Genomic DNA, 288,358 nt, shown 5'->3' with positions numbered 1-288,358 from the left:
CGGCCTTCACAGCTCTGCAAACCTCAAGTGCCCCTAACTCACCTCTCTCAAGGGTATAGACTGTGAAATAACTGACTTAGATGCTTCAAACTCAAAGGGAATTCAGTAAGACCGGAACAACAATTTTTAAATGTGTTTTTCCACACCGCTCCTGTCCAGTTCTTTGTGGCAGTATAGCGTGGTACAAGGTTCTCTTGGTTTATGTTCTAGTAAACAGACCCTGAGACAAGAATCTTAGTGTAAGAACTTTTCTTGGGAGATGATCCCAGGAAGCAAAGATAGAGGAGAGAGGAAGTGAGACCAGAAAGGGAAAAAACAGCCTCAGACTATCCCAGCCAAGAGGTGTGGGAGCTGGGGTATGTATCCTCCAACTCTGATCTGTCATTATATGAGAGCTGCTTCCAGGGGCATTAACTCCCCATACTTCTGGAATTTCTGGTCTGCCCCACGGGGCAGGAGAAAGCCCTCAAGTGGAGAGTGACTGAGTCTCGCAGGAGAATGCACTGGGACAATGAGTGCTGTGGGGGATATGGGCAGAGCAGAGCAGCATTTGCTATGGTCAGATTTGGGTTCAAATTTGTATCCATTGGCTAGCTGGATGAGCTCAGACAAGTTACTCTCCTTCTCTAATCCTTGGGTCCTTCAACTGTAAAATGGAGAACAATAGCATCATGAGATATTGTGAATAGTAAATGAGATACTAATACATGTAAAGTGCTTAGCACATGCTTAGTACACAGGAGGCCCTTGATATGCGATATTGCTACCATTATTGTTATTTTCCTCTCCTGTGTCAAGTACCTGGGGAAAAGATGGAATTTAGAATCACAGTGTGTTATAACAGATAGGGGCCTTAGCCAGCACTTAGGTCAATCTCCCGATTTCACACAAGAGGAAACTTGAGCATGAGGAAAATGGCTCTTCCAAGGAAAAAAATCCTCTGTTAGAGGGAGCCAGAGTCAGACATACGCACTGCAGCATGTGGCTCCATGTACAGTGCTCTTTCCACCACTCTGGACTGTCTCCTTCAGGATTCTTCACAGAATGTAGATCTAGAAGGAAGAGTAAATCATCAGCACATCCTGGAACAGCAAACAGGTCTTCTCTCACAACTTTGATAAATTAGCAGTGGCTGCCTGTGGGGCCGTGTTGAGAAGGATTCTGATGACGAGGTATATCACGCAAATGTGTGCAATTGATTATTAATGTCTGCCATTGGCCTTGGAAAGCATGCTGGCCATGAGGATGCTGATGCTGTGGGCACTGAGGTAACTGAGAAAGCTGACTGCTGGATTGGGAGTTGGCACCAAGGGAACATGGCAGCCATTTTGTTTGTTTGTTTTATTGCAAGAATAATGCATATTCATTGTAGAAAAATTCTAAAGATATAAACGAGAAAATAAAAACTACCTCTCAGGTACAGTGAAGAAGAGGACTGATCTCTGGAACTGAGTCTCCAAGCTGACATTCACATGACCTGGGAGTGAGAAAGGAGGCTAGGAACGGAAATTAATTGAGGTCTGTGTTTGATTCCCCCACCTCTGGATGCAAAACAGCAGACAGCCAGGCATTTAACCCCAGGACCCTCCCTGCTTCCCCCCAAAAAGAGAAAAGAGCAGAAAAGAAAAAGTCAGATCTTCCCAGGTTGATCTGTGGATTCAATGCAATTCCAAGCTAAACCTCAGTGGAGTTTTCCATGGCATTAGCAGGTAAATTCTAAAATTTATCTGGAAGAGTAAGGGGCCAAAGATAGTCAACGCATTTCTGAAGAAGGAGAACAAGAAGGGGAGACTTCCTTACAGATAACCAGTCTTATGAAGCTGTTGTAATTGAGACAATGTGGGACTGGCTCTGCAGTAAACTGACCAGTAGACTATGATAGAGAGCTCCGAAGCTGATCCATGTGTGTATGGAACTTTGACACATGACAGGAGCAGCTGGGCAGTGGGGAAAGGAGGGACTCTGTAATAAGTGGGGCTAAAAATACACTTAACCATATGGATAAAAAGGAAACTGGAACCTCTACCTCACACCGTATCTCAAAATACCTCCAGATGAATTAAAGTCTTTAGTTATAAAAAGCACATCTTTAAAGTTATTAGTAAGAAATATAGGTTAATATTTTTCTGACCTTCAGGGAAAGAAAGGATTTCTTAAATAAGACATGAAAAGTGCAGGTCTGAGAAAACCTCAGCCAGGCGGGTGGGAAACCCAGGAACAGAACTGTCCTGGCTCTGGCACTCCCACCATGCCACCACGCTCAGTCATTGCCTGGAGGCAGCCCGCGGGGAGGGCAGCCTCAGCAGGAACACTGTGGTGAATCTCACGTGCGCGTGGTAGGTTCATTCCAATAGACTCTCTCTGTGGGGAGATCTGAGTGACATGTTCCCAGGGCTGCCACATCCCGGGACCGAGATAACCTGTTTTCCTCCTCTGAACTCTGATAAAGTCTGGTAAACAGTCCAGTACACCACTCTACTGACCAAACTACCCAGTTATGCAAAAGTACTGGGGAGAGTTTTCATCGTAAACTACAGAGCCCTCTTTACCTAGTTAAGAAGAATGGAATTTATTCAAGGAGATTTAGATAGCTCACAGAATCTCTAGGAGCAGTAGAGTCTAACGCAGGGGGCATGCAGCCTGAACAATCCCCAAATGACCCCTCAGCATTGCTCCAGTAGAAATGACTGTGGGCACAGATACCACAGACCATACCACTGATTTCTAGAATTTCCACCCAGGCAGGTTCTGGCAGCTGGACATCTCTGTCTCCACCAAAAAGTCTTCTGTGTGATTCTGCCTCCCTCGAGTCACTAGCTTACAACTTGAAGTCTCGGATGGGAGAGCCTCTAACTGGGGAAGCCTGGGCCACCTGCCTGGGCCTAGCGCAAAGGGAGGCTGGGAAGGCAATTTCTGCCTTATTTGTCACCACTTCATCACTCCTTTTTTGTTTCTAAAGATTTTATTTCATGCCAGATTAAATCTCGAAATTTGTGGAATATTTTTTAATAATTACGTTTTATGCTGGCTACTTTTCATACCAATAAGACTGTATAACTCCATAAGTAAAACAACTCCAAAGTCCTAAGTTTGAATTATTTCAGGGAAAATAGATGGGACCAATCATGGCAGATGGGTTCTTACTAGCTTCTTTCTTGGAAAGTGGCTCTTTCTGAGTTTGTCCCTAGATTTGAGTGTCTACCTTACTTTGGGGCACAACTCTTTGCTCACTGACCTACAGCATGATTCTCCAGCAGTCACTGGCTATGTGACAAAGTTATTTTTACTTCATGCAATGGCTGGAAGATGTGTGAAGTAGAAGTGGAAGGCTGAGAAATTATAGTCCAAGAAGAGGTGCAAGGAGAAGGCAAGTTGAAGGGATATTGTGGTAGATTGTGTTATAAGCACAAAGTGATTCCATCCCAGTGTGTATGGCCCTTTGCAATGTGACATGCTGCTCCTTCAACCAAAGGTGGAATCTACACCTTCTTAAAACTGGGCTGACCCTGTGACTTGCTTTGACCAATGGAATGTAGTGGAAGTGATGCTGTACAAACTCCAGAGCCTAGACCTCAGGGAGCGTTGCAGCTTCTGCCTTTGTGCATTTGGAGCCCTGCCCTGTGTCCGCTATGTCATGAAGAATCCCAGAAGAAAGACCATGTGGAGAGGCAGGCCAGCAGCCTAGCTGTTCCCAGTGGGTCTAGTCCCCAGCTGACCTTCTATGAGTGAGCCCAGGTAAGACCGACAGAAGAACCACCCAGTCAACTCCAAGAATCATTTAAAAAAAAATGAAATTCTTATTGTTTTGAGCTCTTAAGTTTTGGGGTAGTTTTTTAAGCTGCAATAGACAACTGGAGTAGGTATAGTCAAGGTCTTGAATGCACCCTGATGGTAGAAAAACACTGTAATTACAAGTAGATAGCCAGTTTATTTTTCTAACATTTAGCTGGCACCTAGTATATGCCGGGCACTATGAGTAGAATTCATTTAATCTCCTAACTGCCTTATGAGATAGGTACTGCTATATAGATGGGGAAACCGAGGCACACAGTGGTGAAACAACTTGCCCAAGGTCACAGGGCTGGTAAGTGGCAGATGTGAGACTTGACATTGTGTCTTCTTGATTCCAAAGTCATTGCTCATGACCACAGTGCTCCACTGCCGCTGGCACTTCCAATGAGCCAATCCAAAATAATAAAGGATAAATGCAGTCAGGGAAATAACACTCCAGCGTCACCACTCTTGCTTTCTATGTTGATTTCCTAACTACAGATGACTTTCTGCCAGAAGAGAAGAAGGATTTTTGAAATGATGACCTATATTCCTATTCAGGCTTCTGTTTCAATCATTCCTTGCTTGAATTATTATTGTAAAAAAGATGGATGTTCTGAGACTGGCTTGGGTTATAAGACATAAAAGGATGCAAAAATTCAAACATACGTGTGAAAAATAAACAGACTTGCACTTACTGATAATTCCTATCAAGGCAGAATGGCTTCTGAAGCAATCAGCAACCTTCATTCGTTCAACACAAATATGCTGAGTAATTACTAAGTGCCAAGTATTGTGCTAAGTGCCAGGAAGACAAATGTGATCTGTTTCTAACATCCAAGTGCTGTGTAATTTAGTTACAATGGAAAATTAAACAAAACCCCAACACATGAATTTTCTAGTCATGTTTCCAAATTAAGGAAAAAAATATTAATGATCTAGAAAAAAACTTCCTTTGAGTTGATTTTCTAGTTAAAGTAATAGAGCTGCAAAAATTAAGTTGTTCTCTCCATTCTCCTGTATGACCAAAGGCTAGATGGTTACACACCATGTGTTTATTTCTTTCCCAGTAAGTGCTAACTACTCTCCTAAATTTATAATTCAGAACTTTGTAGGAATTTATTTCTTCGTGGAACCATAAAGATTCAAATTATACATGACTCTAGAAGAAAAAATTCAGAAGTTCCTGTAAGGCAAGAAATGTCCCTCCATGTCTTCTTTTTTGGCCTCTTGGATTACACACAAACACTCTAGCTTAGAACTATATCCATTTTTGATGCCTGTCATCTTTTAAAATGAGAACCATATTAGACAATTGGTGTCAAGGAGTGTGCTACGATAATGGGCAGGGGATGTTCTCACTCCTGCTGAGCAGCCTTACACATGTTTCTTTGTTCCTTGCCTTCTCTGTGCCTCAGTTTCCTTATCTGTAAAGTAAGGTCATTGGATGAGATGATATCTGGAATCTTCCCCAGAGGTAAAATTATGTGGTTCTTTAAAGAGCTCCTATTCGTTATTGGTTGTTTTATCCAGCTACCTATGGCATCTTAAAGAAATCGCAGACAAAATTGCTCAGTCTTCTTAGCATAAGCTTGATTTCACTTTTCTCTCTTGATCTTCATCTGGAATTTTAAAAGTTCTTTTAAAGCTGAATTTCCTACATTGTCTTCCAGGATAAGGAATATAGGCTCTGTGTATGTGTGTGTGTGTGTGTGTGTGTGTGTGTGTGTGTATTGTGTTGTGGTTATCCTTTGGAAGGTACAAGAGAAGATGGGCACAGTTCATCATAATGAAAGTGATGCTTATTAGGATTTGGAAATTTTGAGAAACTGCTGGCTTCAGTGTTAGCCATCTGCTGGGCTTATATAATCCACCCAACGATAAAACCCTGGGGTCTCCCATATGTTCCTCTCCACCCCTGGGTGAAGGAGTGATGGGTTGGGAGTTCATCTCTGTGTTCCAGTCCTGATTCAGCACCCAGCTGGTTGTGTGTTGGAAAATGGCTTCCTCGATCCAAGCCTCAGTTTCTTCATCTGTAAAATGAGCTGCACTAGAAGACTATATTCACCTAGAATGTCTGGGACCTATTTAGGTAAATTTAATGCTACTCTAGTAGTTTATATATATTTACTTCAAAAATAGCACGATTAACCCAGAAGGATTTTAGCATGTAATATGCATATGTTCAATTGCACTGCAGTGATTAAAGAGAGGTTGTCTGCCCAAACATGTGAATGACAAAGAATCATCCCAGTTAGTGCCTTGCCTGTAGGACCTCAGTGTGTCACTGAAGTTACCAGTCACAGTCCATGCTGCCCTAACTGACCGCCAGCCTCGATCCCTTTCACGTGTGCAGGTGCAGGATCCACACCATCACTACACCCCAGAAATCACTCTTCTATCATGACAAGCAGAGGAGGAGCTGAATGGCCCAGATGGTTCCTCTCTGTGAGCTCATCCTGCAAGAATGGACCTTTATACAATTTTTAAGGTAGTGAGTTGAGCTGATGAAACATGTGGAACAGGTCTTCTGAGGCAGGGTCTCCCATCCTACCGACACTTTGGGCTGGATCATTCTTTGTTGCGGGAGACTTTCCTATGTGTTGTAGGATATTTAGCACCATCCCTGGCCTCTACCCGTTACCCATTGTCAAGAGCAGCCTCTCCCCTAATTGTGACAACCAAAAATGTCTCCAGATTTTGCCAAATGTCCTCTGGGGGACAAAATCAGCCCCAGTCAAGAACTCTCCTCTAAGGGGAGTGCCTTCCACATTGTTCACAGCAGTCCTTGAGACAAAGAATTGGGTGCAAGTAGTTTCTTTGGGAGATGATCTGGGGAAGCTTTGTGAGGTGGTGGGAAATGAGTCAGGGAAAGGGGCAACTCGAATAAAGGGCTGCTAATGAGCAGGTGACAGCGGAGGGTGGCAAGAGGCCAGCGTCACTGGAGGCCTCTGGAACTATGCCAAATACACCTAAAAATTGTCCCAGCTGAAAGTCCTTACCCTCCATCAAACCATGGGGAAGTATGTCAACCTCCTATCTTGACTATCCCATCCTCAGACTTTTTTCTTTGATTCAGAGCCTTTTTAGGCTTATGATAGCATTGCAAGCCTGTTTTTTTTCTGTAAATACCTGGTTGAGAAAAATATTTGTTTTGAATAGTTCTATCTTTTGAATGTTCAGATTCTGTACTGTAGCTAGGCTAGAAGATGTCTGAAGTCCTCCCCACACCAACATCCAAACACTCCACCTGGTGATCTGAGGCCAATGCTGGGGAGGCTGATGAATAAATAGAAGGAGCACAGCCTGATCTAGAGGCGTGGGGTGGGTGGAGAGGCACTCATCCTTTATCTTGCAAATTGAATACGGAAATAATTGCAAGAGAACAGGTGAGGCTTCCCACATTGTCAATTTTCACTAAAGGCACTTTTGTAACCATGACTTCACTTCTGAACTGACATTGCCTGGGCTTCTCTGACAGCCTTAAAGAGATACCATCAAGACTCTGTCACATAAATTGAACAATTTAGACAGAGCTTAGGCGACAATAGAATGAACTTCAACTGGAACGTAGTGGGGGCAGAGGGATAAATCCTCAGAAAATTAAATTTGCGCCAATTCAACCTTCCTGCATCTCCTTCTCTCATAACCCACCTTAAACCTGTTATTGAACCGTTTATCAGTTTGGAGCATAGGGAAGACATTGGGAAAATCAAATTGTAGCTTAAAAGAGAAATAGCTGCCAATCATCTCAGCAAATGACAGACTGGTGAGTCTCTCTCTCTCTTTTTTTAATGGCACTTGTTTTCTTAACATTAAAACTGTTGAAGATAATCCCTTGTGAATCATAAGGTTGTATTGCTTTCTGACAATGAAAGCTTCGATAGATAACCACTGACTTGGCCATAGCTCTTGGTTTTCCTCCGTGGAGTTCAAAGCACTTTCACTTATGCAGTATCGTCTTGTTTAGCTTTGTAAAACTGAGGCAAAAGAAGAGAGGGAGGATGGACACATATGAGTCTGTATTTGACAGACAGAGATATTAAAGGGCAGAAGATAAGTGGCTTGGTCAAAGGAACCCGGAGAGTTCTGAGCACTATGAGAAAAGTCTCCCAAATTAGGGCTGTATACATGCCATGGATTTGGATCATGACCCCGGAGAGATTTCCTCTGTAGGAAACCTGCGTGGAGGAAAATATGACCAGGATTCTGAACAGAAAGCTCTGCCCAAAGTTTGGAAAATGCACCCCTTGGCCAGATCTGAGGTCTATAGCGTGATTCAGATCCTGACCAGAACAAAGAGCAAATTTTAACACCAGCTGAGGCTTTTTAAATTTTAATATTAAGAAACAGAAAATAATCATCCCCTTTCCTGCCAAGCACGGCAGTGCGAAGACCAGCCAAGTCCACCTTTCTTGAAAACCCATGATCTGCTTTTCAACGGGGAGATGAAAGCGCCAGGAATAGACAATGGTTTTGAAACACTGGCTGACTTTTGAATATTCATGACTATTCTGATGCAAATGAATATTTCAAATTGAGCTGTTTTTGTAGAGGTGCTGTTGGAAATATACATGCTTATGAAATTGCTTTGCTAGTTCTACAGATCCCCAAGAATGACTTCTTTTGCTTATTTATAGCTCTCCTAGAAGGTTTCCCAGGTGTCAGCCTTGGGCTGGAGTTTCAGCTGGCTTCTTTTCACCAAAAACCTGCTTTAGCCTAACCCACCACGAAAGCCTGGCTTTGTTTGATTGGAGCTGAGCCGGGTCTGATAGGCCCTCCTTGTTCTGCCAGCGGCCAGAGAGGCTTATCACACATCAGATTGTGTTTCCTTTGAGGTAACCTCAAACCAAAGCTCGCTGTTCCCCGAAGAACAAAGAGAGAGTGAGAACGTTGTGCGGGTGCTTGGGAGCGCTCAGATGGTCACAAGTCAGGAGGCCTGCTTGGATTTTGCTGACTTTGCACCAGAAGGGTCTCACCATGACCGGCATTGAGGGTGGCGAGTGGCTTTGCCAAGTCAAAGGACTTTGAAGAAGTCACATAGACCCCGTGGGCTGATGGAGACTTAGAGACCTCTAGAGCGCAGTGAGTGTTTAGCTCCCTCTGGGGCAGCCCCGGGACCTCCTTCCCTCTTCAGGCTGGATGCAGGAACAGTGACTGCTCCTCAGACCCAGGAGGAAGATGGGGAGCATGAGGGAGGTGGTTACTGCTGGAGGGAAGAAATGGGTCATTGTGAAGCCAAGGTCACCCTTTGCAGAGAGAGGCAGTCACTGAGCTCTGTCGGAGGCCAAGGAAGCTGCCATAGAGCTTCCTATGTCTTTCAGTGGGTGGAGTGAGCCTCTGTGTTTCAAATACCTGCTGGGACAGGGTAGGGAAGCCCTTGTCCTGGGCCAGTAGGGTCCCACTGGAGGAGAGGATGCTCTCTCCTAGGCCTTTAATCTGCCTAGGCTCCTTGCACTGCCCCCAGCACCACTCCTGAAAGGTCATGGGCGTGGCCTCTGACCTTGTTCCTCCATAGTCCTTGGAAGTATACCTTCTTCCCTGCCAGCCCTCCCCTCTCAAATCCAGGCCTCCACCCGCAGACAATCCATGGGTTGCTCTTTCCCTGTACCCGTGGAGAGGACCCTGACTCATGTTTATTCAATGAGGACTGTACTTACTAGGTGCCAGGCCCTGTGCTAGGCTGGGCACACAAGGTGAATTCAACACGGTCTCAGTGCTTCTGGTCCATGGATCCAAACTTATTTCCTACCCCCAAACTGGCCCTCTGTCCCATGATTATTCTCACCACCATATCTCTTCCTAGGGTGTTTTCTTTCCTTAGAGTGCCCTCTCTTCTCAGCTCCAATTTTGCCAAACCTTTGTTTACTTCCAAGGCATGCACGAGTTGCCTTTTCCATTCAGCCTCCCCTGGTTTTCTCTTTTCCTCCAAATTTCTGTAACACATCTGTTCTATATAATTTAGCTTTTAATTTTAAATGGCCCTACTTTGTCTAGTGACTATTTTGGGTGTGTGAACTTGTCTTCTTTGAGGGTTGGAGTCATATTTTACCCTTGTCCTGAATCTCTTCTTTACCTTCCATTCCCACCCCAGCACTCAGCACAAAACGGAGCACATATTAAATGTCTAATAAATGCTGTTGGTTATTAAAGTCAAAATGGCTCTGATGAGGTCAATGGACTGGTCCTGACACCCCCAGGAGGAGTGGAGATGGGTGGGTGGTGGGAGGGTGAGGAGCCTGTCTGTAGCCCAGGCTTCTGGTCAGTAGAGCAGCTGGATCCCTGAAGCAGACCCGGAATACAATACAAGCGAAGATATCAGCAATTCATAACTTAAAGGTAGAAAATATATTTATATAAACAGGAGATCCCATTCATTTGCTTCTAGGTCAAGGAAAGTTTCTATTCCATAAAAACGTCTTAAGAATCATCAAAGGTAACCCTCAGGTGAGCTTTAGCAAATTACTTAACATTTCTGAGCTCAATTTCCTCATCTATAAAGTGGGAATAATAACACCTACCTAATAGGGCTGTTGGGAGGATTAAATTAGATGCATATAGACCATTTAGCCCAGAATCTAGAAAAGAGTAGATATTCAATTAATGATTGCTGTTATACTTAATATCATTGTTATTGTCCCATTAAACCAGTATTTCTCAAAGTCTGAGAAGTGGATTATTTAGTGTTACATAAGATAATTTTAGGTGGTACATTGATTGACTTTTAAAAAATTTTAATGTGTGCTAGGAAAAATACTATTTTACCACATTTATGATTTCATGGATATTATTTCTATTTAATTATTTATTGCTGCATAACATACCATCCCTAAACTTAGTGGCTTTAAACAACAATGATTTATTACTTCTTGTGCTTTGTGGTCTGGGCTAGGCTCAGTAGGTCACTTCTGCTTTTCTTCACTCACATGTCTGGCACCTGAACTGAGATGGCTGGGACCAGTTGGGGCTAGCTGGGACTCTCTCTCCTTCTACATGATCTCTCCAGCCAGGTAGCTGGAGTTCTTTACCCGGTAGGATAGGGCTCCAAGAGCAAGTGTTCCGAAAGGACAAATCCCATTGTACAAGTGCTTATCAAGTCTCTGCTTGTATCATACTTGCTAATGTCCCATTGGCCAAAGTAAGTCACATGGCCAAGTCCAGAGTCAGTGTGGGAGGGATGGCACAAGGGTGTGAATACTGTGAATACCGAAAGATACGGTCCATTGGGGACCACCAATGTAGCAATCTTCCACAGTCATAGTTACCCAAGGCCTCACAGCTAGTAAGTAACTAAGCTGGAATCCGGAGCAGTCGGGCTCCAGAATCTGTGGTCTTATCCACCAGACAGATCTCCTCAAGCAGAGCGTTTCCATTATCTATCTCCGACCTTAGTGACTTAAAGCAACAAGCGTCTTATGTTCATTAATTTTGTAGGCCATAACTTCAGATAGGTCACAGCAAAGAGGTGCTCATCTGTACTTCACCATGTCTGAGGCCTTGCTGGGATGACTCAAATTGCTGAGAGCTGGCTGAGATGGTTCAACTGGATGCAAATGTCTGGGGTCATGGTTCTAACTGTCCGCTAGGTCCCTCAGTTCTCCCCCTGATGGCCTCCCCATGGGACTAACTTCTAGGCTTCTTCATAGCATGGTGGTCTCAGGGCAGTCAGATTTCTTACGTAGTTGCTGGCTTCTCTTCAGAGAGTAAGGTAGAAGCTGCCAGGCCTCTGAGAGGCTAGGCGCAGAACCGAAACTGCTTCAACTCTGCCACGTTGTATTGATCAAAGGAAGTCACAAGACGAGTCCAGATTCAAGGCAAGGAGAAATGGATTCTACCTCTTGACGAGGTAAGCACCATGAATGTGCAGTGAGAGAAGGAACTGCTGGAGGCCATATTTGGAGACTTTCTACCACAGTATATTTAAAGTCTAAAATACTCAGCACTAATTTAAGGTTTTGTTTTTAAGTAGACTATTTTTTTAGAGAAGTTTTAGGTTCACGGAAAAATTGAGAGGAACATACAGAGATTTTCCATATATTTCCTGCCCCCAATAATTCACAGCCTCCCCCATTATCAACATCCCCCACCAGAGTGGTACATTTGTTACAATTGATGAACCCACACTGACACATCACAATCACCCAAAGACCATAGTTTACCTTAGTGTTCACTTTTGGTGTACATTCTATGGGTTTGGACAAATGAGTAATGACACATATCCACCATTATAGGTACCATACAGAATATTTTCACTGCCCTATAAATCCTCATGCACTGCCTATTCATTCCGCCCTGCCCCAACCCTTCACAACCACTAATCACTTTAATGTCTTCAGAGTTTGTCCCTTTCCACAGTGTCATATAGTTGGAATCACACAGTATGTAGCCTTTTCAGACTGGCTTCTTTTACTTAATAATATGCATTTAAGTTTCCTCCACCTCTTCTCATGGCTTGGTAGCTCATTTCTTGTTAGCAGTGAATAGTATTCCATTGTCTGGATGTACCACAGTTTATCCATTCACCTACTGAAGGACGTCTTGGTTGCTTCCAAGTTTTGGCAATTGTGAAGAAAGCTGCTGTAAACATCTGTGTGTAGGTTTTTGGGTGGACAGAAGTTTTAGCTCCTTTGGGTAAATATCAAGGAGTACAATTGCTGAATGGAATTTATGGTTTTAAAGTTAGTCGATCTGAAGAGAAATGTTAAGTAAATAATATTAGATGGAACCATATGAAATTTCTGATTTTGTAGATCACATCCAAATATCGGTAATTATATATGGTTCAACCTAATAGCACAGTAGTCCTAGAATATGGCGAAGGTTTCCATAGTGATATGCAAATAACTGAAGTTTTGGAAATAGCTTTTAATTAAAGTATTTATCTTCTGGTGATTTTCATTTCGTCACATCTTTGTTTGACCCAAACGTGGAAGATTCTCATTTGGATAGTTTGTTTTGTTGGTGGTGGTGGTAGTGGTTTGGAAAATTGTTGATGTGGGCTACTGTGTGTCAGGTGCCTATTGAACATACTCATTCATCAAAATGTCCTTGGCCCAAGGGACCACAAACTTCCCAAGTTTGCTGCAAATCAGACACCTGAGACAGCTGGCAGGCGCTTTGATCTTCCCGGGGAGAACGTCTTTGATTATTTTTGATTCCCAATCAAAATATTTTCCATGTTATCAGATATAGCAACAGAAGCCCCATTAGCTTGGTGGGATGTCAAGACCGTTTTCTGGCAGGAGTTGGTGCAAGAAATTGGAAAATGAATCATTGGAATGCTTGGCTATACAGAGTGTACATCTGAGGAGATGGTTTTCCAAAACAGACTGCCCAACGATTAGAGAGACTTTGTCTTAGGCTAGCTTCGGACGATGAATCAGAACTTCAGAGATGCAGGTCTAATTTAGACACTTTACAGAATTTTATTTTGTATTTAGTCTCCGCTAGATTAAAAAAAAAAAAATTCCCATCACCACTCTGGTTGTTTTTCAGCCTGGCAGTCCACTCTTGTGGAAAGATTGTAACCAAATTGGGTAATGTTGCCCTGTGGATCTCCAATTAAAATATTCCAATGTTGTTTGAAGGTTTGGAATTGGTAAAATAATTTTAGGACTCCTTTCTTTCATCTCAACTCGTTCTGAGGGAAATTTGTAGGAGAAAATTTTTGTTCAAAAATAGTATCCAAAAGATTGAAATGTTCCAAATGGAGTCAGCAGCAAGTCCAAAGAACAAAATAAAACAAAAAACCTCAAACCATTTTCCAAGAGGACTTCCTGAAGGAGCGTTTCAAAAGCTCTCGATGTATCCAAGATGGCTTAAGTCGGACGCTGCTCTTAAGCTTGGATTAATGTACTTCCCTCCCAATCTCAGCAGCTTCTCGAGCTATTTTAGCTGCTCAGCCCTGACAGTTATAGCAAAACTTGACGATAGAAGAGGTTTCATTATGTATGTGTGAAGTATTTTCTTCAGCTACTCAGTGAAGGGCAGACTAGAAGGTGTTCAGAGGCCCAGAACAATAACGCTCAATCGATCCCTCACAGGTCAAGGCTTGTGACCACGACTCTAGCCTTTGTCAGACAAACAGACGCACAGTGCTTCTGTGAACATCTTTTCTGCAGGTAAAAATCACACCTTCAAATAAGTGGGCATTGATTTCTCTTGCTCCCATCTGCATTTATCTTGGGTTCTTTCTCTGGCGATCATGCAGAACCAGTGCTGCCCTTGCCTGGCCTGCAACCCTAGCAGACTTCTCTCTCATAACATTTCAATAGCCCATGCCAGGATCACACTTTATTACATGCTTATTACTCGGTAGTGATAAGTTGAATTCTAATATCACATTATTTTTCTCTTACTTGAACACCTCCAAATATCAGTGTGTTCACTTAAGGATTGTCTTTCAGGAACATAAACTTATACTTAAATTTTGGATCCAGCTATTCTTAATTTTTCTCATTCTTGATCAAGTTAAATAGAGTTGCCAGATTTGATTCCTTTGGACCATCAAAATGGTCTTAGTTTAACAACCTCTTCATCCAGAAGGATGTCTACACCTATATTTATTTGATATAACCAAAGCAAGAGTATGCAGAATAATAATAACAATAATGCTTCCTCAGAAATTGCGTGACTATTTTCCAATTAATGGCAAGTAGAACTAAAATTGCCTAGTGAACAATGGTTTTTCTCCGTCATAGTCTTAATTGCCAAATCTTAAAAACCTAGCAAAGAAAAATAGCTGTAATTTCTTATTATAAACATATAAGGTGGAGTGACCTTGCATGCTAAATTTCCAATTAAGAGATGCAAATAAATAGTCACATCATGTTTCACAATACCAGCCATCTGTTCCCAATGCCTGCAGGTCATCCTTTACTGAAAGAAACAATTAAGTGAAAGAGAGAGTCTAAAGCAAATTTTGGGTTTTATAGCCAGTGTTGGATTAAAAACCATACTGTATAATTTTAATGGATGTAATTTTATTATTTTAAAATTATTTTATTGCTTTTAGAAAATGATTGCAAAAAGTTCCTTGTTTAATATTCTGAAATCATAAAGTAAAGAGTGAGAGTACTCTATAATTTCTCCAGTCCCCTACCCCCTCAGAGATAGCCACTTTAGACTCCTTGGCATATATGCATATGCATATTTATTATCCATTTGTGTTTCTTATGGGAATTTATTCATCTCCTTTGCTCATTTGAAAAAGTAAATGGTACTTTTTTCTTGTTGATTTCTAAGAGCTCTTTATGTATAATTCTTAACCACGTTAGATTTGTACGTGAGAGTGAGACTGAATGTTGTACACAGTAAACAAGTTTTGTGTGAATAGAGATAGGAATAAACTCTCAGCTAAGCAGTATCTTTTGTGTAAGTTGCTTTATGTCTGCTACTTTCACAGGGCAGTTTGCCCTTATTGTCAGGGAACGCCCCTTTCAAAGACTAGGATACAGTGATTACACTTCACCAACATCTTGGCTCAGTTGTTTTGGGGCAATAAGGTTCAGAGTTGGACTCTGTTCCCCAGCAGAAATTGCCTACATGATTGTACTTTACAAAAATTCCTGCTGGAGGTGGAACGTGACTCCCCATCTCTTACATGTGGGCTGCACATAGCAATTTCCTTCCAAAGAGTACAGTATGGAAAAGGGGGAAATGAACTCTCTCTGGAGAAAGGGAATCACTACCTCAGCCATGCGATTAAGGCTTATATCAGTAGTGGTAAGTCATGTGGATAGTATGCACCCTTGATATGATGTGATGGGAATGGCACTTTATTTCTGTGGTCTCCCTCCCCAAACTGATAACCACAGTCTAACCATGACAGCAGACAAACTCCAGTTGAGGGGCAGCCTACAAAATATCTGATCAGTACTCCTCAAAGCTATCAAGAGCATCAAAAACAAGAAAATCTAATGGAATACCACTCAGCCAGAAAAAAGAAAAATTCATCCCATTTGCAACAACATGGAAAGACCTGAAAGGGAATTATGCTAAGAGAAATAAGCTGGACTGAGAAAGACAAACACCAGATGATTTCACTCATATGTGGAATATAAATTAGCACATGGACAAAGAAAACAGGTCAGTGGTTACCAGGGGAAGCGGGGTGAGGGGTGGGCACAGCGGGTGGAGGGGAACACCTATGTGGTGACAGACGAGAAATAACGTATAACTGAAATTTCACAATGATGTAAACTATTATGATCTCAAATAAAAAAAATCATATAAGTAAATAAATAAAATGTAACATTTAACTCTGAAAAAAAAAACAAGAAAATCTGAGAAACTCTCACAGTCTAGAGGAGCTTAAGGAAACACGATTGCTGAATGTAATGTGTATTCTGGATGGGACCCTGGGACAGGAAAAGGGCATAGGTAAACATGAAGGAAATAAAAATAAAGTATGGGATTTAGTTAATAATAATGAATCATTATTGGCTCGTTAGTTGTGACAAATGTACCAGAGTAATATAAGATGCTAATGATAGAGGGAACTGGGTCTGGGCAATATGGGAACTCTGTATTATCCTTGCAAATTTTCTTTAAATCTAAAACTATTCTAAAATAAGTCCGTTAAGAAAAAATTAATGGCAAATATTTGAATTGGACCGTTTCCCCAATGAAGCCATAAAATTCTCACCTGACTTAGACTGGTTGTGACTATACCACCCCGGACAACGACCCTAAACCTTATTAGTCTAAGAGCAGCTACAACAAAACAAAATCTGCCTTGGGGTGATTTTCCAGTGAGGTTGAGGTTAGCAGTCTTTAGGGCTGTATGGCCAGACCAGTAAAGACACTGAGCTGGTGGAGACCATAGAGATGACTCCATTGAATGATTTCATTTTACAGATGAAGAAACTGAGGCCCAGAGAGAACAAGGCATTCACCACAGGTCCTGCCAATACTGAACTGGAACTGTATCTGTTTCCTGACTCCGTGCTCCTTCTCATCCCTCATGCTTCTTCCTAAACCTTTCTGATTCACACAGAAGCCCCTCTGCTTGCTGACATTGTTCTGTTTTCCCCCATTTTGTCCAAAGAGCTATGGAGTGCCACATGTCCTAAACATTGTATCAAAGACAGCAGGAGAACACATGAAATCTGGGATCAAGTTGGGTCTGAATCCCAACTTCTTTGTTGTCTTTGGGCCTCCTTTTTGCTTAGCTACAAAATGGCTCCAATAATCCTTGTCTCTCAGGATTAAGTGAGATCCTATGTATAAACCTAGTAGAGTCTGGCTATGGTGGGCTCTTAATAACTGAGTTTCCTTGCATAAGAATATGTGTTTGTCTCAGGGCCCGGCCTGGTGGCGCAGTGGTTAAGTTCACACATTCCACTTCAGCGGCCTGGGGTTCCCCGGTTCGGATCCCGGGTGCAGACATATGTGGCGCTTGTCAAGCCATGCTGTGGCAGGTGTCCCACATATAAAGTAGAGGAAGATGGGCACGGATGTTAACTCAGGGCCAGTCTTCCTCAGCAAAAAGAGGAGGATTGGTGGCAGATGTTAGCTCAGGGCTAATCTTCTAAAAAAAAAAAGAAAAGAATATGTGTTTGTCTCTACCCAATGGCAGCAGCCAGGACGCCATGGGCCCTTAAATAGCACATATGAATGGGATAATAATTCTATTCATGGAAGCGTTTCCTGACCAGGGTTCTTCCATAGAGCCAGTCACTTCTGCAGGCCTTCCTCCTCACCACAAGTTGCTCTCCGTTAGAGTCAAGGCTAGCGAGGAGGGAGAGACTGTACTTTTACATGGCAAATTAGTTCATGGGTTCAAGAGACAGCCACCTCCTGCGGGGGCCTGGGAGACAGCAGGCTGAGTGAATACATCATCATTAGGATACATTTTTTAAATTGCAGCCTGGGAGGAATGCAGTTTGGAGCTTTGAAATGTTTAGCTTGGTCTCTAAATGTTACATTGGGATTGAACTGTCTCTTTTCCCCAAAGCTGATAAAAACTGAGATCCGTGTTTCAGATGGCATTTAATAAGGATACTCTGTCTTCTGTTTACATTTTAAAGCCAAAAGCAGGTGGTGCCGTCTGTGAGTGTCCTTGTGGCCTGCCTTTGACAGCCAGCCCCTATCACCCTCCCCAGTCACAGAGGCAGGCTAACAAAGGGAAAGACAAACCATTATTGCATAGTTAGTCAAAGTCCAGAAGATTTTTTAAAACTAATGAATTAGCAGCTCTCATTGTGGGGTTCTTAGGAAGTTAGGACCCCTTCATCCTAGTTTGGATTCCTTCTAAAGCATTCTGCCACCAGGAGTAGGATGCAGGTGGCTTATTTGGGAGGCGATCCCAGGAAGCAGGACTCAGGGAGCAGGGAAAGTGAGGAAGGCCAATAAAAGATGTGTGAATGAGTGAGTCAGCTTCTGTACACCTTTCTCTGGGAACTCTCTAGGAAACCGTATCAAACGTACCTTACAATTTTCCCACCAGGAAACAGAGAGGCTGGAGCGTTTCTCCACTGAGTCCTGTCCTCCACTGTTGAAGACTGCCTCTGATGCTATCAACTCTCCATCACGTGCAGGTACTTTGTGTGTGGCAGCACGGACTTCATGACCTCAAAGTAGGCAGACCAGAGAGACGCTGTAAAGTGCGCTTGATGTGGGATTGTGGGCATGGAACTGTCCCCCACAGCTGCACTGAAGTCAGATGGAATGAGGGCCTTGGACATGCTGCATTACAGCGTCGGCTAGTATGGTACGTTCGAGAACAATGCTATCCAATACAGTAACCACTAGTCACATTTAAATTAATTAAAATTAAAAATTCAGAGTCACAATGACACTAGCTACATTCCAAGTGCTTAACAACCACATGTGGCTCGTGTCTGTTGTATTGAGTAGATATAGAACATTTCTGTCTTTGCAGAAAGTGTTACTGAGCTATTCTAGAGGATAGCTTCCTGTGACTTTTTAGGTCCTCTTTAGGCCCCTGACAAACTTGTATGAAGAGACCATCCAGATTGCTTTGCTGCAATAACAAATAACCCCCGATCCTTGATGGCTTTGAACAACAAGGGTTTATTTCTTACTCATACTATGTGTCTGACACAGGGTCCAGGTTGAGAAAAAACCCACCAACTGGAAAATTGTCAATTGCCATGGCAGAAGAAAAGAGAGCTCTGTGGGTCTTGTGCCAACAGTTAATGCCCCAGACCAGAAATGACATGCCATTTCCATTCATAACTCACTGGCCAGAACAAGTCACGTAATCCCACCTAACCACTATGGAACTCAAGTTTCAGAGAGAAAAACTGGCTACGAGGAAGCAAGTCTGTTGACTAGTTCTATTGACATGATCGCATATTCGTTACCTACTCATGCATTTATTTAACAGATATTTGAATATCTGCTGGATTGGTAGTGAACCTCGGGTTATAGAGATGAACAAGCAGGCATGATTCTTGCCCTTATGGAGCTTACTTACATTTGTTGGTAAATTACCATTAAAAGAGCAATTACAGTGAAGGGGGATAAGTATTCTGATAAGGAAAGAACAAGATGCTTCAGTATCAGCAAAGCAAGCAGTTTTCATGCATATGGATAAGATAACTAGAGCTGTGAGCATTTGACTGGGTCAAGGAGTCCAGAGCAAGTGCTAGGAAAGGAAAGCCAGGGCCTGTCTGTTCCTTGCTTCCCCTCCATTTGCACCTTTGCTCATTCCTGAAGGAAGCCCAAGAGAGGTGTTTAGCTAGCCCTGTCCAGTGGTGACCTTGACTCCACATCTCTCGGGCAGGTGGCTGGAGGTTGCGTGGGAGTTTGCATATGTGGGCACACTGGCACGTGCACACAGGATTCACGAAGGCATTCAGTGCTGGCATTCCCGGCACAGAGCCTGAGCTGGGTAGCAGGCCTGGGAACCAGCAGGCCCATCTTGATTTCTCCCTGAGGCGGTAAAACCGGACCAGTCAAGAGCCCAGGGCCACCCGAGTGAGTTTCCATGGCTGCGAAGGTGGAAGAAGCAGGGAACTGTGGCTGGAAGGCACCACTTGATGCTTCTTGCTCTCTTCCAGGTTCTCTGTGGGTGTTGGCACCATGCCCTCATCTGCTGACCTGCCCATCCTCAGAATAAGATGTGTGGCTAAATGTTACAGTTCAGTTCCTCTCATCTGGTTTAGGAGATGTCTATAAAATGCAGGTTTATTAAGTCTTATATTTTCATGATATAGCTTTTTCTTTATTTTTTCCTCATTTAAATCCATTCATTCAAAATAAACACACTAGGAGGCGGCATGTGGGTTAAATGCATGGACTCTGGGGCCAGACGTTCTGGGTTTGCATTCCAGGTCTGCCACTGGAGAAGTTATTTAACCCTCTGTGCCTCAGTTTCCTCATCTATAAAATGGGGATAAAAATTGTACCTACTTCAAATGGTCCTTGTGAAGCTTGCGTTGGTTGATAGACATAAAGTGCTTAGAGAGGTGCCAGGCACAGAGTCAGCACTCAAACGAGCTGTCGTGTTACGATTATCCAGTTGCTGTTATAACTGAGCACCTGCTGAAGTGTGGAGCAGCACGCTTCTTTGGCGTGAGGGCTGAGGGAGATACAAAGTCAGTCAAGCAGCTGCAGAACATGATAATCAGCGGCCTGGCTTGGAGTCTGGGCTCTGCCGCTTACTGGCTGTGTGACTTTGGGTAAGTTACGAAGCTCTCCAGGCCTCCTCTGTAAACGAGGATGCTGTCTCCCACCGTTTTCTGAGGGCTCGGCTAAGACAATGTGCGTACATCAGCATTTAGCACCTGGTGACCACTCCGTGTGACCTGGCTATAGAAGTAATTATAGGGAGAAAAGAAGAAACTCCGCGGATGCTAGACGAGAGAAGACACGCGTGTAGTAGACAGTCGTGCTTGAGAAGTGCTGGAGCGTGGTAGACACCCAGCGGCCCCAAAAGGAAGCAAGGTCTTCTGAGGGGGCGATCTCACAAGATTTCTTGTTGGAGGCATCATGGAACCTGCGCCTTGAAGGATGAGTAGGGATTGGCAGGCAGGGAAGGTGGGAGGAAGCATTCCAGGTGGAGGAAGGGATGGGACTTGAGCACCAACCTATCTCATCTCATTGGGTAGACAATGGGGAGCCATTGAAGGATTTTGAGTTGGAGAGCGACCTGGTCACTGAGATCAAAGAAGGAAGTGGGAAGGTAACTGCACAGAGCAAAGGGGCCAAAAAGGTATATCCAATTAGGAGATAAAAATAATATAGGGACATTTAGAGCACTTACTATGTGCCTGGCACTGTCCTAAGCACTTGTTTGGATTAATTCATTTTAATCTCCCTAGCAATCCCATTGGATGGGTATTCCTGTTATCCTCAAGTTACAGATGGCACAGAGAGGTTAAGTCACTTGCCCAAAATCACACAGAAAGAAAGTCCAGGTCCAAGATTCAAACCCATATAACCTGGCTCTGAGCCCGTACTGTGCACCTGCACTTTTTCAGATGGTTACATTTTGTAGGCATTAGGGAAGGAGAGGGAGAAACAATATACAGAACTTGAGAAATGTTGCTGTTCCAAAAAGAAATGACAAAGCTATAGTAATCAAACAGCATGGCACTGGCACAAGCACAGACACACAGATGAATGGGACAGAATCAAGAGCCCAGAAATAAACGCACACATCTCCAACAGCTAATTTTTGACAAGGGAGCCAAGAACATACAATGGAGAAAGGAAAATCTCTTCAATAAATCGTGTTGGGAAAACTGGATAGCCATGTACAAAAGAATGAAAGTAGAACATTATCCTCCACCATACACAAAAATCAACTCAAAATGGTTAAATACTTGACAGTAATACTTGAAACCGTAAAACACCTAGAAGAAAACATAGGCAGTACTCTCTTCGACATTGGTCTTAGTATCTTTTTGAACATGTCTCCTCAGACAAGGGAAACAAAAGAAAAAATAAACAAATGGGACTACATCAAACTAAAAAGCTTCTGTACAGCAAAGGAAACCATCAACAAAATGAAAAGACAACCTAACAAATGGGTGAAGATATTTGCAAACCATTTATCTACTAAGGGATTAATATCCAAAATATATGAAGAACTTAACAACCAAAAACAAACAACCCAATCAAGAAATGGGCAAAGGATCTAAACAGACATTTTTTCCAAAGAAGATATATGGATGGCCAACAGGCACATAAGAGGACATTCAACATGATTGATTATTAGGGAAGCGCAAATCAAAACTACAACGAGATATCACCTCACGCCTGTCAGAGTGGCTATAATTAACAAAACAAGAAATAAGTATTGGAGAGGATGTAGAGAGAAGGGAATGCTCATAGACTGCTGGTGGGAATGTAAACTGGTACAGACACTATGGAAAACAGTATGGAGATTCCTCAAAAAATTAAGAATAGGACTACTATATGATCCAGTTCTTCCACTTCTGGGTATTTATTAATACATGAAAACACTAATCCAAAAAGATGTTTGCACCCCTATGTTCATTGCAGCATTAGTCATAATAGCCAAGACTTGGAAGCAACCTAGGTGCCCATCAAGGGACAAATGGATAAAGAAGATGTAGTATATATACACAATGGAATACTACTCAGCCATAAAAAAGATGAAATCTTGTCATCTGCAACAACATGGATGGACCTTGAGGGTATTACGCTAAGAGAAATAAGACAGACAAAGAAAGCCAAATACCATATGATTCTACTCATAAGTGGAAGATAGCAACAACAACAGCAACAGACAAACACATAGATATCGAGATTAGATTGGTGGTTACTAGAGAGGGAGGAGAGAGGGGGAGGGCAAAAGGAGTAAGAGGGCACATGTGTACAGTGATGGATGGTAATCAGTCTTAGGGTAGTGGACAATGTGTAGTCTACACAGAAATCAGAATATAAAAAAATAAAATAAAAAAGAAACGATGGAAGCAGAGATTTAAAGCACAGCAGGAGTGTTTGCCTTGAAATGGGGAAACCCTTGTTCTCTGAAACTCGAGAGAAAGAGGAACTGTGAGTAGAAGGGGGCAATGTGAGATGAGGGCGGTTGAGGAATCTCCTGGGAAACAGCTTAAATGTTCTCCCTCGAGGAAGAGCTGAGAGGGACGCGGCAGAAGGGTGGGACTTATTAGGAGCTTAGACAGGGGAAGTGGGCTTTAGAAACAGTGTCCCTAACCGTACAATCTAACAAAAGTTTTTTATGCCAGGCTAGGCACTCTCTGGGAGGGCAGTGTAGCTGGAACTGGACGGGCTGAATTTTAGTCCAAGCTCTGCTGATCCTAGCTGTGTGACTTTCCTTATGTCAGTAACCTCTCTGTGTCTGCTTCCTCATTTGAAAAATAGGGTTACCTACTTCATAGGATTGTTGTAAGGATTAGACCTGTTAGTTTATGGAGGGGCTTAGGGCTTAGGATAGTCAGCAAAATGCAAATATTAGTTATTGTAATTTTTGTTGTTATTTTTCCTGCATTTCCAGAAATCTTGACAGCTCAGGACAGAGAAAGGGAATGGTAGTGACCGGTGGTCTAGGCCTGTCAGAACAAGCCCCACAGCTCAGTGGCTGGAGTACAGGGACCTTTATGATGCTTCCAGTTGGAGATGTGTAAAGAATGAATCTACCTTCGATCAACTAACTTCCTCATTTTTCTAGTGGCAAATTCCAGAATCACCACAGAAGCCTTTGGATTCAAATTCGTATCGTGAGAACAAATGTGTTGGGTAGATTGCTTACTAATATGATCCGAAGCCCCCGGGAAACGTGGAGGCTTATAAAAAATACCAGACGCACTCACAGAGGAACTTGGTTAATCTGTGCTTCAAACCACAGATGCTGCCACCCCCTCATCAAGGTTTCAGTTGGTTTAAAAGCCTTCCTCCTAAATTTCCCCTTTCAGGGCAGACATTCTGTCACACAGAAGTCTTAGCCCTCCCTGTCTCCCTCCATCCCCCAACCCAGGGGCATTAGAGTTTCTGATCATCAACAAAACTGAAGATGTTGGGAAAGATAACTTACCAACAAGCCTCCTGTGATAGACTGAAGTGAAAATGATCCCAGTTTTATTTGAGAGCATATTGTTTTGCATCTTTAGGATGCAACACACTCAATTGATAATAATTCACCATATCCGTAGTATTTATTACTCAGTCTGTCAGCATCTCAGATGAGATGAATTTCAGAGGCACCATCTTTGGATGCTGGCGAGCCACGGTAGAAGCCCCTATTCTCCTGTTGGCTTGGGGAATTGGTGTTAGTAAGGTTCTCAAGGAGATGGAGAAGACGTGCCCCTCAACTCTCCGGTATTCATCCCAACACCCCACACCTCTCCAGGTTTATTCCACCATGAAAGATTATCTGGACTTGACAATCCCTGTCTTAAACATGCATGCCTATTCGCCTTATGAGAATTCTCGCCGGTGCATCTTTCACCAGCCAGATGAATCAGAACCTCCAGGGGCCGCCTGAGCATCCTGAAGCCAGGGGCAGAGGTGTGGAAGGAGCGCAGCAGAGGTGGGGAGAGGCTCACAGGAGCATTTCACCTTCTTTCAAATTTGCCCGGGAGCTTGTGGCCTTCCATGCTGAATACTCTTGAAAAATGCCCACTAGAGGAACGTCATAAAGAGGCTGCAAAATACGTGCTTAAATGAAGAAGAGAGGATCTTAACTTCTTTAGCAATCAGTTATTCAGAGATGCAGCTGCGAACCAAGGAACTGTAAGGATCGAAGCCACCACTGTAAGCTAGGATTAAGCAGAAAAGGGCTCTTCCTGACAGATTTTGGAGGGAGCGCGATTCTGCTGACACTTGATTTTGGACTTCTAGACTCTAGAACTGTGAGACAATAAATGTCTATTGTTTTAAGACAAAAAAAAAAATCAGTCACTCAGAGGACCATCATTTCTTTAATAAGCACTCCTGTCAGAGGTTCTCAATCTTGGCTGCCCATTGGAATCACCTGGGGAGACTTAAAAACTCTGATGCCAAGGCCTCACTTCCGACCAGTTCAACCAGAATCCCTGGGGGTTGGACTCAAGCATCAGTATTTTTTGAAAGCTCCCCGGTGCCTCCACGGTTCAGCTGACATACGCTGTGCTTGCCATGTGCTTTATGCATATCAATACATTCAGTCCTTGCAACTCTCTGATAAGAAAGTGCAGACATTGTTGCCATTTTACAGATGAGTGGATAGAGGCACAGAGAAGTCCCATGCTTTGTCCAAGATCATACGGCTGGTCATTTCCAGGATGTGGATTTGAACCCAGGCCATCTGGCTCCAGAGTCCATGCTCTTAGCCAACAGATTCATTTCCTCTCATGCCATGGGAAACACAAGTTCTTGGCAAAGAACTATAAAGTCACCATGGAGCAGGAGATAGAGACCTTGTATCTGCTTTCTGGGAAGCCGAGTAAAAGGGCTTCCCAAGCAATGCACATTTGTAACTAGCGATTTTAAAAAATTTCTACCAGAAAGTGCAGACTTTCCCATTCCTCCCACAGACTGTCTGGGGGTAAAATCGTCAACCTTGCCTTTTCTTCCCCATATCTACCCAAAAAGGTTGAGAGCTAGACTATAGCCGGAATTAAGTAGAGAGTGGGCATGGTTTGTCAGCTGGGTCTTCTCCCTGTGGTTAAGGTCCAGCCCATCAGGTTGAAGGCTTGCTGACACGTGTGTTGGGGTGGAAGACTTGTCATATGCTTGTCTAAAATTAGTCTGCTGCCTGATTAGACAGACTGAAATGCTGAGGAAAGAGGATGGGATTGGAAGACACTGTACCTCGTCGCAGTTTCTTCCCCAAACCAGCCCTGGAACTCTAGGCCAGTGACTTTACTTCCCCTGGGCCTCTCCCAGAAAATGAGAGAGTTGGATTCCATTTGAGGTCCCCTCTCAGTTCAGCCAAGAGACATGTTTTGTTTGGCCCTCACAGTGCTTTCAAATTTTTTAAATTAATTGCCAACATTTAAAAAATTGGAACCATTTACATGCAAGTCTAGATTTCCAGCTTCTCTTGAAAAATCAGAAGAGATGTTGCGATACTGGGTCTTATAAGGTACTTGTGGGCTGGAGTTGAGAGACAGGGCTCTCTTTGGATGGGACACACTCTCCCCAGGATTCCCCATCCCCTACCCAGCCAGTGTCACTCTTACTTGTCTGGCCCCTGTGGGGACCGGAAACCAGGAGACCTTCAGAGTCTCTTCCAGAAATTGAGATTTCTTTACTCCTGGGATCTTAAAACCTGTGAGGTAGGGATGGAGTCTTAGAGACTCAGGCTCAGTCAATATTTTCATGTAAAGATAGGGACGACCAAAGTAAAACTAAGTGGTACTGTTTTCTGTTAGATACTTGCCTAAATTTTATCTTTAACCTCGACACATATAATTTACAATGTTCGGCATACTCCCTGTGCATTTTTACATGCTGGCTCACTTTTTGAAGGCGTAAGCAGAGACAAAACAAAAGCCATAAAAGGTTATGAAGAAATTGCATGGTCAAGAAGAGAGAGGACACCAGGATAATGTGTTCTCAGAAGGGCAGTCTGAAATTACAGAGGAACTACCTGTTCTTAAAAACAAGATAATCTGAAACAAATTGCAGGAAAACATGTCAGGTGGGTGCTGAGCCCGATGTTGTTTTCACACAGACCACATTCAATAAAACTCTCTTTGGTGGGATGTGACATTTCCAGGGAGCTGGGCAATTTATTTAGGAACTTTCAGATGACCACATGGTCCCTTCAAGTTGCACATAAATTGAAGTATTATTGACTCTTCGAGCTCCTCGTGTGGGACCCTAATACAAATATAGCTGGCTGCAGATGATAAGCGACCTTAAGTCCCTCTGACCACTCGTAACTTTTTTTTTATGCATTTCCTTTTATTTACTGGACTATTTGTGGAAATAAAAGTAATATGTATAGAGATCAAATAGAGTAGAAAGATCTGAGATGAGAAGTAAATGTCTATTCTTCTTTTATTTTATTTTTTATTGTGGTAAAATACACAAAACATAAAATTTACCATAAGCACTTTTAAGTGTACAGTTCAATAGCATTAAGTATATTCACATTGTTTTATTTTCTCCCTTATCATAATCCCAATATTCACCGCAGTTATTTTCTTCTATGTCCTTTCATAAAATTATATGCACATTCTTTATTATTTATACAAATGCATTTTTCCACATCTTCCAAAGTGTCTACATCACCGTAGACCAGTCTTTCTTGTTCTTATTCATGGCTGTAGAATATTCTATCTTTACTTAGCCAATTCTATATTAATGGATACTTAGATTCTCCTGAGATTTTGGCTATTACCAAAAAGAAAAAAAATCCTATAATGAACATATTTGTTACGTATATCTTGGTCTTTGGCCTACATACAAGTATACCTTGTGGGCAAATTCTCAGCAGCCCATGAGCTGAGACATTTGTTTGGTTGAGACTTCTCCCTCTGAAAATGGATATAGTCTGCATACTAAGAGATTTTAGATTGGGCACAATACTTATCATAAACTATAATGGCATAGGAAATAAATTGCAGCAATAGCCCAGATTTTAGAATTAGATGACCTAAGTCCAAATTTAGGCCCTGCCAGACTGACTGTGAGGACTTGGGCAACTTGCTCAACCATCGCTTGCCTCGACTTCCTCATCTGGAAAAGGGGATTGACAAATAGCACCTGCCTCTGAGGGTTACTGGGAGGACTAATTTGAACAACAGTACCTGGCACATATTAAGCGCCATGTGCATTAGTTATTACTTTAGATCTCTTCTCTTAATCATAAAATTTGAGCCTGACATTTTAAATTTTATTTTTTTATTATTTTGAGGAAGATCAGCCCTGAGCTAACATCTGCCACCAATCCTCCTCTTTTTTCTGAGGAAGACTGGCCCTGAGCTAACATCCTTGCCCATCTTTCTCTATTTTATATGCGGGATGCTGCCACAGCATGGCTTGCCATGCTGTGTGTAGGTCCGCACTGGGGATCCGAACTGGCAAATCCCAGGCCGCTGAAGTGAAATGTGTGAACTTAACTGCTGTGCCACCAGGCTGGCCCCGAGCCTGACATTTTAAGCATAATAGCTTACATAATATGTTCAATTTTAAGATTTTAAGACCCCAATATTTTTTCTATAATTCAATTGCAAGCTATTGGTAAAATAGACAAAACCCGTCAACATACAAAAACCACCCCATGAAAGGCCTTCTCACATGTATTCTGTCAATTCTTGTCTTCCTCCATTTCCTTAGGAATACTCTGATTTCCCTTTCTTTTTTCTCATATTTGGCATGGAAATTGCACTTACTTTTCCTGAACTTACTCTGAGTCAAGTGAAGCCAGAGCCCAGGGACAACCTTTTGAGAGAACAATTATTTACATACCCTAAATATCTGCAAATCTCTCCAAAACTTTGTCTAATAATCTTGACTTTGCTTTGTCAGATTACCTGAAATGAGTCATCTTCTTTTCATCAGTGAAGCAGAGGCAGAAGAATCCCTGTAGCTGCCCTCTCCCCCAGTTGCCTGGATTTGGGTGGCTGGGAGAGGAGGGACGCGGTCTCACCAATGGCCCATCTCCCTGGGTGGCCGCTGGCTGCCAGCCTTGATTCCAAATATCTTACTTTGTGTCACGGAGCCCAAGCCACTCATTCTTTGTTCCCGGCTAGCTGTTCCTCTTTCTGGCCTTACAGAAGCCTCCTCCTGTCACTATTCATTGCTCTACCTAATGACTTTTTAAAATACTGATAAAAGATTGTTCAGGTTAAATAATATAAACACTGGACAAGGAGAGTTTGAGGGCAGGAGAGATGATGGGGAGGCATGTGGACAGGTCTTTGTGCAGGTGGGATCTGTCCAATACAGCAGCTGTAGCAACTCTTAAATGAGTCCTCATCCTGGAGACTCTTACTATGTGTGATATTCAAAAGGCTCCTTAGCTCCTGCCACTGCTTTGTGGCCACAAGAGTTCCCTCTGCCTTAGGTTGTCATGTGGTTGGAAAAGACACAGCCACCATGGTCAGGGAAGCAGTAAAGGATCTGGGTGACCCCATCTTGGAGCCTGAGATGCAGCTCATTTGCTGTGAGTAATTAAAGATGGAAAGGGATTTTGTTGTTGGTATTTGTTGCTTGGTTTTTGCAATGTCTTGTACTGATTCCTGAAAAGGTGTGCATCCTGGTACAGTGGCCCTGGATGCCCTGAACTGCTCCCACTTACCTGTGGCCTCATCTCCAGACAGTGCTGGGTCATGAGTGTTGAGAGCATGCTGAAATAAGGAGGATGTCCCTTTGGAGGATTCACTCTACAAGCTCACAGAGAATGTAGGTATTTATTGAGCATCTACTATGTGTCATGCTCTGTTCCAGAAATCCTGGGAAGTCAGTGAATAGAATAGAGAAAGGGTCTGCCTTCTAGGAGCCTACATACTAGTGAGGGCAGTTATAAACAGATAAGCATCCAATATGATTGGTAATGGTAAGTTCTACTGAGAAGAAATAAAGTGAAGTAAGAAAGATCGACACTAACAGGAGCAAGAAAATGAAATAAAAGGCATCATATTGGAAAGAAAGAAAGAAAACTATCACTATTTGCAAATGATATGATCTTGTATATAGAAAATCCTAAAGAATACACTAAAACTTGATACAAACTAATAAAGGAGTTTAGCAAGGTTGCAGGATACAAGACATACAAAAATCAATTGTATTTCTGTACACTTGCAATGAACAACCTGAAAAATTAAGAAAACCGTTTCATTTACAATAGCATCAAACAGAATAAAACACTTATGAATAAACTTAACAAAACAATTACAAAACATAAACTCTGGAAACTGCAAAACATTGTTGAAAGAAATTAGAGAAAATCTGAATAAATGGAAAGACATCTCATGTCCATGGATTGGGAGACTTAATATTATGAAGATGGCAATAGTCCCCAAATTAATCCACAGACTCAGTGCACTCCCTATCAGAATTCCAACTGACTTCTTTGGAGAAATTTGCAAGCTGATCCTAAAATTCATATGGAAATGCAAGGGCCCTGAGTAGTCAAAATAATCTAGAAAAAGAAGCACAAAGTTGGAAGACTCACTTCCCAATTTCAAAACTTTCTATAAAGCAACCGTAATCAGACAGTGTGGTACTGGCATAGGATAAACTTACAGGTCAACTGAATAGCCGTATGCAAGAGACTGAATCTGAATCTTTTTTAAAGACTGGCACCTGAACTAACGACTCTTGCCAATCTCTTTTTTTTCTTCTTCTTCTCCCCAAACCACCCCCAGTACATAGTTGTATATTCTAGTTGTGAGCACCTCTGGCTGTGCTATGTGGGACACCACCTCAGCATAGCCTGATGAGTGGTACCATGTCTGCGCCCAGGATCCAGACCAGCAAAACCCTGGGCTGCCAAAGCGGGGTGCATGACCTTAACCATTCAGCCATGGGGCTGGCCCGTGAATCTGAATCTTTAACTCCCCTTGTATACAAAAATTTACTCAAAATAGATCAAAGACTGAAATGTAAAGTCAAAACTATAAAACTATTAGAAGAAAACATAAGGGTAAATCTTCTTGAAGATTTAAAGGAAAGCTTTCGAGATTTTTTTAAAGAATAAAGTGCCAAAGCAGGACCGCACTCGAACATCAAGAAGACAAAAATCATGACTGCAGAAGAACCGCACAGCTTTAATGTAGATAATGAAAACACTGAAATTGTCAAAGATTTTGTTTACCTTGGTTCAGCCATCAATTTAAATGGAGACTGCAGCCAAGAAATCAAGAGAAGACTGAGACTTGGAAGGGCAGCAATGAAAGAATTAGGAAAGATGGTCAAGTGTAAGAAAGTGTCATTAGCGTCTAAGGCCGGGATTATCCACACCCTTGTATTCCCAACTACTATGTTTGGGTGCAAAGGCTGGACAGTGAAGAAGGCTGACAGGAAAAAAATTTATTCATTTAAAATATGGTGTTGGAGGAGAGCTCCATGAATAGTCTGGACTGTCAGAGAGATGAACCAGTGGGTCCTAGAGCAAATTAAGCCTGAGCTATCGCTGGAGGCAAAATGATAAAACTGAGGCTGTCCGAATTTGTGCACATCATAAGAAGGTAGGATTCTTTGGAAAAGACAATAATACTGGGAAAAGTAGAAGGTGGTAGAAAAATTGGAAGACCAAATATGAGATTGATTGATTCTATAAAGGGAGCCATAGACATGGGTTTACAGGAGCTGAGTAGGGTTGTTGAGGCTAGGATATTGTGGACATCACTCATTCATCAAGTCACTAGGAGTTGGAGTTGACTTGATGGCACATAACAACATAATCTTCTTGACCTTGGTTTTGCCTATGGAAATAGATTCTTAGATGTCACACCAAAAGCACAAGGAACAAAAGAAAAAATACATAAATTGTACTTTGTTAAAATTTAAGAGTTTTGGGCTTCAAAGGACACCATCAAGAAAGTGAAAAGACACCCACAGAATGAGAGAAAATATTTGCAAATCATATACCTGATAAGTGACTTACTTCTGGAATATATAAAGAACTCTCATGAGTGAATAATAAGACAAATAACCCAATTAAAAATGGATAAAGGATATGAATAGGCATTTCTAAAAAAAAATCTACAAATGGACAATAAGTACATGAAAAGAAGCTCAATATCATTAGCCATCAGGAAAATGCAAATTAAAACCACATAGACAGGCCACTTCACACGCATCAGGATAGCTATAATCAAAAGTCAGACAATGACATGTATCAGAGGTTGTGGAAAAATCAGAAGCTTTGTACATTGCTCGTGGGAATGTAAAATGGTGTAGGCACTTTGGAAAAGAGTCTAGTGGTTCTCCAAATGATTAAACATAGAGTTACCTTTTGACCCAGCAATTCTACTCCTAGATATCCATATCCAAGAGAAATGAAAACATGTCCACACAAAAACTTATATATGAATATTCATAAGAGTATTATTCTTAAGAGCCAAATGATGGAAACACCCAAATGTCCATCAACTGATGAATGGATAAACAAAATGTAGTATATCCATACAATAGAATATTTATTCAGGTATAAAAAGGAATAAAGTACTGATACATGTGGCAACGGGGAGGAACCTTGAAAACGTTATGCTAAGTGAAAGAAGCCAGAAACCAAAGACCACACATAATATGATTTCATTTATATGCAATGTCCAGAATCAGCAAATGGAGAGAGACATAAAGTAGATTAGTAGTTGCTTAGGACTGAGCTTAGGGCTGGAGGGGGTTGGGAGGATTTGAGAGTATTAACTAAAGGGGACAGGGTTTCTATTTGAGGTGATGAAAATGTTCTATAATTGATTGTGGCGACAGTTGCACAGCTCTGAATATACTTAAACACCATTGAATTGTGCACTTCAAATGGCTGAATTGTATGGTATATGAATTATATATCAACAGAGCTGTCACAGAGAAAGAGAGCAAAAAGAAATAAAGGAAGGAAGAAAGGCAGGGGAGAGGGAGGGAAGGAAGGAAGGAAGGAGGGAAGGAAGGAAGGAATGAAGGAAGGAAAGAGCAAGCCACCATCAAAATTCGCAGAAAATTTGAGTAGCTTGGAAGGAAAAAAAAGAGTCCAAGCGGGAGAAGAGGGGGCTATTTAATAAGGTGTGTGGGGGGCGGGGGGTGGGGGGGAACGTCCTGAAGGCCTGTCTAATAGAGTGACGTTTACCTCCGCTGAGACCTTCAGGAAGAGAAGGACTGAACCATATGGGTGGCTGCAGAAAGAGAGTCCAGGCAGAGGAAATAGGAGTAGTAGAAAGTCCCCAGGTAAGCGTGTGCCTGGTGCATTTGAAGAGCAGCGGGGAGCTCCAAGTGGCGGAAGCAGAGTGAGTGAGCTGGCGGTGGAGGCAAGGAGAAGAGGTCTAAGGAGCAGACAGGGGCCAGAGCATGCAGGGCCCTGTAGACCACCACGGTGAGGAGTTTGCAGTTTTACTGAGTGAAATAGAGTCATTGCAGGGTTTTGAGCAGACAGCGTGCTCTGACTTCCATTTTACAAAGATCATCTGGCTGCTGTGTGATGAATAGGCTGTGAGAGGTAGAGTGTGAGGAAAGCGGCAAGGTCAGGGAGGATGCCGTTGATGCAGCCCAGGCGAGGTGCCTTTGCATCTATATGTTGTGCTTTAGTTTCTCTCTTGTACTTAAGGGGACAGGACCTATGGTGGGAACAGACCATTTAAAAGCAGAATTTCCTGGAAAAAGTGTGGACAAATGACCCCACGCTCTTGAAGACCACCGGTTCCAGATGGCAGAGCTACGAGTTGGAATGGGACCATCTGACCTACGTAAGACTTCAGAGAAAGAAACAGACCTTTGTTGAGTTAAGCTAATGAGATTTATCTTTTGCGACAGCAAGTATTATTACTTTAACCCATTACGGTTTTTTCCATTTCCCACAAGTACAGAGCTTCACAATACACACCACAGTGTTAGACCATTTTGGATTATGATAGTTGGAAATTGACCATTGCCCCTTAACTTTTAATTTTCCTTGCTGTTGTCTCCCACAGACTGAGACAGTTTATGCTTTTTCAAACGTTCCCATAGCACTTGGAATCATAATAGTGGAAGAGTGGCATGTTTCATAATTTCTGGAAGGCGTTCAGTGTAGTTGGACCAATAGGCCTTGCTGACAATAATGGGGGCAGTCTAGTCAAGTTCTGATAAATGGGGCTAGACCTTCTCCCATAATTTTTCCAGTAATTGGAGGCAAAAATCTGAAATCTTCATTCAGCTGGGAAAAAGGGTTGGCAGCTAGCTGTTGGAAGAGATGAGCATTGACTGAGCTTCGTCTTAAATGCTCCTGGCTTGATTTGTTCACTTCGCCTATTTATCCTGCCCGCTCAACTCCACTCTCACTTTCTTGCTGTCCACAAACTAGTCTGTGAGATCTAGAAATAAAATGGGGAGAAAGATGGCTAGGATAATCAAGATCACGTTTTATTTTTAACACTAAGCCAACAAACTCATTATGTTTACCCCTTATATCCTGATTAAAAGAATACACTTTGAAGATCAATAAAAATAGCTCATTTTAATAGGAAAATGAATACCCAGGCAGCACAGAATTCAGCTCCTGAGAGCATCTACAGAGCCTGACGTCAATCTTAGCATCTACTATTTACCCTGGACTGACTCAAATAATGTGTAAAGCTTCTTAACAATAGTAGGAGTTAACATTTTTGAAAACTGTGTGCCTGCCCTCCCCACAAAGTAACTCACTCAATTAGTTCTCAAGGGGCACGTGGTTGCTGCGGTCAGTTGGCCGTGGAGGTGGTGCTGGTAGCCCCAGGTCTATCACCAGGGCACAGAGGGTAACTCCAAGCCTCGGTGGCTCCTCACACTCCTGCACCCTGCTGGGCTGCTCTTTCCTCTCACATCCCTGGGGGATGCACTGAGCCTTGGAGGGGCCCGCGTGCACGTGAGGAGCCCTGAAGCTTAATCTTCATTAGCTTCACGGTAAATCCACCAGTGCTCTCAACATATACTATAATCCTTCCATGGTCCAGAGAATTAGACATTATTAAGACCATTGACCATTTTACAGGCGAGGAAACTAAGGATCATGGAAGAAAGTACCGTTCCCCAAATCCTACAGATAGCCAGTGGGTGGGAGAGCTGAGATTCCTCCCAGCCCGTAGGGTTCACAGCCTCGAGTTCCATTGCTTTGGGCTTTCTGGCCGGGAGAGGACATGGGACAGCAGGGGAAAAGCTTGGGTAGAGGAGGTGATGAAGAACCTTGGCAGTTCCTCCTCACAGCTGCCCTCCTGCCCTGACTTCCCATCGACTGAAGAGCGTCTACCCTTCTCCACAGGCGTATTTGTTTGTCTTTTATGAATTTTTCCCTTTTGATGAGGTCCTTGGTGCAAAGTTTACTTCCTTTGCGCATATAAAATTGTTGGAGGTGACGTGCTCCAACCTCAAACTTGATAATTACCCACACTCCTGGGGCTCTGCCTGAGTCCTGGGGCCAGTGTGATTTGGCCTATTGCCCTCCTCCCTCTCCACTCCCCAGAATATGCTTGGGTCCTGTACCTCATAACCCTACATCATGCTCTCATTCACCCCTTCATTCATTCATTCAATAAATACTTATTTGTTGCTAACTTTGTGCCTGACACAGTGGTAAGAACAGCTGGGGACACTGTGAGTCTCCTTCAATATGGGAATATTCCATAGGGAAGACAGAACAGTGGCCCTCTCTGAGGTCAGTGTTATATCAGCTTAACTAGGCCATAATCCCCCGTTGTTCAATCACACTAGTCTAGATATTGCTATGAAGGTATTTTGTAGATGTGATTAAAAACGATAATCAGTTGACCTTAAGTAAGAAGAATATCCTCAATAATCTGGGTGGGCTTGAATCGATAAAAAAGCCTTAAAAGCAGCACTGAGGTTTCCCTCAAGAAGAAATGTCACCTGTGAACTGCAGCTCCAGCCCGCGCCAGCCCCTCCTGACAGCCCACCCTGTGGCTTTCATACTTGCCCAGCCAGCTCTCACAACGACATGAGCCAATTCCTTGCAATAAATCTCTTAATATCTATCTCTTACTAGTTCTGACTTTCTGATTAACCTGACTGATACACACTCCTTAATACCCATGAAGTAATCTGTTTCAGTCACACTCAGTTTTGTCAGCCTTCAGTTTGCAGAGCAAGACAAGAGGAATGTCAAGATCAGCAAAGCGACTTGGTTGGCCTCATTGGTGATCCCACCCACAGTGAAATCTGAGCCAAGGGTCTCCATTTTAGATGACTTCAAAGTTTTTGAGAATGGGTAGAAAATGGGGATAGAACTTAGAATGGAAAAATCAGATGCCATTCCACTGCTGGTCCTGGTTTGATAAGCCACCAAGAGGCCCTGGGGACTTGAATAGCAGTTCTGGCAAAGTCATCACTCCTCATCGACAACACAAAGTGTGTGGCACAAAGTGTGGATTATACCAAAGAAGGCCCATCTTAGTGGCTTTTAGGTAACAAGGGTTTCTCCATTTTAGACATTAAAGGTGGAACCTGGCTCATATACCATTAAGGCCTTCATGGAAAACAGCTGAGAAATGGTATGATCAGTATCTGTTCTGGGCTCTGAAAACTCAGGTTTCCGTTCCCTGGTGTATAAAATATGAGGTGCAGGGGCCAGCCCCATGGCTAAGTGGTTACGTTTGTGTGCTCCGCTTTGTCTGCCCAGGGCTTCACCAGTTTGGACCCTGAGCACGGACCTAGTACCTCTCATCAAGCTGTGCTGAGGTGGCGTCCCACATAGCAGAGCCAGAAGGACCTACAACTAGAATATACAGCTGTGTACTAGGGGGCTTTAGAGAGAAGAAGAGAAAAAAGAAAAAAAGAAGATTGGCAACAGATGTTAGCTCAGGGCTAATCTTTAAAAATAAATAAAGAAATAAAATAAAATATGAGGCGTGGACTTCCCCAAGGTTCTTTCCAACGCCAGCATTCTATGATTCTCTTTGATAGCCTAGCAGCTTGCACTGTGAATTAGAATGGTCTTCAAAGTAAAAAATGTTTGGTCATAGATTTGAGTGGGTTCTCCTCAGAGAATCTGAATTGTGGAAAACCAGCCTTAACAGGAGGCCTACCCCAGTGTGTGGGGGCTGCAGCCCCCCAACACTTCACAAGTCTACCTTCTGAGAGACGTTTGCACAATTATGGGAATTTTTCCGAAACCGAAAACTCTGCCAATGACTGTTTATCACAGTTTCTCGATTTGCTTTTCGAGCACCAGATTGTGAGAGAAATACCTTCATTGCTGAGATAACATTGGTTTTCTCACATTCTCAGTGAGTAAACAGTGACCTGAGACCTGGGGTCAATATGTACAGAACCTTCTAGAAAAGAAAGATCTGTGTGAGAGAAAGGAAAAAGGAATCTTCCAAATTTGGACTGAGATTAGTTTGATTGAGTAATGAAAAGCAATCAATAAAACTGATAAACTGGGGCTGGCCCAGTGGCATAGCGGCTAAGTTTTTCTGCTTCGCTTCAGTGGCCTGGGGTTTGCTGATTTATATCCTGGGCATGAACCTATGCACCGTTTATCTAGCCATGCTGTGACTGGTGTCCCACATGTAAAGTAGAGGAAGATAGGCACGGATGTTAGCTTGGGGCCAATCTTCCTCAGCAAAAACAGGAAGATCAGCGGTGGATGTTAGCTCAGGGCTAATCTTCCTCAGAAAAAAAAAAGAAAACTGATAAACTAGTTTTTTCCAAATCTCACCATGGAAGCACATATAGAAAAAGAAGATCAGTGCACTTAAAATCACAGAACTGGCCACCGTAGAACGTGGTTTCAAACCTCCAATGCCACAGAAGTCCCAGAGAAACATAAATAATACAATTTCTAATCAAGTGGTCAGCCCTGGAGTCATATTACATGATCAAATGTTCTCTGTCTGTGCTTCAGCGTGGCCAGGGGACCTCCAGTCCATCTGTAGACTGAAAAAATAACTTGTTTCACAGATTGTTTTATGACTTGTTCCCAAATCTATATAGATGGAGTGGTGAGAACCAAATACAAACTATTTTTAAAAGCTTTGTGAACCCCTAGTGGCTTTCAGTCTTTTGACCACTCAGACCACTCAAAGAATGACTACTCGCATATGGGAGTCCTCAGCAGTGATTTTGACTTTGAAAGAGGGTCCTCTGAGCTCAGTGGCTGGAACCACTGCTCTGGTTCCCACAGGCCTCTGCTCAGGTGGCACTCTCTTGGCAGATGGAGAAGAGGCTCAGCAATGCTAGGCCCTGCCCAGCCGGCCGCCCTCGGCTTTGTGGACTCCCGCCAAGCCCACAGTTGCTGGTTCTTTCCACACGCTCTCCCGCCCCAGTTGTCACCAGTGAAAGACATACCCAGCTGTCCTGCATGAGAGCGGATGCAGAAGAGGCGCCTGGGCCTGCCAGTGTGTGCGCCTTAACCTTTAAAGCGAAGCCCTGTGTAACAGCATGGTGGTTTAATGAAAATCTCTCTGGAGGTTAGACTCAGCTATTTTCTTTTGCCTTGTTTTTTATCCCACCTTTTGCTCTTTCCTTTCTTGCTGGGCTATGTTTGCATTTCCTTCAGAATCTCTGGTTCCCATCTCATCCAGCAGATCTAAGGTAATCTCAATTTTGTTTCTAAAAGCATCATTATCTGCTTTTTTCCCCACCCCCTGTCTTTTGTCTTTGAAAAATATGGATATTGAGGCATGTAACATGGAGAGTCTCTTCCCAATGCTTTTTTTTAGAAATGCCCAGTCTACATCTGAGTCAACAAAATGATCTTCTCTCAGTCTTTAGCTCTATTACGAAATTTGACAAATGGGTTCAGATGCATTATGTGAAGCAGAATGGTGAGCCATTGCAATTTTCACGTCTGCAAATCTTTTGGTATGGGAAGAGCACGGCACTGAATTTTGGATATGCTCTCCTATTTCTTAAGCAAACCCTAACAGTTGATATCTGTCAAACCCAGGGGACTTCAAACACTGATACATCATGTTTTCAATATGACTACATATGTATCTGGAAATACCCTAGCCTTCATTTCATAAAAGCACCCATCATTTCTTGCTGCAGGGACCTCAATATTGGAACGATCAATTATTAGACTCTATGTTCTCCCATTCTCAAGGATTCCTGAAACTACCTCAATATATTAAGCAGGTTATGTTGCTGTCAGATGGATTTCCTAAATTGCTGGTATCAAGTCCTTTGCTCTCTTTTCTTGACACCCAGCATCTATTTATAACCAACAGATGATCAGAAGGCAGGGTCAAGGGCATTTGGTGTTTGATCAAGCTCAGCTGTTGAATGCTGATTGGTAACTGGCAAGGTGTGGTGACTGCCATCTGGCCATGCCAGGTCCTGATAGCACTGCCAGCGTTTATTTAATTCAAGCAAAAGCAGTTAACTTCAGCTTGCTTTGCAGAAGCAAACCTGGCTAACTGCTTTAGACACCCCAGGTAGTCAAATTGGTTCCCAAGTTTAGACGCAAGTTGAAAATTAAAAACAGCACTGTCTGAAGTCGTGGGGTCCACCATGACACAGTTTGCCTTTCTCTCCTGTTTAGGATTCAGAGACAGACTCATGTGTATATCTCAACCGCTTCTGACAAATAGCATTGAGTTCTTTTACAGAACATATTGAGAAAACATTTCTGTAGCTCAGAGGTATGATTATTTTCATAGTTCTCCAAGTACTAGAGGAGAGAGATATATTGCATCAATCATATGAATTAACATGGCATCATGGATTGGTACCTTCCAGAAATTAGGTCAGCCTTAAAAGAAATCAGGCTATGAATAAGTTAAATATGCCTTTCATGGGAGCAGTAGAGCACAAGTCTTTGTTTGTAACTGGTGGCTTATAGGTAATGCTATTGTATGCCCCTGTACTGCACACGGATTGAAGGGCTGGTGGGAAAAAGGCCTACTCTGGTGGTTATAACTTTGCTGGAATTGATATGCAGAACTTTTGGCAAGACTTGTGCAGATCCTGTTTTGTACTTGCAAATGACTTTCACAATAATTTCAGTCATCATTAATCAGCAGGCATTGTGTGAATGACAGATGCTATACCATATCTAGGAACCAGTTCTTGGGATCTGATATTCCATAGCTATTTTCCCTACCCAAGGAATAACAACTCTCAGCAGCTTCACAATCTCCCTGAGGGAGGTTGGAGTGGTTCCCTTTTTCAGAAGAGGAAACTGAGTCACAGTGAGACTAAGTCCCTCCCTGGGAGCCAGGAGGACCCTTGACCTCAGTTTCTCTCTTGGAAATAACGGACCCAGGCAGGTGATGCTCCAGGGATCCTTCCATCCTTCCTTGGGGAGTTCACAGGGAAATTGGGCTCCTTTCCTGGAGATGGTTATTTTCCTCTGAGGATAAAAATTAGTAAGTTGCTTTGCTCATAAAAGTTTATTTAAGATTATGAACTTTTGACATTCTCATGTTTGAAGACCCTGTTTTTCAGGGAAGCTTTGTGGTTTGGTGGCTGACAGCATCCACGTTGGGGTCCTCTAGGCCCACGCTTGAATCCTTGCTCTGCCACTTACTCTGTGACCTTCAGCAACTTACTTAACCTCTTCAAGGCCTGAATTCCTCATCTGTAAAATGGAGATGGTGAGAGATGGGGGTGTGAAGTGGCAGCCTCTGCCCATACCGCATGCTCCATCATCTCCCACTCTTGTGGATGAGCCAAATCACAGGATGCCAGCTGGGGGAGCTGCATGTGTTACCGCTGTGTTCTGAGTGTCTCTGCCTGGCATGGGCCCAGATGCTCACTTGGGGCTGAGCACAGATAAGAAGGGCTGCCAGATGCATCCAGCTGCCTAGGCTCCGGCTATTGCCCACCCCTTTCTTGCCCACTGATTAATCCTGGACAGAATCTGTGTTAAAGACCACTGTATGGGTATGTGTAGTGGGCCTTTGCCAAATATTTATTGGTTGTGTGTTTAAATTTAAATATATCTCTAATAAAATCCCAAATGGTCGCACTGCTAGCCTTTCCAGTTATGTATAGAAAGTGATTGTGTTTCTGATGAGTTTTGGTATGAGAAACAGCTCACACACAAAGAACACCCAAACCATTAGAGTATTTGATTGATAAAACATGTTTTACTGTAAGGATTTTGAAGAGATAGTTCATAGAAGAGGCAATACAAGTGGTTAATGAATATGAAAACATATTTCGATTTCATGGTAATTTTTAAAAATGCAAAGTGAAAGAATAACAAAATCTACTTTTCACCTACCAAATTGGCAGATTTAAAAACAAGAAAATTCACTGCTAGTGAGGATGTAGAAAGACAGGTAATCCCACTCATGGCTGGTGGGAAATTTAGTACAATCACTGGGAAGTCATTTGCCAATATATAGTAAAAAGCTTTTTTACTATATATTAAAATGTTCTTTTTTACTTTACTTTTTTTTTTACTATATATTAAAATGTTCATATCCTCCAATGTAGGCATCCATTTTAAAGAAATAAGATTTTTAAAAATGAGCAAGAAGTTATATTCAAAAATGTCTGCTGTAGCGCTGCCATTTTAAATGGGAGGAATTAGAAATAAGCTCAGGACGATAAAAGAATGGTTATATACGCTACTTAGAATGAAATATTATACCGGCATTAAAATGAGATTTTAGTAATAATCTATGGCCATACCTTCCATTTACACAGAGTTTACTATATGCTGGGCCCCCCTCCAAGCACTTTGCATATATATTATCTCATTTAAACCTTATTATAACAGATTAGTAAACTTCTAACTTCCAATAATTTCTCATCTCATTTAAACCTGTTGACAAAGTAGAAAATCGAAAAAAATGTTAACATAGGAGAACACTCTTGGTATTCTTTTAAGCAAAATAATAATAATTTGCATATAGTTTTAGCTCAACTATATAAATACAACAAACCCACCCGTAGTGTTATGACTAACAACCAAAATTCTAAACTGCATAAAATGTATGTTTATATTGTTACAAAGTTTCTGAAGTAGAATTGGGGGCTGGAAGGTGGATGACAGCTAATCCCTAGTCATCATCCATCTAAACTGACATTAATTATTCCAGGGCTGTGGATGCTTACTGAGAAATTTACCAAATATTAAGAATGATTCTCCCTGTATTGTGGCATTATGGGTAATTTATGCTTCTCTTTATTTTCCAAATTTTCTACAATGAGCATGTAAAAGTATCACATAAAAATTAAAGTGCTTCTTAAAGTTTAAAAAGTGAAAAAGCAATGTGTTTTACTAAGTTTTTTTAATAAGTAGGCGATTTCTTCTTTCCTATGCTCCCTTTAGTTCCGAGCGCTCAGTAATTTAAGCAGGAAAAGGAAAAGGCAGAGCCCAGTGGTCAGAGGAAAACGAAAGGCGTGTCTCCCTCCCAGCTAGGGGGAGGGAGGCACGTGATGCTTGTGGCAGCATCTGTGGTCGCATATGTTACAAGTACAAAAAATATCACAATGAGGTTGGCAAAGCCTTGGGCATTACCCAACCTCATGCAGCTACTGAAAATGCTTTAAAAAAGCAAAACAAAACAAAACAAACTACTTACAAAAGAAAGACAGTATTAAGGGGTAAAGCCCCTTTTCCAAGTTCCCTGGGAATAAAGACACTTCCCCAAGTCAGCACACAACGCTAATTAGGGGGCAGTCGGTCTCTGAGAAAAACAAGAAGCAAACTCAGAGCCCCCTTCTGCTGTTTGCAGGATCTCTGAAGACTAAAATGGAGTTAACTTTGAGGCGGCCCAACATCTGTTGACTCTCAGGTTCTGAACTGCCCTGGGAGCAGGGCGTGCCCTCAGCGCCTGCAGAAACCCAAGCAATGGGGGGGAAAGGCCTTAGCGTCCTACGCCCCAGGGAACCCACTGTGGGGCGGGATGCCAGACTGGGTTGGGTCCCACAGGAAGTGCCCCGCTTTTGTTGAGGTGACTGCGCTCAGCAGCAGAGGGCCCGCCCTTGTTTGCCGGGGCTTTCCTGCTGGGTCCTGTGACTAGGTGGCTGAAAGCAGAAGGCTCAGAGAACCCCCAGCTGTGGCTCAGGCCTGAAGGCTAAGTTAGGTGCCCCCAGAGAAGTCGTTCTCCCATCCAGGGGGCAACCAAGCAGCTGGGAGGGAGAAATGCCAAGTATGTGGTTCCAGATAGGCTCCTGGCAACATGAGGCTAACTTTTCAGAGTTCCTTCACATTTCTTCAGAGCCACTCATTCATTTGTTCAACTGACCTTTACTCGACATTGTTATATGCACTGGAGACACCAAGGGAAAATAAGACACCATAGCTGCCCTCTGGGAATCCAGGGAGGAGGCAGAGGGTCAACAAGCGGTGGACTGAAGACCAGGGCATCGTGGGCACTCCCTGGAGAAGACTCTCATTGAAGCCAGGGGTTCAAGGAAGTGCCAGTGCCAGTGCCAGTGCCGAGCTGTGTCTTACCTTGCTGCTCTCAGACTGCAAATGGGCATAAGAATCACCTGAAGATCTTGCTAAACTGCGGGTCCTGATTCAGCGGGTCTGGGCGGGGCCTGAGAGTCTGCATCTCCAACAAGCTCCCAGGTGATGCTGCTGCTGCTACGCTTTGAGTAGCAAAATTATGAGTGATGGCTAAGAAGGAGCTAGCAAGGTAGAGAAGTGGGGGAGGATATTCCTAAGAGAGAGAACACCCCAGGTGGGTTACTCCAGGGGTGGGGAGGGTTGTCTCTTGAGAGAAGTTGTGGTTTTGTTGGATAGCCTTGAAAAGGCTCTGGGCTTGCCTTTTAATTATATTAGGGGTTTAATTCTTTCTTTAAGACTCAGCTCTAAGTCTGATATCGTGAGAAATAGATTTCTAACTCTCACCCGACATGTGTCCTTCTGTTGAATGGTCTTGTTCCTTGGTAATCTTTCCCTGTCAGGTAGGTGATGATGTCCTCGGAGCAAACCAGGTGGTGGATGACCAAGCACTAGGACTGAGTTCTTGAGTTGTAGACTATAGCTCCGTGAGGGAGGTCACGGCTTTTCTGCTCTGCAGCTAGCACAGTGCCCGACACACATAAGCAGTCAGTGGTCATTATATATTGAGTTTGAATGAATGAATACGAATACCTCACTCTGGGCTCAGCAGGAGAAGAGCAGAGTGGTTAAGAGCATAGGCATTGGAGTTAGAATACCTGGGTGCAGATCCTGGCTCTGCTAAGTGCTAGCTGCATTAATGTGGGCATACCCTGTGGGCTTTCTGTGCCTCAATTTCCACCTCTGTAAAATGGGGATGATAATATCACCTGCCTCAAAGAGGTGTGTCACCTAATGTAATACATATAAATTGCTTCCAGGGATTGTCAACATTCAATAAATGTTACCTGTTGTTTTTGTTAAGGGCTGAGGTTGACATTAGCCAACTTGACCACATATTGACTGGTATAGTTTGATGAGGATGAGCGTATTCATCTAAGATAGGGCTGACGTGTGAACTTCATTTATTTTTGCCATGTCTGCCCTCCATTAACATACATAATGATAGGTAATTGTGTTATTTTTTCATAAAATATTTCCTTAAAACTAAAATAGGAAAACACACAATGACAGAGATAGGGGCGTTGGCAGAATACTTCAAGGGGGACCCTTAGGTTTGAGCTGGTTTCCTGAGACCACCTCTGCTTATTAGGGGATGTCTTGTGGGAGACTTTTATTCTATCTCTCTGTGAGATCACCTGAGCTGTGCTTCTGGAATTCCAGATGGACCATAAAAATAGGAATGTTTGGTCAACAGACAGCCAGTAGGTATAGACTTAACTGAAACTGTGATGTGGGTAAGAAGCGCCGGAAACCTTGTGACATCACCACTCAATACTCCTATGGATTATTTACAGTTTAGAGTGGTTGTTGAAAAGCTCTGGGGCCAATACCGTCTATCTTCTTTTCTCTGGGAATACTTAGACCCATACTGTTTAATTCGGTTTACGCCAGCCCCATGTAGCTATTTATATTCATGAAAATGAAATAAAATTAAAAATTCAATTGTATTAGACACATTCCAAGTGCTCAGTAGCCACATGTGGCTAGGGGTTAACCAAGTGGACAGCACAGATACAGATATAGATACAGAACATTCCACTGGACAGCACTGGCTTAGAGTGTAAGTTTTTTACTTTAAGAGTTGCAGACTATAATTGAGATACCTAGAGATGGCAAAATCCAGAACTCATGCAATAAGGATGTTGCAGAATTGAATACAAAAATTAGGAAATGTAAAGGGTAAGTTTACTTTTAGACAATAAAGTTTGACTACTTTTTTTTGTCGAACAGCTGTTAAATAACTAGGCACTTACTTGATGTGCAGTGCTAAACTGGGGGTTCCGGGGGGGAGCAAAGTCTGGCAGATGCAGTCACTGATCCAAAATTGCTTGCCATGGAGTTGGATAGATACTAAGTACATAGAAGATCACTAAATAGCAGTCCATGGAGGTATGTGAGAAAAACCCAGTGATATTCTGTGAGACCAGAGTGGGCTTGATAAAGGATGTGATGCTTGACCTTGACATGACAGGAGACACAAGAAGAACTGAGTCAAGGAGACAAAAATGGGTACAGTGTGCCGGGAGAACAGGGAGCAGGTACTCTAGATGAACTAAAAATATTAGTGGGCAGATAGATTGGAAATGGGGCTGGGGTCAGATTTTTGGAAGGACTTGAATGCCAATCCAGGATGATTAGACCTTATCCTGCAGACAATGGAAGCAAAGAAGGATTATGAGCCGAGAAACGCAATCATGCAAGTAGTGTTTCACCAAGGTGAGTCCGGCAGGGGTTAGAAAGCTGGACTGGAAGAACCAGCCATCTTTACTGGGATACCAGCCCAGAGGTTGTGGGAAAAATCCATGCACGAGATGAGAAGGACCTGAAATAGGTCAATGAAAGGGGAAATAGAAAGAGAGGCAATAAAAAGGAAAACGTAATAGGTTTTGACTCACCAGGTAAGAGAAAAGGCAGAAATGTAGACAAAGATGGCTTACCTGCTTTAGATGTTTGGGGTTTAGGAAATACTTGTTAATTTGGAATTTTGGATGTAGCTTCATTGGTTTCTATCACACACCTGCTTGAACTGCTATTTAATGTTCTTCCGTGCACTGCGTATTTGTCTAACTCCAGAGCAAGCAATTTGGGGTCACCGATTGCATCCGCCAGGCTTTGCTTTTTTCCCCAGAGTCCCTGGTTTAGTACCGTTCATGGAGAAAGTGCCCAGTTATTGAACAGCTGTTCTACAATTAAGCGTAAAGTCAAGCCCTCTTGTCTAAACCTACTGTTAACATTTACTGAGGTAAAGAAAAGAAGAAATTACTTGTTGGTTTTAAAATAAAAATCCTAAGAAATATTCCATTATTTTGTTGAATAAAACCTACAAAATGCCAGTTGTCTGCAAAATGGGCGTGCAAATGCCCACCTCACAGGATTAAATGAGATCCATGCAAACAACCTAGCATGTGGTAAGTCATCAGTATATGTCATTCAATTCTAATCTAAAGAACTGAACAAGCATATGCGGGATTGAAAAACTCCACACATAGTTTTATGGCACCCACATCTCTCCATGTACTCATTTGTTGGATTCCATAAAATGAGGGGAGTTCTAGGGTTATTCCAGATCACTTGGGCAGAATCATTAAAGGTCTTTTTTGCTCACTGAGGCAGAAGCCAGGGAGGGCCCAGCCCCAGAGATAACCATATACGCAGGTTTCTAGTTCACCTCTCACTTGTTCCTGCCTCTTTAACTCTGTAGGAATGAGACCTGTGTCAGTGGAGCATTGGAGAGTAAGAAACATAACAATATTAAAGAAAAAATTCCAGGAAGGAATGACATAGCCCTTTGTATGTGATCTGACTGATTTTCACAAGCACGAGAAAATGTCATTGCACTCAAATTCAGCATGTCAGCTACTGCCAGACCCCCATCAGGCTGGGCCATGGTGCCCAAAGGTGAAGGCGAGACCCTCTTGCCCGGGTGCCTTCCACCTAGTTCTCCCTTCTGTGCTTCACCCTGGGTGTGGCAGTCAGACAAAAGAGACCTCCTTCAGCTTGACAAGAATGCTCAGGGAACCCCCTTTCACCGGAACAAGAAGTCCAAACTCCACTTCTTTGTGTCCCTCCACAAACCTCATCCACCATACTGTTTCAACCTTATTTTCTCATTTTCCAAGTGCATCCTTAGCTCCTAAAGGAAGAAATGCACTAATTACTGGACTAAAAGAGCCAATACTCATTTCTCTTCTGAGCTTTGGCCACTGCTGTTATCCAGGATGACCTCACTGTTGCCCTCTGCTTTGCTAAATTTTACTCATTTTTCAAGATACAGCCAAGATCTGCTTCCTCCTTGAAGCCCTTTCTGATTATTCCAGCCTGTAGGCATGTTACCTTTTTCTGGATTCCTACTGCATTTATTTACAGTGACAAAAAATTTACCCGTCTCTAATTGTCTCTTGTTTCTTACTTGTTTCCAGCCAGATTAAAGTCAGGGTTTACCTCTCACCCTTCAAATCACATCATCAAGACTGAAGGTAAAGGCTGTGTGACATTTAAAAATCTTAACTCTGGTTCAGGTTTTTCAAAGAGACGTCTTAGAGACTTGACCAAGAGGCAGAAGCTTCCAACTTTCCCCTCCTTTCCCCACCTATTCCCAGTTTCTGCTCCTAAAATCAGAGAAGTCCTGATTTTGGATACTTTATACGTCAAGTATCTGAGTAAACTTGTGTTTGGAGAAAAGATTTCTTAGTTAAAGCTTGAGGATTATAGATCCCAGCCATTGGAGACATGGGAAGGAGCTGACTAGTTATGGTGGTGAGGAGTGTTCTAGATTGACCCAGTCTCATTCATGACTCTCTGAAAGCTGAGATACTTGGAGGAAGTAAAGTAGAGGATGGGACTCAGCCCTTGGGAAGCTAGGAAAATAACTTCTTCATTCCCAGAGGGGGATCTGGCAGCATATCACAGCCTCCACTACACTCATAATACCATACTACATGGCCAGTAATAACAATGGCTGAAATTGAGTACTTAACATATGACAGCATCTCGCCTAGCTCACAGCTGCCCAATGAGATCATTATTAATGGTGTCCCATTGACCAATGAAGAAATAAGACCAGACACTAATTGGGTCCCACAACTGATAAGTAAGAGAGCCAAAACTTGAACCTTAAGTTCTTCCTTTGTTTGTTTTGCTAAGTACTTAAAAGAGTGTTTTCAGGTAAGAATTTAAGTTTCCAAGCAACAATCTTACTACATATCGAAGTGATAAGAGGCCTGCTGCACTTTCATCTTCAGGATGAGCAAAAAGGTTGATTTTCAGAAACGGTAAAAATGATCATCGGTAGCCCGAAAATTAGGAACACTTAAATAGCTACATGAAGGCACATTTTTAAAAGTTGTGAACAAAGGACAATAGAGACTGTGAGGAGTTACTTATAACAAGTTTGATTCAAACTCTTTTATTCAAAACACAAAGCAGCAACTACGTGTTGATGTGAAACCTCCCACTCAAACCTGCCCCCCTTTCCTGCTATGCGTGTAAATTATTATTTCCACTATGTGTGAAAAGGGAGGGCTATGCTACGGTTGTGTGTGGCCATCCCAGATCCTTTGATGCATACCACATTTAGTATTTTTTCTTATTTTTGAAACTCTATTCCAATTAAGGGACAATAAAAATTAACGTGTTATTCTTTATATTACTATAGATGTTAGGATTTTTTCTGGCTAAGTTCATCTTCCGTTCTTACCTCCCTACAACCGTTTTTACTAATTTTTTTCCCACTAGCCTACCCAGATTTTTCGTATTTTTTAAACAAAATCTTCCTAAAAAGAGAAAGGCTTTATTAATTTTTTGTTTTGCTCTTCTTGCCATCCTATAATCGTCTACGCATGCTGCCCGTCAGTAAAAATGAATACTGTTTCAGGGAGATCGCAATTATTTATTTATTTACCCCACTTAAGCGTCAGCACAAAAATTAAAATGCAGGGTCAGTTATTGCTGGGGAGTGTTCTCAGCAATGTAATTTGGTTGCCAGGCAACCCGTGGGCGGGCGTTAGAGAGAGGAAGAGAAAGCTCCATCAGCCAGCACTTCAATAGCGGTATTGGCTTTCATTTCAAACGTGCTAAATAATAGGACCATGCAATTTGCCTCCTTTAGCCCAAGTTGCTTACTTTTCTTCCTGAATGGAAAATTAATCTGGTTTAGTGCGGGTAACATTTGCAACCATACTTCCTCTGCCAGGCATTTAAAATTAAAAAAGGTGTTTTCCACTCTGGGAAATAAGGAAGTTCTGTTTCTGTCTTCATGTTTTACAATCTTCCTTTTCTTTCTTTCTTTCTTTCTTCCTTTCCTTTCTTTTTGTTGTTAAGAAAACACATTATTTACAGCGTGTTAACCCAAGATCAAGGCAAGTGATCAAAGAGCTCAGGAAAAAGAGAGAGTCCAGGAGAGCACTTTATGAACCATAAACACCCTCACACATCTTCTAGATGTGTTTAAAAGTCTTTATTTGTTACCTGCTGTTCTTAAGCTCCTGAAATACATACACACACACATTGATGAGTCAGCACTCCTGCCGATATCAAATGCCTAAAGTGAAAGAGTGAGGTTTTAGGGTGTAGCATAGGGTTGAGGGCAGAAGGAGTCCTCCCAGGGCCTGAGGAGGAGAGCGAGAACTGATCTAGGCAATAACAATGCTCAGGGAATTTGGCAAGAGGTCAGAGGGGACTACATTTGTATGGCAGCCCAGAGGCAACCTGTCCTCTGCTTGCCACCTGCTCACACGTAAGACTGAACGCAGACCTAACAATGCTCCTTGTGCCGAGTAGGTGCTCAACAAACGTGTTGGCGATGCACAGATCTTCATGCACAGAGCCTGGACACAGGAAATTCTGTCAGAACAGCTGCGCTCAGTCATAGAGTTGTAGGGAAGCGTATTTTGGGCCTCATGTAATTTCCTGTCTTAGGGATGAAGAAAATGGATTAGCAGCCAAGGCTGGCAAGCTGTTCCTGGCTGAATGTGAACCAGGCTTCAGCTCTGCATCATCAAAAACTCTCCTATGCCTTTTTCTCCTTTTGAGTAATTTAATTTTCATCTGCCTACTCTGAGTTTGCAAGAGCTATTGAGAGTGGGTTCAGGGACACCTTCAGAAAAGCTTTAAGAGGATTCTCACGCCTTTGCAGATCTGTAAAATCTGGCCCAGGCTCAGGATGCCAAAACACTAACTTGAGGTGGTTCCTTGGAAACTCTTCTCTCCTTTCTTCCTTTCTGTTGCTATAGGTAATTTAGATCCTTCCTATTCTGGGACTGAGCACCAGTCCAGCCTCCTAACTGCTGGCAGACTCCCACTCACCCAGTCTACCCGCTGTGTCGTCACATCCTTCTTTCCATAAGCTGTCGTTTGCCGGATCTTCTCCTGTTTGTCCTTTCTCTTGAATACCACATTCGTCCGCTATTGCTTCATAGGATCATGTCAGCTCTTTTCATAATCATAGACAACAGAACTCCCAGGTTAGTATGTCTTAAAATGGGAGCCAAGCCACCGTGGTGGTCTTCAGAGGTTTTTCCAGGGTCTGGGAGCCCTCACAGTTTGAGAAACTGTGGTAGTTTTCATTTGAACAGTTGACCTTCCATAGTACTTGTGCAGTTGAGTTTTTAAACTCATAGTGTTTTATGCTGATCTTGTATTGGGCAGTTACAGGGGAGAGGCACAACCAGGAGAGAGGGAGAAGAAGAAATCAGGGAAAAGAGAGGGTTAGACGCCCAAGGGAAGGGGAAAAAATAGAGAAAGAGCCATCAGTAGAAGGATGGAGAAAGAGGATCAGAAATGGAGGAAGCCAGTCAGGACCCCCATGAGAGGACTTTGGGATCTTAGAGCAAAAAACATGCTTTCAGATGATTAAAAGGTAATAGGCAGCAGAATAAGGGAATGGGGGATGCTGGGAAGAGATAACGGCCCTGAGTAGGGGGATTTGGGTAAGCCTTTGGGGTGAGAGAGGTGCACATTAGAATCTGCAGGTGTTGACCAGGACAGGACAGATTGTAGGAAGTGGGATCCCTTTTCCTCTCACTCTCCAGCTTCTGCTGTTTTCCATCATTTCCCCCTATCTCTTGGATATCTTATGTTTCTTTTTCTCTTTCTTGAATCAATCAATCAGTCTCCCTCAATCAGACACTCTCCCTCCCTTCGCCCCTTTTCCTCTCCTACCTTAAAAGTATTTTTCAAGCTGTAGGTCTTGATCTATTAATATGTTGTGAAGTCAGTATTGTGAGTTATAACAAACAATTTCAAAATATTGAAATAGAATAGAATATATAAAATAATATACAATAAAATAGAGAACATCAGAGTGCATCTTAGGGTAGGAGTGAACTTTCGTTTCTGTTATGTGTGTCGGTATGAATGTCTGCATAAAATTGTTTTCATACTGTGGGTTATGGTCAAGAAAAGTTTGAAGGCCATTGGGATATAATTTACAACTGAAGAAATCTCTTTATTATTTGATATAACTAATATGTTTTTCTGATGAGGATTTTTAAAAGGATCATATTGATAAATTTTTAATATTTTTCTCTCAACTTCTACCCCAAACAAAAATAATCCTGGATTTTAAAATAAGTTTTTCCTGGAATATTTTCTCCTAATGGATTTACATACATGGAAAGGAAATATGTTCTCTAGCTGAAAAACTTTGTAAACTCCTAGTTTACATAAATACTGACTTCTGTTAAATCTGTAGGCAATATCCATTTGCTGGGTACAAACCAATTCTGGTGGTTAGCTTGTTGGCTCAGAGAAAGAGAATTTCATTAACCACTCTTGGATGCTTTTATGGCAGGCAATGGGATGTTGAGACATGTAATTAGTTAATTTTTTATAAAATGTGGCAGACTTTGCCTGGGACTAGGAGAGGTGAGTGGAAAGGACCCAAGCCTTACCTTCAAGAAATTTTCCTTCTTGACCACAAGTCTGTTCTGCCCGTCAGGAGAAGGCATTCAATTTACTTAATATGCACTATTTCACTAAACAGTGGAATTAACGAATATACAGCCTGTATGACAGTTCCACCATCCTTTTTATCTTTATTGTTTTATAAATTTCAAAAGCAGTACATGTTTGTTGGCTGAAAGTCAAACAGTACAGATGTATAGAGGACAAACTCCAAGTCTTCTTGCCCTAGAACACCCTCCACAGCCCCCAGTCTCATGCCTCACTGCAGAAGATAACATTAGTAGCTTTTTGGCCTGTATCCGTTACTCAAACTTTAATGTGCACAGGAGTCCCCTGGGATCTTGTTAAATGCAGCTTCTCATTCAGTAGGTCTGAGGTGGGGCCGGAGGCTGCACATTTCTAACAGGCTGCCAGGTGGTGCTGATGCTGCTGGTCCGGGGACCACACTGTAAGTAACAAGGGCTATACTGCTTCCTTGTCCAGTACAATAGCCACTCACCACATACGGATATTTAAATTCAAGTTTCTTAAAGTTAAATGGAATGGAAAATTTGATTCCTCCCTCACACTAGCCACATTTCGAATACTCACTAGCTGTATATGGCTGTTGGCTACTGGATTGAACAGCACAGGTAAAGAACACTTCCATTACCACAGAAAATTCTGTTGGACAGAATGGGGCTAGAGCTTTCCATAGCCAATGCTAATACATATGTACCTCTTGCTGTGGAGTTAAAAAGGGATGACAAAATCCAATGAGAACCCATTCTCCTCCACACGGACATAAAATGAGTTTTGAACAGAGAAAGCTGATGATGACAGAAGTGCAGCAAGTGCCTCTCTGTGGTTAGCAGGGCAGATTCATTCCTGGGAAGGAAGGGGTGGGGTGTGTGAGACCTGAGTGGAGAGCCACCATGTTTCTCTGGGGGCCTCAGGCAGACACCAGACCAATGGCTCTTTCAAGTTGCCACCGGTCTCTGACCAATGTAATCAGTCGATTCATTAGACCTGTGATTCAGGAAAAAGGAGATACTCCTTCTTGGACTAACCACCTCACACTCGACATCCTATAGAAATAATAATCTCTTAGGACAAACTAAAGTACAACATGTTATAGTGGTGTAATTACAATAGTGAAGAAGTTGAAACAACTAAATGTGCAATAATAAGTAGTCGGTAAAACAGACCATGGCACTATGCAACTGTTGAGAATCATGAATATTTAATGATGTAGGAACATACTTAAATGAAAAATGAAAACATGTATATCTCCAAGATCCTGTCTTTTTTCTGGGTATTGGGATTGTGGGTGACTTTTATATTCTTTATATTTTCCTGTATTTTATACATTGTTTACAATGAGCATGTTAGATTTTTTTCTCTTTATCCTTAAGTATTTCAGCATTTATTTTCTAAGACCAAGGACATCCTCTTACATAACTACAGTAAAATTATTGAAATCAAGAAGTTTAACATTGATACAAAACTGTTATCTAATCCATGGTCCATATTCAAATTTTTATAGCTATCATGCCCCCCTGCCCATCCGAGAGCAAAGCCAGAATTACATGTACTACTATATTACTTTTTAATTAGAAAAAATAATTAAACCTTTTTTTCTTTTTAAACGAGAGGCATTTGAGAGTAAACAACTGTTAGGGCCAAGGAGAGAGAATATGCTCTTATAGGCTGCCTCTGATTTTTCCTGCTCAAATCATATACATTACCTTTTGATCACCCTCAGTTTTTTTTTTTTGTTTGTTTTCTGTTTATCATATGGTTCCATATAGTATGTGGCAAGGGATATTAAGGCCAGGTATAAAATTTTGGACCACATCTGATAAAATGTTTATTTTATAGTAAGTGAAGGAGGAGAATTCACTCATTCATTTATTTAATTACTCATTCATTCAACAATAGTTGTGGAGTACCTATTATGATCCAGACAAAACACAGGCCTCAAAATCAAATTATTTTAAAACTGTAAATTGAAAGTTCAAAACTTGCAGTCTATCTCCATGTCGGTAGAACTGTCCATAAACCATCTTTGACTCTTTGTTGCTTAAGGAAACTTATGGGGAGACAGAGAGAGAGACAGAGAGAGAGAGAATAGGTTCCCACAGTCTTCAGAGGGTGGGTTTGATATAAACCCATGCAGTCTTGACTAGGTGAAATCCTACATCCCCATATGTGCCTCGACAGAAAGACTCACAGACTGTAGTCAGTTTCTTCAACAAAAGGAATATTCTTATTTTTGAGTGATGGAGTGATACAGGTTTTATTTTTAGAAAGCACCTAAGTATTTTAAAAATTTGTTATTACTCAACTTATTGAGGCATAATTAACTTACATTGAAATGCACAGATTTAAAGTATGTTGTTTGAGGGGTTTTGACAAATGTATACATGTGTGTATCACCTCACAGCACAACCGTGATTTGAATGTTTCCATACTCAGTGTAGTTCCATCCTGCCTCTTTGCAGTCACGCACACCGTCCCCTTCTCCCCCATCTCTGCCCTTGGCAACCACTGTTCTATCACCATAGATAAGTTTTGAAGGTTTAGAAGTTTATATGAATAGATTATACAGTGTACAGTCTCTTGTGTTGTTCGCATAATAGTTTTGAGAGTCATCCATGTTGTTGTGGTGTATTTTGTTTCTTTTAATTACTGAATATTATTCCATTGTATGAAGATACCACAATTTGTTTACCTTCTCATTTATGATGAACATTTGGGTTGCTTCCAGTTTGGCCTATTATGAGTAAAGCTGCCATACACATTCACATACATTTCTTTTTGTGGATATATGTTTTCATTGCTCTCAGACAAATGCCTAGAAATGCAATTGCTGAGTTATAGGGTAGGTAAACATTTAACTTTATAGGAAACTACTGAATTACTTTCCAAGGTGGTTGTACCATTTTACATACCCACTGACAAAGTATGAGGGTTCCAGTTTCTCTATATCCTCACGAACATTTGGTATTGTCAGTCTTTTTACTGTCACTAATTCTAGTGAAGGTGTAGTGGTATCTCATTGTGATTTCAATTTGCATTTCCTTGGTGACCAATGATATTGAGTATCTTTTATTTCTGAGCTCTTTGGCCATTTGTGTTACTTCTTTTTGAAATGGCTATTCTAGTCTTTTGCCTTCTTTACTCCCACTGGGTTGCTTATTATTGAGTTGTAAGAGTTCTTTACATATTTTGGATACAAGATATTTGTTAGATATATGTAATGCCAATGTTATCTCTCAGTCTGCATCTTATCTTTGCATTTCCTTAATGGTGTCTTTTGAGGAGCAGAAGTTCTTAATTTTAATGGACTATGGTTTCTCACTTTTTTCTTTTATGGTTAAAATCTATTTCTTAAAAAATCTTTCCCCACCCCAATTCCTGGAATCCTTCTTCTAAACATTTTATGGTTTTAGCTTTTACATTTAGGTCTATAATCCATTTTGAGTTAATTTTTGTCTATGGTGTGAGATAATGGTTGAAATTCAGCTTCTTCCATATGGATGACCAGTTGTTCCAACATCACTTGTTTAAAGAACTATTCTTTCTCCATTGAATTATTGTGGCACCTTTGTCAAAAATAAATTGATTGTTTATGTCAGTTGTATACATATAGGTATAGTTAAGCACTGATATGTTTTTGTATTTTTTAACCTAAATTTATAGCAACATCAAAACACTAAATCATGATCTGTTATTTTACTAGGCAAAGGAATTGAGATGAAGACTTTGGAAGTGACTCATCTCTAATTTAGCAGGCTGATCATGAATATTTGTGAGATCTGTTGCTCTGTTAGAAGGACAATAGATATAGCCCACAACATTTGTATTGTTTCATTGAATTGTTTTATATGATTAATTTATATGCTTACATATGAATTTTATGGATTTTTATTAAATAATATATCTTTTTAAACCCAAAACAGAGTATGTAATTTTTAATTTAAGCTATTTTTTCCTTAAAATATAAATTTAGCCAAGCCATCAGTAAAAATGTAAATTGGGATTCTTTGTGTTTTGGCTTATGTCCTGAGCATATTCAGGCTTGGGTTGGTGAAAGGAACTGACCTAGAAGATAATAGTCAAGTAGTGTGCGTTGCAGCACATTCCTTACTAAGTTCCTTCCTCCATCTGCGATGCTTTTCAATGCTTCCATGTGGAGATTCCACAAGCGGCATATACACCCAGAACACAGTCTGAGAGTAGCCTCTTGAAACCCTGTGGTCTCATCCACTTGCCCCTCACTCCATTCTGCCCTGCCCCCAAATCCTGAAAGTACTGTTGGAGAGGACCCATAATGGTTTGAGGCAAACTCACCACACTGGTGATAGTATTCTGGATGAACCTTTCCTGAGAGAACTGCAAACCTCCCCCTGTGCCACCAGTGGCCCTTTCTGTGCGGCCAAAGGGGACCACAAGAGCAGAGGAGAGAGTGGGGTACATTTGAACTCTGAGCAAGCCGTGGTCGGTAAAGTTGTAAGTCATGGTTAATTTCTTCACTTACTTTATTCATGCTTAAAATACTCACCGATGTCATTCAGCAAGAAAGAACGGTCCAAAGAAGCAAAGAAGCTTGGAGTCAAAGACTTGGGTTGGAGTACCAGTTCTTTCGCCTGCCTCATGTGTACCCATGAAGACTAGGAATGATATCAAGTGACACACAGATGATGTTTTGAACATCAAATAAGAGCACTCTGCAAACTGTTTTTCCAAATGATATTCAAAGTATCTTTCCTTCAGTAGCCCCCAAACTTGCTGATATTCAAATGTGAGTCATTACTTAAATAGCCTGTGTTGAAATCAAGTGCATAACGACTTTTAGTTGTTTGCTGGATTCACTCTCTTTAAAAAGCTCATCAGCAAACATTTGATTGCTGAATGATTCCCCTGTAACCTTGCAATACATTAGAGTTGGTTCTACAGAAGGACAGTTGCTAGGAGTCTAGACCCTTGTCAACATGTCTTTTGTTAAGGATTAATGCTTTCATTGAGAATGCTTTGAAAATGCTAGCAAGACCAGGAGCTGGAAATAGTGTACCTCTGTCTATGGCATGTAAACAAAAACAAAAACAAAACTTTTCCTGCCAAAAAGCTACATAAATACCTTACTTCAAGTATTATAAAATAGACCTTCTTACATCTTTTCCCCAATTTATTTATTTTCCCCAATTTATTTATTTATTTATTTTCAGTAAATATTTTGTTGTTAACCACTTTTCCCCCCAACTATAATAGTAATGCGATCTCTAATAGAAAACTTGGAAACTTTGGGTATATATAAAGTTGAAACTAAAAGTCAACTGCAATCTATGCGCCCAGAGACATATTTTCCAGTCATTTGTACTCACATATGTATGCGTTTTAGAAAACTTATAAAGTATTCTCAATATAGTCCTGCATGCTGCTTTTTTCCCCACTCAATAGCATAAGTAGATTCCAATGTCAATGGATAGTCTCAGAAAAAATAATTTTGAAGGCTGCCTAATATTTTATCTGAACTTAGCATATCCAAAAATAATTTACATGTGTTTTTTTCCAAATTATTCTTATTCAGTTGAATTTATAAAAATAACATTTTATCTATTTAAATTTGTACATGTTAAATTTGAGTTGCCGAAAGAATTCTAAATTCTGTTTAGAGTAAGGAAAATAAAATATGTACACTCAAGTACACACATGAATTTTAAAGGTCAACTACACATTTTCAACAGGGGTGATATTGTTCCAAAGGGAGTGAAAATTGGTTTGGAAGTTATATAGTATATCTGTAGGATTAAAATTTCATGAGGGAGACTGGCAATTAGGGAAAAGAAAGTCTAAAAAAGTTTCTTAGAGGATGATAATGAAAAATAGGCTGAGTTATCTGGTAGAGAATTGAAACCCTTCAGGACATTTCAATCGCTTTAAACCTAAGTTCACATCAAAGAAATGTTTCCTCTCCAACGTATGCAATCTTCTGATGTAACACTTTAAGTTATACCTGATATTAGGCTCTCATTTTTTTGAGTCCAAGAGGCAGAGGAAAGAAAATATGCAAGTTAAATGAAGTTGTAAATTCTAAATGTTGCAATTATGCTAAGTAGTATCACCATATTATAAAACTGTTCATTGTCAAGGGGAAAACTCATTTCTTCTACCTTAAAAACCTGGAATTAATCATTTACCTCTTAAAAGAAAATATCAGTTATTTTCTTTGTATTTTAATTTGGCAAACTTCAGTGGTTTTCCAGAGAGTGAATTCTCATTTCATACACAAGTCTAATAATTGAAAAGACACCACAAGAACAAAAATGTTAGCAAGACTCATTGACCTAGATTAAAAAAAAAAAACAGCTTTATTGAGACAGAATTCACTTACCATAAAATTCATGCTTTTAGAATATACACCCTTCTAGAACATACAGTGGTTTTCAGTACATTTTCAGTTATACAGTCATTGCCACCATCTAATTTCAGAACCTTTTCATTGCCCCAGGAAGAAACTCCATACCCAGTAGCTGTCACTCCCCACTCCTCTTTCCCCACAGCCCCAGCAACCACTAATCTACTTCCTATCTCTACAGACTTTCCTGTTCTGGACATTTTATATAAATGGAATCATACAAGATGTTGCCCTTTGTGACTGGCTTCTTTCACTTAGCGTAATGTTTTCAAGGTTCTTCCACAGTGGGGCATGTATCAGTGCTTCATTCTTCTTTATGGCTGAATAACATTCCATTGCATGGACATACCATATTTTGTTTATCCATCCATCAGTGGGGTATTTGGATTGTTTCCACCTTTTGGCTATTATGAATACTGCTGCCATGAACATTTGTCTATAAATTTTCATGTAGACATATGTCTTCAGTCTTCTTGGGTACATGCATAGGAGTGGAATTGCTGGGTCATATGGTAACTCTATGATTAACATTTCAGGAAACTATCAAACTATTTCCCAAATCAATTGCACCACTTTACAATCCCACTAGCAGCGTGTGAGGGTTCCAATTTTTCCACATCCTTGCCAACACTTGTTATTTTCTATCTTTTTTATTTTAGTCATCCTCGTGGGGGTAAAGTAGTATCTCAGTAAGGTTTGATTTTCCTTTCCCCAATGAATAATAATTTCGAGCATCTTTTCATGTGCTGATTGGCCTTTCACAGGAGAAATGCATATTCAAATCCTTTTCCCTTTTTTAAATTGGGTTATTTGTCTTTTTGTGTTGAGTTGTGAGAGTACTTTCTATACTCTGGATGCAAGTCCCTTATCAGACATACAGTTTGCAAATATTGTCTCCCATTCCCTGGGTTGTCTTTTCACTTTCTTGATAGTGTCCTTTGAAGAACAACAGTTTTAAATTTTGATGAAGTCCCATTTATGTATTTTTTTCTTTTGTCATTTGTGCTTTTAGTGTCATATCTAAGAAAACATTACCAAATTCAAAGTCACAAATATTTACTCAATTTTATCTTAATACTTTTATAGTTTTGCTCGTACATTTAGATCTTTAATCCATTTTGAGTGAATTTTGTACTTGGTGTAAGGTAAGGGTTCTGCTTCATTGTTTTACATATGGATATGTAGTTATCACAGCATCATTTGCCGAATGATTTGGGTTTTGAATCAAGGTGCAATGATGGTTGATCAACAGATTAAGATTCTTTCTTTTTTTAATTCTATCACCCTTTTTCCTTGCTTTCTCTATTTGTGATACCATTTATCATAATGATAATGTTTGGGAGTCATATCTTTTACTGAAGACAATTTACTGTGCTCAATGATAGGGGAATGGAGTGTTCTGGCTGTTATTTCTCCATCTATGAAATGTAACATTTGGACTTAGATTTCCTGATGTTCCTGGGGCTCTGGTTAATACAGATTTAGCAAACATCTCATCTACATATTGTCATTCTTGAAATAATTAGCATGTCATAAAATCCCCATAGGGTTAAAATTGCTCTCAAGAAACATGGTGTTTCTTTAAAAGGGACTAGATTGGAAATGGAGAGGAACATTTAACTAGGAATAGGGTGGTCTGTGTTCGGTGAGGGGGCCGTTTTAAAAGCGGGGGTAGTGAACCCTGTCAAGTGCAACAGAGAATGAGCTCCAGCAAAGGGGCTCTGGATTTAGCAGCCAGGGCATCATTGCTGACCTTTGAGGGAAATCTCAACAACTGGTGGGTGTAATGGTTAGTTTTATGTGTCAGCTTGGCTAGGCTATAGTACCGAGCTATTCAATTAAACAGTAACCTAGGTGTTGATCTAAAGGTATTTTGTATATGTACGATCAATGGACTGTAAGTAAAAGAGAATATCTTTGATAATCTGGATGGTCTTCATCCAGTCAAGACTTTAAGAACAAAACTGAGGTTTCCCTAAAGAAGAAATCCAGCCAGCCAGGTTGCCCTACAGATTTTGGATTTGCCAGTCCCCATAATTGCATAAGCCAATTCCTTGAAATCTCTCTCTCTTACATATCTATGAGATTATATATGTATATATATATATAATCTCTCTCTTTATATATGTTATATTATATACTATATTATGTATATTATTGTATAGTAGGATATATATAAACATGGGATATATCATACTATATAATATATCATAATATATACCTCCTTGTATATATCATATTATATATAATATATACATTCATTATATATGTGTGCATATGTATTTTATCTATCTCTCTATCTATCGATATCCTACTGGGTCTGTTCCTCTGCTAGAGCCCTGACTGATACAGTGGGGGAGCCAAATGGGGAACTGAGTGAGGGAAATGAGGCTCTTCCCTTGAGAAGGTTGCAAAGAAAATAGAGGGAAGACCAGAGGGCAGCAAATAAAGTGTTTTTCTGAGAGAGATGAGACTTGTGAGTATTTGAGAGAGAGAAGAGTTCTCAACCAGTTGAATCTAACAACAAAGCGCTGTATTTAGACACTCCATAATGTACCCTTTGTCTATATTTAATAAGGGTTTTCTTTTTCAACCATAAATGGATCTAAGATTTTTATTTCTTTCCCTTCTTATTGTAATATATGCATCCTAGTAGTTCAACTATAAGATCTGATGGTATAAATTTAGGGTCTGGACTCCCATTTAAATGCTATTTCTTTCATTGTGTGCCAGCCACTGGGATTGCAGGCTTAGTAACAAGAAATGATCAATGAGCTTCCATAACATTTTCCTTATAAATTCCCCCTTTTTGCATGTTGGCAGACATCATAGAGGAAAGTCACTAAAGAGTCATCATAGGAGGAAAGTCATTAACAAAACACTAAAAATTGTAACTTGATGACTGTGAAATCATGGCTATCATGGAAGAACATAATTATGAAGTTTACTGGAAAAAACTGAAGAAAATATATTCTTTATAAAATGTAAAGAAAAAAGGATTGGTCTTAATCAACAATACCAGAGAGGCAGAGAGTTTAATTTATCTAAGTTGACAAAATGAGATAGTCTTTTAACTATACGTTATAAGTGTAAGTTCGTATTCTAAAATGCATGCTTTAAAGAAAAAAATAAAGGACTTGGTTTACTTTGGTGCAGACCTGGACATACTATTCTGCAAACAAGCTGGCATATGTTGACACCATTTGATTAAATACCTTCTAGCTCCTATTACTTATACTCCTACTGACTGCATCCTAGGGCCATGTTGGCTTTGAAAGAAATTCAGCTTTGTTGGTGAGTGTCAGGTTTACTGGGCTGCTAAAAACATGTAGTTAATAAACCAGTGAAACTGCTTTCTGAGTATTGTCATGTAGTTTTGTTCCAGAAGAACTCCACGAAGATAATATACAAGCATCCATTCTGTGCTTCTGCGAGCCCAGAGACTTCCAACTTTTTTGATGTCTTAGCTATTGTGTCATGCTTAGTTGTCAGCATAAGAACATTTGTCAGGGAAGACTACTGTAACTGATTACTTAGGTTATATCCTAAGTGCATTCTTTGTAATGATTTTCAGGACTTATCTCTTGGGGGGATGGGAAAACAGGAACTACATATGGAAGAAGCCCTTTAGAAGAGCTGACTTCCATTGGTACGGTTAGATTAAATGGATTTTAACAGACTTAAATCTGTTACTGCTTGATATCTTTTAATTGTGATCATTACTATGGAAATACATAATATGAGCTAAGTCACAAAATTAGATTGAAATGTAATTTTTTAAATTTCTCAAGAGAAGAAGTAGAGATTATGAAATTCTTTTTCTTTTTTCTTTCTTTCTTTCTTTTTTTTTTGGTGGGGAAGATTGGCCCTGAGCAAACATGTGTGACAATGTTCCTCTGTTTTGTATGTGGGATGCTGCCACAGCATATCTTGATGACCAGCATGTAGGTCCACACCCAGGATCTGAACCTGTGAACCCCAGGCTACCAAAGTGGAGCATGCAAACTTAACCACTACACCACAGGGCTGGCCCCTGAAATTCTTGATAGCAAGGACTCTGGCCTGCTTAAATTTTTATTGCCATCCCTAGCATAGGAACTGGTACATAGAAGGCATTTGAAAATGTTTGATGAATAAAACAACCAATCAATTAATTAATTGAAATAATTGGCTGAGGAATATTCTCATCGTCTGGCATTGGCCCTATGAGTGGTTTTTAATAAGGTGATGAATTGATATGAACTCTGACTTTCAAGCATATAATTGAATGCATTCTTGATTCAGAGACCAGATTAAAATGAAATCTGATGGAAAATTAGAGACCTGTAAGAGAAGAAGCCATTTGTGGAGGTGTTTGGGAGCTGAGTGATTATAGGAAAGCAAGTTCAATGGCTCCAATCCAGTCATCCTCCTTATAGCGAAATACAGGGAGATTCAATAACTGCAGTTTTCTCTTGAGGAAGATCATATCTCTGTCATTTGACACACTGAATATTATGCTCATGTGGTCAACTCACTCTTTTTCTAAATTTGCCAGGAGAAGACATTGTTATGGGTGCATTCTGGCCTACTGTAAAGATGTCCTACTTTCATCAATCATTCTTTCTGCCAATATTAACTCACTCCTCAATTTCAGCCCCAGAAATGGGTATTTCATAGTAGGTTTTATTGGATTTTACAAATGACATTAAAGACCTGGAGAGCAAGTCTTGTTAGCTTTCAATTGCCAAATTTATTTAGACAAATTATTGCTTGCATTTGCCTAATTGTTAGTCACAGCAGTCCTAAAATTACAAGACCTGCTTGACGTATGTTTGTCTGGAAGTTGTTCAATTTCAGTTGTCAGCCTCCAACAATAATGTTCGCAGAATAATCATGATACGTTCCTAGTACATCAGAGCTAATCTGTGGTAAAACTGACTCCACTTCTAGAAAAAGGTATTTTTTATTCAGTCCTTTCACCCAACAAGAGGGAACAGCAAACATGCATGGATACGTCTAAAAGGAAATACAGAGAGTAAGAAATAGTTCTTGCCTTTAAGGAATTAAGAATCTAATTGGTTGATTTCTCTTACCTGTAGATAAGTTAGGCTAGGCCCATTAACAAGAGTTTATTTTGGGAAAGACTATCAAAAGAAATATAATTTAAATCTGAGAATTTGAGTGTAAAAGGGGAGAATCAGGAATAATTTAAGGATATTTGATATCATTGCTAATTTATGTTGTTCTAGAGGTTCAAGCCAATGTAATAAGACATGAAAAAATAGATAATATAATACAATTTAAAAAATTAACAAAAATAGAAATTGTACCTATATCTTTGAATGTGAGAGGATATATGCTAAACTATTAAAAATGGTTGTTTTGAAAGGTAGGACCATGAAGTGGAGAAGAAGTTGACTTTTACTTGTTTTCCTCTCTACATTTCAGTGTAACTTGAATCTTATATTTTACCACAAATATGCATTTATTTGTTGCATAAAATTTTTTTCTTAAAGTATAAAAACATACAACATTATATTAGTTTCAGGTATACAACATAATGATTTGATATTTGTATATGTTGTGAAATAATCACCACAGTAAGTCTAGTTAACATCCATCACCATATATAGTAACAATTTTTTTTCTTGTGATGAGAACTTTTAAGATCTACTCTCTTAGCAACTTTCAATATACAATACATATTATTAACTATAGTCGTCATGCTGTACATTACATCCTTATGACTTATTTATTTTATAACTGGAAGTTTGTACCATTTGACCCCCTTCACCCATTTTGCCCACCCACTTACCTCTGACAACCACCAGTCTGTTCTCTATCTATGAGCTTTTTCTAAAATTCCACATATAAGTGAGATCATACAGTATTTGTCTTTCTCTGACTTATTTCACTTAGCATATTGCCCTCAAGTTCCATCCATGTTGTTTGCATATGGCAAGATTTCATTCTTTTTATGGCTGAATAATATTCCATTGTATATATATATATATATATATATATATATATATATATATATACACCACATTTTCTTCATGCATTTGTCCATTGATGGACATTTAGGTTGTTGCCATATCTTGACTATTGTAAATAATGCTGCAATTAACATGCAGTTGCATATATCTTTTCAAATTTATACTTTCATTTTCTTCAGATAAATACCAGAAGTGGAATTGCTGGATCATATGGTAGTTCTATTTTTAATTTTTTGAGGAACCTTCATACTGTTTTCCATAGTGCCTGCACTAGTTTACATTCCCACCATCAGCACAAAAGGGTTCCCTTTTCTCCACATCATAGTTAGCATTTGTTATTGCTTGTCTTTTTTTTTTTTTTTTTTTGAGTAGTATCAGCCCTGAGCTAACATCTGCTGCCAATCCTCCTCTTTTTGCTAAAGAAGACTGGCCCTGAGCTAACATCTGTGCCCATCTTCCTCCACTTTATACATGGGACGCCTACCACAGCATGGTGTGCCAAGCGGTGCCATGTCCACACCCGGGATCCAAACCAGCAAACCCCGGGCTGCTGAAGCAGAACGTGCAAGCTTAACCGCTGCGCCACCGGGCCGGCCCCTCTTGTCTTTTTGATAATAGCCATTCTAACAGGTGTAAGGTGATATCTCATTGTAGTTTTGATTCGCATTTCCCTGAGGATTAGTGATACTGCACATCTTCTCATGTATCTGTTGGCCATCTGTATATTTTTCTTTGGAAATATGTCTATTCAGTTCCTCTGTCCACTTTTAAATCAAATTGTTTGCTTTTTTGATATTGAGTTGTATGAGTTCTTTATATGTTTTTGATATTAACCCCTTATCAGATATATGATTTGAAAATATTTTCCCTCATTCAATACCTTTCCTTTTAATTTTGTTGATAGTATCCTTTGTTGTCCTTTGATTTAGTCCCACTTGTTTATTTTTGCTTTTGTGGCCTTTGCTTTTGGTGTAAGATCCAAAAAATTATCACCATGACTGATATCAAGGAGCTTGCCACCTATGTTTTCTTCTGGGAGTTTTATGGTTTCAGGCGTTACATTCAAGTCTTTAATCTATTTTGCTTTAATTTTTGTGTATGGTGTAAGGCAGTAGTCCAGTTTCATCCTTTTGCATGTGGCTGTCCAGTTTTCCAAGCACCATTTATTGAAGAGACTATCCATTCCCCATTGTATATTCTTGGCTTCTTTGTCACAAATTAATTGACCATGTATGTATGGGTTTATTTCTGGGCTTTCTATTCTTTTCCATTCATCTATGTGTCTGTTTTTATGCTGGTACTGTACTGTTTTGATTACTATAGCTTTGTAACATATTTGAAATCAGGAAGTGTGTTGCCTCCAGCTTTGCTCTTCTTTCTCAAGATTGCTTTGGTTATTCAGGTTCTTTTGTGGTTCCATACAAATTTTAGAGTTTTTTAAATTTGTGTAACAAATGCCATTGGACTTTTGATAGGGATTGCATTTAGTCTGGAGACTGCTTTGGGTAGTATGGACATTTTTAACAGTATTAATTCTTCCAATCCATGAGCACGGGTTTATTTGTGTCTTCTTCAATATTTTTCAACAATGTCTTTTAGTTTTCAAGATATAAGTTTTTCACCTCTTTGGTTAAATTTATTTTATTCTTTCTGGTGCAATTGTAAACGGGATAGCTTTCTTAATTTCTCTTTCTGATAGTTCATTACTAGTGTATAGAAATGCACTAAATTTCTGCAAATTGATTTTGAATCCTGATGCTTTACTGAATTCATTCACTAGTTTTAACAGTTTTTTCTTGGAGTCTTTAGGTGCATTTTAAGTTAAGAATAATAAAAGACTCAACAAAATCATGAAATAGGATCTCAACAAGCCAGAAAGAGAAACTAAATGGGTTATCAAAACAGGAGTCATGTCAGAAGCAAATGTTTAAGAGCTGGAGGATGGATAAGATTGGAGAGCTGATGAGGTGAGAGCATGAAATGATGAATAAAACAGACAAATGGAAAGATTGACTGGGGACCCATCTGTGACAATGAGCTTTTATGTGCACCATGAAGTGTGGTGTGTCCACGGGATTAAACGGTCATTGCAAGACTGAAAACATGAATGTGCACAAGTAACTTCTTTTCAGCATTTAAGCAAGGATAGGATACAAACTAATTTACATTTTCCTCTCTTGTTTTTTCTTTTAAAAAATTCAAATCTAAGGAAAATTTGGAAAAAAATAGTACAATGAACATCTGTATACTCTTCAATATCACTAGTTGTTAAGATTTTGTTCTCTCTCTCTATGTATATCTTTTTCTTTCCTTGAACCATTTGTAAGTAAGTTGCGAGTATCATTATGCTTCATCTCTATATAGTTCAGCAGGTATATAACACATATAACTTTCAAATCGTAATAGTAGCTGTTGGTTTTATATCTCTTATATGTGCCTGGCCCTGCATTAAATGCTTTGCATGCATATTAATCCTCACAACAACCCTTGGTGGAAAGTATGATTGCTCCATTTTATTGATGAAGACCAAGATGGGACTCAAGCCCATCTCTGACTGACTGTAAAGTCCATATTTAAAAATACAAGACAGGATATAGTTAAGGGCCAAGATGAGTGAAACAACAGTAAGTTTCCATTGAACTTCAGAGGAGGGAACAATTGTGGCAGACCGAAATGGTTTGGAAACATTTCCCAGAAATGAATACCCTTGAGCTAGACTGACAGAAACAGTCTTCTCTCTTTTACTATTGTTGGGAAGATATGTCCTAAAAGTACTAACATTTATAAATCCATTTCTCTTTTTATTTACAAAAGTAAAATTAACTATATGAAAACGTTTGCTTCTTATCAACTTTTCCTTATGCATAACTGCAATGTCATACTCTCACATAAACGATATTACTATGTATATTATACGAAATTTATTTTACTTTGATAACATTAAGTATTTTCACGGTGGAAAGTAATACATTACTATAAAAGAAATTCCTGTGAGTAGCTGTGTAAAGAATTTTTAAGTCATAGGAGCTGTCACAGCAGGTCTATTTCTAATGTATATAGAGATGTTATGTGTGCAAATATATCATCCAGAATGTACAAGATCAAAAGCGTGAAACTAAACAGTCCATAACTCAACAAAACAAGAGTGAAATTGTGCCAAAACAACTTTGCTCTTCATATTTCCCATTGCAGCAACATTTAAAGAAGGATTATTTCTGAAAACGTGCATGAGTCAGAAGTGGGGAATGAGTAATACTTGCTTTGGACTTTATGAATGTCTCACTGCTGAAGGGCCATCATCTAGTTTTTTCAGTAAGGCGGTGAGTTGCTGCCTCATCCTCAGGTTCTTAACCAGCTTATTTGGAAAAACTTGAATATAATTTGAACAACCAGGTTACTGACATCTTCTGAATTTAGCACTAAGCTTTCTTAAAGCGTTCTAATTCAGTGAGCAGTACTTTAATCTCACTTTTTACCTGAGTGGAAATGACTACTGGGGGCTGAGGGTTACAATAACCTTAGACTAGGTCAACAAGATTCTTTAGCAAGTAGAAAACAAGGTTAAATTGACTCATTCAAAGTCAGAATATGCATGAAGATATACTAGACGGTATGTTGACCTTTCAACTTTCTTTGGGGATTTTAAAAGTCTATCATGATGAAAAGGTCAATGAAAAATATTCGTGAGGCCCATGATGGGGATGAATTTTATGTCTTTTAATCTGTACATTCCAATTGGATTTGGAAGTTTTAAAATTTCATTCCTCTGTGTATCCTCATTCCCAGATTTTTCCCATTGAGTATAACATTTTTGGTTCTCATTATGAACGGGTCAAGGAATTTTTGGGAAGATGCAGGATTGGGTTGCGGCTCCATGTTTTAAGCCAGCAGGGCCAGGCTGCTTGAATTCCTCAGGTGGCCACTTCTTTTTGAACATCAACTGTGGTTTCAGCACTGGAATTGGAAAAGTGAGGAGAAATCATCTATTTTTTTCCCCTTTGAAGATCCTCTTAGATCTTACAAATGAGCCTCATTTTCCCATTTCACATACCCAGACTTTAGTATAGTGATCCTGGCATACACTTAGCAATGGAAAGAATGATCAGAATCTTTTCAGAGGGACCTCACTTTTAAGCTGCTAAAAGAGAATAAGGTTTTCCATGTTAAACTAAGAGATATAACCTAAACTGCATAAGGGGGAAAGATTTAATCTATAACTTAACGCTATCATTTTTTCATAGGGAGGGACTAAATAGCACAGACCTATCTTTTTTTTTTTTTTTCTTCCTGAGGAAGATTCACCCTAAGCTAACATCTGTGCCAATCTTCCTCTATTTTTTAGTATGCGGGCCACCAGCACAACATGGCTGCTAACAGAGTGGTATAGATCTGCACCAAGAAACCAAACCTAGGCTGCTGGAATGGAGCGTGCTGAACTGAACCACTAGGCCACGGGGGCTTGCCCAAGACCTATCTTTTTAGAGTAATGTTAAGAGCAAAACGTTTTCTCTCCGAATACATAGCTTGTAAAACTAAAGTGGGACAGCAACTGCATTATGGTTTTAGGGAAGAATACAATACTTATTAAGAATTCAGTAATACAATAATGAGCTATATTTTTCTCTTTCCTTCATTAGTTCAAGATATGACTCATGTCACCAGTGTGTATGTCACCCACTTTTTTGAGCGTGGGCTCAAGAATAAAGATAAGATTTTGAAGTCTGTGTTTTGAAAATCAAGCAAGTTGTCACTAATTTACATCCCTAGTCACGTTAGAACTTCTTCTTTAAAACAAATACAGACCTTTAGTGATAGACCCACTGTCCTATCATGAAGAAAGGATGCGTGGATTTCCTAGTCTTCATTGATGCCAAGACGAGATGACTGGACTTTCTCTAGCAGCACCATGGGGATATAACTCATTGTGTTGGCATCTGGAAAGAGGCTGGTAGAGGAAAGACATTTGAAGACATAAAATTACTCCTTCTCTGGTATAAAAGTGGTACAAATGGTACAAAACTGAGACAGGACTAGCTAACATAACAAGTAACAGAATTAAAATTGGGCTTTATTGTGACAGGTGAAATCTACCAATAGAACTTTACAGGGAAAAATACAAATTTTTGTTCTCAGTTTCAAAAACTTAATGGCATAGTCAAAGGGTGAAGACATCCTGGGGTGGTTAAGAGAAATATTAACAACTCAGAGGGAGATTATTATGCTGATGAAAGTTTTGAAAAGTATTTTATATCCATTTTCTTATTCATTCATTCATTCACTCATGTACTCAATTGTAGTATGCCAAGAATAGACTAGAATTTCTTGCTCTCAAAGGCTTACATTCTAATTGGGAAGGTAGACTCATACCTGATAATTACTGAGCAATGTGACAAATGGTAAAAGAGAGGGTTGAACAGTTCTGTAGAAGCACAGAGAAGGGAACTGCTTTAGGATAACCTGACTTTGAACTGGGTTTTGTGGATCAATTAAGAGTTCACTAGAAAGACAAAAGAGAACAGGCACAGCAGGAAGGGAGAAGAACATGCACAAAGAAAAGAGGGTGTTTTGATCATAGGGGGCACACTGGATGTGGTGGGAATTGAGGCCCAACCCATAGGTAAGAGCCCATCTTGAAGGGCCTTCGTGCCATGTTAGAGGTGGAGATCTTGGATTCAGACAGACTGTAGTGTGTGTGGAGGGGGAGTGGCTAGCAGATCTGTATTTTAAAAAGACGATTCTGGCCTATAATATAATAGATTCTGGGAGGGCAGTTTAGAGCAAGTTGGGAACAACAGTGTGAGGCTAAGAGCTGAACTAAGTCAAGCAGTGATAGGGAGATGGACATGGGGGAAAGACTAGGAAGATACCGAAAAGATAGAACCCTATGAGATACGGTCAGAGGAAATGGGCGTATTTAACCTGGAGTAGAGAAGACTAGGATGAGTGGGTGTCTTCTGATACCTAAAGGACTACTGATATTTGGTATTTCTCAAGATAGCAGAACTAGGATTAATGGATGGAGGTCATTAGTAACGACTGAAGTTATCCAACAACGGAATGGGCTTCCTCTCTGGATGGTGAGTTCTCTATCCTTGGTGGTATGCAAGTGAAGCTGAATCACCATGTGTCTGAGATGCCATAGAAAAGGATGTCTCCAACTTTGGGAGATGGGTTACACCAGATGATCTCTAATGTGTCTTCTAGGTCTAAAATTCCATGATTCTTTGATCCCAATAAAAAGTCAAGCCATCCAAATGAGCTTCAAAAGACACAGACTAGTATCCTTTTTAAAAGAACTCTCAAGGCTCCACTCCAAAATGGAGAAAAGGGAAACAAATTGGTTTTGATGTCAAACAAGAGCAGACTGGCTCTTAGTTCTTTTTAAGTCAAAAGTTTTCAATGTGCCCTCATGACGGAATGAAGCTTTCTTATTTTGTACACTGGAAAATCCTCAAGGAAAAGAATCATATATTTCTTGTTCATCGTCATGTCCCCCCAAACCCAAGCCTAGCGCCTGGCACATAGCTGATGCTCACCAAGTACCTGTTAAACAAAGGTGGTGGATGCTGCCATACATCACCCAGATCTGCCTTTGGGACTGAGGGACCTATTTCCCTGATGTTGGAGTGCTGTTAGCAGATGGCCCTCAACCCTCTTCAGAATTGCCCATGGGTGCAAAGAGCTGCTTCACCGAAGGTCATACCATCTTTCCAGGGTAGCCGACATCTAAGAACTGATCAGTGGGAGAGTCCAAATCTTGACCTCCTTGCTTGCCCCAACCTGGGAGAACTCTGAAGGGCCGCCCCAGATCCAGAACTCCCCATGGGGCTGGCTGAGGCCTCTAATTGTGACTACAGCACAACCCAACATCTCCCTCTGCCCAACCCTGCTTCTTTCCCTTCCTTTGTGCACGTACCGATCCTGACAATATTCCTAACAAAACTTCTACACGTTTGTCTCCATCTTAGAGTCAGTTTCCCGGGGAATAAACGCTAGGGAATGACCATATGAATGAGAAGCCATTCAATTTTTGACAGAATTTTGTAGAACACAGGATGAGGGGTCCTTGGCTGTCAACAGTTTTGATAAATACTTCTGCACTCAACTTCTTCACAGGGGGCCTTTTATTTGTATTTGAGTTGATGTGAATGAAATCCTTTTCATGAAGTCATGCTATCAACCCCCTCCCCCACTCCACCCACCTCCAGTTTTCTCCTGTTTTTCAAAACACTGACTATCGTTTGATGTAGGATCCAAGGCTGAACTTTCGGAGTGTGTGTTCATCTGGGGCTTGATTTACTGTTCTTTGGCCTTGGTTTGTTTCCGTTTGATTCCGGGTGATCATTAATCTCCTTGGGAAAGGCTCCAGGGTCTGATGATGCCCTGGCCTGTTCACTGATATAAGCAAAATTATTCAGAAGTTCATGTATCATCTCCTCTCTGGCAACCTTTATCCTGTTCAAGTCCCCAAATGTGCGATATTTAGACAGAGAAAAAGAATTTTAGAGGGCAAAGGCATAATTGTTTGAGTTTTACCAAAGGGGTGTAACTGGGGCTACAGCTGGTTTGTGGGTGAGATGGCAGAGGGTGCTGAGCTCAGGTTTATTGGCAGCTCCTGACCCAGGCTGGAGAAAGATGCTTCACAGAGGGCATTGGAATTGCTCTACGTCCAGCAAGTCCCTCACAACCTGTAGGCCCACCAGTCTGTCGGTATGTGGACACTAGAACCTTATAGGTGCCTCTGCCATCTCCAGGCTTCTCCCCTGTGGACTCTTACATCTCGTCAGACCTAGAGTCACACTGGGAATCTGGAACTGATTAGTGGGATCCCTGTACACTGAGTGGTAGGGAATAGCATAGCACAATGGTTAAGTGGACATACTCTGGAGGCAGGTTCAAATCCCGGCTCTGCCACTTGCTAGCTGTGTGATCTTGGACAAGTCACTTAACCTCTCTGTGCCTTAATTTCCACATCTGTAAAATGAGAATGATAATAATAGTGTTTAATTCACAAGGTTGTTGTGGGGAATTATATGAATTAATACATGTCTAGGACATATTAAACCCTGTATGTGCTTTGAAAAGTTAATAAAAATCTGTAGGAGTGACAAAATAATGCATCAAGGGGAACATTTGACATGGAGATGGAGCCATAGGACTGGCTCCATCAACCACAAGTCCAGAAGCCTCCACTGACAATTCTGACAATAGCCACAAAGCCGAATATGTACCTAAATACTCAGAAGCTCCTCTACTAGTTTTTTTGTAACAAAATATGAATCGAATAAATAATTCCAGTGGAATGTTAGATGCATGGAGCCTACTAATGTCGGAAAAATGGCCAGATTTAGGTAGTATTAAAGATAGACTTTAAAAGGTAAGAAATATAATGACATCCAAAGGAAATATGACATTTTATAGCTACCAGAATGACAAATATACAATGATTAATTTTAGTGTGTCACAAATTTGCTTAAATCAACATACCTTCTATGTGTGTTAATGGTGGGATTAAGAGTCATGGCACAAACTGCTGACCCAGGCAGTAAATGAATCCCAGCCGGTAAACGTGACCTGGACAGTCATAAGAATCTATCTGATATGTGTACACCCATTATGTTTTCAGACAAAGGGGAGAAAATGAATCGCAGTTTCCCCCTTATCAAGGCAGAATTTAAGCATAAACCCAGAGTACTCAGAATGTTTGGGCTTACAAGACATAAATATGGTAAGAAGTGTCAGAAAATACACATCTCCAAAAATTAGACCCAAGAAGGATGGACTTTTGTGTAATCCTTCCTTGCTTAGCGAGAGATCTACAGTTTAAATGGTAAAAAAAAAAATAGTAGGTATGATGCATACTGCTACTAACTGCGTTAATCTTTGAAGAGTCGCAGGTAGAATTAAAAATATGCTCAGGATTTTTTTTTTTTTATTAATGTTATGATAGATTACAACCTTGTGAGATTTCAGTTGTACATTTTTGTTAGTCATGTTGTGGGTACACCACTTCCCCCTCCGTACCCTCCCCCCAGCCCCCCTTTTCCCTGGTAACCACCGATCAGATCTCCTTCTCAATATACTAATTTCCACCTATGAGTGGAGTCATATAGAGTTCGTCTTTCTCTGACTGACTTATTTCGCTTAACATAATGCCCTCGAGGTCCATCCACGTTGTTGTGAATGGGCCAATTTCGTCTTTTTTTTTGGCTGAGTAGTATTCCATTGTGTATATATACCACATCTTCTTTATCCAATCATCAGTTTCTGGGCATGTAGGCTGGTTCCACGTCTTGGCTATTGTAAATAATGCTGCGATGAACATAGGGGTGCAACGGACTCTTGAGATATCTGATATCAGGTTCTTAGGATAGATACCCAGTAATGGGATGGCTGGGTCATAGGGTATTTCTATTTTTAACTTTTTGAGAAATCTCCATACTGTTTTCCATAGTGGCTGTACCAGTTTGCATTCCCACCAACAGTGTATGAGGGTTCCTCTTTCTCCACAACCTCTCCAACATTTGTCGTTCTTGGTTTTGGATGTTTTTGCCAATCTAACGGGGGTAAGGTGATATCTTAGTGTAGTTTTGATTTGCATTTCCCTGATGATTAGCGATGATGAACATCTTTTCATGTGTCTATTGGCCATATTCATATCTTCTTTTGAGAAATGTCTGTTCATGTCCTCTGCCCATTTTTTGATCGGGTTGTTTGTTTTTTTGTTGTTAAGCAGTGTGAGTTCTTTGTATGTTATGGAGATTAACCCTTTGTCGGATAAGTGGCTTGTAAATATTTTTTCCCAATTAGTGAGCTGTTTTTTTGTTTCAATTCTGTTTTCCCTTGCCTTGAAGAAGCTCTTTAGTCTGATGAAGTCCCATTTGTTTATTCTTTCTATTGTTTCCCTCAACTGAGGAGTTACAGTGTCTGAAAAGATTCTTTTGAAACTGATGTCAAAGAGTGTACTGCCTATATTCTCTTCCAAAAGACTTATTGTCTCAGGCCTAATCTTTAGGTCTTTGATCCATTTTGAGTTTATTTTGGTGTGTGGTGAAAAAGAATGGTCAATTTTCAATCTTTTGCATGTGGCTGTCCAGCTTTCCCAGCACCATTTGTTGAAGAGACTTTCTTTTCTCCATTGTAGGCCCTCTGCTCCTTTGTCGAAGATTAGCTGTCCATAGATGTGTGGTTTTATCTCTGGGCTTTCAATTCTGTTCCATTGATCTGTGGACCTGTTTTTGTACCAGTACCATGCTGTTTTGATCACTGTAGCTTTGTAGTATGTTTTGAAATCGGGGATTGTGATTCCGCCGGCTTTGTTTTTCTTGCTCAGGATTGCTTTAGCAATTCGCGGTCTTTTGTTCCCCCATATGAATTTTAGGATTGTTTGTTCAATTTCTGTGAAGAATGTTCTTGGGATTCTGATTGGGATAGCATTGAATCTGTATATTGCTTTAGGTAGTATGGACATTTTAACTATGTTTATTCTTCCAATCCATGTGCAAGGAATGTTTTTCCATCTCTTTATGTCATCGCCTATTTCTTTCAAGAAAGTCTTGTAGTTCTCATTGTATAGATCCTTCACTTCCTTGGTTAAGTTTATCCCAAGGTATTTTATTCTATTCGTTGCGATTGTGAATGGGATAGAGTTCTTGAGTTCTTTTTCTGTTAGTTTATTGTTAGTGTATAGAAATGCTACTGATTTATGCACGTTAATTTTATACCCTGCTACTTTGCTGTAGTTGTTGATTATTTCTAATAGTTTTTCTGTGGATTCTTTGGGGTTTTCTATGTATAGGATCATGTCGTCTGCAAACAACGAGAGTTTTACTTCTTCGTTACCTATTTGGATTCCTTTTATTTCTTTTTCCTGCCGAATTGCTCTGGCCAGCACCTCCAGTACTATGTTGAATAGGAGTGGTGAAAGTGGGCACCCTTGTCTTGTTCCTGTCCTCAGAGGGATGGCTTTCAGCTTTTGTCCATTGAGTATGATGTTGGCTGTGGGTCTATCATATATGGCCTTTATTATGTTGAGGTACTTTCCTTCTATACCCATTTTACTGAGGGTTTTTATCATAAATGGGTGTTGGATCTTGTCGAATGCTTTCTCTGCATCTATTGAGATGATCATGTGGTTTTTGTTTTTCATTTTGTTGATGTAGTGTATCACGTTGATTGACTTGCGGATGTTGAACCATCCCTGTGTCCCTGGTATAAATCCCACTTGATCATGGTGTATAATGTTTTTGATGTATTGCTGTAATCGGTTTGCCAAAATTTTGTTGAGGATTTTTGCATCTATGTTCATCAGTGATATCGGCCTGTAGTTCTCCTTCTTTGTGTTGTCCTTGTCAGGTTTGGGGATCAGAGTGATGTTGGCTTCATAGAATGTGTTAGGGAGTTCTCCATCTTTCTCAATTTTCTGGAACAGTTTGAGGAGAATAGGTATTAAGTCTTCTTTGAATGTTTGGTAGAATTCTCCAGAGAAGCCGTCTGGTCCTGGACTCTTGTTTTTGGGGAGGTTTTTGATTACCGTTTCTATTTCCTTACTTGTGATTGGTCTATTCAGATTCTCCATTTCTTCCTGATTCAGTTTGGGGAGATTGTAGGAGTCTAGGAATTTGTCCATTTCTTCCAGGTTGTTCAATTTGTTGGCATATAGTTTTTCATAGTATTCTCTTATGATCTCTTGTATTTCATTGGTATCTGTTGTGATTTCTCCTCTGTCATTCCTGATTTTATTAATTTGCGATTTCTCTCTTCTTTTCTTGGTGAGTCTGGCTAGGGGTTTGTCAATTTTGTTAATTCTTTCGAAGAACCAACTCTTTGTTTCATTGATCCTTTCTATTGTCTTTTTTGTTTCAATATCGTTTATTTCTGCTCTTATTTTTATTATTTCCCTCCTTCTACTGACTCTGGGCTTTGTTTGTTCTTCTTTTTCTAGTTCTGTTAGGTGTCGTTTGAGGTTGCTTACGTGAGCTTTTTCTTGTTTAGTGAGGTGAGCCTGTATTGCAATGAATTTCCCTCTTAGGACTGCTTTTGCTGCATCCCAAATGATTTGGTATGTCGTGTTCTCATTTTCATTTGTCTCCAGATAATATTTGATTTCTTCTTTAATTTCTTCAATGATCCATTGTTTGTTGAGAAGCGTGTTGTTTAGTCTCCACATTTTTGCACCTTTCTCTGCTTTTTTCTTGTAGTTGATTTCTAGTTTAATAGTGTTATGATCAGAAAAGATGCTTGATATTATTTCAACTCTCTTGTATTTATTGATGTTTGCTTTGGTTCCCAAAATATGGTCAATCCTTGAGAATGTTCCATGTGGCTCAGGATTGTTTTGATATCTGTATTTATAAAACAAAAGGTGGAGGGGAGCTGGATTTCTGTTAAAAGCAGCTTTTATGTGTTATATATTCCAGACGTGTTAAATATTTGTGCACAGTCTTTGTTCACTGTGCATTCAAGTTTAAGTAAAACCAACACAAAGAAATGGTGAATGGATATATAACTTTGAGATTAAAATTAGTAATAAAATGTAAGTAAAATGTGGAAAGTGTCCTAAAAAGAATAAGAAGCAGCTGAGAGGCCTCTTATGTTGTCATTTGAGACCTCCAATGGATGACCATTTTTCTGTTGAAATTTAAGAGGATTTCAACAATTTTGCTGTGAACATTACCTTTGTGTTTGTTTTTCTCTTTTCATATTTTTGAGCCACTAATTCACTTAATTTGAATCTGAGCCATTTTCTGTAGCCTTTGAAAGGCCCATAGAGTTTGGGCATTGAGCCTCTGGAGTCTAAGAAATGAAACAGCCCAGTTGTGAAGGTTTTTCGATCTTAATTTCTCATCTATGAAGGAAGTGTTTTCCAAACTGAAATATAAAGCAGTTTTGTTGGGATTTAAATTCTCTATCAAGGGCTCTTGGTGAGGGGTGGGTGGAGGTAGGAATGAGTTGAGTTGGAATTATGTCTTCTGAGGAAGGGTCAGGGGTACAGAATTTGCCTTTGGTGAAAACGACTCTAGGACTCTGCTATAGTCAATGTTTTCCTGAAAACATTCCCAGAGGTCAGCTCTTTTCTTGGTGAGCCTAGTTTAGGTGTAGTCCTTACATTAACTGTGTCCCCACTGTCCAATATGGTAGCCCCTAGCCACAGGTGGCTATTTAAATTTGTTAACTAAAATTAAATAAAATTAAAAATACAGCTCCTCCATCAAACTAGGCAAATTTCAAGTGGTGAATAGCTACACATGGCCAATGGCTACTGTATTGGACAGTGCAGACATAGAACATTTCCATCACTGCAGAAAGTTCTATAAGATAATGCTGTTCCGTGGTCTAGATGTCTGGTTTTCTTTCAAAGGAAATCACTTGCTCTTTCAATAGCCTAATGATTTTGTTTTAAAAACAACTTTATTGAAGTATAATTTACACACTCTATAATTCACCCATTTTAAGTGTACAATCAGTGATTTTTGGTAAATTTACCAGGATTCCTTTTCTGAAGCACAGACATAAAAATGATTGGAGTGACTATTTTCTCAGTTCTCCCGAGGATGCTACATAACTAATAATTCCAGATGGAAGCAAATCCATTACTACTGTGAATGAATGTCTTAGGACATTGGGGCTTAGTTCTCTCCTGGAAGCCCAGGACAGCATTTAACATGACATCAAAGAGAGATGTAAGTAAGTATATCTGAATGTCCCCAAGTCAAACATGTGGTACAATTGCACTATATAACCAAAATTTGGCAACTACTGTGGTCATGTTGCAATATAGCGTAGAATTTCCTTTCCTTCCTTCATAAACAGAAGTATCTTTATAAGAAAAGAGACCTTACATCCGTTGAAATATGATTAATGCAAAACCGCTTTGAACATGGTCACACATTATACTATTATGACAATATTAATATTGCCTTCCTGACAATTCAGGTATTTTCTTTATTGTTGCACAAAAATGCTTTTTAACATAGTTGTAAAGAACATTACATATTGTTTTGTTTGGCCTCTGTTCACTTTATGCAATTTTACAGTTTCACTTTTTTGTGCATTGATGGTATCTATAGACTTGTTACAGAACATTTTATTTTATTGATTTCACACCATCTTCTTAGCCTGGTCCCTGCTTAGTGCTAATTGGATGCTTCCAATGTACTGATATGAAAGTAGTGCTACCATGATAATACTTGTTGCTTAGGTCTGAAAGTTTTGTTTCCCCACCAAATTCACAGGTGGGAATCGTGACACCCGATGTGATAGTGTTAGTAGGCAGGCCCTTTGGGCGATGCTTAAATCATGAGGGTGGAGCCCTCATGAACAGGATTAGTGCTCTTATAAAAGAGGTCCCACAGAGCTCCCTCGACCCTTCCACCACGTGAGGACACAGCGAGAAAGCACTGCTGGGAATCAGGAAGAGGGTTCTCATCAGAAGGTGACCTTGCTGGCACCTTGATCTTGAACTTCCCTGCCTCCAGAACTGTGAGAAACAAATTTCCGTTATATATAAGCAACCCAATCTGTGGCATTTTGTAATAGCAGCCTGAAAGAACTAAGAAACGTGTATTCATCTTTTTTCTTTTTTTTAATTAATTTTTTTATTGCAGTAACATTGGTTTATAACATTATATAAATCATTTTTGTCTTTAGAGTCATTTATATGTATACATAAAAATATATGTATATATATATATAATTTGTCAAACATTATCGTTATCTATGTTGTCTTGTTCAATCCAGTAGCCAGTGGCCACATGAAATGTGGAAGGTCCGAATTGCTATGTGCCGTAGGTGTAAAATACACACGGGATCTCGCAGATTAATATGAACATAAGAATGTAATATATATCATTAATAATTTTTATGTTGATTACATGTTGAAATGATATTTTTGATATATTGGATTAAATAAAACATTATTAAAATTAATTTCATCTGTCTCTGTACTTTAAAAATGTGGCTATTAGGAAATTTTAAATTACGTATATGGCTCACATTCTATTTCTTTTGGACGGCACTGATTTAACGCCTTGAATTTATTTCTGGATTTTCAATTAGATTGATTAATTTTTCCTAATTGTTTATACCTAATTCCTGTGTTTTTTATAATTATTTTAATAATTTAAAATATACTGGAAATTTAACATTAGTGCAATCATACCTTTAAAATAGTATTTGGTATACTGATTTTTTGTGTATCAGATGGTGTGCACCATCCGTTTAGAGAGCTCTGCATATTATATTACGGGAACTTTGACTTTGTAGAGCATTAGATCTTTTTATTAACTTAAAAATATTGTCATCTTTTCTAATTTTATGCTTCCTGAATACCTGATTTCTGCTTTATTTATTATATATTCCTTTACTTTTTCCATCTGCGTTTCACAATTTTTTTTAACCAATTTTTTCTGAGTTGACATCGTTAACCTTTTCTCACTGTTTTAATGAGCATTCTTTTTGTATTTTCTACTCATGTGACATCAGTATAAAGGAATGCCATTGAATTTTGTGACTTTCTTCTCAATTCCTCTGATCTTCTCTTATCTTTTATATGCTTAAGCGTTGTTCATTTCTACTTTTTAGATATAGCTTAATTTGCAAAAACAGAAATTTAAATGTCATTCCTCTCTGTATTTATAAACCTTTTTTTTTCTTGTTCAACACTGCGCTAGCATTTGTATTTGGCTTTTACTATTAAAGTATCTATGCTTTATTACAGTCAGGCAGTAATCCACTGTGCTTATTTTTTAAGGATTAATTTTGTTAAATATTTTGCTATAATATACCAACTTTACAATTCTTGGAATAAATCCTGCTTTTTTCATATTGGATAATTTTTTAATCTATTATATTTTGCTTGCTAAGATTTTGCTTAAGGTTATCTTTACATCTTTGTTTCATTAATGAGATTACCTAGCCCTGACAAAGGTCAACAAATTTACTTAGGAAATATTGTTCCCAAAGGAAACATATCATCCTATAAAAAAAATATATATTGCAGTAATTTAAGTAGTATAAGGGATTATTTATTCTTTAAAAGGTTAGAAAATTCTCCAGTTAAGGCATCAGGGTCATAACGACTAACTTTTCCCATTTATATATCATGAATTAATAATGTTTTGCTATTTCTTATTGCATATATATATATATTTTTTTTTTTTTTTTTGAGGAAGATTAGCCCTGAGCTAACATCTGTGGCTAATCCTCCTCTTTTTTCTGAGGAAGACTGGCCCTGAGCTAACATCCCTGCCCATCTTCCTCTACTTTTTTTATATATGAGCTACCTACCACAACATGGTGCCATGTCCACACCCGGGATACGAACTGGCAAACCCTGGGCCACCAAAGCGGAAGGTGCGAACTTAACCGCTATGCCACCGGGTGGGCACCTGCATATATTTTTTATTAGATGTTTGTGAGAAATATTTGAGCATGATTATTAAAGCAATTAGCTGTACATGTATAGTTAAGAACAATGCTCTTTAACATTTAATAAAATCTATGCTATTTTGTCTATTACCTGATTGTATTAATTTGTAATGTCTCCTTTTCATTGGGCCAATGGTTTATCAGTTTTGTCTGTTTTAACAAAATGCAAACCACTGTTGTGTTGGTTTATTTCTATTATCCCTCGTTTATTTTTAAAATTTCTTTTATGCTTTTGTTTTCCTACTTTGTTTTGGTTCATTACATTATTCCATTTTAAAGTTCTTTAGGCACAGAATTAATTTATGATGTTTCTATTCTCATTTCATTATTAGCATACATTTAGAAAGATATGTTTTTTTCTTAGTACACTTCTGCCAGCATCTCATTAATTATGATGTGTTGTACTTATATGCTTGCTACTTAAAAAAATATTTTTATTACTTTAGCTTTCCTCTGTTTAAGTTAATATGGTATTTTGAACTTTAATTTCCATATGATTTGTTTCTGTAGAATTCTATTTTCCCTACTTAATTATAACTGTATTGTTATGTTGGGTGTGAGAATATGGTTTCATAGATTTCATGCTATTATTTTTTGCGTTAACTAAGTGGACTTTTCTGTCCCAAAATATGATTAATTTGTATAGCTAGGAAGAATCTTTACAATCCTTTGCCCAATGATTCAATATTTTCCGTATGTCTTTTAGCTCTGCTTTAATCCTTACATTTTTCAGCTATACAAGTTCTCTTCTATTTGTCCACAGATCCTGCCATATTCCTTTAGTCCTGAGATCCACATTTATATTTCTATGAGTTTCTTCTTGCACGTGGCCAGCTTCTCCTATATATGCTTTCATCAGGGACTGGCTTCAAGGATATTTCAACCCAGGCGGTAGCACAGTGTCCTGCTCTCAGAGGGGCCCTGTACTTGGTTTCATGCTCTGTGGTCACTGTCTTAAAAATTCTTAATGATTTCTGAACAAATGTCCTACATTTTCATTTTGCAGTGGGCTGCCACAAATTATGTAGTGGGTCCTGCTTGTTCCTTATATTCTGTGACTTTGCTGAACTCACTTTTTTTTTTTTATCACAAGCTGACTGGAAATGATTTGTGGGACTTTCTAGAAAAGCCATTCCATCATCTAAATGAGCCAGGCAGCTTTGGGGAAGTCCTCTGATTAGCTCTTCCCCACCCCCAGGGTGAAATCACTGCTCAAAGTTCTCTTCTCACATCTACTTCACTTAATGTCAAGTGTTCTTTTATTACTTCCAGTGGAGCTTGTGGTCAGGTGTCCAACAGATGGGACTCAGCTCAGGCCCCACCAGGACTTTTGCCTGGAGCAGCAGCAGGAGCAAAAGTAAGCGCTGCCCCTACCATCCCTCCCTCCCACACAACCCCCAAATCCTAATCTTCCCCAACCTCTTAACACACAAAGGACAGGGCTCGCTCCCACACATCTGGGATTTTAGGTTTCTGATTCTTTCTGCCATACTCTCTCTGTCTTAGCCAGGCACTCTTTATCCTGGAGATGCAAAACTCAGTTACCTTCAAAAACAGCCCTTCTCTTGAGGAGTGAAGGAGGTAGTTTAACCCTCTGAATAAATCCTGGGACATAGAGCTGTCACAGGGCAGGACAGGGTTAAAATCCACGGGAGCATCCTGAAGATTTGACCTTGAGATTGCCTTGTCTCTTACCTCTGGTTTGACCTTAGGCAAGTGGCTTCACCTTTCTGAGCCTTCTTGGTTCTCTCAGCCGTAGAGTGGAGAAAACAACAGTAGCTATTTATCAGAGTTTCTGTGGGGGCTAAGTGAAGTGAGGCATGAGAAGCCCTTGAAATAGTGCCTGGTGCATAATTAGTGCTCACTGATTCACCAGTGAGCTGCACGGTCAACCCTCAAGGCTACACCAAGATGGCAGGGCTGGTTGAACACTGCGAAGTGTTCTCTGTCTCTTTGTACAGTGAACTCGGAAGGGGATGCTTGGGGAACTCTCCAGGTCTATGTGACCTTGGCAAAGGAATAGCCAACCGGGACGACTGAATTGGGTCTCAATCTGCTAAAAATAATACAGAAATATAGATGTGTCCCCATGGCTACCCATTCCTCTTGGGGTGGACTTTCAAGGAGGGCATCCTGGCTTTTTCCCCCCTCAGAATTGCATAGTGGTTAATTAATGGACTTTGGAGCCATACTTGGTCCTGGGCAAGTTACCTAACTTTGGATGTGCCTCTAGCCTCATCTGTAGAGTGGGAATGAATATGTCCAACCTGCCCCTCTTCCTGGTCTCACCATGGCCCTCCTCCTTCCCTCTCACCCATTGAGGGAAGCTGTTGGCTCAGAAGGAGATAGGCAGGCTCTGTGCATCTTGCTTCTCTTTGCCTCATTCCTCTCATTCCTCAAATTGACCTCATTTGTTTTTTAGTGTAGCTGCTGCCGCAGGCTGAAACTACACCCACAGAAATCCTACCTCCAGATCCTGGAGATGAGTCTTGATGAAATAAATCCACGAAGCTTGAATCTCAAAGTAGGCCCACCCCAGAGCCCCTGTTTACTTGCCCCTGAAGGGCCTGTGTTCAAGTCTGGACAGGGATGTGGGGCCACTTCTTGGATGTGCTGTTTATCCCAAGATGCCCTCATGCCCCACTCTGAGGCCTGAAATGATATGGACTTGCCCAGGGAAATGAACTGATAAGTATTTGGTTCCTGCCCTCAACCCACTCATGCCAGAAACAAGTAGGACTCAGCCAGCCACACGAGGAACACCCTAATTTTCCTACTGCTTTCTTTCATTTTGATACATGGGAATAATCCTATTCCAAACCTATGAGTCCCATTACTCGTCTACCTTTCTGGATTGATGGATGGTTTTCCATTACAGTCTCTGACTGCTGGGCTAGCTTCTCTCTTTTTTCTTTTTCTTTTCTTTTCTTTTTTTTTTTGTGAGGAAGATGGTCCCTGAGCTAACATCCATGCCTATCTTCCTCTACTTTGTATATGGGACGCTGCCACAGCATGGCTTAATGAGCCATGTGTAAGTCTGTGCCTGGGATCTGAACCCACAAACACTGGGCAGCCAAAGTGGAGCATGTGAACTTAACCACTACGCCACTGGGCTGGCCCCCTCTCTTTTTTCTTGATGAGATCACAATTTAGAAGGACACAATTTCTGTCCCCTCGTTGTTTTATATTTCTTTCTCTTCAGAATTATTAGTTAGTGAGACGCACTAGAGAAACTGAAACGTTATTACAGCATGCTGTGTGCTGATGGCTGAATTAGCGGGCAGTCACACAGTCCCTGAGTCAACATACTGTACAGGAATCAGTTGTCAATAACACTACAATGGGAATGTAGTCTGTATGTCCCAACAAATATCCACATTTTGTGATTGTGCAGGCATTTCACTATATTCAAAATGAAAATAAAGGAGCCACTGATGGAGGCTTTGGAATTTGGGGGTGTGGAAATTTTTACTGTGAAATATTTATTGCACCCCAAACTCACCTTTATGGGGACCAGTGAGAAGGAAAGTACATTAAATGTAGATGAGGCTGAGACTTCCTGTGTGTACCAGAGAAATCTTGTGGGTCTAATTGACCTTTTGGGGAAATTATTTGTGAGCTCAAATTGCTGCCTTTTCAATCAGCATTCATACCATTCTTTAACGCTTGCAAATGCTGGTCTGCATCCACCCCGGGAGGCAGGTCCCGAGGTAGGTCAGTGTTTTTATCCCTGTGTGACCAAGGAGGAAAATGAAATCCCCAAGGTTTAAAGGATTTGTCTTATTTCAAGCAGAGACCAAATGGCAACGGTTCTGATCAGAGCGTCCAGCCACAGCATGTCGGGGCTGGGGGCTGGGTCACACGGCCGGGCTGCTCCCTAACATCCCAGATTAGACAGAAGGTTTGAATCTCCCTACCAGTAAGAGTGAGAACAGTAGACTGTTGGAATGAAGTGTTTACACACCACTGCAGAGAAAAGGGCTTATGAAAGACTTAAAATTTAAGCTGTGTGTTTAAAAAGAAAAGAGAGGCAGAGCAGAGATGGTTGGGATCATTTTTATGGCTGAAAAGTCAGTGTAGACTAATACAGCCTTCGTAGGGAGACAGATGGATTAAAGAACATAGAGATGGTTCAATGTGAAAAGTGTTTATGGAAGCAATAAGGCTGTTTTGACACCGGAGAACATGGTGATAAAAAAATTTTATTTTGGACACAACATAGAGTTAAAAACCAAGGGACCCATTATCGGAAGTGGAGATTGAGGGTGATTTAAAATTACTCCACATACTCTAATGGCATTAACATTGCACTCCATTAGGCACTTTAATTGCCCCGTTACAAACACAGCAAGTCCTCTGCATCAAAGAAGTTACTATGTTAGGAAAAGGGCCATTTTGTAATTCACCAAGTAGAGACTCTACCCAGAGGAGAGATTGTCCTGGGATCTTTGGCTCAGTGATAAAGAGAAACCAGGAAACCGAATTTAGAAGGTAGGAAAAATGGATCGATTATGTTAAACACTTGAACTCAGACTACGGGAATATGTGATTACAAAGGTATTCAAATTCAAGACAGCAAATGATAGAGGAATGGACACTCCAGTGAGAGATACATGTGGTTGGAAGAGGACTGAAACATTTCATGACATCACACCAAATAGTGATTCCACTGAAACAAGACTACCGAGAACTGGAAAAAAACACCAACAAAAAGCAAAAACCAACCAACCAACCAAAGAAAAATCACAACATCTAATTTGACTTTAAAGAAAGTTAAAAAAAATATGTGATTAAATACCCAGAATCAGCAGGTCAAAAGAATCATTCATCCTGACCTTTTGCCTTCAGGCTGGAGGGGCCCATACCATCCTGGTGGATAATTGCCTACCCTGCTCTCAACGGTTCTTGTGAAAAGGAAATTCCAAGGCTCCATTGCTAATGCAAACCAGTGCCTGATGGCAGCCCAAGGAAGATTTCCTCTCCGTGGGACCTCTAATTCTTGTGGCTGCAGCTTATCCACTTCCTCTTGTTCTTGTGCTAGTCCCAGTTGAGCTCAAGATCCTCTGCATGATCACACGATTTTAAAAGATCATTTAAGGCTCCCTCCACAATGTGTCTTAACTAAGGTTTGATAATGCCAGAAGTGTTTGCAAAGGGACTGGTGATGAGGAGAGGAACTTGAATGTGTCTTAGTTTGTGCTTTCTGGCTTCCCCCAGAATGACCTTCCGACCCCTGTTCAGCAAGCCAGCTACATCATTGCCTTCAAGGGCTAGGTTCACTCAAGTGTTACTCCCGTCCCAACCCCTCTCTTAGGTGCTACTCTGTACCCAGGCAGCCACCAAGCCAGATTATAAAACCACAACACGTGGCTCCCAGTCTGTCTTCACTTGCCATAAGCCCCCTCTGTCTGTTTTGCTTATTTGTTGGGTTGTGTTTTTTTTTTTTGTAGTGGTTAGGGCCGGGGGTGAAGGTGGGGGCTTGGGGAGGGGGCGGCTAGTGTCCTGAGCCTTGTCCTCCATCTTCTGGGTACAAGATTAACCTGTTTTTTCTGTCTTATGTGGCCTCCATATGCCTCTGCCAAAAAGGACAAGGTGACATTTGGCTAATTTTTTGCTAATGTGCATAAGCGGGAGCTGTCTAGGGAAGCTTCCTCTTGCCAGGTAATTTGTACGGTTTAGCAGGAGCCGTCTGGAGATTTTTGTCCTCTCTTGTGTTGTGCACTGCTAATGGTGGGAATCTCTAACTAATTAAGAAAGGAGTTGTGTGGCGAGCCAAGGTGAAAGGGTAATGTTTCTGGTCTGGTCAGGTTTTGCTACATCCTACCTCTCAGAGCTGGGTCACAACTTTTCCCGACCCACGGCAGGGCTGGGACTATTCCTTTCATTTATTATTTTTAACTACTTTTAAAATTGGAACTGTAATGTACACACAATGGAAAATAAATCTTGCTCCTATCCCAAACTCCCAGTCATCTTCCCCCATAGCATCAAATACAGTCCTTTACACAAAGTAGATACGTACTTAACAGAGGCTAGCTACATGAATGAATTTATTTGTATCCGATAATAAGGAAAAATAGGAAGAAAAGTTGGAAGGCATAGAATAAAACATACTCAGCATATCCAGAGAAAGAAGCCTTATGAAATAACAAAGGATTTTGTAAGCATACGAGGGACAAAGATGAATTTTTGAAAAAGGCTACTAAAAGCAACAAATTTTTTGAGGATCTATTATATGTCAGGTCCTGGGCTGGTGTAGGGAGTTTGAAGGTGAATCCTAAGTATTGTCAATCTCCAATGAGCTCAGTTAGTATGGAGAAAAGACTTGTAAGTTGTACTCTGTTGAACTCAAACTCATAAGGGGAAAAGATTCATAAATAATTATAATATAGTAAAATGCAGGCTGGAGTAGAGGTATGTACTAAGTGCTTTAAGAGCCTAGAGGATCAACTCAGTATGTCTTCTGGAGTCAGGAACATCTTATCAAAGGAAGAAACATTTGTGTTTTCTTGAAGGATGCCTTTAAGTTCTTCCAATGGAGAGAGAGAAAGAGGAACTCTAAACCTAGCAAACACCATGAGCAAACACACAGAGGGGGAGAATGCACAGCCTTTCAGGGAAGTTGGTCAGTGTGACTAGCACATAGGGAATGTATCTGGGTAGGAGACGGTGTTAGAAGGGAAGCTGGGGACCAGGTTATGCTCAGCTGTGTGTATCTGCTAAGGAGAATGAAGTCTGTCTCTTTTTTTTTTTTCTTTTGAGGAAGATTAGCCCTGAGCTAACATCTGCTGCCAATCCTCCTCTTTTTGCTGAGGAAGACTGGCCCCTGAGCTAACATCCATGCCTATCTTCCTCTACTTTATATGTGGGATGCCTCCCACAGCATGGCTTGCCAAGCGGTGCCCTGTCCGTACCCGGGATCCGAACCGGCAAACCCCAAGCCTCCAAAGTGGAACGTGTGAGCTTGACTGCTGTGCCACCGGGCCGGCCCCTGAAGTCTGTCTTGAAGTGGAACTGTTGGAGACTCTTAGATTGAGAAATGATCCCCAGGATAATTCTGACGGTGGTTTGAGAAATAGATTAAAGCTGGGAGGGACTGGAGTCAGGCAGGGTTAGGAGGCCACTGCCAAAGTCCAAGCCAAGTATGACAAGACAGTAAACCAGGCCACTCTGGAGGGAGTGGCTTTGAGAGACATTTCTAGGTTGATTTACGTGGTTAACGATGCCTTAATAGAAAAGGGAGTGCAGGGAGTTGAGGCTGATGTTGAGTGCTTCGGTAAGGCTACTGTGTGGGTAGAGTACCACAAAAAGAAATATGGAGTCTAGGAGAATAGATGTACAGAGTACAGATTCAGCGAATCAAACCTAAGGCGTGTTGAGTTCGAGATTCCTGTGGCACAATCAGGCCAAGAAGCTCAGCAGGGGAAGAATGAGTTCCAATGATATAAGGAGAGGTAGCAATATCAAATGTTCCACAAAGGTCAAGAAAGACAGAGATTAAAAAGTAGCCATAGGGTTTGTTAATTAGGATGTCAGCCATGACATTTGGGAGGGCAGTCTCAGTAGAAGAGGAAGGAAGCCAGTTACAATAGGCTGGTAACTGAAAAATTGTTAGGAAGGCGTGTCCAGAATGTATCTGTATGTGAAAGGAAAGCAGCTAATGGAGAGAGAAAAGGATAAAGAGATGTGAGTAAGCAAGGGGGAGAGGCAGAAGAACAGCCCAGTTCTGCCAGATTTGCAAAGGAGAGAGAAGCTCTCGGTGGCACCACCTGTCTCTTCACCTAAAGGATTTACTTTTCTTCCTGGAAGCTCACTAATGGCTGCTGCAGTCATCACACTGGCTTTGGTGGTGGGGAAAGGGGGTCTCTTTCTTTCACAGACCATCCATCCCTTTATCCACAATGGTACAGCTGGGAGGAGCTCTAATACCTAACGCCTCTTTACTAACAGCTTGGGAGAGTCACGCTACAAGAAGCAACTGTAAATTGGCAACACAATATCCCTCCCTTCAGAACCTACAGGCCCAGCCTTATGGGGTTTCTGAGAAAGACAGCTCCTTCCGCTCCTGGCTCTTGTTGGCCTTATTCTCCTCCTCACTGCCCTGGAGCAAGCACGAAGACCTTAGACGCCAGGCCCAAGAGAAGGTGGCCCGGAAGGAGGAAAGCATTTCCTCCCTCTTTGGTCTAGGCTGCCTTCCAAATCACAGATTCTTTTCTTTGTATGATTGACATTGAGATTGGCCGCTCCTTCAGAGAACACCCCACTCCACCTTCTAACCAAAGGAGGTCCCCCCAAAAGAACAATCACATCGGAACGGAAGAGTCCAATAATCATGGAAGACATTCACAGATGGTTTCTGATTTGGGGTTGGCCTAAGATGCAGGAGTGGTGGGCAAGGTAAGGATAAATGGGATTGAGGAAGAGTTAAAGCCACTTATTTCCTGACGTATTTTATTGTCTGTGTGAAGTAGAATTGTGGGACTACTGCTGAGATGGAAGGGAAGTGGGTCACTTCGGATTTAGAGAGGAATAGTTTTGAGAATGGAAATTAGAGACAATTAGCAAATGATAAAATATTGCCTAAGAGCACCCAAGTCCCCACTGAACACAGAAATCATGTATTTGTCTGATCAGCATGGCTATATGAATTTTTTTTCTCCAGCAGAGTGGCAGCCTGGGGGCACGTATGGAGAAAGTCATGGTTGGATTTACGCAAAGCAGTAGATTGGCAAGGTGGGAACAACTGAAGGAGAATGATGTGAAAGGTCTAGGGTGCTGGTGAGAATGTGGTTGAAAGTCTTGGTCATGACTGGTTGGGTAAGGAAAAAATGTATAGCCGGGAGAGCTGATGGACAGAGAGTGTGGAATGGGGCGGGGGAAGTACCGGCCTTGCTAAGGCTGGCAGGTGGGTTTGGAGGAAGTAAGGGAATGGGACTGATGAAAGGGCAGAGTTTTTGCTTAGACAATGGGTTTTTGAGTTTCAGATTTCAGAGATGAAATAGTTCTGGGGTTGGGATGTGGGAGGGGTAGATAAGGGAAGTAGGTCTGGAGCCATACATCACACGTTGGGATGGTAAATGATATGATCACCAGACTTCTTCAACTCATTAAAATAAATCTGTCCTTGAAAATAAGATTGATGAGCCCAAATAAATGTAAAATTTGGAAGGCATTTGCTGTGCTTTCCTTATCATGCACTCAGGAGGTAGGATAGGAAGAAATAGGCCTGTAGACCTGGTAAAGAACACTATGTGGAGACCTCACTTCATGGGTGTCCTTCTCTTAAGAGAGTGAACTAGAACAACAGCAACTTTTATAGTCCAGAGTTTTGGCTTCTCTGGAAGAAGAGGATGATCCAGGCAGCATTGGGCCAGGATTCCCTCAGGGCTGCAGTAAGAGTCCTCACCAGCTTATCTGAGTCCCTACCACCCCATATTGCTGCCCCCCACTTGGCTAAGTGTCAATTGCTATTTATCACTATGTTCACACTATCTTTCTTAGAGTTAAGAGGAAAGTGAAATATTTCTTATATCTAAGGCTCTTTCAAAATTGGAAGACCAAAGATGAATTAGAAAGAGTATTCCTCTGCATTTGATATGCAAGTATATCACTGTTGAAAAACTATAAATTATGATACTATTATAAAACAAATCCTTCCAGCTTTACTCATTACATTACCTACCTGGCTTCTAGAGGCATTTGAGTATGCAAGGACTCTTGTAATAAAATAATAGTAGAAATACAATCAAACACATGAGAGTTTGCAGAAGTAGTGTGATAACTAATTTTTAGAGCGAATCATATTGTTGTCTTTGCTGATAGAATAGTCTTATTGAATCCCTGGTAATTAATAGGTTCCCTTAAAGTGCTACCTAACTCAATAGTCACTGAGAACAATTTAACGAATCCATGCAGTGGTTCCTCAGTGGCTGGAAGGCGTCAATGTAATTCCCTGAGTGCCTAACTTCTTGGCAGCCATATACACTTGTAGAAGATGGTTCTAAGGAAAATGGGCGAAGCATCTTTAGTGTCAGAGGAGAGGAAGAATATGAAAATGAAAGCTTTTGGCAGGTCTAACTTGCCTCATTGATGCCCAGGAAGAAAGGCAATCACTACATATTTCCTGTTGAGTATCATGATAAAATAAACAGAATCCAAGCCTTAGGAGCATTATAGATTAAAATCAACATGTTGGATTAACCCAGGAAGCAAATGGTTTGCCAGTGTGGACCAGTACCTTGATATAATCTGTATTTCCTTAACGCGTTTTTGTCTGCTTTCTGCTCTAGTTAGCTCTCACATTAAGGATATGGGGAGCAGTCGAATATGAAGGCTCAGAGGTTGAACTGCATCTTTAGAGAAATACAGGAAATAAAATGAGATTGAGATTTGGGAAACGAAAATTGTCATAATACATTGAGGGAAAAAATAATCTGCAGGCCAAGTGCGCAGTGAGTCAGAAAAATTTAGAGAATTGTAATGTTAGAGCCTGCAAACTGGAAACTAGATATGAATTCATAATCTACAAGGGTATAAATGACGGCAAGAAGTCAGTAAACAGTGTCTGTCAGTGTTATTTTGGGAGGCCGAAGGAAGGTTATTATGGACCAGGGAGCCAGCATAGTTCATGTTCTAGGTATTGAATTAAAGATACAAACAAATAAAGACTTTGGTGAAGGGTGACAACAAGGATTAGAAACTGAGACGGATTGAAATATGAAGAAAACTTAAAAGAGATAAAGCTATGCATTGCTCGCATGACAAGATGATGAGATTTTAAAGGTATCTACTGACTTTAAACATTATGAACAAATTATTCATCGGCATCTAACCGTTATTATATAGATATAATAAATTGGCATAAGCACCGTGGAGTTATCCACAATGAGCATTTTATTAATGTTGTGTCTATCTCTATTGCTCTGCTCTGAAAATGAGTCTGAAGGAACCACTAGACAGTATTTGCTGAGGAATGACTATGAGATTTTGGCTCTTTTTCTGACTCTAACTTCTATGAATTTTACAATGCCATGAAAACACTTCAGCAAGAATTTTGGCAAAATATTTACAATTTCTTCAATAACGTTGCTCACAGAAAAGGAGAAATGGAAAGCAATCACTTAGTAACTGCAGAGAAACAAGCAGGAAGGAGGAGAAACAATTGCTTACTATGCTGTCTGTGATGGAAAAAATCTGAGTTTAGCTATTACAAAGCCTTTGGGAGCTGAGAATTGCACATGTCAGAGGAACATGCTGCTTCCCATCACCAGATAGGAGAAATGGTACCTTCAGTCTGGCTGTTTGTGTGATGCAGAAGTACAGCTATATCATCAGCAGGCGTGTGACCAGCGGCTTGTGGGAGACAAGCACTTAGGGGGATAAAAAGGAACGTGGCACAGGCCTTGGGCTTCTGGCATCATTAGTTACAGGTCTGCCAAGATGCTCTGGGAAACGTTTTAATTTAAATGCCAAGTCTGTTTCAACGAAGTCTCCCTGGTTTGACCTGTTGGGAGTCCAGAGTGAGATGGATAGGTGCTCATTTTGGAGAGCATTAGGCGAATTGGATGGTGGTTTTATGAAAAGCATCCTGGAGATTTAAATCTCTATATATCGCCACTCACCCCGGAAAACTCATGGTACGAGTTGCAGGATAAATGAGTCTCACAGCATTTTACCAGTGATTGGTAAATGTGGGAAAGGGCAGAAATACCTCCAGGCGTTTATTCAAAATATTAAAATTAGAGAACTTTAAGAATAAAGGCCCAGAATTCTTCCTTTTCTCCTCCACAGCATATCCACAGGCTACTATGACTACAAATTCCATCAGGCCGGTTAAGAACCTGATTTGAATTATTTGAATATATTTTTCTGCAAAACTATCACGAGACAGAAAAAATTTTTGAACCAAGAAAGAAAGAATAGGGATGGGAGTGAATAAAATATTAAAACATTGTTGTCCATCCGATGTGAAAATATTTCTGTTAGCATGTAGGCCCAGGTTGGCAAGAGATGGATAAAAGCTTATCTAATGGGTTACAAAAACAAGAATCCAGTAGATCAGAAGAATTAAAACGCCCCCAAGAATAACATGAAGGTATTTGAAGTTGCTTCAGAGGCAAGAGCGGGTATGTATATGCGTGTAAAGGCCCTATTCTCAGAGGCTACTGGGCAGTTTGCTCCAACATCATGCTAATGAAAGCAAGGTCTTTAAATTCACCCCCAGCGGACTATCAGTTTCTTCTTAGCACCCTGCGGGAAGAGCATTCCTGGAAAAGGAAACATTAGTTGGAGAAGAGCTGGGGTGCTAGAGAAGGGCAGCAGGCTGGAGCCAGGAAACCCAGGATGGAGAGGTGGGTGGGGCCAGGCTGGGTGGGGCCTCGGGTACCAGGCTGCGGAGTTTGGGCCCTCTCTGGCTCGACGGATGGAGACCACGCGAAGTATTTGCGCCGGGGAGCGCCATGATCAGGGTTGATTTTTAGGTCGGTCCTTCTACTTGAAGCAGTGGGTGGAGGGGGAGGACCAGAGAGGGGAGGGACCAGCTGCAGTGATCCAAGTAGTATCCTGCACCCAAAGATGAGTGTGACCTAGGGCGGGGCCCACAGAAGGCTGGACCAGCCGGCATCCCTGGCGACGGGATCGGGAAGGACAGCAGGAGGGAGGGACGACAGTGATAAATCCCTGGAGGACGACTCAGAGGGCACAAAATAGGCTCTGCCGAGGTCCTCTGCTCCTCACCCCCCCACCCTGTCCCAGCATCCTTGCTACCAGTTGAATCAGTTCACACAGTTCCGGAGCCCAAGGGAACGGAATTGGTTTCTGTACGTGACATGGGTCTGGCCCCCTGGGGAAGCCCAGAGGGGAACGTCCGAATGGCCTTTCCCCGAGCTGTGTGGGAGGGGAGCGAGTCCCGCGAACCAGGCGGGGGTTCGGAGGCAGGCGCAGCGGCCGAGCCCCGGGACCGTCACTCCGGGCCCCACGGCCTGCTTGGTCGTTGCCCCTCGGGGCGCCGGGCGGGTGATTAGCAGTTGCCGCAGCTCTGGAGGGTGGCGGGTATCCAGGACCGGCGGCCGCCGCCCGTCGCCGTCCGCTCCGCAGCGAGGTTCCGCGGCCCGATGACCCGGCCTTGGCGAGAGCAGCCGCGACGGCGGCGACCTGGAGCGGACGCCCGGGCGGCTCGCGGTGGGTCTGGGGGCGGCCGGGGAGGGTCCCCGCGGCCTGTAGGGGGCACCGCCGAGCCCGGGAGGAGGCAGCCGCGGGCGAGGGTGGTGAGTCTGGGCTGCCCCCTTCAGGAGCTGCCCCGGGCCGCACGGCGGCTGTCACGGCCCGGCCGCCCCTGCCCGCCGTGCGCTTCCTCCCGGCGCCGCAGGCCTCAGCCGGGACCCTGCGAGGACGTGGCGGGGCCCGGCACGCGACGACCTCTGGGGAGTTGGGGCTGGGGAGACCCCGGCGTCGCCTCCCGTCCGCCCGGGACCGCGAGACCCTCGGGAGGCGCCTCCGCGAGGCCAGAGAGCGTCGGGGCGCCGGCCGCTCGCCCTCGCCCTGAGCCCGAGGTGGGCAGCGGCCCCGGGGCTGGGCGCCTGGTTCGCGCGTGCTGGGTGCTCCAATCTCCGGGGTGGGCGCCCCGAGCCACCGGGGTGGGCGCCCCGAGTCTCTGAGGGGGCGCCCCGTTACCTCGGGGTGGGTGCCTGCAGCCCCGGAGGTGGCGCCCGTGGCCCCGGTGGGCGCCGGGCCGCGCGGTTATTTTTGGCGCCCGCAGCGGCGCGTGTGTCTGGGCGTGTTTTCCTTCCCCAGGTGCCGGGAGCCCGGCTCCGCTGCCGCCCGAGTGACTCGTGCCTCTCTCTTGTCTCCCCTGCAGGAATCTGCCGATAATTCTGCCGCCACGACTTCAACCGTGCGCGAGGCGAGCTCGAAACAAACATCACATCTAAATTAAAAAAAAAAAAAAAAAAAAAAGCGGAAGAAGCGGCCGAGGCGGCGGCGGCGGGAGGAGGAGAGGAGGAGGGGCCGCGCGGCGGCCCGAGGCGGCGGCGGGGACGCGGGGACGCGGGGACGCGGCTTTGTGCAGGCGGGTCGCGGGGCGCCCATGGCGGAGTGTGACCGGGGGGGCGCCGCCGGCGGGGCCCTGCCCACCTCCCCCGGCCCGGCCGTTGGCGCCAAGAGCGCCCTGAAAGCCGGAGCCGGGGAAGGCGGCGGCGGCGGCGGCGGCGGGGGAGGTCGCCTCGGCCACGGGCGGGCGCGCTATGACAGCGGCGGGGTTTCCAACGGAGACTGCAGCCTCGGCGTGTCCGGGGACGAAGCCCGGGCCAGCCCAGCCAGGGGACCTCACGGCGCTGCGCTCGCCCCGACCCCCAGCCCGGCCGCCTGCCCCCTCCCCCGGGAGAGCAAACCGGGCGGCCTGCCCCGCCGGAGCAGCATCATCAAGGTAGGTGGGAGAAGGGCGCTCATCACCCACCCCCAGCCGTCCTTGGGGTCTCTTTCCCCAAGAGGGGAGTGGTGGTGGAAGGAGGGGGTTGCAAGAGGAGCCCAAGGCTAACGGGAACCACTGGTGCACGGGTGCTTGGGGTGGTTGAGCAGGGACTGGATGCAAATGGCATTTGGAAAGAATGGAGAGGTGCTCTTCAATGTGCAGGGGGAGCTGTGCTCAGACATCCCCAGTTGAACTTGGGCTGTCACATCTCCCAGGATTGTCCTGGAATTATGGCCTGTACCTGCCTGGGCATGGCAAGCTCTTCTGTGGTAGCCTAGGCTGGTGACAGACTCCCTGTAAGGTTTCTATTGTATGTTAAAGACAGTTAGTGATTATGTGAAAATCCCCGGTGGTGAACAGAGATTATTTAATAGGTTTCTTCTGATGTGTATATACTTGCCTCTTGCAAACGGTTATACTTCCAGGGTGCAAAGTCTCTGGTCACTCAAGTCACACGGAGAAATGGAGTAGGTTTCTGACCGTAAATGCAGATTTCCGCTTTCTTAGACGTAAAAGCGCTGAGAGATTACAGTTCTGCACGATTTAATCTTTTGCTTGCTGCAGTAGGCAGGCCTCCAGTTCTGTGGAAGTTCTTTTGGGCAGTTTGCTTGATTTTGGTATCTTTTGCATGGTGTTATTTAGCAGAAGAAAGTCAGCCATGGTTTTGTGCATTATAAACTCAAGAAGTAATATTAGGAACTCCTGAGTTTGTGGTGATTTCATTCTAATATTACGTTTTGGTCTGCAGTGTAAAAATATTTCGCGTGACATGAAGTGAAAAAAATAGTTGATGAGCTAAGAAGAGTAGAGCCTTAGGCAAGACTAGCTCATTCTGCTCAAGTTTGGAGCAAATATGAAAAGGTTGTGTTCTGAAAATCAAGGAGTTACCGGGACAGTGAGCAGCAAAGCACATTGACGGGGCTGCACCCACCCTTCCTGTGGCTGATAACTGGTGGGAGAGAGGGCAGAATGGGCCACAGTGAAGAGAGCTGGCACTGGTGGTATTTGAAATTTGATTAGACCTAGAGAAATCTTCCAAGTACTGTGTAAGTGTCTCATGGTGTTACCAACTTCTGCAGTAATCTCACGAAATATACCACCTTGTTACTCTGTGTAACAGGCAGTTGTGAAACTGCTTTTCGCTTTGTCATCTGTTTGCACAGTTTATGTCTGGGCAAGGGGACAATTGAAGATCTTAGAGATCAAGTACGTTAACTACCTGCACCAGCGTTTAGAGTCTGTCTAAGGAAAGTAGTCTATTTTTGCTGCATACCTAACTCTTAGTGATTTATATTTTCTTTTACTCTGTAGCTTATGTTTCCATGGAAGTTGCTTTCAACTGTGCATGGTATTCAGTCCTTTTGACAGAATTATGTGTCATATCGTTTTCATTGGTTACTAGATATTTGTGGTGATTTTGCATTGTGGTGTTAATGAAATTTGATGTAAAAGTTCCAAAGAAGATACCAACCTACCTAATTTTAACTCCTTTCCCCCAATTTTTTGGAGGGCCTGTTTTGCACCATTTAAAAAACAATTCAAACTTTTTCGTGTCCATAGTGGAATTCACAGTGTAACTTTACTTAATTACAACAGCATCTGTTTTAATTTTACATTCATGGAAGATTAGGAAGAAGGGTGATTTGCCAATATTTCTGACATGTGGAATTGAGAACTTGCTGGTAGATATCATTTCTTCATTGAAGATTCTGGAAGCACATAGGGAAATGATTGATTACTCAGATATTGCTGATTTTTGAATTTTGAAACTTTCAAAGGTATCTGTCACTTTTCTTTCTTTCTTTCTTTCTTTTTGCTGAGGAAGATTCGCCCTGAGCTAACATCTGTTGCCAATCTTCCTCTATTTTCATGGCCACTGGCAAGTGGTGTAGGTTTGTGCCTGGGAACCAAACCCGGGTCGCTGAAGGGGAGCGCACTGAACATAACCACTAGGCCGCCAGGGCTGGCTCCTCCTGTCTAATGAGGGCAGTTGGCTTCTTGTTCACAATTGTATCCCTTCGTGCACATTGCCAGGAACGTAGTCGGGGCTCAATAGATTACTTCCTGAATGAATGAAGAAATGATAAGAAAGTACATGTTTTCTCATTACTGTTCTGTTAATTTCTAAAACGGGTGGTTTTGGATTTACCAGTCTAATATCTTGTTCATTGTTTTGTACCTCCTCAGATGACTTGACAGACTTCATTTTCTAGTCTCTATGTTCAATTTGCCTTTTCTTAAACACCCTTTAAAACTAGGGAAATAGTGTTGAAATTGATCAAGCCTGGATTATAGGAAGTGGGTATGCGGTATTGAAATAGCTAACTACTTGGTATGTTTCCCCTTGAATTCGTGCCTTGAAGGATCAAGATTTTAGAAATTTAGCGTGGTATTTCCCAAAGACATAACAGCATCAAGACAATATCCTAATAGAAGAAAGAGATCTTTTACTTGAACATCAAATTTTGTAAAGCAGTGAATAGCGCACAGACATTTTTATCACATGAATGGCAGAAATTAAATTTCACTTTTGTTAAAAAATAATAAACAGCTTAGCAGAAGCCCATGTGAAAAAGCCATCCTGATGTCGTTCTTTGATTTCTTCATGTTCTCTTTGAATATCAGGGATGAAGGCAGCAGATGATCTCAGGTAGAGGCAGGAATAGATCAGTAAGCAAGGTGATCATTGTGGACTTGAGGGGTTGGTAGGGAGTAAAGGCTGGCTAAGGAACTGGGGCCAGTATTCATGGGGTGCATTTGTTGAAAATGTTGGGCTCCTGAGCTATGCCTGTTTCTTAGCTTCCATCTTTGTTATAGTCTTGACATCCCTCTTAGGTGGGGATCCCCAAATCAGAGGGAGAAATAGCAGCCTCCCTGTGATACACGGTGGGCAAAGAAAGAGGACCATTGCTGAGGTCCAGGACATATACAGAAATGCGCTGTAGGCTGACCAGAATTATGATTCTCATCTAAAATCATTTCTTGGGAACTCCATCTGTTTTGTAAATATGGTGTTGACTAAGAAATTGTTGTAAAACTACATTTTCTGCCAGAATAGATGCACAGATCTGTATTAAAAGAGCTCCTTGGTTAGGGTAACAGTGTTGGTGAAAATTCAGAGTGAGCAGCCTTGTAGAATCTTTTACAGATACATTGAGAAGATAAATAAACCAGGGAACTCATCACCAGACTTTTCTCCCTTTCCTTAACCAATTGAAAATATGTTATACTTTTTAGATTATTTATAAAGGCCTATTACTAGATTTTTGGGGAAGGAACCGTTATGCTTGTCATCTTAAGTAATCTAGTAAACGAAAACATCACTTTCATTTTCTCTTTCCATATTTCATTTCATCACACCGTTCAATACAATCCATACTTTATTTTGAAGCAGTTTGGTTAATTGTTCACATGGCATCCATTTTTTACAGATAGCTCGATCCTTTAATTCAAGAGCTGAGTCTAAAAGGATGAAGTACTATTTTAGGCCTCAGATTTTGTTTTAATTTTAGAAATAAATGAAGTTAAAATGTCTATTAGTTGGGATGGTTTATTTTAATCAAAACTAATTGAGTATTGTGGTTGGTACTTTTAAAAATGTGGTATAATTTGCATAAGTTAACATTCTCTCTTGCTGGTGTCCAGTTCTGTGACATTTGACAAAGACACTCAGTCATGTCACCATCACCGCCATCGAGATATAGGTCAGTTGCATCACCTCAAAAAATTCCCCTAGTCCCTTTGTAGTCTCTCCTCCCCCATCGCCAGACCATGGCAACCATTGATCTTGGATACTTTTTTAATAAGTAGGAAATATAGCCATTGTATTATTTTGGTATTTAAAAGTAATTACAGCAGCCACCATTTATTAATCATTTGCTATGTGTAAAACACATGAAAAGTGCTTAACATAATTCTCTGACTTGGTCGTGTCCCAACCAAGGAGGCTGAAGAAAACCAGAGTTCAGAGAGGTTAACTACTTGCCCAGGGTGCTGGGGTTGGTTGTTGTATCCCACGTGGGTATGGCTGCGCTCCACTGCCCCCCGAATTACACTGGCAGGTTAAAATTTTCTATACAGTTAAGGCAGCCTTAGTGGTTTGGAACACTGGATTTGATTTTCCCCTTTAAATGTAGGGGATATCGGAGGGGGAAAGAATCTCTATTTCTGCTGGCAGAAGAAGTTGACAGAGAATTCTGCCAGGCAGCTGTCTAGTCACCTGTTGTGGCCGCTTGACCAGAGCCTCTAGCTTCACTGGGACCAGTGGTTGGACCTTACCCAAGGTGGCAGCCCTTATTTTTCTTTCTTTTTTTTTTTTTTTTGAGGAAGTTTAGCCCTGAGCTAACTATTGCCAGTCCTCCTCTTTTTGCTGAGGAAGACTGGCCCTGAGCTAACATCTATGCCCATCTTCCTCTACTTTATATGTGGGACGCCTACCACAGCATGGCGTGCCAAGCAGTGCCGTGTCCGCACCCGGGATCCGAACTGGCGAATCCCCGGCCACCAAGAAGCAGAATGTGCGAACTTAACTGCTGCGCCACCAGGCTGGCCCCCCTTATTTTTCTTAATATCATTATTGTCATTATCACAGTATCATGGTGTGTAAGAGAAACACTTTTACTATCTTTACACCAACATATATCCCTATGTCTTGATGCTGACCACCCCAAGGTGGGAGCAAGCAGGCCTTTCACATCTATTGTACGTATTTAAACAAAATAATAAAAACATAAGTATGGATATTGACCTGTGGTTTAAATAAACTAGACTCCTTGCAGGCAAGCGCTGGCTGTGCTTGGCAGTTCTGCACAGATAACTAGCTCTGAATAACCATTTTTTGAATTGGATCTTAAAAATAATATCTGCATTTGACTCTAGACTATTTTTTTTGAATGGGGGAGGAAGACAACTGCATGCCAGCAAACTTGTGGGCATAGCATAAATATTAAACAAACAGCAGCTGGATCACAGAGTGAATTTGTCTGGGTAGATAGGCAGCCTAGATCATTTAGGTCAGGAAAATCTAATGGCCAATCCGTGACTCTCCGCTTCACTTTGTGCTAATGCATTTTAGGCCACATGGGGTAACTGTTGAAAGGCTGGGGCACGGTGACTTGTCTCAGCCACTCAAAGAGCTTTTGTCACAATTCAGAGTTCACTTTTCAAAAGTGATCAGAGGGTATTAATGTTCAAACCCTAAAAATTACTTGCCCCCTCTTGCTTTTTCCCTTCCCTGTCTTCCAACCTCTCCTCCTTATGTTTGATTTGAGTTGTTTTTTTTGCCAAATCCAAATAGACAACTGACAGGAAATTGTTTATTTTTTTAATTGCTGATTTTGGCCACTTGAGTTATTTTCTTAGAATACTCTCTCCCAGAATCTGTTCAGTTCCTTTTATGGTTCCGTGTGCTCTGCGAGGGGTCTAAACTAGACTGTTCTCTTTTTCTTTTAATGCTTAAGTTCCCCGTGCCTCAGTATGCAACAAAATAGGGCAATGTTATTTACAGCCTAAAAGCGGATATAAATGTGGTGCGAACATTCCTATTTTCTCTTAAGCCTTTATTCTATACATATACGTCCGAGAATAGTTGCTCTACTCTTGATTAATACTAAGTTTTGGCTTTCGTTACCTACTCGTCTACCAGACCTCTGGATTAATTTACTATCTTTTTATTTTATATTAATGGGATTCTGTAGTGCAGGGAATATTCAAATATTTTTACCAGTGGGCCATAAGATCTGAAACTGTGTGTTTGCAAGCTGCCCAACCAGTTTTTTTCTACTGATCATAATGGTGACTCGAGACGGTTGTGCTTGGCATAAGAGTGTTAGCAGTGATTCAAACAAGTCAGAACCACCAGGGAGGTTTCAGTAGTACCTATTTTTCTGTGTTAGAGTAATTCCATAGCTTTAGGGTGCTCACAGTATGTAATTAATTACATTGAGCTTTAGCGACTGTTATGCAAATGGTCCAGCCTACTGGCAGGACACTTGGCACCTGCCTATTTCCAAGTGGCAGAGGAGGGCAGGTGACTAGGCCCTGCTGGCCACTAGTGCTTGGTCACATAGCAGGGGTAATTACGTAGAGTGTGTTCTAGCTAATAATCTCAGCTGGGCTGTACCCTGGGGTCTCAGGCTGCACTCAGGCCACATGTTGCATGTCTGGATTATTCAGCAGGCAGAACACTAGTGGGAAAAATTGAGGGCATGGAGTTAGGTGCTTGCATCAGATTCTGGCTCCCTCTCTTCCTTTCTGTGGGCCTTGGGCAAGATATTTAAGTGTGTGTGTCTAGTTACCCCATCTCTGAAATGGAAAGAATAAAATCACCCCTCACAGTGTTGTTGTGAAGATTAAATGAGCTGATTTGTGTGGAATATTCAGAGCAGTGTGTGGCATATAATAAGCACTCAGTAAGTGGTACCTAGTATGTTTGGTTTTCTGCTTTTTAGTTTCTCTTATTTAGACTTTATCCTAAGATGAGCAAAGTCATTTAGCTCCATTTGAGTTGGAGATCACTAACACTGCCATGCCCATTTGGGTAGTTTTTTCTTTTGAAATATGCAGAATGAACCCAGAGACATTTTTCAGATGTAGTCTAAAGATGCTTTCAAGAATGATTTGTTTTGGTGCCCTTCTAAATCTGATGCCTCGGTACGACTGGGCACGTATCTAAATAGCCCCAGCTAACTGATCAGAGCGTATTGAGCATCAGTTTCATTGAGCCAAGCACCCATGTCTTGATTTGCCCAGGACAGTCCAGATTTATACCTTTTGACCTGACAAAATTATTAATAGTGCCTCTTTTCACTCTCAAAGGCATCCTGGTTTGGATGATAAATAATATGGTCACCTTCCTTACCTGCTTTTCACAGCGTCTTTGTTACGACCCATGCTGGAGCCCATGGGACTGCTGTCTATGGCTGAACTTAGGCTTTACGTGTACATCTCTCTCTTCTCAGCTTGGAATGCCTCCCTCCTCTCAGCCATCTCCAGGGTCTGCCTCAGTTCATCACCTCTCAGTCTGAATTGCTTCTTTCTCTGCCTTCCAGCCCCTGGTCTGCCTCTTATCTCTATACAGCCTCGTTTCTTCTGCCTCATAGGCAGCTTCGTCTTATTCACCTTGAATTTATGAAAACACGTGGTTCAATGTCTTGTGGAAAGCACGTATTTAAGTATGTATTTGTTGAATAAATATGTGAATGGATGAATAAGTGGACATGAGTGATGTGACATCTTAGGTTTTGGTTGAAATATAAAACTCAATGGGTTGTGTACTTCAAAGAAGAAATTTATTTCATGTACATAATTTTGGAAACAATCAAACGGAAGAAAAAGCCTTCATTTAAAGTTGGATCGAAGAATTTGGTTGGTTCTAGAATTGTTCTGCAGGATGCTGATATAAATGATCTGTCCCCTTTTTGCCTCCGAAATAAGAATAGACCTTTGAAAATTTCTTTTGATTTGTGTTCTGCTATCAAAATTTGAAAAGCATGGCAAGAGAGCTTCACTGTTTATTAAAGCATTTAATCTCTTTTCTGGTATTCCGTTTCTTTAAGTGATATCTATAGTTTTTGCTTAATTTTTCTTTATTTTTAAGGAACTAAGTTACTTAAACTTTTATCATCATCAATATTGGATTGTCAAAAGCTGTTCATTGGGAGGGCTGTAGGATTAATAAAAAAGAAAATATGTAAGGACTATAGAGTACTAATAGGCAGAGTTGTCGAAGTAGGTTCTTTAATCCCTCAGCATATTTTGTCCTGTGATGTTAGAAATTCTACCTTTCGTTACAACTCAAGAACTGAGTGTAGAAGAGGTACTCAGAATGCTTTGTATGCATGATCTCACTTGTTTCCCCACGGCCTATAAGGAGACATTATCATTCCTGTGTTATAGATAGGGAAACCCATTCCTCAAGGTTCAGGCATTTCCGACAAGGACACGGAGTTCGTAAGAGGCAAAGCCAGCATTCAGACCAGGCTGGAGTGAGTTGGAAGCCCACGCTTTGAACTGCTCCGTCACCCTCTTTCCACTTCACCTTCTGAAATGAGTCTTTGACTGTTTCCTTTTTTTTCCTACTTGCCCAACCCATTCTGGCTCCTTGGTCTTAGCCGTTTCTACCAGTCCTAAAATAGACGACTGATTTTTAATTAGGAAAGTTTGGTCTTTTGTGGCTGAATGTTGGGATGAAGCCAACATATACCTAAGCAACAGAAAGCCATGGGCGAAGTCCTGTTCACCGTCTGTGCCTTTGGTTTCTGTCTGATCCACAAACTAGAATTTTGTCCTTTTCCTCTCCGCTATCCTTTAATGGATTTCAAAACTCCCTAGGAAGGGGGTCATTTTCCACTTTTGTTTCTTTTTTAATAAAAAGCTGATTTATAGTTACATAATTTTTAGGGTCCTGGAAGGTAAAGCAGGTAACAGTTTGTTTTCAGGTGAGCTTCTTCTGATAGTATCTATCTCTGTTATTGTTTTGGAATTATCAAATAATTATAAAATTTCAGAATATGTTAATACTTAGAATACATTACTCTGAAATCAGTATTTAGGTATCTTCTTGGAGTATGCTAAAATATACTGATTTGAAAGTAGCAGATATTAACATCCCAGAAACCGAACAGCTAAATTTAAAAGTGATTAATAATGTAGATTCGTGGGACTTTTAGAATAGAAAGAGATCATGTAAAATTCTTTTGTAGTTAGAGATATACAAAGCCATACTGATTAGTACATTTAGCTCCCAGCTATGGTTGAGTTCATTTATTTGCATATTAACATAACAGAATTGGAAAAAAATTGTTATGTAATACTGCAGTAAGTGAGTATTAATAGAACAAGATGTGGTCTTCCAAACAGCTATTTTTGAGAATTTGTTTTTTGCTATAGATAGCTGCATGTGTACGCATGCTATACATGTGCATGCGTATACTCTGAAGACTGTTTATAAATAGTAAAGATGAAGAGGAAATCAAATAGTATAGTGGTGGGTTGACACGATTCCTGTCTCATGAGAGACAGGCTGATGGACAGCAGGTGTCCGCTTTCTAAATTGAAAACGCCCGGGAAGGGCTTGGCTGTTTTTTATGAGCTTTGCTGATGAAGCCTCTGTTGCTCTTGACCAATTAGTATGGCCACAGAGGGATAAGTAACCTCGTTTGCAGCTACCGTTAGACTCGTAAGCCGTTTGACTCTTTCCATATGGTTGCCCGCTACCTTTTATTTTTCATCTTCCCTCTGAGCTCTGATATCCTGTGGGCATAGTAGATGTAATTTTTCAAATAGTTAATATGGTTTAATGTTTATTCTTGAAGGAAATGCAGCCAGTGGCTTAGATTTTTATTTCTGTCAATCCATGCTAATAGATTATATTAAATACCAATAGAATTATTCAGATGTTTTCATGTTGGAACTAACAGAATTCCTGATGTAATACCGGTTTTAAGGATGTGTTTATCTTTGGAGTGTTTGACGGTTTGTTGAAAGAGATGTCTCCTCTTTCAAGGCTTCCTCTGGTTTATGTATATTCTTGTAAATGTTTTTCTATACGTTAAAAATAATGATAGAAGTAGAATTGCTATGACGGAGGATATGTATATCTTCAGCTTTGGTAGATGTTATCATGTGGTTTTTCTAACTGGTTAAACCAATTTACACACCCACCATGTTCTAGTTCCTGGAAATGCTTTCTATCACTTGGTATTGTCAGTGTTTTTTTGTTTTTTAATTGTAGCCCTTGGTGATGGTTATGTAATGATACCTTGGTGGGGCTTTTAGGTTGCATTTCTCTGGCAACTGATGTTCGGCACCTTTTCATATGTTTTCTTGGCCATTTGGATATTCTTTGTAAAATGCCTGTTCAAGTCTTTTGCCCATTTTAAAAAATTGGGTTTTTATTTTTTAAAAATTTATTTGTAGGACTTCTTTACATTTTCTGGATATGTCTTTTGTGTGATATCTATATTGAAAATGTCTTCTAGTATGTGACTTGTCTTTTCACTGTTTTAATTTTTGTGTCCTGTTTAAGAAGTCTTTACTTAGCTTAAGACCATGAAGATATGTATTTATTTAACTTCTACAACCTTTATTTTTTCACATTTAGAGCTACAGTCTACCTGGAATTTATTTTTTGTGTATGGTGTGAGGTAGGGGTCATAATTTTCTTTCCATATAAATATCGAATTAATTAATTCAGCACCATTTATTTGAAAATACCGTTTGTCCCCACTACACTGCCTTGGCCCTTTGTCGTAAATCAAGTGACAGTATTGTGTGGGTCTGTTTCTGGGGTCTCTTGTTACATCTGTCTATTTGCTTGTCCTTGTGTTGATACCACACTGTCTTTCTTACTAGCTATATACTCAACAGATATTAGTACCTTTGCGTATCAAAAGGTACATACGAGAATGTTCGTAGTAGCATTAACTATAACAGTTCCAAACTGGAAACACTGCAAACGCCTGTCTTATGAAATAGCATATCGTATAATGGAATGCCATGAAGAAAAAAGACAGACAGACAGACGAAGAAAAAGAGCGCATGACTGCTGCATGCACCACTCCAATCTCTGGAGCATAATGTTGAGGGAAGGAAACCAGACACAAAAGAAAACATGTTATATGATTCCATTCATATAAAGTTCAGAAACAGGCAAACTAAGTTGTGGTGAAAGAAGTCAGGATAGTGGACATCTGAGGCTAAGGACTGGAAGGTGGAACCATGGGGCCTGCTGGGTGCCAGTAATTTTTGGTTGCTGGATCTGGGGTGGTTCTAAGAGTGGGAACTTTGTAAAAATCCAGTGAGCTGTCTATACTCATGATCTTTCTGGAGGTATGTCATATTTTCATAAATAAGTTGATTTAAACAATTAAATTGTGAAAATCAATCAAATGCAGATAGCAATTGGCTACTTCACCCTGCACCATTTAGGACAGTGCCTTTCACAGTTTGCTGCTGTAGGTCCATCAACCTGTGAAATGACTTTCTGCTGCCGTGGCGTGCCTGTGCCGTGATGAGACCCGATAGAGTCATCAGCTGAGCGACTGTGTGGAGTGTGGGTGGAGAGAGGGGCCACTGGCTGGAGTAGCATGAAGACTACCTTTCCTGGACTTGATTGAGAACACGTGAGGGGCTGGGTCCGGGTGGGAAGTTGACACAGGAGTGAAGGGTGTGTTGGTCACTGGAGTCGTCTTACACCGTTGTTGTGATTGTTGGGAGTTTTTATGCTTTGTTTAGTGTAGTTTTGAGCATTTTAATTCCTTCGAGCATGCTCAAAAGGTTTAATCTTCGAAAGTGTGCTGCTCATACAACACTTTGAGAACCACTCATTTGTGGAGCACCTGTTCTCTGCATGACAGTTTTCTAGATAGCGCCTTTTGGTCTCAGAAGTAGTTAACGAACAGAAACCAGTTATCCAGGTCTGTAGACAAAAGTGAGAGTCATTTGATTACTGCTGGGTAGCAGTATACCTAGGGTCCCAGGTGGTCAGCACAGAGGTTTATCTCTACTGAGCACTTATCTTGTCCCATTGAAATATTCCTTCGGGTGGGAAAACACCGGATCTTCAGATGAGTCTTTGTAGGACACACTGGAACTCTAAACCGTACTAATGTGCAGATCCACTCCAGTCCAATTAAATCAGAATTTCTGGGGATTTCCTAAAGCGCCTTGGGAAATTTTAAGGTGTAGCTGGGGTTAAGAACATCTGTGAAACATTTCTTGTATATCGGGTCTTTGCCCAGATAGTTCTGTTAGATAGGAGAGAACGAGCAGCTCCAGAATCCTGAAAGTGACCGTTGGTGATCCTCTGGCCGGTGGGGTGCAGGGGATAGGGTTAAACTTTCAGCTACCTCAGTGGAGCTTTCCTTCCTGCCCTTTTTCTGAAAGGATAAAAAATACTGATGAAGGAGAACAATTCCTTAGTCAAAGTTGGAGAAACAGGTTTATATGTGAAAATGACGGTCTGCCCTGTGTACTAATGTTGCACCATAAGGATGTATTTTTGACCCAAGTAAAAGAATATGTTGTGTCAGTTATCAGAAAGGCTCTGGGTTCGTTACTGGAGCTTTCTTCTACCTGGATTAATCATCACTGTGCAGCCACTGTTTCTGGCTCCATCTCAGCTGTTTTCCATCCCTCACAAGAGAAAAGACATCTGTGTACACATGACACTCTGTATCATGGAGGAAGAACCGCCCCAGGAAGAATATTTTTTAGAAAGAACTAATTTGAGGCATGAGCACTGTTTCTAGAGAGAGGTTTTGTACATTGTACAAACTTTTATACTTTTCGTTGTCCATTTCAAACTTTGCTGAAATGTGTCCTCACGTTTCCTTTAACCACCTCATCTTGTGCTCAGGTGGCAGCGTGTAGTAAAAATGCTGTTTACTCCTAGAAGATTGTAAATTGACACTTGCCAGACAGGTATCTGTTTGTACAGGTAATTTATGTGGGGAGGGAGAGACCCATCCTAGTGATGCTTCAGTGCACCTCATTATGGTGGGCTGACACTCTGGGTTGGTATGTCATGACCTTTGGGTGAACATCTACTTTCTGAACGCTATAGTATTTTCCTCCCACCACACAGACCCTTGTGGTCAGGAGGAATGACCATTGAACTCCCAAAGCATCTATAAAGTATATTTTATTGTCTGCAAAGCAGTAACACGAAAATACCAGTGTTGCATATTCATAGTCTTAGTTACTTGGTGTGTTCTCTTTTCCCCCTCAATGTGGTTGCTCTCTTACCAGATCATCACTATTTGTGTTTATTCTTTTAGGTCAGTTTTTTTCTCTTCCAAATTAAGATGAGTGGATCTTCCAGCAGAGAAGCTCGTGGGCACCCAGGAAAAGACGTGCTCTGGTCGGGAGGCCGAGGCTTTGGAAACTCCGGTCTCTAGAGGCTGGAGGAGTACCCACAGTTTGGCAGGAGAAAAGTGTTCCCTAGTTTTCCTGATAGTGATTGGGACCACTTATTAATACATATATCTTTAATAGGTAGTTTAATCTACTTATTTGTGAGTGGGAGGCATAGTAGAAATGAAGTTTAGCATTCTTTGGGGGAGAAAGTCTCCAATCTTTTTGTGAAAATTCAGTGCTCTGTAATATTTACCAAGTGAAGAATCAGAGAGGTTCCCTTTCCTGCAGTGTAAGTAGCCGGATCTGCTCACCCATCTTCCTTGTTAGAGGAGGAAATATTGTTGAAGAATATTTTTAAATAGTTAAACAGCACTTTTGTCCCAAAGAATAGCTGCCATTGATGAATCTGCCCTGAGGGGCCTGGAAGCAAGAAAGTGAAACAAAGTGCGAGAAACAGGGCAAATCGGCCTTTGCTGGGCGCCGGGCTTCACAGGCCAGGAGAAGTGTCCTCTCCCTGGCCGCGCCCTGACCTCAGTGCATCTTTCCATTACTGGTTGCCAGACAGCAAGGTAAAACAAGGAGGAAGGTGGCTTAGAAGATGTCACCGGAATAACAGGGCGTGATGAAGCTCCTGTCCCCAGGTAGGATTTGGCAACTCTCCAGCCCACCATCCATTCCTAGGAACACTCTAGGAGCCATTAGATCCATAAATTATGCTCCAAAAGAGTGCTTTCAACCTTTTCCACACCCAGCTCCAGATAGAAAATGATGCAGTTGTACAGCTAAGTTTGAAGAAATTGCTTGTGGCTAGAGGTCCTGCCCCGCTCCCGCCAGGGTAGGGATGGAACGTAGGGGGTTACAGAGATCAATATCTTGGCAGGCCTGTAATCCACTGGGGGCACACTGTAGTGTGCCAGGGACACTGGGGCACATTTATCAGGCTTTAAAGGTGGTGGAGAGGAGAACAGAGGTATAAGGAAAGGTGTAGTGAGCCGTGGAGTGCTCTGCATCCGTCACTTTCGAAGGATGCCCTCCATAACACAGCTCCAGGGGCTAATTCACGTCAGTCGTGGATTGGAGCTTGGCCCCAGACATGCTGTGGAGCTGTGGCCACTCTACAAACAATAGCAGCAGCAGACAGGTTAGCCTGGCTTATGGATGTGAGAACGGAACTGGATGCGACATCTCAAGAGTGAAGAGAAGCAGTCAATCATCTGCATTCACGGGAGGACCAATTTCATATGTAGAGAGGACTGTTGATTTAGCCTTAGGCTTTTCTGCTGTATCTGAACAGAACAGACCATTGGGGTCATGTTTAAAACCAACAACAAAAGAGCCTCAATCAGGCAGGGACCCTGAGTTCCCTGGGTCCTCTGCAGAGTTCAAACCCGAGACCTGGACTCCAGAGCCAGCGGTCCGGGAGCTGACCCGTGGAGACCAGGAGCTGCAGGTTGAGACTTACGGGCTCTGATTTAGGGTTTGTGCCTCTGCTTGGTTGAAATGTTAAGTGTATCGGGAGGACTCTGCTTCCTCCTCTTTTTGCTTTAAGAGGTGCATGAATTCTTGTCTGCCAGACTTCGTATATGTCTTTTGGGCTCCTGGGTAAGTACTATTTGCGTGACTGATGTGGTAAGGAAAACCTTGGGAGCATCAATTTGTCTGAGTGATTCAGTTTCTGCTATTTTACTGTGGATTCGATCCTTTACATGGGTCACTTCTGTGCTGTTCCTGAAAGCTTGCTAATAAATCTCTTAAACTCCCTCTTTTTCTCCCCCAAAAACCCTGACAAACAACTCTATCCTATCTTAAAGGTCACATTTAATCTTTTCCCCCTCTCTTATCGTCCATACTTTAAAATGTTGTTTTCAGTACTCCCTGCTCCACCTTATTTGAATATCATGTTTTGGTTTCATATTTTTAATTTGGTTCACTCTGCCTTTGGTTTACTTACCGTTTCAAACTGAAACAACCTCAGCCCTGTGCCTTCTCCCTCAGTTCATCATTTTTATTATTTTTCAGCACCGTGAACTGGTGGTTTGGATGATTGTTTTAGTCACTACCAGAACCGAGCCAGTGAGGTCTTAATCTCAGAGTCTTGAAAGGTGCTGTTATGAGGTAGCAATGAATCTGATACTAAAGAAAACAACCTTCATTTTTTTCTGGACAAAGGTAAAAATTCAGAGAAGAATTCAGGAATTATTAAAGCAATAATAATAATAATTTAAATACAGTTCTTTTTGTATTTTTAATATTTTTCGGTGGAGTTGAAAAGATGATAAAATTTTTAATTAATGAAATTATGAATTACACTTTTTTTTCTCTTTAAGAGTGTCCAATTGAAGACAGAATATCTGAACTTTATATCTAGTTTGTATATTCACTTTTAGGAAAATCAGTTAAACTCTAAATCTCACTGTATTCTCTATAAATTGAAATAAACCTATAGGTTGATCTGCTTATTTTATTAGGCTGATTATCCTAATGATTTGAAAGAGGTTTAAAACTCTTAAAACAAGATGTTATGAAAACATAAAATGATGGTGGTAATAATGCTTCGTAACTCCAGAAAATCTGGGAAAGTTCATTCGTAAGCCAATAACACTTCATATTTGCGTAGTTCTTTAATCTCTACAAAGCACTTTTAACAATATCAACTCAGTTTACCCTCACAACTATCTTGTGCCGTAGACATCATCGGTAGCCCCCATTTATAGGCAGAAAAGTTGAGGCCCATGCATGCAAAATTACACCTGGTCGCACAAAAGGTTAGCAAGATTGAGCTTTGGGCCCACGTCTCCTGCCCTGTCGTCCAGTCCGCCTTTCACTCTGCATGCTACTCAGGTACCTTCACACATTTTATACGTGTAAATTGGGAAAGTGGCACTTCATTCCTCGCCCACTTAATTAACAAGACACAAAAATAGGAATCCAGTATCATCAAAATGTAATCTCAGGGCAGCTCGCGTTTGAGGTGGTGCACTGTGTGGCTGGTTGAGAAACCAAAGAGTTGTTTTGCTGCTGTGAAAGGAACTGAAGTTTTAACGCCTTGATTGTGTGTCTCTGGGCCACTATTATGTAGGAAAATTAACTGCTGCACTGCTTGTTCTGGTAAGGCAGAGCATCTGTACGTCCTTGAAGATAAAAAAACCCTACTATGCTTATGCACTAAATTTATTTAGCAAATCAGACCTATTTGTCATTCCAAGAAAGCAACAGCATCGTGCCTGGTCATTCTGGAGGCCACCTGTTGCTTTCAAGAGCTACGTGGAAGGTGCTGCTCCTGGGGGACTGAAGACCTTCAGAATGTGGAGGCTGTGTCATGCCAGCTGTGCTGGGGCCGTCCTTTTCCCATGGTCATGTGACCCAGGGTGGAGCTGGTGCTGATGAGGACAGGGTCACAGGCTGTCCTCTGGGCCAGGGACCTTCGCAGAGGGAAAGCGTCCCTTCCACGGTCCAAGCCTGCATCCCTGACTCGGGGCAGTGCCCACACGGATGGGTGACTGTTGGCAAGGAAATAAGTGGATGTCCATCCTGTCATCTCCTCCCTACCATCCTTAGCACATGATCTTATCTGCTGTTTCTTAGGGAAACTTCTCAGCCTTTGCCTTGAGACTTGTGCACTGGTCCTCCTTCTGTTACCATAGGGGGCTGTCTCTCTTTCCCATTGTTCCTGTGCTCCGGATCCCATCCTCTCTTTCCTGTATCTTTAACTTCTGTGCTTATGTCTCCCCCATCAGCATGTAAATATGCTCAGGTTCTTAGAAAACAGGAAAGATAGCACGAGCCTTCCCTCCTCCCTCTTCGTTTCTCTCTTTGGCGCTATCTTTAAAGTGTGTCTGTGATCTCTGGCTCCATTTCCTTCTCTTCCATTACTCCTCCTCCCTCTCTCACTAGCGAGGGTCTTTGGGACTCACTATACCACGCTTATTCCAGGCGTCATCCTGGACAGCTTTTCTACAGCCATAGTTGCAATCAACTAGGTATTCACTGATGGCTCTCAAATAGATGTCTCTAGCTCAGATTTGCTCTCTGATGTCCACTCAGCATCCCTCTAGCATGTCACCCAGACGTCTCACTGCAGCATGTTCAGAGCCAACCTTCCCTTTCTTATCCTCCTCCCAGCCTCCTATCTGGTCCTTTTCTGGAGCTATTTAGTTTGGCAAATGGCACCACCATCCATTCTCCTTTCTTTATGGTCTAAGATCAGTCTGGATGAAAAACAGAATATTTATTTATTTTTTAATGGAGTTGGAAAACTTAAGAAATTATAGCAAGCTCTTTCATAAGAAAAATGCTTGCATTTATCTTTTTTTTTAAAAAAAAGTAATGATCAGTTCAGATATATGTTGCTATTAAAATTAAGTAAGTACATAGTTTCCATCGCAAGAACATGGGCTGAATTGAATTAAAAATGATTCAACTCTTAAGTGTAACTTTCTCTCTAATTTTCATTCTGAAGTGGTCTGGAGGGAATCATACAAGTATCTAGGTATTCATCTGCCTCTACCCTCAGCCTCCATTAATCTTTGAGAGTCTCTTAGCATTCTTTGCCATGCCTCGGTTCACTTAATATGGCAAAGCAAAATTTAATTGGTATCTAGCTCAGAAACATTCGTTTCTTAGAGGAAAGGTGTTATAAATTAGGAATGGGCATATTCGTGAGCCAAAAGGGGACAATTTTTAAGCATTTTGAAAAGGAGTATCCATGTGAAGAATTCATTTTCTTTTAAGGTTTCAGTTTGGAGTCTAATCATCTTTAAACAAAGGCAGTAGTTCTTATTCTGAGATCCAGGATTTACCAGTTTTTCCCCATTTCTATCCTGTTACTTTAAAGTTTGTTTCTCTGAAAAGATAGTTTTTGTTGTGTTGACGGTATTACTTAGGCGTTTGCTACAGGTGAGTGTGTGGTGGGCTGGAATGATACTCTGCGTGGTCTGGAAGTCACCATTGGAGTGACCTTCGTGTAATGGAACTTGTGTAGTCCCCCTTTGATGGCACTAAAGCAGGCCTGTCCTGCCACGTGATCGTGGACATCTGTCTCTTCTTATACTGGACAATGCTAAACAGCACAGTACGTTGGAGCTTCAACCCTTTAATTTTACTTTCATCCCCGAATATGGTGAGACACGAAACCCCTCTGCTGGTTGTCCAGCAAGGGCCTTGCCAATGCAAGTGTAGAATGGGTGGGAGTTCTGGCTCGCCCGGCCGTGGCGCTCACGTGCGCGAGGATGGAGCCGGGGAAGCTCAGCAGCTTGTGTGTCGTGTGGCCGGTGGGAGAAGCCACACCTGGCGGGAGAGGCCTGGGGAAGCTTTATTTCTGGGAAGCGCTCAGGTTGGTTTGTGGCTGAGTCTAGAAGAAAGGAATTGAAACAGTTTCTTTAACGTGGCCCCACACACTCAAGGTTGCTGACATTTCTTCTAATATTTGAAAGCAGATTTTGGCAGGAAAGGTCTCTTCAGCCTGCACTTGGATGAGCCCGTGGGCATTCTTCATTACAACCAGCTGATGGTTTTCATCTGTTATGTGTGTGTGGCATTTCAAAGAATTTGTCTTTAGTGATCTGTTTTTGGAAAGTGCCGTGGCCACAGATGTCTTTGAATTGTAGAACTGTGATGGTAAGAACACCTTGATGCCGTGAAAGAGGGAGCATCTGGATGTGCGGCAGCTAGTCTGGCTTTGCTGCTTTGGTGATAAAAGGCCCACGTGTCGTGAGACTTGTAGCTTTCTGTGTCCCCGCTCAGTTTTGTCAAACCTTCCGGCCAGTAATTCTGAAGAACATTTGACACACTGACTGCCTGTGAAGTTGTCAGGTTGGCCAGAGCCAGGGCTGTGACTGTGACTCCTTGACCTTTTTCAGAGATCTTGACAGAAAAATGGGAGCAGACTGTGGAATTCATTTGGTTAACACCAAGGACAAATGTGAGCAAAGTGTGTGTGTGGGCTCACACATGTGCATTTTAACGAAGGGAGAACCCTGTTTTCAAGGGGAGGAGTTTACTGATGGGTTGGCTTATTTGGTGGCTGTCTGGCCCCTTGAGTGATTCCGTCTTTCAGTTCGAGGCTTTGCCATCCCCATGATGGATGCTGCTGAAAAACCAGGAGCACTTTTGCCCAGTTGCCGTCCTGGAAGAGGATAACCAAGTACATCTGCTGGCCAGAGTCAGTGACACAGCTGTGGCAGTCTCCTGCAGGCGGAAGCCCATAGACTCTAGGAAAAACGACAGAATGCTTTTGAAGGTTATTTTCGTCCTGACAGCCTTACATTGAAATGGGCTGAATGCTTTCCTTCAGGACACACACAGCATCGGTGGTGCTCTCCTTGCCACAGAAGGCCCCAGGGTGTGTGGGCACAGGGAGTGATCTGAAGTGAATGGAACTGGAAGAGGTTTGGGGGATTTTCACACTCCTTCGCACATGCCTGTCCTTGCTTGCTGGCAAAGTGGGCTGTGATTTCACTTGGCACTCTAGGCCTTTTATCATTAAAACAAAAGCCAGAAGTCGAAGCTGGCTGACTGTCCAAGACCAGGACCCAATTTCAACTTCTGTATCAAACCAAAGTTGCTGCCTTCTAACTGACATTTTCTCTTGGTGTGTAGTGTACTTTCTGTTTTATCTACACTGTTCAGGTTTATTTTAAAAATTTTCGGAAGCAGCCAGTTAATTTTTGCATTTAAAATGAGAGAGGAGTATTATTTACAAAATTTTAAAATCTCCTATGTGAAGGAAGTGAATTTCCAGTGATGAAATTCATAGTATGCAAAATTTTGTGGGTTGTGCATATGTTTCTGAGACGGTCTCGTCAGATTTCCAGAGGCATCTAAAATAAAAAAATCAACTGAACAGTTGATTCAGAGCAATCCTGTGCTGTTGCAGCAGCTCCAGCTTACTCTTAAAGGCTCCTTAGAATGTTGGGAACATGCAGGGGGCCTGTTAGTTCTGTGCCCCTGTCTCAAGGGGAGACTGCAGGGAGGAAGGCGGGCCGGGAGGGAGCCTCTGCAGATGGAGTAGTTTCTGACAGGTGCCCATCACTCCGAGGGCCCAGCCAAGGCTCCACTAACCATCTTCTGCTTTGAGAAGCAGGATCCGCATCTCCCGAGAGGCCTCTGGGACAGGAAGCACTGAGATGCCTCAGGGCTGCGTATTGACTTCCATGAACCTGGGCCTTTTTCTCTTTATAGGCCCCTTCCTCTATTTAAAAAAACCAAGAAATTGTATTTTACAACTGTATTGGTATAAAGACAAGTCTGTTAATATTACATATAAAACATTTTATTCAACCTAAAAGTTCTTTTATTTTTTTCTGATTTTACAAGAAATTAAAACATTTTTGTTTGCCTTTAAAAATACGGTGGGCCTTAAGCATTGTGCCTGCTGTCCAGTGGATAGGTTGGCCCTGAGGTGTGCAGACCATCCCCTGATTTTCTTTCTAAAATGTATGAGAAAGAAGTGGAATCTACAAAGAAATATGTTCTTTTTCTTCCAATCTATTATTCTCCAGTAAAGTTAAGAGAAGTCATTGAGCATATTGTGAATTTAAATTTTGGACAGAATTCTGCCTTAGTTAATATGTAATTTGTGTCTTCAATTTAGATTTATTGTATTGTTAATTTTTGCAAAGAAGTTCATTTTCAAAATTTTAATAAAATTTATTTTTAAAATTAGCAATATACTGTAGTAACATCAGTAATTAACATTCTATAGAGTTTGAGAAGATTTACTATTTTGAGTATATGCAATGGAAAATATTTAAGCATTCTTTCTAGTTTATTTTATGAATACATCATACTTTTAACGTAAATTATTTTCTAAAATAAATTAGCTTTATATAGGAACTTGTATGTCTCCTCCTGATTCTGAGAAGTTTTCTATGAATTCTTTGAGTAACAATCTACTTTAAAAGATAACAGGCAATAATTTGTGACTTGGAAATTTCAGAGTGGCCAGGAAAAGCAAGTAAAAATAGAAACTGTGTTTATTTACTCCCTGCTCCACCCAGTCTAAAACACAGCCATGTGGTTGCAGGCTTGGAGAAAGCTGCGGGTGTTTTTTTCTTTCTTACTTCTGTTGCAGACTTGAAGGAAGAGACCATCCTTTTAACTTCTGGATCCTGTTTCCTTTCTTTGGCAACTCACATGAATTATTTTCACATGCTGTTATCTGAAAATGAGTTTGACCACGCAAGTTTAGTTTTTGGTTCCTTATCCTCCTTGCTATTTCTGTATTTAATCTAAGCTCTTGTCCCTTGAAAGGAAATTTTGAAATTGTGGGTTTTACTAATGATTATACTTTAAAAGCTTGTCAGTTTATAATTTAAAATTTTTCTGTGGTTTTCATGATAGTCTGAAAAGATGGCTACTTGTTTGATGATTATGTTAAAAAGGGCCTAGATGATGAGTTTAGTTCTTGGGTAGGCTTGTCACCTAGGAAAGACACAGCCTCGCAGGACTGACTGTTAACCAGACAAGCCTGTCATGTGTGTTGTGGGTCATGAGAACCCCGGAGAAGAAGTGCACAGCTTACCGCAAAGCTGTGACTACCAGAAAGGCAGCCCAGAGATGCCAGTGGTGCATCATCCATATATTTTTTTCGGCTGGTGCTTGAAGCGTCTACCACTATTGGGACTTTTTGCCGACGTGTTGTTGCTTAGTTAACTCTACAGCAAGGCCTTAGGGCGTTGATGGTGCTGGTTCCCCAGAGCTGCTTGGGAACGAGGAGCTTATTGCTTAGGCTTTGGGGTCAGCTGGCTTGGGTGTGAATCCAGGCTGGGATCATCTACTAGCCATAGTTTCCTCATCTCTAAAATAGGTGTAATAACGGGATCGACGTCACTGGATTTTTGTGAGAATTGATCGAGGTCATACATGTAAAGCACAGCGTTGAGGAAGGATTAGTGACAGCTTTTGTACTGACTTACAGAATATCAGAAGTCTAAACTTAGCATTTCAGGAGTCGTGCCCTTCAGATGGAATTGGCTGTTTTCTTTACCTACCTTCGTAGTGACTACATGAAAGAAATGAGTATGAATTCCCTTCAGTGTATTTCAGTTCAGTTTATTTCATGACACATTTAGTGAATCTTCACTACACTTTTAATCTAATGATATCTATTAATTCCAATATTTTATTCCAAATAATGTTTAAGCAAAATATAGGTGAAAACTTAGTTTTGTGGGCTGATTTGGCACTATCAGGTTGACATTCCTATTGTATATTTAACTCCCCGTCTCCTTTTCGTGGGTTCTCTCTATTTTCTATGGGAAGTAGACACAAATAGAGAGAATGGTATAGTGAACGCTCATATACTCATCATCCAGCTTCAGCAGTTACCAGCTCATGGCCAGTCTTGTTTCCTCTGTACTCCTACCCACTTATCCCCATCCTGTATTATTTTAAAGCAAGTCTGAGATACCATATTATCCATAAATATATTCATACAAACCACAATATCTTTATTATACCTAAAAATTAACAATAATTCTGTAATATCAAATATCCAATCAGTGTTCAGTTATGCAATTGCCTTTGAAACTCATAGCTCTCAAGAAATATGGCTTGTTTGATTTAGGGTCCAGATCAGGTCCCACATATTGCAATTGGTTGATGTGTCTCTTAAGTCTCTTGTAATCTTCCCCATGTCAGTTAGTCGTTGCCTGTGGGCAGGGGGACATAACATCCCAGGGTTAGCTGAGAGATGTTAGCAACCAACACTCAGAGCGGTTGGGAATTTGGCCAGGACCCCAGTGGTATCTACTGCTTGGTGGAGAACTTCCAGGGAACCTGGAACCGCATGACCAAAGACCCGTGAATGGCACAGCACAGCATGTCTGGTGGCGTGATGAACGTCGGCTGTCTCGGAAGTGGGCAGCCTCAGGGAGGAGGTATTGGGGACTGAGGCTGCGTCCTAGGTTGTGGTCCATTAGGCATGTTTGATATTGGGCTTAAAAATCACTTGTTTTTTCAGATGAAAATGAAATTAATAAAAATGTGATGGTAGCAGAGACTATGGGAAATATATAGTATATCAACTTAGTGTTTGTTTTCTGATTATACCTAAATTAGAAAATTATGGTGATGTGTGATAAGCATTGTCACATCTAAGTCAACTAGGTCTTTGGAACAAAGTATGCTTCAGCCTTCTCTGCAGCTTTCCTTTTATTGTAAAAGTAACATTAGTATATGATGACATCCCAGTGGGCAGACCATGTTTATCACCGAGTCCCAGGAGCAATCTAGAAAGGCTTGTGTTATCTACTTGCTTGGGTAAAACTTGGGTAAAAGAACTTGGGTAAAAGTCGAAGTATTTTGCCAGCTGAAGAGATCATTATTTTTATGTTTTTGTCTAATACATTTAAACAGTTGTTACCCATGTTGATGTTCTTGGGCTGAGTTCTTGATGTGACAACTTAAAATGTATACTATCAAGATATAGGTTTTTGCTGTTTCTTGATAGCAAGGACCTGGGTTTGAATTCTAACTCTGCCACTTACTGTTGGGCGAGTAACATAACCGCTCTATGTGTAGCTTTCTCATCTGTGAAAGGGATGATAATAGTTGTGCTTCCTTCAGAGGGCTGCTGTCCTAATTTAATGAGAATGAGTGCATTACAGCGTTTAGCACAGAGTTTGGTTTTATATATCATTATTGTTATCTTACTGCTACTATTTTCTTATTAAATATCTTTTGGGATCGTTGAATTAAGGTGCACTAGGCAGAAAATGACTATGAGGAAGATTAGGAAGAAGGATATTAACTTTTATGTGTCCTGGGGTTGAAATTTGCACACTACAACTCAGATGTGCTTCTTTCATGTTCTGTAACTTCCTTTATATTCTCTATCTGATTTAATATGGCTCTGGAGTTCCCATTCCTGTTCAGCAAAAAGCAGGAATATGTCAAAAATAACTCTCCTTTTTCTGGTTTAAAACAGCCTATCTTGGGTTAAATGCCGTCTCTTTGAGATGATTAGGAAATTTAGAGTTCAGGGTGCTTTCTTCCCTCTTTGACGGGTCTTCCCCCCCATCCCTAGGAAACAGTAGGATTGGTCTGACTGATTAGCATTATTGTTGTTTGGTCACGGCCCACTGTGGTATCTACCCATTTATCAGCCTTGTGCCCACATACTCTGCTTTCCATAGTGTAACCAAGATGAATTAGCCCGGGTCCTACTCAGAGCCTGTCTCTTCGTTGAGGCGGAAGATCTCAACCCGTCTTTCCTACTCAGTTCATTCATACAGCAGTTCTTCTCCCATCCTATAGAGTCAGTTTCACTATCTGCCAGATCGTTCCCATCAGCGTCAAATGTTCTGATATTTCTTCTGTGTTCTCTTTATGAGAACTTCGCTGCCGGCTACCGGCCAATTTCTTTCCCTCCTTTTGCAGCAAAACATCTTGAAGAATTGTCTATGTTCACTGTTTCCAATTCCTTGCTCCCATTTTTTCTTAAACCCACACCATTCAGGTTCTTTCCATCACTGTTCACCAGAGCTGCCTCTTGTCAAGGTCACCGGGTTCTTAAATCCCTCAGTCAGTTCTCAGTCCTTGCTTGACTTTACCATCAGTAGCATTTGACGTGGTTGATCATTCCTCATCTTGATACACTTACTTCACTTGGTTTCCGGGGCTCCCTACTCTCCTGGTTTAGCTACCTCAATAATCAATCTTTTCCCTTTTCCCTTCCCAAAGTCCCCTTTGCTGATTCTTTCTCTTCTCTTTGACCTCAAAATGTGATCTCAGCCTTTTGCTATCTGTTCTTTTTGGTCTGTTCACACTCCTTTGATGATCTCATCCTATCTCATGGCTTTAAGTGCCATCTATATGTCAACCACTCCCAAATATATACCCAACCCAGTATCTCTTCTGTATATCCAGCCTCCAATATCCAACTGTCTGCTAGATCTCTCTACTCATCATGTCTCAAACACAACTCTCCTTTTTCCTTTCCATCTGTGGCCTTCCCTGTCTCAGTTTGAGGACAGCCTTCTTGCTGTTCAGGCCTTGGAGTCTCTGACTCTTCTCTTTCTCTCATACACCACATTCAATCTAGCAACAAATCCTTTTGGCTCTATCTTCAAAATATATAGAGAATCCGAGAGGGTGATGGAGGTATTATCCCCATTATTAGTTAGAATAGGCACAACTCTGATTTGAACACAGATCTGTCAGGCTCCAAAGTCTTCACTATTATTTTGCATTAATACATTTTTATTTTATATTCGCATAATTTTTAAAAATGTCAGCTTAATGGGAGAGTAGGGAGACCATTCAGAACTACGGAGCAGAAAAAGAATATTCCAGAATATCTTCAGAATTCACTTAATTTGTTCCCTAGTTCTGGGAAATTTAACTCTAACTCATATATTAGACTATGTTTTCTTCTGAACAAACCCTGGTCTTCAAGAACCACAAGTTGAGAACCTCCTTCCCCAAGTAGCTAATGACCTGTAAACTTCGCTTCTGTTATTTGTCGGTGCTGGACTCTCAGAGTTTGTGGGATCGCGACTTGGGTGGACAAGAGGAAACCTGAACTGTCTCCATGACTGTTAGGTATTCCTTCTGATCAATTTTCATGCAAAATGACCTCATAGACAACCTGCCCACTGGTTTAATGTGACTATTGAATTATTTTTGTTTTAAATATTTGGTTTGGATTTGAATTTATGGAGATATTTTGCTTGTCGATTTTTTTAAATAGCCATATAGTGTTTCAACATCGTATCACAATTGTAACTGATCTTCAACCTTAGAAGCTAAAAACAGATACAGGAGGATGATCGCAAGTAGGTAAAGTGGTGAATTTGGTATTGATGTGTTTGGACATTGGCACCCTCATCAAAACAATAAATGCCTCCAGTCTGGTAAAATTGAAGGTCCCCTTGGTGTCATTTAGAAAATATTACTTGTTAGTAGTTAACATTTGTACGATAGTTTTACTCTGAACGCTTTATTTCACAGACTGAGTTTGTCTCCCCCCGCCCAGAACACTCCGTGAGTTGTATAGTTTGCTCGACCCTTTTTCTTTGAAGGGAACCGAGACCTATTTGGTTGTATGAGGTGATGAGCCACGTTGCTCAAAAAGCCAAAAATAGCTTTGTGGGCTCCTGCCTGTGAGACCAGGTGCTCTCCTCTGAGTTATTCTGCTTTCTTAGTTATTCAGCTTTCTTTGAGTTATTCTGCTTTCTTTGCTTTAAAAAATATTAACACATAATGCTAAATAACTAATGCTGTGGGATGAATCTTAGAGCTATAAAAATGTGCTTCCTAACCAAACCAAATCAACTGTCCAAGCAAACAAACCCTTTTTGAGGCATTGGTGTTGGATGATGGCCTCCTCCTACCACCTGACCATGTTCTCCTCGTCCCCCACATCTGTCCCAGCGTTTCTGATGCTGGTACCAGGCTCTTGTCTCCATGTCCTTAGATCGTTACAAGACTTAACCTCCTTTCCTCCTTGTTCCTCTCCTTTTTCTCCAAATCCTTTTCCACATAGTTTCCAGATTAATACTCCTTTAACACTACTTTGTAAAATTCTTTGCTCAACAGTTCTGTGATGCCCTTTGCTTTTAGGCAGGAGCCCTGACCTTCATCTTGGTTTCCAGGACACTCCCCATCTGTCCTTGGTGTTTCTCCAGGATCCTTTCCTGCTTCTCACCAGCCCCGTGTTCTAGCCAAACTGGGCTTCGTGGACTGCGGTCACTTTACCATCCCTTTAGTTTTGTATTCTGTGCTCTGTTCCAGAAGTCCCCTCCGCTTCCTTTTAATTAGAAAGCCCAGCCCTTCTCTCCCTACTGAGGCACTTCTTACTCATTAGGTGAAATTTTGGTAGTAGGGTGTGTAAATCCCTTAGCCTCTGAGACTCTTCTTGGGGGCTTACTAATGTCTACCACTTAGAGGGTAGGATCACTGCCTAGTATGGGATGTGGTGTAAAACTTTTCTTAATTATGTTGTCAGATTATTGCTGGGATTCTGTTATGACTGGTAAAAAAAATAAATTAATATTTTAACGGTTTACTGCTTTCTAATACATTTACTTGAAGTAATATCATTTTAAATTTGGCTGTAAGGAAAACAAATGTTTAAATTTAGTCAGAGATTTTGTGAAATGTGAAGTGACATTGTTTTGAGAAAAGGAAATTAAATCCAATTACCTAATAGAGTTTGAATATATAAATATATTTATATATAAAACTTAGCTTTCATGAAGTCATGTTTATGACAGCATGTTGCTAAAGAAACAAACAAAACTCAGAATCATTTTGAATAGGATGCTCGAGGTGCTAGATTTAGAGATTCATGATTTTGTGAAAGTAGAAAACATCTGGTTGTAAATTTTGTTCCTGTTGTAAAAAAAGTAAAAGAAGACTCTTGTCTCAGATTATTCAAATACAGAGAGTAAAGTGTTAACCTAACCCCTCCATAGTGTTTTTCTTCTTAAAATATTTTCTTCGATACTGTATGATGTATGACTTACCAGATTCCTTTGATACTAGGAATCTTTAGCAACCATGGTATATATTGTTATAATCTTTTAAGTTTGGCAACTACAAAATGCAATTCAACTGTATTTCATCGATGTTCATCTTTTTCTTTCTTCTTGTTTAATGTGTAGCTTTTGGTATATGCCATTCCTTATAAGAAATTGTTTTAGTTTTGAGGTGGGGAGGAAGTCGTTGGAGAGAAAATTAAGGTAACTTTATAACACAGATCTTAATATAGTCTATCAAGTTTTCATGAGGATAATAAAGTGCATTGTACGTGGAGAAATATATATAACAGTGAGAGGAGGAGTTAGGGAGAAGCATACTAATTCAATTTAATTTTCTTAAACACTAATATCTAGGAGAAAGATGAGTTTTCAAGAACTATATTCCTTGAGTTGCCCCATCATTAAAATTAATATGTTGAATTTAATTATGAGCTTATTAATTAAAATATTAGTGTACTTCCACAATAAATTAAATTAGAATTTTCAAATATTTTTCCCTCGGTGGTCCAATTTTACTGGATTAAAATATGTATCTTTATTTTTTTGAATAGAGTTTCATAACTCTTACTTTTCATGAAATTACACTAAAGTAGAAATGAATGATTAAAAATTCTTAAGGAGTTTGTTAGAGTCTTCCTGTTACAGGATTTAGAGGATACGTGAGGTTTAAAGATGTAAAGATAAATTAATAAAATATCACTTAAAATTGTAGAACAGGGGGCCGGCCCCGTGACCGAGTGGTTAAGTTCGCACGCTCCGCTGCAGGCGGCCCAGTATTTCATTGGTTCGAATCCTGTGCGCGGACATGGCACTGCTCGTCAAACCACGCTGAGGCAGCGTCCCACATGCCACAACTAGAAGGACCCACAACGAAGAATATGCAACTATGTACTGGGGGGCTTTGGGGAGAAAAAGGAAAAAAATAAAATCTTTAAAAAAAAATTGTAGAACAGTACTTTCAATTTAGGGGAACAAAAGTTTTTATCTGCTTATAAAGCTGCATTAGAGAATCTTAGAATAAATCAACAAAAACACATCTTTTACATTGTGGTGAAGGAAATTAACATAAAGCAAACAATGCATAACGTTAGTGAGCATTCTTCCCTCGCAGAGGTTAGTGCTTTTGATTCTAGGCCTAGAGGTTTGCGTAAGACTTCATTGAAATCTTCACGTTTATTCTCACGTTGTTTTTCTTATTTTTAAAGTGAGCGTTCGGAGTAATAATGTCCACACATTAGCCTTATGCTAATATATAGCCAAAACCTGACATAGAGAAAGTCAGCCTGTATCTCTGAATTTTTTAGTACATATTTCCTTCCTTAGAATTATCCATGCTCCACAATTCATGGGTTTTTATGGCGCTGGAAGGTTACTTCCCTGCGGTTTAGATTTATTCTCTGGTTGTATAGGCAGATTTCTTTGCTTCACTGACTAATATTTTTCCTTTAATTTTATGATTTTCCTCTTTTTATTCAGATAGTGTTTCATCTCTGTCATTAGGAAATTACTTCTCATTTATTTAGTCTGTTTATGCAGTGTTTCCTTTTAAATTCATCATTTGAATTATGGAAAACGGATTATTTCTGAAAAGGTTATTTTGACATTATTTGGTCAAGCCAGGTTTCACTCAGGGGAAAGAGTGATGCTTGTCCTGTGCCCACCCATCTACCACTCACAGCTTTGCGAAAGGGAGAGAGGAGAGGTAAGAGGAAAAGAGAGAGAAAAAGAGGGACACCCCATTCCGTTTCCATTTAGAAGCATGGGATGGAGTAAATATCGTGAAGAAAATCCAGCCCCCACTGGCTTATACCTCAGGAAGTGATTCATGAGTGTCTAAAATGCTCTGCTCAAGTTTCCGTTATTTTTAATTAATTAAATCAAAGCATGCTTCATAAGGGCCTAATCTTGAAAAGCATTCCATGTTTTGATCTGACTGAAAGTTTTGGCTCGTTTGTTTTTTGACTGTAGCCCACTTTAATATTATAGCACCACAATTAACAGAGGTTCAATTGACCCAGCAAACCTGCCATCCTAGGGAAAAGACAAATTTGAGGAAGGATGAGGAATATAGAATAAAAGATTACTCAGCTTTTAAAAACAATGAATAACCAAATGTTTTGCTTTTAAGCTAGTTGCTTCTCACTTGTTTTGATCAAGAAAATGTACTATCCCTTGTTGGGTTCTCGGTTTTGCTGCAGCTGATGGGTTTCCGTAGTGAGTAATTCGTGCATCTACTGAAAGTGTCTTTCCTGAAGCATTGACATAAGAAAATGGTCCATAGGGTGGAGCAATGGTCAAGAGGGAAGTAGTCTCTCCAGGAACTATTTCTGATGGAAAACTATATTCTGCAGCTTGGCATTCGAATTTGTTCCTGCCAAAACTCCAGGAATAACTTACTGCCAAGAGCATCCAGTACGTTAAAGAGAACAGTCTAAAAGAAGAAAGTTAATACCATCCGTATAGAGAGTCAGTGGTATTGTGGCATCAAATGAATGTGCTCAGATAACTCTAATCTTTTTATTTAGAGGAAAAATCCAAATAGTTGACGATGAAGGTTTGGAATTATTTTGACACAAATTACTTAAAGAGACTTAAAATATAAATATGTTATCAACAAAATTTTGAAGAATAAAAGCAAATACTTGATTTTTCCTCTTTAGTGTTGTAGTCTATATGGTAAATTAGATTTAGGCTCTCTTCTCTCTTTTGTGGTCGTGGACTAGCCGTGTGTCATCCTGTACCTCAAAGGGTGAAGTAACAACTTGTGTGTTCTTTCTCTCTCCCCTCCCCTTGCCTGTGTTCTTTGTCTTATGAGCCCCTTGGAGACTCATAGTTTCCTTAGTAGGTTGCCTGGCAGTGACTGGAGAATGAGATAGATATGCTATAAAAGGCTTTTCCTTCCCTGGCCTGCCTTTTCCTGGTACTTAGCCCTTTTCTGTCCTTCACAATCCGGATGTGCACAGGCTCAGTCCCATTTTGTTAAGGACATACATCCTCTGTGTGCCAGTGGATTGATCTTCCTTTCAGCAGTGTCAGGTCTCAAGGGTCTTTTTAGCCTTCTGGTCTATCTGACTACCTAGCTAATAAATTAAGAATTGGTCCTATAACAAGGCTCAGCATTAATGTAGCATTTTTAGGTTTTTTTTTCTTTTTTTGTAGCCAAAACATGCCCTTCTGGTTATCTATGACTTTATAACAAACTTACACTTAGCAGCATGGAACAATAAGCATTTTATTATGATCATGGATTCTTTGGGTTAGTAGTTTGGACTGGACACATCAGAGGTTGGCTAGCCTTTGCTCCCCATGTCCATGGCCTCACCTGGGAAGACTCGAATGACTGGGCGACTCAAACAACTGGGGCTGAGGCTGGACAGTCGACTTCCTGTATGGCTTCCTCGCTCCCATGTTGAGCACCTCTGTGGGGATAATGGGAAGGTTGGGCTCAGCTGAGTGCCTACATGTGGCCATTCCAACATGATGGTCTCAGGTAGTTGAATGTCCCCCAGAGCAAGCCTCTCAAAAGAACCGGGTGGAAGCTGCATGGCCTCTTCCAACCTAGCCTCAGACGTCACACTGAGTCACTTCTGCTGCTTTCTTGTGTTACGCTCGAATCATAGGCCAGCCCAAGTTCAAGGAGAGGGGAGTGAGACTCCACTTCTTGGTGGGAGAGTGGCAGGGTCACACTGAAGAAGAGAATGTATTGTGAGGGACACTGTAGTAGTCATCTTGGGAATTTATGCACAAGAGGAAATTGCATCTTGATAATTTGATTCTATAATGCCAAATTTCTATTGTCTTATGTGAATCATTCCAGTATCTCATAATTTGAACATTGACTATTATGTAGAAAAAAATGTGGATGCTTACCTGAATAGTCTTTTTGCCTGTATGTGTTGCTGTCTGACATATATCTTTTGAATAGCTGCGGAATCTCAGGAGGACTGTTCTGCAAGTCTTTGTTTGTACTCCTAATCTGAGAAACTAAAATAGGGCCATGAGACTGCGCTAGGTTATTATAAGGAAGAGCACATTGTCACCATGAACTTCACAGTCAACAAGGAATTTAAACGAGGAAGATGAAAGGAGAGAAATGTTAAAACAATAGAATATTTTTGTTCAGAAAATAGTCTTTTTAGATAATGCATGAAAACTCCCCTTAACACTAATAGCTATACAGATTCTAAACAGTATTCCACAGAGAAATGCACATTGGGCTTTTAGCAATAGCTTTGTATTATCCTTATGGTGAAGGAATGGGGCGGAATTATGTTCCACAGAGTACAGAATTATCACAACTTTCTGTGCTGGAGCAAAAAGACTAAGCTAAGCTAACAACCTGGGCAAGTTACTTCCCCTCGTTGGGTCTCAGTTTTCTCATCTGTAAACTGAGGGGTTGAACTCTTGTCTAGCTATGCAATGCTTTGACTTTATTGTTCTTGTACTTATGCAGTACTGGAAGAAGGCAGTTATATGGCAGCTCAAAGTTAATATTAAATATAGAAGTACAAGGGTCATTCAGTTAAGTTTCAGAAAGTTATTAAATCCTAATCACTTCCCACTTGGCAACATATGTAAACTTGTATTAACTAATCCCCAAAGTTAAACAGCAATACTATTGGAAAACTCTGGATTAAGGAAATCATTTTAAAAGATACGGACATCATTCTTAAATTTAGAGCACTTACAAATCATGATACTTAGATATGAAATAGTTAAAATTTTTAGTCTTACTCCTTTGAACAAAAAACCTGAATTCACTCATTTGGAGCCAGGTTTAAGTTACTAAATAACAATGTAATAGGAAATAGTGCAGTCGAGGTTCTGTGGCGTGTTTTCTTCTGTTTTGTTTTCCTGAGCTTTCACAGTGCCTTTATATACTAAGTTTGGAGTGCAGGCACTGCATTATTTTTACACTGTTTGGTTGTAAGTTTTAGGACTTTGTCTACTTTGCCTAAGTTTTCAAATTTATTGACATAATGTGCATCATATCCTCTCGGCTTTTTACCATCCACTGCATGTGTAGTTGTGTCCTTTTTCTCACTAGTATTGCTTGTTTGTTCTTTCTTTTTTCTTGATCGGGCTTGCCAGTGGTTTATCAGTTTCGGATCTTTCTTAAAAAACCAACTTGTGGTTTTGTTGATCTTCTCTATTGCTCTGTTGTGTCCCTTTTCTGTTTCATTAATTTCTACTTTTATCTTTATTATTTCCTGTATCCTTGTAATTCTTTCTTTGCGTTTCTTTTGCTATTTTTCTGACTTTTTGAGTTAGATGCTTAGCTCTTAATATTTAGCCTTCCTTTAGGGTACTGGTTCTGTGGTTTGTGTAGTTGGCTTGCAGAAAATACGTACTTCTTATGACTGCCCTTTTTTGGAGTCTGTTTGAGGGGGCACCTCTTTTCCTGAAAGTGCTTCCATCAGAGTGAGGAAGGGTCACCTCAGGTGGCAGCCCATGAATAAGTGCCCTTTCCTGAGGATCCTCATCGCAAAGATGCTACGAACATGACGAACATGGACTTCGAACTAGTGTTTCTGGAAGCTGTGGCATAAGAATGAGCAATGCAATTGAAAATTCATTCAGGCAAATTATAAAATAGCTCGTACCCTGCTATGTACCACATATATAGCATCTATGTAAAACTTAATCACCAGTGGATGCTCTTGTCAACCCAGCTTTTTTCCTCAATGCCTCTGAGGGTGAAAAATCAAGGAGACACAGAGCCTATGTGTTTTTCAACAGATTGAAATTTGTCCATACTGTTCTGTTGTTGGTACTCTTTGTAGTTTAGTTACTTGATTATCAGTAAAAAATCTTCCATATTGTAGCACGTAAATGTGACAACAGATATTTGAGCCACTTGCTTATGGAGTCCAGATTGCAGAAAGGCTTATTGTTTAGAAGGCTAGTGAGGAGGTTACTGCCTGGCTTTATAAGAGCATTTAACTTTTTAAAACTGCATTTATTAGATAAAGAGTTAATCCTTGTATGCTTTTCTTTTTTTTATAGAGTATGTGAAACTAGCGTTGTTTTAATTCCTAGGATAGTTCACATAAATATAAGTTAATTTTATTATTTCATATGATTGTATGATAAACTTCTAATTTTTGAGAATCTGAACAACTCAAAAGATTACCAAAAAATTAAAAAGCCCATATGTAAATTAGAGAGAGAGAAAGGAAGAAAGCAAGCTCTGAGCCCTTTAGGTGGCTCTGGCATGCTGGCCTGGCCATTGGTGGGGGTAGAGAGGGCCAGCCTTCCAGGGAGCACATGCTCACAGAATGCAGGACTGGAAGTGCCTGTGTGGTGTTTTTATTTACTTCTCATTTGGAGGTCACCCAGTTCCTCAAATATTATGAATAAGTAGAGGTTTACTGTATTGATAACCACTGTGTTATAACCGCTACTAAATGAGAATACAATAAAACATTTTAAATAGTAATTCCTCAGCCCAAATCATAATCTATAAACATGTTTTGGTTATTCCACATTTATAGTTTTTATAGTTCTTCCATTTGGAAGAAATTTAGTATGGTAACTGCCATTAAAATTATATCTCACCTTCAATTAAACTTTGAATTAAGAATTTCATACAGAAGTACAGAATAGATCAAAGCCATAAAAAAAAGGTCCCTAACCTTTTGACTTAGAAGCGTCTTTAAGCATTGCATGTTTTATCCTATTTGTGGATCTGGCCCGTATGGTTAAGTTTTTCCAAGGTCAGAGGACCAGAAGCTCGGCTTCTTCTAAGTGTGTGTGTCTATAGCAACAGGTAACTGCTCCCTGGTAGGTAGAGAGATGCTACTCAGCTATTTTCATCATGTCTTTTAAAATGGACTATTCCAGAATAAAGTTGCCTTTGTAGAGAGTCTCTCTTTTAAATAATTAGTGCTAAGTAGATTGTCTTAGTTTTAATTTAATCATCTGTCTTTATCATATAAGAAAGCTTTACATATAGTGACCACAAGGGACTTATATATTGGCAGTGTGATTTGCGTGCTTGATGGAGAAGTGCGAATTGGTGACTCTCACACCCATCCTTGGCAAGCTGATGAGATATCTAGTGAGTGGTAAGATCATCGAACGCGTGAGCTGAGAACAATCTTTTGAGGAAAACGGCATCTGGATTTCCCTAAGAGGAGATCCAATTTCACCAGCCTTTCAGGATTCTTCAAAGGCTGGGTGAGGATGTGGATGAGAAAAACAGGAGATGTGTTGCAGGCTGTGTTTTAGAAAAATGTGCAATAAAAATATGGCAGACTTTGAGAGAACAAGGTTCTGAATTCCCAGAACATCACTATTCATTTTAATATGCAAGTGCAAAAATGTTTTCTAAAGACAGGCGCAAATCATTTTAGCATGATCTTTACCACTGCCCCTTTCTATGAATTAGGAATTCATCAAGAAAGAATTTGATTAAGAAGGATCCAAGTAGAAGCATTGTTTTTTTTAGTGAGGACACAGGAAATATTAAGGTCGCTGTGTGGAAGAACCTCATCTGAGAAGCTGTTTGGTAGCTATGGGAAAAAGAAAGTTGAAGATGCTTTTGATTTTAGTGGGTTGGTTGAATTATATGTATTTTTAGCAGGACAAAAAAAGAGAGGGAGAGTTGCTTGCAATTATTTAAAAAGAATGTGATACAACAACAACTATTTTTAATCTGTGGTGGGGTGGAGGAAAATTTATGCTTTTTAATAGTTATGAACTTTTAAAATTAATTCCTGCAAAGGAGAACTTTACTGCTAGAAGAATTTGGCTCTGCAGTTTTTGTTATATTAAAACTTAGTCAGGCAGAATTTTAGTATTCAGAATTCAGCACTGCGATTTAGAGTTTGTAATAGAAATGCTAAGTCAAACCTATTTTAAGCATATAACCCCCTTCAAAACTTTAAAATAATTCTGAAATTTTATGAAGGTCTAAAAATGGTAACGTCAAAGATTTGAAATTTCTTCGTGTTTTTCTACCTGGTTGGAACTTTCTTTGATAATGCATTGTCTTTTAACTCTCATAAAATACTACTTCCTAAGATCTTATAATTCCACCAAATATAGCTATGAAGGAGCCCAAATTTGAGAAATTAATCTTCCTATGCACGTATTTGTTAACAGTCTATTATGTTTAACAGAGGGTTTAGAAACTATGCTATTAGGTGCTATTGAAATATATCCTGCAGGTATATTTCTGTCAATAGAAAAATCATAATTGGCAACAGGCAAATGAAACATTCCATCTGTGAACGGACACAGAATCCTTTCTTAGCTCACAATAATTAAAATGAAAATATTAGATTTTAGAAAAAAAATCTTTTAGAGACAGCTAAATGTGCTGCCTCAAAAGGGAGTATCAAAGTTATGGGGTTTAATTAAAGACACCCTCTCCCTCATCCCCCCTCCGTCAAGGCATCCATTAATACTGTCAACAAACAGAGCTTCTGGAGGCAAAATTTTGCAAAATGGAACCCTAATTTCCCTATTGATACCTGTTGGACAAAGTGAAAAAGGATTCGTTGAAGAAAACAGTAACCTGTCTATAATAAATATTTAAAATATAGCAACCTCTAAGAATGAATTTCAAAGATCACTAAGTATAATAAAATATTGTAAGTGCTCAAAATAAGCTCAGCTCCCATCCCCTTCCTCCAGCAAGTGATTGAAAGGTGATTTGTGTTGGACTCTCTGACCATCAGGGCAGTCAGACTCCCTGCACATCTCGGGTGGGCCTCTCAGCCCCTTGCTCCTTGTTGGGGGGATAAGGCAGACCTCGGTCCATCACAGTGGCTGCTCACCACCTGGTGATTTGGAGTTGGGGGTAGAGGCAGGCAGCTGGTCTGCAGGAGAGGGTGTCACATCTGGTGATCTGGCAGCGAGGAGTGGGGAAAACCAGGGAGTTAGCACCTCATAGCTGTGAAAGGAACAGGAGCGCCGCAAGAGAGAAGTCTAAAGGCTGGTGAGGGTACCCATAGCTGCCTGGATGGAGGCCTGGGTTTGTGTCTCCTGCGTCCTCTTATTTCTTAAGCCTATAGTGCTGTTAGAGCCCGCCACAGTTCACAGGGAATTCTGTTCTGTTCAACTGTCTCTCTTCCTGTGTCAGAAGCACCCAGTGGCATGGGGTTAAATTTAGTTGCCTCACTCAACCACTTCTGTTAGTTTTGCCCTTAAGTAAATGTCAGTTCTTATTTATCATCAAATTTGGGGGAGTTTTCAGCCATTATTTCATCAAATATTCTTTCTTCTCCTTCCTCTCTTTCCTCTTGTTCTGGGATTCCCATTATGCATATGCTGGTATGATTGATGGTGACCCAGAGGTCTCTGAGACCTTCAATTTTTTTCATTCTTTTTTCCTTTCTGCTCCTCAGACTAGATAATATCCATTGACCTATCTTCAAGTTTGCTGATTCTTTCTTCTGCCTGCTCAAATCTGCCATTGAGCGTCTCTGGTGAAAATTTCATTTCGGTTATCGTAGCTCTGAAATCCAGAATTTCTATTTGGCTCCTTTTTAAAAAAGAAATCATTTCTATGCATTTATTGATAATCTCTACTTGATGAGACATCACTCTCATGACTTCCTTTAGTTCTGTGTACCTGCTTCCCTTTAGCTCTTTGAGCGTATTTAAAATAGTTGTTTTAAAGTTTTTGTCTAGTAAGTCCAGTGGGACGGCTTCCTCAGAGACGGTTTCTATTAATTGCTTTTTTTTCATGTATATGGGCCATACTTTCTTGTTTCTTTACATGCTGTGTAATTTTTTTGTTGAAAACTGGACATTTTTGATATTATAATGTGGCAACTCTGGAAATCAGGTTCTTTCCACTCCCCAGGGTTTGCTGCTGCTTGTTTTAGTAGTTGTTGTTTGTTTAGTGACTTTTCTGTACCAATTTTGTCAAGTCTGTATTCTTGTTATGTGTGGCCACTGATGTCTCTACTCTGTTAGTTTAGTGATCAACTAGTGATTGGACAGAAATTTACAACTCTGCCTTAGCCTTCACTTCCTGCTTGCTCAGAATCTGAAGGTCAGCCAGAAGTGAGAGTGTGGGGCTCTCTCAGGGCCTTCCTGACCATGTACTTAGCCCCATGCATGCATGTGATTTTCTAGATCCCCAGGAATATATCTGCTCTTTTCAAAGTCCTTATTTGCCAAAGCATCTCATTCCCCAGCCTTTCTTCCCAAGCCTTTTGGTTAGTTTATTATTTACCTCAACTGTTATCCATTGCCCCAGGCAGCAGCAACTAACTTATTTGCTTTTAAGTGTTTTTAACAAAAGCCCCCTGGCTAGCCACCTCAATGCAGGTAAAGTTCCAAGTTAGGAGAGATTAAGCTAAGCCCTTTGAGCTGAGCTGCTAGACAGATCAAAACAAACAACCTCATTTCTTTCAGAATAAGCTGTGTTCTGGCTCCCTCTGGTAATGGGATCTGTATTGATATCTGGGAATGTGGGCTGTTGTCTTCAAGGCCCCCCACTGAGCTGGGGAGTGGGGGATGGGATCAGGGTGAGTTATAATACCGTGAAGTTGGCTGTTTGTACTGAGATTCAGCTGTTTTTTATTGATTATGTGTTCCCTGGTTGCTGCAACCTTTTGGTTATTTCCATAATTCTAAAAAAGTTGATTTTGGCAATTTTGTCAGTTTATCCAATGCTTTTGTGGAAGAATGTACTTTTGGAGTTCTCTACTCTGCCATTTTCACTAATGTCACTTAACCAGCTGACTTTGGCTTTATAGGCTGCCATTAATGTCAAACTGTAACTGGTTAATTTAACATCTAACTCTCAACCTTTCTTTTTCTTTAATTAATTAATTAATTAATTAATTAATTAATTTTTGGGTGAGGAAGATTGGCCCTGAGCTAACATCCATTGCCAATCTTGCTCTTTTTGCTTGAGGAAGATTAGCCCTGAGCTGATATCTGTGTCAGTCTTCCTCTATTTTGTATGTGGGACACCACCACAGCATGGCTTGATGAGCAGTGTGTAGGTCCACACCTGGGATCCAAACCTGCGAACCTTGGGCCGCCAAAAGGAGTGTGCGAACTTTAACCACTATGCCACTGGGTCAGCCCCTCTCAGCCTTTCTTGATGAAGTTTTTTTACTGAAATATATAAACGGATAAATTCTTTATTGCTTATGCATTTGATATTTCAATGTTTTCTTTTTTTTGCAAGGAAAGATTCCCCCTGAGCTAACATCTATTGGCAATCTTCCTCTCTCTCTCTCTCTCTTTCTTTTTTTTCCTCCCCAAAGCCCCAGTACATAGTTGTATATTCTAGTTGTAGGTCCTTCTAGTTCTTCTATGTGAGCCACTGCCACAGCTTGGCCACTGACAGATGCGTGATGTGGTTCCATGCCTGGGAACTGGACCTGGGCCGCCAAAGAGGAGTGTGCCAAACTTTAACTACTAGGCCATCAGGGCTGGCTCCAATGTTTGCTTTTCTTAATACTATACTTTCTTAATACTATACTAGAACCTTCTAGAATCTGTAGACATATCTAGAGCAATTTTATTGATTTTCCCAAGTTAATGTAATAAAACTTTAAAATCTAATATCTTATTTTAATAAAATAAGAATCCCTTGCCTGATAATAAATAAGATAAAGTTTGGAGAATCCTAACAGTTGCTACAAAATTCAACTTTCCCAGAATTCATCTAACTTTTAAATAAATAGTAATCGTTACACACATTTATATGTGTTATCCTTTGCTTGATGATTGTGTTGCCCACTGGTCTGAGAACTTTCTGATGCAGGGAAAATCTCTGTTTTTATTGACTACCCCTAGCACCAGGTGCTCAAGAAACATGTGTAGAATGAATGAATAAACACAGGGGCTTTTAGAAGAAGACTATGGAGTGAAGAAGTATATGACTTGAATTATCTAGACCTTTAAATTGAGTTAAGTAAAATAATGGAGTTACAGGAAAGCTTTCTGGGTTTTATCCTTAGTTATTTTGGCTTACTTCACAAGTACTAAAAACCGTATCCTTTAGGACCCTCTTTCAGTGGCTTCCAGTTGGACCTGTCAGAACAAATTTTTTCCCTAGTATTTAAATGAATACAGAATGCTCTTAGGTCATATACAGTCACATGCCACATAACAATGTTTCTGTCAGTCACAGACTGCATATATGATGGTGGTCCGATAAGATTAGTACCATATAGCCTAGGCGTGTAGTAGGCTATACCATCTAGGTTTGTGTAAGTGCACTCTATGATGTTCACACAGCCATGAAATTGCCTAGCAACGCATTTCTCAGAACGTGTGCCCGTCATTAAGTGGCACATGGCTATAATATCTTTAACACAAACAGTAGGATCTAAATTAGAAGTCTAGGATTTTCGCATTCTAGGCATTGGAACTGTCAGCTGTGTCAGCAAACTCACTTTTCCACAGCCTACAGTCAACCTCTTATTGTGCCAGTTCAGACGCATTGGCCCAGAAAATGGAGGACGATAGATTTCCTCCTCACCTGTTCAAGGGCCACTGTTTCCGGCAGTCGGGTGGAGTGTAGTTTGTCAGCGTTTTTCAGTGTAAGTCAGTGCTTGGGAGTAACCATGATACTAGGTGTTAGAAGATACTTCCAGGTCAGAATTTCAGATTTTATTTAGCTTTACTTCAGGTATATATGGAATTTAAATTTACAGAACACAGGTTTTTTTTTTTAATGTGAGTCACCTAAGTCATTATGACTAATCAGCATGTCTACTTAAAGTTCCGGAATCTATGGGCACACGTATTTATCTTAGCCAATTCAAGTTATAAACATGAACTTTATTGTTCATTTTTTTATTGCAGTTGTCCAATGTGCTTTTTTTATTGAGATGTAATTCACATACCATAAAATTCACCCTTTTAAAGTGTACATATATATTAGTGTATATATAAATGAGTATGTTCACAGTTGTCCAACCATCACCACTATCTAATTCCACAACATTTTAATCTCCCCAGAAAGAGACAGCATGCCCATTAGCAGTCACTCCCAGCCCCTGGTCACCACTAATTTGCTTTCTCTCTCTTTGAATTGCCCATTCTGAACAGTTCATATAAATGAAATCATGCAGTATGTGTTCTTTTGCAATTGGCTGTATTTTACGCAGCAGGATGTTTTCAAGCTTCCTCTATGTTATAATATGTAGTATCAGTACTTCATTCTTTTTTACGGCTGAATAATATTCCGTTGTATAGATCTCCCACATTTTGTGTGTCCACTCATCAGCTGGTGGACATGTGGGTTTTTCACCTTTTGGCTATTATGAATAATACTGCTTTGAACATTTGTGTACAAGTTTTTGTGTGGGCATGTTTTCATTTCTCTTTGGCGGTATACTTAGATGGGGATTGATAAGTCATATGGTAACTATGTTTAATTTTTTGAGGAACCACCAGATGTTATCTAAAGCAGCCCAGTCTGCTTCCTGGGGGACTGTTCACAGAACAAAGGAGTGGGCCACATTGACTCACACTTCTATAAACTAAATGTCTCAAATGCTAACGATTTGCAGGGAGAGTGTCTGCATGAAAACAATGAAAGTTATTTTCTTTAGATTACCCTCCCGAGGACTTCTCCATGTGAGGGGCGTGCTCATCAGAATTAAGTCTTTTGCTAATTCTTCCTGATAGCTGGCGTTTCGGTTTAAGTAGCTTTAAATTGCTCACAAACAAAAAACGGCCCATTATTCATAATATCAGATACTCTAGAATCACCCAAATGTGAGGGCCTTCTCTGCTACTAGGTTTCTAGCGGTGGCACTTTGGGAATAATTCCCTTTCTTGGACTCCAGTTTCCTCCTCTGTAAAATGGGATTAATAGTAGTATCTACTTCTAGGTATTCCTCTAAGTGTTCGAATGAGATCATGTATGAAAAACACTTGCCTGGCACTTCCCAAGTGCTCAGCAAATGTTAGCTGTTGGTAACTTTATTATTACTGTGATATCATTACTTAACTGCAAAGATTTTCTTTGGAAGAACAAATTAAAGAATGTTTTAAAAAAATGGTCTCTGAAACTGCTTAGAGATGAAACTATTTTTACTATAGTGATCAGATTTTCGTACTAGCAAATAAAATAATTTATAATCAAAAACTTTTTAAGGTGAGGGAAGAATGGGGAGCACAGCTGAAGAAAATCAATTTGCAATTCCTCTTCGGTAGTTATTGTACATTTCTTGAGGTATGTAAAATTAAAGCAATTCATTTTTCTTTTCCTTCTTTTCTGAAACAAATGAAATTTGGACACAATTTTTTTTTTTTTTTAGCTAAAATGAAATGTTAAAGTCATTATCCCTTTTAGCACTTTAAAGTTATTCTTTAAGAAAGAATGGCGTAAACCCTTCACAGAATGTTTGCAAGACATTTGATTATGCAATAAGGTGTCAGCTATCACATTTCCCTTTAATTTTGCTTTATTTGTTTAGTAGTAATCAAACAAAGTGAATTTTTTCCAGTTATTGCCCCATAATGTAATATGACAAATATAATACAAATGAAATATTGATAAAATGAAAAAATTAAAAATAAACTTAGAAAATAAACAATTGAAGACAAAATGAAAACGGCCAAGAGTGGTTAGTGAACATTCTGGTCAAACCCTCTTTGGAAGTTAAAAGGAATACATCTTTTCTCAGTCTCTGTTCTCACTGGGATATCCCATTATCTACATCTGGAGCATCTTGATAAGTTTTTGTGGCTTGCTAGCATCAGCAGTTTTGGAGCTGGAAGGGACCTTGATAATAAAGATCAGTCTAGTTCAGAGTTTCTCATCTTGGCCACATTTGGGGCATATTGACATTTTGGGATGATAATTCTTTGTTGTGGGGGCTGTCTTGTACATTGCAGGATGTTGAACAGCATTCCTGATCTCTACACATTGGATGTCAATAGCACCTCCTCCCCTTCCTTCTGCCCCTTTGTAACAACTAAAAATGTCTCCAGATTTTGCCATATATCCTTTGGCAGCAAAATTGCCCCCCATTGAAGCTGGCCTCGTGGGTGAGTGGTTAAGTTTGCACTCTTTGCTTCAGCCACCTAGGGTTCACCAGTTCAGATTCTGGGCGTGGACCTACACACTGCTCATCAAGCCATGCTATGGTGGCATCTCACATACAAGAGCTAGAATGACCTACAACTAGGATATACAACTATATACTGGGGCTTTGGGGAGGAAAAAAAAAGAGATGTTAGCAACAGATGTTAGCTCAGGGCCAATCTTCCTAAAAGCAAAGAAAAAATTGTCCCCCATTGAGAGTCACTGGCTACTGTTCACCAAAGCATGCACCCCATGGAGCACCATTCACTCTGGAGGGTCTGAGATACTCCAGGAGAGAAGATTCTGTGGTCAAATAAGTTTGGGAGATCCTTATTTAAACAACAATAAAAGATTGTGAGAGCTTTTAATATGCTATCTAATGTGAATTGCCAAGAGGAGAACATGCAGTGTGTCTCCACTTATTTGACTGCAGACCTTTTGTCGAAGGGCAGCTTGCGGGATGTAACACACCTCCCTTCCTCTGATCCAACTCCGTCATTTTCCAGGTGAGGAAACTGAGGTCTAGGGAGGTCACCTGACCAGCCAAACACAGCCAAACACTCTACATTAATTAATTTCATAGTTCCTGAATGAGCACGTACAACATCTTAGCCCCCGTGTTAGGCACTGGGGAGACAAGGACAATACACAGGATAGGTAGACAGAGACCCCGTGACTACAACACAGGGTGGTTAGTGCAAGGAGAGAGGCTGTATGGGATGCTGAGAGAGCAATAGGAAGTGCGTTTAACTCAAATATGGTAAAGGAGCTGAAGTCCTGCTGGACACGTTGAAACCTGAGGCATCTGTGGAGGTGACAATGGACCAGTTGGAGTGACCAGTCCGTAGATTGGCTGGAGAGACAGATTTTGATTCCTGTGCATAATAACTGAGGCCGGGAACTGGATGAGAGCACCTCAGGGATAGGAGCCAAGGAAAGAACCCTGGGGACATCAGTGTTTCAGGGTATATAGACAAAGAGCAACTCCAAAATGGAGACCGAGAAGGAGGTAGGAGAGAGCATGGAGCTAGGCGAATGGCTGCAGTCCGATGCTGCAGAGAGGAAGTAGCAAGCTGTAGTGGCTGAGGGCCTGGACTCTGGAGCTAAGCTTGTCTGGTTGGAGTCCTAACTGCCTTGCTCTCAGCTTGTGTGACATTGGGTTCATGTTGCTTTACTTCTCAAAGGTGCAATTTATAAAAGGAGTACAATTGTCAAACCTACTACATCAACTTGTAGTGAAGACTAGATAAAGTACGACAGGAGGGAGTATCATACCGGGCATATAAGAAGTGTTCAGTAAACAGTGGGTGACATCGTCATTACTATCACCAAATAAGGTGAAGACCCAGAAACAAGCATCGCATTTAGTATCTTGGAGGTTGTGGGTGATCTGGGCAAAAATCCGTTTCAGTGGAGTAACAGTTTGAGGAGTGAGCAGAAGGTGAAAACGTAGAGGCTGGAGTTTAGAAGTTGCCTCAAGGTTAGCTGTGAATGGTTTGGGGGGATTGTTGCTGGAGACAGTTGGATTTTGAGCACAGGTTTAAAATGAAAAGATGGGAGAGGTTTGAGCACTAAATGCCGAGGGTAAGGAGCCAGGAGAGGTGGAGATGGTGCTGCTAAGCAAGGGTGTGGGGGGGACACCTAGGAAAGCAAGGAGCTTAGGAAGACAGAGGGGATGGGACCACGGGAGCAGGAGAGAAACTGCCTTCACCAAGACTTGCCTTGAGGCATCTAGATACTGCTGGAATTGAGATTTGTAGGTTCTCGCAAATCAAGGTTTAGTGTACTGTTGTGGCGTTATCTCCCTAAAGATACCATGTTTTCAAATCCTGAAAAGGCTCCTGAGAAGACAGGCAAGAATCGGAGCATCCTGGGAAAGTCATCAGACACCCTGGTAGTCACGTTGGGATGCAGACTCCTTTGTAGTCAGTCTCAACTTTTGAAAAAGGCCTCTCAAATCTCACCCTATTGACCTGCAGCCTTGGCTCTTGTGCTTCTGATTTCTCTGTGCTCAGACACATCTGCCAGCATTTTCTCCTTCTCTGGGGGCCACTGATGTGTTGTTTTTCTGACCAAAGATAGCAAACCCTTCCTCCCCCCCAGTCTCCTGTACTAGGCAGGAGGAAGTCCCCAAGTCTTGGAGGACTGGGGAAGCCTAGTTCTCCCCAAACTGAAAGAGGAGAATGCTGGCTACTTGCTGACATAGGAACTACTGGAGTGTAGGGTGAGTCCACCACGCTGGAATCCAAAAGGAGCAAGCGGACCGTGCCTGCACATGTCGGCTGCTGTGTGATGCTTAACAAGCAACCCGACGTCCTGGGCTTTGATTCCAGGCTTTTCCCTAGACTCCCTGAGTAAGGCCTGCACGGCACCTCACACAGACTCTCAGCGACTCCCAGGAAGGCGGAGGCCCTCTCTACAGATGGAGAAATATGGTGGGAGGTGACTTGCTCAAGGATGCAGAAGAGTCACGTGGCTCTTAGTTTAGAGTCTTCTTCCAGCTGGAATGTGCCTGGTGTCCCTTCACTCTCAGAACCCAGAACAGTGCTCTTCTGTGATAAAGGCGCCTAGTTTCTTCCCTTTTCTTTTAGTCTAAAAAATGTGTAATGTGGGTTAGAGTATGCTTTTGATTATTTCTCCATTTAACTTGAGGAAGTAACCTCATGGGTTCCTATTTTTGTTTCTCTCATTCTGAAGACGGGCAAGATTTCAAGAGTAGATGGAACAACACCCAGATTTGAGGGAGCGCTCCAAGTGCATGAATACTTGTGGCTGAGAGAAGACAATAGCCCGTCCTCCACTCGTGCAGAGCCAGTGTTGGGAACAGCTGTGTTTGAAAGTCCCCTAATTGTTATTTATTCTATCTGTGGATCTATAGTCCAACAAACATATGAATAGGACCTTTGCTCATCATCTCTCTTTGTTTTGATCAGAGCTGCTATAAATAAAAGAGCTATAGTGTAGTGTTTTCTTAAACTCCTAGAACCTTTACCACAATTCAGTGTTTTTTTTCCTTTGGACACAGCCTTCTTCAGCTTCTGGACATTTCTAAGAAATTGAGCCTAGAGTAGTAAGCAAGTGATACTTGCATAAACTCCCTGAGGGGCCGCTTCTCAGGTCTCTGAACCCCATTCTTTCTCCTAAACCTGAGTCCCTTGCTTTCTTATGCCTCATGGAACTGTCTTATAGCACCTGAAGTCCACCGTGTCCCAAATTTATTCATGATTTTATCCCTAAGTCTGCTTCTTCCCTAATAGCTCCTATGTCATTAATGGCAGTGTTTTTATGACCTGACCATGAAAGCTTGGAGTCATCTTTATCCCCTTTTTGCCCACCTCCATTGAACATTTGATTACCCCATTTTCTGAGATGTATATTCTAGTCAAGTCAGTCTGTACTTTTTCCTCTATAAATGCAGGAGGTAGGGTAGGGCCCATATCTTGACATTAATGCTCGAGCTTCAAATTCTCTCCGTCCTGCCAGTTCTCATTCCTCCACAGGATGTCACAACCTCAGCAGAGCGCTTGCTCCCCAAGCCCTCTTCCCAGGAGGATGCATTCCCATCTTCCTCTGTATTGCCATTCTTTTTTTTACTCTAATACTCATGAAATTATTTGGTAATTTTTACGTGCAGGTCTGGGTCTTCTACTAGATTATGAAATTTTTGAGGATAGGGACCTACTTTGTACTTAGATCCATGCCTGGCTATGTCATCGCAAAAACTAGTGGCTAAATTTAATTGACTTGACTTTAGAAAAAGATATATGAAATAGAAGAAGAACCATTAAATGATACTTATTATTTCTTACTTGAGCTCTTTTTAGTTTTTCTTTCTCTTACCTCCTCATTTGCTTCTCTCCCTTAGAAAAAAGCACGTAAAAGTCTGTTCCGATAAAAACAATTTAAATACAGGCTTTCTGTATCAGCAAATAAAATAACCTGATTGCATTATCAGTGTTCTGTCAAAATGCGGTTTAATTAGCATCTGTTGACATTCAGGAATAGAAAAGAAAACCTCACAAATGGTATTTAGACAGGAAAGGCATTGGTCTCAGAGTCTGAGAGTCCAGCTTCCAGGCCTGTTGCTGCCACTGATTACCTGAGTGACCCCAGGCAAGTCTCTGGTGTTAAAGTTCAGTTTCTCCCTTTGCAAAATGAGAATAATGGTAATACCTACCTGACAAAGCTATTTTAAGGATTCGATGAGATATTGGACATGAAAGAGCTTTGTAAGGTGCAAGACATAGAGTGAGTTCTGAAATAGAATAAGCTCTCACTTAATTTTTAGTTGAATCTGGATTTTTATATATATTTTTGTCAGGCCTAGATTTGATAATCCTTCTCCTCGATGGTTTGTGTAGTATCAGCTGTGAGTGTGTGTGATATCTCAAGGACTAAGTCTTCAAACTCTAGCTTTCTGTCAGGTTAGTAGCATCCTTTTTTTGGTAATAACAACTTATGAATATTATTTTAGTTAATGGTTTCATAAGACAACTGGACTGAACTTTTTCTTCTCATTTAAAAATTTTTGGAATATTCGTTATTTCTCTCCCATATTTTGGATGATGTTGAATTAATGGTGTCTTTTTAAAAAACTTGGTAATTACATTTAGCAGCTTTGTTTTGGAGGTACTTATTTTCATATTGGTATGAAGACAGGAAGTAAGATGTCTAGTGGTTATCATTACTTTGTTTGGAATTTCTACTGAATTTTCTCTCCATTGCAATTCTCCTTTGGGAAAGGGCCTTCTCTGCATAACCATATGCTGGGTCATGTGAGGAGAGCATGATTCCTGGTCGGCACTAGGAAATAGAGGAGCTCTAGAACATATTACTCCCTTGCACATATCTTTAAGATGTAGGAAAAACAAATGAAAGGCATGAGGTACAACTTTTTAGCTGTAGACAGAGTTTGTAAGCCAGTACTCATCCAGAGGAAGTCAGCCCACTCAGTTCATACTGCCACGTGGGCCGTGCCCAGTCGGAGGGAAAGGAAAAACCCACTGGAGTGAAGTGTTTCCTCTCTTTTTTTTTCCTTTTCTTTAGTCTATCCATTTATCTTTTCTTTAGTCTTTCATTTTTTATAGTAGTATGGCCCACAAAAGCAGAATTTGTAGTTAATGCTGTTTGGCTGTACAAATTCCTAGTTTTGCTTTTCCTTTAAGGCTCATTTCAGCACCGCTTGCTGGGAAGAAAGCATCCTCGTTTCACACTGCCTCCGAGAAAATGGTGGTTGAAAGTATCTAATCTAAGTATTGTTAGAGAGCTGGCGCATTTTGCAGTGGCTGCTGCTGAGGACGTTCTAGGGTGAAGGACTGAGGAAGAGGAGCGGAGCAGACGGAAGAGAGAAGGCAGCAGCCCTCCCCAAGACAGACCTTAAATGGCCTGGCAAGGACGGCGGTGCTACTCCTGCCACTTGGCAGCCTTGTTCAAGAGCACTGGAAATCGTAAGGTTTTCCTGAGGGAAAAGGGAGCTATTAAAATTAGCTTTGTGCATCTCATATGCAGAATTTCATCAAACATACTACTTAGTTACATAAAAATCCGAAGTTAAGCTGTCATTGAAATATGTCATATACTTACAAAGCTGAATGGTAAAAGATTATCCAGGGAAAACTCCTTCTCTCCACCCTGGCTCTGACCACTCAGTTTCCCTCCCTTAAGTGTCTTCTCGCAGAGACGCGTGGTGCATGAGCCAGCACACAGATGCATGTGCCCGCTTCTGTTAGACACACAGCATTATCGTAGTGTTCATCACTTTGCTTCTTTTCACTTTACACTATTTCCTGACCTTTTCCAAGTCGGTATATAAAGACTTTCTCGTTCTTACGGCCACACAGTACTCCATTGTATTGATGTATAATTTATTTAATCAGTTTCCTCATAAGGGATGTTTAGGTTGCTTTTCATCTATTGATTATTACCCATGAAAGGTGCTAGAATGAAGGAACGATTTTTTAAATTCTCTTCTCAGTGTGTGAGAGCTGTCTTCTTATAATGTGTTCTGTTGATATGATTAATAATTTGTCCTAGAAAAAAGAATAGAAGGAACTAAGTAGGATCTCTATTTCCAAAACAACAACAACAAAAACCCCATTTGATAAGGCTTGAAGAGAAACAATGAAGACCCAAGAACCACAAAAATTGTCTATAAAATGTGCAGCTTCGGTGCATCTGCCCAGTGTCTTGTGCTCCCAGGCAACTGCCCCCAGGTGTTTGTATCATGGAGTAGCTGAGCGTGTGTGAAAGAAGTGTTGGTGTTGTGGACCTCGAAGGACCTGGTGTGTGAATAAGGGAGGGAGCTGTTGGATGTGCACAGAATTTGGGGCCTCTGAAAAGGCGGAGCAGTGACAAAGGTGGCTTGAGATGCCTGCTAACGGGTGACCCACTGTTAACCCCATCACTCCAGTAGAGTGCTGTGGTGCTGTGACTGCTGAGGCAGGGCGTGCTCAGGAGCTCCCTCTCAGTCCGAGGGAGAGAGGCGGGAAGAGGCGGGAGAGCTTTCCTGGAGGAAGCGGCTGCTCATCTGAGCCCTGAAGAATGTTTTGTTTGTGCTGTCTGCCTTTATTTTAGTGTTGAGAAAGTCCTTCAACCCTGGGTTATATAAATATTGGGATTTGTATAAATATTCACACTTATTTTCTACCTTAAATGTTTAATTAATCAGGATTTTTCTGGTGTAAGGTGTGTTGTAGAAATCTACCTTTTTGGTTCCCACTAATTAAAGAAAATTTTTTTTCTGAAACCAAAAATCGGGACACCTCGTCTAACAAAGAATGTTCATGCAATTTGTGTGGGGAGGCAGTCTCAGAGGTTAGATGTAGAAATATTGAGATTTCTGAGCCCTTTGATGTTATACATGGTCAAAAGAATAGAATGTTTGAAATTGGGAGTGTTTGAGAAAGTTCAAGTCATGAAAATATTGCCCATGGTTTACATGGTTGCAACCTGCGTTTCACTTAAAGCTCAAAGTTATCCTTCCTCTTTGAAATGCTAGTTAACATCAGAATGACTTTTCAGGTGGATGGTGGCTCTAATTTTTGCGTGTTCTTAGGTTCCTTTATATGCAGAACGTTCAAGACAACCCATTTTCTTGACTGTGGTGGAGGAAAATCAGAGCAAGATGAAAGATTGTAGAGTCTTGACCCACACACAGCACTAAAGTAATGACTCAAGGAATCTTAGGAAATGAAATGCCACAGTCCCTGACATTTATCGTTTTGGCAGCAAGATAAACATTTCCTCAACTTTTAGAAATAATTTGGGTTCTTAATGGAAGTATAAATTTTTTTAATTTACATTCTGGAGCTTGATTGATTTCTCCTGAGAAAGCGCTGCCCTGTTCTGCATGTTTAGGAGAAATGTAGAGTCGAGTCTGGCGACGGGACTGCTTGTGTGTGCTTGGCTCCCAGGGGCTGTATTGTCCACTTCAGCCTGTACCATTGGCTCTCCAGTGACGCCTGGCTTCCCAGTAAATGCTGTTTGCGTTACTTAGGTGGGGTTCAGTGGCTTTCAGGCCACCCAGAGTTCCATGTGTATCTGTTTGATAAACTCTGTGGTTTGTCTGTTCTCTGTGTTTTTGCCAACTTGTTTAAACAAAAAAGAAAGAAAGAAAAGTGAGCAGGCAAGCATATGTTGTGTCTATCATTTTACATGAATTTATGAAAAATATAAGTGTAATTGCATTTCTGAAAGAACAGAAAGTTGATCCCTGGGGAGTTATTTTTGAGGTGATTGGGTCTTTCTTTTTAAAAGCTATGAATATTAATTATGTTGAGTATATGACTTTGTAAATGCATTTTTATCAGCAGACTAAGCAATGTTTTTTCAAAAAGCAAGGCTTTAATTGACTACTCTTTGCATATCAGAGATCAGGAAAAGAATGAGCATTGGAAAACATACTGTTTTTTATTATGGCACAGATTTTCTGGTGTTGTCCAGGTGTCGGTATTAACCCTTAAATCTTATCTTTATAGTTCAGGGTTTCCAGCCTCAGCACTACTGACATTTTGGGCTGGATCATTCTTTGTTGTGAGGGGCTGGCCTTTGTATTGTAGGATGTTCAGCAACATCCCTGGTCTCTAATGACTAGATGACAGTTGTACCCCTCCCCCAGTCCCCTCAAGTCATGACAATTAAAAAATGTCCTCTCAGACGCTGCAAAGTGTCCCCTCGGGAGCATATATATAGTCGCTGGTTGAGAACCACTGGTGTCATCAATGCAGACAAGGTAAGATTGGTCAGATCAGGATTTATGTGTGACTTTTCTATAGTCTACTTTCAGCTCAGATAGTTGTCTTCAGGGCAGTAATAGGCTACTGGAAGGAACCCTTTACGTAAATTTCAGTGGAAATACAATTTCATAAATTTCACAGCACTGAAAGTCACTAACTAGATTGGTTATATTGAAAACGTAATCAGTGAACTGAGACCTGAGGATAGGCTTGAGGATCTGGGAGGGTGTTTCTGAACTGCTGTGGCTCTCCATTGGTTCCCGGCGAATGGCAGGAATCATATAGTACTTCTATGGCGAAGCAGTAACGGTTGTTAAATTTAGTTATTTGCAGTGCTAATGGCGTAAATCAAAGAACAGGATGTTTCTTTCCTAAAATCTCCACCTGCCCCTCTAGGCTGGCCTGGCTATGCAAGATTTGCAGGTTGTGGCCTTCAGTGGACAGTTGACCTGTTCACAGGAAACACCCCCCTGCTGTGGAAAATCGACAAAGCCTGTTGCAAAACCCTTACTTGACTACGTGTTTTAATGACTACAGGTTACACACTCGGCTAGAAATTAGTGGCATGTGTTTTCCTCCCGTGTGGTTCAGTTTCCCTCTCACATTGCTGATTTTTAAAGTTACTTCCTTTTTTATTAACACTGACAGTACAGATCAAGCAAAAGACCACAGAGCCATGTCACAGACTCAGGCTGGAGCAGAGAATGTTGTACTTGCATTAACTTTGGGTAACAGGTTTCAGTTTTATATCGGATTTTTTTTATAATGCGATAGAAATTACTTTGTGAAAAATTGGCCTGAAAGGTGGCAATTGATGTGTACTTTGATGTTCCATATTAAAATTTACTTGTCTTACATCATTTTTAGTACTGCTTTCAAGCATAACTGCCTATATAATGTAGTTGTGTTAATTCACTGTTAAATAAATTTTTATTAATTACTTGACTGGAGCGAATTATAAATCTCCTGCCAAAAACATTGTTTTGCTTATCCTGGGCAAGCAATTAATCATGTTTGGATCTGTTTTTTAAAAAAGGTTTGATGATTTTATAAAGCTTTGGTTAATTAGACTTAGATGAACTGTTTCTGCACTATATAAAATACCCTTTAATGCATTTTTAAAGGACTATAAAATAGTAATTAGACCTTAGAATTGGAGTCAACATTCAGTGATCATTTAAATGATCATTGCTAATAGAGGGAAGAAGAGGTATTCTAGAAAACAAAAAAAGCTTTTGGAAAGAAATGCAAGAAGCCTAGCCACCCTCAGACTCTGTCCAGCTAATGTTTCATCTGCAGGCGGAGTTGACTGACCGGTAGAAGAAGGGGGAGCCGCAGCCTCAGAGAAAGCTGTCCACTTGCGGAAGAGCCCGTAACGGTCTTTATCCTCACCGGTTTTGATTGGCCCTTGTCTGAGCACATTTCTATGTGAAACCAGGAAATAGTAACCCATTTTTTGTTGCATGTGTGATGCAAAGGTAGCATTTAGAAGCATTTTAACAAGACTGATGCCAGGAACGGTAGTAGCTGGATGCCTCCTTGGAAACGCCTGAAACAAAAGATGTCTTCATGGCCTCTTCTCCCCGTACCTCTTCTCCTTTTGTTAATGCCCCACCCCGGCATGAGTTCTTTAGGTCAAGGAATTACGTGCAGTTTACTGCTTCCATATTTGTGCCTGAAACAAAGAGAGGCAGCCCACTGTCGCTCTAAAAATTAGAGCAAAAGAATTCAGAAATGTGAGGAAAATTTATTCAAGTGTTTGAGGGAGGATATCAGTCCCGTGTCTAACTTTTATCCAATTAAAAAGCTTCTAACAGCTAGCTGTATAGTTTGAATCATCTAACCGTGTCTCTGTCTAAATATAGACATTTCTAGGAATACTGTGAATCCAAGCTTTATGTTTTGGCTTCCTGAAAATCAGCCAAGGCCCACACGTGCTTGTGCAAATGTTGAAAATAAAGTTTTCGCGGAAGATAGCACCCAGAGAGAGTGGTCCACGTGCTCTTTCTTGTCGCGCTTTCTTGTAGAGCAACAGTCTAATAGCTCTTGGAATTTGGATAGATCCAAACTACTAGTGTTTAGTCTTCCAGAGTTTCTAGGTCTGTTGATTTAGAAACAAACACAAGTCTTTAGACTGGATTTTTTTTTAAATGCTTATTTTAGAAAAGTCTGTTGGTTGAGTTTATTGGGACATGGAACTAATGAGGCTAAATCATGGGTTTGAGATCTGTTTCTAGCACTTAGCTTTGCCAGAGTCCACGATTATGTTGTCCTGCCTCTAAAGAGGTGATCTTCAGAGACTAGGTCCAACGAGAGCATCCTTTCATTCCACAGATGTTTGTGGGTGTCTGTTATGCTAGACACACATCAGTAAACAAGGCAGACCACAAAAATGAGAAAAGGGGCTGGCCCTGTGGCTAAGTGGTTAAGTTTGCGTGCTCTGCTTCGGCGGCCTGGGGTTTGCCAGTTCAGATCTTGGGTGTGGACCTATGCACCGCTTATCAAGCCATGCTGTGGTGGCATCCCACATAGAGGAAGTAGAAGGACATACAACTAGGATATACAACTGTATACTGGGGCTTCGGGGAGAAAAGACAAAAGAGGAAGATGGGCAACCCATGTTAGCTCAGGGCCATTCTTCCTCACCAAAAAAACGCATACCTTAAAAAAAAAAAAGAAGTAAAAAAATAAATAAAAATAAATGAGAAAATTACCAGATAAGTGCATGCAGATTATTAAAACTGGGTGAAATCATCAAAACCTAGTTATTTCTAGAATAAAACAGATAAAGATGGATTAGACCTCGGTGGGACAAAAATGGTGATAGAATTGTAGAGTTTCTGAATATGAAAGTCCAGGGTCTTGTTCTGTTTATATTATACAGAATATTGGGGGCAGCTTTGGTTGGGGTGATACTTTTGTTATTTTCACCCCATCTGTTTCCCTGCAAATAGCATATTTTAGAAAACCTCAGAAAAATGTTTGCTTCCAGACACTATAGAAGGAGAAGAAACTGAGAGGTGGTTCCCATTCTGCAGGACAGTCGGGGAGCAGAGGGGGGGAATACCCAAGCATGTGGGTGGTGGGTGGTACCTGAGGCCTTCAGGTCTAAAGAAAGAGATTCATACTATAAAAACAAAATATTCCATAATTGAGAGTGGCATTCAAAACCCAAAATGAGGGGCCAGCCCAGTGGTGAGGTGATTAAGTTCATGGGCTATGCTTTGGTGGCCCAGGGTTCACAGGTTTGGATCCCGGGTGTGGACCTACACACTGCTCATCAAGCCATGTTGTGGCAGCGTCCCACATAAAATAGAGGAAGATTGACACATATGTTAGCTCAGTGGTAATCTTCCTCAAGCAAAAAGAGGAGGATTGGCAACAGATGTCAGTTGAGGGCCAATCTTCCTCACCAAAAAAACCCTCAAAAACAAAAAAACCCCACCCAAATGAGTGCGCTTGAGGGAAACTGTAGTGGATAAGGGAAGGACTCATTAAATGACAGGAAGACAGGGAACTTCTGGATTACTTTCATATGCAAAGCACCTCAGCTGAACCCTCCTTCCCTGCCCTCCCTCCAGCCTCAGGGTTGAGATGTCCCTCCAGTGGGCCAGCACCTCCTGTCCCACTGTCCCTCTGGTCCCTTGCCTCATCTTCAAATGCTTTCTCTTAAGTAGCTTTTCTTGCAGCTTCTGAACATGGTCGCCTCTCTCACATCCTAAACTATCCAGTCCTCTTTTAGGGACCACATGCTCGGTTTAGTGTCTCTCCTTGTCAATTTTATTGCAAGAGGAGCCAGCTGTCTCTTCTTACTCTGTCTGTCCCTGTGTTCCCAGAACAATGTAATCTTGTGTTTACCTTTGCAAAGGCCACAGCTAAGTTCTATATTGTAAAGTTTAGTCCTTTTACAATAGGCTTTGGCATGAGGTGGGTGGGGATTTGAATCTTGGCTCTGCTACAAACTAATCGAGTGACATCAGACAAGTTACTTAACCCCTCTGAGTCTTACGTTATAAAATGGGATGATAATAGCTTCTTTTATTACAAAGATCAAGGGGCCGGCCCCGTGGCATAGTGGTCAAGTTTGCTCACTCCACTTCAGCAGCCCAGGGTTCACCGGTTCGGATCCTGGGTGCAGACATGGCACCACTTGTTAAACCATGCTGTGGCAGGCGTCCCACTTATAAAGTAGAGGAAGATGGGCACAGATGTTAGCTCAGACCCAATTTTCCTCAATAAAAAAAAAAGAGGAGGATTGGTGGCAGATGTTAGCTCAGGGCTAATCTTCCTCAAAAAAAAAAGTCAAATGTGATAAAGAATATAATGTATATAATAAAGTCTGCAACGCACCGTACCAGCCCACGGGCAACGCTTGGTGAGAGATAGCTGCTGCAACAGAGCTGGTGCAAATACTGCGGCTGCCTTTGCTTTTGTGGGCCCACAGTCCTCTTCACACTCCTGTCCCTTGGCTCCCGTGTGGGTGCCCTGTAGGTTTGCTTCTGACCTTCCTGCAGCTTTGAGTCTCCTTTGTGGCCTCCCCGGCCTTTTCCCAGGGCTGAGAGGAGGGGGCTGCCCAGGGTTTTGCACCCGACCTCCTGCTCCTCTCTCCACTGTGCTGGCCACACTCATAGTCGTAGCTCCTTGCAGCCTGCTCGTGGTCGCGTGTTTCTCTCTCTTGCCTGCTGATATTATCACTGGGATGCGCTACGTCCCCTTCACTCGTAACCTGTTAAAAACCCCATTACCTCTCAATTCCACTGTTGCATTAGCCTCTTAACTATTCCTTTTTCTTTTGTTTTTACCTTCCTTAAATTTAGTTGTCTCATAGGCAGAGTGATTTCTGGAAAAGGCAAATCAGATTATTCCCTGTTAAAAACCCCTCAACCAAGCCCCGGGCCCCGGCAGCACGGTCTACAGCACTTCACCGTGACACTCAAGACCCCTCTTCTCCTGGCTCTTGTCTGCTCAGCACCCTGTCCATTGTCCCTCCCCCGTCACAGGCTATGCTCTGACAACATCTGATGCTAGGAAGTCCACGAACGCACTGTGCATATTTTGCTTCCGAGTTTCAGGACGTTTCCTCTGCCCAGAATATCTTCCTGTCTTTGCTTAGCTCGCTTCGATTGTCCCGAGCACAGACTTCATCTCCAAAAGGGCTTCTCTACCCTGGCTGGGCTGAGGGCCCCTCTGTCCTCCCACAGCACCCTCTCTGTTTCTCAAGCTATAACTGTGACCCATTTTTTAAAAAAATTAAATAAAACTGATGAGAATAGACTAGAAGAGAAAAATACTATTTCACATGTTTGTGTGTAAGTGTACATAGGGTTGCAGGGTAAACTGTACATTTTATTCAGGGTCCCAATAAAAAAGTTTGAAAAACACAGATTTGCCGTGCTCCACTGAAAGTATCTGTTTGTGTGTCCCCCATGGATTGTAAACCTCTTAAGAGCAAGGACCGTCCTTATCTTATTAGCCCTAATGTTTAGCAAAGTATGTAGTCAAGTAAAAAGCTTGTTAAATGGAATCTGCTCGTTCTCAAAGAAGCGAAGGCGAGGGCAAAGAGTGGAGTACATGGATTGGAGGAGGAAGTAAGTGACTGCGTGAAACGATCGTGGAGAAGTTGCTCTGAGTCTAGATGAGTTAATAGCTTTGGCCCCGGACGGAAGCCTGCTTGTCCTGTGGGCCAGTTCAGTCTCTCTAGGAATCTCAGGTGAGAATCTGCCGGGCAGAGTACCTTGTTCTCTTGTGCAAATGCATGTGAGCAGATTCTGTGAGTATTTAGGGGAAAGCAGCTCTTTGGTTTCTTTAGAGAAGCTGAGCTCCTACCCTGTCAGGCTGAACCAGCTTTCCTGCAGCCAGGGTAGCGGAGGGAGGGAAGGAAGGTGGTCAGGTGAAGGGTTCCATAGGGTCTTTCCCGCACATTGTCCCTCTGGCAGGCCAGAAAACATGCCCGGAGGGAGAGGAGTCATCCTTCCCTCCCTGGGGCGCACTGACGTCATTCTCAGGACCCAGACACAGCCGAGCCTCGGGGTGCTGTTCCTGGAGTGCTTGCGCTTCCCTCCTTGTCTTCCCTCCTTGCCTTTCGAGTCAACCTGGCTCTATTACACATGCCACTTTCCCCTTCTTCTGGGTCATTCTATCCTCTTTTTCGGACAGCTCTTCTTCTAAATTCAGTATTTCTTCTCAGTACTTCTGCTGCTTCCTTGCATCTTTTTGCCACCTGTCTTCTCACTGTGCCTTTTTCGTCCTCATTTTATCCCATCCCTCCTCTCTACCACCTCAATAGCAAAGAATAAAAGAAACAACTGTAAACAAAACCGGGAAAAGAGCAGTGTTCCCAGATGACTTCACCTTCATTTGGGCACCTCCTCTTAGAAGGGGACAGGAGTTCGTTATGGGGTTGCCAACCACGTGTTAGAAAACTGGAGTGGTCTTTGAGGGGCCATGGCTTCCTTCTCTTTATCACTGTAGGGCAGAGCATGGTGCCAGGCAAAGGACAACGAGCTCAGTAATAGTTTGCTGTCCAGCTAGCTTGAATTAATAAGGAGTAAATATGATGTTACCGCTGCTTTTTGGTTGGCTTGCCCGTGAGCATTTCCCTTGCTCTCTCTTTCATGCCCTTGTCTGCCTCCTCCTTTCCAACATTATAATCAGCACCTTATTTTAAAATCCTGACATAAATGACTTGACATATATGACAATCTTGACAGATTTGGTATTATTAAAAATACCAGCTGAATAATATGCTTGCACTTCTTGAGATGAGACACTTCATTTGTGAAAAGTGGATTCTCTGAGTCTAAGTGAGTTATCAGCTGTGAGGACAGTCACCCTCTGCCCCCGCTCCCCAGCACTTCTGTTGCCCAATTGGAAGCTTTGGGTGCAGTCAGAGCCCCCACAGGAAGGAGCGCCCAGAAGCTCGAATGCAGCCTGTCCTGAGGGCCGGAGCTGGGGAGGGGTTTGGGCAGCAAAGTATAAAGGAAATAGCTTAAAAAAAAATCTTTCTAGATTGGCAACAGCATTATTGTTTTTCTGATTTTATAAACAGTGCATATTTACTATAGAAAAAATCAGACATAGTATAAAGGTTTAAAAAAGAAAGTGAAAATTATCCACTTTCTTACTGTCTCCCCTTTTTAGTGTATATTCATCTAGACTTTTTCATATACATATAATATATATATCTTAAAAAGATTATTCCAAAATATTATTTTATTACTTGCCTTTAAAAAAACTTACTATAACACAGATCCCTATCCATGTAATCAGGGTAGCTCGACATCATTGTTTTAATGGTTGCATGGTGTTTTATTGTAAGGTTATTCCGTCATTTTTTAACCAATTACATTTAGGTTGTTTCTATCTTTTTAGTATTATAAAATAAAGAATATTCTAATTAAGATCTGTTCTAGGTAGCTTGAATTGGACAGATAATTTACTCACTTTTTGGATCCGTGCTTACTTCTGTAAAAGGATAGAGTTGAACTTGATGATCACTTGGGTATCATACTTAAGATTAGTTTTGATTGTGTTTATGATTTCATGCCTTCAACTCGTGGCTTCTGTGGCAGAGGAGCCGTGGACAGTGGTTAAGGGCGTGACTGCTGCAGTCAGAGTACCTGGATCCAAACCTCTTTTATTCCACTTTCTAGCTGTGTGACTTTGGGCATGCGGTGTAACCTTCTTAAGCCTAGGCTTCCTGATTTGTCAATGGCGATGGTAATCCTGACAGTGTAGTGTTGTTGTAAGGATTAGATGAAGTATGATGTAAAGTGCTTGGCATGGTGCCTTACACGTAATAAGCACTCAATACATGCCAGTTGATCTTTTTACCATAATAATTTGTACTTCTAATGCCCTTCTCCAAGCGTCAGAAGCCTACCCATTGTTCAACGGTGAGCTCAGATGGCTCTCTATCTTTCTACTTGGTCAGGCCAAAAACCTTGTAGTCATCCTTGAAACCTGTTACGGGATGAATTGTGTGCTCAAAATTCATCTATTGAAGTCTCGACTCCCCTGTGACTGTATTTGGGGACAGGGTCTTTAGAGAGGGAATTCAGGTTAAATGGGGTCATTGGGATGGGCCCTAATCCTGTAGGACTGGTGTCTTTATAAGAAGAGGAAATTTAAGAAGACCACGTGAAGGCAGACGGAGAAGACGGCTCTCTACAAGGTAAGGAGAGAAGCCCGAGAAGAAACAACCCTGTCAGCACCTTGATCTCAGCCTTCCAGCTCCTGGAACCGTGAGACAGGAATTTCTGTCGGTTAAGCCACCAGTCTGTAGGATTTGTTACGGCCCTAGCAGACTAGCGCAGCACCTCTTTTCCGCTTGCATCTTGCGTCTAGTCCATTAGAAAGTCCTATCAGCTCCCCCTCAGAACATGTCCGGCATCTGACTACTTCTTATCACCCTCCACTGCTGTCACCTTGGTCCAAGCCAACGTCATCTTTAGCCTGGATTATTACAGCGCCAGATGTTGTGGTGTAAGTCAGATCATGTTACTCTTTTCCCTAAAACCCACCTCATGTAGAATCAAAGCGTAAACCCATACTCTGGCCCATGAGTTATTACGTGATCGGCCACAACTGTTCTCCTCATCGCCATCTGCTCAGCACCCCGCCTCCTTGCTGTTCCTGTACCAGGCGCGTTGCTGTGCTTACAGATGCCTTCCGCCTGGGACTCTCTTCTTGCAGATGTTTGTGTGCTCAGTCCCACCTCCTTCAGGGTCTTTTCTCAGATGTCATATTCTCAGTGAGGCTTTATCCAATCTCTCTCTCTGCCTCTCTCTCTCTCTCTGTCTCTGTCTCTCTCTCTCTCTCTCTCTCTGTCTCTCTCTCTCACACACACACACACACACACTGGCACTTGTTTTCCTCTTTCTTGCTTTATTTATTTTTCTCCATAGTACTTACCATCATCTTACATGTCATATACTTTACTTGTATTTTTAAGTATTGTGTTGTTGTTTATTATAAGTGCCACAAGGGCTAAAGTTTTTGTCTCTTTTATTCGCTATATATCTAGAGCACTATGGACATTGCCTGGTGCATGTTAGGCACTCCATAAATGTTTTTTGAATGAATGGATGTTTTTTTTGGCTCTCTTCCAGTCTCCCTCTCTTCCTTTGTGTTCCTATAGCAACGTGTTTCCTGTGGTTCTTAATATATTCTGGATTTACTACAGTTTGTGTCCTTTCTCTCCCCCCCATAGACTGTAAACTCTGAGCAGGAAAAATTCCTCAATTTTGGATTAGGGTATCCAGTGGTACCCTCCATATAGTAGATGCTCAGTAAACAGTTAATGAGTATGCATAGGTACTGACATCAGCAGCATTCATATAGCCACCCATCCAGAGCAAACTGGTAGACCCTGAGCCTGCGGTTCCACTTCATGAAAGGAGTGGGCATCTTCTGACCCATCGCTGTTTACCCATCACTTCCCTGCATCCCCTACAGGCTGACGATGCACATCTTTTCTACATTCCCCTCCTTTCTCTTTCTCTTAGAGCTCTTCTCCAGTTACTTCAGAAGAGCTTCAGGTCTTTTCCTTTCTTCCCCCCTCACGTGGGATCCCTTTGTTAGCCAACAGATAGCTTTTACTGATGAGCAAGAGCAGAAGCCGTGCTGGTCCGTAAATGTTATTCACCAGAGGAAGGGAGTAAACGGGTAGGAGCAGCAGGCTTCTCGTCTCCGTCAAGATCCTTTCAGACTGAGATGGCCTTCGTGGAAATAGAGAGATTAACCTGGAGATTGAAAACTGGCAGGATTTGGAGAAAAGAGAAGAAGGGGAAAGGTGGTTGAAGTAGAGGGAATAAGAAGCAAAGAGGAGGAGGCAGGGAGCTCGCCTCCTGTTCGCCAGCTTTTCCTTCAGTTAACACTGCTTTTCTTTGTATGTGATATTGAGTAAGAGGATCAAAATCAGGGTTTAAAATTATTTCTTATTGAATTTAAATTATTTTCTGTTTGGCTTAATTTCTAGTATTTCAACTGTTATTTCCCCTTTTTATGTTGTCTGTGTACATTATTTCAGCTACATGTATTCAAAGAGCTTTTCTGACTTGATCTGAGATTATAAGCAGTATTCACATTATAATTTTTATGGGAGGAGGAATTTAGAGTTGCAGGCAACTGACTTACATAGAAACTTCTGGAATAGACTTAATGGTGGACTGATTTTCGCTGGTTTTGGTTTTGATTTTGGGGTTGCATTTTGCCTCTCTGGTCTGTACATGGGATCCAGTGTGGCTCTTCCCTCTGCTTCCGTAGGCACTCTGTGCAGCTCGTCAGAAATGTAGAGCAAGGTGTAAGTCCTGTCATAAACAATTTTATTTCAAATATTTTTAAGTGATTAGTAGTTTTTTCTTTTGCCTTTGAATCAGATAATAATCAGGTAGAGCCTTTCTTTTATATTAATTTTCCCAAGTAAGAAGAGTAAGTGAATGAATTTAAGAGTAAAGATTTATTCCTATGAGTCATCATTATTTTGTATGGGAGCTCAGACAAAATTGCTAAAAGAGCCGTAAATTAAAGACTTTCTTAAACTCTCACCTTTGTGGGATTAAGATGTGAGTTCCTCAGGAGAAGGGAGGGTGCCTCCGTGCCTAGAACCACACTCAGTAAAGGGGATTGAGGAAGTAACCATGTTTATTGAGACAGTCAGAAATCAAGGCCCATCTGCAAAGCCTTTGGATGGATATGTCTGAGCTGTTTGGTATTTTTGTACTTTTGAAAGGCAATTCGTTACATCCATGGGGAAGAACTGTTTTAAAACCAGAATATCCTCTGATTTTCAATAGTTTTGTCTTCAATTATTTTGTCATGCTATGTAATTATAAAAATTCACTCCAAGTCAGAGTGCAAAATACTTTGCCATGAAAATATTCAGTTACCCCAGTGACTGGCAAGATTTAAAGCCTCCTCCCCCTGCCCCCCACGCCTTTCCAGACAGCTCTTTCATTCCTTTCTCTTCAGGAAATTCTAATTAATAAATTAATTACTGATCAAGAGTATTTCTCCAGTTACAAAAACTCATTTCTTAAAATTTAGCATTTAAGAGAAGGTTAATTTGGAAGTTAATTATAGTTAGTATGATATCAATAATTGTTCCTGTTCATTATTTTTATAAAGTGACTCTGACTTTTTTTTTTTTTTTTTTTTTTGCTGAGGAAGATTTGCCCCAAGCTAACATCTGCTGCCAATCTTCCTCTTTTTATATGTGAGCCGCTGCCACAGCATGGCCACTGACAGATGAGTGGTGTAGGTCCATGCCCAGGAACTGAACCCTGGCCGCCAAAGTGGAGTGCTCCAAACTTAACCAAGGCCACCAGGGCTGGCCCTAAAATGGCTACTAATTTTTTTGTATTTTTTTAAATTGAGATCATAGTGGTTTATAACATTGTCAAATTTCAGTTGTACATTATTATTTGTCAGTCACCGTATATATGTGCCCCTTTACCCCTTATGCCCACCCCCCAATCTGCTTCCCCTCTGGTAACCACTAGTCTGTTCTCTTTATCCTTGTGTTGTTTATCTTCCACATATGAGTGAAATCATACAGTGTTTGCCTTTCTTTGTCTGGCTTATTTCACTTAACATAATACCCTCAAGTTCCATCCATGTTGTTGCAAATGGGACGATTTTGTCTTTTTTATGGCTGAGTAGTATTCCATTGTTAATATATACCACATCTTCTTTATCCATTTATCAGTCAGTGGGCACTTGGGTTGCTTTCATGTCTTGGTTATAGTGAACAATGCTGCAATGAACATAGGGGTACAAAAGTTTCTTTGAATTGTTGATTTCAACTTCTTTCAGTAAATACCCACTAGTGGGATAGCTGGGTCGTATGGTACTTATATTTTTAATTTTTTGAGAAATCTCCATACTGTTTTCCATAGTGGCTGCACCAGTTTGCATTCCCACCAGCAGTGTATGAGGGTTCCCTTTTCTCCACATCTTCTCCAGCATTTGTTGTTTTTTGTCTTGGTGATTATAGCTGTTCTAACAGGTGTAAGACAATATCTCATTGTAGTTTCGATTTGTGTTTCCCTGATGATTAGTGATGTTGAACATCTTTTCATGTACCTATTGGCTATCTGTATATCTTCTTTGGAAAAATGTCTGTTCACATTCTCTGCCTATTTTTTGATCAGGTGGTTTATTTTTTTGTTGTTGAGTTGTATGAGTTCTTTATATATTTTGGAAATTAACCCCTTGTTGATATATGATTTGCAAATATTTTCTCCCAGTTGGTGGGTTGTCATTTTTTCTTCCTTGTTTCCTTTACCCTGCAGAAGATCTTTAGTCTGATGAAGTCCCATTTGTTTATAAAATGTCTCTTTTTGATTCATTAAAAATTACTTATTAGGGATGAATAAAGAAAAACATGTATTTTAATTGTTATACTTTCCAAATCATCCAGCACACATTTACTTAGAATTGTTCAGCTTTTTAAAAAGAGTATTTTGACTTACACATGAATGTTCATAGCAGCATTATTCATAATACCCAAAAAGTGGAAACAATCCAAATATCCATCAACTGGTGAATGCATAAATAAAATGTGATACATCTGTACCATGAAATATTGTTTGGCAATAAAAAGAAATGAAGTACTGATATATGCTATAACATGCATGAACCTTGAAAACATTATGCTAAGTAAAAGCAGCCAGTTTCAAAAGGCCACGTATTTATGATTCCATTTATATGAGATGTCCAGGGGGCAAATCTATGGAGACATAAAGTAGATTAGGGGCTTGGAGGGCAAGAAGAGTGACTGCTGATGGGTGCAGGATTTATTTTTAGGATGATGAAAATGTTCTGAAATTGATTATGGTGATGGTTGCATAACTCTGAGTGTCCTAAAAGTCATTGGATTATACACTTTGCATAGATAAATTGTATGGTATGTGAATTATATCTCAACAAAGCTACTATTAAAAAAAGATCTTGTTAGTAATTCATTCACTGATTTCATATGGTGTAATGGAAGGGACTTTAGAGGGACATGACACATTCAGTTAGAGTTACACGTAATGTATAGTGAGTCAATGAATTTGATATCTACTGAGGAAAATTCTCAACATCGCTTTGAAACTCTATTCAGTTGAGAATGAATAAAGAACAAATTCCCTATTCCGTGAACTTGAAAATATCATCGTGCTTAGGTACCGGGTTGCAGATCTCAGAGTTTGCACATACTGAAATTTTCATTTAAAGTCTGAATGATTATTTGAAATAATCTACTGTTTCATGAAGACACATAAATAATTTCTGTGTTTGCTGTAGAGATGGCCTTGCTCCGTGGTGTCTTTAGGCCAATTGGAATATCATAGTTTGCCATAAACCATAAAAGGCAGTTCAGGCAGTGCAAATTGTTGTGTGGAATTGGGAAGTTAAAGTCACTTCATAAGTAATTCTGCTAATATGTAGGGGGAAACGAGAAATCAGTGTGCTGTGGAGAAGTCTCAGGAAAATATTTGGGCTTCCTTTCTTCTGCTCTAAGATGGAAGAAACTTTCTTAGCATGGGAGCTTTGAAACTGTTTCGTGCTGTCCAAGTGGAGCGTTGTAGGGTAAAACCCATCTTCAAAGTAGGCAGTATTTATCCTTACATGTTATAAAAGTTATTGGTAATTATTAAATAATTGGTGAATATATGTCATTGTAAAAAAAATACCTCACACACTATAGGTTTGGCTAAAATTTCCTTTGATTACCACCCTAGAGAGGAAGCTGCTGTCACTGATTGGGTGGGTATTGTTCCGGGCTTTCTAGGTCTTCTGTGTATTTTGTATATTCTTGTATGTTCCTATTCTAAATAAAAGGATATATAGTGTGTGTATATATATATATATATATATATATATAGTTTGGATGTGTGGTTTCTTAAAAAAAAAAAAAATCCAGCAACGTAATAGTAGCATACTATGTTTATTTTTCTGTAACTTAATTTTTTTCCCTTAAAAAAATATCTATGTTGGAGTGCGTTTTATGTCTGTATGCATAGGGTTCTACACCTTTCTTTTGAACTGCTGCAGAGCATTTATCCTATGCGTGTATAATAAATAACATATACATCATAGTCTATTTAACCATTCCTCTGATGGTCATTTAAGTTTTTCCTAATTTTTGCTGTTATGAATGGTTCAGCAGTAAAATCCCAGGATATGACATCTTGTGAACATACATGTGGGAAGCTCTCCTCTAGGGTAGTAAACAAGAGAGAGGATTGCTAGGTAGAAGGTGCGCCTGTTTGCCTTTTTTTTTTGAGGAAGATTAGCCCTGAGCTAACATCTGGTGCTAATCCTCCTCTTTTTGCTGAGGAAGACTGGCCCTGAGCTAACATCCATGCTCATCTTCCTATATTTTATATGTGGGACACCTACCACAGCATGGTGTGCCAAGCGGTGCCACGTCTGCACCCAGGATCCGAACTGGCAAACCCGGGGCCACCGAGAAGTGGAACGTACACACTTACGCTGCGCCACCGGGCCGGCCCTTGTTTGCCATTTTGTTACTGCAAATTGCGCCTCAAAGGTGCTGGTGAACTCTCTTGTCAGCAGGTTCCTTGTCCACTGGCCAACACTTGATATCATCAAACTTTATTTGTGGTTCAATCAAACTCCTTGTTTTAATTTGCATTTGTGTGAGTATTCGTGAGGCTGAACAGATTTTCATGTTTTATTGTACTTTAATTTCCTCTTCTGCAAATTCTTGCATATCTTTTTTCCATTTTAAAAATATTGGTTAATTTATCTTTTTCTTACTGATTGGTGGGCAATCTTTAAATACTTTGGATATTAATCTTCTGTCTCATATGTGTTGTAAATGTTTTCTTTCTCTGTGGCGCGTCTTTAAACTTTGTGTATGGTATCTTTTGTCCAGCAGAAGATTTTGTTTTTTGTTTTCCTGAGGAAAATTGCTGCTGAGCTAACATCTGTGCCAATCTTCCTCTACTTTATGTGGGACGCTGCCGCAGTGTGGCTTGACGAGCAATGCTAGGTCTGTGCCCAGGATCTGGGCCTGCAAGCCCTGGGCCGCTGGAGCGGAGAGCCCGAACTTCACCACTGTGCCACCGGGCCGGCCCCTGAAGCAGGAGTTTTAAATTTAGATGTAGTCAAATTTCTCTCTCTTTGTACTCAGAAGCCCCTTCATCTCCCTCCCCAAAGTGGAGAGTTACACTTGTTTAACTCCCTGCTGTTGCCATCTTGAAAGTCCTGCACTTTCATTTTGTGCTGGGCCCCATAAATTACATAGTCGATCCTGCTTATATGTTACTTTTGGTTTAGGTTTTTAATTACTCTGTAACATTTATGTGTGTGTGTGTGTGACTTGTGTGAAGAAGAGATTTTGTTATTTTTTATTTTGTGCTTTTTTGCAAATGAACAGCCAGTTGTTTCAACACCGTTTGTTGAGCAGTTAGTCCTCTTCCCATGATTTGGAACGCCAGTTTTGTTATATTTTGAATTCCCTCATATTCGGTGGACTGTTGTGCAGCCTGTGTTCTGTTCTGTTAGTCTGGCCATCTATTCCCGAGCTGGTCTCCTGCTGTTTTAATTACTGTCTCTTCGCAGTGTTATTTTGATGTCTGGTGAGGCAAGTCGTTTGTTCTTTCTTTTTTTAGGATTGCCTCAACTCTCTTGTATGCTTATTCATTTGCTTTAGTGTTTTGTATCAGCATGTCAAATTCCTTGCAAATTCCATTTGATATTTGTAAGAGAATTGAATTTATAAACTAATTTAAGGAAAAATGACATTGTTGTCATATGGAGTCTTCCCATCCAGGGACAAGATGTGTCTCTTCTTTAATTAATTTATATCCTTCAGTAAAGTTTTATATTTTTTTATAACAGTCTTGCATAACAGGCATTCTTAATTATTATTTTGAATGGGATTTATTTCTATTTAAGTTTTTCTATTTGCTTATTACTGATGTGTATAAAAACTAATAATTTCTGGTTTTGATCTTGTGTTTGACATCCTTGCTAATAACGTCCTTAATTTGATGATTTCTGAGAAGTGTGGTAAAGTCTCTTTCCATGATTACTGCTTTGTCAGTCAAATATGCTGCTACTCAAAGTCATGAACGATTTTGCAAAAAATAAGAAAGGACACATTTCTGGTTTTACAAATATAAAGTTCAGTCCAATCATGGTACCTGTCATATCCTAGGAAGTGACGAGTCAGCTATGCAGATGAGGCTGTAACTAACAGATAACGGAAACCTAAGGACTTCATATTGCAAAGATAGTGTTCATTATTTTACAATAAAGAGCCTGGTCTAACCACTTTTAGAAATCTTTCTAAGCTAGTGGAATACTCAGAGATGCAGTCAAAAATGCTTTTCTGCACAATTTGTAATAATGAAAAATCAGAAGTAAATCTCCGGTAGTAACAGTTAAATAAATGAAGAGATATTATGTGGGCTTTAAAAATCATGTTGTTAAAAGAATATCTAAGATTATGGGGAGAATTATTGCTGATATCTTTATTTAATAAAGCAGGATATAAAATAGCATATGGTATGATTACACTTTGAGAAAAATAATATATGTACTTTAAATATATGCATAGAATAAAAGGTTATTATTATTTTTTTTTTTGAGCAAGAGTAGCCCTGAGCTAACATCTGCTACCAAACCTCCTCTTTTTGCTGAGGAAGACTGGCCCTGAGCTAACATCCGTGCCCATCTTCCTCTATTTTATATGTGGGACGCCTGCCACAGCATGGCTTGATGAGCGGTGTGTAGGTCCGCACCCGGGATCCAAACCAGTGAACCCCAGGCCACCAAAGCATAACGTACGAACTTACCTGCTGCGCCACCAGGCTGGCCCCAAAGGTTATTTTTTAACAGTTATCTCTTGAATGATAGTATAGATAATCTCACTTTATTCTTTATATTTGGCTATTTTTTCTAAATTTTTATGATGATGATTTATTTAATAATAAAATGTATGTCTTTGGAAGCATCTTTAGCCAGATAACTTCTTTTTTCTCGAATGTATGTAACCTAAAATCAGGTGAATGCTAAAATTTAATATTGGAATAGTATCTAATTATAAAAGCAGAAGCACTTTAAATGATTATGGTGATTTAATCTAAAGTATACTCAATGAAGGTTAACTTAAACTGGTATCAATGGATAAAGAGTAAAAAGACAGACACATTTTGTGTTGGAGAGTGCAAGGGGGAGGTAGGCATTCTTATCTCTGGCAGTTGTGTTAGGCAACTTGTGATGAGCCATCTAGCTATGTGTAAAAATTTTGAGTCTTTATGTTCTTTGACCCAAAAAGTTCTCTGCTATGAATTAATCCTGTGGCAATTCCTATAAAAGTACAGAAGGATTTTAGTGAGTATTGTTTATAATAGTAAAAAAGTTGAAAAAAAATCCTAATATCCATCAGTATGGAATTGGTCAAATAAATTGTGTAATACCTAAAAAAGGGAATATTATACAATCCTTAAAAAGAAAGGGATGGAGCTGGCCCAGTGGTGTGGTGATTAAGTTTGTGCACTCTGCTTCGGTGGCCTGGGGTTCGTGGGTTCACATCCTGAGCACAGACCTACGCACTGCTCATCAAACCATGCTCTGGCAGTGTCCCACATACAAAATAGGGGAAGATTGGCACAGACGTTAGCTTAGGGACAATCTTCCTTAAACGAAAAGAGTAAGATTGGCAGCAGATGTTAGCCCAGGGCCAATCTTCCTCATCAAAAAAAAAATTAAATTAATAAATAAAAAATAAGAAAGGGGAACTTTATGTATAATGACATGAAAAAATTTCCAAGATATATTGTTAAGTGAATGAAACAAGTTGCAAAATACTATGTATATCATGATCCCATTTTTGGAAAAAAATGGGATGTGTGTGTACACATTCACACACACACACACACACACACACCTGCATTAAAAATTCTTTGGAGAAATAACAGATGAAATAGTTATTGCCTGTCTGTGAGCAAGGGGCAGAACACGATGACTTCGCTTAATGTATTACTATAATTTTGAACTTTTTCAATAAACATGAATTACTTTAAACAAATCTTAATAAAAATAAATTTTAAAAGGTAGAAAATGATATCACTGTCATCAGATACTACTTATGTATTTCCTTTCTGTGGGTGGTCGTATGCCTCGCAGTGTAGTAAGCATGTAAAATAGACAGCTTCGCTGCCCCTGAAGAGCTTGTCCTCTGAAATTGTCTTTTTTGCAGGTACACAACATTCATGTCGTTATTTTAATAGGTGGTAGCATGATAATTAATTTGCTAGAAGTCCAAATAATTAGAATTTGGCCATTTTTTACCTCAGTGAGGTAGTGCTAAATCCACAGACGTTTGTCCTATGCAGGTCAGATCATCCCAAGGTGGATGTTTAACTTGTCTAAGAAAGGAATTCGTTGAGTAAAATTAATAACATTAGTGCAAACTTTAGAAAAACCCTTAAGAGTTCTTAGGAAACATAATACAAATTGTAATGTTTACACCATTGTGTCTTAAATAGTAGACACAGAAGTAAGGCTTAGGAGAATCTGTCATTTATGATGGGTCATATGTATCATATAAAGTTAAAAAGCCCAGTGCAGGTATTTGAGTTTTGAGTTGACTTCTCATTTTCGTTTAATGTACCTGATGAATTTTAAAATACCTGTTAATTCACATAATATTAAGCTATAATTTTCATTCAGTGGCATTTATATTTATTGAGTGGTTCTGTCATCCTTTCTTTAAATGCCCAGCGACCATAAAACTTGAACTAAAAACCAACCTTAGAAAAGGGTGAACAATAAACCATTAAAATTGTAGGTAATTATGAAAGTAAGGTCACTGTGGGTAACTTTGCCAAGACTTCCCCTTTGAATTACTTTTAAACTAATGCATTAGTTTTTGTCTTACTCTGTTCCACGCCTCTAACCTCTAAGCTGGTGATTTGTTTCCAATAAGTATTTGTTCAATAAACTCTTCAGAGTGCACACCTGTGTTGTTGGGGACAGTGATGAAAGCTAGGTTTTTGAAGCCGCCGCCAGATGAGGCTTCTGGTTCCTGTTAGCTTTGCCCCCATGGGTAGATACTATGACTACTGTAGGCCTTTCACCCCCACTCCCTTCCCCCTTAGTGGCATTGGATGTCTTTGCAGTCTGTTTTCCACTACCAAAGCTTACCTTCTACATTTGGCCTCCTCAGCACCTCAGCCCATCTTTGGCTTTATATGTGTCCTTCCAGCTTCCCATCCAAATGCAAAGAAAGGGGCTCCCCAGCTCTGCTCCGTGGCCAGCCCCTGCACCTGGGGCCTGATGGCATCACTCTTACCTTCCTCAGCTCTTGCTCCCACGTTTATCCTCAGTCTGTCTAGGATCTTCCATCCATCCTTCTGAATTCAACCACACGCCTAGCCTGTCTATCGTAGTATTATGTGCCTTTTGACTCCTATTCTCTTTTGCTCCTTTTTACTATGAAACATATTGAACAAGTGGTTCATACCCACTATCCCCCAGCCTCTCCAAACTGATTTTCATTTCCACCAATCTACTGAACAACTTTCTTTAGTGCTGCCCTTGATCTTTATATTGCAAAATCCAAAGATCTCTTGTTCATTATTTCTCGCTTTGGCCTTTCCACAGCACTCATGTTGCTGACTCTGCTCTTCACAAGGATTTTTTTCCCTCCTGATTTTTCTCGCATTATCCATCACAATTCTTCTCCTACCTTTATAGCCAGTTCTTCTCAGCTTGCTTTGCTGGTTCCTTTTCCTTCTGCTGTCTGACAGTGGACATTCATCACGGCTCTGCCCTCAGGGCCATACTCCCCGCTAGCAATATTTTCTCCCTCAGAGAGCTCTCATAAGCGGCAGATATCACCTCTATACTAACGGTTTCTTCAGCATAGTCCTCTCCTTGAACCCTTACCTGACCGTCAGTACTATATCCCATCCGTGTTCAGAACTTTTTCAATTAGATGTCCCACTATAATGTCCTTTCCGACTTGAGAACCTGTGATTCTTGGGGTGAAAAGAAAGTCATCTTCTCCATAAAACTAGTTAATTCATGAAAATTCTTTGTTTCAACAAATCACCATCATTATTCAGATCTCTGTAAATGGCACCACCTTTACCAGCGATTTAGCTGAAAAATCTGGAAGTCTCTCTTAAGTCAACCCACTCCATTACCCTTTTTGGAGTCATGTGCTGATTTATGTCAGTTCTCCCAGCACGGTGCCACCACCCTGCTCTGTCTCACCTTGCCTGGCCTTCTGACCGTTAATTCCTCCTCCGGGTCATCGCTGCCTGATGGCGCTTTCTAAACTCTGCTTTAATCAAGCTGCTAATCATCCAGCCATTCCTTATTTACTTTGACATTGGTTTTGGCTCCTTAACCTGACTCTCAGGACCCTCAGCACTTGCCTCTCCCTCTGTCTTCCGCTTCCTTGCTTCCTCCCACTTGACATTTGTTCAGTTACATTCTCTTATACATGCCTTTAGTTGCATTGTCCTCCTTATGGGAACTGGCTGCTTCACTCCATTCAAAGTCCTACCTTGCTTTCAAGGACCACCAAAATCTCTCTGAATCTACAACATCTAAAGTCAGTACCCTATACTTTAATCGAATAGTACTCATATATGTCTTATATATGGATAGATAAACAGTCCCCTGGGCATAAACCTCACCTTCTCTCAGAAACTTTTGCTGAAGCATTTCCGTATTCTACCATTTCTTAAAACATATTTTAGGGGCCAGCCCCGTGGCCGAGTGGTTAAGTTCACACACTCCACTTTGGTGGCCCAGGGTTCCGCCAGTCAGATCCTGGGCGTGGACCTAGCACCGCTTATCAAGCTGTGCTGAGGCAGCATCCCATATAGCACAACCAGAAGGACCTACAACGAGAATATACAACTAGGTACTGGGGGGCTTTGTGGAGAAGAAGAAGAAGAAAAAGAAGATTGGCAACAGGTGTTAGCTCAGGTGCCAATCTTTAAAAAACAAAACATATTTTAGTCTTATTTTCCTAACTGCACTTTAAGCTTCTTATCTCATCCCCTTCTCTGTCTCCTCTGGTGACCATCATTATGTGGAGGATAATTTCAGTAACTACTTACTGATTCATTGTTGGACATCACAGTTTGAGTACTTAACAGGCTAAGAAAATTAAATAAGATTTCAAACAGTCCAATCATCTATATTCAGTGAAATACGAAAGTTTCTGTTAGTAACATATGCCAGGGTCTAACATTCTTGGAATTAAAAAAAACAATGTTTTCTAAGTGGAATACTCGCTATTAAAGTGTATGTCCTCTTGTTTCAGTGGAGATGGAAAGCCTGCCACTTTCCTTAGGATAGCCTTCTAATGTTTAAAACATGAAATCATCTCATGCTTTAAGGTACTAGAGTCATAGAAGGTTAATACTAGAAGGGGCCTTAGAGATGGTCTTGGCAGAACTTTTTCTCTGCACACTTGAAGCCATTGGAAATTTAGGGACTGGTTACGCACTAGCAAATGCTGAGGCTGGGACTAGAGGCTGGTGTTCTTGCATCAAATCCAAAGACCTTTCCACTGCGTATGTCCCTATATTCCATTCACTCATGTTTTCATTCAGCACATACTTGTGCCAGCACCTACCATGTGCCAGGCCATGCTGGGCAATGAAATATAACGAAGAATAAGACATGGTCCCTGCCCTCAAAGATAGACAAGTCAACGTAAAGTGGAAATGTAGTGGGACATGAGGTAGGGGAAAAGTTTTTTGTTCTATGTTGCTTTGTTTTAATATGGAAAGGATTTGACGAAGTTTAATGCTGAGGGAAAATGCCAACAGCAGGGCAAAGGCTGAAGATTTGGCTGGAGGGTAACTGGTGGAGTGATGTCCCTTTGAAGGCTGTGTGAAAGAAAGAGGGTCCAGAGTGCAGATGGGGGCATTAGCCTGAGCCCAGAGAGGGATAGTTTCCAACCAGAAGGAACTGAAGAAGGAGCACCAGAAGCTGAGGAAGCATTCCCATCTGATGCCTTCTGTTTTCCAGATGAAGTAGGGGACAAATTGGATGAGACTGAGGGTAGTGGAATATGGAGGGAGGAGGAGGAGAATAAAGAGTGTCTGAAACCTCCCTGTAGGAAATACAAGAGTCTTGACCTTCTCAGGAATGTAGGGAGCAGAGTCATCCATTGCCCAAGATGGGTAAAGATGGTGAGGGGAAAAGGTGAGGGGAAAAGGCCTGAGACAGCCTTCATAGAGACCCAGCAGAGGGCCACCACCAAGTGAATAAGGGGTCTGCTTGGCAGGAGCCAAGCCCTCTGATGTTTGTAGTGCTCCAGGGTGCCCAGTGTCTCAGCTCCTGTCAGGAGGAATCTGGCACTGATGAGTGAGGTGGGTGGCAGTTCTACAGGAAGGATCCGAGATCTGTGTGTTCATGGGCCAGCTCAGGGAGCGTGGAAGCCCAGGGATAGGCAAGAGTGGCTCTGACCACAGGGATAAGTAGACACTTGGCTTTTGCAGCAGATGATGTATAGGGAGTAGAACATAGAGTGAAGGAAGAAGGGGAAGGGATGTTAGAGGGGAGATTATTTTAAAAGACTTTTGTTTCAAAATGTTATGTTAGGTTCATTTCATCTTGAAATGGAGAGCTAAGCTAGTATAGACACACTGATCAGTGTGGCCCGCACGAGGCGTCTCCATCCTTGACTGATGGTAGACCTTAGCTACTGGCGTGCCTCACGACCCAAATGTTAAGTCCTCTGGATTCTCTGCCATCAGGAGGAGCCCCATCTTGGATCTTCTTGTTTCCCCAAGGACCTTTCATGTTTGATTATTGTGCTATTATATTTCTTCAATATTAATAATTCAGAGTCAATTGTTTTTAATAACCTAACTATAAATAATTAGTGAAGCGAATTAGAGGAATGGATATACTCGTTGATATTTTCATAATCCTTACCCTGCACTGTGGCAGTGCCTACTACTGATGAAACTTGATATTTTAAAAATTTTGTGCAATGAAACTCAAATATCAAGAGAATAAGAGCAATTAAAATTGCTTTGAAAAATAAAACCAAGAGCAACTGACACGAAAAGGAATTACTAGGGCCTTTCTAAACGGAAAAAAATTTAGCGAATGAGAGAAATCTCCCTCTTCTTGACTTCTAAAGATAATTGGATCCAGCCGTAAAAAGTAAAGAATATGTGTCTTTATACGCACACATACGTGTGTATACATATAGACATAAATAAGTGTTCAAGGCAATGTATCTTATCAAACTTTGAAAAAGTAACAGACCATCATAATCATGAAGATGAAAAAATAGCTCATCCTGAGAGAAGAGTAAATTGTGTATTAGTAATTCCTGAATTAATTCATGGATAGATAATAAAATCAGATAATAAAATTGCGTGTTCTGAGCCTATGCCAGCAACTTGTACATCCCTGGGTACAGCATTTATGACTCTATGTTAAAATTATTAGTTTACTAATCATTTACTTGCCCTTTTGACTGTGAATTCTTTGAAAGCAGAGAGCAGTCTTATTTAACTTTGCATCTCCAGCAGATGCTCACAAAAGTACTCAGAAGGCCCTCTGACAATAATATTGACACACAGAACATCAAGCCTTGCAATAACCTATGGCGTAGTATTATTGTATCCCCATGCTGCAAGTGAGTTAACTGAAGCCTGAGAAGTTTAAACAGTTTTTTTTAATGTGACGTTGCTCCTAAGTGGCTGGTCAGGAATTTGAACCTGGATACCAGGGCTCCGAAGGGCAGGAAATGTGTTATGTTCATTTTTATATTCTTAATACCTAGCACTGTGCTCAAACATTGTAGTTAGTCAATGAAAGTGTTTGAAATAAAGAACAAAAAAGTTATAATAATGAAAGTTACCCAGATTTACTGAATTTTTTTTAACTATGTAAATTACCAGAAATTTCTGTATCCCTTAAGCATTTTAAAATTATGCTTAAGATGGTGAAAAGAAAAACATGAGTTTTAAAGGGTATTGTTTCTGAAAACACTGAGAGCCCTACCGTGTGGTCAGGAAGAGTCACGTGGGAGTGACAAGAGTCTCAGCTCAGCTGCTGCTGCTGTCACTGTTCTCTTGTGACGTTGGGCTTGTAAGTTTTGTATACTCATTCATTCAGCAAATTTTTCTTTAGGGTCTGCCAAATTCTAACCCTGTGCTAGCCACTAGGGAGTAGCAACAGTTAGGACTCTGCTTGCAAGGAGCTTGGAGTCTGGTGGGAGAGTCAATGACAAGTGTTGGATGGGAGAGGTACATGGAAATGAGGGAACTTCTAACAGGAGAATTAGACATAATTACTAAGATGTAGGAAGAACAATTGTTCTGAAATCTGAAAACTGAATAGAAGTTAAACTAAGCAGAGAAGGGAGAAGAGGGAAGAGCATTCTAGGCAAATGGAACAGCATAGGCAGAGGCCCAGTAAATGATGGAGCTTGGAAAGTATCACAGAGAGTGGTGGGGAGAGGGAGACACAGCATGAGCTGGGACTTGGGAGGTAGGGGCCAGTCCTTGCAGGGCCTTATGGGCCACCTTAAGCAGTGTTGTCTCTATCCAGACAGGGAAGGGAAAACGTGGAAGAGTTTTAACCAGGTGGGCATCTAGATCATATCCCATGGCTGCAGTGGACAATGGGTTAGAGGGCAGGACTCAGTGCAGTAGCAGGCTAGGAGGCCATTGGGGGAAGCTGGAGACACAGTAATGGTGGTGGAGAGGAAACAAGTCAATGGGTTTGAGCCGGATTTAGGAGAGAACGTAAACAGGAAGAGTTTTGCCGCAGATGCTCCTGGGCTCCTGGCCTGTGGATGGTGAAACCCTTGCTGAGGTGGGAACATCACCAGAGAACCAGCTTGGTCCAGTTTGCTGCATGCTGAGATGGAGGTGCCTTTGAGATCACCGAGAAGAAATGTCTGGGAGGCAGCTGGACATGCAGGTCAGGTGCTCTTGAGAGCTTCAGACTGTTGTCACCCGGATGGACCTGACCCCTCCTGCCCCTGAGTTCCCACAGTACTTTGTTCCTCTCCTGCTGCTACTGTTAAGAGTTCCTGTTTTGGGTCGCAGTTATCTCTCTGTGCCTTGTACCATCTGCTAAGTGAAATCTAAGTCTAGAGTTTTGGCCCAATAGCCCAGAGGTTTAATAACCTCTGAAAATGCAGTTATGTCTCACTTTGCAGAATAGATGCTTATTGAATAGTCTCGAAAATTGTCCTCACGAAACTCTTAAGTGTCTGGAGAGGGAAAAGGCTGAAGTCTGAGGCTGAGGCACTTGGAGTTCCTCCAGAGGCTTCTGCTTCCATCTGGTTCCACTTCCGGTGCTGGCCCTTTTTCCTCGATTACAGATTTCTGACATGAGGAGGTCTGCTCCAGTGGAAGAAAGGTGCTTGCTTCAGGTCTGGCTCATCCAGAATGGGCAGTGAGGCATGGAGAGTCCCAGCCTGGGCTCCTAGAGTCCTGCCTTCCTCTGAAAGGTCTCAAAGAACAAGACTTGTCCTTCCCCCGAGCCTCAGATTACACTAGGGCAGAGGTAGAAAGACGGACTCTGGATAAACACAGACTTTTCTCAGGGCCTGTTTGAGGCCAGCTCCCCAGCGAAGTCCCAGCGGCCTTTCCTGAGTAATCAGGAGAGATTGAGGCTAAGATTTTGTTCCTCACTCACTTATTCAAGGCAGAGCTCAGTGAAGCATAGAATCTCTCTGACTTCAGGCCCGTGCTCTTCTAGGTGGTGGGTTCGGCTGCTTTGAAATACCTGGTGTGGAGCACAATAGCAGCTTATTGAGAGCTTTCATTATAATAGTTTTGGACTCCTGTGAAGGACCAGACTTCCAAATTGTACAGTCCAGAGGATGTAGCTCTCTTGAATATTCACACTGGCAGAAACGTCTGAGAGGCCCAGGTTGGGAGGCCTTGTTGGCAGGGCTTCTAGGCCATGTGATGATCGGACACAGGCACACCCTGGAGTCATACCATGGAGGTTCCTCCAGGTGGCTGGGGGTAGGAGTAGGCTGGGAGGATGTGCCCTTCACTGAACAGGTAGAGACTGGTTGGGCAGAAGTTCAGGATGGCTGATTTGGGAAAAGGAAGCTGTTGAACTGAGGTGCTCTGAGTGGTTGGGGCAAAGTTTGTCCAGGGCACCATTCTCTAGCCTTGAGGCAGCTAGCCTCTTCAAAACCCCACTTGCCAGTCAGAAGGCTGCTGCCAGTCTTTCAGGAGGCCTGGCTCTCCTTGGCTCAAGTCTGGTGTAGCTGAGCTGCTGGTGGGAGACTGTATTAGGTTGGCTGGAACAGACAGTACCTGACAGTGCCTCAAGTCCCATTTTAGAATGAACTGACAGGAGAAGAAAGAGTTGAAGCTTGCTCAGCCTGGTGCTTACCTCTGAGAAAGAAATGGGCAAGGGAACACAGTGGATATCTCAAACAGCTATTGAGGAAAAGGGGGATGGTTATAAAAGAGGCCATGGTCCAGATCACAATTGTATGAGTCAGAGAAACAGAATCAACAGAGTATGAGTGTGTAATAGGGTGTGGGTGTGTGTGCATATGTATATGTGTATATGTATGTGTGTGTGTGTATTTAGAGAGAGAGAAAATGAGAGATTGATTTTAAGGAATTGATTCCAGTGATTGTCAGGGCTGGCGTGTTTTCAATCCATAGAGCAAGCCAACAACAGGCTGGAGAGTCAGGCGAGCTGGTGTTGAAGCCTTGAGCCTGAAGGCTGGAGACTCAGGCAGATTTTCTGTCCTGCCTTCTGGAGGCAGAATCCTTTCTTCTCCAGAAACCTCAGTCTTTGCTCTTAAGGCTTTCAGTGATTGGATGGGGCCTAGCCACATGATGCAAGCTAATCCGCTTTACTTAAAATCAATGGATTGTAAATGTTAATCACATCTAAAAAATACCTCTACAACCACATCTAGACTCGTGTTTGACCAAACAGCTGTACACCATAGTCTACCGAAGTTGCCACATAAAATTAACCATCACCACAATTCTCATGGAACATTGTCATCTCTTAAAGGAAGGACAGTCATTAGGTAAGCGTTTCTCCCTCGAGAGTGGAAGAAGAGGGGAGAGAGAGGAGAGTGTTGTCCTTATTTGTGGGGCTTATTTCTTTCAGTCTTCAGCTACTTCTTGAACTTTGAGTCTTCCATTGGTCCACACTAGGGTAGCACTTGTGGGGGGGGGGGGGGGCTTACCATAGATTACTCCCTTCTAGAAGGTTACCCTCCTTGGTACCAGCCAGAGTCCCAGACTCCTGGTCCTCAACTGGGGCCCATATAGAGAGAGAGAGAGAGAGAGAGTGCGCGAGAGAGAGATGGAAACACCTTAAGGGCAGAATCCACATTTGTTCATCTTGGTAGCCCCATAGTGTTTAGTATCTTAGTACTGATCCTCATACATAATGGCCATTATTCATTTAAAAAATATTGAAGTCATCCACGTTCAAGGCACTGTGCTAGGGCAATGGAATAGCCATTGAATGTATTTATTGAGTGATTTATTTCACATCACTTTACATTATGATTTGTATTTCCTTTTCCCTCTGATTAGAGGGGAATGACTTCAAACTAGTGTATCCTAGAACATAGTGCTGTAAGTACTTACTCCTTGGCTGGCATCCACGTTTCCTGTAGTTTGCCTCAGCTCACCTCTGTAGCCTCAGCTCTCACTGTTCCCCTCCCACAGCCTGCACTCAGGCCACTCCAAGCTAGCTGCCCTTCACAGACACCCCGAGAGCATTTCCGCTCTTAGGATGTTCCTTTCACCTGAGATGTCCTCTCTTGCCAATTCCTTCCATTTTTCCCCATTCAGATCCATTATCCAATAGACGACAAGCTCAGTTGCCTCCCCAGGACCCTATGCTCCCTGTATTCAGAACATCACAGCCCTTTCATAAACGTCTCTTACGATACTTACCACTTATATCTTTCTTCCAGTCCCTGTATTGAAAGCTTCTGGAGGACAGGGCCTGTGTCATGTTCTGTATTGTATCCCCCTCAGTACCCTGCACTTCGCAGTGTTAATGGAGTAGAACTCACTGGAGCCTCCAGCAGTCCTTGCACTATGTTTGATATATATGTTCGGAATCTGTTCAGCCACTACATTATTGTTTTGAGCTGATTATCCAGTTTCTGGACAGTCTGAAACTTTGCTTTTCTTTTTGTATTTGGAATGTGGTTAGAGGACAGAAAAATAAGTGAAAATCCTTCCTACCTCTTTTATTATTGATAAGAGGGTAGTTAACCAAAAAAAAGGCTACAAACATTTGATGGTGTAAAATGAATGGCCACAAGACAGATTGAAAATTATTTGTGACTTCTTTATCAGTGAGCCTCGTCTCATCAACACTCACGGATTGGTTAATGCTGCTTTGCTCTGGGGGCCAGTGACAGCAGCCTGAAACGTCGTTTTTCTTATTACTCACAGTTAGCTGCCACTTAGGAACTCTTAGTCCAGTAAGATGAGAGAGGAGAGAGAAGGGAAAATGGTATAATGGGATGTAGAAAAGTGGGTGGGCAGGAGCCTGCCTTCATTTCTTTTGCAGTTCAGTGAGTTTGGATCTGGCCTAGATATCACCACTAAAAGGGAGGAAAATGTTCTAACTGTGGAGAAGCACTGGCAGCCAGTGTTCTTGGGGATGTAATGATGTAAGGACATTCTTACAAGCTCATTAGTTTTCTCGCCATAGAGGCATTGGCACGCTCAGATGCCAGACGACATTGTGTCAATGCAACAAGCCCAGAATCCTAGCAACAATTTTAAATGTTGGAAACTTATTGTAAATGACTCTTTTCACATTAGGAAGTTTTGCTGGCAGAGAGGAAAGCAGATCTTGCCCTTTGCCAAAGCAGAGGAAAATTTGTGTGTAATTTTCTTTTGGTCAGTGTTGCTGTTCTGTTAGAACGTTTAGCTGATGCAGAGATACTCACCCAAAGAGAGTAATTGTCCAGAAAAGACAATTCTAGGGAATGGTGCAGTCGTGTTTTTGGAATGTTTGCTCTTTCACAGCATCAGCAATTTGTTTTGGCGGTTGCCTTGTTTACTTTGGGATGGACTGCCTCTGGACCATCATGAGCCAACTAGGAATCTCTGAATTTGACTAATATTTCAAAATCACCTCATCATGTGACTTATATGTTATAGGAGGCACAAGCCACATTTCTTTTGTGATTAAAAGCCTCAATTAAGTCTAAGCCATGAACTCCTGGTTCTGTTAGTTCCTGTGGATATGTCCCCCTTCCCTCCAGGGTGTTTTGCATATGTGAACTCTGTTTGCAATTTGGTTTAATTTGAGCTACAACTTTGAAAAAGTAAAATTTATCAAACCACTCTTAACTATAATTGTCATAATTTGTTGGAAATATGTTTATTTGAATAATATATATTATATTGATAATATACTGATCAAGTAGCCAAAGTGAAAAAAAAGCATGTTTCCCCTCCAGTTCACTTTCTATTTTAATTTAAGCAAATTTTGTATCAGTTAGATTTTTAAAAATAATAACATACTTTAAAGTTTTATATTGAGGGTTTGGAAAAAGAAAGCCAGTAGTAATCTCATAACTAAAATTGTGAATCCATCTTCATTTTCATGGTCTATGAGAAATGAGTAGGTTCTGTATTATATTGAAATATATATATCTTTGGGGCACTATATGAGGTTCCAAACAGTAATGAAGTTTTCTGTGATTTGGTCATTTGGTTCAAATGTAGGTACATCTTCTGAAAGCTTTATATTTTGTTTGCAGTCTGTCCAGAGACTGTACTTAAAGGTGAATTTAATGTTAGCTTTCACTCCTTTGGGATTCTCTTTCCTAGGTAGAGAAGTAATTGCTGTCCACTGTATCTCATAGTGCTCTGTGTACATGAACCATGTGGTGAGCTGCATCTTGAATTTAGTTTCTGAAAGTTGGTCTCAGCAGGGACTTTGCTTAATTTTGTTGGACAGTAAAAGATGTGTTAACCGTGTGTATTGCCATTTGTGACTTTTCTGTCACAAAAATTTAATAGCTGACTAAAGCAGTTTATTCACCTCAGGTGTGTGGTGACATCTTATCTTAAAGCTTCCTTTAGATGTTCTATTTTCTTCACCCCAGGTTATCCTCCTTTATCTTATGGTATAACCACATGCCTTTTCAGATTCTGTGAAGTAGGCAAGGATTGCACTTCTTAAAGTATGTTTTCTGGTTAATAGTTTCATCCCTATGAAGAGGGACATCTGAGGCAGAGAATGCATTTGCTTCATGTCCAAAAACCTAGAGTACATGAGAAAAGTGCCCGGCCCCTGGGAGGCGCTTCTTGAATCTGTCAGATTGAAGTGGATCTACCACGTGTATCATTCCCCTAACTGTAAAATTAAGACCTCTTCTCCATTGGTGCCTCTTTTTCTTCATCTGGCCTCTGTCCTCTTTTTCGTTTTACCACTTTATTTAGGCGTTTGCAAGTTTTAGGAGCTATTGTTTGTCCCCCTGAGGACTGCATGAGGGCTCCTGAGCTGCAGTATTTGCACGGTTTACCACTTTTGTTTTCTTTTCCTGCTTTGGAGTGTATGTGTTTCTGGGTGGAGGGGATGTTGTTTATCATCAGAAATGCAGCAGTTGGCACCTACCACATTTATCAAAACCCAGGAATGTGGCCCAAAGCCAAGACAGAAATGCACCCTTCTGGGCAGAGGGTTTTCCAGCCATTTTGAATTGAAAAGCAAGTGTCAGAAGCAGAGCCTGGGACGGGATGTTGTCTGGACCTGCCTGGTTTAATCCAGTGTTGAGGGTCTAGCAATCGTGTCCTCTCTTCCCCCTCTTACCCATGAGCCCCTTGGCGCAGGGGAAGTGGCTCCCTTTATTAACAGCGTTGACCACCCCTGCTCCGTTACCAGGCTTTCTTCTCTTTCCTTTACTCAAAGGACAGAAACTGTCCTACAGCTGTGTGTTTTCTTACCAGAACATTAAAAAGCAAAAAGAAGAAAGCCATAGAGGAGATTTCTAAAGATGAAATCTATTCCTCCCTAGTTAAGGACAAAAATAAACTTACTTTAATCCATGTGCATATTTTTGTTTCTGTATAATTGTCTTCACCCATATCTACATACATTTTTGCCTTCTGTGTAAATACTAATCTGTTAATCTACCATTAGTGGGCCTTTGCTTTGAGTTGTTTTTCCATGGCAGTGGCGTATTTTTTAATGTCTTTAATTTTTTTGTATTAATTTAAGGGTGACATAAAGCATATATTAAAGAACGTTTGGGGGAAAAAATCCCTTAGCTCTCCTCCCTCCCACACAGCTATCTCGAGAGGGCGTATTGCCTTCCAGTGGTGCACACATCTAGCACAGCTGCTGTTGAAGGATGCTTCTTGTTTTGTTCGGGGTTTGACTTGTCACGATCCAGACACAGTCTCTAATCCGCTCTCCTTTGGGTTTATAAAATGCCCAACCAAGTTTAAAAGTCTGTGATTTGTGGCCATGGTTCAAAGCAGAGCTAAACGAGTCCTGTGGGAATAAAATGGCGCATATGGGATAAGAGCTTCAGTGTCTGTACGCTCCTCCCACACGAGGTGGCCAGAACTGTCCCCCACTGACTCATTGGTCTTGTACTGCTGCTAATGACTAATTTAAACTGAGGTGATTTTAATAGGGGCAAAGAAATTCTCATTGTAAAGACTTTTTCTACTTTATCTGGACAAGTATTCCAAAACATATAGAAGATACCATTTGAGCAAATTCTTGTTCCTTAATGAATGTGGAATGTGTTTAAGGCTTCCATTGCGCTTCAGAGTCTTATTGTCAAATGTAATGATTTTATACCTCATTGTAGGTCAGCAGCAAACTACGTATTGCGAAGACACTTAGTCAAAATATGAAAGCTATTTACTTTCAGCCATTTAGGTAAATTGTTATTTACAACCAAGACAGGAAATGGGATAATTCTACGGTTTCTACCAAAAGACATGTTATTGTGTCTTTTCATTCTTGAATGTGTGAAGGGTATTTCTTTTCTAATATGCAAAAGTTTAAATAGTAAGCCCCCGTTGACAGGTGTTGATATTTATTTTTAAAAGAAATGGGAAATTATATAAACAGAGCGAATTTGTTTTTTAAGATTATAATTTTTTTTAAAGAAGAAATAAAGGCCAAATAATTCTAAGAATAAAAGTAACTTACCACAAGTTGTTTTCACTGGTGCTTCCTTTCTATTCCACCTATTGATTTTGTTTAGTAGACTTGTAATTGGTTGTAAAGTTCTGAAATTTGAGGAAAATAAGGTTTTATTAAATAATAAATCATTTCCCTAGTTCTTTGACCATAAGGATTTCTCTGTGAACAGGAGTGTTAGAGTTTGTTGTTTCTGTGTGAATCTTTTTAGGGTTCACCTCTTTGGATAATCCTCTTAACTTCTGATCTCCATAAATTAGAAAATGAGAGTAATGATAACTCATAACTGACATGGGAAGTCAGAAGAGGATGTCACCAGTAGGGAAAAAAATAACAGGGTTATGAGTTAAGGGTTGTGATTTAAGAATCAGACCCATCCCTAGCAATTTCAGGCATAAATAGAATATTTAAAGAAACTAAGATTGATTGCTTTTGGGAAGTACAAATTTAAGTAGTTCATTCCTGATTTTTGGTTGTAGGATTGTATCATTTGCAAAGAACTTTTCATGGAATTCCTTTAATTACTTTTTCTCTTCAGTGGAGGATGCAGTAACTTGGTCTTTGTGTGTCTCGGTTATTTTAAGGCTCAGGAGTCCCTAGGAAGCCTTCTCTGAACCTTTTGGCTGGGAATGGTGGCTCCCTGGGCATGCTTCTATATTAGCTTCTAATCACGTACTTTTGAAATGGTTATTTCTGCCATCTCCTCCCGACTGTAAGCCTTTTTAGCACTTCCACAGTACCTGGCTGATGATGCTGAATAATTGGTTATTGAATTGAGCTAAACTAGAAGCCAAAATAGAAAGCATAAAAATGGGCTGTCTTATGCCTGAAGTTAATATACTTAATGAGTGTAATATTCCATTATTACACGCATCAAAATATCAAAGGGTAAAGGTAAGGGAGACTTTTGGCTTATTACTCTAATCCAGTGTCACTTTTAGTTTATTTTCTTAGGGAACTGAGGGTCATATGGCTTTGTCTGCGCTTCATTTGTGTCCTCCATGTGCTTCTGGCTCCACAAAGGGGATATATGAAAGGATTTAGGTTGTTGCCTCTCGGTTACCTGTGCTTGGGCACTGCCCAGAGGAGTGATAACAGCTGTTCTACAGAGCCCTGGAAGGCCACCTCTCGCTTTCTGTTGACTCACGCTGAGTTGGGGGGCGTAGCTGGGCTACCCTGACTCCTAGTAGGAAGAGATGAGACTTAGGCATGGGGAGTGTATGCTTGTTTCCAGTGGCAACTTCTGAGGGCTTTGCAAAAGAGACAAAGTTGGTCATCAACATTGAGGGACAGTTCAACATTCCTGGCAGCCCCAAGGAGGTACCAGGAGAAGGAGAACAAAAAAATGAGATGATCCATGGAACCATGACATCATGAAGTGTCTATGAGTCTGAATGACCTTGGAGATTTGATAGGAGCAGCCAGTGAAGCCCAGACATAGGGAATTCCAATCTGCAGGATGGAGATCTTGTCCAGCCAACAGGAACAAGCAGAGGAGGCTGTAGGGAGCAGCCAGCCATTCCACCAAGCCGAGGAGTGTAATGACCCTGCACATCAGAGGTTATGAGAAATGGTGTTGGGCTACTTGTATCTGTGTCACTGTGGACAGCTTTGTTAGCCTCCTTGAGTACTGGGTTTCTTCATGGAAGGTAGAAGATAATAATGTCTGCATCTTGGAGGGCTTGTGAGGTTTATATGAGATAATGCGTGTGATTCACCTAGCACTGGGCCTGGCACACGGTAATTGTTCAGTTCCTTCCTGACCCTACAGTTCTTCTTCTAGTGTGAATCACCCCACAGATGGAAGGAGCACTCCCCTGGGGCTTCTTTAGCTCCCATTATGGACATGATAGAACTGTTTTTAAAGCTCTAATGGAGGAAGAGCAAATGATAACCTATCAATTGACCAAAAAGGGGTCACCTGTCAGAGCAGCTCCGGATTGGGGATCAAGCTGGTGAGAGACCCTCAGGTTACCAAGAGCCCTTATTACGTGTAACTCCTGAATGTTTGATATACCAATACATGTTTAAGATTTACAGTTCATCTGTCTCTTTGCTTTAAAAATAGAGTGCCCATTTAGTATGAAAGCTGTGTGTTTTTAAGGGGAATGAGAGGAAAGAGTCTGACATTTATGGGGCCTCTGAGTGCCAGATTCTTTCCCTTTACCTCCATTATTTCATATGACTCTCACAACCCTATAGAATAAATTATTATCCTTCTGTAATGGGTGAGAAAATTGAGGCTAAGAGAGGACGAATTTAGTAGCCTAAGGTCATCAGCGACTAGCAGGCAGAGCCAAAATTCGGACCCAGGTCTGTCAGGTGTTAAGGCCAGTGTTCTTCATCCTCCCACATTTGCTGAAATCTAGAAAGGCCAGCTGGCAGGAAAGGTTTCAAAGACAGACACAGCAGCCCCTCCACACTGTGAGCCCCTGGAAGGCCAGGACTGCTATGTCTGCCTGGTAAACCCAGGGCCCAGCAATGTCTGGCACATGGCAGACCGTCAGTAAATATTTACTGAGTGAGTGGAAGTCAGAAGTTAAGGTAGAAAACTAATTATTTCAGCAAGTAACAGGTTGTCAGCAATATGAAATTTGTCATCAACATTATCAAATAACTGAAAAATATGTGACATTTATTAACACAGGCTCCACTCAAGTGGCCATCCAGCAATTTAAAGATCTGTGTTTATAATTGGACAATATGTGAAAAATTGACACAAAATAGCATTCAAAGATGTCAATTTTTTAAATGACTAAAAAGGCACATGCTGCCTCTGGAAGAAAGTAAACTGATAAGCCTAAAAATATCTTTTAAAAAGTAATGATATAAATTTTTATTGGTGTGTTCTCCACTTCTTTTCCCTTAAAGTTTAAATGTTCCAAAGTTGCCATTATGAAAATTTTAAAAAACACTGTTTATTTTCAAGTAAGGACAGCACAAATAACTTTCAATCAGATTGAAAATTAAAAGTAAATGTAATAATTTAAGAAGTAAATATGCTATACCAGTTCTTAGCCAAATAAATGAAGCTATTAGCTGTATGTTTTGTAAGAACTTTGGTGATGAAAATGGAAAGGACTAGCTGAACATGGGTATTTTACTAGAAACCATAGAACCATGGATTTGTCAAGCCTGGGACCTGATAGAAATTCTACTAAGTTGAATAAATCAAGTTTTAGTTAAAGGAGGATTTTTCGCTAATGGTAAAAAAGGCAACTCCTGCAGCCATGGAGCTTCTCCTCCACATGGTTGTATTGCCTTTGGTCAACTCACCTCAGTTCCGCCTTCCCTGGTAGACAGGACCATTAACAGAGAGCCAGATACATTGAGATGCCTTTTCCTTTGAATCCATTTGGTTCAAGTGTATTCAGAACTAGCACAAACCAACTCTATCACTGTAAGGGAGAAAGCGCCCTTCCAAGTAAGTGCCTTGTGCGAGTTGACTTTTCCTTAGAAATTCGTTTCACAGTCTTAGTGAAGATACACCAAGTATTTTGCAATTTCATACAACTTTTGTTGAGACTGACCTTTTCCTTTCTTGAGGGGAACAGCATGCCTCTTGATTTTTGTGAAGAGCCGTTGCTGACCACGAGTGGCCGCAGCCTGGGTCGTCCTTCAGCAGACAACAGCATTGGGAGTCAAAAGGAACTTGACATTGATAATTTCTCTACCACAGGTTGAAAGGAACTTCATCTTTCCTTTGACTGTGTCTATATATTGTTCTATAAACAGTCTAATTTTGCGGCCTTCAGGAACTACAGATTATTTTTCAGTGGTTATCCTGACTGAGCAAGTTGATTTGTATCAACTAGGTGGAAGCCAGCTGTAGTTTGCATTTATTAAGCCTCTAAACTTTCAAGTAAAATATGCTTTTGGTAATACTGAGAAAAAAAAAGATATTCATCATTTTCATAGATTACCTGGTTGCAATATTAGTTTTTAATTCTTTTTCAAGTTATGCCCGTGTCCTAGCATACATTCCAGCTTCTAACATAATATCAGACATATGAGGTCATTTAAATGGTATTGGATGATTCATTATGGTCATTTATTACGGGGATCTAATTGGGGCCCTTTTTGATTTCTCTCTCTCTTCCTTCCTTTTTTTTTCTTTTTTGGAGGACAGTTAACCTTTCTTTCTTTTTATATATAGTGTGAGTTTTGGGGTGATATGAGGGTGAGTGAACATTGTGGGATTTTTTAGCAATGGTGTTCCTTTGTAATTTTTAAAGTATAAGACCCACAAAATGTTGTTTCTTCCAAAAAACTTATATTGGCCGTGCTTACATTTCTGAGTGACAGCCCTTCACTCCCAAGTTCAAAGATGAAATTTGCTAAGTTCTTGCTTTGGGCAAAGCGCCACACGAAAAATGTCAGGGGGGATCTGGAAATAAAATATGACAAGTCGCTACCCTTACGGAGCTTGTCATCTAGACCTGCGCTGTCTGATATGTTAGCCCTGTAGTTACTGAGCCCCACGGTGTGGTTTGTCGGAATTGAGATGTGCTGTCAGTGTACACTATGCTGGATTTCAAAGACTTAGTATGAAAAAAGAAGGCAAAATAGCTTAATTTTTATACTAAGTGCATGTTGAAATGCTAGTATTTTGGGTTAAATAAATTATTAAAGTTCATTTCATCTGTTTCTTTTTACATTTTTCAAGGTGGCTACTAGAAAATTTTCAGTTACGTATGTGACTCTCCTACTTTTTTGGGCACCACTGATCTAGACACTGTCTCTGCTTCCCTCCAATGCTATCACTAAGGGAAAGTATCCATCTACCCAAAGATAATGCAGTGTTTTCCCCGTAAATACTCATGGTTATAATGCAACAAACAATAGCAATCAAATTATAGCAGGATGGGAAATCAGAGTATGTGATTTCTTATTAGCCCTTTAATTGGTCCATTGTTATGTAAATACATGGCTAGATAGCACAGTTTCTTCTTTCACAGTATGATAAAAAAAAAAACATTATAATACTGAAAACAAACTTCCCAGGTGCTTAGAACAGAAATAAAAGAAAGGAAAGGTGGGGGGAGCCATGAACGTGTAGTGATGACTGCTTTAAGTACGTAAAGATGTCCGGGAGCATCACTGAGATTGCCGCTTATCTGCGAATGATACAGGCAGAAGAGAAAGCTCTGATCAAACCCTCGTAAAATGCTCGTTATAGGAGAGAATGATGCTGCAGCTAATACTAATAGTGGTGATAAGATCAACCACATTAACTGCATCTGACGTTTATTGAGAGCATCAAGAACTTCAGTAGGCATTTCTGCATTATCTTGTTTAACACTCAGCAACAATCCTAGGAAGCAGGCACAGTCCTCATCGTCTGGGGTTAGGTACGCCGGAAGCGGTGGTGCAGAAGTCAGCCCTCAGCCGTGGAGCTCAGACAGGTACCTGTGGAAGCCTTAGAGATCATGGCCAACCGACTTCCCTTTTGTTCTAAGAGAGGGAAGTGTTTGTAAGCTCGCAGTGAGCACTTAGAAGGCAGCTTTATGTAACTTTTAACCATTTAGATCCACGAGATTAATTTGGGGCTTAATTTCAGGTGAACTCCTTTTTCACTGTCCAGTAGTCCCAGTAAGTAAGACTTGAGGACTTGTAATGTCAAAGTCTTGGTTAAGTCAGCCCACAGTGCTTTCACGTTTATTACCTCATCCGTGCCTTGCTAAGCCCTTGAAAGTAATTAAGGGCAAGTAATTCCTTTCCTCATTTTATAAAGTTAGCAGCTGAGGTTTCAGGAGGTTTATTGACTTTCCCAAGGTCACACAGCCAGTAACGGGGGATCTGGGAGAACTCAGCTCTGACTGGCAGAGTGGGCCAGCCAAGGCAGTGCAAGGACCAGGCCAAGCCACCTTCAGGACCTGGCTGTGCACTTAGCAGCTACATCTTTGAGCATTGAATCACTCAGGGTCCAATCCGAAAAGCAGTATTTTTTTTTAGAATTTAATCTAGGGAATTGTTACAGGTGCTGGAAGAACCCTGAGCCAAACGGGGGATTGGTAAAGCCGCCCAGAAACTGGCAACAGCGGAATACCATCCCTACCTGCAGGATGGAGAGACGGGGAGCAGATTGGTCCCAGAGCCCAGGGGCCATGGGAACCTCAGAGGGGATGCAGCCTCGCCATCCTCGCCCCTGCAGAGAGGGGAGGAGGGAACACCACCGGGCTTCGCCCTTCCTCCTGGCCAGCCGCCAGTCCTCTGCCAGAGCCTCCAGCTGACTTGGGATCTGAGGAAATCTGCCTCAAGGGCCAGCTCTCTGGCCATGCAGGGCAGAGCAGATTTGGAGAAGGACCCGATATGCTTGGGCAAACCGTGTAACCTCTGAAGTGGAGATGATAGGTCCTGCCTCCCAGAGATGAGGATCCAGACATAATGTTTATAAAGTGCCTGTGTGTAAGAGTAGCTCAGGAAAGGTCAGCCCACCTCGCCTTTCCATGGGAACCACTGCAGGCGAGGTGGGTTGTAGTTACCATGTGGCCTAAAGCTTAGGTACGTGACAAGTGAGAATGAATGAGATCCTGATAGTCTTCCTGAGCACTGCGAGCAATCGTGGATTATTCTAGTTATGCTCCACACTTCATTCTCTTCATTCTTTTTGAAGTTTTCTTCTTTCTCCCTTAATTCATAAAATTAATTCATAGAGAAAATCCATTACATTGTCTAAATCAAGGGCACTTCCTGTTTTGTCTCGTGGTAGTGGACCACAGGAGCCAAGACTGCTCAGAGGGAGCTGATGCAGGCCATGTAGACAGTTGGTTTTCCCATATTCCTAGTCCCATCTAATTTTGAAAAGCCTTTGGTCTCAAGTTTTAGTCTTATTAAATTAAAAACTGCTCTACAGTAATGCTTTTAAAAAGACAACTAAATTACTTGAAAAACAAATTTATAATTGAAATAAACATGGTTCAGCTAAAACTCCAGCTCTTTCCAAAGGACAAAATGTGATTTCTGTGTTGCCGTTATGATTTCCAGTAAACCCAAGTGAATTTTATATCATATTTGGGTTAGGGGAGGAAGGGAGATGTATCAAATCAGATTAAAAGATAAACTTTTTGCTAATCTAATTTTTAGATGCATTTCTTAAATGCCATGAGCCACAGACTCATCTCAGCAACCTTACAAAGGATTTCTGAACTTGGAGAGTTGAGTTTTGAGGTGACTGTGGGATAGAGAGTCCTATATTGTCAAAGGTGACTCATATGACAGCGATAATGTTATATGTGTGTAATACATTCATGTTTTGATAAAATGAGAGCTACAATACACAAGCATATTTTGGGAGGGAGGGGGGAACGATTTGATCCCCAGAAGAAGTCGTCCATGGGCTGTTAAGATGGTCAATTGGAATAGCCCAGCTATCACACCTTTGCCCTGCCTTGCACCTCGCTTCCTTGCTCCAGCTCTGAGAATGCACACTCTGCCTCCAGTATCCCTTCTGACAACTGTATCCCCTTTGTGAGGGGCTCCCTACCATTGCCTGCTCTCCACGGTGCTCACCTACATGTCTGTTAATCACATCCGCAGATCATAACCCCCATCTGGGTATCACTTCCCCTCTTCTGGGCTGCATAGGCATTGCCTCGAGATTTGCAGGAAGGCGAGACTGTGGGAGAGGCATGAGTTGAGAATGGGAATCTGAATGTCAATGTCCAAGGGTGTGTGGTGAGCCCAGGCCAGTGCCTGCAGGGCTCCACCTCGTGGGAGTCGTGGGAGAGCAGGATTCTACACAGCCTAGCAGGTGGTCTCATTGGGCTCCCAAGAAGGTCCATGTGGATGAAAGGGGAGCTCCAGCTGCGAGCTGGGCAAGGACTCAGTTCTAGCCAGGCAGGCTGGAGATTGGGCTAAGGGTCTATCCCCGCAAAGGGACAGAGGGTGTGGAGAACTACAGCAGCTTCAGGAAATAAATAAGGAGCAACCCTAAGCACTAGGCCCCAGGTACTCCAAGGTACTGTGCTCTAAGGTACACCTGTCCCCTGGGTCAGGGCAGCAAGACTAAGCCAGACCTCGCCAACAGGTAGAGATGGCTTCCCAGCCTGGGTAGCATGGGCTCTCAGACTGGACACTGTGAGGCCTGCAATTTGGAAGTGTCTGGACAGACCACACTGGCAGCCTGCCTGCCTGCCAGTCAGAGTGGGAATTAGCTGAGATTAGACTTTGGTTGTACCTGAATCTCCAGTGTCTTCCCCTTGCCAGGACTTAACACGTTATTAATAAGGTCACTTTCAAGTAGGGTGACCATACATTTCAGTTTGCCCAGGACAGTCCCTGTTGTCGTGGCGTATTTGTTACTAGTTCCCACTTTCATTTCCAGAAGTGTCCCAGTTTAGATGTCACTCTACATTGGGGGAATGCAGTCCACCAGTTGCTGGTAGTTCCAGACATCCCTGTAGTCTCTGGGTGCCAGGGGCCTTGTGTCTTGCCTGCTCTCCTTAGAGCCTTCTGCTGGGGCACCACTTCATTCCCCAGTGCTCTCTCTCTCCGAAGGGCTCCTCTGCCCTTCGCGAGAAGCTGGGGCTTTAGCGAGTCAGTGTAGAGTTGCATAATGGACCGAAAGGTCAGCTTCGAAACTCTTAGAGATCAAAGCTCTGGTTAGAAGTGGTAGTTGGTATAGCAGCCTGATTCTTGGAATGAGGACGGCATCCTGCTTAGTAAGGGCTTTTGGTGATTAGTTGGCAAGTAGACTCAGAATTAGTCCTTGTTTTTACTCCTGGATAAGCTTAATGAAATAAAATACAGTATAATTAAATGTGGCATTTTAAGCTTACATTTTAATACCTTTAGATGAAATCTAAGCATGCCTTGTAAGTGCCTATATTTCATTCTCACACCAGGATCCTGAAGCATATTAATAAAAAGCACTTCTAGTTCCAACTCTCAAAACTGAAGTTTACAGTGTGTACTTTGTAGGATTGCCTGAGCTGCTTGGTTTTTATTCTACACCAAATGGCTAGAGACCCCTATTAATAATGTGTTCTGTGTTGTATTATTTCAAACATGAGCTAGGTTCAGGAAGCTGTGTTTAGAATGAGTTTTGTACCTGCTGCATGGAATTAATTGCACATTTGGTGCTTGTAGTTTTCTCTCGATAGTTAGGACTTAGAGCAATGAGGGCTGGAAATGGTGACACAACATTTCATCGAAGCAGTTAAATTGCTTTAGTCACCGTCAGCATAGACAGTTTAAAAATGCATTAATGATGAGATTTCGCTGGTTTTAAAACTGCTTTTCATTTCAGTTTGATGAGCTAATTAATTTGGAAGGGACTTGTGGTTTTCAAAGGGTATACAATGATTCAGGAAAATGGCACAACCGGACCTGCTGCATCCAAGTTGGCATTGCTCTATTTTGCAAAGGCTCTAGATCAATTGCTCAGGTTTTATGGATTCCTGCCACATAGGCATTGGCATTTTTATTGATTTCTTAACGCAAATGTGGCTTTAAAAAAGAAAAAGGGGCTTACTGTGGGCGTGACAAAGTGTGTGTATGTTGTTGCTGTAAGTCGAGTAGATACAAAGATTGTGAATATCTGTGCCCCTTCAGCAGATGTTTGTTTTAGAAAATCTTTATTTGCACATAACACTTCTAAGTAGAAAAGCAGTAGGTTTGGAACTGACTATAATTTTTTAAATTTTTCAATAATTAAAAAAAATTGGATTGTAAAAATGTGTGCTAAATGCTTTGAGATAATTGTAACTGTTTTGAAAAGTTATTTTAAAAATATACAGGTTTCGGGGCCAGCCTGGTGGTGTAGTTCATGCACTCTGCTTCAGCAGCGTGGGGTTCATGGGTTTGGATCCCGGGCGTGGACCTATGCACCGCTCATCAAGCCATACTGTAGCGGCATCCCACATACAAAAAGTAGAGGAAGATTGACACAGATGTTAGCTCAAGGCTAATCTTTCTCAGCAAAAAGAGGAAGATTGGTAACGGATGTTAGCTTAGGGTCAATCTTCCTCACACACACGCACACACAGAAAAAGTATACAGGTTTCTCTCTAGTGTTTAAAATGGTAATCCTTCAAGTGGTAATCTTTGAGTTCATTCATTCATTCAGAGGGTCGATAAACTGTATAACATTTAAACATTATATAGCTCAGTTTCATTAGACAGTTAAGGCAGAAACAAAATAAATACTTACATGAATGGGCTGGTGATTCCTAAAGTGGTAAAACAAATGAGGCCTTTTTCATTTGTTGACCTTTTAAAACAAGTGGTGAGTTGTATTTGCACACAGGAAAAATGCACATGATTATCAGTTGTGTATATATTTGATTTTTTCTGTCTGTGGCTCAGGAACATGCCCTCCCAAGGCTGCGGAGGACTCTCAGAGGAGATACTGATTCCTCTCCCACAGAGGCTGGTGGCCTCACTCCGCAGTGTGGCCCGCAGGGTTCATATCCAGCCTCCCCTTTCCCTGCCCCTGGGCCCCAGGAGCTGCTTCAAACAGTGTAGGCTCTTTCCTCTCTCATGTCTTTGCATATGCTGTTCCCTCTGATTAGCCTTCCCTTCCCTTTCATTTTCCATCAGGATCCAGCTCAAAAGTCACGCCCTGGGGAAGGCGAATGAGGATCCCGTTTCCTCGTGCTTTCCCAAGGATTTTGTTCTTTCAGAGATCTGTTCCTTTTCTCCTGTATCATTAATTTCCTGTTCTTTACTGGACAGATTCCTTCAGCATAGAAACCTGCTCTGATATCTTTAATCTGAATAAACAGAAAAACACTCTCTCTCTCCCACTACCTACCAATTCCTTTCCCTGGCTCCTTCTCCAGAGAGTTAACTACGCCCACTGTCTCCATTCCTCATTTCCCTTTTAGTCTCCAGCTCGCTCCAGAAGGCCTTTTGGCAGTTTTTACTACCCGGAAACTGCTCCTGCCAGGGTCACCAAAGAACTCTGTGCTGCCACATCTCAAACATACCTCACTAACTTAACGTCAAAGGATACATTAAAGAAGGAATAAGGGAACGAAAAGACGTGAGACATATAGAAAAGAAAAAGTAAAGTAACAGATGTGAATCCAGCTATATCAACAATAACATTAAATGTGAAAGGATTAAATAATCCAATCGAAGACAGAGATTGTTAGACTGTATTTCTTTTTAAAAGATCCAACTGTATGCTGTCTACACTTTGATTCAAAGATGCAAATAGGTTGAGAGTAAAAGGACGGGAAAAGATGTATCATGCGAACAGCAACCATAAGAAGGCTGGAGAGACTATGCTAATATTAAGCATACTTCACTTTTCTGACCTGACCTCTCAGAGGCATTCTTGACTACTCTATTATTATGTGAACACTTTATTCTTGGCTGCTGTAACACCACAATCTTCTGGAGTCACTATTACATCTCTGGCTTCTACTTTCTTGCTTCTTTTGCTGGTCTTTCTCTACCCAGCCTAAAATATTGGAATGCACCAGATTCAAGCCCAGCCTGTCTTCTCTTTCCCTCTCTCCTCCTTCACTAGGTAAGCTCATGTGGCCACCAATGTACCATGGCTTTGAAATTTATATCTGTAGACTTGATCTCTCTCCTGATTTCCAGATTCGTAAATTTAACTGCCTACTTGACATCTCCACTTGAATGTCTAGAGGCATCTCCAAATTACTGCATTCAAAACAAAAGTACTGATTTCCCCCCAAAAATCTATTCCTTAACCTTCCCCATCTAAATAACTGGCACCATTTAATCAAGCCAGAAACTTGACAATCATCTTAATTTCTCCATTTCTCTCCTGTGCTGCATCCAGTCCATCAGCAAATATTGTCAGCTCTATCATTTAAATTATGTTGAAGCCATCCACCTCTCATCACCTTGGTTGTCACGACTGTGGTCTCAACTATCATCATCCCATGTTTGGGGTACTGTAGTTTTCTCTTAACTATCTCCCTGCCTCCACTCTTACCCCCTTCTAATCCACTCTCCACTTGGCACTGTATTAAAAGGGTAAATCAGATCACGACACTGTCCTTCATGGAGTTGCCCTTAGAATGAAATCCAAATGCCTTCCCATAAGATTCTACAGGATCTGGTCTCTGCCTCTCTCTGTGGTTTCCTCTCCTTCCAGTCTCACCCAGCTAACTACCCTTCAGCCACCCTGGTCTCCATTTAGCACTGGAGTACTCAAGTTCGCTTGAGCCTCGGGGTCTTTGCTCTTGTTATTCCTTCTTCCTGGAAGGCAGAGCAGAGTGAGTGGTAGAGCGCACCAGGAGTTAGGGGGTCTGAGGGACCTGGACAGTGGGCTATTTAGGTGAAGAACAAGAAGAAAGGGACGGCATGGAGCATCCACCCCAGCTGGGACCAGCTCTCTGAGGTGGAGACTCAGGATCTGTGGAGAAGACCTGCAAGGTTTTTTTGACTGAGGGCTCCAAGCCAAGGAGGGGCCTGTGAAGCCCTCTGGGCCATAGCATTGAGCGTGGGGCTCATGGTTGAGAGCTGTAGTTGCCGTGCTGAATGAGGCTGGAAGAAAATACTAGACCTTCAGTTTAGTTTTGTGGATGTTTTCCTGTGTACACAATCTGTTAGTAGCTAGCACATGTATATAATGTATAATAAGTAAATAACACATCTTAGAGGCATCTCAATAATAGCAGCATGTGATGTGTATGGAAAGCACTTTGCTAAAAAGTAAGTGCTTTAAAATTGTTGTGAAAACCTCACAACAAAGAAAAGCCTGGAAGCAGAGAGCTTCACTGGTGAATTCTGCCAAACACTTAAAGAAGAATTAACATCAGTCCTCCTCAGACTCTTCCTTTGTATTTCTCTAGTACCAGTTGTAATGTCTCCTCTTTGATTTCTGCTTTTGTTTATTAGAGTCCTCTCTCTTTTTTTCTTAGTGAGTCTAGCTAAAGGGTTGTCTGTTTTGTTTATCTTTTCAAAAAACTAGCTTTTAGTTTCATTGATCTTTTCTATTGTCTTTTTAGTCTCTGTTTTGTTTCTTTCCACTCTAATCTTTGCTGTTTCCTTCCTTCTAACTTTGGGCTTTAGTTTGTTCTTTTTCTAGTTTCTTGAGCTGTAAAATTAGGTTGTGTATTTGAGGTCTTTCTTATTTCTTCATGTAGGCATTTATCGCTATGAACTGTTAAAACTGCTCTTGCTGCATCCCATATCTTTTGGTATGCTGTATTTCCATTTTCGTTTGTCTCAAGGTATTTTTTAATTTCTTCTTTGACCCATTGGTTGTTTAATACCACATTGTTTAGTCTCCACACAATTGTGAATTTCCAGGTTTCTTCTTGTTCATACTGCTATGGTTGGAAATGGTGCTTGATGTGATTTCGGTCTTCTTAAGTTTATTAAGATTTGTCCTGTGGCTTAACATATGATTTGTCCTGGAGAACGTTCCATGTGCACTTCAGAAAAATGTGTATTCTGTTGGCTTTTGGACAGAATATTGTATATATGTCTGTTAAGTCCATCTGGTCTAACATTGTTTAAGGCTAGTGTTTCCTTACTGATTTTCTATCTGGATGATCAATCCATTGATGAAAGTGGGGTGTTAAAGTCCCCTACAATTATTATATTGCTATTTCTCCCTTTAGGTCTGTTAATATGTGCTTTATGTATTTAGGTGCTCCTATGTTGGGTACATAAATATTTACAAATGTTATATTCTCCTGTTGGATTGACTCCTTTATCATTTAAATTATCAGTTCATCAAAAGGGGTTATTGTTCTGACTGCCAGCATCGGTCCAGCCAGTGGTTGTAGAACGTAAGACATGGCCCATCTCCTCAGAAAGTTCACTTTCTACTTGAGGAGATAAGGCTAACCCACATGAAACAATTAAAGAACTGAATAAGACTATAATTAAGTGTTAAATTATAGGGTAGAGACTATAAATACTGTGTTAGTAGGAGAAGAGACAACATTGAGGGCTGGACTAGTACAGGCTCATGAATGGCTTGAAACTTAAAAGAATATTTTGTATAAAGCTGTTCCCTTTTTTATGATTCATTATTTTGTGGGTTTTGTTTCGTTTTCCTGATCTAATTGTTCTCATACACGCATACTAATTTCATATGCAAATAAACCATTGCATTAAAAAATGCCCCAGAAAGAAGTTGTTTTCCCTTTAGGACAAGATAGAAAGACAATAATAATAAGATGATTGCATAATAAATTGTCAGTGAAGCAATTTTCCTTAAAAATTTTTAATTTTAAAATAATTGTGGAAATATTAAAATTTCTGACTGAAAGAGCTAGTATTCTTCCTTTTCTTTGGTGTCTGTGGCCCAAGGCAGCGGCTTTGCCAGCATCTGGATCTCTATGGAAGCTTCATTCTGACTTCTGACTACCCCTGGATTGTCATCATTTTTCCCTCAATGCCATGCGATGACAGATTTAAGGATTAAAAAAACGAGAAAAGTAAATTCTTCCTCCTAAGATATCCTGAAATAGTGAAGAAACAGCACAGTTTAGGGGGAAAAGTTATGATTGAGAAGTTACTCTTAGAGTTGTTCGTATTTATAGGTAAGAATTCATAGTATGTGATGTGACTTGTGTAGCTTTTAAAATTCAGTATGATTTACCAGACAGTTATTAACAATTAAAGTAATGTAACCACATCTTGCAATAGCTCTGTAGTATAGGAAGTCAACAGGCTTTATAATGTGCTGAATAAGGAGTTACCATACACACAGGTGAGAAACACTGACAGTTTTCACACCAAAGTGGGCCACTTAAGTACCATTATTGTAGATCATAAATTACAGTTCATTAGCATCAATATTTTCGCTGGAATATAAAGTAGTGCTAGTGTAGTTTATAGGAGCTCAGGGCTCACCATTAAGTTTTTCATTACTGGGGAAAACCAACGAATTTTATTGCACTTGACATTGGACACAGATGTACATTATGGTTTTGTAAATTTACTTTGAGTAAATATTTCAGCAGTAGTGAAAATGTTTCGCCAAAAGAGTGTTGTCATGAATATATTATGTTCCATTACAGTCCTCAAATTTCATAATTAAAGATCCCATTGTTTTAAAAGCAGGTGTAACCCATTACATCAAATGATTTGGAAGCTTTAACCTGGCCTTGAAAACTTCACTTTACAGGAATTGGAAATTTGTTTTCCTTATATATAGTTGTTTTGAACACTGTGAGAAATAGCATGGTAGTATGAAGTAGAAGGAATCATCTGAATAATTCTGATCAGAAAGTGCTTTGAGTGAAGTAATTTGGGTATTTTTTAGAGAAAAATACTATGGAGATCATTGCTTTAAATTTTTATTTTTATATATGGGTACTTATACATGAGTTAAATTGTAATTTTAACTAAATTGATGGAATATAAAATTAACAAAGACTTTAAGAAATGCTTTACTTACTTGTTCCCTATAGATGTGAGGAAACACCCTTATGAAGCTTTATTTTGAGAGGGCATCAGGCCATCTTTGACAGTTTCCAGGTATATCTTGGGCGTCACATCTGTTTGGTTGTGCTCCAGAGTTCTCTGGTAGTATTAAGTAATGGCCGCAGTTAAACAAGACCCACAGAGAGTGACGTTCATTCTGTTTCTTCTGAGATGGGACTGACTTTCAACAAACCCTAAGTGATCAGAGTATTGCACTTAGACCTTTATAATAGTATTTCTTTTTATTTTTCGTTCATGGAGAAATAATTTCAGCCTGAAATGTGTTTACTGAACAGGGTCTAATGTAGGATGTACAAAATTTCAGGCAGCATTTAGAGCACTTGCCAAATACAAACTCAACTTATCATTATAACAACCCTATGAAGTAGGAACTGTACATAGCGTCTGGAGGGTGTAGGTATTTTTTTGATGTGTATTTTACAGGTGGGAAGACTGAGACATAGTTATGCAGTGCTAGCTCACATCCTGTGGCCCATAGTATTTCTGTGGGTGATTTCTAAGCTAGAAAGTTTATAAACTATTGGATTATTTTGTTCTACCTTGGAATAAAGAAAACCATTTCACAGCTATAAATAAGAGCTCTTTCTATGATTGATTGATTTTGCTGTTTTTATTAGTAAAATTCTATTACCTATATCCATAAATTATATAGTTTCCTTTCTCTGTCCTGTCTGTCACTTTGTCATTTCTTGTTAGGATTGCCTTAAAATTTCCTTTATGACCCTGTAAAACATTTATCCTTTGCCTTTAACATTTAAGGCTGACATTCTTTCTTAGGAAATGATAATCTTTTTCTTTGCCTTCTAAAGTTGAGTTAATAAGACCATGATTCATGACTTTTAAAGCAAGAGGGATGGGTTTGCAAATTACTTTCAGAATCCAATCACAGTCTTGTGGGGCCTCTGAAACCCAGCTGTGACCCCTCGAAGGCTTACATCTAGATTAGGGGCACCTTTGTCTGTGGAAGCATGGGGAAATTTAGGAACAGGAATAGTTTAGGAAATTTAGGAACAGGGGAAAAAGGAATCGTCTGTTAAAAAGAGAATAACTTTTCCCATAAAACTATTTATTATATGTAGTACATTTGCAAGCTGGGTCAAGTAGACAACCGGTGGTTAGACATAGGTGCGTCACCTATAATCCATCTGGACTATAGTTCTTATCCGTGTTCCTCTGCATGTAACTTTCTGTTTTAGTCTGGCTACCTGAAAGCTTTTCTCTTTTTGTTTGTTTTTCAGCAGTTTGACTATGATACATGTAGGGGTGTATGTGTGTGTGTGATCCTGCTTGAGTTTCTTGAGTCTAATTTTGGAAAATTCTAGGACATTATTTCTTTAAATACTTCTTCTGCCATATTCTCTCTCCCTCTTTTCCTACTGGGACTCTATTTTCCTGTATGTTACACAACAGCTGTGGGATGCCCTGTTTTGTGTTTTTTCACTCTTTTATCTCTTTGTGTTTTAGTTCAGATAATTTCTGTTGACCTCTCTTCAAGTTCACTGAGTCTTTCTTTGGCTGTGTTCCGTCTGCTTATAAGCCTATCACAGGAATTCGTTATCTCTGATATGTGGGGTTTTTAAATAGCATTTCCACTGGACTGTTTTTTATACTTTCCATCTGTCTGCTGAAATAGGCCATTTGGTCATGAATATTGTCCACTTTCCTCACTAGACCTTTTTTTATATATTAATAATAGTTGTTTTTTTTTGTTTTTTGTAGCGTGTTTTTTTGTGAGGAAGATTTCCCTTGAGCTAACATCTGTTGCCAATCTTCCTCTTCTTGCTTGAGGAAGATTGCTGCTGAGCTAACGTTTGTTGCCAACCTTCCTCCTTTTTCTTGAGGAAGATTGTCAGTGAGCTAATATCTGTGCCAATTCTTCCTCTGGTTTGTGTGGGATGCTGCCACAGTGTGGCTTGATGAGCAGTGCCAGGTCTGTGCCCAGGATTTGAACCTACAAACTCTGGGCCACCAAAGCAGAGTGTGCGAACTTAAGCACTACACCACTGAGCCAGCCCCCAATAATAGTTGTTTTAAAGTCCCTGTCTGATAGTTCCAACATCTAGGTCACTTCAGAGTCTGGCTCTGTTGATTGCTTTATCTCATGATGATGGTTTTTTTCCTTATGTTGTGTGTGTGTGTGTGTGTGTGTGTGTGTGTGTGTGTCCTGTAATTTTCGTTGAATGCTAGACATCATATTTAATAGAGGCTAAGGTAAGTAATATTTATGCTCAGACATGAACACGCCTCTTCTTCTTCCAGGTCGTTGGTGTTGAGGAAGTTGAGTCAGTCTAGTCAATAATTGAGCTGGGTTTGTGTTTTGAATTACTATTGTTACTTTCAGTATACCACTGACTTCAGATTCCTCAACCAGAGGGCCACCATAACCTTGTGTTTGGGTGGGGGCTAGGGTCCTGGAGTGTTTACCCATTGTTCCTGTTCTACCCTTAGCTTTCATCTGCGAATGCCTGTGTTAGAAATGGGTCTCTTTCCATGGTCTTGCCCCTCCTCCGTGGTACACGGCTTGCTCCTTGGTGCTAGGCTTCTGGTAGAGTCGGGGAATTCTTAGTCCTCCTGGTCTAGTTTCAATCTTAGGCAGCCCTCTGCACCTGGGTCTCGGGGGCGGGACCTTCCCAGCATTTCTGCCCTGCTCCCCAAGGCAGCCAAACTCTGCCTGGATCTGTGGTGAGTTTGGGCAGGAGACGGTTTTCTGCCTCTCTCCTGGTGGTAGCACAGTTCTGCTTTGCATGGTGCAGGCTCCTGAGTCTAAGAGGTTCTTCCATCTCTTGGGGCAGTAGATCTTTGCCTGGCTGTAGAGGTAGATGGATTTTGCTTCTACCCTTCCCCCAGTGGCTTAAGGTGTTTGCTTCATGTGAGAGGGTGGTTGGGGAAGTAGGCAGAGTTTGATGCTCTCCCCAGTGGCAGCTGTCACCTGCTGCAGGCCTGTGCCCTGGAGAAGGACCCTTTCTCCTGCTCTGTCCCCAGTCTTTCTCAGGCGCACTCATGAAGAAGGCTACAAGTGAGTACAAACTCTGCCTGCATCCGGGGCTCCCAGTTACTCTAAACTGATATGCTAGCCCACACTCGGCTTCCAGAACTCCTTAAAATTTTGGCTGATTTCTTCTTACCTGCTTCCATGGTGGCCTCTTCCTCCCATGGTCTGCCAGACATGGAACAGTTTCTATGTCCTGTCTTTCCCTGGAAGGGCTTGTCACTCTTGGAATTCAGTTCCCTTGGTTACCTTGTGACCACAGTTCTCTGATGGATACAAGAAAAGATATGATTTTATAGTCTGGCTTTTTCTTGTTAGAGTGGGAGTGACATTCTTTTTTGGATTTCTGCGTTCTAAGCTATCATCTGAACTGTACGGGCCCAGATTTGTGACTTTCAAGTCACCCACAGGTTCTGAAGCCATTAGCAGATCTGTGCCCTCATAGAGTCTTGCCAAACTTGGGCTGGGCGAGCTTTTAGAATACAGTAGTGGGCGTCATGGAGGAGGAGGCGCATGAGGAGAGGCATCCACGGGCCAAGGAGCTTTCTGTTACTGTAATAAAGGGCTGTGCCTTGTGAGTGGGAGGCAGCATTTGACCATACCTCGATTTTCTCCAACTTATTTGATTCTTTTTCTATTCATCTGATTTTATAAAACGACCTTCACAGTGACCGTTTTTGCTCCAGATCCATTTTTTTTTCCTTTTTGCTCATCTTGGAGAGCACATCAAAGTTGTAAAGATGTATGACAACTCTTGCAAGGTGACCCCGATGTGCCCGGCATGACTTCTTGCCATTCAGAGTTGTTGCTACTAAGCTGAAGAAAGGGCAGGCCTTGCGGTGCTCGCTCCAACGGCCTCAGGTCCTTTCTGGGGGTGTTTTGTTTGATTTTGTTTAGTTAAGGATAGAAATTTCTTTAACTCAGTGTTTCTCGACTCTCTTTAATCGTAGACCCCCTTCAATAAACATAAAGATCTCATACCCTACTTTAATGTTATTTATAAGTTGAATTAAATAACTTGACTCAAAATAATCCAGAAGGGTAAACGGCTGCCTTGTTCTCACAGCACATCCTCTTCCCCATCTGCGATGCCCCCCCCCCCCCAGCATCACTGCCTCGACGCCTTCACTAGTGTTGCCAGTGTCTGGAATCTGGATACTGGGTCATCATTTTCTCCTGGTTTTTGTCGAGAAATAATCTAACAGAAAATGGAAGCCAATCAAATTTGAAATACGAGAGGAATGCATTAGGACACTGGAGGCCATTCTCCTCCAGCAGGATGCTAACCGTGTGCCCTGAGACAAGGCTCCAACTCCTCAGATTGGCTTCCTCTTCTCCATGTGAGCTCGATTGAGTGGATCAATGCCAAGCACTTTGCCAGCAGAAGAAATGAGGCCACCTATTCGTTACCTCATTTCAGGATGAGCATTTATGAAACTGCCCACGCCCATTTATGAAATTGCTATTACCTCTTAAATATCCCAGATGATAATATTGTTAGCCAAAAGGTAGTGGCAAGCTTCTGTTAAATAAAGTAAGCAGTCTGTTAGAAATATGTATGTCTTTCCATGGGGCTCAATATGGCTATGTCCATTTTTAATGTTACATGTAAGTTCTATAAACATTTTTATTCTTCCTGAATTTGCTGTGGTGCAAAAAAGTTTGCTTAGCCTCTTTCTAGTTCATTGCTTTCTTAAATCATTCCTGGTACAAAATTGTTCATCTGTAAATAAATCTTGGTTAAATGTATAAATGAATCTTTAAGCTTTTTTCCAGTTCAAAATTTTATAATTTTTTTATCTAGAATTCACAATTTCAGGCTTGATATGGAGGTGGGTTCTTTTGGAAGCTGGTTTCCTTCCAGACTGGACTTTCGTTTTGTGTTCCTGCTTGGATGTTAATAAGAGCTAAGGGAGTAGCAGAAATGCACAGTGGAGCAAGCTTACATTTTGTTGTTTTCACCACTCATAAGCTTTAGGTGATGAGTACTTACAGTTTAAGAGCCAGCTCTGAAACATAACTTATATTATTTTTAAAAATATTTTGAGGCACCTCTATCTCAGCAGAAACTTGTGTTTTTTCCTCTGGTTTTAGGTGATTGGTGCATGTAAGTTATATGCATTTAGTTTTCTTTTAGTTAAAAAAACTATATGTATAACACAAATAGTTTGATCACAGTTTTCGTTATTAAATTTAAAGTAATTGACACTAAGGACAATACAGTTAAATAGATTCCAACTCTGCTACTGACCAGCGTCTTAGCTTATGCAAGTACTTGATCACTACTGGGCTAAAAAGAGAAAGACAGGTCGAAATGAACAGGAGGGGGATAAAGATTCCGGGAGTCAGGCAAGTTGGGGTCCTGGAGCTCCTGCTATTGAACCTCAGTTCTCCTTCCCTCCACACAAGTGCTTCTGGCCTCCTGTTCCTTGCCTCTTGGCTGCAGGGGACCAGCTTGCCTTTACATCCACTGTTGCTTCCAGCCAGTGATTCTGGTCCATCCAGGGATTAGTGGAAGCTCACACCTGTCCTCCTTTGTGGTCTCTAAGCAAGCACACTCCTCTATCAATGTTTTCTAATAGCTTTATCTGCTAGTGAGGAAGGAGAAACAGACCTTTTCATTCAGGCCTCGGTGTACTATGAGAGGACAGATGGTTCTAGGCAACAGCCGAAGAGGGGAAAGAAGAGACGGGAAGTCTCTGGTAAGGAGAGTCCCTGCTGTCTTTACAGCAGCCTGTGCTTGGGTGACTGTCATGTTCATGTGTCTGCAATCAGTGATCAGAAGTCACCAATCAAAGCCTGGACTGGCTTGTGAAAAGCAAGGCAATGTTTAACGATGTTTAAAAAGCCACAAGTATGATATTTAAGCTGCCGCCTGTCCCACAGATGTGGGTGTGTGAGCACATATGTATGTTATTAACCTGCTTTCGATTCGGCTTTTCCCTCTCAATAACAAAGAGATCTATGAATTTGAAACATATCAGGTATAATAAATTAGAAAGTGGTAGTCGAATATTAATCAATACGTTAAAAGTGACAGAATAAAAGATTACAGTGTTGAGAAAGTGCTATACATTTTTTTAATGGGTAGGCACGTCCATTTACCTTTGTGACTTATTTTCACTAGGGGCACTTTGAGATATAATTTATAAAGATTATAAAATTCCCTTAATTAGTATGTTGTCATTATTAAAGGTAAATATGTGTTTTTAAAGGTAAAGACAACCTTCATTCTGAAAAACAGGGAATTTATACATTTGTTTCATGCCCTTGTGCATGGCTGACGTTTAATTTCATGCCAACTCGCTTGGATAGAAGGAATACGATCTATGCTTTAGGGACTTGGGACAGCTACAATGCAGTATATCTTATGGATACAATTACCACAGTTTTTACATCTTTTGCATCTTATTGTTTTGAGGATATGGTTGTAAAGAAATACTCTGGCTGGTGGCTTTTGTGTTTTATCTTGGCATTCAGATCACGAGAGCCTCTATGGTTCATTTTGAAACTTTCAGGGAAATGATACCCACATGATTTAAAGTTTAAGTTTAATTACCTTCTGCAAATTGCTTTGGAAGTATAGGTAGTCAAAAAGTAAAAGTGGTTTTAAATTTCGTACATAGAGAGCAGCATAATCGCCTTTTAAAGTATAGAGATTTTATTCAAAATAGATTCTCTCCAGAGCAGGAAAGTTAGAATCACCTTTGTATAATATTTTGCATGCTCTTTTCTTTATTGCCATGAAAGTTATAGAATCCCAAACTCCATCTCTATCCCTAATTTATGAATATAATGACTTACTGAAAATTTATCACAAATTTCACACTCCTCCCGAAAGGCAATATCATGTTTTAGGTTAAAATTGTGAAAGATGTTGTGAGATATTTGAGCAGTTTCTTTTGTAATAATAAAGACATCTGTGCAGGGAAAGAACCTAAATCCGTGCACAGATGTGGCGTCAGCTCCTTAAGGTGGGCACCTGCTATGTTGTGCAGCAAAGTTGAGGACTGCGTTATTGGTGATGCAGACTTCTTTAGAAATAGATGCTGCCTGAAGGTTTTCACTTGGTAGTGTTAGTCATCTGTCAATATTGGAAGGACCTGGTGACACTGTTCCAAGCATGGACTTGGTGGCTGGTAGTAGGCTTTAAGAAATCCAACTCTGAGATTTTAGAAGCACCTTCAGCTGGAATCTAGGCCTCCCACCTAGACTTCATACAACTGCAACGGTCAACAGTACAACGGTATCTGTCTGAAGTATTTAGGACCATGACTAAGAGCCAGGAATTTCTGCTGGAATTCCAGTCTCTACTCACTGAACACACAACTTAATGGTTCATACTTAGCTGTTTCTGGTCATTTGGTATATGTATATAGTTTCCAGAAATAGCCCAGGCATCTTAGTGAGTCCAAGTGGTCAGGAAGTGGTTTTCAAACTACTGTACATCCCCATCACCTGGAGTGTTGCCTAGAATGCAAATTCCTGGTCACCACCCACTAAAGCTCTGATTCCATGAGCCCAGGAGTCTGCGCTTTAGCCAGGTAACCCAGGTGATTCTGAGGCAAGTGGTTGAGTGACAATCCTTGGAGAAACACTTGTGTAGGAGCTGTGTGTGCAGGCAGGGCCTGCTTCGTGGGTGTATGACCTGTGCGGTTATACAGGCCCAACATTCAGAAGGGCCCCGCACTTGGCTTAAGGTTCTTCTGTCACCTTCTTGAAATTCCCGTTTTTTTTTTTTTTAAAGATTGGCTCCTGAGCTAACAACTCGCCAGTCTGTTTTGTTTTTCTTTTTCTCCCCAAATTCTGCCAGTAGATAGTTGTATATTTTTAGTTGTGGGTCCTTCTAGTTGTGGCATGTGGGACACTGCCTCAACATGACCTGATGAGCAGTGCCATGTCCGCACCCAGGATCCGAACCAGTGAAACCCTGGGCCACCGCAGCGGACGGGAGAACTTCACCACTCGGCCACCGGGCCGGCCCCTTGAAATTCTTAATAACTTTTGAACAAGGAGTCCTGCATTTTCATTTTTCCCTGAGCCCTGCAAATTGTGTAGCCTGTTCTCTATACAAGATTTTATTGAATGCTACTGAAATTGTGTCTCCTGACACTCATGGCTTACAGTTATTCAATAATGATTTTTTTACCTGTTTGTATTAAGCTATAAATTCTAAGCTACTTAGCTTTAGAAGCGAATGAGTATCATTCGTTATAGGACATACAATAGGAAATCCTAATAGTATGATTTTTTTTCAAGGAAGTTAAATTTTGATTTCTCATCTTGAACATAGAAACCAATGTTCATGTTATTCTAATACACTAATTTTTTTCTCCTAGGATGGTACAAAACAGAAAAGAGAACGGAAGAAGACAGTCTCTTTCAGCAGCATGCCAACGGAGAAGAAAATCAGCAGTGCAAGTGATTGCATCAACTCAATGGTTGAGGGTTCAGAACTCAAAAAGGTTCGCTCCAACTCTAGAATTTACCATAGGTATTTTTTACTGGATGCCGACATGCAGAGCCTGAGGTGGGAACCATCTAAAAAGGATTCTGAGAAAGCCAAGATCGATATTAAATCCATCAAGGAAGTGAGAACAGGAAAAAATACAGACATTTTCCGCAGCAATGGCATTTCTGACCAGATATCTGAAGATTGTGCGTTTTCAGTCATATACGGAGAGAATTATGAGTCACTTGATTTGGTTGCCAACTCTGCAGACGTTGCGAACATCTGGGTTACGGGACTGCGGTACCTAATTTCTTATGGAAAACATACACTTGATATGTTAGAAAGTAGCCAAGACAACATGAGGACTTCTTGGGTTTCACAAATGTTTAGTGAAATTGATGTAGATAACCTTGGACATATAACTCTGTGTAATGCTGTGCAGTGTATCAGAAACCTCAATCCAGGCTTAAAAACCAGCAAAATCGAGCTTAAGTTCAAAGAATTGCACAAATCCAAGGACAAAGCTGGTACTGAAGTCACAAAGGAAGAATTTGTCGAGGTTTTCCATGAGCTTTGTACCAGACCTGAAATTTATTTCCTTTTAGTTCAGTTTTCAAGCAATAAAGAATTCCTTGATACCAAGGACCTTATGATGTTTCTTGAGGCAGAACAGGGTGTGGCACATATAAATGAGGAAATAAGCCTTGAAATTATTCACAAATATGAGCCATCCAAAGAGGGTCAGGAAAAGGGCTGGCTCTCCATAGACGGGTTCACTAATTACCTTATGTCACCTGACTGTTATATATTTGATCCGGAACATAAGAAGGTCTGTCAGGATATGAAGCAACCTTTGTCTCATTACTTTATAAACTCATCTCATAATACATACTTAATAGAGGATCAGTTCCGAGGTCCCTCTGATATCACAGGATACATTCGAGCTCTTAAAATGGGTTGCCGGAGTGTTGAATTAGATGTATGGGATGGGCCAGATAACGAACCTGTGATTTACACGGGCCACACCATGACGTCTCAGATAGTCTTCCGCAGTGTCATTGATATTATTAACAAGTATGCATTCTTTGCTTCAGAGTATCCTCTTATCTTGTGTTTAGAAAATCACTGTTCTATTAAACAACAAAAGGTAATGGTTCAACACATGAAGAAAATTTTAGGTGACAAGCTCTATACAACATCACCTAATGTTGAGGAATCTTATCTGCCATCCCCAGATGTCCTGAAAGGGAAGATACTAATTAAAGCAAAAAAGCTGTCCTCAAATTGCTCTGGAGTCGAAGGAGATGTTACTGATGAAGACGAAGGAGCTGAAATGTCTCAGAGGGTGGGCAAAGAGAACGTGGAGCAGCCCAACAACGTGCCTGTGAAGCGGCTTCAGCTCTGTAAAGAACTGTCTGAACTGGTGAGCATCTGCAAGTCCGTTCAGTTCAAAGAATTTCAGGTGTCATTTCAGGTTCAGAAGTACTGGGAAGTCTGTTCATTTAATGAAGTGCTTGCCAGCAAATACGCCAATGAAAATCCAGGGGACTTTGTGAATTACAACAAACGTTTTCTTGCTAGGGTTTTTCCCAGTCCAATGAGAATTGACTCTAGTAATATGAACCCTCAAGATTTTTGGAAATGTGGCTGTCAGATCGTAGCCATGAATTTTCAGACCCCGGGCCTGATGATGGACCTGAATATTGGCTGGTTTAGGCAGAATGGAAACTGTGGCTATGTCCTTCGGCCAGCTATCATGAGGGAGGAAGTTTCTTTCTTCAGCGCCAATACGAAGGACTCTGTCCCAGGAGTCTCGCCTCAACTTCTTCACATTAAAATCATCAGCGGGCAGAACTTTCCCAAACCCAAAGGGTCCGGTGCCAAAGGGGACGTGGTGGATCCTTATGTCTATGTTGAAATTCACGGGATCCCTGCCGACTGTGCAGAACAAAGGACAAAAACAGTGCACCAGAATGGAGACGCTCCCATTTTTGATGAAAGCTTTGAATTTCAGATCAACCTGCCTGAACTGGCCATGGTGCGCTTTGTAGTACTAGATGATGACTACATTGGGGACGAATTTATTGGTCAGTACACCATTCCCTTTGAGTGTTTACAAACGGGCTACCGCCACGTCCCCCTCCAGTCATTGACTGGAGAGGTCCTAGCACACGCTTCTCTGTTTGTCCATGTGGCTATTACTAACCGAAGAGGAGGAGGGAAACCTCATAAAAGGGGGCTCTCTGTGAGAAAAGGGAAGAAATCCAGGGAATATGCATCTTTGAGAACATTGTGGATTAAAACTGTAGATGAGGTGTTCAAGAATGCCCAGCCCCCTATACGCGATGCCACAGATCTGAGAGAGAACATGCAGGTACGTTCTTGTGGTTAAGTATTTACTCAGCGGTTTTCCTTCTTAGTGCATGTGCATAGTTTATGAATATATTGGAGGGTTTTTTTTTTTACAATAGTATATTTGATTTTAAATAATTTGTACATTCCAATTGGTTATTAGAATTTTACTAGTCGTCTCTCTTTTTTTTATCATTTAAATTTCCAAAACCACAGTTGGTCTTGATAAATACAAAAATGCTGATAACGTGTTATACTAAACCAGTCTTGCTGCTGTCTCACATGCCACATCCTGGTGCTTGTTAATGACTGCTTAACAGTTCCTCATTTTCTCTAATAATGTACAGGGGAATCTATGGTATTTCTGAATATTCCTCAGCTGGAACACAAATTAATGGCCTATCAAAATAAAAGGGGCATATTTTAGTCCTTTCTTAGGGAGCTACAATGCTGGGAAAATAGCAAGCCCTTAAAGGAGCCAGCGTGTTTACATGGAGCCTCCTCTTGGCTTTAGAAGACAGCTATTTAATTGTTTAAGTAAAAGATGTGGTGTCAGTATTTATTAGAGGTCTAAGATAATAATTACCTCTGAACTGTATAATGGCTTAAAGCAATCCGTTAGGAATTATGTGTGTAATTAAGCATCATCCACATGTCTAGCAGTATTCGACAGCCCACAAGTGATACACACCTAGGCATCAAGGGCCCACCCCCCAGAGATACCGGCCCTAGCCTGTCCCAGTGTGAGAAGTGCTGTCGGAGTGACAGCTGCTCAGTGTGAGTTTATTAAAAATATATATATATAATCATATAACGTTAGCTGATTATATATGTAAAAACACATAAATATTATGAGAGGACTGCCACCAGCGAGTAAAAATCTGACTCAGAGAATTCAACATAGCTCATTCCTCTGCGGATTCGATGGATACTCCGTTAATAAGAAGACCTTCCCACAACAGAGATATTTTATTCTCTTTCTCTCATAGTAAATGCATAACAGAAACGGGAAGGGCTTTTCCTGTTCTGAGGGTGAGAATGGTTTGGTAAACCCTCAGCTCTGAGCAGGCCACGTTGTCCTGTGCCCAGCGGCTGCTGTGTGCATGTGACACAGAGTTCCCTTGAGGATCCTCCGGAACTTGAGCATCATCTTTCCAGAGCCTCGTGTCTGCGCTGAACCCAACAGAGGGGTCGGTGGCTCTGTTAATGAGCACCTGCCGTGCCATGCACAGGCGGTCTGGGCTGTGAGGATGCAGCAGTGAACCAACAGATGACTCTGGTTGGGGGTGAGCAGTGGGGAGGGGAAACAGAGCCTAAGCAGATGAATAAACAAATAGGACGACTGCAGATGCAAGCAGGTGCTGTGAAGAAAATCAAACGGAGGTGTGATAGAGTGCATGCGAGACCCCTCTTTAGACATCACGGCAGTGACTTACTGTTATAAGCAGTCAGCATCGAAGTGATTTTGAGCAAAATGACTTACAGTTTGATGTCCATGTTTAAAGCAATATTAATAAAAAGAAAATGTTTAACTTTAAACCTAAAGTGCTACTCATTTCCAACAACCAGGGTATCTGACAGCAGAAGGCACAGGGCTTGGAGGGCCTGAATCCCTCCACTCTCGCCACCTGGCTCAGCCCAGGTTGGACCTGTGTGCCTGGAATAATACGCCTGGCTCCTATTTTAACGAGAATTTACCTGTTATTATAGCATAATGGTTAAAAGCCTAGGTCTCAACATCAACAGATTTCAGGTAAAATTTTGACTCCTTCACTTACCAGCTGTGTGACCTTAGACGAGTGACACACAGAGGTCATAGCGAGGCTCGGTTTCCTCACCTGTGCCGGGCTGGCTGAGCAGGTTAGATGAGGTTAGGTCTGATGCATACGCCAGCCGGAGCTCAGCATCGGGCCGTGCTGAAAGAATGCTAGCTCTGGCCGTTCACCGGGTGAAGTGTTGTCTTTAATGGATGTTTAATGGCATACCTCTGGTGACTAGGGAAAAAGAAAGGGGGAGAAACGTTGAAATCAGTGGAGACACTCATAGGGAGACCGTGGGAACCCTGGTCTCCACTGGGCAGACGGCCCCAGTAACGCACAGCCTCCTCAGAATTCCTCTAGATTTGGAACCAGCAGGCATCCAGGTGAGAGAGATTCAAGTTTCTGCCTCACAAATATTCTTTTCCTTTTTGGATGGCTGGCATATTTGAGACTTATTTTAAACCTGGTTTGATTTTTTTTCTTCATCTTTACCTTTCTTGAATACAGAAGCCATTCTTTTCCGTTTGCTCATAATTGCATATCAGCATTAGCACTTGCTGTGAACTTTGAAAAGAGGCTTTGCCCTTTGGAAGAATTTAACTTATTTGCATTTTCTGCACTTTTGATAAATTGGTATTACAAATATCTATAACTATATTGACTTTGGAGAATAGCCGTTTTTCCTAGGATGAAATAATCATTAGCCAGTTCTGTCATAACATTGCTAACAACTGTTGTACCAGGCGGTTCAGGTATAGCCGAGTATATTAAATATCACATCCATGAGAAATTAAAGCCCCCAGTTAATTACAGAGTGTCTCCTTTCTTGCCCTTTAACAGAATGCGGTGGTGTCATTCAAGGAGCTGTGTGGCCTCTCCTCCGTGGCCAATCTCATGCAGTGCATGTTGGCGGTGTCTCCCCGCTTTCTGGGGCCTGATAACACACCCCTCGTGGTCCTGAATCTCAGCGAGCAGTATCCCACCATGGAGCTGCAGGGCATCGTGCCTGAGGTTCTGAAGAAGATTGTGACAACTTACGACATGGTGAGTAGTTCTTTGTACTTTGATGTAGCGAGCGAGAGAGGCATCCGAGGACCATCCACTGGGCATCCTCAGGAGCTCTTGCAGAGTGTGCTTTCCCCCTTCATCCTTCATTCACCTGTGCTGGGGAAATTATCCTCCAACCTTGCTGCATTTGAAAGAGTTTAGTGTTTGTTGTTGTTTTAGAAACCAGGATTCAGAGACGCGTGCCTCAGCTGGATTAAACAGTAGTTAGCTTTTCAAGAACTATATCTGAATTGATTTCTAAAGGATACACTACTTTCCACATGTATGTAGCAAAGAGTTTTTATCTTCCCCTGCAACCAACCATTGATTCACTCATTTTTATTTTTTTTCATTTTTGAAACTGGTAAAGATGAGAAATTTGATTTTTTTAAAAAAATAAATTCAAGTACTATAAGGGGCAGATGCTTCCATCATGTGATTCTCTACTGTGCCATGATTTCCTTCCTAATGGCAGCTGCTTTGAGGCACCTCAGTTTGTAATCATCTTAACAATCATGAGGTATCCTCAGGACACCTAGAATATTACGTATTTGTACTTAAGGTGTATCTTGCATTTTCTTAATTGCATCCTGCTCTTATTGTACCTTTTGATTTATTATAACTGCAAGGGAGCATTTAGTGGATGAACAACACCCATTTCAAGCTCACAACGTAGATAAAGCTGTCAGAACTCGGTGTGAGCGCTGGCGGTTACCCTCCAGCCTGTCAGGGTTAAGGGAGGTGTTGGGCACACCCCTCCCAGATGGGCCAGGCCATCGACTGTGACCGCTCGGGTGCTCAGGGGTAAGAGGCCTCACCCACCACCTCCTCCACACTAACAGCACGAGCTAAGACTGCAAAACACTAGGCTTCTTCTGGTGTAGCCTGCCGTGGTCAAAGACAAAATGGGATTGCATCCTACGCCTTAGAAATATTTTTGGCTGTTTTATAACTTGCTCAGAAAGCTGCAATTCAGAGGATTTGTACAATTCAAGGAAAAGAAAAGGCGCTTTAGGTCAGCATCTCCCACAGTCTGTTCTGAGGAACCTTGGTTTCTTAGGATGTTGGTAAATGTCACATGGTTCCATGGTGAAATAATTTGGGGAAATACTGGTTTGAACAAAATTAATCAGGACACTGTGGGCAGACTACAGAGAGCAACAGTCAACCTGCAGAAAGAAGGAAGAGCAGGGGCAAATATATCTGATACACACTGGGGGAAGCACCGTGCTGGGTGCTGAGGGGCCACGGAGATGAGCGTGAATGGCCCCTGTCCTCAGGGAGCCATCCAGTCGACTAGAAGTTACTGGAGGCAGCTAGGGAGTTAAATCAACAGGAAGCTTACAGTGAGATTCCTTTGGGGAAAAAGAGGGAAAGATAGGAAAAGGAGGCAAAAACAAAAAAGTTTGAAGAGCTCTTTCGTTCTGTGACCCAGGCCACCTAGTTAGTTCCCAGTTCTTTAAGTTTTATGAGGGAAGCCAGAGTAACTAGCTGATATTTGTAAACGCTTTTTAAGCGTAAGCCACAAAGAAAATCATTTTGCAGACCTATTTTATTGACCAAAATCTAACATCACCTACCCTCTTCAGCGTTGCACTGATTGTGTAGCACTTACTCAGTGACATTTCTTCATGGAAACAAGAACTTCCTGAGAGAGGGGTGGTGGTGCCCCATGTAGGTGATAACAGAATAGTCTGGACAAGGGTTAGTACCAAGGACCTAGCTCGGGGGCTGAGAGCCAATCCAGAGCAGGAGTGATTGTGGCTAGGTTCCCAGGGTCTGCGTTAGAGAGCCTCACGGATACCAACAGCCTCCACGTCACCCACCACAGTATTTGACACAGGAATCGCTCAGTGTTGCTTGGTTCCCTGCCCCTTCCTCTTCCTGGACTGGTAGATGGTGACACTTATTACGTACCTCTTATTTGTATATAACTTTATATGTAACTCTTGTTTGCATATAACTTTAACAATGTGTGTTGTTGTGGAAGTCATAAGACAGAATGTATTAGCTTGTTTAAATTTTTTAAATTGTGAAATTACTCTTACTAATGTTCAATTGAAATAACTCCTAGCTTTATTGATTTGTTCTGTTTCTAATTCCATCTGATAAACTAAGCTATAAAATATTTAAAATTAAATTATTATAATTTGAATTTTTAAAGTTATCCCTTTGCTACAGCAATATTATAACTCTTGTAATATTTTCAGTCCTTTTTTTAGTGACCTAATGGTTTCTCACCTGTGACAATTAATTTACTAAAGCTAGCTAAAGGAGTAGGTTAAATATTTATGGGAAATGTACTGAGGTCTTGGACAGCCTGTAACTTTAAATATAGCTCTTTATTTTTGTAATGTTATGTTGAGCTTAATCCAAGACTAACCTTAGAAATAAGATCTTATTTCACTTTGTTGACTTCCCACTTATGACCTGAAGACTCCAAATGAGAAGTAAGGGTAGTTTGAGAACTCTCCTCCAGAACTCCCGTGTCGCTGCCTGTCCACACTGCTGAAGCTTACCCTCCGGTGAGGGCAGGACCGTGATATTTCCTAAGTCTACAGGTAGATACTTATGCCAGCAAGATTGTGATCACTTTTCAGTGTCTACGTTCTTATTAATAAACTGGTATGTCAGAAATATGCCAGTTTCTTTGTGAGAAAGGAGAGTGCAGAGAAGGAATTGATGATGGGGATGCGAACACTTAATCTAGTATGGAGGCTGGAAAAGGGTGCTCATGCGTGGGATGGCCACGTATCCCAACTTTCCTGGCACAGACCCTATTGATACACCTGTTGTCCCAGCGTAATTATTAATTCTCCCTTTAACCCTTAAAAGTGTCTCTGTTTAGGTAATTAGTTATATTGTCACCCTGCCCATGGCCCCTAGGTTGTTCTGATGGCTCCTGTGATTCCCACCCAGCAAACACATCTTTAAAGCTGCCCACTTGTGGTTTTACGCTATTTGTGGTACCCACTTGGGTCCTGAAAGTGGTGAGGTTCGAGCCTGGGACCTAACTCAGGAAAGTAGGTATCGGAGCCGTTCAGGAATAGAGGAAGAAGAGAAGTACAGACATCTTCTTAGATTAGGCAGATTGGGGGCAGGGGGCTGTTAAAAATGAGAATGGGACTGGTATAGAGAGTGGGAATGACCACATATTGTCAGACAAATAAGACTTTTCTTCCCTTGAGGAGTTTACAATTTAATAGAAGAGATGAAATGTATCCATAGATAGTAAGATACTGGATTATTAATAGATAGACAGATTTTTAAAAACATGTAAACAAACTATTTGGATGTTCATGGGAGAGAATGGTCAGTTTCAGGTTTAGAAATTAGGAAGACTTCAAGGAATCTTTGGCCTTTGAGCTAGACCTTTATGAATGAGTCAGACTTCAGCAGGTAAAGGTAAGAAGGGTGCTGTTGCAGGCTGAGTTCACAGCGTGAAACACACTCAGAAATGGGAAGCACATATTCTGGGAAGTCCAAGTTTGGACTGTGGGAGTTCTTGCACATTTTTGAGCGATAAAGGGTCGTGCTCAGAATTAGGCATTATGGGCCATGGGAGGGATGGAGTGAAGGCGAGCTCGGGGACCACCTGTGGAGCGCCTTCATTTTGCAGATAAGAAAATGGAAGCCCTGTGGTACATCAGATTAATGGCAGAACCAGGGTTAGAGCCCAAGTAGACTCTCTGTCCAGTTTTTTTCTGCAATCTAGATCAGGAAAATTAGCTGTGTGTGGTTGTCGATGAATGATCAATATATGGTTCATGTTGATGAATGATATGTTGTTGATATATGGCTGAAGCCTGGATATCTTCAATAATGATAATCTAAAGTTGTTTGTGTGGGGCTCTTGAAGTCATAGGTACCTTGTTTCTGATTCTTGCTTCCCATGAAGGTGGAAAACAATTCATTTTGCATACTTTGGTGTCTATTAAAAGGCAGTTTCAATGATCTTAAAATAAGGGAGATTATAATCATAGTTAGATCAAATTCCACTCAAAGAAATCTGATTATAAGTATCTGAACATATCTTTTATGTTATTACTTCAGAAAACAGGAAATTTAAAGTTTTTACTTAAAATTTACGTAAGTGAACTTGAATGCATCCACTGTTCACAATCAGAGATCAAAATTGAGCTTGTTCTCTCATATAATTAAAGGCTGGCGGGAGAAAATAAGGATTACGTAAGCTGAGTTTGCGAGATTCCAGTGATTAACTGGATGCTCTTTGTAATACACAGCACTCTTAAGTGCGCTGGCATTTCAGTACTGTATCCCCCCTCTCCTGTCAGTGTAAGCGAACTAATTCATCATCCTTTTAAACTAAATTGATTTTCACCATCCTTTTAGAGTTGGTAAAAGTAATAATTCAGCTCTCTAGATATCTTTATTAGTTTCAGATTGACCATCTGTTCTAGAATTGAATTTTTAAAATTTTTATGAAATCTCTACTAACATATGGAGAGCAAGGAGTCAACATTCTTCCTCTGAGAAAAAAACATTGGGAATTTTATTATTTTGTGTAGTATTGCATAAAAAGAAAGTTCTCTTTAAACGTTTTTTCATTGAACTTAGCGACAGTATTATAAGTGAAATAAGCTAAACACAGAAAGACAAGTACTACATGCTTTCACTTACATGAGGTTCTAAAATAGTCAAATTCATAAAATCAAAGACTGGAATGGTAGTTACAGGGTTAGAGGAGGGGGAGATGGGGTTTATTAATCAACAGGTATAAAGTTTCTGTTAAGTAAGATGAGTAACCTCTAGAGATCTGTGTACAGCATTGTGCCGTTAGTCAACAGTAATGTATTCAATGCTTAAAATTCATTAAGAGGGTAGCTCTCATGTTGTGTTTTTATCACAATAAATTTTGTTTTTGAGGAAGGTTAGCCCTGAGCCAACATCCACCTCCAATCCTTCTCTTTTTGCTGAGGAAGACTGGCCCCAAGCTAACATCTGTGCCTATCCTCCTCTGTTTTATATGTGGGACGCCTGCCACAGCATGGCTTGATAAGCGGTGCGTAGGTCCGCGCCCGGGATCCAAACCGCCGAACCTTGGGCCGCCAAAACGGAGCATGCAAGCTTAACCGCTAAGCCACCAGGCTGGCCCCATGATAAAAATTTTTTAAAAGCAACAAATGTTTTTTCCTTGATTTTGCTACAGTTTTTCTCTTCTATGGAATATGCTTCAGTCGTAATTAAATTGAAGATGAAGTCGTAGGGAAGGAAAAGGAGAGAAGAGTTTTGAAAAAGTAAAGGAATGATGCCCGACTCTGTTCCCGGCAGTTTGGCTGTTCACCTGCACAGCAGTGGACTCTCAGGCAGCCCCTGTCTGTTCAGAGGAGATGACACATGATTCATTCTTAGCATTGCAGTTCCTTTACTCTACTTTCTATTTGAAACTAATTTGTTTTGATCTTTTACAGCTTTGCAAAAATCTTGATTTTAATTGCCTTCCCTTTTAATTAAGAAAGCATACTCTGGGGAATCCACTTATCCAGTAGAGAAAAGTATTTTTTTAGTGTTAAAAGGGAGGAACAAGATGCTTGTCTAAGAAGGTGTTATTTGCTCTCTGTGAATGTTTTTATATAAGTTACTGAGTAGTCCCTTCTAACTCATTACTTTAAATATTTCTCAAAAAAACCACACAAGCTTCTTTAAATAAAATGTGTGAAATGAAGTTTTTTTTCTCCCACAGACAGGTGGGCAGTCAGCATGGCATCAGGAGCGCTCTGCTGTATGTTGTTGGTATGGCTTCATGTGCTTTGTCTTGCCACTGCTTAATGCCATGAAGAGATAAATCACACTTTGTAATTAATGGAGTCTGCCAGTCTGGACTGAGCCAGAGATGATCTGTAATAAGGTTACTATTGATCCCCTTCTCCTTTGTGGCTCCTTTTATCCCTCTACTCCCTCAGAACGTGACATTAAAAGTTTCTTTTAATTGGAGGTGTCATCTTTCTCAACTTTTATAACTATAAAAAAAGGGCAGATAGAATATTATGCTTTGAGATAAGACTGAGCTAAAAAAAAAGAGAAGAAAGATTGGGGAAAGCTGGGTGTCGTCCTGCTGCAGAGGGAAGATCAGAAACGCAAAGGCTGTGGCTAATTCGGTGATGGGGAGGTCCAGCCAGTGACGTTCCCTAAAACGATTTCTCTGGAGTCATCAGAACCATACGGCGGAGCCAAAATGGTTCAAGCTGCCAATGAAGGGGAAAAGAAATGTTTAAAAGATACAGCGCATGACAGAGTCACGTGTATTATCAGATCAGATGTAGCAGCTGCCACTCAGCCATCAGATGCAGGGAGGTTTGGCAACTCTGGAAGATAGCGCTGCAGGGTGTGCACATGGTGGTGGTTATAAGACTATTTCTAATCCAGTTTTCTAGTTTCACATGCTCCACAGAAACCGTCGAGGAACACATATTTGGAAGTCTTCTTACACACGTACACACATACCAGATACTAAGCAATGAACACTTGGGGAAAGAGTAGCATTCTGGTGGCTGGCGATCCCCTTGAAAGAGACTTCATCATACAGCAGTTTTTATCAGTTAAATTTCATACCCAGCTCCAGAGTCTCTGGGAGGAGAGAGATGAGAACCTTAATGGAGTTCAGCATGTTGTCAGGTGGTGTCTTCAGACAAAGAATGATAAGATGATATTAAGCAAGCCACTCTATCATCTGATAGACTAACAGTCGGATTTGAAACTTCTGAGTAAGCCAGGAAACAATTACTAGGATGCTGTCCAACCATACTGGTCAATGAGAAATGGGAGCCTGCTGTGGGCATCTCTTCTATTCCTGGATAGATGTCACTTGAACCAAGCCACCCAGGGAACTGATGGTACAGTGGTTGGGACCAGGCATCTGGTGGCGTCTCAGCTGTTTGACCTCTCTGCTTAGAGCCTTTTTATTGCTTTTTAAAGGGGAAGAGCAAGATTGCTTATTTTTCAAACCCTTGATTTCACCGAATTTGATGGAAAATATGTTTAAACTATATCTGAAACCTAAAGCTCCAGAAAAGTTAGGGAACTTCTTTCTAAACCTGTGCTTTATGCAAAAGAACACTATTGCATTTTTGATGAAACTAAGATCATTGAAGTATTATAGTCTTTTTTCATCTTATGCAAGAGCACAGGGATTACTTCTTATGTTCCCACCAAATTCCACATTGAATATTGGATTTTGCTTTTGTAAATTCCTTCTAAGTTTATTTTTGATACATTCACTTCCTTACCGGAAGTATTTTGTTTATGTTTCTGCAGTGGCTAAAAGGCGTTTGCTAAGTTCTTTCTGTCAAAGACCTCTACAGCAAATTAAAAACAAAAGGACTGTATACATCTTTGAAATTCTGTACTTGTTCTATAAATAACATACGCAGTTCTGTTGGTCAGTCACGATGTGTGCTGGCGGCTTTTCAAAGCTGTGAGGAAGTGTTTAGCTTCCTTATCCTAGTTTTTTCAGTAAACTTTTTGTCTCCAGTAGACTTTGAATGAATCAACTTTAATTGAGCGGAGGAGGCAGAGCTGGCTGTCTTTCCATTTCCGTGGCTGTCATTTGCGTTCAGCCCCTCCTCACTTTATGCCTCTGTGAAAGAGTTGAGTTCAGACTTCGCACTCAACTTAGATGGTAAAGAAAATGTAGCTTTCCTATCTCTCTTAGGGGGGAGGTGGGTAGTCCTAAATTTTAGTTCAGTTTGGTAAACTTGATCCACCGCTTTAATTTATATTATCCATTTTGGACTGTAAATGCTCAGCTCTTTAGGTAAATTGCTCGGTCTCTCAGACTTCCTCTCCTTCCTTCTGCTCCTCTGCAGAGTGGCTACTGGTTGCCTAGAGGGGAATGGTTGCAGAAGTCTTCCTTCTGTGTCCCTGCTGACGAACGTCTTTCTAAACCTCACCATTCTTCCCCCTTCACTTCCCATTCACCTTGAGGTTGGTCTGGGCCGTGGAGGAATTTCCCAGCTCCGTCTCCAGCCACTCAGGACGGCAAGAGGTGGACTTCCGACGTTTCCTCCCCTGCTCCCTCCCTCCTCCTATCCCAGAGCTGGAAACCTTGGCCCAGCCTGGTAGGTGGAAGGGCAGTCTCCTCCACCCTAAGGGACGGAGCTCTCTGATCTACAGGTTGTTTCTTGATATGTTAAAATAATTTAAAAAAATAGTTTCTCCTTGACAAATCCTGACTTTCGAGCCTTTCGTTTTAGTGGGAACCCCCCCCCCAAATTAATTTGACCTTTAAAACTGAGCAGTGTCTTTGTTTTTACAAGATAGCTGCTCTTCACCCAGGCTCTGAAACTTGCTGTTTGAATAGGTGGAAAGCCCCCAGGGCAAAATGGTTTATAAAACATGGCAACATATGTGGGAAAAAGATAGCCTTACACCATCCGCATTACACCTCTGTTACTGCTGTAGCCACTCAGCCTGCAGCATTCCTTCCCCACCGCAGTTCATCTCTGGACTGCTGTGAAGACAGACTTCCTGAAATACTACCTTGGGAAAGACCTGCGTGTTTGAGAGAAGAGTGAGAAGGTAGAGTCAGTAGTATGATGTGACAGCTCTAAGAGCTAGACTGGCTAAAGTGATTATATGAGAAGCATCAAGAGAAATAGAGCCAAATTGCTTTCTGATACCTTGACTATTATTGCTAAGTGAATAACGTTCTTCCTGGAGCCTCTTGGAACAGGGGCATCCCTTTCGTGTGTTTGCAGTGATGAAGGATGTATGTTAAGCCTCATGATTGCTAAGAGAGAAAAAAGGGGGAGAAATAACTTTAATGACGTGTACCTCCTCCATGTGTTCCTCTAGTAATTGAAGTTTTCCAGAATGGAAATTTTTTATTTGATGTTGAAACATGCATCAAACACTATCAAAACTACACAGCCCTTTAAAAAAAGATTTTTTACAGCATCCAGAACCAGTTTGACATCTTCAAGTTTGTTATTATTTTTGTAGTGTCCACAAAGTAGTATCATCCCTACATCTAGTTTTGTGGATGCAGTTGTCCTCTTTTGTGGAAATCCTTTTCAAACAGAAAAGCAATGATCAAAGAAACAAAGAACCTAATTGGCTTTCAGTGTATGATAATTTGTCTGTCTTTATGCAGCTTGTGAGTGCCAAATCCTTCCAGATTCACAAGAATGAAGATTGGCTGACCCAGAACGTGCACTTCATAGCCCACTAGTGCATGCAGCCTGCTTCTCCTCTTGCGTTGGGAGGCCTCTGGCTTCGCTCTTCCCTTGGACCCAGAGGAGAGCTGTCTGTCTCCTTGACCCATAGAGGGGCCGTGCCAGCGTGTGCTGGCTACTCTGAAAGAGAAACGAACCTGTTCATCTTCATCACTGTAAGCTTGCTGAGACCTGGGATAAAAACCTCACAGCTCCCCAAGTATAGGCTTCACGCTGAAACACCAGCACTCTCCGGGCCACACCCCACTGGAGGACCCAGGAAACGCACCCGCACTGTTTAACGTAGTTTTCCTGTTAGTGGCAATTTCTGACCAGGTGGGGAGTTGGGGATGTGAAGCCTGTGGTGGTTCTTTATTCCACCTGGGAAGATGGCTGCCTTTGCTATCTGAGCCTGCGGTTCACCCTGGTGTCTGGCTCCACGTAGGGTTCAGAATGTTCTCCAGACAGTTAAATGGAGCTTTTTGGCCTGAGTGATCATTTTAACAGTGCTGGCTTCAAAGTGCTGGCTGCAATTAACCAGTAAGACTCACACATGTGGATTTCTTTTCAGAAGTAGTTTTTGTCAAAGATTCATCAGAAGGATGAATCCTTTAATATTTCGTTATGTCTCCTTGTTTATGTTCAGATTAGAGCGTAGAAAGCATGTAAGTTACAGTGAAATAATGTTATTGTTTAGAATCTTGATGTTCTGGATGTCTCGCCCTGACTTTGTAAATGCAGGACCCATCCGTCATGGATTAGCTTGATGTATGGCTGCCCATTCTTGTGTGGTTTAGAACAGCGTGTGCTTTTCCATTTACAAATTCGGCAGTGTTGCAAGTCCAATTTGGAGTTGAGTTGAAAAGATTGAAATTGCGTCAGATACTTGTATAAAATTGTTAGTGGTGATATACAAATTTGTTTGTAAATGCAATGATGAGCTCCTCTGTTTTTGTGGACACGGACTATTGGGAAGTACAATCACATTCTAGAAGATAACTCTCTAAGAAATGGGATAATTTGGATGGAATCAACTCCATAAAAATGAAGCTATTGAAATAACCAGCTTATATGAAAAATCATGTATTTCAGAAATGTTTTGGAGAAAATGTAATTGTATACACTTACTTGAGCCGCCCACTGGCGTCTTTTATTGGACGGTAGGATGTACTCGTTTCTGACCTTTTTTCCTGTATGTTATGTCTTTAGTCATGAGCTGGAAAAAAAATTTTTCAAGGTGTTTTTCCACAGCCGTTTGAATAAGGAGGTAGTGATTTTTCTCCACAGCTAGACGTATTCCTATAAATAACACTTAACAGCTCCTGTTTTTCATTCTGTTCCCTTATATTCCCCCAGATTGCTGAGAAATAATTAATGTCACTCACCCCGCTAAAATAACCACCTTTAATACAAGAAATCTGATTTTACTACCACATGAATTTGTCAGGAATGAAAATAGCACTTAATAATGGTTTTAAAGTCTTTTCTAACTTAATTAAGGCATTTTAAATTCTGAACCATAAGAAAACTACGCTCACAGTAAACTGAGTGGGTGGACAATCTGATGTGTTAAGAGTTAAGTTTAACTGTGCAAGCTTAATTACCAATTAACTTAAAAAAGCACGTTAAGTAGTTTAAAATATTTGTTTCCGTACTATGTTTAGTATTAGCCAAATCTTTAGGGCTAAATGTTAGAGATTTTTATATGAAGATTTTACCTAGGAGATCCTTTATCTACTTATAGAAATCTTTCGTGCAGGTGTTTTCTTTGAGATTGGTGTTGATCATTCTAGTCTTCTGTATGATTGTTGCACTCCTACGCTGGAGAGTCACCAAATGCAGTTATACCATCATTTATGTCATTATATGACACAAAATAATTTTAGCTTTTAAATCACTTATCTGGTGCCAAAAGCAAAAAAAAAGAAAAATCTATCTTTGTGAATAGAAATGGCTGTTTGAATATTTAGCTAAATGTAATTGAGATGGTACTTACTAATTTTTAGTTGATTTTCCTAAAACTCAGCCCCATTTTTGTTGTGAGTCTGTGAAAGTCTTTGATTAATGTTAGGATTCTCTATAACCAATTTTTTCCTTTGCCTACATATATCATAACATATGTTCATCATTTTAAAATACTAATAACTGCGCTTGATTTTTCATGTTCTTTTCTACATGTGCATGCAGCATATCAGGCTATATTCTCTTGAATACTTTTAATCCAATGTTACCAAATGGTGCATCATGTGACATGTTAGATAGGAGCAGAGAAACAGTGGCCCGTGGGCCAATTTGGCACCACCTGTTTTTGTATGGTCTGCAAGCTAAGAATGTCATTTACAGGTTAAATAATTGAAAATTATAGTAATTATAATATTTCATGACGTGCAAATCATAAGAAATCCAAATCTCAGCATCCATAAACGAAGCTTTAGTGGAGCACAGCCCCATCCGTTATATATTCTCTGTGACTGCTTTCCCGCTACAGCGGCAGAGCTGAGCAGCTGCAACAGAAACTAAGCCTAAAAGTTTAAACTAGGAATGGCCTGCTCCTTTACAGAAAGGTTTGCCAACCCTCGAAAAGAGGATCAGGAAAAAAAGTCCTTAGAGTATTTTGATGCAATTCACTTTTGCCAGCTTACATTATGACCTTAAAGGTGGTTCTTTCTTCCTTTAACTATTGTACTCAGTGCCTTTTGTATTTTGATCCATAAGAACATCATTCTACTTGTTAACCCAGTAGGAGGATAGTGCGGTAATCCTTGAGTCCTCCTGTCTTGGAAAAAGCAGTGGGCCCCAACTGTTACATTTTGTTAATTGTTAGCATTTTGTTAGTATCCACGGTCAGGAACCTAAAGACACAAGAGGCGGAAATAGCAGAGGAAAGGCAATGAAAATCGAAGTTTACTCTGATTTCTCATAGTCCTCATTGGGCAGGTGTGCTATGTCAGGAGAAGATGGTGACAATCAACCAGAGTTTTGTGTTATAATCCAATTAAGTGTAGAACTAACTTAACTTCCCACATATTCAGTGAGATCATGCTTGTGCTGCTTGGTAACAAGGCGTTAAAAATGAGCCAAAGAACTGAGTTAATGCCGCTGTTCTCCTTTTCTCAGTCGGCTCGAGCATTTCTTGTTAGGGAGGAGGAAGGGCTGGGTGGAGAAAGGGGAATTGGGTGGAGTTAGTAGGCAGGCTCTGCATCTTCTCTGAAAACCCCTTGTTTCCTTTCACCCTCCCCTAGCAGGGAGGAGGGCCTTCTCTCAAATCATAAACTCTGGCCTGTGCTAACCACATTCTATTTAAAGCTGGCTCAGAAGGGCAGGGATTATAAAGGGGACTGGGGGCGGAGATCAAACCTGTGAACTCTCTCCCCCCTGCCCCGCCCCCGCCCCCCCCCCCCCCGCCAGGGGGAGTGGGAAGCTGCTCCCAAGCCCCTATGTGGATCCCCCCACCCTGCTGCTCTTTATGCTGTTCATTGCCTTCTTACACTCATTGCAGCTTGTAATTATACGTTCACTGGTTTGATTCCTTTTCTTAAGGTATATGTCTCCCCCAGCCCCAAATCTGAGCTCCAGGATGCCAGGGACAGTGCATGTCCTGTTCACCGCTGTGTTCTCACAACAGAGCCTACATTCCCCAAACTTGACTGATTTATTTCATCACAAGTAGCCTTCCTTGAAAGGGTTAGGTTTGGGGGCTGGCGAGGGGCTGGAGGGTGGAGCGGCTGCCCTCCAGTATTAGTACTAGACGGTAGCACCCACGTCCTAAGGCAGGGAATGGCGCCTTTGCTGGTCCAGGAGGAGGAGGATGCCTGGGGTACTTGGACAGCTCCAGATGCTTGTGGGAAGGGTGGGGCCCGAGGCAGGAGGGGTTGGGACTAGAACAGGCTGGAGGAAGGTATGAGAGTCCCAGCTCCCCCAGATCATTTACCTCTTGTTCAGACTCTCAAAGTCTCCCTTATCCTTTGCCAAAGGATTCTTTGCTCTGTCTGAAATTGCTTACTTAGATTCGTAGACCCTAAGAAGAAAATATGGCAGAGTTGAGGAGTGGAGGGGAGAGAAGGAAGAAGTAAGGGCTCCTAGTTGTTTACGTGGCCAGACAGGAGAGCAGCTTGATTTACTGAAGCCACGCTGAGATGGAAGCATCACTGTATATGTGCTTTATGATTTTCCTAAGCATGCTCATAGATGGATGGTCTATGAACTAGTAGGTGGGCAGGGGGCCCTAGTGGGCCGACCAGACAGCCACCTTCTCTCAGTTGTCCCATCCATCTCATCTCCAACATTCACTGGCCCTGTTAAGTGAGCGGTACCACACTCCTGTGCTCCTGGGGGAAGAAACCTGGAGCCCCCCCCCCCCCCCCCCACACACACACAATATCCACCGGCTCTGATCCCACCTTGGGAAATCCTTGTCTTTGTCTTTATCTCACCTGCCATCGTGAACTGACTCCCAGGGCAACAGGCGCCCAACAGAACTGTGTCGTGGTGTATCTTGCCAAGGGCACATCTCAGTAAGTACAGTTGTGAATTCCCAGAGACGATGCAGGCGGGTATGCATGGAAAGGTGAGTACATGTGCGCAGAATTGTTCTCATGCAGAGACACTGTGACTAGAATTCAGGGGCTGAAGGAGGAACCTGGCTGTACCCTAGGAAGCAGATGAGATTTTTTTCAGGAGGCAGTGCTAGCAAAGAACATGAGCCTCGGTGACAAGGTGGTCCCTGCTCAGGCGCTTGCTCTGTGACTGTGGGCAGCTCCATGTCTTTGTCTGTAAAATGGGCATAGTATTATCACCTCAAAGGGTATGACTTTACGTGTAAATAGCCCAGAATATAGTAAGTTCTCAATAAATAGTGGTCGTTATCATGTCATTATGAGTTTTCAAAAGCTAGAGACACACAGCTCTTGGAGCTTTAAGACCTTGGTGTGAGTATACTTTAACCTCACCCCAAACTTCAGAGCAGCAGCGTGCTTCCTCCATTTCATAAAGGCAGGTTCAAAACTACAGAGTGAAAGGAGAAGGTAAGGTTTCCCACCACCTTGCTAGGTGAGTGGTCTCTTACTCTGAAAGGGGAAGATACAGGAACACGTGAGTTCTGCGGTCGACAGCAGGAAGAATGCCTGGGTTTTACAGTGAACACTGGAGCTGGTCGAATGCATCCTCATCTTCCTTCTAGCTCTGCCATTCCTGGAATACTGTGGACACTTCACTGTGCTCAAAAATACTGCTTTTCATTACGGAGTCTCCCACTGCTTTTCTCTCTTAACTAACATCTATACTTAGTTACCACAGGCCTGAGAGAAACTAATGATACTTTACAGTAAGACTGTGATTGAATTACCTTCTGTTAATTAGGAGTTTCTAAATCACCTTGCTCCCCTTGGAGAAAAGGCTGGATATAAGTAGGCAGTAATAAAAGCGGTACTATGTTTAATTCAAATTGTATCTTTTGAAATTTAATTAATTTAGTAATAATAGTTTTAAACGAGCATGTCAGAACTCTAAATGGTCCTTGGTGACTTGAAAGAGTTAATGTAGCATCCGGAAGTTCCTAATCTGTTCTCTGGAAATAGCTCGCTCATTGAATAATTGGGTTTAATGAGCTCAAGTTCCCCTTTCCTCCTGCAGGGATGGTTCAGGCCAGGTTTGAGGCCATTCTCATCAGCTCTTTGGAGACACTCCCGGGGTACCTTGGCCCTTCTTTCCCTCTTTCCAGGTGTTTACTGGAGGCAGGAGTGAGTGGTTGCCTGTAGATTACATCCCTGCTGGACTGCGCCTGGCTGCCCACAGGCCTGGTAAAAAGTTCCTTTCCAGGTTGCTGAGGCCCTCCCTTACTCATACCCCTTTCTACTCTCGTAACCATAGAGGACACTTGAGCACAAGCTGTGCTTAAATTTCGTGCCATCTGAGATGGTGTGAGAGTGTCGTGTAAGCACATTGTTGTTATAGTTTGGGAAAGCGGAGAAGCATTTGACAGTGTTGAGAAGCTGGCATGACCGAAGGCCCCGGAGAGGATGGGGGGGGGGGGGGGGGTGTGTCCTTGAGGTCACCGTGGTGCACAGCGATTCATCTTGTGCTGTAAGGAGCCTGTTTGGTGTGAGACTGTTGCAGAAGTCTTCCCACAGTGATCATGTACAAGATGGTGTGTAACACACCGAGTTCTTCCGTAACGAGGCTTCTGATCACATAAGGTTGATCATAAATGGAGAAGTAAGAGGATTATTGTAGTGTAAGTGCCTGTGAACATACTATATACATGCTCTCCACACAGAAGCACAGCATGATACATCATCACAGGAACTGGCAGGAATTCGTATTTAGTTTTTCTGGATAGTTTTATTATTGCAGTGGCGTTCCTTTTTAGGGTAGTTTAGGTTCTGTTTTATTACTCAGTTTTCAACAATTTCTGTTTTCTCCGAATATTTTGTTGTACAGGACCAGAAACAGTATAAGATGAAAACCAAAATCTTTCCAACTTTTTGAAATTCTGTGTACTTCTTGAAACTAAAACTATTCAGAAGTTTTAAAACTTTGCCAACAATTTGTAGTAGGATAAACATTTAAAATCTGCACAATGCCTTCCTAACTAACCCGTTAGTGTGTTGGAACTGCTGTTTTTCCAGAGCCCTCAGCTATTGCCCCTGAGCTCTTTTGCACAGTGGAGCTCCTCCAGTGCCTGGTCTATTTAAATATGTGTGGAGACATAGGGAGATTTCTGGTAATGCTAAATCCCAATCTAGAAATAGGAGTGAATTCCTTTCAAATGAAAGTTTGGTTGTGGCTTTATAGTTTATCCAGCTGTTTGCATAAAATAAAAACTTCTTATCTGATTTAAAAATACAGTTTTCGATAAGATACATCATCCCGGTGCATATACTGTTTTAATTGCTCTAAGCTCTGCCTCTGTGATTTTGTCTTTTTCTTTCTTTTATTCCTCTACATAGTGCTTCCTTCCCCACTCCGCCCCCCAATTTCCTCTTCGTGGTGTTTTCTCTTGTCTTTGCTCCTTTCTCCTCTCCTCCAGCCTAAGAAATGTGTGTTACTAAGGACTTCTAGTGGCTGACGCTGGAAGTGCCTCTCAGAAATACCCACGAGGGCAAACATTTGGTCCATGCCGTGTGCACTGAGCACTACAGCACCTGGGAGACAGTGAGGAGGAATGGACTCCCCATCTCCATAGGGCCATGATAGGCACGTTCAAAAAGGGCAGGGATCGATGGCAAGCTTTGGAGGCAAGCTGCCACCCAGCACAAGGGACAGTCCCCCACTCCTCGGGCTCATGAGCTGCCCAGCTTAGAAGGGCTGTTGCTATGACAACATGGGGGGCCTGGCTTTGACAGGAGGAAACCCCTCCACAGAACCTAGGGCAATAAATTGGTTGTTTTGACTACATGACACTATTTATTTTCATGAATTTTATACTGAATCCAAATGGTATTTAGGTGAGTAAAAGAGAAACCCGTATTATGCTGTGTATAATGAGCATAATGTCTTTATCTTATGTTTACATGGTGATTCACGTCAGAAACTGCAGTTTAATTTAAACTTGAAGTTTAGTCTGTGAAATGCAGGCCCTTCTAAGTGTGCAGATTTGATGATATATTAATTTAGAGTGAGAAGCGATAGATGGAGACGTTGATTGTGGTAGAGGAGGCGTTTTGTCTTGTGAAAATCAGCCGGCTACCTACAGATGAGATGGCATGTCACTTTACAGGATTTGATCTGAAATTCAGTGCATAAGAGATGCCAATTGTACCAGTGTTTAGATAAAAGTTATGTAACAGGAGAGCCACGTTCATCCTTAGGTCCATTCCACCCGAGCTCTGAAGGGAACTTTATGAAAAGTTCGAGCATACTGAAAAGCTAGAGAATTCTTGGCTTCCTGCACGTGGACCCTGGGTCACTCGTAACTCATAATTCGCTCCAGATTTCTATAGTACTTGGCATCTTTTCTCTGGCCAGAAATGATTATTAAAATAGTTTGAGTACAGTGTCAGGCTTATATGATGCCAAAACCATACTTAAGCTGAATATGATAGAAACTGAGAGTTTCACTGTACTTCACAATAAAATTGCACAGGAGACCTTGAAAAAGAATTTCAGAAAGATTTTGATATACTCTCCTTTTTATAGTCAGTTCTGCTATAACACTTGTTTTGAAAATGCTGATTTCTTTGAGTGTGATTGATGTGTTAGGGAATAATTTTAACCTCATGGGAATTTTGTGTTTTCTTGTGCACAGTTTTGACCACAAGAAACACTAGTGAGCGCAGAAGACTGCACCTGTGAACTGAACGCGCACATGCACACCTCAGCACCTGCCAGCCCCCTCGCTTCCCTGAGAGTGCTAGGAGCTCTGCCCATCCTCATCGTGTGTTACGGCCTGTCCTCAGAGTTCAGATCCCTCTCCTTCCGCCCCTTCACAGTCACACACAAGCTGCACCCCTTCCAATACCCACCTCCACAAGCAAACTTCGGATCTTTCTCAAGGTCCAGTGCCGCATTCACTGTGGTGTTTGGCGTTCCTTAGCTATTTAACATATGCAGAACTGTGCAATCACTTTTATTCGGTTCCTGTCTTTTTTAAATATGTCACTGCAAAATTTTTGAATGTTGTGCCCCTAGCCTTATTTTTCCCGCAGCCCTCGTGGTTTTTGTTGCACGGTTTTGTACAGTGCAGTGATTTTAGGGACACGTGTGTCGCGTTCTAGCAGAACTGTCAGTACTGCGATTGTATTCTCCACAATGACCAGGTGACCGAATCCGGGGCTCCTTGTACCATAGACCCACCGTCCTTCCAGAAATTCTCCTCACACATCTGTAAATGTCTAATATCCTTGTCTGTTCCTTCCCCTTGACCTCTCCTTCTGGTCTTTCAGACTAGCTCTCTCTGCTCATTAATTTGAGTGATCCTGGAGCATCACTATGATGTTTTGGTCTGATTTAACTTTAAAATTCCTCCCTTGGAGATATGAACATCCTTTCATCTCAGCTACTACCTCTGTGCAGAACGTTTCCAATTTTCAATGCCAGAACCAAGTTTTCGTACAGTTTCTGGTTGCTGCTGCAGATTTGCTCAAGACTGCCCTGTTGTAAGCACCGATTCAGCTCAGCTGAGGTGGGACTCCGCGTCCTGAATGAGTGAACATATTGAAGTCACTTTGTAAACTGTGACATGCTTTACAACTGTAGGGTGTGTTCCAGATTTATCTACCCAGTTCACCCGCTGTGTCTTTGGCCCTTGCTTCTGTGCCCACAGCAAATCAGTCAGTCTCGCCCTGTCCTTCCCCACATCATCTCTCAATTCCATCCTCTTTTTCTCAGCCCCTCTGCGGCCTCCCTTATTTCTGCTATAGTAGTGGCTCCTTGCCTACTTACCGACCCACTTTCACGCCCAGCACCGCCCCCCACCTCCATTTCTTCCTTCACACTTTGCCCGTAATTCTGAAATTCCACTTTGATCACAGTGCGTCTCTCCTTAAAATCCTAATTCTGTACCCCATCCAATTTGGCCCCTCACTCCTCTAACCACATTTCCCTGTTTCCTCTAAGGTGAATGGAAATGCCTAGAGAGTGTAACCATATTTCACATTGATTTGTCTTCTGTCCCCTCCCCATCAAGCCTGCAATGGGGTCCCCCATGCACTAGCACCCAAATATGCCCCTCCCTACGTGTTTGTTAATAATTCAGTATTGCTTTTTATCTGGCAGAGCTTTAGGTTCTTTCTTTAATTTTTGCATTATATATGTTTTTCTGTAGTTTTCATAGTGGAAAATGTGGAAGTGGAAGCGAGGTTTCGTGAGGAAACGAGGACAAGTTACTCTGGAAACGATTTGTTATTCAGAAAATGTTTTCATAGTGACCTCGCTGGAAGGGAGGGTGACCGCAGCCACTAATGACATGGCACACTGCGGCCCCTGGATAGTAACCAGGTCCCTGCCCTCCCCCACGCAGTAGAGTATGGCCACAGCTCTCACCTGTGGGAGATGGAGAGGAGGGCTAGGTTTAATTGTAGCATGCAGCTGGGCACAGACCCCCACAGAGATGTAACTTACGCACCCCGGTTCAAATGTGTGATTTTTATATTATTTTAAAGTATTAAAAGCCATGTTGCATTTTCCAACAATAACCTTGTAAATGGTTTCTCTTCCCTTCATTCAACTTTGTGACATTTTGCTATACTTGGAAGCTTTAGTGGAAGAAAATGTTAGCTCTGAATTTCAGTTTAGAAGTCCTGGATCCTGCATTTGATTCTAAAATTCTTCACCCACATAGTAGTAATGCTTATTGTAAAGTGTTAACAAGAAAGATAGTGCTGTCAAGTCAGAGAGCTGTCACTTTCAAGAGCACAGAAAAAAAGCGCCAAAGGTTACTGCTTCCTGAGGGAATTTCGTTCTTATTTTCTGTCTCATTCTCAACAGAGTGAATCAGCTTGCTCTGTATGCCCGTGTAGCACGAGGGGGACAGTCCTCCACTGACGCTGAGCTTTAGAGGCTGCATACAGATCATTCTGATTAGAGGAGAGGACTCCTTTGGATCGAATTAGTTTGTCTTCTCAAGACCTCGATCCTTGGTTCACGTCTGCTGTTTCATTACTCATCCTGGAGTCCTGAGGAGCAAATCCTGCTCTGGTCCAATCCTCCCAGGGTCTTTCCTGAGCCCGGTGGTACCTGAAGCCACACCTGCCACTTGGGCATTCACTGTCCACCAAGGCCAGCCATGGATCTCCAAGACGGCCTCAGAACTCTGGGGGTGTTCAGTGGTGGGGGCCAGGTGCATCAGTTTTATAAGTCCATTGGGAAGTGTGAGAATGATGCTCAATTGTTTGAGTTTGAGAAGGTATTTGCTTGTATGCATCACATAGTCACAGAATCCATGTAAAAGAACAAGGCGTTTTTGCTATCTAGCCATTCTCTTCTCTAACAACTTCAGCCCTTCTCAGACTGTATACCTTCATTAGAAACAGCTACAATGAAGCGCAGGCAGCAGCCATGTTTTAAGGAAGGAGTTAACAGCAGGGCATTTTCTATCTGAAACTGAGGGCCAAAGCAAGATGAAGGGAAAAAATCTGGAACTCGGAAGATGTTATTACTGTTATGGTTAAACTTCTTTCACCCAAGGACTTAAGATTATTGGCAAATTACTTTCATAATTATCAAAATCTGTGCTCCTAGGATGAAAGGAGATTCAGTGTATTGTTCGAAATCAGACATGAGATCCTTACATAAAACCGTAGACTGGCTTATTCTGAAAACAGAATTTTCTGACTTGATATGCAAATTTCAGAACAGAAAATAAAGAAGCAATCTATAGAAATCTAGTAATATAAAATATATTAGTATAGTAATAGTCCTTCATAACCATACCCATAAACAGAGAAGTTTGCCTTATACTAACATGAGGAGTTACTTTCAAAACAGAGCATTCTTATGAAAGGCATTTCTGGTTTCTTTCCAGCTTAATAAAATATGAATTTTAATTTTTATTTTGCCTTTATTTGAGGCTTCCTGCTTTACATCTGCTTGAGCCCTGTATTAAAACCTTCTATTAGAGTTGATCAAATTTATGAAATGGATTTCCGGGCTATGTTAAATCCAGAGATTTTTCTAATGCATTAGTTCCAGAAATTTAGGAGGTACTGGTAACTGGACACTAATATGAAACCCATTAGCGACAACTATGTAAAATCATCTTATACTTCATACACAATATGGGTGTCCACGTGGTAAGTTACTAGGTCTGGCAGGAGGATGTCTGATTGCTGTGCCAAGACTTACACCTATGCATTTAAAGGGGATCGATGAAATTAATGCATTTGCATTAATGCAAATAATGCTTATGAAACCAACCACTCTACCCGGCCTTGCGTTATATTGACATATTAACGTAACAGATACAGAGAAAATAACTGAAGGCAGTTTTTCCCTTTGACTCATCTCTTGCACTTGCACCCCACGTAGTCTGAGATGCTTATTCTAGTAGTTTCTTATTAAATATAAATGATTTATCTTTTATAATAATGAATTGTTAAGTGGAACCAAGTAAATTGTTTGTTGTCATTTTTTAAAAATGTTTTCCCCGAGTGCTTTATAAAGAAACATTATTTAAAAAACAGTTCTGGCTCAGTGTCAGTAGTTGAGGTGATGTTACTGTACCGTGTGTAGTACCTGCCGGGAGTTCCTAAGTCCCTTCTGCTCTTCTACATCTTTCTGGTTGGAATGCCCTTTCTTGTTCTTTGTCTGGGCAACTGCTACTCATGTCAAGACCTATTGTGGTATTGTGGAAAAAGCAGGGGCTTTGAGCTCAAACACAACCCCAATTCCATTGTTTTATTAGTTACAGCCCCTCCTTTGTCCATAATAGCAGATGACCTTGGGAAAGTTGCTTAACTCAGGTCTTCAGTGTTCACATCTGTAAAGCTAAAACCATAAGTACCCATCTTATGTGGGTTTTTTGAGCATTAAATGAAATAGAAAGCGCCAAGTACGTACCTGATGCAGAGGAGGCGTTGAATTACTTTCATTTTGATTCATTCAGCCAACACTTGTACTATTTATACTCACAGCTTGGTATCAAGTGGCAGAGCTAGACAGAGATTGGTTCCCACTAGATCCAGTGGCGCCCCCATTTTGTCCCTGCTATATCCTCAGTGCCGTGTTCTCTCCGTTCAATCGTGGTGTCAGCTGAATGAATGAAAGCAAGACATCAGCCAGCTGGGTAGGCAGATGGAACGCGCATTGCCTGGCCCTGCGTCTCAGGTTGCTGGGCCCCTAACCTAGTGCTCTCCTGGGAGCTTCCTTAATAACCCCGGGAGGGGCTCTTCTCTCACTCAGGGAGGATTTAGGCAATTACTGCAAGAGTTGAGGATTAATGAACTCATGCTATGGACAAGAACTATAAACTGTTTACCATACATTAATTTAATTATAAATACATACCCAAACTATAAATATATACCCTAAAACTATAAAAAGATATGAACTATAAACTGGCAGGTCCTCCCAAAGGAGGTGGTGAACACATTTAGTAACAGGTGTGGTGAAGTGAATCCTCTCTACTCAGGTCTAGATGTGTTTTCTTCCTGCCTTGTCTCTGTTCTGCTGGTTGTTTACTGTGTGCCTACCTTCTCCTAGGCTGGTGCCCTCCGAACTCCCCTCTGCTACAGTCTGCAAATACCTGCTGCTGTGTACCTCCACACCTGCTGGGAATGGCTGTCACTCTGTTTGTGTTCTCCACCCTGGTGTATTAGCCACCTTCATATTTTATCCACTGCTCATAAGCGAGGGGGTGTGTATTCACTCCCATTGTTGGGAGAAGAACTTTCATATCAAAGCCCAAGCCACAAATGGAGCATCGACGTGGATGCCGTGACACCACCAGTACCCCACCATTAAATATCCCACCAACCTGCCATGGCTTAGGAGTATTTAACTTGGTCACACCTGATAGCATGTGGGCTATAATGGCAAAGCCATGTTTTATTGTGATTATTGTTTACTCATGGTCCTGGGTCAGCAACTGTTCTTTATTCCCTCTCAGCACTTAGCTCAGGGTCCCACACTTAGGGGGTTCTCAGTAGATGATTGTCCCAAGAACACAGGGTTGATCCTCCCAGGATTACAGAGCACAGGAGGCAGGGGAGTGTCCCTCTCCAGACCCTGGGGGTGGATATGCATTTCTTAAGCCTTGCATGTATTTTACAGCTGGAAGGTGCATAACTAACCTTTGTTGACACTTTTAAGCTGGAAGATGCTTCTAAGAATAGCAATGCATTTTGTTGTTTCTCTGATCTTCATCACACCAGGCTTTCCAAGTAAGACTAAAATTAGTACTGGGTGTTTGAAACATTGCCAGTGAACATATGAAAGGAAACCATACTCATTCAGCTTATTTTGGGCTACCAGAAAATGCTCTGCCAGGCCCCCTGAATAAATGGGGAGTGAGCTGTGACACCGTCCATTTGCAAGTGTTTTCATTGTGACAGTCACAAGTATCCTTTCATTTAATCTGCACAACATTACGAGGGTACTGTCTTTTATTAAACTCATTGTACAGGTAGGAAGTTATGACTCCATGACATTTAATATTTTGTCCTAGATGAGAAAGCTAATGAACAGCAGAGCCAGGATTTGAACCCATGGAAATCTGTGCTTTTTCTCCCCCACACCACCCCTAGTGTGAATCTGTTTGACCGCCTTTCCTCTCCCCTGCTGGTTGTCTATGTGTGTGAGCTTGTGCTCAATGCCACTGTTTTGTTCTCCTACATGCCTTCTGGTATTGCCCCTGTCCTGCCCATTTGCTTCGTGACCAGGTTCATTTCATTGCCTGTGTGGTTTTTTTTTTCCTTTTTGCTGTTTGAATGATGGAGGCACTGTTGGCCAATTCTTTGATACTGAGCTGTGACAACCACCATCCTTGCTTGAATAAGTCCTTGCTTCATATCTCTCATTTGGCTTGACATCAAAACTGAAAAAGGTTACTGATGACGCTATGAACCTTTTTAGTATGCAAATTATGTAATGGTACAAATGACTTTATATCAGTATAATCAAGTTCTTAACGATTCATTTTTATCACTGCCTGTTCAATATGTCAAGCTGTAAAATAGAGTATTTTAATCTACAGGAATGACTCAGATCTTGAAGAATGAATGTGCAAATACTGAATTTCGTTGTGCAAGCTCTGCCGCTAGGCTATGGACTTCTTGAAGAGAAGGGCTGTATTCTGTAGGTCACTGTGTCCCCAGTTCCTCCTCAGGGTCTGCCTATAGTAGACCTGCCATGAATCATGAATGAAGACTTCAGTGAACACCTGCTTTGGCCTTCAAACCTCTCGGTGTTTACTATACTCTTCTGAGAACAGTGGAAGGTGATAAATGCTGTGAGACTCACTTTAAGACTGGTGCACTTCTTAAGAGGCATGTTGATTAGGCTTTAGTTAATATAACTGATCAAAATATGGTGTTCTTTGAGTTATACAAAAAAATTCAACCTACGTATATTTAGTTTTTATAAAATAATTACCATGACAGTTAGTGATAAATGCTGTAAAGAAAAACAAAGCGGAATTTAAAGGAATGGAGAATGATAGATTGGTGTTATTTAAAATAGAAGGGTCATGTAAAATAGATGAGTAATATCATAATGCAAAATATTTGGATGTTTAAATACAGAAAGTTAGAATCTACATTTAGGACAAGCATCATAATGTACCTTATGAGTCATGAGAGCTGAATCTGGTTATCCCATTTTCATAGTGATTTTAGAGCCAAAAATATTACTTCAGATAGATCTTTTCCTGACATTTTGGTGAGTAAAATAATTGATCAGCTGTGCCCTGATCCTTTTTCTTGTTCAAGCTTGGCTCTTAAAACAAGCACATGCAATTTAGAACAAGAACTCAAAATAGAATGTTTTAAAATCCTTGATAGGAACATTAAAAATGCTAGTTTGAGTGTTATCCTTAGTGATGTATCAAATAAATGCTGTTTTTTAATCCTCATTGTAACTTTTAAACCAATTTTCACATGAAGGCATTTCGGCTGAAATGGTAAGGTGTGTAGATGTTGGAGCTTTCTATAAGACGAAGAAGTTCAAGATTTTGTTAAAATGAATAACCGAAATGTCATAATGTGTTTATGATTTAAAACACAGACCAGATGTGTAACACATATTTATTTGAAGGTTTTCACACTGAAACGAACTCAGTTCGGTGCTGGTTCAAGGTTCAAATTCAGTGTTGTACAAGCCTGACTCCACTGGAAACAGCATACTCACAGCCTTGTGTAAACCATTACAGGGAGATGCATGATTTTATCATTTTTCACATATACTTTTGAACTTAAGTAGTGGAAAGTCAGATAAAAGAGCGTTTTGCCTCATCACCTCAGCCTGTTTTTAGGGGAAGAGCCCGGTGCACGTGTGTAGGCTGGTGTCCAGTTGTCAGGTGTCATCTCGTGTCTGGATGTTCCCTTTGCAGATGATCCAGTCCCTCAAGGCGTTGATTGAAAATGCAGATGCTGTGTACGAAAAGATTGTACATTGTCAGAAGGCAGGTAAGTGCGAGCTTGTTTCTTTTCTTTAAAATTAGTAGCATCATATATTTTGCCTCTAAATATTTCATCTTTTTGATACTATATCAAGAAAATCAGATATAAAAATTATTTTTCCATGGCTAAAGAAAATGCCAGTTCACTGGTTCTCAAGCCTGAATAACAAACTCAGCTCGGCGGAGCATTTAAAATATATTGACATCGGTCTGGGGTGTGGCCTAAGAATTCATGTCCCAGGTGTTTCTGATGAGCAGCAAGACTGAGAACCTCTGCACCCATCTCTTTCCTCGGTGTTTCCTGTGCCGCCAAACTCCCCTCGTCGCCCGTGACACTCTAGCTCATGGTAGGAAAAGGGTGGCTTGAGCCGAGAAGGAATGAGTTCTTAGAAAGGAAAATGGGCACCAGTTACAACCTCTTGACACTTCAAAATGCACTGGCATTTTCAAATGCTGATGAATTCATTAATTGAACATCCAATTGTTATACTAGATTATAAAATTCTGCTTACATACACAACCATCTAACTAACGTTAGCAGTGATAAAACCACAAAATCACGTGTTCTGCATTGTAATTAGATGAAATGGAGTTCTTTCAATTTTTAAATTTCGTTTGTGTCAATTTGGAAGATTCTAATATGGAGAATATTTGTAATTCATAAATAAGAGTACCTGTCCTTAATTTCTAAGTCTTAGGTTTCTGTTCTTTAAAATCAAGAGACTAGTAACTATTACCTAGCCTGAAAAAACAATCATCTCTTATCTCAGAAATGAACTTGTTTAAAATAGTTTAAAGACAAGGATACGTGCGACAATTTTCTTTTTTGGTGTTTATTGCAGGAATGTGCACATTAGTGACTAATCAGAAAAAAGTCCTCATCTTGTTAGCAAAATATTATTAGCGAAGTGATCTTTCTATGTCTAGTCCTCTCTGGGCTAATATTCCCTACAACCACAACTAAAACAAGTTACTTCAAACACCATTTTATCATGTCACCACTCTGTACAACATCAGTAGCTTACTAGAGTCTGTGGAGTCAAAGCTAACCTTCTAAATTCCCATGCAAGGTCATCTACCAACTGGTCCCCCCATCTTGCCAGTACTTTATAAAATTTATTAATTAACTCATCTGTTCATTTAATAAATACGTTTTGAACTTATACTATGCATAAGGTACTTTTAAGAGCTGTTACAGACCAAAATGTTAAAAAGTAAGCAAGATTGGTTTTTGCCTCGTAGAACGTTCCAATCAAACAGGAGATGTGAAAGTAATCACACACAATCACATGTACTGAGTCCTTACTGAGTGTTACTCAGGAGGCTGAACTCACCTGGGAGGCAGAGGGGAGCCATTGGTTTTTGAGCAGAATGGCAAAGAGATTGAGCTTTAAGGTGATGATCGTAATAGCTGTGTACAGAGGGTTGTCATGGGCTGAACTGGATTGGGAGGCTGCTGGGAGCACTGAGGAAGGAAAGGAAGTGATGGTGTCCATCCAGCCTGGCCTTGGACTGCCCTTCCGGAGTTCCTGAGTGTTCCTACTTAGATTTTCACAAGCCGTCGCTCTCGTCTCTCTCGCTCCTCTCTGCCAATCTGTACTTTTCTTCTTTTTGTCTCAACAGTCTTCCAGAAGACCTTTATGATTCCAGGATTTGTGTTACCTAACCATTTTATTTAGCCCTTCGCACGTGTGTTTGGTCAACTGATAGAGCTTCTTCAGTTACTGTGTATTTTATTAATGTATTCCATCTTCCAGACAGGATAGTAACATCCTATGGCACCAGGATTGCATATTGAGTTACTCTCTGTATTTTACCTCTGACATCTGTTCTAACACTCTGCACAAAGCAGTCACTCAAATATTACCTGACTAAATGTGATCTGACTTTTAAGTATTCGGTTCTATTAAATGCGTGTATTGCTATGAGAATTAGGGACTATTAGAATTTGAAACTACATTTATCAGGAAAAAAAGAACTGTTGATTAATTTAACAATTTGAGTTATTGTCAATTCTTTGCAACTTCATTGGTTTATGAAATTTGGTAATTTCTAGCATAATGCAGCTTTATCTTGTTCTGTTTTGATTTCAATAAGGGATGTTTTTGCTTGTATTTAAAAAGCTGAAGAGCCTTGTCTATAAAGGATTTTGCTGGGAGGAGGAAAAAGAATAACCCCGGGTTCGTGTTGCTCTGGGTTTAAAGACCTTTAAAAGCATGTAACGATCATCTTTTGGTTTCACAGTTAGCTGAGCGCCTACACAGCTCTCTGTTATCCTGAGTGCTTATTTTAGAGTCCTTTGATCTTTTGTTTCTCATGTTTACAGTTATCGTAAGAGCATATAGTCATTAGTCACAGGAAGAATTGCTAATTTGTATTGGGCTCAAAAACGTTTGCATAAGATTTTAGCTTTGATAAGTAATTGTTATGCTGCTTGTAGAACTTTAATCTTGCAGTGACAAAATGAAGATATAGGTCACCAAAGTGCTGCGAGAGAGCACTATTTTAGATGTATTTCAAGCTTTTAAACACAAATTTATATTCTTCTTAGATAAACCTTAATTTAAACAAGTGAAAATAAAGAGTTATGCTCCCACCTCCAGGCCCATGTTAACAAGTGCGCCCAGTGCGGACAGGTTCGGACTCCTGGCTATGTAATTGATTTTTTTGCCGTAGAAATGTGTATGCCACTGTTATTGGGAAGAGGGAGTGAGGCAGGAGAGGAGTGCTGAGCAGTGAAGACCGCCAGCCAAGGCAGGCTGGGAACCTGAGGCCCCACCCAGTCGGCAGATGACCCAGAGGCATCTGGGGGGCAGTGGGAACAACCAGGCGATGGGCAGTTCGGGCAGCCTGCATAGCCCACTCTTAAGAGAATATGGCAGCACAGAAGGTTGAAGGGTTAAAGGGAAATCTTAATAGGAAAACCGTGTTCCTAGGAATATGAAAGATCCAGTGAAGAGGTGAAGAGGAGACCTTAACAGATAAGACAGGGACTGAGGCTGGAGGAAGTGAGGAGGGCAGGAATCAAGTACAGTTGTGAAACACTTGACCTTGGAAAGGGGGAAGGACCCCTCTTCTTCCCGGTTAATACAGAAAACTGTGACGTTTAGAGAAATTCTGAGAAAGAAAGGAGTGTTTTCCCTTAGAAGCTAGACAAGGAAGTAGTGCCATAGGAGAACAGCAGCAGCTTTGGGATGAGGAAGTGGAAGAGGGGCCGAAGGACCGGCCGGCGTATGGGAGCGTTTGTTCGCAGTCAGAGGTCAGTAGTGCCAGCGGAAGGGACTGATTGGATGTGAGGTGGTGCAGGAGTGATGTGGGATGAGTGGGTCTGGGCTGCCATGTGAGTGAGAAAGATAAGTGATAAATGGCAGGGCCATCCACGAATGAGTGTGTTAAATCGGTGAGCACAGGCGAATACGCTGACACGCACACATGCTCCTGAATCTAACGAATGCTTGTTCTTCCAAGATATAGTGAAGGAGGTGATTGGTAAGGAGTACTTGCAAGGGAGCTGAAATGGAATCTGCAGAGGGAAAAGCATCATAAAAGTTCATAGAAGTTCTTTTTTAAAAAGTTGATAAAAGATTAGCCAGATTCTTTCAGGGGAAAACAGTCTTTTCCACTTTCTAATATCTATCTCTTTCTCTCTTTCAATGGCCAAAATCAGCAGCCTGTCTTTGCATTTGAATTGCTTTTTTAGTCACTGAATTGATCTGCTTCCTAAAGGCAAGGAGGAGGATCTGGAAGGAAACCCATGCTGCTCTGCTTCAGTGAGTTGGGTGTTTTCATCAGGGGACTTTAAATGGAAAATAATTTGTTCTCTGGAAAGGAAAAAAGAAATCAATGACATACTTCCTGTCAAAGATGGTGAATTAACACCTGCACTTAATCTCCACTCCCTTCTGAGCCTCATTGAAATGACAGTAAGGGTTGCTGTTGTTTTTTTAAGGCATGAACCCATAAGGACAAAGAAAATGGGAGCAACAAAATTTTGGAAACTGAAACCCAGCTGAATAAGTGCTAATAAGTGAGGAGAGCTGGAGCTGGCGGCGGGGGCGGGGGGCTGACGGGCATCTGATTTGCGCTGCAGACCACCCCCGACCAGCTCAGAACATGGTGGCACCTGGTGCCTCTGGAAGTTGGCGTAAAGGTGGGGATAAAAGAGAAGAACTGCCCGAAACCTGGATTAAGAAGCAATTAGACCCCAGATGGCCGAGAACCTGCTTGTGTCCTGACAGTGGGGAGGTTAAAAATAGCAATATTCTCATCCCATATGGGGAATTCAGTAGATAACGCTTGAAAAAAAAAATCTAACTAAACAATATAAGCATGTTACTTAGAAATATGGACATAAATACTAAAAAAGGAAACAAACTCAGCTGAAGGGTTTGAATGTAGCTGCTTCTGGAGAGGGGGAATTGGTGACAACTATTTGGCTCTTTCAACTGTGTGCATACATAATTCTGATAAAAGTTAAATTACTACTAAATTTAATTTAAATTACTAAATTAAAAAAAAAAAAAAAAGGAAGGAAGGAATCAAGGATGGGAAGCTGCTTGGGGAATCCCTGACTGTGGATGTTTCCTGAGAAGACGTGAGCCATACCCACAAGGTTGGGGACAGTGTTAGGTGAGTTAGCTGAGGTCTGCCGGGCCCCCTGCCGGCCTCCCTGGCTTTGCGGGCAGGCCCCTGCAGAGATGATGTCTGTGCCTGGGTGGGCGAGAGCCTGGTTCCTCTTCTGGCAGGAGAATTGCTTTTGCAGTCTCAGAATGACGAGGGAAGATCAAGCTCTAAATGAGAGAAAACCCAGCCCACCCCAGGCCTATTTAAATAGCAGCTTCTTTCTAAAAGCTCTGAGGATTCTCACGCATGGCAGGCTTGTATAGTTACTGAGGACACTGGGATATTAGGTAACTGTCCAGATAATGAAAGCTTTAATTACCCTTCATTTTAATCAGCCTAATGGAAAACTTTCTGTGATGGATTCTATACATCCCTGCTTTCTTAAATTTAGTTTGCCGAAAATAAATGGAAATTCTGATGACTCAGGGTCATCTTGAGAGGCATTATTATTATTCTGTGGTTTAATGCAGCAATTCCTCCAGGAGCCTTTACGTTTTGGAGGATCCTTGACCTGCACTCTCGATGGCCTTGCTTTGCCTGTTCAGATCAGAGTTAATAGTTTAATTCCATCTCCTCTCATTCCTTCACTTCCTACTGCTAATTTGTGCTGTATTTCCCGGCCATCTATTTGTACACCACTCTGTTTTTTTCCTTTCTGACATGCTGCTTTGAGTCTGCTGGGCAGTTGGCATCTCCCCTGTAACCGAGATTGGTAGATGTATGCTACCTCACAGCAGATGAGAGCCTGATGCACTCCCATATGGGGAGAAGAAGCAGAATGCCAGGCCAGACCTACAAGGCCTGGATTTGCTTGCTCAGAGACCTTTCTTATTTTACAAACTCCTCGCATCTCGGTGCGTTCTTAGGAGCCGAGGTTACCAGATAAGTAATGTGCCACCATCCATCACTTGGTTTGCTCACATCCTTGTCTTACCCAACACAGTAAACATTAAATCATCTGTAGGATTCATCCTGAAAGCACTTCCTTTCCAAGTGTGCTGTGTGAAAATATTTGCAAAAGGAAACCTGGGAGCCTGTGACGTTTGTCTGTTTGTGTCAAGATGTTTTCTCGGCTCTGTTTTACAGAACAGTAAGAGGTTCTTCCGTGGGGATCCAGAGACCCATATTCTGTGCCACCGGTACCATGTCTTGCTGTGTGATGTTAGGTTAGTCTCTTGACCCCTCCCTGCCTCATCTTCCTTCTTGTAAGTCACGTTAGATGGTATGACTCTCTGCTGGCCCCATGGGTTCTAAAATGCAGTGACCTAGGATCAGTTGCCTAAGCAGCCATTTTGGAATGGCTTGATTGCAGTTACTTAAAAAGATTCCAAGATGAACTGAGTAATCCCATCGAGTGGTCCAGGACACCTAAAATGCAGCCCATCAGCATGGGTTTTGAGGGGGAGAGTGAATGCCTAACTTTGAAGGTGAAGAGTGACCACTGAAGGTGAGACCTCCGAACCTGAGTTGGACTCCCGTAACTCCTTTGGAACCCTCGACGTCTTTCCTCTCCTTAAAGAACGGGTGTTGAATCACCAGATCCTCTCCTGCGCGCTTTAATTAAGTAACAGTTAGTGAAGCCAAGGGAAGCCAAGAAGTAGCAAGGTCTTCAATGGCCGGCAACTTGCCCTCCTCCCTTTAATTCCCCCTGAGGATCCATGGCTGATAAGGGAGGTTGGGGGGAAGGATCACAAAGGTGACAACTAGGCCAACTCAGGTCAAAAGCTTCAAAACAAGCAGCAGGTCTCCAGAAACCCGCTGTCTCACCACAACCCACATCTCCTGTATCCGGCACCCCTCTGGCTTTAAGATGCCCACATCGACTGTCATCCTAACAGTGTTTCTCCTAAGTGTGGTCAGAACCTCCTGCGGCTGCTTGTTTAAAATGCACTTTCTTTGCTTCACCCCCAGTCTTGCATCTTTGGGGCTGGGGCTCGGGAATTTGCACTTGAGTGAGCACAGTCAGGTTTTGTGAACCTCTCTTTAGAGGGTGGAGCAGAGAAGGCCCCTCCTGGGTTCATGCTCACCTCTGAGCCTCTTTCCTCTGTCCCTCAGAGGGACAGGTGACCCGTTCAGACTCCAGGGAGTGCTGGCTTGAGGGATTAATGGGCAGCCAAGTTGTCTTTCTCAAGGAGTGTGTTCCTTCTTCCTAATATAGCTTTCACTGGTGAAATTTCCCCAGGGCCGCGAATGAAGGGGAGGGAAATTCGGGGGGGATGCTTGAGCTTCCTGGGGTACTTATCCTGTGAGCAAGTCCCAGAGCTGTGTTTTTTTGTCCCTTCTTCCTCCCTCCTTCCTTTGTAAACCCACAGAGTCTCCGAAAGCATCACTTTTCTCTTAAATAGCAACTCTCAGGGTCCTCTCGGCAGGTGCTCTGCTGGGGAGGAATTGGGCTGCTTTCAACTCTGGCTTGCCCATAAAAATTTTTGTGATTATTATTCTATTATACTTGTTTATTAAAGCTGAGAAGAACTACAATTCAAGTCAAGTCCTCAAATAAATTAAATCATCTTTCTCAGACAAATACCAGAAGGTTTTTTATATCTCTCTCTATATAACCTAATAAATATCCTAAAATGAAGTGAATAGCCTAGATGATCTCTAAGGCTTTTCCAGCTCTCAAATTCTGTGCTCTACGAATCCTGTAATATAATAGGAATAAGGGATTCTAGTGGGTAAAGTGAATAAATGCATTCTAAGAATGTTTTAACAATATTTAGAGATAAATCTTCTTCTAGGAATAAGGAATTTGAAACAACTTTAACCTGCCTTCTTTCATTATAGTCAGTGGCATGTCAAAAACATGTCATTACACATGTTAACATATTAGAGGAAAAACACAATCATGCGTTTGTGGAATGTGTTCAATGGCAAGATGTTGTACTAATTTCTTATTGGAGATGTAAAAAAATAATGAAAGATCTCTGCTGTCACTGAAAATTATAAAACCCCACCAAGCATATGGTGTAGATAGTAGCTACAAATGAAGTTTGAAGAAAGGAGCAAGCCTGGAGGGTTCTGCCTGTAGGGAAGGAGGTGGGCCCTGAGCTGGGGCTGCAGGGAGGGCAGGCTCCCTGTGAGCAGAGCAGAAGGGGAGGGCTTTTTAGGCGGGCCGGGCGTAGAAGCCTCATTCTCAAGGTGTGCTTTCCATGCCCATGAGGTATGTTGTCCTGCTAAAAGGAAATGTCTGTTTCAGGAAGCAGCAGAAGCTAGGGTTGGAAATACAGGTTGGGTCAAATGATGGAAGCCTTTTAATTCAAGGGTAAACTATTTGGGGTTGATTTTCTAGGCCAACATTGCCCAAAGCCTGAGTCAAGAAATGCTAGTCCTGCTCCTTGGGGCAAAGGATTTCTTCACCAAATCTTCATGACACAATTTATTCCGCTTTAGAGATTCTCAGTCCACATTAGCTTGCTAAATATCCCCCAGTTTAAGGCAGCATTTCCCAAAAATGTTTGGTTAGAAAGCCCCTGTTTCAGGTTTTATCTGTCAATGTCGTGAACGCTTTAGGAAACTGCTATAGGCAGTGGGGTCACTAAATAGTTCAGAACAGGCCTGGGACTCACTGATTGACTCATCTCTCTCCTTTGCCCTCCATGTTCACATACTACTCCCAGCAACGGAATGTGGACGCCTGACACTTAGAATAGGAGGAAGTTGATTTTCGTGAAGGGCTGTTTCAGGTGTGGAAGCGTGAGATCACAGTAGGATGCTGTCTTAGTCCATTCAGACTGCTTTAACAAGATACTACAGACTGGACATCTTATAAACAGCAAAAATTTATCACTCACTGTTCTGGAGACTGGGAAGTCTGAGATTATGGTGCTGGCAGCTTCAGTGTGGTGGCCGCTGAGGGCCCACTTCCTGGTTCACAGACAGCGCTTTCTCGCTGTGTCCTCACATGCTGGAAGGGGCTGGGGAGCTCTCTGAGGTCTCTTCTACAAGAACACTAATCCCATTTGTGAAGTCCCCACCCTCATCACCTAAGTACCTCCCAAGGCCCCCTCCTTATACCATCACATTGGCATTAGGATTGCAACACAGGAATTTGGGGAGGATGCAAATATTCCGACCATGGCAGATGGTCAAAGGGAAATAACTGGTGAGTTGTTGAAGCAACTGTAGTCAAGCTGGGATGGAGTCAGGCCTATAGGTGGAACTGGTGTCACCCAAATGGGAGAGTCCCTTGGGTGGCTGAGTTCTCTAAGGAGAACGGGTTGGGAGGAAATACAGAAAATGCTGGGATGTGATTATGAGTCTGTAGTTCAGAACTGAATGTTTTACTTCAACCTCTAAGCGTGAAAGCACCCCGGCGCCCCCGATCCCCGGCCCTGCTCTGCTTTTTCTTTTTCCCACAGCAGTCATCATCTTCTAACCTACCACATAGTTTACTGTGTTCCCACTTGTTGTGTGTCTTCTCCCAACTAGAATGCAAACTCCTTGAGGACAGGGATCTCTGTTTATTCACAACACATCCAAACGCCAAGAGCAGTGCCCGGTGCAAAGCTGGCACCCAGTAAATATGTGTTGAATTGAACTGAACATGGAGTGCTGCATTTATTTGTTCATTTATTCACTAGACGTTGATTAGGTCCTTACTCTCAGTTTGACAGAAGCTGGGGACTTCATTTTCTGCCCTGTTGGGCTCCAGGTCAAGGGTTGGAGACAGGCAGATGAGGAGATCCCCCTGCCCGGGGTACTCCACCCAGTAGCGAGAGGGCCCTGCCATGTGGCCATGACAGCACACCCTGTGATGGACTCTGTCCGGGGTGGTGGTTGAACCAAATTTTAGAACAGGAACTGAGTCAAGAAAGTGGTTTGTCAGGGAGCAAGGCAAGTGGGGACCGGAATTCTGGGCAGAGAGAAGAGCCCACACAGGGCAGTAAGGTCGATGCTAACCGTGGCTATGACAAAGACGTTCAGACGAAGATGGGGGAAGCAGCACATGGGGCTGGGGAGGCAGGCACAGAAACAGCACAAACCCAGACGCTTTCATATAGCCTTAAACCAAAAACCTTGACGTATTAGACTGCATGAAAAGAATTCTGTGTGGCAAAAACTATCAGAAGCAAAGCCTCAACAAAAACTACAAACTGAGGGGCCGGCCCCGTGGCTGAGTGGTTAAGTTTGCACGCTCCACTTTGCTGGCCGGGGGTTTTGCCAGTTTGAATCCTGGGCAGGGACATGGCGCTGCACCACCACTCATCAGGCCACGCTGAGGCGGCGTCCCACATGCTACAACTAGAAGGACCCACAACTAAAAATATACAACTATGTACCGGGGGGCTTTGGGAGAAAAAGGAAAAAATAAAATCTTTAAAAAAAAACCACTACGAACTGAAAAAAAATGTTAGCAATGCATATCAGAAAGGGCTAATATCCATAACATGTAAGGAACTCCTACAATCAGGAAGGAGAAGGCCAGCAACTGCAACGTTTGTAGTCTTTACAAAGAATATGAACACAGTTCACAATAAGGGAGCTTCAAAAGAGTCTACAGTGAAATGAAAAGATGTTCAGCCTGGATTCTAAAAGATGCAAACCTGTTCCGGTTACAAGGAATACACTTACGAACACGAAGTCAACGTCCCTGCCTTCATGAAGCTGAAATCTAGCTGTGGGAGACCGAAAAGGAACAAAAGAACAAATAAATAAAACAGTGCATCAGACAGTGATGAGTGTTTTGGAAACAATGAGGCAGAGAAGGGGATGGGGCGCCCAGGTGGGAGTGGAGGGTGGCACTTTTAAATAAAGTGCTCAGCAAAGACCTCGGTGAATGGGTGACCTTTGTGCAGATGTGTTTGGAGATGGAGAGCAAGCTTTTCAGATATCTGGGAAAGGATTCTCCCAGGACGAGGGCCACCGAGGCAGAGGCCTTGAGGTGAGAGCCTTTGCTGCGTCAGAAGAGGAACTAGCGGGCCAGGGTGGCTGCCGTGCCGTGAGCAACGGGAGGGGAGCCAGAGTTAACAAGGGGCCGGCCAGACATGGTGAGGATGTGGTTCTGCTCTCAGTGAGATAGGAGGTCTTTCTGGGGGTCTGAGCTGGAGTGGCTGCGTCAGAGAGCCTGCGGAGAGGGACGGGGCAGGAGCAGATGCTGGAAGACCGTTCGGAAGGAGGCTTTTGCGACAGTCCAGCCCAATCAATAGCTGTGTCTTGATCTGGCCCGGTTGGGTGGAAGTGATGTGAAAGGGTTACAGTCTGGATATTCTGAAGGTCATGCTATTGGGATTTATTGACAGATTGGATGTGGGGTCAGAGGGAAGGAAGAGGGCAGTTAGTATGACTGCAGGATTTGTGGCTGGAAAGGTGACGCTGCTGTTTACGAGGTGGGGAGGACTGCGAAGGAGAGGCTTTGAGAGGGAGGATCAGGGGTTTGGTTTGGGGCATGGTCAGTTTGACGTGCCTTGCTGACTTCCAAGTCTAAAGTTTAGGAGAGAGGTCCAGACTGGAGGTAATGAATTTGGAATCCATAGGCGCAGAGGTGGTCTCTTAAGGTTGGAGACAGATCATCTAAGAAGAGACCGTGTAGAGGAGACAGAGCCCTGCCCTCTCGTGTTTAGGTGTCAGGGAGATGGGGAAGAACAAGCACGGGGGCGAAGATGCAGCCGGACGGGTGGAAGGAGAACGCTCATCTTCTGGAAGTTGACTGAATGAGGTATTTCAAGGAGAGGCCATTTTTCAACCATCAGATCCAAACATTTGTATCAAAGACGCCAAAGTCCTATCACACGCAGGTCATGATAGATTGGTGATTATATAGGGGAAACTGGTAACTGTCACACTATTGGGGGATGTAAATTGGGTCCACACCTAGGGAAGGCCAAATGGCAGTAAATTTCAGAATTAAAAGTATATGCACTTTGACCCGCAATTCCGTTTTTTCAGAGTTTATTCTACAGATATGACCACATACTTGGGGAAAGGCGTATTTCTGGAATTCTCTTTGTACCATTGAGAACAGCCTAAATGTTACGACCTAAATGTTCAATAGGAGGGCCCTTGATAAATACATTATGGTAGATCCAAATAATGGAACATTATGCTGCCATAAAAAAGAATAAAGAAATGTATATATGTGTATGTATATTCACCTGTGCGCACACACACACCATATATACACATATATAAGGAAGATCTCATATATAGATATAGGTAAAAAAAATATGTATATAGTTTTAAAAGGCAAAGCAAACAGTGTATGCTATTTGCTAATATTTATTTTACAAGGTGGAGCAGGAGAATAGAACCCTGTGTGCTTGTGAGCGGGGCACTCTCTCTGGAAGGAGACCTAAGAGGGAGTAACAGCAGTTGCCTGATGGGAGGGGAGATGGGGAAGGGAAAGATAATTTCTCTATACCAATTTCTACTTTTTAAGTTGTTAAGCCATATGACGTATTATCTATTCAAAAATGAAAATAAGAAGAGCTGTAAAAAGGAAGAAAGACGTGGATGGGCCGGTCACGAGGGCCTGGTGTGTTACAGTGATCATGCCAAGCTGAGGTGGAGAGGAAAGACCCAACTGAAGAGTAGCAATCCAAACAAAGATGTCCTGGGTATAAAAACTAATCTTTGAGTATAATCGGGTGAAGAAGGCCTCTTTATTTTTTAGTGAAACAAAGTAAGGAGGGTCTGGCTAAATGCATTATTCCCCATAGGATCCCACCCCAAGTGAGTCCCGTGGCCAGTGTTTAGAATGGTGGCATGGTAATTAGATTCCACAGAAGACTTTGAGTTATGCAACTTCAGCTCACCTGGATTCACCCAGATGGAGCATGCTGGCAGAGGAGGGAAAACCTCCTTCATATCATTCATTCACAAACCATGCTGCTGTGGATTTGGCATCTCAGGCATCTTGTCATCCATCTGGCTTTCATGGATATATTTAAGAGACCTGGTTTATCTGTTCCACCTCATGTGGAATGGGACTTAACAGCTCAAAATCCATCTTAAAATAATTTGGCTCTTGTTAATGCCAAGACTATTTGGGAAGAAGGCCAAGAAAAAGAGACTACCAACTGGAACTATATGGAAGTAATTAGGCATTTCCATGTCTCCATGGGGATTATGGTGTCAACACCCACGTGTCAGCGGCAAACCCAAACTTCAGACCCTTAGAGTTTTGGGGCAGAGTGTATAGTTTACAAAGACTGTATGTTTTAACAGGTGCTATAGGTAAATTAGTTGTAAAAATGATCAAATATCCATATTTTGTTCTCAGGGTACTTTGAGGTTATGCCACAAGATACACACAGGCCATGTTGTATTGAGGTACTTTTCATATTAATGATAAACTGACCTCTTGAATGAGGTCCCACATAAACCTGTGTTATATGGAATTCCGTCTTTCAGGAAATACTCACTACACCTAATTTGGGAAATTTGAAATAAATTAAAATTATAAATATATATTTGTTTTGTCACCATTTGAAAGATTTTACGCTGTGCTTTTGTTTTCTATTTTCAGCGAACACAAAAATATTTTTGCACTGGATGTGTTTGTGGTAAAAGAACTTTTTAGACAACAAAGTAAATTTTCATTTGAAAACCTAATCTTTAGGTATACCAGTTTGAGATCAATATGTCTCTCTTATGAGTACTTTTTAAAATTATTTTTGCTTCTAAAAATTTTTGGCCGTGCACTGCATGGTATATTTTAGATTCATATCGTTTAGATTGGTAGAGAAAATCTCAACCAGAATGTTTGAAAAGTCATCTGCTTCACGTTTGGCAAGAATAAATGGCATTCATTTTAATTGAAGAGGCAATGGTGCCACGTTTCTGACTGAGCCCTCCTTTCCTTCGAAGCAAAAGCCTCATTTTCATATCTTAGTATTGTATGTATCACATATTTTTAAATTTTTATTTAATTTTTATGACTGTTTGGTTTTCCTCTAAGCTTATCTGTGATGGGAAGCAGGAAACTTGATAGAATTAGAAATTTCTCTTCACTACACTCCATTATATGCCGTTTTACTAATGTCCTTAGTTAATTGAGTTATATCGTCTTGGAAAATGTACACTCCTATGTTAATTTAATAAAACATGATACTTAATCTATTAGCATTACGTTTCATTTTTTTTGTTATAAAACTTTAATCCTCTCAAAAAAAACCTTTAAAATATTTGTTATAAAATATTTTGAAATAATAATTGGAAAATTATGTGAAACCAACGCCTACCAATATAAAAAATCTGAGCTGTTTAGATTTTTGAGAGATGACATCAAAAGAAGCAATAACTTCTTAAAATACAGTTCTTGACATAAAAATAAAATAATACACTTTTGTGTGGCCATACCAACTTTTAAAATTTAACATTATAGCTGTAAATTGAAAGGCTAAATGATTTGTGCTGTCCCCACCATGGACCCATGGCCTGTGTCTTCCATTCCCTTTAGACCAGAACAGAACCAAACTCTTGTAGAACTCACCTAGGAGAGGTTTTCCATTTGTCCTTTCTGTGCTGTTTAATGACCTGCTATTTATTTCCTTAGTTCTCAAGTTCATTACCGCAAAGGAATTTGAGCAAATTTTTTCCTTAGTGAATGTTCCAAGAGAAAAATAAGCCGCAGCTTTTCCCTGGTAACAGAACTCGAGACCATGGAGTTGGAGGAACCATATTGTAGTTCTTTGGCCCAGAGCAGCCAAGGCTCAAAGACAGTCCTTTTGGCAAAAGAGCAACCACAGCAGGCCCAGCCAGCTCTAGTAAGAGACGTGGCTGTGCACCGCCTTCTGGACACCATTCACCCCAAGATCTGATCCATCTTCCTGTGCATTTCATTGGATTCGTGTAATATGTTCACAGACTGCAAACTTGCATGCCTTTAAACACTTTGTATTTTGACTGTTAAATATTACAGCGCTTTGCAGTTATATAGCATGTCACACTTCTCAGAGGACTATTAAGTATTGGTTTTCAAATGAAATTTACCAAAACTTAGAAAGATTTCAATTTCGTTGGCCAGAATTAACTGTCACCTCATCTTACTTGAGTGGCAATGTCATAGTACAATCAAGGAATCCTACTTTCTTCCGCTGCCTCATTAGTAGTGGCCCCAAAATGTGACATTTTGCCTTTAAAGAAAACACGGGCAAGGCCACGCTGTATGTGAGGCTGTTAAATGCCGTTTACTTTAGATCAGACTAGTATCTGGGACACTGACTAATAGAAAAAATACAATTATTTTTGTTAAACAACTAACTTCAATAAGATGTAAAAAAACTACACGTGGCTCTAAAATATGCAAATTTATGATGAATGTGTGTTAGCGTAGTGTTTGGAAGATACTGGAAACATACAGGGAAATGGAACTTGTTCTTGAAAGAAAAACAATCCTGCTTCTAGTCCCTCATTGTTATCGGCCCGGTTTCTATTTCTGAACCTGAGGATTGTTTCGCAGTGGGGGTTCTGTCACTAAGCAGCAGCAGCAGCAGCAACACAATCAAGAACCCCCCTCCCTCTCGCATCTCCCAGCATCTGCCTGGTGCCGCTCCCTGAGTCCACTAGGCAGTGCCCGGGCCACGTGAGCCGTGTTCTCTTAGCTCAAATCTGTAATTCAGAAACTTCTGAATATTGATTCTGCAGATGGTCCTCCAAAGGAAATTTTCTCAGGATCAGCAAAATTCTAATTATTTTCAGAAGTATGTAGGTTTTTCTTACCTTTAATTCATCAACGAAAAATAGTTGTATTTTAGAGCTGGGAAACCCTCCGTGTCAGCCCCTAATGCCACAGCTGAAGAAACGGAGGTTCCACAGCAAGCTGCAGCGGTACGCATCTTCCCACAGTGCCCAAGCGCCCTGCGTGGGGCTGCCCTCACTGGTGTCCGCTCGCTGAGGGGTGAGAGCAGCAGTGTTCTGTTCTGTTTACCTGCCCAGGAGATGCTGATTTCGGTAGTTCTGCTGCATCTTCTTGTTCTTTTGAGAATTATAAAGCCTCCCCTTAACAGGCATTATTAAAAGCCTGTTGTGAGGGCTGCTTCTAGGCGCTGCACCCCTGTAAATGAACAGTCCCCTTCCCAGTGGAAATATTGGCAAGATAGAGGGAGATAAAAGACACATTGATAATTAGTAAACTAGGAACATGCGAAAAAGTCAGATACTTTGTGTAATATTTACAAAGGGATAATCGCATGTCAGCGGGGTTAATGGTGTGTAGTTAATAAGAAGGTGGGAGCTAGAACTACCCTCTATAAGCTGACCAGAACAATAGCCACCAGAAGTGGCCAGGTTTTGTTTCTGAACACAGTGGTAGGGGGCGCAGGCGTCCTGAGCCCCGCCTGCATCCCAAGGTCACGATGGGCCGTGCTGGCTGCTCAGCTGCCCTGCATCCCAGGCTCTGTGTGGTCCACGTCTGCTGAGGACGGGAGCTAAGCACACAGCCTTTCTTTAATAGAGTTCAGCCTTCCTGTCACTCCAGTGAGGACACCGAGGACGGCAAAGGTCAATCACAGGAAGCGGTAAAGGACTCCTGTCTTCCTGTTATGTAACTTTCTAATATAATTGCTTTCAATTTTACAGTAGGTGCAGGGGCAATCAACTCCATCATAGGAGGCATTTACTGTCTTCTCATTTTCTATCTAGTCACTTAAGTGAAAACACAGGATGGGTTTCCTCAGGTTTTCAGAAATTTAAACTTGTCTGATTTATTATTTTTAGTTTATTTTGTAAGATTAAATAATCTAATCTTAAATTACCAGTTCGTAATTTATTCTGTCAAGTTTTACATTAGAATATAAGTCCTTCTGTGCTTACTAATTCTCCCATATATAATGCGTTTGCTGGAACAAAAGTCCTAATTTGATATTGCACCTACAGAATTTGTTTTGACATCAAATTTTAAAAAGCAGCATCTGCTGTGTATTCTCACATCATCATTTTAATACTGTTGCCCTGTTTTCTATACTAACAGCTCTCCACTCAGCCATTGTGTTCCAGAACAAAATTATAAAGATTTTTTTATGAAAGAGTTGTCAGTGAGCTGATAATATAAGCACTAGTTCCCATACTTAGCTCCCCATGCTTCTAGAAATCTGTAGCTTTTTACAGAATGTTCAGCATAGTTAAGTAATGGGTTTTAATAGGTCTCAACACAGCTATCTATGTGTGGTCAATAAATGTTATTGACTGACTAATCAGTGTTGTTAACTTCAAGAATCAAGAATTACTTTCATTATCCAAAATGATGAGACTTTTGGTATCTCAATATTATGTATATTGACTATTAATTACAGAAATAAAATTATTCTGAAAAATCCGCATGTTAAAGAAATCTTCGGTAATAGTTCAGTATTACTTCTTCACGTAAATATTCCTGGCTAAGTTTCATGTTAGATCCTTTTAAATGAAAGTGAAAATAGAAAACATGGGAAAAAAAATCTTGTCCAAGATGAACAAAATAAATAAATATTTGTATATGTGAGCTAGGCCAGTTGTCAAAAAAAAAAGTAGAGTATTGACTTTCTTGCCTCCCTGCCTTTCTCTTGCTCTCTCTGTCTCTCTCGCCTGCTCCCCTCCTTTCATCCTGCCTTTTTTTAGGATAGACAGAGTTGGCAGTATCATAGTTCTTAGGTTTTCTGAAATGCCCTCTAGCACTGCTCGACATCATGACTTTCGGTCTCTTGGTGCTGTCTCCCCATCCTCCAAGTCTGGCGTTCCTGAGTGACCCCTAGTAGCCCTCTTGCATGGAAATCTTCTAGAGTGCTTGCTGAAAATATCCATGTTTGGGACCGCGCCAGACCTTGTGGATCAGAGTCCCAGGGGAGAGGCAGGGAATCTGCATTTTAAACGTGCACCTCCAGTGATTCTGTTGCACACAGGTTCGAGATCCACTCTCCTGTCTCCTCTTGACTTCTCTGTGAACCTGTCCCCATGATCCTCTTACAAGCTCCCCCAAATCCCTTGTCACATTACCATTCTAACACACTCTCTAACAGTCAAGACCACGTGCTTTTAAAATTCTCTTGAGTACTGTAACAGCCTCCCAGACTCCTGACTGGTCTCCCGGGCTCCACCACATCTGCCTGTTCCTCCGCAGTCACAGATTCACACCTTGCCCACCCAGGGCTCTTCCCAGCACCGGCTAACGCCCCATCCTCACCCCCACAGTGGGAGCTCCCAATCTTTTCACCTTCCTCTAGCTCCTAAACGCCCCCCCCCAACAGAAATTAAAGAACAAGAGGTTTTAAAACAAAAACAACTTGGCTTCTTCGTAGAGGGTGAATGGAGGTAGTGACTTAGTCTTAAAATTTTTGCTTATCTAATTTTCACCAGCTACTTTAAAACTCACTCTGCTCTTTAGACAGAATGGTATGACTTACAGAGATACTGTTTTTAAGTTTCTTAATAAGATAAGGACCTTTTCCTTGGGCTAATATTTCTTTGCTGAAATAATTTGGAAAATAGGGAGAAAGTTACTTAACGTCTAACCCAGACAAATTCTTTATACTGACTGTTCATGTAAAGAACTGAAAAGACCTTCTGTGACACGTTTCAGTAGATTTCCTGGTAATGTAATAGCAAGAGAATAATGCAATTTGCATCTTAGATATATAATTAGATTTCCTTGTTATATATGGACTGACCCAGTTCAAATGCGTAGTCTTCTCTCTCCTCTGTCTTCCCTTAGGACTGGCTCAGTGCCTATCCCAGAGACCTTACAGTGTTCGACCTCACAGCATAACTGTTTGATACACAAAATCCTGTCATGAGCTCGTGTTAGGGGCTGGGACTAATGCATGGTAGTTGGGGAACCTTGGGACATGGGGCTCAGGCAAACCAATATTCAAGTCCTTCTTTAACATTTCTGTGGGAAAGTTATGTAGCCTCTCCAAGTTTCTTGTGTAATAACATAAAGTGTCTAGCAGGTTGCCTGTGCTCCTCTTGGTTGTGTGTGCCTAGTCCTTGCCCTGGACTTTGCATGTCACAGGGGAGCAGTGAACAGTACAGCCATGCTGTACAGGCCAAGTGGAAATCCTTTTATTTCCTTAAATACAAAATCAACAGCGGCTGGTCCGGTGGTGTAGTGGTTAAGTTTGTGCACTCTGCTTTGTCGGCCTGGGTTTCACGGTTTCAGATCCTGGGCATGGACCTACACAACGCTCACCAAGCCATGCTGTGACAGCATCCCACATACAAAATAAAGGAAGATTGGTGCAGATGTTAGCTCAGGGCCAATGTTCCTCACCAAAGAAAACCACAGAAAAATAATATCAACATATGCTTTGAATCAGTGGATTAGCAGAATGTTTGCAAAGATTAGTCTGTAAGTTAATAATATAAAAATCTTTTTAAAGAAACAGATGTGTTATGCAGCAAACCATAGAGTGAAATCAATAACAATGGGGCTGATAGTCTTAGTCACTTTTTAAAATTTTGAGTTTTATATTTTTAACATAATTTTTCCAGTTTTCAACTTACCACCGTTTTTGTACTCATTTTTTAAAGCACTTCGTTAATAATACATTTTGTACTTCCCCTTGGACTTTTATTGGACTACAGATATTTTAAGAGGGGGAAGATAAGAGAGAATTGTCTAATCTCAGTTTTTAATAGACATGTAAAATATGATCTTTTTAGACAGCTATACTTGTTTCTTTAAATGTTTCCCTGATTCATCCTTACAAATGTCATTTTTTATCATCTTGACTGTTTTTCCCTCGAGTCCTCAATCTTTCTCAAGGCAGCCTATCTTTTCACCGGCTCTGGCCCTGGCTTCTTCTGAACTTTCTGAAAGCTCCTTTCTTAAAATCTGGGATAGATATTCGTCCAAGCTCAGCACTCCCTTCTTCTGCTCTTCCATGCTTGTCTGATCTGAAGGTTCTTACTTGTGAGTTGGAATGAAGCTCAGGCAAGCAGATCCTGTCATTGCCTCATTACCTAGTAAGGTAATCAGCTAGTAAGGTGATCAAACGTTCAGCAAGGCAGGATAAACAGTCTGCCTCTAGTGGAGTGAGGCTTCCAAGCTGACGCCTGGGTGGTGAAAAATCCCCCCAGCAGTGTTGTGTCAGTTTTTAAATTTGTAATAAAAAAAGCATCATGAATAGCCTGCGTCTGCTCAGGCAGTTGGAGTGTGTGGTCCCACGTTAATATCGCTTTCATTTCCCTTCCCAATTTCTTTTCCTATGCACCTGGAAGACCATATCGTTGTATACGTTCTTGTTGACAGAGAGCTGCTCCCCTACCACTTCTCTTGTGTCTCTTTTCTTTCCCATTTTCCAGTCATGAATTCCATCTCCCAAGCCTTGGTGATACTTCTAAGACTATAGCACCTCCTGACTGCCAGAGGTATAAACAGTCTGAGTATTAATGATTCATGTCCTGAAATCAGATCTTGTTGAAGTCCAGTATTAAATCCTAACAGAAAGGGCAGCACATCAGGGTCTTACCACTGGGGCCTCACTGGGCCATCTTCTAGGAAGTGGGTCTGAGTCATCGCGTCACGCTGCAGTTTCCCAGATATGAGCAGGGGGACTGTGTGTGTGGGTGGGTGTGGGTGTGGGTGTGGGTGTGGTTTAATGCTCTAGCACACTCAGTGAAAGTCAGAACTAGAAACAGGGGATGCAGCTCACTGTCAGAGGCAGGTCACCAGCACTGGGGGGGAGGGGTTCGTTAATCAAGTTGAGATGTTCTAGGTACCATCACTGGCAAAAGAGAGGTTGGAGAAAAGTAGAGTGGTCGGTGTAGTAGTTTCCTAGACAATGTAATGAATTTTACTAATTACTGTTCTTCCTTGAAACCAGTGAGGTTCTTAAGCCTTATTAGTGTGACAGGAATTAGGACCATAGTTCTATTCAGTGAGGAAAAAAATACAGAGAAAAGAAAAAAGACTAAGTTGGCAGCTTGCTATATTTATCATATGTGTGTCAGCTTTTGCTTACTGTTTAAAGACACGATGGAATGAAGTTGCTGTCAATCACTGTGTAAAGAGTTGCTTTGAAATGGTGTTGCACAGAAGTGGAGTTGGAAACTGGAATGCCCAACTGAACAGTAGAAGTGTACAGAAGAACACAAGAAATGTCTTGTAAAAGTTACAACTGTTCCACCTTCTTTGTAATAGCAAAAGATTTGAAACAACCCCATGTCCCTCAGCAGGGGACTGGTTAAATGAACGCTGGTTCATCCACACAGTGGAGTCTGTGTGGCTGTCAAAAAAAGAGTCAGGAAGAGCTCTACACACTGACGTGGAGTGATGTTGTAGTTACAAGAGGAAAAAAATAAAAACCAAGGTACAAAACAGTGTCCACAGTGTGCTACTTTTTGTGCGAGGAGAGGAGGATTATGGATGTGTGTACACATTTGCTTATATTTTCAAGGGAAAACAATACAATGGAAAGAAAGAAGGGGCCAGCCTGGTGGTGCAGCAGTTAAGTTCACATGTTCTGCTTTGGCGGCCCAGGGTTCCCTGGCCTGGATCCCAGGTGCGAACCTACACACTGCTTGTGAAGGCATGCTGTGGCAGACCTCCCACATATAAAGTAAAGGAAGATAGGCATGGGTGTTAGCTAAGGGCCAGTCTTCCTCAGCAAAAAGAGGAGGATTGGCAGCAGATGTTAGCTCAGGGCTAGTCTTCCTCAATAAAAAAGAAAGAAACAGATAAATTAAAAACTGATAAAAATCTGTAGGGGGAGGGAGGGATCAGGGTAGAGGAAGGAAGCAAGACTTACCTGACTGCACCTTGAGATGTGGTTTGACTTGGGAATCATGTAAAGTTTTGTCATAATCATAAAACAAATTACATCCAGAAGTCACTCCCCTCACCCCACACACCGCATGAAAAATTGAAAGAAGCAAATGAACCTGATTGTACTTTGTTAGTGACATAACCAAGCAGAGAAAAGAGTTCTTCTCACTGACCTTAGAACACAGTATTTTTACTGTATATTCTCAATGAGATATACTCTAAGGCCAAAAAAAAAATGCAAAGAGCTTAAGTTGGATTCAGCAGTCTTACTATTGATAGTGATGTTGATATGGTTAGGAATTAAGATTTTCTACCTAAGAGATAAGAAATAAGCATAAAATTTTTTAGAATTATGTAAAAACCCTGTACACTTAAATTTGAATTAGAAGTATTAACAAGATCTTATTCTTCCCTTTTTAAAAAAAATACATGTGTCCGAGGTCTGTCAAGTGAAAACTCAGTAATAGTGAGCACTCCTAGCACCCGGATATTGGCCTTTAAACGTCGTTCCCACTCACAGAATCCAGAGGTCCTTGGAGAAATGCCTGGTTCCATGTCTGGGATGGGAAACGTACTTGGTGAGTCTAGAGGATCTTGTGCCAGAAAGCCAGGGACATATCAAAGGCTAACTGGTCATTTCAAAAGGACATAGGAACCTGGCTTAAGGGTTCCCATTGGCCAGAGACGAGATAATTGACTACAATGAATATGCAAGAAATCCATGAGTTATAATGATGTTAAACCAGTAAAAGGGCCATCATCTCACTCCTGCTTTGTTGCTGTGTTGCTGCCAGAGGAGCGTCTTAAAGACTATTTTGAATCACAGTGGAGAATATTCATTTGATTATGTAAATTATAGCAAAGAGTCAGGATACAAATGCCATTTAGAGTTCATGGTCTTTCTCCCCATCCTCTCGCCTTTACAATGGCCTGGAGTCTGACCTCAGATTGACTCTTACTGTGACACGAAATGCATTCTTTTCATCCCTATTTACCAGCATCATGTCCTCAGCAGAGCTGAAATCTGCCTGCTGGGAGTCCAAAGACCGGGGTTCTAGTCCGAGCTCTTCCTCCTGCTCCCTCCACAGCCTTCAGTCTCTGTTGCTCTCTGTGCCTCAGATTCCTCAGCTCTCAAACGAGGAGAACGATCCCTGTTCGCCCTTCAAAACCATGACGAACCATCGCTGGCCTCTGAGATGACTTCTGCCTGTTGAGACAGTGGATTTTCAGTGTTTCCCCCATTAATACATTCTTAAATAGGCATGTTTACAAAATTCCATTGGAGATTGGAATCGTTTTAGCTATACCTAGAAAAATAAATATTGCCAGTTCATTGCCACAGGTTGGATGGAGAAGTAAAAGGCTTTGTCTTTCTGTTTCTTTCAGCCATGGAATTCCATGAACACTTGCACAGCATAGGCACCAAAGAAGGTCTGAAGGAGCGAAAACTACAGAAAGCAGTGGAGAGCTTTACCTGGAATATCACCATCTTAAAGGTATCCTGCCGAATTGCTTCTGATGCTAGCGATTTTGCCGTCTTTTTCAGCCTGTTTCTTCCTGTCGGGATAACATATCCTGCAGTGTACATCATCAGCTCTTGAGGTTAGAGAGTGGTCACAGAAATCTGTGAGAACTCTGCCCTCCAGAGTCTGCAGGCACAATAGCTGGGCGGGGGGATAACTGGGTGGCAGGGGGTGGGGATAGCTGGGTGGGGGGGCTTGGAGGGAGAACAGGGGACTTTGATGGTTGGCACATGGTAGATTCTGGTGGGATGGGAAACGACCTTGCATTCCCTCCTTGAAGCATTGTAGAGTTCATAAATGCCGGCTGCTACATGTGAAATAGAAAATATTGATTACCGGGGAATGATTGGGAATTTAAAGATTCTAGTTACTCAGATTTCATTTAACACTTTAAAGTAGAATGATTAATAGGATCCCAGGATAAAATAGAAAAGAATTGTGTGGGACATAATCAAAAGAAATAGGTAAAGGAATTCCCATTTGAAAGAAATTTTCCTTCAAGGGAAAAGTCATCTGTACCTATCTGTTTCTTTGTTTTTCTGTTGCTCTCGCGCTTGCTTGTGCGCTCTCTCTCTCCCGCTACCGCCCTGCCGCCTCCCTCCTTCCCTTCTTCTCTCCTTTCTTTCCATCTATCTATCTATCTCAGCATGACCACTTAAAAAAATTAACTTTTATTATAAAAGTAATATTTTCCTTGTGGAAAATGTCAAAATAGCATAACTAAAGGTAACCCTAGTCCCACCCTCCAGAGACAACCACTGTTGACCTTTTGCTGTGCTTTCTCCCTGTCTTCTTCTCTATGCTGGGTTTTATTTTTTTTGTATTTTATTTTTTTCTCTTTAAAGATTGCCACCTAGGCTAACAACTGTTGCCAATCTTTTTTTTTTTTTTCCTGCTTTATCTCCCCAAACCCCCACCCCGTACATAGTTGTATATCTTAGTTGCAGGTCCTTCTAGTGTGGCATGTGGGACGCCACCTCAACGTGGCCTGACGAGCGGTGCCATGTCTGCGCCCAGGATCCGAACCCTGGGCTGCCGCAGCGGAGCACGTGAACTTAACCACTTGGCCACAGAACCAGCCCCTATGCTGGGTTTTAAAATAGTACTACATATGTACTTTGAAACTGTCTTGAGTTGCGTCTCAATGATCCTTACTTTTCTTCATCTCGGTGTTTGGGAAGTTGAATAATAATAACAGAGAAACATTATTTCACTCCAGATCTTGGACAGCAAAACGTAAAATTGCTCTCTCGTATTCACCCTCCAGACTTTCTCCTCGGGTGAGTTCAAAACTGTGAAGACAAAATCACAGCTGCCTCTTGTAATTTCTCTGTTCCCCTTCAAGTTCAGAGTCCCATCCCCACAGCTGACAACAGTTTTCTGATTCGATTTAATAAAATCACCCTTCCAAAGCTAGCCAGCTTGTGTTTTCTCATGTTAAACCCCTACTCATTTTTAGAATTAAAATCATTTTCTTAACTTCTTCAAACACTTCCCTTCCTACACATGTACTTTTTGTAATCTCTAGATCTCCTGCTTGGTATTTAGCTCAGATTGTTTGCAGTTCACTAAACAGCAGATATAAGAATTTACAATGAAAAAGAATTTGGCTTTACAACTTGCTGACTCCCTCCCGACCAGAGGTGGAAGGGACGCTACAAATTTCCTGCAAACCTCAGGAAAGAATAGTGCAATTGTTTTTGTCCCTGTGATAGGAACAAATGTTCATTTGGCTTTTATTTTATTATGGACAAAAATGGACTTAGGGACCAAACTTTCATCTGTCAGCTATCCTTGCTACTCATTGTGGTCTGGGAACCAGCAGCCTGGACATCACCTGGAAGCTTGTTTGAAATGCAGCCTCCAGGCCCCACCCCAGACCTGCTGAATCAGAACCTGCATTTTTTACAAGATCCCAGGGGATTCTTATGCACATGGAAGTTTGAGAAGCACTGGGCCAAAAGCCATGAAAATGGGAGCCTGGCGCCCATATTGATGAAAACCAGCTGACATAAAGTGATGGACCAGAGTTTAGAAATAAGTAATTGAACCAAATAGCTACACTTAGGAGACCTATTTTCTTTTGAATTACGTCCAGGAGAGAGAACTAACACCTCAGACTTATGTCCATATGGAAACAAATGTATAGGACAGGATAATCGATCTTTTTAAAATTTCCAGGGTAACATTTGCCTCAGATGGTGTTTGAGTATGGTAGAACCTGAGCGAGGAACAGGGAAGAGTTGGAGAGATGTGTGTGCCATTTTTGTATACAAGAAGTGCTTTTTTCACTACTGTGTATTTCACAGGTTTAAACTTCCTTTAGAAGAATCAGTGCCCCCCGAGTCTTGGACGTGAGCGTGGGTCTGAGTCGAGCCCCCAGCCTTTTCCTGACGGCATGGGATCCTTGAGTCTTCTCACCACTGCTTCTTTGTGGAGCTTGGAGTGGGGGCAGCCCTCCAGGGCTGTGTGTGGTGTGGGGCAGGCAGCAGGTGCCCTGCTAGTGGGCGCAGAGGCTTGGGGAGGTTTCAGACGACGCTTGGTATGGAGAGAGGAGGCAGAGGACAGGAAGGTGTGCCGAGGGAGCCCTGGAGCTGAGCTTCTGGAGCACCCCAGGTGCTTAAAATACAGTCTCCTGAGCCCCACCCCAGACCTCCTGTTCCAGGGGTGGAACACGAGAATCTGCTTAACACGTTCCTCAGGGGATTCTGAGGCACCTTAAAAAATCGAGTACCACCGCTCTGGAATCAAATCAAAGATATCATTCCTTATGTATCACCCCACTCATGTGAACGAGAAAGGAGGCAGGGTGACCAGTCACCCCAGGACGTGGGGCTTTCAGTGTGAGAACTGGGACAGTCCCAAGCAAACCAGGGATGACTGGCTATCCCCAGAGGAGGGACCCTGCCGTAAACTCCTTTAATCTAAGGATGTGCATCCAGTTTTTCTGAATCTTTTCTTGCTTTGTTTGGTTTTTCAATTTTTAAGACTTGCTGTAAAATACAGAACTGAACAAAGAAGAAATGTCATCCATGATCACCACACCCAGAATGATTCACTGCTAACATCTTGGCATATTTGCTTCCAGTCTTTTTTTTTCTGTGAATAAAAATCATTCATTTGTTTTTGTAAATGCATCTTCATTATAAAGAACTTTTTTAATGTAGAAAAGATAAAAGTTTTTAAATGACCTTGGATCCTCCCTCTGAGAAATTACTGTTAATAAATGTAGGTGACCTTATTCCAGGAACCTTCTATATGCATATGGATGGATGGATGGATGGATGGATGGATGGATGGATGGAGGTACATTTTATTGATTCTGAGTCATTCCGTTTTTTCGTATTTTTGAAATTGGTATCTATCTTATAATTAATGGCATCTTTGCATAGTATCCTGGTTAAATTGGCAGTGATTTTTCTCTCTTAGTTGTATATAAAATAGTGGTACATCTCACAAGCTTTAGTGTCTCAGATATCACGAAATAACGTATGTCAGTAGATAGAATCCTACTATAATTGTTCTTTTTAATTTTTTAAAAAGTACTCAATTTCACTTTGCTTAACAGAAGAAAAGTAAACCATAAAGAAGCTATTTAGCAATTCATTTAAATTGCTGAACAATTTTTACTGTAAGCAGTATTTCCTATAAAATCTCTCTGAGGTTAAGAAAAGAGATTATGGAAAATGTTAATAGGAGTCATTTTGTTGGGTTTTGTTTTTAAAGCTACGCATTTCAATTAGAAGCTTTGTTGGTTGCCTTTATGCTATGAAAGTTGAGAATGTTAGCACTCTCTAATATTGCTGGATGGGGAGTTAAGCATATTGTTTTTTTTTCCATTGTCTTAAATAGTCCCATTTGTTCCCAAGACTATAATTCCCATATTGCTTGGTATGAGTTCAATATTTAAATTGGTTCACTGTTACCACCAGTCCAAGAAGTCACCCACACTTTTCTGTAGGCTGAGGGAATGGCAGAGAGAAGAGAAATCTCCGCTGGGGTTGTAGGAGCCTTTGTTTGGATACTTGGACCCAGCTTTCTCAGCATCTGTCAATGACCTATTCTAGGGTTTCTGTTGCGTAACTGGGGAGAGAGTGTAACCCTTTCCCGCAGGCTTCTGATTGCTGCTTTAATTCAGAAGCCAACCCTCAAGACCTCATTCCCATTAGCATCATTCTCTCTTTTCTTTTGGTCAACTTTATTGAGGTATAATTTACATAAAATAAAATTCACCAGTTTTAACTGCACAATTCAATGAAATTTGACAAATGTATACAGTCATGCAACCCCTCCACAATGCTGATAGAGCATTTCCCTCACCCCAGAAGTTCCCTCATGCCCCTTTGTAGTGAACTCCCCCACCTTGCCGACCACTGAGGTGGTTTCTATCTCTGCAGTTTCATGTGTTCCAGAATGTCATATAAATGGACTGGTATGTATAGTACATGGTCTTTGGGCCTGGCCTCTTTCCTTTACCATACTGCTTTTGAGATTCATCTGGTCGATGTGTTTCAGTGATCCATTCCTTTTTGTGATGAATAGTACTCTATTTCATGGATGTACCACACTTTGTTGGTACATTCACCAGTTGATGGACATTTGGATTGTTTCCAGTTTTTAGAAATTATGAGTAACACTGCAGTGAACCGTCACATACATGTGAGTCTTTGTGTGAACATACGTGTTTCTTTTTCTTGGGTAAATACCTATGAGTGGAATTGCTGGGTCATAGGGTAAGAGTGTCAGCCTTGATAAGAAATTGCTGAACTGCTTTACAAACTATTCCACATCCCCCGTGGCGTTATAAGAGTTCCAGTTACTCCACAACCTTGTCAACATTTGCTCTTGTCCGTTTAGCAGGTGTAGTAGTAAGTGTATAGAGGTTGAGTATCTTTTTGTTTTGGAGTTTTTTTGTTTTTTCTTTTTGTTTGGCTTTTTAAAAAAATTACGATGGGCCTTGGTGTAGTTTTCTTCATGTTTCTTCTGCTTACCATTTGTTGAAATTCTTGGATATGTAGGTTTATAGTTTTCATCAAATTTGCAAAATTTTCTGCCATTATTTCTGTTAAGCAATTCTCTGTCTTACCCTTTCTCTCCTCCCCTTCTGCAACTCCAATTATACATACATACTGCTGGATATTATTCCACAAGTCACAGATGCACTACTCCTTTGTTTTTAGGTCCTTTTTCTATGTCATTTTTAAAATTTTTCATACTTTCCATTGTTGTGTCTTCAAGCAATGTTGCTATATCTTCCACAGCATCTAATCTACCATTAATCCTATGCAGTGTATTTTTTATTTCCAATTTCCCACTCTTCTCCTCTTTGTGCTCATCATATCCTTTCCCTTCTTGAACATACCTAACACATTTACAATAGCTGTTTCAGAGCTCCCTGCCCCACCACTCCACCCCTCACTTTCTAGCCACCCTGGCCTCCCTCAACTCCAAACTCTTGTCTCCTCAGCTTGGTGGGGCCCTTGGGCTCTGCTTGGGTTCCACCGCCCTGCACTGCAGCCTGCAGTCTCTCCAGGCAGTGAGTTGGACCTCGTGGTGCCTCCCTTCTCTCAGGGATCTGTCTTGCCCTGTCTGAAGGTCATTGTTTTACATATTGTGTCTGGTTTTCTAGTTGTGTGTCAGCCCCATTCCTACCTTTCCTGTGTTACCTCTCTCTTCCCACACTCTCTCCCATAACCTCTCTGCTCCATCAAACAGGGAAAGAGAGAAAGGCGCTCACTTAGTTTGCATCTCTTCAGTTGGGTTGGCTCTTAGCATTTTCAGGATTTGTATGAATTGCTAGTATGAATTCTGTGAGTTTTAGAAGTTTGTTAAATTATGTTGTACTCTTTTCTTTGTTTGGCTGCTGTTTGTGGGTTTTTGTTTTTGTTTTTGCCAATTTTACTCTTTTTGCTCATTTCGTCAGGAATGTGGGAAGGACATTCTGTAACGCATTTTCAACCCACCAGCTTAATCAAGAAGTTACTCTCCCTTTGTTTTCCATTTGCTAAAATATTCACTGTGCTGCTGATAATTTTCACTGTTTCTCTTTATTACCATTCCTAAAATGGTAGAATTTCATAGTAGCAGAGTCCTGTTTTAATTGGTCTGTTTTGGTTATACGGAACACGAACTCAGGCTAGCTGACAGGCTGGGGGGTGAGAGATGCCAGCTTACACAGGGATTGTCAGGGGGCAGGGGTCTTGGGGAACTCAGAGACTAGGAACTGCAATCCAGTCTCACAGACTGGGAAGCCGACAGGAGCCCAGCAGCACCCCAGGTAGCTCTCCTCTCTGTGGGCCCGTGGTCATTGGCTCCATTCTTCACCCTCTGCCATGGCTCCTCCCGCTCACCCATAGTTTCTGCTGCTTTTTAACCTGGTCTTGCCTTGGTCTGACCCTGGCTGTATCTTAAAGTTTTTATCACCAGTGCTCAATCTATTCGTATTTCCTAGTTCAAATTCCAAAGAGGGGAAATCTGATTGGCTCAGCCGTTCCTGTTAGCTCAGACCAGCGATCGTGAAGTCATAAGCCTTCTCTTGTGTTGAGTCTCCTTGGGTTGGATTCTCTCCCTGCTTCAGTCCACTGTGTCCAGGAAGGTACTGTCACACAGCACAAAATATTGCCACCTTAACTGGCTGTTTCAGTTATCTAGTGCTGTATAAGAAACTGTGCCAAAACTAGTGGCTTGAAACAATGACTTCTTATTTCTTATAATACTGTGGGCTAGCTGGGCTTGGCCAGATGGTTTTCCACTCCATGTGGTGTTGACTAGGATCATTCCTAAGGCTCAATTCAGCTGGGACCTCAGCTTGGCCTGTAACATCCAAAAAGGCTTCACTCACATGACTAGCATCTCATCTGGGGCTGCTGGAATGGCTGGGACTCTCTCTTCTCTCTCTCTCTCTCTCCCTCTCCCTCTCCCCCTCCCCCTCCCCCTCCCTCCTCCTCTCCCTCTCCCTCTCCCTCTCTCCCTCCCTCTCTCCCTCCTCCTCTCTCTGTCTCTCCCTCTCCCTCTCTCCCTCTCCCTCTCCCCTCTCTCCCTCTCTCCTCTCTCTCTCCTCTCTCTCTCCTCTCTCCCCCTGTCCCTCCCTCTCTCCCTCTCCCCTCTCTCTCTTCTCTCTCTCTTCTCTCTCTCTCTCTCTCTCTCTCTCTCTCACCCCCCTCTCTCTCTCCTTTCTCTCCCTCCCTCCCTCCCCCGACATGGTGCATTATCATTCAGTAGTCCAGTCCAAGCTTCTTTATATGGCTGCTGGATCCTAAGTAAGCAAAAGCAGAAGCTGCCAGGTTTCTTAAGGCCTAGAGCTAGAATTAGCACAGTGTCACTTCCTCCAAGTTTAATTGATCAAAGCAAATCAAGGCCAGTTCAGATTCCAGGGAAGGGAAAAATGGACCCCACCTCTTAATGGATGGGGCAGCGTGTCTGGACAGGGATGAAGGAATTGTTGGTGGCCATCTTTGCAGATAATCTACCACAGTGGCAGAATCTGTGAATGAAGCAGTTTCCCCTAGAGGGATGTGGGGCATTGTGAGGCTTGGCCTCACAAGTCAGCAAAGTCATCAAATCCAACTTCCTGCTGCTTCTGCTGGGTTGCCAGCCCACTCCATTGTCATGCAGTTGTGTTATGTTCTGTCGTACAACACATATTGTTTGACCTCTCTGTACCTTCACTTCTACCCCCTGGTTACAGTAATGCCCTCAAAGCAGCGCAGAATCGTTCTGTTCCGTCTCTGTCAACAGCCCTTCCTATGCTTGGGCACCATCGTATCTTCTCCCAGACATCCCCGATTCAGATCAGGCTCACTCAACCCCTTTTGCAGACTCTAGGATGAGATGGCTCCTGGCCCCCTCCCCATCTGGTCCCTCGCTCTTCTGAAGGCTCTAGTTTGACAGTGTCCTTCATAAGATGGAATGACCAGAATTATCCCACACTTCAGACGCAGAGTGAGACCTGTTGGTCTGACTTTGCTCATAGACTTGAATTTATCTTCCTGTTAATAGACCAAAATTATGTTGGATTTTATAGCACCTGCGTCATATCATAGACTTAAATGAAGCTTATTACCACCCAGGATGTTTTCCGGATAAATTGCTGCCCAACCAGCTCTCCCCTTCTGTGCCACTCCTCCCTCAGAAATAAGGCTAAAAGCTAAACCCTGAAAGGAATTAGAGATTTGTTCTCTTTAGGAACATAAGACTTCTGCCAAAAGTAAATAATTAAGCCAGATAGTTTTTGCACCTCGTAAGATATTAATCTTGATTTTCTTTGTTTTCACCTGAGGTGAAGTGCTTGTCTGGAAGACCTGAAGGCTAGCATTTGTTTCCTTCCAAGAATTGCTATAGTAATCTATGTGTAGCTCAGTTTCTTTGTTGATGCTAATATCCTTTAGTTATTTTATTTATTATAGATGAATGTATTATTTTGCCTGTTTTCCTGAAAAGCTGTAATTGACTGAAAGCCATTTCTCCGTTTTGTGTGTGAAAACTCAGAATGGCTCAGAAAATCAAACTGCAATAGTGTTTGTCATTAGGCTGGCTGTGCTTTCTGATCCATTTAAAACACAGTAAAACTTCAGACATTTGGGTCCCACTAACGTGGAATTTGTGATTACTCAGCTAACATATAGTTATACAAAAGGCATGCTTAAAAGATCAGTAATATGAAGGAAGTGCTGATGCATGTACTGTTTTCAGGAGCTTTCAAATCATGATCTTGGCCCGCCTGTCTCTCAGCAGCCCCCAGCTCTGCACTTCCTCTCCGTGCAGTGGGGCCACACTCTCCTCCCCTCAGGCCCTGCTCCCTCTCCCTCTCTTGACCTCCTACCATCTGTGCTTAGGTCTGGCTCACTTCCAGGCTGGGGATGCTGATGGCTGCTCCTAAAACCCTCACCCCACCTCTGGCGAGCCCCCTCTCCCACTGCAGGGGCCGGCTCTCACTCCCAGGGTGAAATTTAGCCCTTCTCACGGCCAGGTCTGTAACGGAGGAAGATGTAGTCACAGTCAGAACTTAGATGTGTTTGTGATGTAGAAACTACACTACTAACCCGTGGTGAGGACCCTAAGGCGTCATCTGTTGGCGCCGTGGCGTCATGTGTGGAAGGCGGCGTCCTCCACAGCCCCTGGGCCGGCTGACATCCGTCCCTGATCTTCTGGTCAAGGCCCAGCTCAGACGCCAGCTCCTCCATGGGGCTGCCCAGGAGCCCCCCACCCTCTCCATCTTTGTTGAATGAAGCATAAAATTATTTCTGAGATGAAAGGCATTCGTTCTGAATTTAAATTAAATTGAATCTTATGTTTAAATTTTTAAATTATTAACTTTTGTACAAACCTTTAAGTATAACCATTGTTAAAGTGGAGAATAACTGTAAATGTGATGAAATAGCCAAAATAGAGGCAAAAAGTTGGGGGCATCAAGACTCGAGGGTAGTCCTCAGGTCAGTCCACCGTCCTTGCCTAACGAAGACACCGCATGGTACAACTGAGATGTCTCTTTGGATTAAGAGAAGAATCAAGGGTTAGGAGCCATGTTCACAGTGCTCTTCCCACTCTCACAGACCCCGGAAGCCACCTGGTCAGTGCCCCTGAACCCACTGCGGGGGAGGCGGAGGAGAGGGGAGCAGTCCTCCTGCTGCCAGGAGACTAGCATGTTTGCACCTCACACTCCACTCCCTTCAAACCTGTGAACGCACATTGGCAATATGCTGAGGGCACTTTGCTTTAAAGTGTTTCATGTAACGTGCGGGGCTCCACTCTCTATAGTGTGGGCCCTATGGTTTAGTTGATCCAAGAAGAAAACAAAACCCACACACAGAAAGCAAGCCGTGGGGGTTAAGGGTAATTTCCTGTGCAGCCTCTGCCTCGGGAGAGGCCCTTAGTCCTCTAGACTCAGTTTCCTCGTCTATAAAATGGGGATAGTAATCTCACCTTTCTCACAAACTTGAGAGACTCTCAAGAGACCATCTTTGTAAAGGGCTTAATGCAGCACGACACATACTAGTCACTCAGTAAATGGTGACCACTGTTCCCAGAAGTCTTTGCTGGTGCACCTTCTTACACATCTAATTTTGGACATATTGTAGGCTCTGTGTTTTCAAATTTAGGACTATAATTACATTCACAGTCCTTCTGTGCCAATTTGAATTGTGATTGTAAGAAATAGAACATATTAAGTAGTTTCCATAGCACTCTTAAAGGAGGTTTGTGCATTTGGCCTGTGATTCTGAGTACTTACGGAATATTAGGTTGAAATATATTTAGTTTCTATATGAGTCTCGCATCACCCAAAACAGTGACTAACCACAAAATATTTACTTAAAGGTACCATGTTTATGATCACATACTATTAATATGCCTGATAAATAACCAGTGAAGAAACTAACTTCCTGTCTACTTGGCTTTTGTTTCGTAGTCATGAGATTATGTTAGGGTTTTTACAGGTTCAAGTCTCTGGTTTTCGTTGCAGAAAACGCTCAGATAGCAGAGGAACCCTAGACCCAGTGCCGTCATCTCAGAGTGACACTGAGGGTACCTGAGGCCTCTTGGAGACTTGCAGGTGACAGGAAAGATGAGGACACATGCTTGTGGGTTGGTGTTAGGCTCACTCAGGGCAACAGTTTATCTTCCTGCTGGGCCTGGGTGCTCTCCAGGCATCTGCTACCTTTCCTGTATCCCAGAGTCAGTCTCATCTCCTGGGGGAGCAGAAGGTATCAGAAAGGTGCCTAAAGTCTGCTGTGTTCCTCTCTATTGTCCCGAGTAGATAAGGAAGCCAGGAAGGAGGCAGCCTAGTCCACACGCCTCCAAGTGAACCTTTTCGAGTTGGGATCTTTGGCCCCAGAAAAACCCAAAAGTCAGTACGGGCCCCAGACATGCTGACGTCAAACCACAAACAGGTAATTTACATTCCTGTTTGCACTAAAACAAAAAGTATTTGACTACTTCTGTGCCTCCTTCAGAATCTCAAAATGGTGTGAGTATCCTCCTCTTTCTTCTCCTTCCCACTGCATGTAACTTGGAAGAAAAGTGTCTGCTGGCCCCCAGGGAACAGCAGGTGGCTGTATTTGCTCTCTGGCTCTCAGCCATGCAGCCACTGCACAGGTTGGTGGCAAAGGTCGGGGCCGTCTTTGTGGCCACACTGGGTCACTCACCTCAGAAGTAAGGCAACTCTGTTTTTCTCTAATAGACACTTTGATGAGAAAGCTTTGAAAAGATTAACTGAAGTATAGAATCCCTATTGTTTTAGCTCTAGGTCTAAATAAAAGCAGTGAATTGTGACTGCTAATTTTGGTTTCAAAAACTATGTAGCACTAACAGGTGTGCCTTGAAATATTTTTAATATATTAAAAACTAGGATGTCTTTTGTGGTCAGACAGAAAGTTCAGTGATTAGCCAAGTGTTGAGTGTGGCTGGGGTTCTGGCTCTGCATTTGGCCCTGCCATCACTCCTTTCCCGGCTGCTCCAGCCTCTGATCCAATCCCAGGTGAGCCGCAGGCAGAGCCAGAGGAGTACATCCTGCCAGACTCTCAGCAAGAGCCACTGGCATCCAGCCCTGCCCGTAGCAACATCTTTTAAAGATTATTTTCTGAGTCTAAGTAAAAACCTTAAATATTTTGACCTAAGATTGTTATAAATCTTTCAAGATAAAAATCAAATAGGGTAAGTTATGAAATTCAAAACGAAATATGTGAAACCAAATAGGGTTTGAGTTTCTCAACTGAACGTTGCAAAGCCCGTTTCGTGGGAGTCTTCAAAACCAGACACCCTGTGTCAGTGGGCGGCAGCATCTTAAATAGCCTTTGCTCTTTTGAAGCCTTTTGAAGCAATGAGATGTGAACACTGCTACAGCCAACACCATCACCCCTTTCAGAATTATTCTTTACTCACGCTAAATGCCAGAACTCCAAGACGTGGCAGACATGTAGTTTTAAATACATAAAACAAAATTAAAGTGACGTGGACAAAGTGTGGCCGCTCCCCAAAGTTTGGTTCTTTGTGTGTCACCTGCATGATGGCTGAAGGCCTGGTCTGTGCAAGATGCCATATGACTTGTCTGACTTGGGAAACATGAGATTCAATCAGGTAAAGAACTCTGTTATCTGTCATCTCAGTGGATGTAGAAAAAGCACTTGACAAAATCCAACAACCATTCATGATGAAAACTCTCAGCAAACTAGGAATAGAGAAGAACTTCTTCAACTTGATAGAGAACATCTACAAAAAACTAGAGCTAACATCAGACTTGTGGTGAAAAACTCAAAGCTTTCCTGCTAGGATCTGGAAGAAGGCAAGGATGTCTCCTGTCAACACGCTTTTCAAACTGTACTGGAAGTCCTCGCTAATGCAATAGGAGAGGAAAAGGAAATAAAAAGTTTACAGATGGGAAGAAAGAAATAAAACTGTCTTTGTTCACAGATGGACATGATCAACTATATAGAAATTCCAAAAGAATTAGCAAAAAACTCCCAGAGCTAATACGCAATCATACCCAGTTTGCAGGATACAAGGTTAATATACAAAAGTCAATTGCTTTCCTATACACCAACAATGAACAAGTGGAATTTGAAATTAACAACACAATACCATTTATGTTAGCACTCCCAAAAATGAAGTACTTAGATATGAATCCAACAAAATGTGTACAAGATCTATATGAGGAAAACTATGAAACTGTGAGGAAAGATGCCAAAGAACTAAATAAATGGGGGAATATTTCATGTTCATGAATAGGAAAACTCAATATTTTCAAAATATCATTTCTTTCCAATTTGATATGTAGATTTGATGAAACCCCAATCAAAATCCCAGCAAGTCATATTGACAAACTGATTCTAAAGCTCCGAGGGAGATGCAAAAGACCCGGAACAGCCACCGCAAGATTGAAGGAGAGCAAAGTCAGAGAACTGACACCACCTGCCTTCAAGATTTACTGTAAAGCTACAGCAATCAAGACAGTGTGGTATTGAGGAAAGAACAGGTAAATAGATCAACGGAACAGAATCGAGAGCCCAGAAATACATCCACAGGTCAACTGATCTTCGACAAAGGAGCAAAACCAATACAATGGAGCAAATACAATGGAGCTTTTTCAACAAACTGAGCTGGAACAACTGGACCTCTACATGCAAAAAAATGAATCTAGACACAGAACCTCCACCCTTCGTAAAAATTAACTCAAAACAGATCATAGGGGCCAGCCCCGTGGCCCACTGGTTAAGTTCAGGTGCTCCACTTTGGCGCCCAGGGTTTCGCTGGTTCAGATCCTGGGTGCAGACATGGCACTGTTCATTAGGCCATGCCGAGGCAGTGTCCCACATGCCACAACTAAAATATACAACTATGTACTGAGGGGATTTGGGGAGAAAAATCAGAAAGAAAAAAAAAAGATTGGCCACAGTTGTTAGCTTGGGTGCCAATCTTTAAAAACGAAAAAACAAACAAACAAAAAACAGATCATAGACCTAAATGTAAAATGCAAAACCATGGAACTCCTAGAAGATGACGTAGGAGAAAACCTAGATGACCTTGGGTATGGCAGTGACTTTTTAGATACAGCACCAAAGGCACATGATTCATGAAAGAAAGAATTCATAAGTTGGACTTCAATACAATTAAAAACTTTTGCTCTGCAAAGGACAAGGCAAGAGAATAAGAAGACAAGCCACACACTGGGAGAAAATTTCTGCAAAAGGCACATCTGATAATGGGGTGTTATCTAAAATATACAAAGAACTCTTAAAACTCAACAATAAGAACATGAACAACCTGATTAAAAAGGGGCCAGCCCAGAGGTGTAGTGGTTAAGTTCATGTGCTCCCTTTCTTCAGCCCGGGGTTCGCAAGTTCAGATCCTGGGCGTGGACCTACACACCACGCATCAGGCCATGCTGTGACAGTGTCCCAGATACAAAGTAGAGGAAGATTGGCACAGATGTTAGCTCAGGGCCACTCTTCCTCACCGCCCCCCACCCCAAGAAAAGGGACAAAAGATCTGAGCAGACATTTCACCAAAGAAGTTATGCAGATTTCAAGTAAACATGAAAAGACGTTCAACATCAAATGTCATTAGAGAATTGCAAATTAAAACAACAAGTAGATACCAGTACGCACCTGTTGAAACGTCCAAAACCTGGAACACTGTCGACACTGAGAATGTGGAACAATAGGAACTCTCATCATTGCTGGTGGGAATGCAAAATGGTAGTCACTTCAGAAGACAGTTTAGCAGTTTCTTACAAAACTAAACATGCTCTTAAATCATATGATATGCCAATCGTGCTCCTACCAAATGAACTGAACTGAATCTACTAAATGAAGCGAAAACTCAGGTCCACACAAAATCCTGCATATGGGTGTTTATAGCAGCTTTATTCACAATTGCCCAAACTTGGAAGTAACCAAGATGTCCTTCAGTAGGTGAATGGATAAATAAACTGTGGTGCACCCAGACAATGATTATTCAATGCTAAAAGGAAATAAGCTATCAAGTCATAGAAGACGTGGAGAAACCTTAAATGCTAATGAAAGAAGCCAATCTGAAAAGGCCGCATACTGTATAATTCCAGTGATAATGACATTCTGGAAAGGGCGAAACTATGGAGTCAATAAAAAGATCAGTAGTTGTCAGAGATTAGAAGGAAGGAAAGGAGGAAATGGTGGAGCACAGAGGATTTTTAGGGCAGTGTAACTATTCTATATGATACTATAATGGTGGATGCTTGTCACTATACATTTGTCCAAACCCATAGAATGTACTAAACCAAGAGTAAACCCTAATGTGAACTGTGGACTTTGGGTGATAATGATGTGTCCGTGTAGGTTCATCAGTTGTAACAAGTGTACCACCACGGGTCAGGATGTCAACAGTGGAGGAGCTTGTGCCTGTGTGAGAACAGGTTATGGGGAACTTGCTGTATTTTTTTGCACACTTTTGCTGTGAACCTAAAACTGCTCTAAAAAATAAATTTGATTAATTAAAAAAATACTATTTGGAATTTTAAAGCTCACATGGAATATCTAGTTACAATGTATTAACCATGAAGGTATGTAGTCATTCTACATGCGAGGGCAAATAAACTCTTTAACAAGAAATTATATTCCTGGCACAATATGCTGTATTTATATACAAAGACCTCACAACTTGTAAAATTTCAATATATGAGTTCAGTGACTAGTAAGAATGAATAAAAATGAAACTCCTGCAGTTAAACTAAGCAGTGGGATATCTATTTATACTTACTAATTCAAGGTCTCTGTACAGAAGGAAAATCATAAGCGGTAAGTGGTAAGCTGCAGACCATTCTGTGGATTCAGGCCTCGTGGTGGCTTAAAATTGCATTACAATTTGGTCTCAGCAGCTGCTGGGCTTGGATTATAGTCCAGTCGCCTGCTGAGGTAAGTCCCTGCCCGTTAGCCTCTGCAGCTGGCCCCAAGCTTTTGTTGTGCAGGTGTACTTAAAGGGGATGCGCATTGGGAGGCACTTCAAAAAATAAAAAAAAGAATGTAAATATGGCAAGGAAAAGCCAAACCATGAAGGAGACATAAAGAGAATAAGAGAGTAAATTGAGAGCCTGAGGGAAGGAAAAAAAATAATAGGAGAATAAGAAAGAAAGAAAGGTCTTAAGTAGCCAGAAGAAGTCTAAGTAGACCGATCCATCAGTAGAAAGCAGGTTAATTATCGGAAGGAAAAATAGAACAAAAAGCAAAGTAGGGATGTTGGAATTTGTGACAGTGAAGCAGCACGGCACCTCATCTACCCAGTAAGCTTGAAATCGTTGGCTGATCCGTTAGCCCCGTGCTTCTCAAGCAGGGCCGGTTTCACCCCCAGGGCACGTTTGGCAATGTCTGCAGACTTTGGTTGTTACAACTCAGGGTGGTACTGGTATCTAGTGGGTAAAGGCCAGGGTACTCCTATATACCCTAAGATGCACAAGACAGACTGCCCGCCCCCCACCAAAAGAGTTCTCTGGCCAAAGTGTCAAGAATGATGAGGTTGACACACTCTGCATTGGCCCATCATCAGCTCAAATTCCAGACTCCCGATGACTGTGCTGCAGTCCGTCCCACTGTTGTCTGACACTTTATACGTGTTAGGTTGCATACATGTCAAGTTGATGGTCACACCCCATAAAAGAAATTAGAATTTGGCTAAGAGAGTTCATCCAGAGTAGAGAATCCTTTCCTTTATTCCTTCTTTTAGCAGGTGCTCAGTGAGGACCTGCTGTGTGCCTGTGATGCCAAACCTTGCTTCATTAGAGACGGAGAACAAATCGGGGTTGTCAGGGGCTCATGGTGGTGGAGGCGTAAGGGATGTGTGTGACTTTGGAGTCAGTACCAGAGATCTTTGTGATGGTAGACTAGCCCTTTGTGAGGATTGCAGTGGTGGTTACAGGAATCTCCACATGGGGTGAAGTGACAGAGCTGTACACACACAGTCCCACCATCGGTTTCCTGGTTTGGATATTGTACTAGAGTTGTGTAAGATATAACTGCTGGGGAACATTTGGGAAAGGGCACACGAGACCTCTCTGCACTATAGTCGCATCCTTCTGTGAATTTATACTTATTTCAGAATAAAAAGTTTTTAAAAAAAGCAAATCTTAAAAGGAAAAAAACAAGATTGGGCAAACAATTAGCGAAAGGTGTAATTTTAAACAGGATTGACAGGAATGGTCCACACACGCAGAACTCTATTCAGATTTATAAATGGAAAGAACTGAAAAGGCAACACACTCTTGCAGTATGGGGTTGAAAACAGGGAAGCCAAACACGGTTTTTATTAAAATTGACCTATTTGGATGCAGTGCCAATAAGAAATACATATGCCCTCTTGCAGCATCAAAATATTTCCATTTCACTGGAAGACCTATATTGTCAAACTGTCACAATAAGTCATGTCGAATCTAACACTGTTTAATTGCATGTTTTGTTACAGGGACAAGCGGATCTTTTGAAATATGCTAAGAACGAGACTTTGGAGAACTTGAAACAAATCCACTTTGCTGCTGTTTCATGCGGGCTGAATAAACCAGGCACAGAAAATGCCGACGGTCAGAAGCCACGCCGGAGCCTGGAAGTCATCCCCGAAAAAGCAAACGATGAAACTGGAGAATAAGGGAACTTTCTAGAAATCATTATGGAGTTTATAACTCTAGGACCAATTGTAGTCAAATGGGACATTTGCTTTGCACTCACTATTGAAAATAATATTTGGGATTTTAAAGCACAACTGGAATAGCTAATTACAGTCTATTAAAACTGTGAATGTATGTAGCAATCCTACGTGTGAAGGCAAATAAACTCTTTAACAAGAAATTATATTCCTGGCCAAAATATGCTATATTTGTATACAAAGACATCATAACTCAGTTCCAGCGTGAACAAGAGACTATTCACTCTAGTTCCATTGAAAAACAAACGTTTTCCTGGCTGAAAACAACTTGTTAAGATGGAAATGGATTGTATTGTCAAATTAGTATTTATTGGAGAAAAACCTAATCTACGCATTTTACTTAATGTGTGATTGCCAGAGTCTCTGGGTTATAGATGATTTTGGTGGCATGCCTGCTGAGCCATAATTTCTAAGGAGAATGTGCGTGGACAGACTCCCTGAATCCCCAGGGACCTTGGAGAGCCATCGCATACAAGAGGAACGTGCAATTGGACTGAAGCGCCCAGCCGAGGACACACACTGGGTCTACACATGATGTAAAAGCAGCCAATCTGGAAGCAACACATTGTAAATAATTTTTCATTGTATGAAGTAGTGTTCACATTAAAAAGATGTTTTATGATATTTCTCCAACAGCAGTACATGCATTTAATGAAAGTTTAACTTAAAATTTCTACTTCAAAATATTCTACCCTTAAGAATAGCCAATTATTTCTTGAACAGCTTAGTCAAAATTAAGTTGCTTGTCCGGCTTTACAGTTTTGCTTTTGGTAAGGTGTCCACACCTTTACGTAATGGCAGCTGATGGTAACGTGAACCCAGACACGCCTTTTTGCTTCTCGGCTCGCCCTGTGGCGGTGCACCTTCAGACAGGGCACCCACTGAGTCAGAGGCAGCTGGAGGGGCTGAAGCAGATGCAGCTTTCTATCGCCAGCTGCGTTTTTAATCCAGGCTTTCATTTTCCAAATCAGCGTAACCTCATGGTATTTTTGAAAAGATACCGGACACTGCAGCCTAATCACTGCCTTCTCCCAAACCAAAATCACTCAAATTTTGGAAGAGTGAAAGCTGTCTAAATCTTCAACAACCTCTTTTTGATTTGTCCATTTTCTTCCCAGTGATCCAGGTATGTGAGCCAGATAAATATGCGTAATCTTCAACTTAGCCTGCCCTGGTAGTCCAGCTCTCACTGCCGTGGCCGGGGTTCTTCTCCCAGTTAGGGAATCACATCACCCATCTGTTGGTCGTCATACTATGGCGGCTTCGAATTGCTGTGATGCTGAAAGCTGTGCCACTGGTATTTCAAATACCAGTAGGCTCACCGATGGTGGACAGGTTTCAGTGGAGCTTCCAGACTAAGATAGACCAGGAAGAAGGACCTGGCCACCCACTTCTGAAAACATTGGCCATAAAACCCTGTGAATCACAGAGGAGCATATGTCTGATATAGGGCCAATAGATAAGAGGATGGCGAAAAAAGCCCGGGCAGGGTTCACTCTGCGGGACACAGGGTGCTGGGAGTTGGAATCGACTTGACAGCATTTAATCTTCAACTTGGTATCTCATTAATTATTTCCTTACAGTTAAAGAGTGCTCATCGTTGATATAGTTATTTCTGCTCAGACTCCTAAATATCCTCTTAAAAAACAATTCCTTTGTTCATTTCTTGTCATTTGCATTCTGATAGTGTGCTTGAATTAAGGTATGCATCTCCACTGGCTGTTTGCTAGGTGTGATTCCAGTTAGAAGATGAAACCCATCTCTTACTTGAACACAGTGCGGTTCCCTAACACACAGCAACGAACAGCCAGCCCGTAGCTTAGGCTCTTAGCTCTGAAACGAACTCTACGTGGAAAAGAAAAAGAATAGAAAATAGCAAAGAATTAAAAGTAGATTTGTAGAATGAGAAATAAAGTGATGTGTAATTTAGATTACTGTTAGCGTTCTTTGAACTTAGCTGGCAAGTAAATAGCCATATTCAGTTTAAAGTGAAAATCCAGAAATCATGAAAAATAACTTTTAGAATATGATGAAATTGAAAAAATCGCTACGTTTATAATAATGGCAGGCGTCATCTAATATGTGACTTGAATGATGAGAGCAAGGTGCATGTAATTTGTTGTCGTTCACAGTGGGTTGGCATCGGCGATGTTAGAACTGGAGGAGTCTGTGACATCATTCTGTCTGACACCTTCTTTTCTAGAGGCAGAAATTGCAGACACGAACAATAACATGCGTTGTCCAATGTCACAAAGTCTGTCAGGGGTAGTGTTGGCACTGGCCCAGCCCAGGGTTCGCTCCACATTTCCTTGCTAAAAAATCACCCCTCAGTGAGCGCCCCTTCCTTCGATTAAGGTGAGGACCCAGATCAGCACAGCACACCTTCGCGGCTGGTTGAGCTATTCTCTTTGTTTTTCCACATTCAAATGGAAACGGAAAACATTTATCAAACAGGCTGGGGCCAGGATTATGATTTATGACCTTTGTGAACAGTTTTCTCTTGCAAAGGACTAACTGGCCCACCCTGGATCAAACCTGTGAAGGCCTCGTTATAACCCCTGCTACCACATCAAAGTGAGAGCTGCTCCTGGGTTCATAGGGCGTGGTGACAGTGAGGGCAACATGTGGCTTCCTGCCGTCGCCTACATTCCTCAAATGGGGGCAGCACCCAGTTAAGGTACTCACTGTAAATATAAAAAATGCCTTGCTAACTTGATTAATGTGTCCATTAGTCACACTGTGCATCACTTCTAATTAGGGGCCATGTCTGTATATGAAGTATACGCAAACGGCTGCTAAAGCTCAGCGGAGGACAATCAAAAGCTGGAGAAAAGTGCACAGTGACTATGGCAGACAGCTGGTCAGTGTGTCAGCTTTCCAGCACTCGTGTTAATGTCCTGACAAGTGTTGTCCTGTCCACGGAGTAGACCCCAGGCATCACACTAAGGACCTTCTGCCTCCTCTTTGCACCTGCTTGTTATATCGATCCTCTCAGCTACTTAAGCCGCTGCAGGTGTTGGTCTATGCTTTTAGCAGCTATGGCTTCTGAAGAGGGGAGGCACACCTCTAAACCCCCAATGCCTATCTCCTCCATCTCGGGGAGGCCGTGGCCCTGGAGCCAGGGCCGGGGTTAGGGTTCCTCTCAGGCTGGGTGTCCCACACGCTGTGGAGGATGCTATCCACCTGCATGGAGTAGGGCTTGTCAAGCAGTGGAAGGGGGAACTCCTCCAGCTTGTGGTCTTCATCATGTGGCCTCAGTTAGCATATGGAATCTTTTGACTTTGTTGAATCTTTAATCAAGGGTTAAAAAAATTTATAAATGCAAATTTTAGTGCGGTCACAGCATAGCTCCGCTGCACCCAGTGAGTGAGAATGCCCAAGCTGGACATGTCTCTCCACCATTTTCAGTGGGTGCTCGTGTCTGAGCTAATGTTTGATGTGAGCAGACATTTGCCATAAGTTGGAAGAATTTTCTATTCGTTATGCTTGACTGTGGAACTCTTTGTCGGGGATGCGTGCCGAGGACTCTGTTCAAGGTACTTTGCATATGTCATTTCATCCTGTCAACAGCCGGCAAGATATTTATTCACTATTACAGGTGAAGAAATGATGACTTTAGCCAAGGTCACAGAGCACTCAAGCCAGGATTTGAACCCAGATCTTTCCTCCAAAGCCTGTGTGCCCAAGCTCTGTATCTAGAATCTCTTCTGAATTCCAAATACACGTTTCATCTCTAAACTACGTGGCGTAAAGAATAATGAGGTAATTGGCATTTTATTCTTTCATGCTGAATGTGAGCTCCCTAGAAGCCACTGAGATTTACTCGCTGTGATTTTATTGAGCACATTTTAGGCTCCAGGATTTACCACAAATAAAAACAGAGATGGTCCCAACCCCCATGGAGCTCACAGCCTAGTTGGGGGAAAAGGGGAGAAGTTAATCCACACAATTACAACGATACAGGCATGGGTACAAACCATGGGAAGACGGGAGGTGTTCTTAACCTACCTTGCCTCTGGAACTTAAGGAGGATTAAAAAAATGAAGCTGCTTTCCCTCACAGGATTCTTGTGAAGACTGAATAAGATGGTGTTTTTAAAGCACTAGGACCAGAGCCTGGCTTACAGGGGACTTACTGTATTACTACCATTAGTTCTTGAAAGGTGGGGCCGTGAGAGTGTAATGGGGGCCTCACCCTCCTGGGAAGATGGACTAAGCATCTACTGCTCTGAAATACAACCCCCAGAACTTGAAACGGTTATCTGTTATCTCTCGTGGTTCTATGGGTCGGCTGGGCTCACTTCATCGTTCTTGCTTGGGGTCTATTGTGCAGTTACTGGCAGATGTCGGCTGAGGCTGCTGCGGTCATCTGGCTGGGCTGGACATGTAAGATGGCTCAGTCACATTGCTGTTGGCAGGGGGCTCAGCTGGGCTGTTGACCAGGGCGTCTGCACCTGGTCTCTCCATGTGGCTTGGACTTCTTATAGCAGGGCACTGGGTTCCAAGAGGGGTCATCCCAAGAGTGAGCATTCCAGAAGCCCCATATGGAAGCTGCAAGTCTGCTTGAGGCTTCTTGAACTTATCCTTGGAGTCCCATAATGTCACTTTTGCTGCATTCTATTATCCCAGCAAGACGCAAAGTCTGTCCAGATTCAGGGGGATGGGGAAATCAACTCCTCCTCTTGGTGGGGGAGTAGCAAGGTCACATTGCAGAAGAGGAGATGGGATAGGAGATATTTCTAAGACTGTCTTTGGAAACTACGAGCTGCCACAGAAGTTTCCCTGAGAAACTAGTATTTGAGCTGAGACCCAAAGGCAAAAATGGGCAGGGGAGAGTGAAGCGATGCAGGCAATTTAGGCAGAGAAACTAGCATGTTGCAAAAGCCAGTGGTGGGAGGGAGGGTGGCATACCTGAGGACCTCAAAGAAGGACAGTGAGAGCAGAATGCAGAGAGTGAAGGGAGAGGGTGCGGAGCCCATGGTGAAGGCTTCTGTACACCGTCAAGGATTTTGGTGTGTTTTCCTAAACCTTAGTGCCAAACATTTAGTTTTATTGTTTTTAATCCACCTTGAATGGGTTTTACTTAACCAAAAGAAATACATGCTCGTTGTTACCAAAAAGGTAAGATACTAAAGAATGTCAATTAAAAAGTGCATGTGCCACTCACTGCCCGTCTCCTGCTCCCAGTGGGAGACGGTGTGGCAGCTCCTCCTTACGTGAGATGCTCAGATGCCACCAACAAATGCCCTCCCCCACTCTCTGAGAAGTTCTGACTTACTGCCAAGAAGAGGTGTGACTCTCTTTAAGGATCGCAGAAATCCAAGAACTGAGTATTCAAGAAGTAAAGCTCTGTGGCCTGGAAGGTGATGAATACCCATTCAATTCTATGAAAAAGAGTAATTTTATGTTTTCTCAAAGCCACAGATGTTAAGTAGAAAATAGAGATTAACAACTTAACAACATATGTTTCAATATGACTATTAGAATTCATAAGAACAAATATTTCTCCTCTAAAAATATTTTTTACTCTAAGCCAAAAATCATAAAAATTCTTTGGGAATGAAGTGTTATGGCCATTGAGATGACAGGTTGAGGTGAGCATTCTGGACGTACAAGAAAATAGGATATAGATAAATATCCAAGGCAAGAGGAGGTATGATATGAGAAGTAAGGCCCTCCTCCCTTTTCCCCCAGCCTCACAACCAAGAACTTAGCATGCTTAATCATTTCTGGTTTTGAATCTTCTGATAGTTGTCTTCCAAACTCAAGACCAGTGCTGTCCAGCAGAACTTTCTATGACGATAGAAACATCTATATATGTACTATATAATGTGATAGCCACCAGCTACAAGTGGCTATAAACTTAAATTTTAATTAATAAAAATTTAATAAAGTAAAAATTGGGGTTCCTCAGTCACACCAGCCACATTTCAATATCTGAGTTGCCACATGTGGCTAGTGGCTACCAGAAAGGACAGTGCAGCTAGAGAGAATATGCTGATCCCTCTGCTTCTGCTTTATCAAATTTAAAAAGGTCTGTGACTGCACACTGGGAAAGATGAAGAACACGGCTCGTTTCACTGCTCCTTCTCTTTGCCCTCCCTCCATTTGTAAGCCCCACTAGGAACATTTTAATGTTAGTTCTGTTAGTTTACCTTTATAGCTGTTAGTAAAACATTTAAACTGTTTCTTGATACATCAATTGTTGACTATGCTACTTCGATCCACCACGTTAGATTAGAAAATTAATGCTCTCCATTGTTGCCCTCCACAACTTCTCCACTTGCCACTCCCAACCTCCACACCACTACTTGTCGCTTTGGCAAGGTCTCTGGATAGCATTGATATTCTGTCCTGTAACTATAAATTTCCCATGCTTTGGCTAAGATAGTTCTAAAATTAAAAAGTAGTAACCAGCCTTTATAATACTATAATTGCATAAGAATTAAATTCGTTACAGAAATAGTGTGACTAAACCTGCTTAGCAGGAGACGTGTGATCCTGTGCCACCAAACTTGTGTCATTCAAAGGTGAATATCGCTAACTTCCACTTCCAGCCAAGATACACTAATGGGGAACAGATTTGCCTTCCTGCATAAAACAACCCAAAGCCAGAAAATATGTATGAAACAATGGTTTTCAAGACCCTGGACATCAGCCATAGAGAAGGGAAACAAATGAGGCGAGCCCTGTGATTGCGTCAGCTGATTGCCTTGAGAGTTTCCAGGCCGTGGTGCAAGGACAGAAAAGTCAGGCAGAGCTCAGACTCTCTGAGTCAAGGAAACGGAGCTGAGACCTGGAAGACCAAGGTGGCAACAGACTGCAGGACGGGGTACCGGAGGGGAGAGCGCTACACGGAGAAAGAACAGAGATCTGCAGAGGGTCACCCTCCATCATTCAGCAGAGTACCGATCAGCTGTGTGAGGAAACTGCCTGAGGCAGGGGGAAAAAACCACTCAGAATCATTAGAACTGCATTTCTCAACCTTTTTAAGATTGTCAGCCCCCTATGGAGTCAGGTGAGCCTTTTTTTTCATAATCACGTGCTCTCATGAAATTTTAATACCACGGGTACTAATGTACATTTGTATAGCTTTGTATTGTCTGTATGTATACATATGTATATATAAATTTATGTCTATCTCTGCTTTCTCTAAAAACAGGTAAACATAAAAAGTATTCTCCCAAAGCTAAATGTTGCCCCTTTGGGGGCACCATCCCCCCACTGAGAATGCGTGGGTTAGAGAGAACAGTGTGTGGTGTTCACAGGGCCAGTAATAGTGTTGCTTGCCACCAGCCAGGCCGGAAATCCACTTAATTCACAGGACGTTGGTGAGAGTACTCAGAAGGACCCTGGGGAGGAATTAGCCCCAGGCTGTACGCTGCTCTGGTCCCACCTAAAAATATTAAAAGCAAGACCTGAAAAGATCAAATTTTTCCAGTAACTGAACTGCATCCCGGAACAAAGCTCCAGAATGTTTGTAGAATATAAAAAGATCCAGGGCCCAAAAAAGGTAAAATTTACAACATCTGGTATCCAAAAAAAGAATCACCTGTCATACAAAGAAGCAGAAAAATATGACCAATAATGAGGAGAAAAAATCCATGAATCAAAATCAACCCAGAACTGACACAGATGTTAGAATTAGCAGACAAGAGTATTACACCGCTTACTACAAAACTCTATTCCTTATGTTCAAAAAGTTAAGTAGTTACACAGATGACATAGAAAAGGCCAAAACTGAGTTTCTAGAGCAAAATGAAAAATACAAGGAATGTGATTTCATGGCAGATTAGACTTTGCAGAAGAAAAAATTAGTGCACTTGAAGATACAGCAATAACAGAAACTCTCCAAAATAAAACACAGAGAGAAAAGGGTGAGCTATCTGACAGCTTCAAACGGTCTAATACACGCATAATTGGAGCACCCAAAGGAGAGGAGAGAGTGGGAGGGACAGAAGAAATATTTGGAAAAGTAAGATTCAAGCATTTTTCACAGGTGATGAGCACTATAAACCCACAGATCCAGGAATCTCAACAAATCCGAAGCATGAGACACATGAAGAAAACTATGCCATGGTACATTGTGATCAGACTGCTCAAAAACGACAGTGAGAAAGAGAAAACTCTTAAAAGCAGAGAGAAAGAAAAAGACATTTTATACAGAAGAACAAATAAAAGGCTGAGAGCGGATTTTGCAGAGGACAGCAATGCAAGTGAGAAGTCAGTGGAGCAACATCTTTAGGGTACTGACTAGAAGAAAAACAGTCTCCCTAGATTTCTGTACCCAGCAAAAATATATTTCAAAAAGGGCAAAATAAAAAATGTTTTCAGGGGCTGGCCCCGTGGCCGAGTGGTTGAGTTCGCGCGCTCCGCTGCAGGTGGCCCAGTGTTTCGTTAGTTCGAATCCTGGGCGCGGACATGGCACTGCTCATCAAACCATGCTGAGGCAGCGTCCCACACGCCACAACTAGAAGGACCCACAACGAAGAATACACAACTATGTACCGGGGGGCTTTGGGGAGAAAAAGGAAAAAATAAAATCTTTAAAAAAAAAAAAATGTTTTCATACATACCAATGCTAAAACAATTCATTACCAACAGGCCCACCCTACAGGACACAGTTTTTTAAGAAGTCCTTAGGAAGAAGAAAATAATACCAGATAGAAATATGGATCTGCACCAAGGAATGAAGAGTCCTGGAAATGATAACTATGTATATAAATATATAGGATTTTTTCTTATTTAAATCTCTTTAAGAAAATAGTTGTTTCAAAAATAATAATCCGGTGTGGGGTTTATAGCCTAGGTAAAAGTAAAATGTATGACAACAATAGCACAAAATCCTAGAAGTGAGAAATGGAAGCCTATTATTATGAGGTTCTTATGCTTTATGTGAAGGGGTATAATAGCATTTAAAAGTAGGCTGTTATAAGTTATTGATGTAAATATAGGCAGTAGGAAACCACTAGAATAAGAAAACAAAGAGTTAAAGCTAATAAGCCAATAAATGAGGTGAAATACAACAATAAAACATGCTCAGAAGAAAGAAGAAAAATAGGGGAAAAGGAACAAAGAATAAATAGATGGGCAAATAGCAAACAACTGGCAAGATAAATACAAAAATTCCATAAATTTGAGTTTAAAATAAACTTCTGCTCTTCAAAAGACACTGTTAAGAGAATTAAAAGTCAAGCCACAGACTGGGATAAAATATTTGCAACACTATATTTGACAAAGGACTTGTTTCCAGAATATATAAAGAACTCATCCAACTCAATAGTTATAAAGCAAACAATATAATAAAAATCATGGATAAAGGACAATAGATAAAAGAAAACATAATGGCCAAAAGCACTTGAAAAGATGTTTAATATTATTAGTCATTACAGAAATGCAAATCTGAACCACACCGTGATACCACTCCACACCCACTAAAATGGCTAAAATTACAAAGATTGACAATACTAAATGTTGATGAGAATATGGAGCAACTCTAATTCTCATACATTATTGTAGAAATGTAAAATGTATTTTTGAAAACAGTTGGACATCTTTTTATATAGTTAAACATATACCTAACCTGTGAACTAGTGATTCCAATCCTAGATTTTCTTAAGAGAAATGAAACCTTATATCCCCCATAAGACTCATACAAGAATGTTGACAGCACCTTTATTCATAATATTCAAAAACTTAAACTACCCAAATGACAATCAACAAGAAAATGAATAAACAAAATTGTGTTATTCTCATGAAATGTAAAACTCTCCAAGCCTGTCCTGGTGGTCCAGTGGTTGAGATTCGGCGCTCTCACTGCCTCGGCCCAGGTTTGTTTCCGGGTCAGGGAACCACACCACCCGTCTGCTGGTTGTCATAATGTGGCGGCTGCGAGTTGCTGTGATGCTGAAAGCTACGCCACTGGTGTTTCAAATACCAGCAGGCTCACCCTTGGTGGACAGGTTTCAGCAGAGCTTCCAGACTAAGACAGACTAGGAAGAAGGACCTGCCCCCCAGTTCTGGAAACATTGACCGTGGAAACCCTGTGAATAGCAGCATCGCATAATGTAGCACCAGAATGGAAGGATGGTGCAAAAAGCCCAGGCGGGATTCCACTCTGCTGTCCACAGAGTTGCTCGACTCCACAGCACTAACAACAACAAATGCTCCTAATTATAGTGAGGCGAACTAGATTTCTCATACCTGCAACGAATGTGGCTGACTCTGGGCCGGCCCAGGGGTGCAGCAGTGAAGTTCCCACATCCTGCTTCGGTGGCCTGGGGTTCACCGGTTTGGATCCTGGATCCCGGGTGCAGACCTACGCACCGCTTATCAAGCCATGCTGTGGCAGGCGTCCCACATATAAAGTAAAGGAACATGAGCACGGATGTTACCTCAGAGCCAGTCTTCCTCAGCAAAAAGAGGAGGATTGGCAGCACATGTTAGCTTAGGGTTAATCTTCCTCAAAACAAAAAAAAAGGTGACTCTAAAAGCCTGATGCTGAGAGAATAAATCCAGGCCCTGAAGACTACCCATTCATAAAGAGTTCTAGAACAGGCAGAGCTGGGATACAGTATGAGAAATCCTGTCAGTGGTTGCCTGCGGTGGGGTGGGTTATGGTGAGAGTTGATTGCAAAGGGAACTTTCTGGAGTAACGTAAATGAAATTTAGATATAAATCTACATCTTGATTGATTGTAGTTACACTGGTTGTAGTCACCATGTACTAGATATTTGTCAAAACTCATTGAATTGTATATTTGAAATCTGTCCACTTTATGTATATAAATTATACTTCAGTAAAGTTGATTTTATATTTAGAAAAGGACACTATAACTTAAAAACTAAGAGGAAAACAATTGGGTGTAGGAGTGGAAGAGGGAACATGATATATTATTGTTATTATTTTATGCTTTTCTCTTATCAGTAAAATCTTCCCTGTTTCTTAATCATATAATTTGTATAGATTATTTTCTTTGGAAGACTTTTTTTTGCTCTGAGCCCTCTGACTTCTTGTTTTCAATTTGGACTGATTACTTGCCAGGCCTGCTGCACAGATTTAATTCTGCGATTAATGTTTTTTATTACAATGCCGACTTAGTTTTACTGTCTATTGCTCTTTCTTGGGTTCTGTGCTTTATTTTGGGGGCTTTTTGTTTTTGTTTTTTAGCTGAGGATGTCTGGGAGTAATTCTTGCAGAGAGTATTTATGGAAGGCAAATTTTCTGAGTTCAAAAACTCTTGAGCTTGTTCTCCTATTTGTTTGAAAGTTTGGCTGGGTCTCGAATTCTCGCCTCTAAACCATTTTCTCTTGGAACTTGGAAATATCACTACATTTTCTTCTAGTACCAATATTGCTTATGAGAAGACCGATACCATTCTGACTCTTATTCCTTTGTAGGTAACCTATTTCATTTTCCTGGGCACTTTTTGGATTTGTTTTTTTATTTCTGGTGTTCTAAAACGTTGTGATGATATATATAAGTTCATTCATTCATTCATTCAACAAATATTTATTGTAGAGGTTGATTACCAGGAGCCCTGGAGGCTGGAAATAGAGCAGTAAGTTCCCTATTCTAGTGGAGGTTACATTCTGATGCGAGAAATAGAAAACAAAATATAAACAAATAAGCAGATGAGATCCCTGTGTGTATTGACAAATACCGAGAAGAAAATAGAACAGGGAGACGGGATAAGATAAACAGAGGCAGGATGAGGGTGCTTTAGAGGAGGTGGTCAGAGGAGGGCCCTCTGAGAAGGTGCGTTTGAGCAGAGCCCTGAACACTGAGAAGGAGCCGTGCAGAGGTCTGGGAAAGATCATCACAGTAAAGGGAACACAACCGCAAGGGACAGAAGCGGGAGTGGACTCAGAGTGTCTGGGGACAGAAATAAGCCAGTGGGGCTGGAGAGTTAGTGAGTAAAGCTGACAGCAGAAGGTGAGGCCCGTCCGAGAGGCAAAGGAGCTTGGATCTTTTTCTTGGTAAATTAGGGAGTAATGTGATCTGATTTCTATTTTAAAAGATCATTCTGGCTGTGTGTGAAATGTGCACTTATAGAGGGTCAAGAGTAGAAAAAGGAAGACCAGCTAGGAAGCTCTGACCGTAAAGCAGGCAGGCAGTGATGGAGTTTGGAAGAGAGTGTCGCAGTAGAGATGGGGAGACGAGATCCGATTTGGGGTCTTAACTGGACGTGGCAGGAGAGAAGATGAAATCAGGTATGACACTTGGGTTTTCACCTGGGCAACGGGGTGAATGGTGTGTCGTTAACTGAAAGGGGACAGGCTTGGGGAGAAGCAGGTTTGGAGGAGAAAGTAAAAGGCGCTGTTTGGACACATCTAAGCTGAGATACCAGAGGGACCGTTGGAGTCTAGCGTACACACCAGGTGGCCTGGACAGGCGACAGGTGAGGCAGACAGGCTGGAGAGTCTTTGGCATGTAGATGGTGTTTAGTGCCCTGCTTCATGATTGCTGGGCCCTTTCATTATAAAATCTCATGTCTTTATCTCGGGACATTTTTCCTACTATTTATTTAATTATGACCTCTCCATTCTGTCTGTCTTTCTCTCCAGAATTCCTGTTAGACGGATGTTAAACCTCCTGGATCCATCCTCAGGATCTCTTACTTTTTCCCTCATTTTGTTCATCTTTTGTGCTCTTGTTCCAGGTCTTAGGAGCTTTCTTGAGTCTTTTCTGTCTGGCTGTTACATTGATCTCTGTGATGTTGGCTTTAATGTTTTTTATTTCCAAGACCTCTTTCTTGTTTTCTGATGATTGCTTATTTTTTTTGGCAATCTGTTCTGTTTTGTGACTGTAATTAGGACTCTATTTAGATCCTTCACAAGTGCTTTTCTTTTCCCTCTATTATTTCCTCCCTGCTCAGTTGTTCTGTTTGTTTAACTTGGTTCTTCTCTCTTGTACCAATGTTTTTCATCGATCGTCAGGAGGCCCATAGTGCTCCGTTAATTTTTATGAATGAAAAGCTACTAGCTTGGTCAGCATGGCTGGGAGGGTTTCCATGCAAGTGTGTGTTGTCTTTGTCTTTCCTCTGCATGAGGGACTGACTCAAAGGATGGAGGGTTTCCACTAGTAGCAGGCTTCTCAGTAGGGCACACGCAGGAACTAGCAGTCAAGCTTTTATCTCAAATGCTTTTAAATTTAGGGTAGTGTGAAGTTTTCAGACAAATTACATTATAATTTAGATGAGAAATGTGAACAGAAGTTACTCCTCTCTGAAAACACATGCCCAGGCAAATATTACCAATTGATCAAGGCTCTTTTTGAGTCATTGATCGATTACTGATGTCTGCCCTGGGTGTGGGAGGGGAAGGCTCCCAGCTGGAGGCTCTCCTGTGCCGTTCCTGCTTCAGACCACACAACTGTCAGAGGGTCATAATTGTGGAGCCAGTAGTTCAGACTCAGCCTGGAGGAGATGCCCAGGAATTGGTCGGGGGCCCATATGACAATCATTTCATCCAGCGATATCTCACAATTGAATGTATGTAAACTTACTGGGGTCTTCATCGTTAGAATGCCAACAGGAGGGCTGAGCCAAGAGGAAATCAGTTTGACCATGAAGTGGCTGTGTACATTAGTCTTAAAATGTGTGTGTGTGACTAGGTAAGTGATTATATTCCAATAACTTGCTAGATGCAAGTTATTTTTGGAATATACATACTTCTGTTATGTCCATAGACATATTTAACCAGAATTCACTGCATTTGATGCTATGTTAATGGCTGATATGGCAGACAGACATTTATTGGCCCTACAAAAGAAAATAAACTGGATGTTGTCATTAGCAACTTGGAAAGACAGATTTGAATGTTTTAAGAAGGTCCCTTTAGTAAAAGGGGACTTGTGTCAACATTTTATATCCACAAGGAAAAATTCAGAGGAATGAACACAGGGAGAATGAAGAGTTGAAATGCAAGATGGGCCAGGCCTGATTCATGCAGGCTTAACAGGGTACCCACTGCAGAAATTTATAGTGGGTCAGTCACAGCTTCACGAGTCAGTGAGGGTAAATGTTAATCAGAAATATTTAAAGGGAAGTGTGATGGTGGGATAAATGATGATTGCGGTGGGGGGGGGGCATAGGCAAGAGCTGTAAACATAAATGCTTCCAGAAGCCAGGCTGGTGACATGAATGTGTGAAATGGATGGGGTATAATGGGGAGTGGTGAGGGCTGTGGCCAACTGGAAAATTAATGTCACTTCTGAAGACATTCTAATTCAGATTAGAAAATAATAACAACATACTGGCCAGTCATGCAGAAATCTCTCAGAACCCACAGGATACTGTATTTTTGGCATCATGAGCAATCAGCAGCCCCTGTCTCGAGAAGTTTTGCATCATTAATGGCTGTAGCAATCATACACCATCGGGAGACCTCTGAGTTGTGATAACGCTCATATTAGCCACTGTCGTTTTGCAATGCTGCTTTTTCACTTTTCCAATTTACTTCAAAATTACCTTCAATATAAAGAGCATATCAACAGAGACATGTAAGAGAAGGAAAAGAATTATCCTGATTGGAGTGGGGTCGGGGTGGGGGATCTTGCTGCAATTTCCCTCCCACATCTGCTGTTGGCTCATGGCATTTACTATGAATATGAATATTCATATGAATATGATACAAATACTGATTAAATGAAAAAGGCAAATTGAAATCATGTTCATAAGACTTGGGGGAGCTCAGTAAGACTTGAATCTTGGAATTTTGCAGTTTCTGTAGGAGCAGATCAAGAGTTAAAATGTGTCTCCTTTGGGCTTGGGCAAAGGAATTTGATGGCACAATAGTATTTCAGACCTAGCGATGGCTTCTGGGGTCATCAAATCCACTATCTTTTTCAAAATGCAGAAACTGAAACCAGGGATGTTGAGAGAATATTCAAGGCCACAGAACCAGCCACGGTCACATGTAATACCCAACCCTGGTTCTTCTGGTTCCAATTTCAGTTCTTTTCCAACTCTGTTCTTATAATTTTGTTTGATTTTTGAGATGAGGCCTGTTAGTAATTGTGTTTTCTATGGAAAGGACTCCACAGGACATGTAGGTTGGCCATTTGGACTGTATTAGTCAGAGCAATGTCACGTGTCGGATGTGCCTTAGATGTTTGTCATCTTGGTGGTTCTGAACCCGGTGCCTAGGCAGTAGACATAGACATGGCTTATTGTCTGGCAAACTTCAGTTCTCAAACCTTGCATCCGTCTTCACTTAAGAATTTTAATAGCACATTTTTATTAGTAATAAAATAGAAGAATATAATTTCTGAAAAATGACGTAATTGAAGCAAATTTCATATTGTCTGCTACCTCACTTAACCGAGAAGTAGAGATTTTGGTCTAAAAAATAAAAATCCACATATGCTTAGCATGTATACATATCTTTCCACCATGTAAATTATATTGACTCTGAAAACAACTCTAGGAAGCATGAACTTTATGTATAAGAAAGTTAAGTTCAGCTTGTGAATATAGCAGAAAAAGGTAGATAATGTTGACAGGTAAAATACAGCCAGAAAACACTCATAAAAATTCACCTAATAAAGCAAACATAGAGAGCGCTTTTTATTGGCATGTTTGTCCAACAACACAAAACAGTTTCCTATCTGTGACCTGCCAAGTTTTCTCCAAAAATGAACCTGTACAAAAATTGCCCTAGACTTGGCTACAGAGCGTGGTGAAGACAGTAAGAGAGAGAGAAGTATTTAGAAAAAATATCCAAGGAGTAAAATGTAAATATGACTATGGGGCCTGAGATGCTGCATTTATAATAAGCTCCCAGGTGATACCCACACTGTGCATTCACACAACACATTTGGAGTAGTGAGAGTCCAGATAATATCCTGATTATCTGTCTGAAAACAGGTACATGAATTCATTCTACCAACAGTATACAAAAGGTATTTAAATTCGCCAATGGTTTTCACTGGAAAAATGGAAAGTTTTGGGAAAATTGAGTGGATTTGTGTGAGTATATGACATTCACAGTTATTAATTTATTATAAGTTTTTGTGCTATACCATGTATACTCACGATAATTTGTGATAAATCATTAGTAAATGCTCTTTGGTATCCTGGATTTTTCTGACAATCAGAAAATCTTAGTGTCGGCTCAAGTGAGCAAGAGAAAGCTTCTCCAGGTGTCCCCATGCCTGTGGCCAGAGAAGGGAGCCTCAGGGGCCCTCAGGCAGACCAGACTGACCACACAGAGGGCTGGCCGGAGCCACCAACTGCAGAAGCCGTTGGGTTCCTCAGAGGTGACTTGGGGCTACCATGGGGGAAGTGCAAATGTAAATTATACCTCCATTTTTAAGACGGTGAATATTTAAAAAGGGAAGTTTGAGGGCAAGCGGCGTGGTGTAGTGGCTAAGTTTGCGAGCTCTGCTTTGGCAGCCAGGGTTCACAGGTTCGGATCCTGGATGCAGACCTACACCGTTCGTCAGCCATGTTGTGGCAGCGTCCCACATACAAAATAGAGGAAGACTGGCACAGATGTTAGCTCAGGGGGAATCTTCCTCACCAAGAAAAAGAAAAGGGAAATTTGGCTTCCACTGGAGGAAATTCTGGCCTAGAGAAGTGGAGTGACTTCCCCAGAGGGATTAAGCCCCAGACCTGCCAGCACCCAACACTCTGATCAACTCTCTCCTCACAGCACCATGCTTCCCTAAACTATCTCACAGTCTCTTTGTTGTCATTGGCATTTCTTTCTGAAAAACAGATACTATCCCAGACACATGACCAGAGTTTTGGATTCAAATTGATTTTGCCTTGCAATGGATCCCACTCCTCACTGCCCAGTGTGAATCTGGACAACGGTCCAGAAGAAAGGGTTTTGTATCCTAGGATCAAGACGGCCTGCTGCTGGGGCTCAGCAAGGAGACGTTCGTGCTCCCCAGGGCGTCAGGTGATTTAGCTGAGCT

General features: G+C 41.5%; 1 protein-coding gene across 4 annotated transcripts; it reads left to right on the top strand.

Annotated features, from left to right (window-relative positions):
- The first annotated feature begins 90,908 nt into the window (after positions 1–90,908).
- Positions 90,909–272,069, top strand: PLCL2 (phospholipase C like 2). Of its 4 annotated transcripts, XM_044754183.2 has the most exons (8): positions 93,260–93,582; positions 93,888–94,454; positions 200,957–203,443; positions 206,022–206,225; positions 231,384–231,459; positions 254,140–254,249; positions 255,496–255,556; positions 271,200–271,582. In XM_044754183.2, the coding sequence occupies exons 2-7, from the start codon at positions 94,116–94,118 to the stop codon at positions 255,514–255,516; spliced, it is 3,237 nt and encodes a 1,078-aa protein (XP_044610118.1). In that variant the 5' UTR covers positions 93,260–93,582; positions 93,888–94,115; the 3' UTR covers positions 255,517–255,556; positions 271,200–271,582. The 4 variants fall into 4 exon arrangements, 3 of the variants coding, with proteins under 3 accessions (XP_044610117.1, XP_044610118.1, XP_014697650.2); XM_044754182.2 differs by lacking the exons at positions 93,260–93,582; positions 255,496–255,556 and adding an exon at positions 90,909–93,211 and having other exon boundaries at positions 271,200–272,069; XM_014842164.3 differs by lacking the exon at positions 255,496–255,556 and having other exon boundaries at positions 93,263–93,582; positions 271,200–272,069.
- Positions 272,070–288,358: the final 16,289 nt, after the last annotated feature.

The sequence above is a fragment of the Equus asinus genome, chromosome 21 (genome assembly GCF_041296235.1).
Source record: "Equus asinus isolate D_3611 breed Donkey chromosome 21, EquAss-T2T_v2, whole genome shotgun sequence".
NCBI lineage: Eukaryota > Metazoa > Chordata > Mammalia > Perissodactyla > Equidae > Equus > Equus asinus.
This window is presented reverse-complemented; position numbering and strand designations above follow the sequence as displayed.

Excerpts from the sequence above, each read along its gene's own strand:
- PLCL2 (XM_044754182.2), top strand. The coding sequence starts at position 94,116 with ATGGCGGAGTGTGACCGGGGGGGCGCCGCCGGCGGGGCCCTGCCCACC. Across the intron at positions 206,226-231,383 it reads TTGTGACAACTTACGACATG|ATGATCCAGTCCCTCAAGGC; the intron begins GTGAGTAGTTCT and ends TTCCCTTTGCAG. Across the intron at positions 231,460-254,139 it reads TGTACATTGTCAGAAGGCAG|CCATGGAATTCCATGAACAC; the intron begins GTAAGTGCGAGC and ends TGTTTCTTTCAG.